Consider the following 277,267-nt stretch of genomic DNA (forward strand, 5'->3'; position numbering starts at 1 on the left):
ACGACACCGTATGATGCCGGTGGAACCCGAAAAGGAAACAGTTTAAAAGGAAATAATCAGGCACGGAAGGCTTCCAATAATTAACGGCTGATTTCTCGTTGATCACGCGGACCTCGTGGGTCCTGGCGGGTGACGGTGGGTCCGCAGGAGGGGCACGTGAACTATTCACTGTTTGTTCATTCCTGCTTAGTATTTACACGTCAGTGGCAGATGCATCTGACACGAGCGGTATTCTTTTCTTTTTGGTTGAAGGGTGGGGTCGTCTCTGTCTTTAGCTTTGTCCATACGCATACGTCATGCTCATCAATGCCGTTTCCTCTCCAGGAGCATTTCAATGAATGGTATATGGCCACGTGGTAAAGTCGCTGTCCGAGTTGGCAGCTTCATTTATGGAGTCTGCTTAACCATTGGGTTACGCTTGCTCTAAGTTTTGGGTTTGAGTGTGTGCAGGATCATAGTACAGACAATAAAATTATATATAGATAGATACAGCAGCAGCAGCCCAATAAAATTGTAGATAAGAGCAATTATAAGGTGTTAAATATTAGGGAATTAAGAGGTTTCCTTTTTCTTTTCTTTTTTTCTTCTTTTTGCACGGTTAATAATATTATTGGTAGCCATTCTTTTGTTTATTTTTATTTTCTTTTTCAATATAAATTTTGTATATTAAAAATAGATTCCCATATTTTTTTAACTGTTAAAGTTTAGTTTTTTCTGAAGTAAATTATTAATTTTATTGGAACATAAATATTTTTTTTTATATTTTTCTTTATAAAAGTATTTTTAATATTGGTGTAAATGCGATGAGTTTTTCATTTTCTAATATAAAAAGGCTAAAAATAAAAAAAATTATATAAATTTTATTAAAAATTTCACATTATTAAAAAATAAAAAATAAATAATTTATAAAAGTAAAAGTCCAACTAAACAAGTTGTTAGTTCTAGTTATTTTGATACTGATTGAATTTAAATCTAAATTTATTAATTGTGCTATAATATTCTCGTTCATTTAACTCTTTGAATAATGTATATTTTTCTTTATGAATATACTGAAAAATATATATATTTTCTTAGAAAAATAAATTCTATTTATCCTTTAGAATTGGCATATTACCCTATTTGTTTTATTATCTTGTTCCTCTCATTCTTTTTAGTTGGGTTATATAAATAGAATGATTTTTAAAGTAGTTAATATATCACTTGTTTTCTTTTTTTTTTATTTTTTCAGTTTTTACTCAGACTCCATGTTTGAACTGGGACACTATAAATAATAAAATATCGAGAGTACAAAAATTGAAACCCATTACCTTTCTATAGTATTACATTTAAATATGCTAACCTAGAAAGGTTAATTTTTGTTAAAGCATTATTATTAGCCATTAAATTTTTCTCAAAATAGAGAAGCATTGCATTGACCCTTCATAATTCATATTGGTAATGCGGCTAGCTTGTACTTGTTATTAATATTTGATATATGCAATTACGGTAAAGACACTATCTTGTCTACTTGGTTTCTTCGATCTAAGGGAACAGCATGTTTGAGATATGGCTTTTAGATTATGACTTCCTCATTTGATGCCTGTTTTATTTTGTAGAGGTGGCTTGTTTAGAAGTCAATTTTATGAATATATGGATAGCATGACTAACTAAATGCATCATTGATGGAAAAAGGGAAATTTGCATGTTGAAAATAAAGAATGTGGTCATTTTGAAGGAGGTAAACCATTAATTAATTTTGAAGGGATGAGGAGTAATTTCTCTTATTGAGAAAAGAAATGAGAAGAGAGCAGGTGGAGGTGGAGATTGTATACAACACAATATTGTTTCCTTGAGGGGTACCTTTGCTACTATCTTTGGAACAATTATATGTCTTAAACAACTTCCTATCCAATCAAAAGGGAACAATCTATTTGGACCCAAAACAAAAAAAGTTCATTACTCTCCCTCCCTTGTAACCCCCATAGTTGTGGGTGGCAGCACCATTTTCCTTGTTTTTTTAAAACTTTTTTTCTTTATTTATGTTGAGATCCAACCATTAATTTTCAAGACTTATTAATATTTTTTTAAAATTGTTTCTTCTTTTATCTTTTAACTGTATTTTTATTGTTTAGATTTTAAATGAGATTAATTAAAGAATGTTGATGATGTTTTGAAAACATTACAGCTTCTCTTGTTTGTTATCCGCTATATTAGTTTCTTAATGAGCTCAGTAAACCTGATATTATGTGCTGAAAAAGTTGAATGGTTAGGGATTTGATACGACAGAAACTAATGCAGGGACCTACACGCTGTCGTTGTGGGCAATTGTTGGTTCCACGTGACATGGCATGGACACGCACATCGGCAGCTTGATTAATTACATAATGTTTTTGTGTTCACGTGTGTTCAAATCAAAGATTTGCATCTACTGCAATTATAATGTGGTCCATAAAGAACCACCGTAGGATGATCCTGAGAATGATCCGAGGGTAGGAGTTAAAAGGGTCAATGGTATGCAAGATTCATGCATCATTTTGATGATGGAGAGACTAAGTAAAAACAGTTCTATTTCTCATGTTTCCTTTGTTCTTTAAGACCGTTTCTGTTTCTGTCTTCATGGTGCATCCACGTGCACAGTGTGTGTGTCTCTGTGACTAAGGTTGCTTTCTTCCACTTCATAATACCAATATGAGGTGCAAAGGCCCAATACAGCGTCCCTAACTGGTCTTAGAATAAGCAGTCAAGTGGACAAACTTCTCTTCAAGATCGAGTATATGTGGGGAAAGAGCCATGTGAATATGAACTAAGGCCAAGGGGAAGGAATTGTGAAGAAGATATTAGATGTAGATATACACAAGGTCATCTTCTTCTTCAATAGTGCTGTCTCTTGTTGTAGTAGGAGTAGGTAGAGGTAGATGTGTCGTGGATAACTGGCTGCAAATGCATGTCAATTCTCAACATAAGTACAACAGACCCACTGCTTTCAATTATTTATTGACTTGCTGAAAATAATGAGCGAGAACGGAGAAGAGAGAATGAGATAAAATAGAAGGTGATTGTTAATGTTATTCTGATGAGAAGAAGCTTTGAAACTTGCTTGTCAAGAAAAAGACTCGACGAGCATCTCCTGCAAAACCCAATTAGATTTAGAGATTTCTCAAGTGCGTGGTTATTAGGATTATCCTGTAGACCCAACTTCATGCTAAGGTTCAAGAGAAATTATTATATTATGGTGAATTTAGAATATCAGATCAATTAACTCTGCAAATAATTACGCAATTCGATTTTTCTTGCACTAGTTAAGGAAGTTTAAGGAGTTCTCAAATTTCAAAATGTAACTGGACATGTGTCCCGATATAATTAAGTTGTCGTTTGAGTTCATTATGCGAGTTGATTTCATAATATGATTTCTCTCTTGTAAAATATATGTAAAACAAATTGAACTGAATTTAATCCTTGAACTTACTTTAGAATTAGACCAGAGCCGTACAGAAAACTTTTGACCAAAGCCTAGATTTTTTATAATTGGGTTGGACTGGACAGGTCCTTGTCTAATGGCGACAAATTCTTTTTAATGAGTTTTTATACTTCACACAAGCTTGGAAATTTCTTAGGATGAAAGATCAGAGTAGCAGAGTCTGCAAAAGTTTTTGACAGTCATCAACATTAAACACCAAGCAAATGCACGAATGTTGTCTTCCTCGGCAAATATGAGTTTCTGGCAAGTATTTCCAACTTTGAGTGATTAACTTCTCTGCGCCACTCAATCGCAGTTTTCACATAACATTGCCGAGGACCAATCATTTCCAACAGATAATTGCTTTCTCAGCGAAAAGAACTGCTGCAGTCTCATCATGATTGAGAGTTCAGCCTCTGGATGTCCACTAACTGGTAGAGATCACCGCGTCGTTGCTTTGTCAGCGGAAGGTTTGTCCTAAATATTTTTGGCAATAGTTGGAGCATAAAGAGAAAAGCGGATGAAATGAGTGAAACTAAAAGCATGGACATTTTCATAACAAGAATATGCAGGAAAGACCACTACCTTCTCAGCTCAATTAATGAATAATCAATCTCTGCTATGATTATATCCTGCTCATGCTCAGTAGTAGCCAGAATTTCTCCAAACTGTCATTCACGCCTTGATTATGAATTAAATCTGATCAAACAAATCATGAGCGTTTGAAGGGATAATGCTATAATTAAGTTTTCACTCACCGGTCCTACTAGAGTGGAATGGCCCCAAGCCACATATCCAGCTCCAACATCTCGAGCAGGCGAACAAGTTGCCACATACAACTGGCATTCAAGGATTACCAAATAATAGGTGTGAGAAACTCCTTCCAAGTATTGAAGTAAAGGTACTCTGCGCTCATGAATATATAGGGTCATTAAAAAGGAAAAGAGAAAAAGATAAAGATAAATAGTGCAAATCCTTCCAGCAGATCACACTACTCTGATTACTTATTGAGCGGTTGCAGGATGCTAAAATAAATATATGCTGATACTTGAGGATAAATTAAGCACAGCGTAACTTCAGTCCACATAAGCTTCATATTCACTTTGGGTTGGTTTACATGTTTATAAATCTGGCTCCAAAGAACTCCTGCACTTGGACTAATCATTTGAAACTTCCTACCCCTCTTTCTCCCTCTCTCTCTTCTTCCTATAATGTAAGTGCATCCTCCTATTCCAAGAATACCTACTAAGCAGAAAAATTTGACCCGAGGGACAGCAGTTTAGACTGGAAGAAGATACATCATTTAAAGCAATCGAATGAAGCAAATGCAATATAATTCAATAAAAGTAAAAGGCAAACTCAGTCCCTTCTGGTCCATAGAAGGTACTGATTAAAATAGAGCAAAAATAAGTTATTTACTACAATTGAGAAGATCTTGGATGATAGAGAAAGTGAGAACAACCAGATTTTGGTTTGAGTAGCCAAAAATCTGTATAAATTTATTTCTGTCAAAAGCACTGAGCTTCGACCAGAATTCCAAAAAAGGAAAACTGATATTTGGTTTTTACATAATCAAGAAAAAGGCAAAAGAAATTTACTATTGTACCTGATTATCTGCTGCCCTGCATATTAAATAACAAAGTTAAGAAGAAAAAAAATCAGCAAGAAGCTAGGACAATCAATTGATAAAAATACAAGTAGCAAACATCATGCTCCTAATTTGAGATAAAGTCAATGAAACATCAAAGGAGGGGGTTTAAAACTTCATGCTGGAAAAGAACATGATATGCAAGATAAGCATGCATCTATTAGTAGTATCAGTTCCAAGTAATACCAAACCGCACATAATAAGGATTGGCACTATCTCTTGCACTTTTCCCCCCTTGAAAGAAGGATATATGATTAGAACTAATGATTCAAATGCTTCTTATGATTAAATGCTTTTTAAAGTTCGCCAAGTGGTACGTCAAGATGGAATCCAAAGAAAAACTAGTTCAATAAATCAATTGCAGGTAATGGCAACAGGGAGAAAAAGCATGTCATTTTGTTGCTTAAGCAGATCGAGATGTTCCAATTTTGAGGAAGAAAAAGATCTGTTCTATCATAAAATCTGGGTAGTCAATGAAAGCATATATGCCCCCTCCAGAGACGTTTTCTAGCAAGGCCTTGAGATGCTAGATTGCATATTAACTAAAGGTTCTGGCAATAAGTGAAACATAGTAGCACCTTGCTCTTTGCAGCAACTCCCAGTGTAACGGCCCAGTTGTCATGTTAAACGCCCCAGGGTAGCAAATCAAGTGAGCACCTGGTATTAAGAATATGCTCACACCAAAACTTAGTTCATTAATAAAAACCACAATCAACATTATCAGCATCATACAAATATACTGTTAACATAGTAGGGGGCAAAAGAAATTTCCAAACTGCATGAATCAGAAAAAATAAAGAGAACATTGATATGATGCTATAACAAATTCATCAAAATCACCACAAAAGAGACTCCAAAATATTTGAACAGATTAATGATCTTACTTCATCCAAGAAATAATCATCTAACATTCGCAATAATATTAATATTTGATAGATGAATCTCATGTCTCAGATTACAACATAAAAGAAATTCATCGGCTGATGTAGCCACCTAATTTATGCTAGACAAACATAAACTTATTAGATGGATAATTTTGCATGTATTCCAATTGGATAAAAAAATGTTAAACTCCAATGAAGGCAGAAACAGACCTCTTGCTGCATATAACACTGCCAGTTCCTGAAATCTAATGTCATAACAGATACCTATACCTATCCGACCAACTTCTGCAAAAAAAATGAAAAAATCAATGGTTAAAATCATAATCCTACAGAAAAGAACACTAGAGAAAAAGAGAAGGGAAGATCAAAACAAAACTTAACCAAGATACCGTAATACAAAATATAGCAAAATGCTTAAATAAAAATTGCTGCTAATGATAAGTTTCTAATTACAAATTAAGAAGATAAAGGAAGAATGGGATGAATAACAATTCAGGCTTTTCTCCTTCGCACAAAGTATTATTCTTTTCTCATCTAGTGGTGGAGACGATTTATAATAGGTGCTTTCAGCAGGTCATATACTCTATTAAAAGAAGCCAGAATTTGCAATACCATACTACGGGGAGTTCAAGTAACTAGAAATGCAATTAAATGACAAATGATGTTACTTGAACGATGGAATCTATCAAATTTTGTCATTACCTGCAATATACTAACAAATTAGAGTATCAAAAGAAGAGCTATGGTAAACAATAGAAACAGTGATGATGACAGGAAATACACACAAATTTTGGTATTTGACCCTTAAATAAAATCACCAGTAAAACATAATACTTTGTATAAATAGAAATAGAAAAAAACACAGAATGTATCTTATAACAAAACTGAAATTTGTGGGAAGAAAAACCTGTGTCGACAATGGTAGGAGTCTCCCCAGCAGTTAAAGTTTTGGATTCAATGAATGTAATCTTCCCAGGAATATCAATATCAAAAAGATGAATCTGCAGTCGCAGCGCAAATCAGATGCAGTATAAGCCAACAAAGAAGAGATATACTAAAAGCAAACAACTTTTTAAACTAATAAATATCTGAATTCTCAATGCTTTATAATAAAAAGTACCTTACGGTGCTTGGCAATCAAGTTTCCTTGAGTATCAAAAACACAGCAAGTATTATACAAGCGATCGCCAGAACGTTCAGGTATAGAACCACCAACTATAGTGATGTTTAAAAGACGAGCAAGTTGAGAAAGCATAGCTGTTGAAGGTGATGCCACGTGTCCAGCATCTATATCCTCAGCATAAACTGGGAAACTATCATTTGAATACGGACTATTCCATATTTCCTAAGATACACCAAATCGATTACAGTGAAGTATCTTCTTTTTGGGTTTCAGTTAAAGAAAGATTGCTTCCCCTTTTTTTTGAGAAAAAAAAAAAACTTACTGGTAAGAGAACAAGCTTAGCACCCTTTGCAGCAGCTTCCTCGATTGCTTTGCGAGCGTGTGCGATGTTTTTAGCTTTATCAGGTGTAACGAGTAATTGGCAGAGTCCAATTTTGAACTGAAATTATTAAAAGGAAAAAAAGGGGAATTCAGTAATAAGAGAAAAACAATCATATATATAAGTATAGTAAGATAAGAAGTAAGTAGAAACTGTGCCTTGGTGAGTGGAGGAGTCGGCAAAGGGAGAGCCGGAGGGGATCTGGCTTGCTCTGGATTGAAAGAGGCTGACATTATTGGACGAATTGAAGTGTTGATTTTGAAGTGTTTTGAGAAATTGTGGAAATTACAATTGTTGGTGATGGGTTTGGAGGAGGGAGAGAAAAGAGAATAATGATAGCAATGGTGGAGATTGAAATTTTTGGTGTTTAACAGTGTTGATATTGCTGATTTCATTTCACTTTCTTCTTCACGTTCGCTTACCATATCTCGAGATGACCATGGGTTAGTAGGATGTCACACGACGGCGTTTTTGTTTCTTTTGCTTCCTTCTCTATATATATATATTTTTTTAAAGCTAGTAAAATACAATATTATTCGCAAATCGAAGGTCTTTTAATTTTGTTAAGCAAATCTAACTACTAGCACTTTTGGCACATGTCTCCATTTTTTTATTGGAACGATATATTTAAATACTCAGTATATCATCTCGACTTATATTATATAACAATAAATAAAATTATAAATTTAAATATATAATGATTTTGATAATTATTCTAAGAATTTATAGTTTGTACCACATTAACATACCTAATATTTATCTACATATTTTAATTATCTCTATTAATCTAAATAATTTAATGAAGTTATTAAATTTAATAAATAAAATATAGTTCATTAAATATTTATTAAATTCTTTTGTAACAATTATTAAATTTAAAGAAAATTCACATTACTAATTGAAAAACTTACATCAGAAACTTCACAAATCTAACTAACCGGTATCACAATTATCTTTTCTACTAATATTTGATGATATAAAAAGAAAAAGAAAAAAAGCGCGCATAAATACAAAAGAAATCATAAGTGAACGTAAAAGAAAAACCCTGAAAATTAATTAATCAAAAAATGCATATTGCATAATTCTGCCTAAAGGGTTTCTTAACGACATACTTCAACATTGTTCTTGAATAAGCCCTACTTCTCTTATGCCTCTTCATTACAGACACTACTAAAGAATAATTTAGGATAACAGAACAATATTTCAGTAATTTAAATTTTAAACCGGATCGAATATGTAAAAATATGCAATCACCATCTAAAGAAGAAAAAATAAAGAATAAAAAACACCTAGAAAATCAGAATCAAGAATAAAGAACCATTAAGAAAACCACGAACAAGCTAAACTAAGCCTCTGAATGAACAATTACTTCTTTTCTTTTATCTTCTTAAACCAACTTTTTTTCTGACGATAATAATAAAAAGGAAGTAGGAAGTACCTTTTACCACTGATTTACGACTGGAAAAGTACCTTTTAGTAAACAAATCCAACCGCTCAATCCCAACGGTCGGTAACTGCTTCTCCGCTGCCTTTAAAATAAATTCCTACGAACTTCTATTCTCATTTGCTCTCAATTCCTTAATTCTGTCAAAAAGTTTCCTGTTCTCAGGCGCCAGAATTGTCCAGTTCTGGTGCTTGAGAACCTTTCATTAGAGTCCACTTAATATTAGAAACTACTGAATGCTTATATATTCTACTGCTATTGTTATCCATGGCGGATCCTCGGTACATTGTTCCTTATCACGACCCCCACAATACTCCCATTAACTTGGAGTATTTTGATTTTACGTTAGATTCAAATCCAACTCTTGCCAATATAGATGAACAACCACAACAGCCCACTTCAGTTCATTTTCACAGTGATGATATTGTGGATCCTAGTAATCCTTTTGATGGTCCAATGATATGGAATAATTTTTCCAGTAATAATAATAATGAAGCGGGCCCGTCTACGCAGAATTGTCGCAATGAGGGGGATGCGGAGAATGTGAGTGAGAATGTAAGATCAAGGTGTTCTGGTGATGGGATTGGAAGGCCTATTACAAGTTGGCCACCGCCATTTGCTCCATTTCAGTGCACTTATTGTCAAGTTTTAAGAGAAATCATCCACACTGATGGTCAGTTCTCCATAATTTCTATAATATATGTGTGTGTATATATATATATATATACATATACTTTTTTTCTTTTTTCAGTTTTGACTTATTATTTATAATGTGGCGGTTGACAGGCAATTGCACTTCGAAACTTGAAATTCATGGGAGATTGGGTATGATTTGCCATGCTGTTCTTGAGAATAGGGATCAAGTCGTAGCGGGTACTTCAGCAACTAGATATCATATGATTGAGTGAGTTTTAGTAGTTAAATTTGCTGTTATCCATTTCTAAATCTGTCTGATGTAGTGTTTTAGAGAGTCATCTATGAATGTATTTCATATATACTTGAGAAACCAGCCAAGCAATGGCCCTGTCATTTTTATGGGGTGTGGCTATCCCGTGTTCTCGGTGCATGCACTGAAGTGAGTCTTTTATGCCGTCCATAGTTTGCGGGAAATTCATCTTCATGCTGATAAGTTGAAGTAAATATGTAATAAAGAAATATTTAAAATCAATTAACCTAATGCGATGTGTCATCATTATTGATGTCGCTCGTTTACTCTTCGTGCACTTTTTACAGTTGAGATTGCACTTAGCGCTAGGCTTTCTCCGATCCTTTGAAGCATAAAGTGAAGGGACGTATATGCATACTCATTTCTTCCTTTTTAAATTTTTGTATCAGTTTTTGCAAGAAAAGCATAGAAAATGTGAAGCAAATTCTGCAACAGTACTGTGACGATAAAACAAAGGCTGGATTTGTTTTGGTACAAGATCCTCTCTCAATCTTTTATGAAGCCTTGTCTGTTGGAATAGAATGGGAAGAAAATTTGGACAACGATGACATTTTTGATCCATCTCCTTCATCATGTCAGTTTGACCATGTCTGATAAATATATCATCCATTATCATTTCAGTATTTCGTTCTCTGGCCCCATTAAAAAGGGAAAAGGATTAATATTATCAATATCATGATCTTGGACTTCTTAATTTTTTGCAGGGGCGCGTCAGTGGGATCTAACAGGAGGAGGGAATGATGCAGAGAGAGTGATGAAAACCGCTCTAGCACAACAGGTTGAAGTTACAGTCACATTCATGGCTGATTGCGTTGGAATTTCATAGCTTCTTATGTCATGTTTGTGTTGTGCTGGTGCTAACTTAATTATTTTTATGGGCTGACAAGTAGTGCAGAGGGAAAGGACAGGAAAGTTGACACTGAAAGACTTTACAGCTTATTTTGATCTCCCCATTGAAGAGGCTGCTAAGAGAATGAGCTTATGTCCTACTGTTGTGAAGAAGATATGCAGGAGATATGGCATGAATCGATGGCCTCATAGAAAGGTCTGGCATATCCTCTTTCTTTCAGTCTTGATTTTTTATTGTTGTTATATATGTTCAGACATTACTTTTACTTCTTGGGTTTCTTTTTATTTTCGTCTAGATTAAAAGCATGCGGAGGCAAATGGCAAAAATTAGGCACTTTGTGCGTTCGAACAATTCAGAAGAAAAGGCACGCGCTCTAGCAGAGATCCAGAGGCTTCAACAAGAAATAGCGAATATCTGTACTGTGACCGATAATTGATGTTCTTATGAGTGTTAAAAGAATTTGGCGACATATATATTTCAGGATTGTGTTTTTGTTTTCTCTTATGTATTTTTGTATTTCTCAGTAGGTTTGTCTATAAATTTTGTTCTTTTGTGGAAGGTGTTGTGTGTTTGATGATAGTGATTGGCTAAAACACAGTTATGCTTAGTAACAAGGATACAAATCATATTTTCTTGTCATTACCGCGGTAGTTTCTCATTATTGTAACCGAAAACAAAGAATCTTAACTGAAGTGCGTTGGAAATTTCGCACTATGTGCTGTACATGGAAAGCTAAATTTGACTACCTAAGAATGTTCGTTCTCTTACAAAATCCTAAGTCATCAACAAAATCTATCTCCTTTCAAATATAATTTCTTCGTAGATTGCTTTAAAATGAATTGGTGCATCTTCAACAGCGAAGAAATGGGCAGCAGCACTCTAGTCTGTGTCAGACGAGTGAAGCAAGAGGCTCCTGAAGAGTGGGATGAGAGCATGCCATTGCCTGGAGATATCATTGAAGGGTTTGTTGAGGATGATGGCGATGGGTTATTTGTGCAGGCTAAGGTCAGATCAGACCTTAGTTCACAACTTGGAAAGATTAGCCAACGCGTTGATCCAATATGGCTTAAGGTTAAAAGAGGTGATACCACGCTTAAACTCTGTGTTAATGTTGTGCCAGAAAAGAATTCATTGCTGCAGAAAAGGTTCACTGTTAAGGCAGTTAAGGATGACAGGCACATTGCGGTTTTAGGGGACTTGACCTTAGAACAATGCACGGAACTGCAGGGTAGATTATACTTCGATACAAAATTTGCAAAAATTGATATGTTGATTGACATGATAGGATAAGAGAGTTATTTTGATTATGCAGAAATGAGCAGGAGGGTGGTGGGTGTGAACTGCAGGGCATTTAGCAAGAAGGAAGTGAAGTATGACTGGAGGCTGAAAATGGAAGCTTACCTGCCAGACCGAAACTCTAGCATTATTAGTTCCATTTTGTTCCTGCCAATGCAAGGTGAATATAGTGTCGAAGCCACGACAGCAAGGTGTATGGCCTGGTTTTCAGCAGCAGTTTCTTCAGGGATACCTCTTGTCTTTGTCAATATCCAAACTGAACAGACTGCAACTCCGGTATCATTCTGTTACATCAAAACTGTATACTAGTTTATATCTGTTTGTATATTGCTCTGATGATGAGTTTTTGCAGCGATTGTTTCACATATTCAACCTGTCTAGACTTTATATTCTGTTTCTGGTTTAATATTTCAACAACTTTATTTGTTTTGAATCCCATTGAAGGAGAGAACTCAGTGCGCAGGAAAAGAGTCACTTTGGGGTGCGCAGAATCATAATGCAACAGTCCAAATAATCCAAGGCATAAGACTATGGTTTTTACCTGGAATTGCAGAAGCCCTGCTTGAAATGGCAGTAAAACCAGGAGAGGCGCGGTTTGGAATAGACATTAAACGAACTGATGAGGTATCAGTAGCATTGGATTTCAGAATCCATAATTACTTTACGCATTATAGATGATGATTGTTATTGATTTCTAGTACCTCGTACAGGGCTTTATCTGTGTCTATTCAGTGACAAAAGGTTCAGCAGCAGATCGTGCAGGGGCTTGGCAGTTGTATGAAGAGGCAAATAAAAATGGTCACTTGCTCATAATCTCTCGATTGGGAGGCAAGAGCCTATTGCCTTCAAGTGTGTGCTCTGCAGGCTTTATACACTGTTGCGATCACAATGAAATTAAGGATACACTTGCCTCGGCCATTGAGCAAATAGACTCGATCCAGATACATTTTATGGCCTGGCCTGACCAAACTCTTACTAGCAACAACACTAAATCAATTGGTGTTGCATCCCTCCTGCCTGCAAAGGGATATTGACAAATTTGCATTACAGTTATTAGGCACATAAACCACCTGTACTGGAATCGAGTGGAAAGGAATAATGTATGGAGTGTAGACTAGAATTGAGATTGAATTTCGTTAGATAGATGAATGCTTCTGAACATTGTAACATATTACTCAGAAATGAAAACTTAAAAACAAAAGTTACTTCCTTCTCCTTTATTGTACATTAGAAATGGCAAACAAAAGCTTACATTTTAAAGAATAAATTTCTTTTTCTCAGTCGGCAGAAACCATGCGCAAACTTTTGAATTACCCTTGTCTTTTCATGCTCCTTTTCTTTTGTCCAAGTCTCTCCCATGCCTAATGCTCTTGATTACTTCTAGTAACCAGAGACCGTCCACCAACTCTGCTTGGTTATTCTCAGCATTCTGTGCGTAAAGCTTTTGGGTGCACACACCCTGCAAAAGACATGCTACCTTTGCAGGACTAAGAATAATGAAGAATGGCGTTGTTTTAATCAAATTCTAGGGTCCACAGAAGTCTTCTACAAATTCTCATGCTTCACTTCTCCTTGATTCTACTAATCTCACCAAACTTTGAAGCTGCCAAGACATCCTTCTCTAGCAGCTCCGCCCTTTGGCTCACTTACAGATCTCCTCCTCCCCCATTTCATTACAAGTACGAATCTCCATCTCCACCGCATCATAAATGCAAGCATACTCCCCTTGCTCCGCTTCCTTTCTATACCTACAAATCACCACCACCGCCACCATCACCTCCTGTTTACGAGCATAAATCCCCACCGCCGCCGCCTTTCGTGTACAAGTACTGGTCTCCTCCACCTCCTCCAGTGTACAGATATGAACCCCCTCCTCCACCGAAGCACCACCATCATCACCACCATCACAAACACAAATGGAGTCCTTATCCTTATGTTACTTATAAGTCTCCTCCGCCACCGCCGAAGCAGGAGTATCCAGTTTATCATTACATTTCTCCAGCACCTCCAGTAACTAACTAGCCCTGCATGTACGACAACATAAATAAATATGATGGGTACCTATATCTCGTAAAGTGTGTGTATTTTCGGCTTGCTTTCCTGTCCTACTCTTGTAGTTTGGCACTTCAACTTTCCGTCCTCTTCTGTGTCCGTCTTTTTAATGAATGAACTAATGTAATGCAGGGTAGTTCACATTTTCGTTCCTTGTCACTGTCTAATTGTTAAAATCCTGAAGCGCCTTTTTATGCGCAAATGTAATTCAGAAATGCACTAATAGAGCTCGTGTAGCCAAGATATATATTTTACTTTAAGATATGCAGTAAGAATAACATTTGCCTGTCCAAAGAAACATTTTTAACTACAGGATATGCTTAATGCACAAATGACGCACATCCGAGTTTATTGTTTTTGGTGCTCTCGAAACTCTTTAGACTGAAAATGGAGAAATGGGCTGCCAAGTTAAAATTCTAACCTCATAAGACAGTAACACGACCATCCATGTATAAAAAACATTGAAATAACGCATCACTTTGAATATGTCCCGCGTCATATTTCAGTTCTATTTCCCCAACAATGGCAACGGCAGCTAATATGCTGACCCACCGTCTACAAACCCCTTACTTAACCTCAGTAGTAACTGCCATAACCACCTGTCTCCGATCTCTGAACCCACAAAATCTCAATCCTTCACATATCAATCCAGCCCCTTTAAACCAATTCTCACCTTACTTAAACTCGCAATTAGTCATTGAAGTCATTAGAAAACAATCCAATCCTTACCATGCCCTCTTCTTCTTCAATTGGGCATCGAATTTATGTCCTAATCCCAATAACTATTTCCATAATCACCATTGTTATGTTGCCATTACTGACCTTCTTCTTTCACACTCCCTCTTTGCTCTCGCCTCTTCTCTCCTTCAAAATGCTAATAAAATGTCTGATTTAATGGTTAGTAAGTTCATCATAGCTTATGGTAATCTTAAAGAAGTTAAACGTGCAATCTTTTGGTTCGACAAAGCGAAAGCCATTGGAAATGGTAACATCTTGTTTTCTTATAATGCGATTTTGAATGTTTTAGTTAATGCTAACCGGTTTAATATAGCGCAGTCAATTTTTGATGAGATGGTTGCCGTGAAACCTGATGTTTCCACTTATGCGATTATGATTAAAGGGTATTGGAAAATGCGGAGTGTTGAGAATGCGAGCAAGCTGTTTGATGAAATGTCCTGTGAGCCTAATTTGGTTTGCTACAATACTATGATTAATGGATACTGTAAGAAGGGTGACATGGATAAAGCAATGGGGATGTTTTACAGGTTGTTGGGAAGTAAGAATTGTTTGCCTGATACAGTTACTTATACTACTTTGATTGATGGGTGTTGTAAAAAAGGTGATCTTGATGAGGCAATGAAGTGGATGGATAATATGAAGGTTCGGTGTTGCAAGCCGAATTTGTTGACTTACAATGCGATAATTTATGGTTTGTGTTTGAAGGGAAATGTTGATGAGGCCAGGAAGTTAATGACTGAGATGAGGTTAAATGGATTGAAAGAAAATCTTGCTACTCATATGAGTATATTAAAGGGTCTTTGTTATGCAGGGAAGTCTGATGAAGCTGTTAATTATTTTAAGGAGATGATTAGAAAGGGAATGAAATGTGATGTGAAAGCATATGCAGTTGTTATTAATGAGTATTGCAAGATGAAGAAACCAAATGAGGCAATTGCTCTTTTAAAAGAAATGAAGGCTAAAGGCATTAATCCTAGTGTTTCTAGTTTCAATGCGGTAATTCAAATTCTTATGAAGCTTGGGGAGCCTGATGCAGCGATTTTTCTTCTGAAGCAGATGCAAGGAATGGGTTGCAGACCAAATTTCATATCATATAACATAGTAATTGGTGGTCTTTGTGGGGCCAAAGGAAGAATGCAAAATGTTAAAGAGCTACTTCATAACATGCTTTGCAGCGGTCTTGCTGTTGATGCAACAATGTATAGTTCCTTAGTTAAGGGATATTGTGAGGATGGTAATGAGGAAATGGCAAAGCAGGTTCTCTATGAAGCAATTGATAATAATTATGTAATAGATTCAGAGAGCTTTTCGGTTTTTGCCAATAAGATGTGTGAAAAGGGGAAGGCTGTTGGGGTTGAAAATATATTGAAGGAGATGTGTAAGAGATGCTCTGTAGTTGATGTGGGCAATTACTGGAGGATCCTGGATGAGCAATTAGCTATGCATTTGGCCAAAGGAAGTTGAAATTACTAATCGTTTGACTTGTTATTGGCCAGTAGGCCCTAATACATACGAAGGACTCCGTGCTTTAGCTGGTAACTTCAAGTGGTGGAACTTTAGGAACGATGCTTATGTTTATAAAGTTTAGAAGTTCAAACTATGCCGCGCAGGATGAATTACTTTTCAAGTTCTAGCTAAGACTCTACTCTGATTCTGAGAATGCTGCTGCCATTAGTAGAAGAATTGAGAACTAACGAGTCGAGTGTTGATGAATACTGGAAGATTATATTTACAATGTCGCATATATAATGAAAATTAGCCAGTTTTCATTGTGAAAACACAAATTTTGTTGACTGCTGCTCTTGTTTTAAGAAATGAAGTTATATCTTGTATCATGAATATTAACCCTTGCTTTGCAATGTGAAATAACAATGTAATACAGAGGCAATCAATCATGGTTCTACAACAAAAAAAATAACCAGAGGGCTCCTTCAGGTAAAGTTTGAAGGAGTATCAAACAGGAGACTTGCATATAAGTCTGTTTCCCTCAAGCCCTTAACTAATATGTGCTCCGAATGCTAGATAGACACTTGTATAGAGATATCTAACTCATGTATCATTTCTATTCTGAAGAAGATGAAGGATGAGAGCTGTGAAGGGAGATTACTGAGGTTGCTTTCAAGCGCACAGAAAGAAGGAAACAAGATACTAAGCTTGCTACTGAAAAGTTTGACAAGCCCAGCAGTTGGAATTAGTATAGTGCTACTACCATCATAGAGGGAAACACTTTAAACTTTGCCATTCTGTTCTACTGAGGCTTAAACAACCAACAGGAACAAACCCAAAAGGCCAAAATACATAGCCTACTGCTGGTGTTTTAGCCAACAGTCTCATATGCATTGTTCCCCATTTGCTCAAGTGGGATATTCTTTTGGGAGTATATATGGTTGGTGTGCATTTTTTTTATGGAATTATTTTTTAAAAACTTAAAAGAATTCTTGTGCAAGCAAGTTCAACAAATTACATAAATTTTTCAACAAAATAATACAATTTCATAAATATGACCTCTTTATACAATTTTATTCATAAAATTTTTAAACTAATGGTTAACATCAATGTTAAATATCGTTTCATAAATTTAAATTCTGAAATGATTTTTATTTCTAGAATACAAATCAAATTTAATATAAATTCAGTATAACATTATTGCATCGCCAAATATCGTCCTCGAGTTCGATCATTTGGAGCCCAGCAGCGCCCACCAGACCACGTGCCAAGATCGTGAGAAAGGTCAAACCTGGGCCCACAAAGAAAGCTTGGTCCACATCAGCTAGGTTTTAACCAACCTTCAGTCGACCCCACATCCACGTGGCATTAGCCTTTATTTGAAGTGACGTGGCATTAGCTTGACAGGATCTGATCGGGTCACGCATTTGTAGTTGTTGGGTGCTTGGAGTGAAACAAAGAGTAACAGACCAGATGGGCCGAAATGAGAAACAAAAATCGGGTTTGTTTTTCACGGACGTCCCATATTTATAAAATCCAATTAAATGATCCATTTCATTCCCGATTCAAATCCGCACCATCCTTTCCCTTTCCCTTTCCCTTGCTTTCCTTTCTGTAAAACAGGGAAAACAAAAAAAAAAGAGGTCAAATATTTTTTTCTCTATCTTTCCCTCCTTTTATACTACTCTGTGTCTTTCGATCTCCGCTTTCTCTCTCTACATCTCCAAGCTCTCTCTCTCTAGAAAATAAATACACGAAACAACTTGTCGTTTTGCCTTTCATTGCTTTAGTTAGAAGTATTAGTAGTTAGCAGAATGGATGGTGGTGCCTCGTATAATCCACGTACTGTCGAGGAAGTGTTTAGGGATTTTAAAGGCCGTAGAGCTGGCATGATTAGAGCTCTCACTACTGGTTAAAATGCTTAAATCTGCTCTTCTTTCTTTTCTTTTCCTTGCTTTTTTTTTTTTAAAGTTCGGTGTCTTTGTAATTTTAATGTGACTTTCTAATTTGTTTTATTTTGGTTTTTCTGCAGACGTTGAAGAGTTTTACCAGCAGTGCGATCCTGGTTAGGATATTATTATTTCTATTATTATTATTGTTATTTTCTTTTAATTTTTTGTGAATTATATCTTTTATCTTTTTTAAGTTGCTCTGTAATGAAAATTAAGTTTTTTTTTTGGAAATTCTAATTTAGAAAGTTTACTAATTTTAAATTATTTTCTTATTAAACAAACGTACTGATAGTCTCTCATTGTCTAGGATTTAATGCCTTTTTTTAAAAAAAAAAAAAAAAAAACTTCAGGCATAACTATCAAGTCTATATGCATGCAAAATTCAGCTTTATAATTCACTTGTTGCTTTTAGACTTTCCTTTGAAGTTTGGAAATATAGTAATTGGTTCTTGAGATTGCTGGGTTGCTTCTTTGTAGGTACAACAAATTTAGGTTTCATAAGTGCTTTGTGCATGTAGAATGTTCGCTGTCCTTTGTTTGTTTGTTTTGAAAAGCTATGACAAAAAAGACATACAATCTTGTTTATTTGTCAGGAGAATAAATTATTTGGTTTACTGGATATTGGTTTCCTGGGAACACGTAAAAGTGTACATGTGGTTAAATATGTTTTTACTAAATGTTAAGCAAGTTGAACTGTGGTAACAGGTATTGGGTACTTGTCATTTTACTTCTGACTGGAATCCAGAATTTGATTTTTGTGAGAGTGAGTTTGAGGAGTTGGTGCTGGCAATATAAATAATTTAAGAACTTGATCAAGTTTCAGTTATCTGCTTTGATTTCTCGTAAAAGAATTGCCAATCATTATAAGTTTTATATATTGTATTGATTTAGTTATATGACTAGCGCTTCTGCTTCCACAGGATATCTTGTTCATTGAACTTCATTTTTTTTTAAATAAATCAATCACTAGAATCAGATTCTCCTTGCATTAACCTCCTAAGATCTGAAGTGTATCACCTAGCTTGAAAGACTTTCTAAAAAAATAAATTATTGAGCTGTGACCAACACATCAAATCAACCCCGGACAGTGGATTTGCGGAAATCAAATAAAATTTGCATAATGGTTTGTGCAATTCAATGAATGTTAATCCAGGCTAGTGGATATTGCAATTTTTCTTTTTTCTATTTCCCTCGTGTCCACAGGGGCTTGAGGTTCTATCCTTCTTCTACTTTCTGATGTGAGAATAGTAGCATAAATTGCAAATTAGAATAAAGAATTATCTGATAATGAAATGATTACTGGTGGTTCCTGTACTCAGAATAGGCTGTATATCAGTTCTTGCTTCTTTCTCATAAATGGTGCAGAATCTGAGTGCAATAAATAAATGCATGTAGAGATCATAGAGGATTTGATTATTGGAAATAGCTATCATCTTATTATGGTTACTCATGTATAATAGTTACGTATATTGAATAGAAAACACCTACTGTATTAGATGTATTCTTGTTTGGTCTTCCTTACTGCACCTAAAATATTTGTCTAGACATATTTTGTGATTTATAGATGTACTGTGGATTGATTCTGTTCTTGGTGCTAAAACATGTATCAAAGTTGTACTCATATATAGGAAATTTGGCAAAAAGTTGTCATTTCTGGCTCAAAAGTTTTCATTTCAGCTAAATTATAATCATTTTGATGGTTAGCTTACATTAATTTTGGTTAGAATGAAAAAACGGATTCTGACTTTATCTGCTAATAGTGTCACTAAAAACAACAGTAATGTGAAGCGTACCTCTGTCAACTTGCCACAAAGGTATATTGCCAGTTAGTCCATATGTCGACAGTAACTATGGATAAGCAAGTTTGCTGACATCATTTGTTCCATGTTCCTACTCTAACATAATTGGGTTAACATGGACTTAAAATTATCTCAACTGCAAAAGTAAGCATAATAATGCGACAGATACAGAAATGAGAAGCTGTATGGGGATTTTGGATGTAATGTTTGGATCTCATGTAGATTACTGCTAAGTCGGAGTATTCAGTTTTAGAGACCAATTCATAGCTTCCTTCATTATTAGGCTCTTTTTGCTTCTCTCTTTAACTACATTTAATAGTTGGTGCCTCCTTTGCATTTGTCCACTGCTTTTTGTACGTGTTAAATGTTGACATATAAATGTAGGTTTTCAATCCTGTTTGTTATTCTGCTGAACGTCAATGAAATGCTAAATTAATGGTGATTCTTATATGTTTATCTGAACTTTTATTGCAGAGAAGGAAAATCTTTGCTTATATGGGTTTCCCAGTGAGCAGTGGGAGGTCAATTTGCCTGCTGAAGAGGTGCCTCCAGAACTTCCTGAGCCTGCTTTGGGTATTAACTTTGCCAGAGATGGAATGCAAGAAAAGGACTGGTTGTCGCTGGTTGCGGTTCATAGTGATGCATGGTTACTTGCCGTCGCCTTTTATTTTGGGGCTAGGTTTGGATTTGACAAAGCTGACAGGTGCTTTCTTCTCCCCTTGCACCACTTATGGTTGTGCACTATTGCCCTGTGGGAATCCTTAGTGGGTTCGGATATTTGGATCAGTTGTGTGAAGTTCAATGTTGGTATTGTCCTAGGCATGGCTACCTCTTCAACGTTACAAAATTGAAATATCATGTTTTGCTGGAAAAATTCAACTTATTTTGCTGGTAAAACAAATATCAATTTTATCTAATTCCTTTCCATAACTTTCAGCACTTATTTTGTGGGCATTGAAGAACAATGAAATGGGAACTGGTTTGCCATTACTCTAGTCTCCAGGAAGAGATTGATTTTTGGTTCTGTTAGTATGCTTTGCTTGCTAATTATTGGCTCTTACTGTGGTTGTTTATATTTTATAATGATTTTGTCTTCTCTTTTCCTCTGATTTATGTTTTTTGTTCTTTTCTTTTAAATAACAAAATGCCGATACTGGCAATGCAGGAAACGCCTTTTCAACATGATAAATGACCTTCCAACAATATTTGAGGTTGTGACAGGAACAGCCAAGAAACAAGTAAAGGAGAAGTCCTCGGTGTCGAATCATAGTAGCAACAAAGCTAAATCGAACTCTAAGGTATTTGGGAGCTGCAAACTTTAAATTTTTCAGTGAAATGACATACAAAGTGTTAGGTTATGTGTTGATTTGGCTTTTATCAAGCTAGCTGGTTGAGTTCCATGGTTTTTTTCTAAAAGAAAATTCTGAATGAGGAACGCTTCGGCCCACTATCTGTACAAATGATAAATCATGTTTTTGCATGCCATCAAGATTTAAGGTCTAGTGTTAGCTTTAGATCTTTAAATGAAGTGTAAAATTGAAATTGTCAGATTGGCATTTTTTACATTAAGATTCCTTTGATTGGTGTGTGCAGCGGGGTTCCGAATCTCAAGGCAAGTTTTCAAAGGTAATGCAATCAAAGGATGAGGATGATGAGGAAGAAGAGGAAGATGAGGAGCATGGGGAGACATTATGTGGTGCTTGTGGAGAAAATTATGCATCTGATGAGTTCTGGATTTGCTGCGATATATGTGAAAAGTGGTTCCATGGGAAGTGTGTTAAGATCACCCCGGCTAGAGCTGAGCACATTAAGCAATACAAGTGTCCATCTTGCAGCAACAAGAGAGCACGGCCCTGATGGTAGCTGGGAGTTAGATCTGTGTACTATTGCAAAAGGGGAACTGCTAACTGTGTAGTAAGGTCAGGTTCGTTCTTAGTCATGGTTCCTTGATGTAGGAAAATGTATTTGAATGCTATATGTAGGTGGCAAGTGGGACGTTTATTTGATTATAAAAATTAGGATAATTATAAATTCATGTTAGGAACCAACTCCCCCCCCTTATTGGGAGAAAGGCGTGTTTTATGTTTGGTGACTGTTTATATGCAATTGAGAAAGGCGTGTTTTATGTTTGGCGACTCTGTTTAATGCAATCTGATTTTGAATTTGTCCATCCTCCAGTGAAGATGACTAGCTGGAAAATGTTAATTTGCTTGAGTTCAAGTTTATATTGAAAGACATTTTTCATACAGTTATCGGTTCTAGCTGGATTCTTGGGGCAAATTGATATTCGCCATTCTCCACGTACCAAGAGGTTTAAGAAGAGACTGCGACAAGGCAGTCGATTATGCTCTTTGTGCAAAAGGAAAAGAAACTAAATTAAATGAAAAAGAAAGAAAATGAAATGTTTGTATTGTTTGAATGTGATAAAAAGAAGAGGGAATTCTGACTTTTATCTGGACAATTATATCCTCCTTAAATGAGCTTTAATTTTGTCATAAGGTGGATGATATAGTAAGTGTATAATTTACTTGCGCTTTTTCTACCGATTTCTCTTGATTTCCTCCCAAAATTTAGAGGAATTAAAAATTACTAGTTTAAAGAATTGTTAGGAAATGCTAATTCCCGTTATTTGTTTTTCTTTTTTCTGTTTTGTGTCTAAATAAAGGAAACAATTTTTATTTCTTTGCTTTTCCCCTTACTTCCATCCACAGCCAAACAAGGTTCAGTTTATCCATAGTGAAGTCTGATGCAAGATATTCTAGGGCCAAACCGTATGGTCGCAGAATCTTATGGGAGATTATGATTATAGATTTGTGCGTCCGAACTCCGATAAAGGAAGCTTCCCTGATCAAGCTCAGTCAGTGCTCGCTCCATGATATGGTTTCTTCAACAAAATAAATAAATCTCTGGATAACTTGGGGCTAGCGAGTAGCTGGAAAGGAAATTGTTGAGGCTTGAGAGACATTTGGGGAAATGCTGAATGTGCTTACAGCATGATTGCAGAAGTTTGGGGCATGATGGAATTAGAAAATTGTGATTGGTTTGGGATTCAGGGAATTACTATTATCATTATCTGTAGTTATAGCCTATAGGTAAACCTTATAGATGAATACCATTTGCTCTCAGAAAATGAAATGAATTAGCAATGACAAGGGAAGGAGCTTCCCACATTTCAGAAGCAGTTGGAATAGCAGCCCTAGAAAGTGGTCCTCAAACTGGCATTGATGTCTTGATAAAGTGCTTGCCACGTTCGTCCTGATGACTGTAAGATGAGGATAAATAACATATACACAGAAAGGCAGGCTAGGGTTGCCCACTGTTTCAAGAGGGATGGTCCCATTCCCATAGGAACTCATAATAATGCCAAAAACAGGATGGATCAATGGATGGATGGTCCATTAAAACATCGGTTGGCAAATGGGTTTCTCTCGTATTAGCCCACAGTTTCCTCTTCTCTGCGCTGCACTGACAGAAGAAATTAAATAAAACAAAAATTCAACCACAATGAAAAGAAAGAAACGGATGCTAAGTAATCAGCATCTACCGCCACCAGTATTGTGTTGCCCCTTGGGGCTCTTCAAGGTCATCAACACAGGCTATCCAACAATAATAATAATAATAACAATACAAATCAAACGTTTTTGCCCATTCTTAAATTGCAAAAAGTGAATAATAATATGCTTTAAGCCAGAGAAAGTAGAGGTCAAGGGTCAAGGATCATGGGTCATTTGCCTCTGTATGCATGCAAGATTAAATTACTAGGTAGTTAAGACATTCAATTTTATTTATCAGTACTACTCTTCACACAGCTATACATCATATGGAAAAGAACACTATCCCAGGTGGGAGGCACTGTCACCTACCAAAACAATAGAATAATTTCTACTTAACTTGTCAAATCTAGAGAAATAACATAATAATTAAGTGTAACTTCTCATTTCATTTATCACCCAACATAATGAAGTATTAACTTTCAAAGGATATTTGTAAAAGAAAGGTCTTTGTTATTAATATACAAGTGTACATTGATTTTCAATGATCTCCCCACAATTGACAAGCAAAAGGATTCATATATATAAGAAAGAAAAGAAATATACATTGATAAAGCCCCCTTGGCAGGCAAGTCATCTGAAACAATCGAGTAAAAGGAGCAACAAAAAATTCGAGAGGATTAGAAGTGGGAAAAGGTTTCTCTGTGCCATTTTGCTGCTGTCGTAGAGTCATTGGGTGGAGCTCTCACTGCTCTTTGTAGATAACCGTTTCAAGAATTCATATGTAGTGATCATTGTTGTTGCAGACATAGACATTGAAACCCATCTTGGCCCCAATCCTCTATAACAAGCTGCAAATCCACCTTCCTTCACTAGATTCTTAACTGTCTGCATTACTGTTAATGGCTGTCTTCTTCCATTTTGTTCTCCATCCAAAACCTGCATGCGTGTCTTAACTGTGTCAAGTGGCATGGTGATCATAGCCGAAACACCGCTAGCCATGGCTGCACATAACCCCTGAACAGCCACCATTGCCTTTGAATCAGGCCTATAACCACACCCATTGACACAACTCTCATCTTTTTTATTTGTGTAACAAGCAATACCACCCCAAACAAGCCTGTGCGCAACAGAGTAAGACGCCCACCAAACTGCATTAGATGGTGCATAAGTCAATATTGAAATCCCAAATCCTCTGTATAATCCCCTCGGACCATCTGCATACAAAATCTTTCGAAATGCATCGATGCCGTTCCTATACCTACTCGAATCCAAATTGGGGATTACATTGCTGCTACTCTTACTGTTGCTATAGCTGCAGCCCTGAACCATAAGTCTTTGACTCACAACGTCAATTGGGGTCCAAACTAGCTGCGCAGCCATAGCAGAACTCAACCCAGCAGCAGCATTGGCAATAGCTGTTGCTGTAGTATCTGAAAATCCTAGTCTAACAGTTGCAGTCCCAACACTACTCTTAGTCACCTCAAGTGCTGTCATGTAAAGAGCTCTTGCCGGGATAGTTCCCATCAAAGAAGTACCAAAACCCCTATAAAAACCTCTAATACCTTCATGACGCATAATAGAATATGACAATTTCAGTGTCGGAATTTGAGTTGGAGAAACCTGTTGCCTAGTCTTTAAAACAACAACAGGGTAGAGGGCAGCTGAAACACCAGAAAACAAAGCAGCTCCAAGAAAGAAAAACTTGGATTTATCAAGCATATGCCAGTCTATTTCTGCTGGTATATGAATCTCTGATGCCGAATCATCCTCGGCCGCACCTAAACTCATTTTAGCCACCTTTTTTTTTTGTCAACTACCCGGTAATCAAATGTAAACAAAACTCTTTTATAATCAATAATCACAAAAATAGAAGACCTATACTCTTTTTAACTTCAACAGTAATCAACACTGTAAATCTCGATTCTTGACTCGACAAGATCTCTTAATTTCAAGAAATATTACTAATTCAGCTAAATATCAAACAAAAACTGAATTTTGAGGAGAGAAAAAGAAAGATTGATAAAGAACGGAGCAGAAAGAGATAGAGAGAGATGGGTTTGGTGAGTGGTTTAGATGGGTACAGTGTTTTTCTTTCTTTTTCTTTTGCTTAACCAGATTAAAGAACGAGCATGTATGAGCATAAAAGGCTCAAACATTTAACTTATGAAATGAAAAGAACCCAATTGATCAAATAGTGATACTGAATCCTTACCAGATAGACTCAATCCAATTCAAGAACATATATCACTATGCTCATCACCGCCTCCATCTCACCCAAAAACAAAGAGAGAAAGAAAGAAATGAACTCGGATACAGTGAAACCAGCAAACGAAGCAGATCACAGAGAAAGGTAAAGATCAAGTGGAAGCAAAATGGGGTGTTGGTTTAATAGGAACGAGAGAGGGAGAGAGAGAGAAAACAAGGGCATGGATTTTAGCAAGACTTTGGCGGATCGAGGAAAGAGGACACGTGTCGGTAATTATATCGATAAGCTTTTTAAGATATTAATAATTAATTTAGCAAGTTAAATAATAATGAGTTAAGCAGGTGATAGAGCGTAGGGCAGGCCGTTTGTTTGATGCAAATTCTGTGGGTATCAGTCGGTGACCGGTAAATCAAGAAAACTGGAGCAGCAGTAGATGCGGGTTGGGTCTTGACGATCCACTTTTTAACCTCTTTCATTTCTTTATTCTCCAGTCTTGACTTTGTTTTGTTTGTTTACTTGTTTCATTGCTCTTTTCTATTATCTCTTTCCATTTAATAACCCTTTTCTTCTTCTTCTTCTTTCTTTCTTTTTCTGCATATGTTTGATTTTAATACTTTTATTCAATAATCTAAGTATTTTGTGTATTAATTTGTTTTAATTTATTGGAATTCACAGCAAATTCTACAATCAAATTGTACTATGCAAAACAGATTATTTAATTTACCCAAATAAGATAATTTAATTTAATCATTTTATACCAATGTTATAGTAAGTCAATCTGTTTAAGTTTTAGAAAACAATGAACCCCAAATTGATCCATTGGTAGATGCTGATTTAGCTTAGGCAACTTTTGGTAATAGGAGTGAGGATATTGTGGACTGGTGTGTGGTGGTCCCTTTACAGAATAAAGATAAAGCAATCAAACCGAGGGACTTTAGATAAAATTTATATAATTTTAGAAAATGCCATCTCCAACTGTTTTTGGAGGTTGTGAGACCATCACATAATCAACAACTTGCTAATAAGTTTAACTTATTTATACTTTTAATAAACAATTAATACTAATAGTTCCTAACATTATAAACACATCACTGTTACTAATTTATAATCTAAACGGTTCAACTAAATTAAGGTAACATAGCTTATATCAATTTTAGTATAAATAATTTGGACAGTCTTAATCGAATCCTATCTTCACAAACATTTTATAAACAGAAAAGTACATCAAGAAATTCTTTAATATTTAAAGATATAATGAACGAACGGCTAAAATATTTTTATTCACGAATGACTAAAATAAAAATTAATTAAGAGATGTTTTAAGTGGCAATACAATTATAAAAAATCAAGTGAATGATTAGAATCGAAAACGGATGGCTAGAATAAAAATCAAGTATTAATAAGGATTTTTCGATGTTCGGATGTGTTATGTATTGACACAATAAGCCCATTAAAATTTTATCCAAATATATATAGGGCCATCCTCATCCTATGCAACTATTGTTCAATGTTCTAACATTTATGCCAGATTTTCAATAGAAAATGAATTGAATCTCCCACATTATTTATTTTATTTACAAGATGTTTTTGCAAATGTATGGAATATATCTTTATTATTATAATTTTGTTTGTTAAATTATAAGACACAGATGCTTTGTTACCTCAGCTAATATATAGCTTCAAGGATTGAAAATCAGTTGTGATTCAATTATGCCACCCAAATTACATTCCACTGCTAAGGAACTTCAATAGCTATTTTCTGGGCTTTGCGCATAATTGCCTATGATTAATTGGTTAACTTTTTTACCTGATTTTATTGCTCATTTAAACACTCGTAAGGCTCAAATATATATATTATTTATATTTGGATTCATACAAATTTTGTTTTTCTTTTCTGCTTAATTTGACAAGTTAGATAAATCTTGTTTTATATAAGATAAATAAAGAACTAAATAAGAAGTTTTTTCGACTTTTTCAGGAGCCTATCAAACAAGGAGAAAATAAAGTGTTTCGAGTATTTTCCGGCACATGCACTAAGATTTTTTTTATTTAATTTAAAATATTTAGATTTATTTTTATTATTTTGTGTTGATAATTAATCTTTATAATAAGTGACCTCGTAATTTCTTAAGAAATCGATCTTGTGGTAAACTTATCATTTTGATAATAACTATTCGTGCACTCGTGAATACTAAATTGGACACATTAAAAATACATTTTTATAGAAATTAATATTTCTTTATTTTTAAACTGAAAGTTGACACACAGTTAAAAAAATTATTTGTGTTTGAAACTAGGCATACAATGTTTTGATTGATTTAGCTTTAGTGCCTTTTTCCACCAATATTTGTTTTGTATTGTCCTGGAGATAATCAATTGTTTCCACAACAGCAAATTTCTCTTTCTATATCTTATCAAATTGGACTGCATTTAAGTGGCGAAAAAAGGGCTCAAAAGATTTGTTTTTTTTTAACAAGTTCTGCCTCTGCCTGGGCTTACAAAATATATATATTAGGGACGTATATTTTTAAGACTGGCGCGATTTTAGTGATGATTCTTAAAAAGATGAATTGAATATTATATAATTTTCCGTTTACATGCTATAAAAAAGAAAAGAAAAAAACAAATGCAACTAAACTTAATCTCATAAAATATTTATGAGAGTAAAATTGTGAATATAAAAAATATTATGCATTATATATCTTGGATTGATTAATTAATTAATTCGATAGGGCGGTTGCTGTTAGCAAATGAGCATTGGAAATATAATTTATTATTAAATATATTTATTTTATTATATTATATTTAAATAATTTATAATAATTAAAAATATATTTTAATTATAGTTAATTTATTTAGTTCAATTATATTTATCACTAAAAATATTTATAAAAATTATTTTAAAAATTTAAATTTAAATTTAAATCTTAATAATAAAAAATTTTAATTTTAAATGCTATAATTTAGAAATTATAATTATTTAATTATTGAAAATAATTTTAAAATAATATTTATTTATTATAAAATATAAAATTTAATTATATAAAATTAATTTAAAATAAAATATTATTAATAAATTTTAATAAAAATAATAGTGTCTAAATAAATAAAAAATTAAATTAATTTTTAATTGATAAAATAATTATAAAATAGAGTTGATATAATCAGTAATTAATTAAAATTAAATTAATTATCACAATTAAAAATAAAAATAAATAGAAATATAGTTCCAATAAAGGGGAATCATGGACCATATTGCTGTCCAATCTGAGTTTTGCTCACATCTCGAATGAATTCGAGAATATATTCGAAGAAATTCTGACCGTCAGTCGGAATGGTTAATGGGTTCCGAACAACTACAACTATTTTTTCTTTTTTTTAAATCTTTACCGATAAATTTTGTAAATCAAAGGCCCTCTGTATGACATATACAGTGCTGATAATTTATTAAGAGGTGGCCCGGCCCGTAACATGTGCAGACAATAATAATGTCACTTTCTCCCTGTCCCAACATTATTTCTACTGCTGAAAGGGATATCATCCTTCCACATGCAACCCAAATTAATTAAATTGCTAAAAATAATACGTATTGATATAAAAGACACAATTACAAAGAATTTAATTTAATTTTTTCAAATTTCCTTCTTGTAATTTGGAACTCATAATTTATAAATAATCAATGGTTATTCTAAACTATAAATCAACTTTCATAAATTGGAATCAAACCAAACTGTTCATCATACATATCCACACTATACCATCATGAAATATCCAATAATATCATTCAAGGAAATCCAAAATTTAAAAGGGATTTGGTGTCCTGGAAAATAAATGCATGTATAGGCAAATGGATAATAACTAATTTTACATTTAATTTTATTTTAGCCATAAAATTTATTTTATTTTATTTCAATTATTTAATTTTAATATTATTTTAATTTAATTATTTTGTAAATAAAAATCGACATGAGACAAAAACAATTAATAAAAATAATAATTAAAAAAACGACATATCAATTTTTATTGATAAAGTAATTAAATTGTAATCAGAATTAATATTAAATGATTGAAATTAAATAAATTAAAATTTTGTCAATAAAATAAAACTAAATACAAATTTAGTAACTATTTATATTATATATTGGCAATGGAGGGCAGTTAGCTATAAATGGAAAAAGAGAGAGATTTAAATTTAAAATTTTATTTAAATTGAAAAATATATTTATTATTGAACTAAGATATTATTTGAGATTAATTTTATAATAACCTAAATTAATTTATTTCATCAGAGTGAATATAAGAGCATTTATTTCACTTTTATTTAAGAATTATTATTTTGCATTTTCAGCTATAATAAGAATTGAATCCGAGCGATAGATTTGGAACAAAATTCAATAGTTATTTAGACAATGACACTTTAGCTGCCGGTGAGCTGCGTGGCCTCAATGCACTTCTATCTCTCATTTACGGCATATTATGTCCTATTTTTAATTTAATCTTAATATGAATGATTATCCTCCACTAAACTACAAAGCACAGCATTTTCTTTGATGGCTAACTATTTAAAAACGAGAGAGGTCATGATCATAACATAATTAATTAACATATTGGTGATTGGGTATGGATTCTTATATGCTATGTACAATAAGAATTAGGGTTGAAAGATTATCAACATATCACTTTCATGACTTGTTCCCAATTTAATAAGGAAATATGATTTATATTGTTTCTAGCTACCATCTCTACAAACACATCAACTTCTTTAAAAACCCTTCTCAAACGCATCACCGAACAGTATCCTCAGCTTGAAGCGAAGAAACCGAGGTCTAGAAAGCTTGAAATTATGGGGAAGAAACTAGGTCAATTAGCATCTTCGGAAGTATCTAACAACAATGATAAGAAACAGTTCAACAACTGGATAAAGGTTTTGAGGCCTAAAGTCTATATCACTGACACCTCAAGCTTCAAGAAGCTTGTTCAAGAGCTAACTGGCAATGGAACAGCAGTCTCCAAACTACAAACGGTTGAGAAATCTACAGTTCCTTCAAGTATTAGTGAAGATCATAAGGATCAACCTGAGAGTAGCTTGGAAACATCCTTAGATTCATCATCTGAATCTAATCAAAACCAAGTTTCTTTTCCTGAAGAAGAGCTGAATGATCTGTCATACAATCGGCTTATATACTTGGATGATACGACTTCACCAGATGATTTATTATGGAATATGAATCAAGAAAGAGATTACAAGTTAGCATGGGAAGATCTTGAGTCGTCCTTGCTACCGGATATTGATCGATATCCTTTCTGTAGAAGTAATTATTCTCAAATTTTGCAGGAGGTCAGCATATATGACTATGAGATATCTGGGCTATTGTAGATTCCTTTTCTCTATCACTAGGCCAACAGAAGGCAAAACCATGCATGGGTTTTGCCCTAGGGTGTGCGTGTGTACTGTATTATATATATAGTTTTAGTTCTTTTTCCTCTTGTATGTACATACGAATACATACATATATAGCAGTAATCCTACCGATTCTGTATTCTTCGTATATATATGGTGCCATATATTATATACTTTTAGTTATAAAGTTTTGCATGTCTGTTTTTCCTTGATCTTTTACCTCATAACTATCAGCCTTCATACTAAATATGAAGTGACATTGATTAATTGGTTTTGAAGAATTGCAAAACACGAAGTAAAGTCCTTAAATCTATTAGTTGATGTTTAGGGGGAAGGATACTTGTTTTGTCGTAGTATAATTAAACGAGGTCTTGCAACAATGGATTTTCAAGCTGGAACTTAACCTCCTGGAGGAGTTTGGCAGGATGATCGTGCTTGCACTAAAATCCACGCAACAGAATCATCGATCCATAATGGCCTACAAGCACAACTCTGAGTATTCCTTATAACTATGTTAGACTATATTATAGGTCTCGTAGCTTCACGATTGATTAACTATGGGCTTACATTTTACAGGAGCTTTTCATGTGGATTGTGACATAACGTGGGCAGCAATTGCTTATATATATATATATATATATATAAGATTTCGTTATATGTTAATTGTTTTCTCCCCTAAACGGAGGGGAAAACTTTTACTGAGATCCTTCAAATTGCAGCACCAAGTGTTGTAAGTGGTTTGATGGCGCTTCTTTTGGCGATATATACATGTACTTGTATGATATGATGATGCTACTATCATAAAACATATAATAGTATGCATATTTAGACTGCAATATAGAGATGAGTTTTGTATGACCGGTTTATAAGATTCGGTATTTGCTGCTGCAATATTTTTTCTCTATCTAGCCTTTTGTGGATTTATTTTGTTTTTCAAACCCTCTTAGGGCAATGTTTGAGATTGCCATTAGATGATAAGAGAGTATGTTTAAAACCTTCTTAATCATGTTTTACAGGAACATTAATAGGATTTCATTCATGAATATTAATTACTTAATTCTAGAGAATAAATTTATTAATTAGGAAGCAAAAATCTAGGTGTACGGATTGGAAGAAATCTGCTGCGCAACACTTGACACTTGGAAGAAATCTGCTGCACAACACTTGACCCACTGTATCACCTTATCAAAAGATAATGAATATCGGATTCCCCTTAACCTAGTGCAAGAAAAGAAAATGTCCAAAACCAACAAGCAGAGAAACTGGTTGGAGCATAAGTGGAGTCCAGTAGTGGTGGCGGCATCACTAATTGCAACCATGGCATCCCAAGCCGGAATTAGCCTGCCAGGAGGAGTTTTGCAAGATGATTTACAAGAAACAACAATGTCAGAGTCGTCAAATTGGGCTGGTCGCTCTATAATGGCTGATACTTATCCAAGAAGATATACTGCCTATGTAATCTACAACACTACAGGTTTTCCAGCATCCATCAGCGTAATCCTGTTACTGATAAGCGGCTTACTTTTTAGGCGTAGGTAATGCATGGGGATTCTGATGGGAATTATGTGGATTGCCATTACATGAATGTTGGGCAACTTGTTAGTTTTCTAGAGAATGCTGGAAAAACTTAACTTCATTATCAGAATTAGTATTAATACAACCTAAGCTATTAATGACAAACTTGGCAACAAGCACAAGTAAACTGAAAAAGCAGAAACATGCATTGGCTGAGCTACCTTAATCCTACATATCAAGGTTAAACAAAATGCTCAAGGAAACTACACTTGTTTCTAGAAAGCTAGATACATGCAGCAATCAAGACAAAATAAATAAGACATAAATTCTAGCTAAAGTAATCATGTCTTAACAAAAACTCCTCCTTTGGCTTCAACTTGCTGCAAATATTCAGCTTAGTTCTTAATTCTTCAAACCTTCCTTTAGCTAAAGGTTTTAGTCAGGATATCTGCTAGTTGTTCTACTGACTTGCAATGCGTCAAAGAAATCTCCATATCTTTCTGTGCTTCTCTGATAAAGTGAAATTTGATCTTGAAGTGCTTGGTTCTGCCATGGAAGACAGGATTCTTTGCTATAAGAACAGGAGATTGATTGTCACAATGGATCTTGGTGGGGACTTTCTGCATTGAACCAAGATCATTAAGAAGCTTTCTCAACCATATGGCCTGATTGACAGCAGAAGTGGCAGCAATATACTCTGCCTCAGCTGTTGATTTTGCCGCTAATTCTTGCTTCTTAGAACTCCAATAGAAAACATTAGAATTCAAGCAAAATAAATAGCCTGATGTACTCCTCATATCCTCACTTGATCCAGCCCAGTCACTATCACAATAACCTTCTAATTCACAATCAATATCGCTCTCAAAGTTTAAACTCTATCAACAGAGAACATAACTCCATAATCAGCAGTACCCTTAACATATCTTAAGACCCTTTTTGCTGTTGAAAAATGCAAATCACTGGGACAATGCATAAATCTTGAGAGCATACTCACAGTGAACATAATTTCAGGTCCAGTTGATGCCAAATAGAGCAGGCGTCCAGTATTTGCCCTCATCAGCTGCATCATGACCATCATTCTTACTTAACCTAGCATTCCTCATTAATGGAGTACTTACTGCCTTACAACTCTCCATTTGAAATCTCTTCAGAATCTCCTTTGCAAATTTCTGTTGACACACAAAGATTCCTTTGCTCAGACTGTTTGATCTCCATTCCCAGAAAATAGGCCATCATTCCAAGATCAGACATTTGAAACTCTGCTTCCATTTGAGTCTTAAAATCTTCAATAAATATATGACTGCTACGTGTGACTAAAAGATCATCAACATACAATGAAATGATTAAAATGTCACTTGGAGTAGCTTTCACATATAGCGTTGGTTTACTCAAACTTCTGTGAAATCCAAGATTAACGAAATGATCGTCAATTCTGCTGTACCAGGCTCTAGGAGCCTGCTTTAATCCTATAGAGCTTTCTTCAGCAAACAAACTTTGTTTTCATTTCCTGGACTCACAATTCCTTCTGGTTGATCAGAATATCTGTCTCATCAAGCAATCAATTAAGGAAGGCTGATCTAACATCCATTTGGTGAACTTTCCACTGTTTTTGAGCAGCAATTGCAAGAATCAACTTGATTGTATTAATTCTTGCCACCGGAGCAAATGTCTCTGAAAAATCCACACCAAATTGTTGTGCATAGCCCTTCACAACCAATCTGGCCTTTAATTTATTCACAGAACCATCACTATTCATCTTGGTTTTGTAGACCCATCTCACTCCAGTGATCTTCTTGTTTGCTGGTCTATCAACCGAAATCCATGTTTGATTCTTTTGAATCATATCCAGCTCCTCCTGCATTGCTTCCCTCCAGCCAAGAATCTTGATTGCTTCCTCATAACTCCCTGGCTCAATCACAGCAACATTACACCTTCCATAGATTTCATCCAAAGATCTTGTGCCTCTCACACCTTCAACTTCTAGTTCCTCATTGTCAGAGGTAGTTGCATCTTGTTCTCGGTGCTCTTTCACCTTATCAATTGGTTTCACATGATCAATCACTCCTCCATTCTTCTAATTCCAGCTAGCATCCTCGCTGAAGTTTACATCTATACTTATGACAACTTTCTCAGTCACAGGATTGTATATCCTGTACCCTTTTACATTGCTGCTATAGCCAGTTAGGACTCCGACCTCAGACTTTCCATCAAGCTTTCTTCTTTTCTATTCTGGAACACGAACATAGCATATGCTGCCACAGACTTTAAGATGTCACACGGTTGGTTTGAGTCCATGCCAAGTTTCAAAAGAAGTCTTGCCCTTCAATGCTGTAGTTGGCAGCCTATTCAAGAGATGGACAGAAGTATTAACACTTTCTACCCAGAACTTCTTTGGTATGCCTTTCTCAAACATGAGGCATCTAGATATCTCCATAATGGTTCTGTTCTTCCTCTCATTGACACCATTCTGCTGTGGTGTGTAAGTTGTCGTTAGCTGATGTTCAACTCCCTCTTTCTCATAGAACTCTATAGACTTTCCTAACTTGTATTCACTACAATTATCAGACCTTAATATCTTAATTTTACAGCCAGCTTGATTCTCAATCCATGTCTTAAATCTCCAAAACACTACAGCTATACTCCCTTACTTTTCAAGAAGTAAACCCAACACATTCTTGAATAATCATCAATAAAAATGATGAAGTATAAACTACCATTCAAAGAAGGTATGCTCATAGGGCCACACATATCTGTATGTACAAGTTGTAGTTTTTCAGTTGCTCTCCATGACTGACCAGATGCAAATGGTAGTCTCTTCTGCTTACCCTTCTCACAAGCTTCACAAACACCATTCTTTTCATGAATTGTAGGCATGTTCCTTACAAGGGAGAGCTTATGCATATCTATTAGAGAAGCATAATTAAAATGTCCTAATCTTTTGTGCCATAAAGTAGAGTCATCAATATAAGAAGAAGTAAAAACTTGTGCCTTAGAGTCTGTTTGTTGCCAATCTAATAAAAAACTCCTATTTTTCATCATGACAGTAATAAGTTTGACACCAAAAGAATCAAAGATTGAACATTCTTTGTCAATCTTTTTCGGGCAATTGGCCAACACTGAGTAGATTTTGGTCTATCTCAGGCACATATAGCACATCAGTAATAGACTTGATACCTGTAGGAGTTTGTATTGAAACCACACCTTTTCCTTGTGCTAAGATCTTATAGCACCATTGACAATCTTGACCTTAGGCTTGCAAGTTCTGTCTAGACTGGAAAATAAGCTTGAATCTGCTGTCATATGGTGAGTACATCCACTGTCAATGAGCCACACTTCATTGCTCCTCAAATCGTTGATATCTGCTGCTACAAAGAGACTTTCTCCTCCCGAGCTTGCTGTGCATCTGCCACTTGAGGTTGCTGACCTTGTTTCTGCTTGTTCTTGCAAACTTTTGCAATATGTCCCTTTTGATTGCACATTTTGCATTGAGCATTTGGTCTGTACCAGCAGCTTTTCTCTTTATGAGTTGCTTTATTACAATGTGAGCATGGTGGAAATTTCCCTTTCTTTCCTCCAACTTTGCTGCTTTCACCTTATTGTCTCTGCTTGTTTGAACCATTTCCAGAATGCATGTTGGTATTACACTGGCTAGCTTCCCTTTGTCTAGCAAAGAATGCCCCCTCAGTCAAGCCATTTTGCCTGTAAGCTCTTCGCTGCTCCAAGGCTTCAAGAGCATTGAGAAGTTCAGGCAATGTTATCCTTGAAAGATCTCAGGAATCTTCAAGTGAGGAGATTTTTGACTCAAATCTCTCTAGCAAACTCGCTAAGATTTTCTCTACAACTCTCTGGTCAGGAATTTCCTCACCAAGTATTCTGATCTTGTTAACTATCGTCATGAGTCTGTCAGTAAAGTCCTTTACATTTTCCGTCTCCAACATCCTCTCCATCTCAAATTTTCTTCTGAGATTGAGTGCCTGCATTTTCCTTGTTTTATCATTACCCTGGTACTCCTCCTTCAAATAATCCCAGATCTCCTTTGGAGTATTGCAGCATATAATCTTGTCAAAGATAACATCAGAAACTGCAGAATGAATGCAAGTTTTGGCTTTAAACTTTCTAGCTTTTTCTGCATTAAAATGTCTAATTTGAGCAAGAGTTGCATCATCTGTCAAAGGAGTTGGTTCTGTATCAGCTTCAACAAAGTTCCACAGATCAATTGCCAGCAGATAGCATTGCATTTTTACTGCCCATTTGGAGTAGTTGTCGCCAGTAAGAATGGGAGGTGGTATAATGAACAAACCATCAGCATGAGCATTTGCCATTTCTCAGAAAAGAAAGAAGAAGGAAGGAAGAAGATGTGCAGTGTCAAGTTTCGAAGAGAAAGTGATGAATAAGCAGAACGGTGATTCCTCTGTCTCTTTATTTTTTTAAAGAAACAAGTTGGTTATTTACAGATCCTTTAAGATCAAAGGGGCTCTGATACCATTTGTTAGTTTTCTAGAGAATGCAAATCAAAAAAGAAATGGAGAGGAAGAAGTGATTGCTGGAAAAACTTAACTTCATTAAAAGAAAAACCAGTATTAATACAACCTAAGCTATTAATGACAAACTTGGCAACAAGCACAAGTAAATTGAAAAAGCACAAACATGCATTGGCTGAGCTACGTTAATCCTACATAGCAAGGTTAAACAAAATGCTTAAGGAAACTACACTTATTTCTAGACAAGCTAGATACATGCAGCAATCAAGACAAAATAAATAAGACATAAATTCTAGCTAAAGTAATCATGTCTTAACACAACTTTGTCAATCTCCATATGCAGGGTGTCTTATTAGTCCTGATAACATTATGACCTCTGTAATAATTGCTGTAAGTATGGTAGTGTGTGGTTTGCATTGCTGGGCTTTCTTCTTGCGGGGCACTCTCTGATGCTCAGATTTATCAGGATTCCAAAAGGGTTTATTAGCAAAGTAAGGATCCTCAAATCCTGTTTTGCTAGTCTTAACGTCTCTGTTTTGTTGTATATATGAAATCTTCTTCCTCTGTATTCATATAAATGTTATGTCAAATTTGAGCTGTATAAATCTGTCTCCAGTTTTTTTGAATCAGAAAAAAATAAAAATTTAAATTTTCTTCAAGCAATCTCAGCAAGGAGTAGAGATCCTGCTTCATAAAGCTTTCTTGCCATTTTAATAATTTCGGCTCTCATGACATGTTTGTCTAACTTCCTCTCTTCTTTAATAAAATTTATCAAAAAAGAAAAAGTGAAAATACATGTCTAAAACTTTCCTAATTTCTTTTTTCCATCTTTACCAAGTATAAAAAGATAGAGAAAAAAACTGTGAAGAGTTCTGATTAATAAAATACTTACCTTTTGTATTATTATTATTTTAAATATGATACTTTCATATTTAATATATTTTAAAACATAAAAAAATGTTCTAGATACATTATAAGTAAAACAAAAATGTAAATGAATGAATTGCAGTAAAGTCCCATCCATTCCAAATTGTCTTCTCTCGGGTTCCAAAGCTCAGAATCAGAGAGAAAATCGCAAGACTGACCATATCTAGAATTATCCTAGCGTGACAATGCAGTGTTGTGGCCCACATAACAGACCAACTGGCATCGTTTATAAACAAAACACACCCACCAAAATGATATTTATTGGGTATGAAATAAAGACGGAACTTTCAATTGGCTTCTTGACAATTCTAGACACGACCCAACATTTCAAGAATTCTCTCTAATCCTATTTGTTTATCTTTCCTGTCTAATTGTTATATAAACATCTCTGCTTTAACCCCCCATTGGTTGTTCTACAAGTGAAGGCACATTTTCTTGATCTTGAAAACCCTTTATACTCTTTTGTTTTGAGCTACCTTTCTTGATCGTGAGCCCTCTTTCTTTAACTCTTTAGTTTGGAGTTGTATTATCTCCATTGCCAAGAGATGGACCTAAGACACTTCGGCTTTGACTCTCCTCTCTTTTCCATGCTCGAAGACATGCTAGAAATTCCTGAAGAGCACGACAAATACCGAAACAACCCGTCTCGTGCATATGTTCGCGACGCTAAGGCCATGGCAGCAACACCAGCAGATGTTGTGGAGTACCCAAACTCCTATGTATTCGCTGTCGATATGCCGGGAATCAAGGGAAACGAAATCAAAGTGCAGGTAGAGAATGATAATGTGCTTGTTGTTAGTGGGGAGAGGAACAGGGATAAAGAGAAAGATAGCAAAGATGGAGTCAAGTATTTGAGAATGGAGAGGAGAATTGGTAAATTCATGAGGAAATTTGCATTGCCTGATAATGCTAATATGGACGCTATATCAGCTGTTAGTCAAGATGGGGTGTTGACTGTCACCGTTGAGAAGCTGCCACCGCCGGAGCCCAAGAAGCCTAAGACAGTTGAGGTTAAAGTGGCGTAAGAGAAGAGAGGTTTATATGGAATGGACTTTGGTCACGTTGACAATTAATACATAGCATATAGTGTGTATTTGGTTTAATTGACATGTTTGTTTGTGGTTTGGATTTTGATGAATTTGGTTTGTTCCCGTTGATTTTGTTGCAGCCTGTCTTTCTTTTTCTTTCCGCCTTTCTTTTTTTTTTTTGTTTTTTAAAAAAAAAAAAAAATCGAACATCAAATGTACTTTCCAGTTTAGCAACGAAATAAAGTAATAACGTGAAAAGAAGAAAAATAATAATGTTTAGTCTTATCCATCCATCCTGCTCAATATTTCAACATTCATTTAAGTATTTACATCATTATAGGTTGCCGACTATGACATGAATGAACAATAGCAAATAAGATTTCGCATTAGAGTTATCTATGAAATTATTGTGGGGTTCCAAATTCTAATTCTAATCTTATTTATTAACTATTAAAACATTCCAAGTTATATTGCTAGAAAATTAGAAACTAAGATAATGGAATCACCATTTGAGGTTGGGGCTGGTGAATTTTTAAGCATCCATAGAGCCTGGGCCAGCTCAGGAAATGAAACAATTATGTCCATTATTAACCCATAAGCCCAAATGAGTTATGGTATTTCGTGCTAAAAATGATATGGATATTGGGTCAAATGACTCGAAATCTTATTTGTTCAATTTCTATTTGAAAATTTCAAAAATAAGTTTAATAGCTCTGCATGGATTTTTCTTTTAATATACTCCTTTTATATATAGAGATTAACCAAATATGTTTAGAAATGTGACCCACATAGTAGATGAGAAATTTCCGACAGTGCAAATAATTTTCTTTCTTTTTCTTTTTCTTTTTCTTTTTCTTTTTCTTTTAACAGACACGGAATACAACAAATATCGAGAACCTTGAGGTTCCACGAAGATGATAGATGCTTTAGTTTAGTTGATGGATGGAGAGTTTGAAATGTGAAATGTGAAATGCGAAAGCCAGGTAGATCTTAAGCTTCTCAGTGCATGACCACGTAGCAGGTAAACAGACAAAAATCGCCGACTGCTTTTACACTCCAGCTAATCTGGCACCTTCTCGCATTTCTAGTATACAGCCATCCAAGTAATCTCACATCTTATCTACAGACTCTCTCTGTAAAATATATATAAATAGTTATCCATCAAACCCTTCTTTATTTTTCTTCCTTGACTGACAACACCTAACTACGAAGGGAAACCAATAATCTGTTATATTATTTTCTTCCAATTTCCACCTCAAGAACTCGTAGCAATGGATGTGAGCCTAAGGAGCGCGCTTTTAGATCCCGGAATCCTAGATGTACTGCATGAAATTCTTGAAGTCTCAGACGAGACTGAAAAATCTCACCACGCGCCTTCGCGCACCTACGTTCGTGACACCAAGGCGATGGCTGCAACCCCAGCAGACGCCAAAGAATTGCCGAACGCTTACATGTTTGTGATAGACATGCCGGGACTGAAGGCAGACCAGATAAAGGTGCATGTTGAGGATGGGAATATGCTGGTGGTGAGTGGAGAGAGGAAAAGAGAGAAAGAGAAAGATCAAGGAGTTAGGTACATAAGGATGGAGAGAAGGCTTGGTAAGTACTTGAAAAAGTTTGTGCTGCCTGAGAATGCTGATTCTGAGAAGATATCCGCTACGTATCAAGATGGAGTGTTGACTGTGACTGTGGAGAAGAAACCACCACCTGAGCCCAAGAAACCTAAGACTGTGGAGGTTCAAGTTGTTTGAAGAAACATGCATGCATCCCTGAACTAGGGTTTTGTGAGTGATAACAGTTGTTTTTGGGTGTTTCTTTTTGGTATGTTTCGAAAGTTGTGTAATTTAGTCTATGGTTACCACCTACTTTACTAGTACTACTACGATTATGTATGGAGTCAGAACCAAAATAGATGTGTGTAGTAAATGTAAATCTTATGTTTGTATAGCCTGTGTTACGAAGGAATTAGTGTATGTATACATGTTTATGTTCGTTTATAATTTTGTTTCCTTGCAGTTGAAGTTCTTTATGCTTTTTGTTAATTACTTTGTGCATGAGTTTGCGATTACTTGAAGAATCCGTCAAGAGCGTGGATTTACTGGATGATTTGTATTTATCAGTAATCAGATCAATTTCTGTCTTTCTTTCTTTATTTCAGTTTATGATTGTCTGCGTCTCTTTCTTAACTTTGCTAATGGGCTCTACTTTTTGTTGAGAAGTAAAGACCGACTGTTGAAGGAGAATCTAATGGAGGTTTTCTCAGCCCAGTCCATTTCAGCCTAATCTGGCTCAGCTGTTTTCATTCCATCACTTGGAATGTTTGGTCCCAGATGGCCATTTATTTATTTTTGGCACCAAAGAAATAGATTCGTCAGCGTAATATAAATTTTCACTTCTAAGGGTTGTCACAGCGATCCCAATAATTTTTTCTTTTCTTTTTTCATTTAGTATGGCTCAAGTAATAGTCTATCGTTTTTTATTGTTTAATTATAATTAGTAAATATAATTTTATTAATTATTGTAATATAAAATATTATTATATGTAATTAATTTTAATATGAAAGAATAATAATTAAGAACATCCATATTTCTTAATTTGTATCTAAATTAGAAATAAATAATTATTTAGGTCGCAGAGAGCAGAATGAATATCCTAACCTTGTTCCTTAACGGGAATATTTTGACATGTTCTAAATTGTTCCACAACTTTCCGGACCCACATTAGAACAACATCCAAACGTCTTTAAAATTCCAGAAGTTACGCATTTCCCTCCAGAAGCTTCCTGTCCCATCACTATAAGTACCTCAAAGACCCACTTCGCAGATCATTAAGTTCCAGCTGAAAAAGAAAAGAAGCAAAAAACACTCGGAAGTTCCTGCGACCAAGAAAAGGAAAATGGATTTGAGGTTAATGGGCATCGATTCACCGCTCTTCCAAACCCTCCAACAAATGATGGACATCACCCACGGCGATGAATCCGACAAGTCTTTCAGCGCTCCAACACGCACTTACGTGAGAGATGCAAAGGCAATGGCATCAACTCCAGCCGACGTGAAGGAGTATCCAAATTCGTACGTGTTTATCATAGACATGCCAGGGCTAAAGTCAGGAGATATCAAGGTGCAAGTGGAAGACGACAATGTGCTGTTGATTAGTGGTGAAAGGAAGCGTCAAGAAGAGAAAGAAGGAGCCAAGTATGTGAGAATGGAGAGGAGGGTTGGCAAGTTTATGAGGAAGTTTGTGCTACCTGAGAATGCTAATACCGATGCTATTTCTGCTGTTTGTCAAGATGGGGTTTTGACTGTTACTGTTGAGAAGCTGCCTCCTCCTGAGCCTAAGAAGCCCAAGACCATTGAGGTTAAGATTGCTTGAAGACGGGTTGTGCATCTGGGGGACCTCTGTTGGATCGATTATGAAAGATATCAAGTAAGATTTGGCGCTATGTTTGTTTTTCTTTTCCAATTTTCTCGGTGTGTGCTGTGCTGTTTTCGAGTGATGGTTTGGCTTCTAGATCGAGGCTATTATATAGTAGATATGTTATCATAGATCTCAATAAAATTAAGGGCTTTTATCGAAATATCTTCCTCATCTTCTCCATGAAAATAAGAACGTCAACAAATGCCTCACCTACTTACTATTAGAAACCGTGAGAGAATAATAAAATAGAAAAGATATAATTCATTCGTCTATTTTCCTATTCATACTGGTTAATTAATATTGGACGCAAGAGTAAATCAATTTGATTTTCAGCTCAATAAGAACTTGCAATGCTCTCGAACTTAGTAATTCATTCCCAGAAGAAGAGAACAAAAGTCAACTGGCTAATTGTAGATAATAAGCTTCAAAACAGAGCTTCAACAGACTAATGGGGGACGATTAACGCAAGAAGGAAATAACAAACAAGTCAAGCCCAAAAAGAAAAGAAAAATTGCAACATATCATTTGTTTCAATATATATGTGGAATTCTTCTTCTGCTGCGTCTAACTTAATCTGCAATATCAGTTAAGCAACCAAAATTTGGATACTCTATTAAAGAGTAGAGGCATCAAGAGTTTTTTCCTATTCACATGGCTTTTCCTTTTAAGCTTATATTTTTCAGTTGCCAGAGAGACAGGAACATTTTTGGGTAGTTTCCCCGACTCATCAACAGTGCCTTTCTTGACAAAGAGAGCAATGAAGAAGCCTTCTTTGTCCTCAACTGGATCTGTTCTAAGTAAATGCTCAGCTGCAAGAATGAAAAGAAAAAGAAAAAAAATTAGTGCAAAAATGCAAACATTCGAATAGGTACATAGCTCTACAATGCATTCCTTCGTCCCTCCCCCTCCCCGCCTCTCCTCTCCAATAATCATTTATTACAAAATAGAACTTACAGCCCTCAAAAACAGAGAGTCCGCGCCGATGCCACTGAGGAAAGGGCGTAACCAGCTGAAACCCATGGGATGCAGCAATAGGTAGGATTGATATAATGACATCTTCATTTTCAGTTTGGTTGATAGAGCATGTGCTGTAAACTACTCTTTCAACTGCTGGAACTGCAACATATTATTTTATTAGAGCCTACTGAGTGTACATTATAACAAACACCATAACCAGCCTGTGATTGAACACCCAATCACTCTGGGTATGTTCGGGTGCTGTGCATTTTAAAAGCCCTAAGCAAAGACCTCGAGAAAGAAATCGCATGTTTAAAACACTCAAATGTGAAAAAATGATAACATACAAGATAATGCATGGGCCAGAGCCTTCTTTTGAAAAGCCGCAAGCTTCTTCAGTCTTTCCATATTATTGGGATCAGTAGCATGAGACGGGAGTAAATGGTCTAATCTCTGAGCAGCAGTCCCGGATCCAGAACAAGAAGGATCTAAAAGAATAGCACGGATCTGCGATGATGCATTTCCTTATTAGGAGAAGAAAATACATATGGAGAAAGGAGTGTCTCTTGGATTTAACTTCAATACAAAATCTAGGCAAATACATATGCAGAAAGGTGGTGAACTAAACTATGGCAAAAACAAATGCTACTGTCATGGACTATTACCTTGGAGAAAGGACTGTCTCTTGGATTTAAGTTCAAGAAATCACAATGACGAACTTCAATGTCTATAAGATAGGTTAAGGCTAATCAGCTAAAAAGCATAGACAGCGGATGAGAAGGCATTTCAAGCATAGCCCTAAACAAAATTCATGGACCATGCAATGCTAAAATACAATACAGGCGGGCACGACCCATTTTGATCATCATTCACTCCTGTAGATAAGAAACCAAGTAACGTTGGAAGCATATGAAGAAGTCTACAACTGTTAAAAGCCAAAAGATTTTTGACCGACAAACATGGAGATAATAACATGAAAAGCACTTCAAAAATCAGAAAACTATGAGCAGGATACTAGCGGCACCAGAGAGTCTGACAGTGTCTTCTAGACGCTTAATCCTGTCCTTATTCAATTCACATGCTATAATTCTACCCTTTCCTCTCATGAGTGCAGCAACATGGACAGTTTTGTTTCCTGGAGCTGAACATGCATCAAGAACCTTCGGAGAAAATTAACCATGCAGGTTATAAACTCACATTAAGTGGTGTAGTTCTTTTGACAATATTCTCTTTGCACGTCACCAATAGTAACATATTAGACACATTAGATATTTTGTATTTTTAGTGAACTCACTAATTTTTTTCCAACAGTCCTCAAAGTACATGGAAGAACCCAGGATTGTAATTATTTTATTGAACATTACTGTCAAATCACAAAATGTAAAAGCAATAACTGAGACAATGTGATAAGTAGTTGTCATAGTCAAGTAAATAATGAAAATTTCCGGAACACACCTCCCAACCAGGTTTAGGATCAAGGGCTACTGCAACCATTGAACTTGCCTTTCCCTAGAAAGTAAACAATCCCAGTGAAAAGCAAACAAAAAGTCTAAAATAAACTTTATCAACAAACCAAGGGAGTTAAAACAACAAAATCCAGTATGACAAAGAAGAATCATAATGCTCTAACACAGACAATAAGGAGCTCAAAGATATTTTAAGGTTCTCAATTTTATGTGTTAAGCCCAGTATGATGCTGGTTCTGCCGTTTACTATGCAAAAAAAAAAAACAGAGGTACCATTTATAGGTATTTGTCCAACATACAGTTACAAGGTCTCTAAGCCTCCATATCCCAATATTCTTTTATTCAGGTGGTTCAAATTAGCTTCCTCTTATATTTCGTCAACCTTTACTCTTAAAAATTCGTCCAAAGTGATTAGTTCATGGTGGTCCTACATTCTCCCCACATCAAATGATTAGTTCATTTAACCTTCCTTGCCTCCCTGCATTATACTTATGTTTCTATAGAAGGAGAACTGGACTTAACATTGTTTTAAGAAGAAAATAAAGAATCTAAAAGAAATAATGTTACACTGGAATAACTTCATACCTGGACAAAGATGCTACCATCCAAAACCAGAGGATGATTGTGTAGATCACTGTTGGGAGGCAGTACAAACAGGTTAGGTACCATGTCATCCTTCTGTACCTACTCAAACACAACAAACAAAAATCGTATCATGCTCCAATGTTCTTATAAAATAAGGATTTTATTCACAAATCACCCGCTAAAACCTCACACAGGTTGCAGAAAGTACCGTGAATTGTCTTCCTAGTTCAAGTAAAGCAGAATCAACATCTGATTTTAGAGTATTCACACGAACGTAACAAGGTTTTGAGACATCTGCACCAGACATTAGCAACTAAATGTAGGCAGTGCTTTAATACATCAAAGAAGGAATTTTGTAAGCATCTAAAGAAAGCAAATAGTTGCTAGGTAAAAACTAACGCTCAATCTCAGTAGGTTCAGAAGGAACAAAACTAAAGAAAAGAGACAGAGTGAGAAACCAGAATGAATACAAACCAGGGGGTCGATAAAGAGCAAGCAAATCATCAATGGTCTTCGCTTTCTTCCTTACTAAAACCTTTGCTAGAGCTCTCTGAAGATCATTTTTCCGGCGCAAGAGAAATTTCTCGACATCACCAACAACCAATGGGATTTCCTATATAATCACATTCCACGCCAAAACAAACAAACCAACAACAGTCAAGATTCCTCTTGTTCACTTCACAAACTTGAAATGAAATTGAACAAAGAACATACGACAGTCACACACCTGACCAAATAGAATGTCATATGCGACTATGTACATCAGTTCCTCTTTTTTCTGCAACTGCAAACAAAAAAACAAAAACAAAATTCAACATCCCCAATTGCTTTAGCCAAGTAATAGCAATTTCAAAATAAAACCCACAATTCCGAGGGGGGAAAAAACCCCTTATTAACAACCTTAGAGTGGGTATTGAGTGCACCAGCAGACTCCAATACATCCTTAATAACAGGTAAATCTGAAAATACAGAATTCCAAAAAAAAAGAACAATAAATCTTTAACATAATAAAAATACTTTATTATTTTATAATAACTGTAAAAAGAAACAAACTTTATTATATCTAAGCAAAAACCCATTAAAAGAAGAACAGAGACAATATACGCTTTAGGGTTTGGCAAACAAGGGCAAAAGTAGCCCTTTTGTTCCTAACAGAAGGACTATAAACGAGGGATTTGATTGAGCCAGTAGCTCGACGTTGAGCGTGGCCTTGAAGAACTCTTTTTAAAACGTTTGCAGCTTCTCTTCTCGCATAAAAGCCTGACCTCTCGGGTCTGGTTAGCTGCCGGGTCTCAGATTTCCCGGCGGCTCCTGATGGTGGTTTAGTATATAACATATTCTTCTTCTTGCCCATTCCTTTCTTTTTGGGGTGTCCTTGCTGGTAGCAGTAAGCAGGCAGTGCAAAGTACGAGATCACTATCGAGTATTGAGCAATGAAATTGGCCGGTTATAGTAAAGATCCGAACGCCGTCGTTTCCTTTTAAATAATGCGAAAAATATAAAACCATGTGGAAAACAACAAAAAAAAAGAAGAAGAAGAAGATATTGATACTTCTATGGCAAAGTAAACTGATTAGCTCCTGAAATTTTAATTTTTAACTTTGTTTTCCTGAACAGAATTAAATTTTAAGTTTTTAAATAATTTAATTACACAAAATATTTATAATTCTTAGAACTAATCCACTTTTAGTCTAATATTGAATTTTTCATTGTTAAAGCGGTGAAATTATCGTTTTATGATTTAAAAATATTATTTTATATATAAAAAAATACGAGTTGAAAGAGATTAAAATAGTTTTTTTTTGTAGTTTCGGATGAAGTTAATTTTAGAAATATAATTGTTACATTTTTTAGACTTTTAGAGATGTATTAAGCTACTTTATCAATATATTATCTATTTTTATTTTTATTTTCTTGAATGTATGTAATTGCCACAAATAACCAGATACAGCTTTTGGTTTACAATGTAAAACAAACAATTCATGTTATATGACACTCCTATATATGTCTTATTAATTTCATAAAAGTAGACACTTTTTTTCTTTTAAATCACATAAACTCTTAAATTTTTATATTTAGTTATTTTAATATTTTAATATTTGTTTAATTTAATAAATATTTAAATTTTATTTTTATAAGATTTTAGTATTTTTAATTTTCGATTTAATTTAATAAATTCTTAAATTATATTTTTATAATATTAAAATATTAATATCTAACACATGTAGATATATTAAAGGAAACTGTATGTTAAAAAATATTTAAATATTATAAAAAGTATAAATTTAAATTATATTAAAAATTAAAGTATTTAAGTGTCCAAATAATTAAAGTTTAAATGCCTAATATATCTATTTTATCTAAAAAGAAACCATTACAAGGGTGCTTTTGTTCTTTCCTTTTGTCAAAAGCCTAAAATTGCATCTCACCGACCATTCTTATAAATTTCACATATTATTTTAATTATATTAGTCAATGAGTAATCTAATCGGTACCTTTTGATTAGTGAAAATCAGAAAAATATAATGTATCATCTAATATTGATAAACTATAGGATGTGCTTATTTTTAATTTCATTAATTAGAATTCTTCTTTTTGATTTCTTTTAGTTTGCTATTGACCGACTTGTTAAAGCAGGACTTATACAAATAAAACAATAAAAATTATATCATCTCAGTAATTAAAGTATTAACCCTGCATTACGATTCCTCATTCATATAATTAATATATTGACTTAGGACATTCTGACTGTTAAAAAAACAAAGAATTACAGTTACCATTTTTAACATACAGTTGGTAGTTGCATGCGACTTCCCGGAACAGGGTATTGTTTGGAAGCGAGCGAACTGATGTTGATGTTTGCCTAAGACAACTTATGTTTAAGTTTTTAGTGCCCGTAACAAAGAATTGATCGGTGGACATAAGAGAACAAATTAAATTTCCTTCTACAAATGGAAGTTACTAATGAATTTCGGGGTACTAATTAAGTCAAGGCGGTCTAATCTCATCTGCTTCTAGCATTGAAGAAGGGTCTTAATTGAGATGACGTAATCATCTCGTATTTGGAATTTGAAATTCGTAGTCTCCTGTCAAAGGTTCCCATACGTGGTTTCCATTAATGACATTCGAGACACAAGTAACCGCTCATTTAAAATTATATAAATTCGATCTCTATTAAAATATATTATATATTATTTAAATTCATTTAAAAAATTATTTTTATTATTCAAACATGTTTCAAATTCGAATAAAAATATTTATATATTATTCGGATTCCATAAAAATTCGTTTAATATATATAATTATTAAATAAATTTTATAAATATTTAAATAGATAACGGATACCTTATCCGTTAAATACATACTTATATAAATATTTAAATAATTAAATAGATATCCATTTATAATAATTAAATTTCAAAATATATTAACAAAAACTAATAAAATTAAAAAAGTTACAAATTTTTAAACAAGAGATTTTAAATAAAAATTTATAATTTTAATTTTTCTTATTATTTTATTTCATGCACATAATATATATGTATTATTTAAACGATTATTGGGTACTGGATTCAGATATTCTATATCCGTATCCATTTAAATAATCAGATTAAATAGCGGGTATCTAAAGGTTCAAATCCGAACAGAATTTAAACCAGATACAAATATTAAAATTTAATTTTAAATTTATTCTAAATTCGTTTATAACTATCCGTATTCGTCCTATTAAAGTTCGGTCGGGCTAGGTACTCAGAAATACCTATCCCACTGTCGATCTCTAATCATACATTTTAATGAAATAATCTATATTGGTTATAAGAGTCAATTGACTAGTGTCATGGATAATTATAATAAATTTAGTTATTCATGGTAATGGGTGGACTAATTTGAATTTGAAAAACTGAATAGTATCAAACTTGTATGAATTGAGGATGTGATTAATTAAATTATCTCAAAATCAATTAATTTAGAAATGAAAATAGAGTGAAAAAATGTTGAAGCTAATATATTTTTCATTATCTCTTTTTCTCTATCAGTAGATGTAAAATATGATTTAGAAATATATGTATTAAATATGACTCTGAAAAAATAAAATAAAATAAAATTAAATTAGAGTTTACTTAAGTACATCATATTATAGAAGTTATTCTTTTTCGAAAGATAAAGAAAATAAAAAAAGATTCATGTTCAAATAATACTTTAAGGAGTACATAAAGGTCTTAAAATAATTGAATACCAATTTTTGTGAGATATTATATTAGAAAAAAGAAGAAGTGATAAAACAAATTTCATATTCAGAAATTTTAGATAGTTTTTTCTTATTTCTCTTTAAATTTTTTGTTAACTTTATCATGTTTTATTTTACTATTGCTTCATCAAATAATGTTAGCTGATATGGAGTAGCTAATTTATAATATAGCCTTCTTTTTATGAATAGTAGCATTGAAAAGCTCTATTTCTTAAGTCGTTATCAAAATAAAATTGGGATGAATGTTTAAATAAAGTTGGTAATTTTGAAGCATATATGTGTCTACGAATTGAAAATGTAATCTTCCTTTCATATTTTGTACTGAAAATTCTTTTAGAAAAGAAGAAAAGAAAAGGAGGAGGACATGTTCTTATAAATTTAGCAATTCTCACATAAGAAGCTAATTTAGGATTAAGGTTCAACAACCCATTCGGCTTATATATAACTCTCAAAATTATTAGGACTACAAGTGTCACTTTTGACCGGTTGGTTGATATCACTCTTGCCCGTCGGGTAAGGGTCGGTCTAACCACGAGGTGAGATCCAATGTTTGATTCACATCAAGTCTACCCTTTAAGTCATCCTTCGTCATGCCCCACAACCTTTACAAGTTTAAGATCGATGACTAAATGGTGGGTCCCTTATTCTTGTTCCAGGTCTCTATGCATCAACATTGAAGTTTCCTGCAATGTCGCAGGAACCACATCAAGAAGCCGCCTTACATTACATATACAGCTATCAAAGGACCATATATATGTATGTATGTACATAATACTTTCAGCTTTATTAATCCCATTGCAAGAAACAAAAAATTTCTAGCTTGCTGCTGCTTAGTAGTAAATTATGTCTCATTATTCTGCTGGCTCTCAAGAGAGTGACTATGGCGACCCGACCAATTTTGAGCTCTCAGAATTCTTGATGTTCGATGAGTGGATAGAGGATGCTAATGATCAATCATCTCTTCTTTCTGGCTCTATCCAGAATCCGGTTTATCGAGCACATGTTGTCGGCGAGTCAGGTGGAGCGATAAGCCCTTATGGTGAGCACAGCAACGGTAAGAGAGCAAACTTGTTGCATATCAAGAAGTTGTGACAGCTAGCTCTCAGTCAATGATTTATGTACTTGATAAGCATACATATATATACATGATTGTTAACTTTGTATCCAAAATTTACAGGCATGCCTCCTGAATCCTGAATTGGTTGCTTGTGTTTTAGCAGGAGAGGGAAGAGAAGGCAGCAGGGAGAAGAAGGGTGTTAAAGAAAGGGTGGCATTCAAGACAAAATCAGAAATTGAGATACTGGATGATGGGTTCAAATGGAGGAAGTATGGCAAGAAGATGGTCAAGAATAGCCCAAATCCAAGGTATGCATGTACTCTTGAGCTTGGAAAATTATGCATATAGAGCACTCGATGAAAGGAACATTCCAAGTCATATATCTATCTTCACCAAACCTATTCCATGCACAAAACAGGATGAATGCACAGGTTTACCCATGTACAATTAAGTAGTAGAAAGAGTGTTAAGTAATAAAATCTAGCTAACTAGCTTCAATTTTGTGATACAATTATGTAATAAAACAGGAACTATTATCGGTGTTCGGTTGAAGGCTGCCCTGTCAAGAAGAGAGTAGAAAGAGATAAAGATGATTTAAGATTCGTAATAACTACCTACGAAGGCATCCACAATCATCCAAGCTCCTGTTAATCCTCAAGTTTTATTATTAATTGCTGCTTTCATTATGCGGAGTTTCAGGCTAGCTTGCGCAGTCGCACTTTTTAACCATATATATGTAATTAGCCTAAGGACGATTTACAGATTAAGAAATATGGAATTATCTTTGTGAGACTATGAAGTAGACCTTAATGAATACGGTATAATGAGTCTACTCATCGTCGTCCCACTTCTTCCCTTTCTTTAAGCTAGCATTTGGGACAATCCAGGTACGAATAGAGCTGTGAAAATCAAAGCAAATAATTAATAGTTTAGCAGCTCTATCGGAGATAATTATTATCAACTTTATATTTAGTTGCTAAATTCTGATTTATTTTGTTTAGAGTGTTTATCAATCATATACTAACACATTGTATTTTTAGTTTATCAATTAGTGGCGGAGGTAATTAGATTGGAATAAAAAAATTATATTGAATGATTAAAACAAAATAAATAGGATTGAATAAATTAAAACTAAATATAAAAGTAGAATGGTTTGCTCTGCTTTATGGTTATAAATAATTTGAACAAACAATAGGAAAAGCAGAAAAAGAAATTGGGAATCAAAGAGGAGTATATAAAGTGGTCTGCAAGAAAAAGAATTTGGAATTAGAGAAAAGTATAAAAACAGTGAATGGAGTTGGTCAATAAGGCATGAAATTATTTGCTTCTGGTGAGAGGAAAAAGAAGCAGGTAGTCAATTAGTCAATGAAGTTCAAAGAAAAGAAAAAAGGTAGTGAATGAAGTAAAATGTGATATGTAGGCCACTGCTGCATCAAAGTTTCACTTATGATACTAATCTGATCATGATTGCAGCAGATAGCATATGTCATTTTCTTTTAATCCATACGTTTCTTTCAAATTTTCAGAAATTAATTATTAATCCTGAGAGAGCATCAATATTAACTCAGTAGTATTGAGATAGTTTTCAGAATAATTTGGAACCTACTTCAAGTTTGATTGAAAGAAATGATGGTTTGCTTTATGCTTTATTTGGTTTCAGTGGAGAGTGGTAAAAGCCAATATCAAGTAAGTTAATGGCTTATTGCTAATGACCAAGAGCCATTGCTTGGAAACCAATCTAACTAGCAGTGGTCATACTAATTGACAGGAGAATTGACCCAAAAGCTGTCAAATGAGAAAGTCTAAGACCCTAATTAATTCTGTTCACTTCCTAATATTGTCGTACACATTGTACACAATTGAAACTATCATATAAAATTATAAAATACGTCAAGATTTGAATAAGATAATACATGTCCTATGAAATGAAAAAAATGTTAGAAAAAGAGTATCGCTGGCATTTTTTTTTGTAGTATTATATATATTATTTAAAATAAGAAATCTTAATTTTTAATTTTTTTAATCACGAAAAAAAAACTGCCGGGGGCGTGTGATCATAAAGATGATATTTTAACAACTACATTCTTATAAATAAATAGACATTAATTGATTAATGGATATTTTTCATTTCGATTTAATAAAGAAATCGTAAAACTAATGCAAAAATGATTTAAATCAAAGTAGTGGCAGAAATTGATATTCCAGCCCGAAAAGCAATTTTATCTCAAAAACTAGCTTCAATCAAAATTAAGTTAACAAGAATTTATTTATTTTATATATATTTTTTTGAAAAAAGTTGAGTTTATTAATCCAAACAGATTTCACATCACATCAAATTAAAGAAATGCTCCATCATAAATAGGAGCAAAAAAAAAAAAGAATTATTTTACAACCCAGCAAAAAGAATTACTGATAACTCATTCTCATATAAGAAAACACAATTAAACAAAGGATAAATAGAGGAAGTGGTTTCGACCAAACCCCCTCAAACATACTTTATTTTTCTCGAAGTACTTTAAAAAGAAAAAACACTCATTGAGTGTTTTCAAATAAAGACCAAAACCTAAAACTCACTAATCTTTTCGAAAGAAAATCTGAAAAATAAAGCAATATCTTGTAATTTATGATATTTCATTTATCACCAAATATTTTTATACTTACATAAATAAAATATATATTTTTAAAATCGAGATACCTAGAGACTTATAAATCATTTATTTTTGGCGAGTAGGTTTAGATATATTTTTAATTTAATTATATTATTATTAGATAAGCCCTCACCTTATAAGCAGTATAATTCTAATGTCAATACCATACCACAAAGATATAGTAAAATAATTGACTATATATATTTTTATGTTGAATTTTTTATTAAATAATTATTAATTTTGATGATGATAAACTCATTCACTCATAACAGTTTATTCTTTCTTTTGACATGATTTAATAATTTTTTCTAACTTGTAAAAATTGCATAAAAAATTATATGTGAAATAATTATATGTCATAATTAAGGTGTTAAAGTTGTAATATAATATTTTATATAAAATATTTAAAAATATTAAATTAATTTAATCTCTCTGAATTAAAAAAATAGCTTAAAATTCATATAATATGTCATATAGAAGAGAGAAAATAATGTTAAAATATTAATTTATCTAAAGCGTTTTATGAAAAAAAATTCATGAAAATGGAGGGATGTAAAATAATTATATATCAAAATTAAGGTGTTAAAGTTATAATATAATACTTTATATAAATAGTAAGAGAATATTAAAATGATTAATTCTCTAAGGATTAAAAAAATAATTTAAGATTCATACAATATGTCATGTAAAAGAGAGAAAACAATGTTAAAACATTACTTTCATACATATATAATAGATATTTTGGTGATTTGGGCCTCCAAAATAGTTATTAGTGTAAATAATAGTTAAAATATCCACATGGCGAGTTTATAAGTTAGATAATGTTCCTCCTAGGAAAGGTGAGGGAGTGAGTTGGGTAAAGCCTCCCGCTGACTGAGTTAAGTGTAATACAGATCGCTCTGTGTTGTTGGACAAGACTGCAATCAGACTTGGTATGGTTATTTGGAATGAACATCTGAGTTAAGTGTAATACAGATGGCTCTGTATTGTTGGACAAGACTGCAATCGGATTTGGTATGGTTTACTTGGAATGAGCATGGCATGCTATTAGCTTGATCTTCTATAGTGATTTCTAGTTGTTTTGAGACGGAATTTACTGATACTCTTTGCCTTAAAGAAGCATTATCCTGAAGTAAGCATCTTTGGCTATCATCGAGACGAATGCCAAACTTGATAATTCGAAATTCGGTTGTCTTATTTATTTTTATAGGTTATTAGTTTCGTCTTACTCTAACGGCAGCATTGGATTTATTAGGAAGCAAGCCAAAGAGTCTGCTTATATTCTGGCACAATCAGCTCGTTCTTTTGCTAGCCCCTCTGTGTAGTTTGAAGTTCCTGATTTTCTTTATTCTGCGTTGCAGAATACGGGTTGCTTGAATTTTTAATGCAATTTGTTTGATTTTACATACTGTAGAATACGTTTGCTCAGGAGTTAATCATGATCATCCACCAATATTATGGTGAGTGATATTGTTTTAAGTTATTCACGCATGTAATCGATTTGTTTATATATATACAAATATCGTACGCCAGGCAGGCCAAAACAAGAAAAGAAAACAGATAATTAGGCCGCAACATATATATATTTGTTGAAATGTATAGAAAAAGTTAGACATAATTGAATGTGATCATTCCACGTAAAGAAAGAAAGAAAGAAAAAAAAAAGTAATGCATTGCGTACCCATAATTCATTGCATTTCCGAAGGAGATGGGAATGGAAACAGCTACCATATCAATTTATTAATCCAATCAAGTCTCATCTAAATCTACAAACCAAAAACAAAAGAGATAAAAGAAACTACAATTAACAAACTACTATTCCTACCAATAGTAAGTAGTTTGATTGGTTTTGCAGTGGCCTAGAATCCTAAACGTTAATGGAGGGATTCATGCAGCTACCTTATGATGCTACAGTGAGTTTCATGTTAGCTTCACTTGAACGTAATTTGCTATCGGATGCCTTTATAAGGAGGCTTACTCGCTTGCTCTTGGCTACCCGTCTACGCTCCGGCCATAAGCCTTCATCTGAGCAACAGCTCTCTGACCATGTCCATTTCACGCGTTGTAATTGATTTCTTCTTTTCTTTTTCTTTGGCTGTTGTATTCAGAATGTAGTTATCAATCGGTTTTGCTTTGGGCGTTGTGTTTTGTAGCTCTAAAAGAGATGCCTATTGCGATCAAAACTGATAAGCCTAAAACTCAAAATTATGAACTGCCAACCTCTTTCTTTAAGTTGGTTTTGGGCAAACATTTCAAGTACGGTAATTTTGCTATTGCATTTCATATATTATTGCTTTATACCTATTTTGTTTCTGAATTTGGGCCACAAGCACCCCTTTTGCCTATTCGATCTGTTCTTTACCTTAGCTATTTTGTATAGAGCCTTTGATATCTTTCTCTCCACTTATGATGGCTTTAACTCCGTAGATTATCTTTTACTTCAGTATACAAAACAAAATGTAATCTTTTCCTATATTTTCCCTTTGCCTGTTTAATATTTCTCACGTGATGTGAAAAATTAGTCACTCTACATTTCTACTGATATTACTGCGTAAGGTTTCTTGATGAAAACGGTCATACTGAAAGTTCTTTATCTTTGCTAATTCTTAAGCTGATATGTTTATGTATGAAATTACTGCAGTTGCTGTTATTTTTGTGATAGATCAAGCACATTGGAGGATGCTGAGAAATCAACGTTGGAGCTCTACTGTGAGAGGTCACAGCTAAAAGATGGACGCAGTGTCCTTGATATTGGATGTGATTGGGGAGCACTCTCTTTTTACATTGCCTAAAAGTATAGCAATTGCAGGATTACTGGTATTTGCAATTCAACAACTCAGAAAGCATCCATTGAGGTGCGGTGTCGTTATGCTCCTCGGCACATTAAGAATTTAATTTTGCCTGCATTTCAAACAGTAGAAATTCATGGTGTTGATTAAAACAATACAATTTACAAGTTATATATTTTTTAGGGAAACGTATAAAAAATATACCTTCGGTTTTGTGTTTATTTAATTTTAAAAAATATACCATTTTTTGTAGGGACCTTCAGCTGCAGAATGTAGAAATTCTTGTTGCAGAAACTAGCACATTTGAAATGGACGCGTCCTATGACCGTCTATACTCCATTGGAATGTTTGAAGTTAGTATTTTTCATGCTAAACTACAGATAGCATGGTTAAAGCTGACATAATCTAATAGTTAAGTTTACCCTCTGACAGCATATGAAGAACTATAAAGATCTATTTCACAAGATATCCAAGTGGATGAAACAGGATGGCCTTCTTTTTGTTCAATATTTCTGCCACAAGACATTTGCTTGCCATTTTGAGGTATAGTTCATCATAATTGTAAATGCCTGCTGCAAATTACTAGGTATTTCTTCACTGGAGGAACAATGCCTGCTGCAAATTTGTTGCTCTATTTCCAGATTTGCTGTGCATCTGCATATCTGATTGTTTTATTCTTTTCCTTTTAAAGCATAGACGTTTCTGTCTCCGAACAACAATTAATAGTTCTGCGCATGCAGACAAGAAAAACACACCGAGGAAGAATATGTAGTTTGATGTTAGCTTTTTATAGAAGGCTTCTTCTTACAGAAAATTTACTTGCAGGAGGATGTTTCTGTTGTCAACCATCGGCTTGTGAACGGGAAACATTATGCACAGACAAGGTGCGGATGAATAATCCTGCAATTTAACATAGCAATAATGCCAAAAAGAATTCTTGATCCATCACCCTCCTATTCCGGGGTGAATTGACCATATCAGTTTTTGAGATTTTGATTTTTGCAGTGAGGAGTGGCTCAAAAGAATCGACTGGAACTTGCATTCAATTAAGGCAATAATGGTGTCAACTTACGGCAAGGATCAGGTTCTCAAGCGGACCATATATTGGAGAACATTCTTTATAGCTGTGGCAGAACTTTTTGGATACAACAATGGAGAAGAATGGATGGTTGCACATTTCCTCTTTAAGAGAAAATAAAGCCTTTTCCGGTTGGAGATATCATGTGGGAAGGTGACAAATAAGGCTAAGGCCCCATTGGAATAAACAGTATATTTCATCACCCATGTATGGAGTAAAGATCTCCATATCAAATTCCACATCTGCAAATTTCGGATTTTAGCCCCTAAAAAACAGAATAACAGAGGTTTCCACCACCAAAAATCTCACTCCTATAACGTATAAAACAATTCATATGTAGGTTATACTCTCCATCTACGCTACAGAAGGTATTATCTCTTGCAGAATAAAACCAGAACTTGTTTAGTTCAGATTCATGTGCCGCTCTACTGAGTCCCGCCACATGTCAACATAATAACTCAAAATCAGATTTGATAAATGTAATTCCCTGAAAAGGAAAAGAAACGTAACTATTATCAGTCAATTTACCATCAATAACCAGTTTAATGTCTATGAATAGCAGAATTTGATGATGTGATAGACTTTTTTGTATGGGTCCAGAGATGCTTAGGGCAATGGGAATTGCACAAGACGCCAGTATTTCAAGTAACCACCGATTGTACTGATTATGCTTTAACTTGAGCTAAGTATGACAATTTCTTAGGTTAGAAACAATTCGATTCAGATTTAAGTATGTCTAGCCAAACAGATCATCATACTCAAATTATTACTCAAGGAGTTATCGCCATTCACATCTTAAAGTGAATACAGAAACCCAGTGATAACACAAATAAGAAACAGAAACATGTGGAACTTCCCAACTATCGGAGGAGGTAAAATTAGAAATGAAGCCCAAACTCCCATAAATACGGACTTAGACAAAAGAATTTGAGAAATGTGATAAATCAATAACTTTTCTAGGAGAAGCACTAGAAAATCATCAAATATGGCATTCGATACGGCAAAAAGTGCGAATGAGATATTTCATATTCTTCCTAACTAGATGACACTGCAAAACGAATTTGGCAAACAGAAAAATTGGAAGACATAACCCACTATAACAATTACAGAAGGAGATTGTTAATAGAGATTTGAGCTGCTTAATCCTATTGCACATCTAAGCATAGCATGAGTGAACAGCAAGAACAATCAAACAAATGAAACCCGGCCTGCTTCTCGCCGGGTGAAATAGAAAAACTAGATTGCCTTTAACTTACAACTCCTGCATCAATCTTTTTATCCTAAAGTGTAATCTGCACTAACACCGGTATATTCAGAAAAACATCTATGAGAAAGAAATAAATAGAATTAGACAAAACCAAGAATTACTAAATCAAGGGAGTATTAAATATAAAAAGAGCAACAGGACCAGGGAATGGAAACCAGTTTGCCATGTACTAGCAACATCTAAAGTGCAAGCAGTCTATTAGCAGTAACATTTCTATAAAGTATTACTTTGAGAAATTTTAGATCTTCAATTCAATTCCAACAAACAGTTCCTATAAAACCCTTGCTGCTTAGTATTCATATTTTACAAAAAATATAGCAATTCTAAAGCAATAGATTCAAAATAAATAAATAAAGATAAATACCTTCATTATCGAGAAACACCAGTCGCACCATCAATCGGGTTTCCCACATCAGCTGGGATGATTTCAGCTTCCAAGAATTTACTCAAAAGCTTATCATCCAAGTGTTCCTATTAATTATATTAATCAAGAAAAAGAAAGAATATTAAAGGAGACAATCACAACAAACAATTTCATTAACTGCAAATTATCATTAAAAGCGTATGTAGAATATCATACAGAGAGACAAGCTTTGTATTTTTGCCACTCAGAAACGCATTCCTCTTTATCCCATTGACCCTTTAGAAACTTCTCTGAGTACCATCTTCACATATTGTAAAAAAAAAAGAATTAAAGATTTAAACTTTCTCAAAGATTTAGGATTTAAGATAGGTTTAAACAGATTTTTAAAAATAAATATATAAGAAACGAAAAGAGCGATCGTACCTGTTGAAACAATTGTGATAAGCAGCTCTCAGATGGGCACAAGGGGATGTCGAAGTTGAAGAAGATGAAGAAGGTGCAGCCTTTTTTTCATTTTTAATAAAACCCATTCTTTCATCGCAGAAGACGTGTCGCCTTTTCTTTCTTTTAACTTCTTTCCCTCGTCGCCAATTTTGTCCCGTCACGCATTACTATTATTCTTACTTGCCACATTTGTATAAATAACAACAAATATAATAAATACAACAATAAATAATATATATATATTATATTTATTGTATTTTTAATAATCAATACATGCTCATTATTTTAAATTAATAATATGTATAATTAGTATATAGACAGAATTATATCTTTGCATTAAAGAATTTTTTGGAAATGAAATTTGAATTTGATGTTGAATTATAAGGATATATTTCTACTATATTTTAATTTTTTTTTTTAAATTATCTACTTTCTTTTTATTTAAATTTTATTTTTATGATTACTTCATTTTCATATAAAATAATATATCATTTTTCTATATTAATAGCTATTATTTTTCTAATTGATAAAGTGTGAATTATAATAATCTGATGTGCGATTACAACTCATTAAGTTTTCTTTAAGAAAAAAAACAAATCGAGTTTAAAAGTTTCAATAGTTATAATTTATAGGAAAAAGATTATACACAATGAAATTTATAAAATTTCTTTAATATACATGACATATTTCATATTATTGAATATAGTTTTACAGTGGTTAGTACTGTATGATAGTTAACAATAAAACCAACTTAGCATTAAGAATTTGAATTTTACTAGTATTAAGAATCTAAATTTTACTAACTCAAGTGGAAAGAGTACGAGCAAATAGCACGCTTATATGATGAGTATAAAAAATTAATTATTTTATCAGTATAGTCTATATTAAAATATTTTATTCTTTTATATAAATATGTGAGAATTTAATTTCACTTAGAGGGAGTTGCATTAATTCCATTAATGTGGGTATTTATTATGTTTTCATAATAAATTTGTGTAAATGATGAATTTTGGAATCTATTTATATATATGTTTACTTTTTGACATATAAATTTTTTATTTTGATATGTGTACTTGCTTTTGACACATAGAATTTATTTAAACTTATGTGTAATCTTATAATTTTTTCTATTAATTTATTAATATATAAGCTACATTTCTTATTAGATTTTGACTTCTAAGAAATATTATATTAATTATATTTTAATATTATATTAATTAACAAATAGTTTCATAATAAGATAATAATACTAATTTTATCATAAAAACATATTAATTATATTTAATATTATATTAATTAATAAATTAGTTTTATATTTAAATAATAATTTTAATTATAACTAATAACACCCTAAAGTATATTTTTAATATTATATTAAATAATAAATTAAATTTTTAATTATATAATAAATTTTTAATTCTAGAAAATAGTAATATCAATTATATTGATGTATTAATTTATATAACATTAGAATTAATTAATGAATAACTTTTATATTAATTTAATTTTATAATTAAAATAATAATAACGGTTGAATAATGTATAAATAAATAATTAATATAAAATTATTTATTAATTAATCTTGATGTTATATAAATTAACATATCAATATACTTGATATTACTATTTTTAAAAATTAAAAATTATTTTATATAATTAAAAAATTATTTATTATTAGATATAATACTAAAACTATAATTTAGGATATTATTTTTAGAATTAGCAGTGTTATCTAATTATGAAACTAATTTATTAGTTAATACAATATTAAAATATAATTAATATGCTATTTTAAAATAGAATTAATATTATTATATGATTAGAAAATTATTTATAAATTAATTTAATATTAAAATATAATTAATATATTTTTAATATTATAGTCAACATTTAATTAGAAATGTAACTTATAAATTAATAATGTAATATAAAAAATAAAAATTTTATGTATTCAAAATTAAATATACATATATATATAAGAGATTAATATATATATATTATATATTAAAAATATAAAAAAACTGTTTTCTATTTTTATTTAAAAATAGTATAATAAATATAAAATTTTATTTTAATCTTTTCCAAAAAGTTTCACATAATTTTCTATAAGTAATATATATATATATATATATATATATATATATATATATATATATATATATATATATATATATATATATATAAATTTTGAAATCTAATTGTACGTATAGAATTTTTATTTTGATATGTGTACTTATTTTTAACATGAGATTATTTGGTATAATTTTATAATTTCTATTAATTTATTAATTAATAAATTATATTTTTAATTAAATATTTACTTTAATTTTAAAAATAATACATTATTATATTTTAATATTATATTAACTAATAAATAGATTTCTAATCGGATAATACTAATTCTATCTTAAAAAATAACATTAATTATATTTTAATATTAATATTAACTAATAAGTTAATTTTCTAATTAGATAATAATTCTAATTTCAAAAATAACAACTTTATTTATATTTTTAATATTATATTTAATTATAGATTAATTCTTAATTTATACAATAAATTTTTATTTTTAAAAAATAATATCAATTATTTTGATATATTCATTTATAAAATATTAAAATTAATTAATTAATATTTTAATTATATTATTATACTAATAAGATTTTAAAATTAAAAAAACTAAAAAAATTAAAATACATTTAACATTAAATTTTTTATTAAATTACGCTATTAATTTAGTTTTATAATTAAAACAATAACAACAATCTAATCCAGAGTTCTACGCAACATTGCAAATGGGATCATGTTTTTCTAGAATCTTGGCGAGGACAGTATAACTTAAGGCTAAGCAAAGAACTTGATGCCTTCTCCACCTAATGTAAACGATGTCGTATAATGCACATTTCGTTATAGTTCTAATCCAGCAATCCCAACGATCACTATAACTATCCACGCTTCACTGAGACTCATATTCATTTCAATCTTTTATTTAACTCACGCTCATCTCTTAAACTCCAAAACCAACAAAAATGGATCAATTCAAAGGCCAACCTCGCCTACCGAAATTCGCAGTCCCGAAACGGTACGATATTCGTATTAAACCGGACCTTTCCGCCTGCACATTTTCCGGCACTGTTTCAGTCGACCTCGAAATTGTCTCCAACACTAAATTCATCGTCTTAAACGCCGCTGACCTCTCCGTTAAATCCAACTCTGTTAACTTCACATCCTCATCCTCTAAGGTACTATGTTTCTGTTGTTGTTCTTGTTGTTGTTGTTATTATTGTTATTATTATTATCGATCTAAGAAAAGAAACTATTATCAGTCAAGAAAGAAACTTACTTACTGTAATTACGAAACAAATGAAAACAGATGGTTGAGGCAGTGAAAGCTGAATTATTTGAAGGTGATGATATACTTGTGTTGGAGTTCGCTGAGACGCTTCCGGTTGGTGCCGGAATTCTCGCGATTGAGTTTGACGGTGTTTTGAACGATAAAATGAAAGGACTTTACAAAAGGTAATAATGCAACTTCTTATTAACATTCTTTCATCTCTATAATTTTTAAAAAGATCGCAAGAATTTGATTTTTCAATTGAATTCTATTTACTGTCATTAACTTACTTTGACCTTGTTTGTATAGTCTTAAAATGCTATTTAGTTGTTTCTCATGTTTGGATACCTTGTGACCTTGTGTGTATTGGAGTAAGTCATGTGCAGAAGAGTTCGATGTGAATTGAATTCCTGCAAAAGCATGTCATTTTTGGTATCATTTCATTTCTTTTAAAATACTCTTTATTTTTCCCTAAGTTGAGAGAATTGGATTCTAGCTTTTCCAAACCTGATAATTGTTTAAACATAATTCAACTCAACTGAACTATTTGCTAGAATTTCCAAACACACTCACTAGTTGCTAGAATTCAGTCCTTTCAACTAAAATTATAAAATAATAATCATGGTAAAAGTCACATGATTTTACAAGACATTAAGCTTAATTGATATCTCGCACATGGTTTATTCCAACATGGCTTTAAATATAATTTTTTGAAAGAGAACAAATCAAGTCCTAAGTAAGTGTTTAATTCATTTGTGATTTATCCTAAAGGACTTGATTGATTTCATTTCTTTATTATTATGTGGTTTTTTATTTTATTTTATTTTATTGGATTTTCAGTACTTATGAGATAAATGGTGAGAAGAAAAATATGGCAGTTACTCAATTTGAGCCAGCTGATGCTAGGAGATGCTTTCCATGTTGGGATGAGCCTGCCTGCAAGGTCAAGACCTATGCTTTTGAACTAATCATGTGCATTTTTTTTTTATTCCTTTTATTTAGTTTGACTGTGGGTGTTGCAGGCTAAATTCAAGATTACTTTGGATGTGCCAACTGAATTAGTGGCTCTTTCTAATATGCCTGTGGTTGAGGAGAAAGTGAATGGACCTTTGAAGATTGTTTCATATCAGGAAACACCTATCATGTCTACTTATTTGGTAGCAATTGTTGTTGGGTTGTTTGATTATGTTGAAGATCACACATCTGACGGTACTACAGTTATACGTTTTTTTAAAAAAAAATTTATAGAAAAAAAAAGAAAGCACAGCTTTTTGTGAATATGCTGTGTGCAAATGAAAAATCTTAATACAGGGATCAAAGTTCGAGTGTATTGTCAAGTTGGGAAGGCTAATCAAGGGAGATTTGCATTGCATGTTGCTGTAAAGACACTTGAATTATACAAAGAGTATGTTTCTACCATTACATAGATCATACTCATCGTTAACTTTTGTTCTTTTGCTATTATTTTGACATTTCACATTAAATTATTATTCTATGTTATGTAGATATTTTTCTGTTCAGTATCCTCTACCCAAGTTGGATATGATTGCTATTCCCGACTTTGCAGCTGGGGCCATGGAGAATTATGGGTTAGTCACATATCGTGAAACAGCCTTGCTCTTTGATGATAAGCATTCTGCTGCTGCTAACAAGCAGAGGGTATGTGCAATTCCCAACTAGTGGTGTTGACCTCCAAACTATCATTTCAATTATATGATTGGCTATGCAGGATCTCTAATTAATTGTTATTTGTTTGGCTGCTGTTAAGGTTGCTACTGTTGTTGCACATGAGCTGGCACATCAGTGGTTTGGCAATCTTGTAACAATGGAATGGTGGACGGATTTGTGGCTTAATGAAGGTTTTGCAACATGGGTATGTTCTTTGATTCTTATGCCTATTGCATGATTGTTGCATCACTTTTTCCTTTCAATACATCATATTCAAATGATTTCTTCTTGGACAGGTGAGCTACCTTGCAGCTGATAGCTTGTTTCCAGAATGGAAGATATGGACTCAGTTTCTTGATGAACTTACCGAAGGTCTTAGGTTGGACAGCCTTGAAGAATCCCACCCCATTGAGGTAAACTGACATAGATTAGGTTTCTACCCTACATAAATTAGAAGTGTCACTTATTTCTAGCACTTCTCATTTCAGTTTAATATTGTTTTTGCAGGTGGAGATAAACCATGCTAATGAAATTGATGAAATTTTTGATGCGATAAGTTATAGAAAAGGTGCCTCTGTCATCCGAATGTTGCAAAGCTATCTTGGTGCTGAATGCTTTCAGGTTGGTGCTTCAATAGCTGATATCTTGCTAATCAAATTTCTTCATGCTTGAAACAAATTTTTGTAAATACACTCAGAGAGAAACCACCATTTTGACTGTTATAGAGAGAGCACGACTTGATATGTGATCATGTCACTGCTTAGCTTTCTTGTTTTTCATTAGCTCATCTTGCTCAGCAGAGTGTGGATATTAGCTCCCTTTGTTTTGCATTTATAATTAATCAGCTCCTAGATTTTTATGACTGAAAAGTGATATGGTCTCTTGCTACATGCTAATTGTATAAGACCGACATATAGTCTTCTTGTTGAGAAATTGTAAGATTGCCACTACATAGTGTGTGTTTTCTTGTTGCTCATTTGAGATGCTTCCAGCGCTCTCTTGCTTCATACGTTAAAAAGCATGCCTACTCAAATGCAAAGACGGAAGACTTATGGGCTGCCCTTGAGGAGGGATCTGGTGAGCCTGTGAATAAGCTAATGAATTCATGGACAAGGCAAAAGGGGTACCCTGTCATATCTGCGAAACTCAAAGACCAGAAGTTGGAATTTGAACAGGTCTTTTTCTGCTGGGTCTCTTTCACCTATGTTCTCTTTTTAATTTTAAATCTCTTTGTAACTTTTTTAAACTTTAATTTGGTCTTATAGTGATCTCTAGTATTTAATTTTAGTTTCAATTTCATGATATAAGTTGCAGTTCTCTTACAAGTAAATGAAACAATTGCAGTCACAATTCTTGTCAAGTGGTTCTCATGGAGATGGCCAGTGGATTGTCCCAATAACTTTGTGTTGTGGCTCATATGATGTGCACAAGAATTTCTTATTGCAAGCAAAATCTGAAACTCTTGATGTTAAGTTATTCAGCCTTGTTGAGAACCAAAATGCTTGGCTTAAACTTAATGTGAATCAGACTGGTTTCTATAGGGTGAAATATGATGATGACCTAGCAGCTAGACTTAGATATGCCATAGAGAAAAAGCACCTCAGCGAGACAGACAGATATGGTAATATGGATCAATTGACTGTAGTTGCTTATGCTCTCAATTTCTAAAAATAGAAACTAATTCTGATTTGTATCTTTGACAGGCATTTTGGATGATTCTTTTGCCCTTTGTATGGCTCGTCACCAGTCTTTTACCTCTTTGTTTACTCTGATGAACGCTTACAGGGAGGAGCTCGAGTATACTGTGCTGTCTAACTTGATTACTGTAATGTTCATCTCCTATAGTACACACTTTTGCTTCAGCTAGTACTCTGTCCTAATTTGGCTTCCTCTTTTTCACAGATAAGTTATAAAGTTATAAGGATTGCAGCGGATGCAACCCCTGAATTATTGGACTGCATAAATGAGTGTTTTATTAATCTTTTTCAGTTTTCTGCTGAGTAAGTTAATTTGATGAGATATTTTTGCAATTTGCCCATGCTGATAGTTGCTTGAACATTGATACTGTATTAACCATAGTTGTTAAAGGCAAAAGGCGCACCAAGGCGATAAGGGCTCTTGGTGCCTGAGGCGCAAGGCGAGGTGCGCGCCTCATAGAAGTGAGGCACAAAAGATAAAATAAAATAAAACTAGGACTCATAACACAACCCATGCATAAAATAAAAAATATAACACAATCAAAGAAAAGACATAAAAGGATCATGACAATCATGCTCAAGAGGCATTTAACAAACAACAAAAAGGCATGTTCAAAAGAGATAATAAAATTAAAACACTCTTATAAATAACTAGAAGTCTTAGAATAGTAGAAATCCTAAAGCATCTTCCATTACTAATTTATTATAAATCTATATAAGTCTATAATTAGAGTCTTGATCCTACTCCTACACTTCTAGGCAATTCTTCTCTTTTTCTTCTTGATCAGATGTCTTTTGTCCTAATCTACTTTCTTCCATTTAAAAAAAAATAAAAATTCTTTTGGAGATAATTAGGTGTGGGTAAGCCTACATATTCTATATTAAGTCTATGATAAAGGATTGAGACCATTTCATGTCTTAAAAGAAAAAAAAAAAACTAAAAGTCAAAATATTACAAAGGTGCGCCTCGCCTTAGGTTTGAGGCGCGCGCCTTGCCTTAGTGAAGTCGCCTGCCTTTCTTGGCTTGAGGCGTCAAGGCTTGCGCCTTGTGTACCTCTTGCCTCAGGCGCGCCTTTGACAACTATGGTATTAACGTCTTTGTTATCAAGTTGCTGAAATGTGAAAGTATGATTAAAATAGCTTCCCTTGCATTACTTTTTTTTTTTTTTTTGTGGATTTATGTTCTAGCCAATTTAAGATATGTGCACAATCCTAAGTGAAAAAGCTGGACAAGGCAAAGTACATGCTTAAGGGAGTGAAGGAAACACATTTGTAAAACTTGAATTCCTTTTGATCTGCAAATAACTATTATCTTTATGCATGTGTGATATCATTGACTAAACTTGAGATTTATGCTTTTTAAGATGTTTTAGAGACATTTATGAATAAATATTTCCAAATAGTTTTAATGCCCCAAATCTGCAATCTGCAAGAGATTAGATAGAGGAGCCTATGACACCAAAAGGACTTGGGACTAAAGGTACTATTATAGAAGCCATATACCAAAGTGCAACATGATAGCAAAGAGTTGTTTGAAATATGCAAATCCAGATGATAAGCATCTTGAATTCCTTATTAAAGTTCAAGTAGCAAGCTTTTCCAATTTCTTTAAGCAGCATCTTTTTCTTTCTATTTTAACACTTTTGTGCAACTGTTCCCAATGTTTGAATTGCATTTACAGGAGAGTTGGTTGGGATCCTAAGCAAGATGAAAGCCATCTTGATGCGATGTTGAGAGGAGAAATTTGGACTGCGCTTGCTGTGTTTGGACATGATCCAACACTAGATGAAGGAATTAGGAGATTTTATGCATTTGTGGATGATAGAGATACGCCACTCCTCCCACCTGATATAAGAAAGGTTGTTAAGCATAATGCATCTATGACTTGTCAGTATTCGTCTATCTACAATCCCCTAATATTATGAATGATGGATGCAGGCAGCATATGTGGCAGTAATGCAGAGAGTCAGCACATCAAATAGATCAGGATATGATTCTCTCCTTAGAGTCTATAGAGAGACTGATCTAAGCCAAGAGAAAACTCGAATTCTAGGTACTGGTGATTCTTTCATGAGATTATTGTAGACTTTATGAATTTAACGAGTTTATGGTAATAATCTTTTCCGTACCTTGAAGGTGCATTGGCATCATGTCCAGACCCCAATATAGTTCTTGAAGTGTTGAATTTTGTGCTGACTAGTGAGGTAATTTTGAAATCAACAGAACATTTGATTGAAAGTTAAAAGTCTTTTAAGGTTAATGATCTTAAGTTTATTTCTCAATTACATTATCATAATCCTTAGATTAAAAGCAAATGTTACTTGAAGCTTTATAATTCTAAGTTTGTTCCTCTTACTTTAGGTTCGCAGTCAAGATGCTGTTTTTGGACTTGCTGTTTCGAAGGAAGGAAGGGAAACAGCTTGGAAATGGCTGAAGGTGATCATCTAATTCAGTCAGTCCCTATTGCAGCATTAAAGACATTAGGCTGGAGCTTATATTTAGGGATCATACTTTGTTCTTTCTATTATTATGTTTAAGTTGAACTACAAAAGAAATTTGACATTTAAAGCATTGGAATACAGGATAAGTGGGATTACATATCAAAAACCTGGGGTTCTGGATTTTTAATTACTCGCTTTGTCGGTGCAGTAGTATCACCGGTACGTATGGCTCCTCTCTCTGTTCTGTTATTGGTTTCTTCAATTTTCTGACTTCCGCATTTGGCTTTTCAAGTATAATGTTTTGATTTTAAAAAATTAGAGAAATAGCTGCTAATGTTATTTCCCATTACAAAATTTTCTGCTTCTATAGTTTGCTTCATTTGAGAAGGCGAAGGAAGTGGAGGAGTTCTTTGCAACCCGTTCTAAGCCTTCAATTATGAGAACCTTGAAGCAGAGCATCGAACGGGTCAACGTTAATGCAAAGTGGGTTCAGAGCATTCAGAACGAGAAACAACTGGCGGATGTCGTGAAAGAATTAGCGCACAGGAAATTCTAGTATTGATGCAATTTCTTTGCAGAAAGCTCTCAGGTTGAATTTTATGTCCTTGTAACAAGCTGCAAAAATAAGAACTTTATGGATGTCCCAGCAATCCTTTTAATAACAATGAAGTTGATTGCAATAATCCTTTTCCCTTTCTTTTCTATTTGGGGGTGTTTTCACACTCTGTTAGCATTTCTTTTCGGGGGTGTTTTCACACCCTGTTAGCATATGGTAATGTGGGTGTCTTCACATTAGTGGTCATCTTATTTTGGCAGACGTGAAACAAGAACTTTGACGAGATCACCAAAAAGAAGAAAACCGAAACAGAAGATCAAACTGACATGGCCTAGTGGTCGATATCAATTTCTTTATAAGAAAGAACCATGCAATTAAAATAATAAAAGTGAATACCTCACAGAGCCTCTTTTTAACTCGGAGGCAGAAATGAATACAACTGCTCACAATGTCGAAGCATGGAACTGTTACAATATCCTAATTCCCTAAAAGCAATAGCCGAAAATTTACACTGGCATTTGATGTACGAGAGAACTCTTCAAATGAATGAACGAGTTCTAGGATGGCATATGTTCTAAGGTACATACAGGTAGGTAGCCATAACACCCACATAAAAAAAACAGATGGGCATGTGAGTTCCAAGAAATTGAAAAGCTGCAAGGGAAGATGTAGAAACTGTCATGTCTTGCTCTTAAGTTTCCTTTGAGCTTTCAGATCCACGACAATCACAGTGATGTTGTCTTTGCTTCCCTTTTGAACGGCGCGGTTCGAAAGGTACTCAGCTGCTGCTTGAGCTGCAGGATCAATTCCATCCCCCCTTGTGGGAAGTGCACTACCATTCTTTTTGTGCCATACAAGTATTCGTCTCCGAGCCAGATCACATGCCTCTTCATTCGATATGACATCCCATAAGCCATCACTAGCCAGAATGAGGCATTCATCTTCTTTTGTTCGAGGAATAAACATCACTTCTGGTTCTGGAATGATCCATGGTTTCAAATATCTATCACCTGCATCAGGGTAAGTTTGTGCTTTAAAAGTTCAGCTATCCATCCATTAAAGCCTAACAAGTCAAGACTACTCCACGAATAGACCAATAAGCATGCAGAACATTTTGAACCGATAAAACTCCAGAATATGCTATGCTGCAAATAGAAAGTTCTTCCGTACACAGGGATGTCAAAACAATCAAACCCCATATCATGGCATATAACCGCAGCTCTTTCCGAAGATTGTTTCACATATTTACAATTTTCTAAAATAGCAACCTCTACAAAATTCATTTCACTAATGAAAACTGCTCACATTGAAAACACTTCTCAATAATATTCAGTTAGGGTAAATCAAATCTAGAACATGATAGGTAATTCAACTCTTTCACCAGATGTGTACAAAATTTTAGTTAATATATACAGAAGTAAATATTATCAGAGCACAAGGGCCAGTAATTAGCTAAAAAGCTCTATGGCATACTTTTCATTGCTCCACCAATGATCGATGGGTTAACAATAGGTCAAAATGAATTAACCCAATTAAAATCCTGAAATCAGCATCTCAAGGTCAAACAACCCATCGTCCAAACACTAGAAATTAACTAAATTATTTCTGGAGTAAAAAGTAAAAACTCCTTCAGTAAGCATTTGTCATAGTGGGATGACTTATCTTTGTAGCATACAACTGGACATTTCTGTTTACTCATCTTTGATGACATTTCGAAAGAAACAATCTTCTACGATGGGCAAATTCTTAGAGGTCTTAATCTCTTAGTCAAGCCAATATTTATAGTTTTCAACCAGAGGCAATTTCATGAACCACAAATGCAAAACAGACCACAACTGCACCAGCAATGATACTGAGAAGGATAAGACTACTATGACACGAGGTTCATCAGACACAAGTCATGTCCTTCCCCAAAAGGTAACATACTCATTCTAAGCCAATACAAAAAATAATGATGGCAAATATTGAAGATTGCACAGTTAAATTTTGAAAATAAGAAAAATGTATTATGGTGAAGAAGCATATACCAATAGACCTTGACATTGCAAGGACGCCAAAGACACGATGCCCATTCCATGGGATAACCTTTCCTCCAGCTGCTTCTATCCTTGCATATTCATCTTCTCGGTTTGGCTGAAATAATACAAACACAATGAAATAAGCAACAATTGGCTTCCCCAGTTAATTGTCAACGGAAAGAAGGAAGCTTATAGCTTTGAGAGGCACTTACTTTATGATCCACTGAGAGTGCCATGGGTTCTTTTCCCCGATATAGAACTGCTCGAGAGTCTCCACAATTTGCAACTATTATGTGGGACGAACAAATAATGGCAACAACAGCAGTTGAACCAACCGTTTCGGGAGCAACTGGTTCAGCACTTTCCTTTCCTCCAACTTCAGCATCTACCTTAATAAAACAATTTGTGAACGTCTTTTTCCACTGCTCCTGGCAACTATTAACCACCCTTCCGTTGCCCAGGCCATTTTTAACAAATTCTATCTCCTCAGCCAGAGCAGAATGCATACGGTTGCTACAATAATTAGCAACCTGAGCAAACCACAACCCCATGAAAGACATTAACTTACAGAAGCCGTAAAAAGGGATGATTTCTTTGTAAGAAAAAAAGAGGAAAAGAAAAGTAAATCTAAAAGGAAATGTTACCTGCGAGCCTCCATGACCATCGTACACTGCGAAAAAATGTGCACTCTGCTGAGTTATATACTTGCCCACGCCATCAAGCACCCGGTCACCAATTAGCATTTGAATAGGAATTTTCAGAAAATGAGGCACAGTTGCAAATGCATCTTCCATCTCTGGTCTCCTTCCACATATAGAGGTAAATCCCCAGAGAGGCACACAATCCACCTCAAAAACACTGCGTGGAACTGTTCCACTCGCCCCTTTTTCCAGAGCCAACTGAAGTACAACAGTAGATGTCTTCGGGTTGGACCCATCTCCGATCTCTTCTTCAAGGCTCACAGCTACAGCGACAGAATCACTAACAACCTTTGCCTCAACATTGGACTCCACCGAATCCACGGCATTAGCAATAATATCAACATTGCAAATGCTCTTCTCAACATCCAAATAACCTGGAGGTCGTATCTCAGAGGTGGCGTCAAAACCCAGGAAATCCTCGCCGCATAAGCTGCTTGTCTCACTAGCCACTGAGAGAGAGCACGAGCTATCGAAAATTGGATCACCCTCCAGCGAGAAGGAATCCTCTTCATCGCTTTCTTGGTTTATGACATCATGATTAACTACCCAATTGCTTTTATTTTCAGAAACCATATCCAACAAAGGGGCTCCTCCTTCCCCCTTGTCCTCTTTTGGAACTGCAACTGTAGTATCACTAACTTCATCACCTAAATCACTACAATTACAATCCTTATCCCCAGCAGTAGAAATCTTAGTTACAGAATCAGATAATAAGCCAGCTGCAGTGTCTGCCATGAACTTAAGTCTTGTGATTTCCAAATGGGTATCTATGGTTGGGTTTTCACAGATTGAATTACCTACTCTAAATGGCACTGCAACCGTCAAAAAAATCTCCTCCATCAAAATCCCTATCTAGGCAGTACAAAAAGTTACCCTCCAACCCTTCTAAAACCTTACAACCTGCCATTATACAACTAAGTTATCAACAACTCTTGTCAAGAATGATTTTGGAATGTGAATGGTGGGTGTTAGAAGACCATTTTCCATACCTTTATCAAACTTTTCTTTTTTTTTTTTATGAAAAGATGAAACAGTACAGCTAAATCAAAAAGTAAATTTAGGAGATGCAAGATATGGGTGAGCTAAAAGGTGGTGAACAGGAAATGGATAGGCAGATCTGGTCAACAAGAATAGACCTAAGCTTCCATTTTTTGGAAATTACAACCCTGCTAGACCTGATTATTTAGGCTTTATCAGCTTCTCTTCTTCTTCTCTGGAATCTTCTCCATCTACTTCCATCAACTAACTGTGACAGAGAAACAGCCAAGAAAGTAAATTTAAATCCACAAAAAAGAAAAATAGAACCTATAAATTTAAAAATTATATTAAAAAACCAAATTTTTTTAACGAACCCATTATCTTGAAGCACAAGAAAGAGAAACAAAAAGGAGTCATGAAAAGAACCCAGGAAAAAGATGAAGTCCCAAGAATCACAAGAAAACCCTAAAGAGAAAGGCACTCATTTTCACATGTTCTACTAGAGTTTTCCTGGATCAGAGGCAACAAATCTTAGCCTCTACTAGTAAAAGATTAACTCTCTCTCTCTCTCTCTCTCTCTCTCTCTCGCTGTCTAATAATTGCAGCAATTAATCTGCAAAGAAAAAGAAAAGAAGCCAAAAAGTAAAAGAAAAAAGCAGTCACTGGCAAGGAGTAATATTGTCGACTATCAAAATCCTCCCTTTTTTGTTTTCTTTCTCTTATTAAAAGAAAGCAACTTTCTTTCTAAATAGCCAGACAAAGATGATTAAAACAATCGAGAAACAAGATTTTGAAGGGTCTGCTTTTGCTTGCTTACCATCTGAAAGCTATAAACAGCTTAAAGAAAGTATAATCAGTGAAAAAAAAAAAGGAAGAAAAAGGAACTTTTATTGGTTCTTTATTAATCTTTTTGTACCTATTTAATCATATCTGGGCATTTAAGACTTGAAAAGAAGAAAGAACAAGAAAGGGAGTGGACAAGAAAAGAAAAAGAAAAAAAATAAGAAGAAGAAAAAGAAACCAAGAAAGAAAGAAACAAAAGAAAACAATGTTAAAGTGGGTGCGAGTGAGTGAGAGAAAGAGAAATGGACAGGTGTCAATTTCAGAAGAGCATGTTAGAGCATCTCCACCCATCCCAAGCTCCTTCCTTTTCCTCTTATAATCCATTGTTCATTTGTTCTTTATATAATTACCATTATTATTGTCATTTTCCTTTTTCACCTCATGCTCTAAAGAATTTCTTACATTATTTTCTTTTTCTAATTTTCAGTTTCAGGCTTAAACTATATTAAAATTCAATATCTTTAATTAATTTTGAACATGAATGTAAATTTCAGTTTTATCATTTAAAAAAATTAAATTAACAGTCAACCCTAATTAAAAGGTCAAGAATATTACAAGTCTGAGTAGCAATTCAGCAATTAGAAATGGTATTCTCCAGAGTTGAAAAAGTTACCCAATTTGCTACTCCATTGCAAGACCTCCTAATATATTGGAACTGGAACCTACAAAAAGATAGGAAAGCAGACTGGTACAAACACAAGCAACAGTGAACCCAAATTCCCAAAAAACAGTGCTCAACTTTCCTAAGGGAGTTCAGTTAACATGATAAATTATCATAGTCAACAAATTATCTTTCAATATTCAAAGACACAGCAAAAGAAATAGCATCCAATCCATAATAGTCATTACTTCAACAACCAAAGGCGAAGAACATCTAATTCTCTTAGAGCCCCCATCAACTATCAGAATTTCTGCAAATAAAACCAATACCAGCTTGGCTTTTTCACTTTGCAAAAAGCAGCATTACGGTTAATTTTCAAGAAACCAACATTGTGGTGGATCCATCATCCATCTTAGGAGAGGAAGAAGTCCTTTTAGGAAATCCCTGGTTTAATTTCCTTCGCTTAAATATACAGTTAAGTTTCATAAATTAACACTTGAGAATTAATTCAATTCTCAAGAGATTTACTTTTGAGAATTTTATTTCTTATTAGGCGGAATGTTATTTTTATAGTGAATGTTTATACAGTTCACAACCTTTAAACTTCAAATGAATTAATAATATATAATAAGATATGGAAGTAGGAAAAAAATATTAAATAAGCAAAATGGTTCATATTATTTTTCTAACTCTTCTTCGTTCCTAAAAGAATCAGAATAACCCACAACCTTTTCCTTTCTCACTTCCATTTAAGCCACTGGAAAGAATGATATTGTCAAAATACTGGGAATTCCTTTAAGGAAAGAAAAAGAAAAAGAAAAGCAGCATCCATGGTCGAGATTGATTCTTCGAGCTAAGTGAGCATACATCATTACATTTTCATCAAATGATGCAACGAAAAGAGATAGATGATAAAGTTTATTCACGAAAAATGTTAGTAATGATTCTTAATTTTAGATTGCCATTACAAAGCAATTCTGCGATAATTGACTGCATGCTTGAGCAATTTGTGTGATAAAAACATAATAATTATCTTTTCTTTCAAAGAGAAGAGAATAATGGATATCAATACATTGAAAGCTTTGAAAATATTAGACTTAAGATTAAATATATATATATATAGGTCGGCTAGAGCTTCACATACATTATAAAACAAAAGAAAAAGTTAAGTCCTGAAAAAATAAAATGTTATGTTTGGGAAAGAAATATCAAACTTACGTTTGGCTATGATATATATTTAATACAATGTAATTATGTTTTTTTTTATTTCAACTTATTTGCAATAAAAATATTATAAATATAATAAATCTTAAAATATTTATAATGGCTGAAATCTGATAATACGTGAGTCACCGAAGGCCATCAAATTATGGTAATGAATAGCTAAAATTAAAAATAATTAATTATATTGTATTTAATTATATCACATCAAGAAATTGTAAATTAATAAAAATATGCTATGATAGTCTAAACTTAAGAAAATTAATTATTTATCCGTGTGTTGTATTACAATTATTATTATTTTGATTCTAAGACTATTTATAGATATAATTTAATAATTTTTTAATATTTAATATTAATTTATAATATTTTAAAAATAATAGCAAACTAACTATAAAATGTCTTTAATTTTCTTTAAAATATTATTAGTGAAATAATATAAAATTTATTTTTAGAATATTTATTTATTGATTTTAATATTATATAAATTGTCAATATAATTAATATTATTATTTCTTAGCAATAGAAATTATTATATAATTAAAAATTAATTTCTTAGTGAATATAATATTTAAAAATATTAATTTCTATAATTAGAATCATTATCTAATTAAAAATAAATTTATTAATTAATATAATATTACAATATTACCACGACTCGATCCGTGGCCCATGACCGGCGCTAGGGAATGGGTAAGGCCAGCGAACCCCGTAGCAAACCTAACTAATCAATAACTCAAATAAACACACACACACACACATATATATATATATATATATTACTTGTATATGCTAACAACTCATTCACATAATTCCAACACAATTAATTAAATCCATCAACAAAATTACTTGATAATTTCCATAATTTCAATAGGTCAAAAAGAAATGTTAATATTTTAGAACCACTACTGTAGAGGTTTTAGATTTTTAAATAATTTGAAATATAAGAGATAAAATTTAATTATAATAAGCCCGAAAAGGAAGAAAGTCGAGCTGTCTAAAAAAAATCGACGCAAAATCGAACTGTCACCTAAAAAATTAAAATTGAGATTGTCAGTTGCGAGAGTGAATTAAAATCATATATTATGAATTTAAACAGTCATAAATATAAAATAATTATTTAATAGTATAGAATATCATAAAATAACAAATGTGTGTCATGTCAAAATTTAAGAAAAAGAAATGTAATTTTTAACACGTACAGAATGAATACTTCAGCAAAATCCTAAATCTCCAATTCTACTAGCCTTTTGGCTCTCTTATTCCAATAAAACTGACGCCTAAAGAGCAAAGCTCGACCAGGGTCCTTAAGTCTAGTCTGGTCACTTAAATACCAATACATCCGGCGCTAGAGAGCAACGCTCAACTAGAGGCTTTTCTCCGACAATTCAAACTTCCATAGGCCCAGAGAATTATGCTTAATTAGGGCACATCACCGAATATTCTTCTATTACCTGACTCTGATTTTCACCGGTGCGCATGCGGTCTTGATGTAGCCCATCAGGTAGCATGTTTTACCGTTGTCTCATCTTGAGCTGCAAAACGTTACCATCAATAATATTATATGCAATATGATACTCAAACGATTACGATAGTTATAACGGTATAGTGAAATAATGCAATGTTTTTATAAAACTAACAATAAATGAACAACAACAATGAAAATAATAATAATAATAATAATAATAATAATAATAATAATACTTATACTACTAAAATAACCATAATAATCATTCATCTAAGAGTTTTATTTAAATGCAGACAGGACATATAGGATAGAATATATGATTCTAACTCACAGTTCTGCTGAGTTCCGCTGTTTGCTTCTATGCCTTGGGTAGAGCTGGCTGGATTGACGAATTATCTATTCAGGAAAATAATTAAATTAATAAAATATTCATAATTTTTTCTAGGCCTAGACTCCTAAATTGGACTACCTAAGAAATTCCAACTCATCCCGACTCGAAATTCTACTGAAAATTTGGCAGAACCTCCCCTCAAATATGGATGTTTACCCCTCGTATAACGGGTCCAAAACTTGCTAAAGATACTTCAAATATTCAACGATTATTTAACAAGAGTCAAGCCATTGAAACTGCATTATTTTTTCCAGACTCAGCAATGCAATTCAAACCACAAAATTATTTATCTGCCCAAAATAAACATTTAATTCACAACCAATTCACATGCAATTTATTAGTATTTAAATTAATTATACATAACCACATTTATCACAAACAGAACCATAATTAATCATACTAATTAATTTATAATATTTATAATTAAGTTATTAATTAATTAAATATAATTAAATTAAATTATTTATAATTGAAAATTAATGGTAATAATATTTCGTAAAATTCTTAAATAATTTCTAAGGTTCAAAATAAATTATACTGAGATGAAAATCTGAAATTCTGCACATCCGAAAAATACCGAAGTCGGAATGCCGATACCTCCAACAGTGTCGGATTTCGAATCTGGAGACACCTACGCGAAGCTCAAGCTGTAGGGGGTCTGAATATGCAATTGCTTCTGCGAGAAACTTGCCAGAAGTCACTGGATCGAGGCCGGAAAGTTTTGGCTTCAACGAGACTCACACACTACTACTAGTGGGGGAAAAACGGCAGGGAAACTTGACTTAGGGATTTTTTACAATGGGAAGCACGAATCCGATGTCGGATTTGCAGGAAAAAGGCAGCAAGAGGCTGCACTTGTAGCGACATAGGGGAGGAGCAACTCTCTCCCCTAGCTCGACGTCAACGGCAAGAAAGGAAGAGGGAGAAGGTGATACCGACAACAGGATAGGGAAGGAGAAAATTAGCGGTGACTTGTAGGAGGTACAGGCGACGGAAATGGGGGTAAGGAGGACGAGGAAGGAGTGGTGTCGAGAGAGAAGAAGAAAAAAGGTGTCATGACCGATCTGTGGGCCCGTGACCAGCATTAGGGAATTAGTAGGCGTAAGGCCACCGAATCCTGTAGTAAGCCTGCCACTTACTGACTTAAATAAATATCATCTAATATTTTTGATGCCACAATTTATCTTAACCGTTTAATTTTTACATATTTAATTTTGTCTGCCAAAAGAATTAGGCGAGACCCGAAACTACATAAAATTATAACTGATAAGTCTACTATTTCTACTGCGGAGAATCTAAACTTTTACAAGTCAGCATACCAAATCAAACGCATCACCTGATAATAAAGGAGTCGGGTTACTTGATAAGAGTCACGGAAAGAGTAACAAACACAGATCTGAAAAACAGTAAAATTGAGACTGTCAGTCTCGAGAGTGAGTTAAAATCATATATCCCAAAAATAATTTCAAACTTTTCAATAACACATTTATTTATTTGGAAATAAATATTATGTCATGCAACAATATTCGTCATGTCATGCTTAAATAAATAAATAAAATAAAAATGTAACCTTCACATACAATGGGACGAGGTACCTCAGCAGAACCCTACTCTCAACACTAACATCTCGACTAATCTCAACACTAACATCTCGACTTTCTCATTCTAACGGAACTGGCGCCCAGAGAGTGAAACTTGACCAGGGTCCTTGACTCCAGTCTGGTCACTTAGGTTCCAAATAAGCCAGTGCCCAGAGAGCAATGCTCGACTAGGGGACCTTTACTCCGACAAACACACTCTACTAAGCCTAGAGAGCGATGCTCAACCAGGACAAGTCCTAAACTTTCCTTTTTAAATTTACCATTTTATCCTTTTTCTATCACTCTCGAATTTATACCAGTGCACTCATCAAAAATAATATATTCTACTGCCGTCCCATCCTGAGTCAACACAAAATCAATGAAAATCGTAATGCGAGAATGAAACATGTATAAACATTACATAACTAAATAGTCAAAACATTAATCATTTAATCAGAAATATCATGTAAAATATTAGCATGACGCACGTAAGCAGATATATGACTTTAACTCACAGCTTTGATGACCTCCTAGCTCTGCTTTGATGTCTCAGATGGAGCGAGCCGAACTGACGGATTTATCTAATCACGAGAAACAATTTATCAATAACGCTGAAACAGTTGACAATTAACCCTAGGTCTAGATCCTTATGATTAACTGTCTAAAAGTCTCGACTCGGATAAATTCTATCAAAAAATCGGTAGAACCTCCCCTACAATACAGACATTTATCCCCCATAAAACGGGTCCAGGACCTCCCAGAAAACACTTTGAATAATCAATAATTCATTTTAACGGAAGTCGGGTCCCCAAGACTTCACTAATTTCCCGACTCTGCCACACATCATAAAACACAACCTAAGACAGGCAACCCGACAAACAAATATTTTAACACACAATATTTTCTAATGGTCAACACAATTCAATAAGCATATAATTTACCAAAGAATTCTAAAGTTAACGGGTCAGAGAAAATTATCGAGACGCTTGATCGCTCGATCGACTCACCTCCAGCCGTCGGAATCTGATCGACGATCCGAACACACCAACGGACTTGAAACGACGTGTTGATGATGATCTCCGCTTTCGATCTTTTAATTCGAACCCCGATCGTCCGAAGAGATATACGGACGATCTCGGCCGTCGATTTGCAAATGGGGTTCGATCGCCACAAAACCGGTGCCATTGCGAAGCTTGAGCTAAGGGGAGTCCGGATATGTCCTCCGATCATCCAAAGCTCGCCAGAGCTCGCCGAAAAGGCTCGAAAACGTGGCTACCACCCACTTTCTCTCTCCACCACGAACTTCCATCTCCGGCCACCATTCGCGTCGCCGCTGCCGCTAAAAGGAAGCTCTCGCCGAGGGGAGTCGATCGCTGCCAAAACGCACTCACGCGGTAAGGAAGTTTCGGTACCGCCTCCTCGCCCGTCTTTGTCATGCCACTTGCCGATGCCAGAGCGTCATGATGTGACCATGATCGCTCTCCTCTTCCTCCTTCTTCTTCTTCCTTTCCTTCCTTCTTTCTTTTCCTCTCCATATCGGCTTTTGGTACATATAGTTTTCTTCCTTACCATTTGGTCCCTCAACTTTTTTAATTACAACAATTTCGTCCTGCAGAAATTTCAATTTACCCCTAAACTTTTATTTAGCTTTTCAATTAAACCCCTAACTATTTAATTCGGCCAAATTATAATACACAATTACATATTTCCCTTGCTTTAAAATGTAAAATTATCAAAAAGCCCTTGCTGACATATTTAATTACAAAAATACCAAACATATAAATTTCCATTAAAATCCCATAATAATAAAATTATACTTTTAATCTTCATCCCAAAATAAATTTCCAATTTAGTCCTAACACACAATTAATTTAATTAATCAATTTGCTAACTATTTTTCAACTTAAAATTTAATACCACTAGCTAATTAAAATACCAATTTCCCCAAAAATTCTTTTATAAAAACATCCTTTACAAATTCTTCCATAATTTTCCAATATATAATTTTATTTATATATATATGCATTTGGGAGAAAATTTCGAATAACAAAAAATATAGTTTATTTCTCAACGAATTTACTTAATTAATTCGTTAAATATCAAACTAATAGGATATAGAAAATAACTCATTTATTTGTCTAATATAAAAATTCAAAATTCTATTTAAATCATTTCAATTTAAACCAAGTAAAATAAAGTAAAATTTATTTAAATAAAAACTCATTTATTAATTATTATTAATGGAAAATTCTGGGTATTACAAAGGATATGGGGCTTGAGTGTAATTTTTTTTAAAGGATAAAAATGGAAAATGCATATAAGTCCCCTTTAAATAAATTGCTACAGTAATACTCATGCCTATGTTATTTTTATTTTATTTATTTGTACACCCATAATTCTTATTCTAATAAATTAATTCTAGTTGGACTCATAATAATAATGATGATGATTATATATATATATATATATATATATTTAATTCTACAAAACCAATAATACATAAAGGGAAAGACTGTCTTTGCAACGAAGATGATGGAGGAAATAGTAAAAGTGACGAGAACCCCAACATTTATTTGTAAATCATTAACAACACTCAGTCAGAATTTCGTAGGAAGGAAAAACAAATAGAAAAAAAAGGATCAATTGCACTGCCATTCTGAGAATTCACATATATCAGTACAAGTCCAAGACTTCAGTCTCTGCGTAAAAAGATTGAAGACTTTTTTTTTTTTTTTTTAACTATAAATCTGATATATGTGTATGAATTATGCCACTCTGACAAACAAAGAAAATGAAGCTCCTAAATAAATTAACAATTTGCTGCCTCATACTTCCTTAATTGCAAAGAAAATGCAAATATCCTTATCTCAGTTTGGTGTACCTTGCCATCTCGCACATTCAAGGGACAAGCAAGCTTACAATATTAAAAGTTAAATAAATAAAAGGCAAAGTGAATGAGAGAGCCATTGATCAAAGCTTTCGTCAGCTTTTAGTATATATGATTTTTCTTTTAGCTCGAGATTGTTCTACAGGTTATGTTGTTTTTCTGCATCAGATTGATTTTGCCTTTTTTTTTTCTGGAAATTGCTGATACTCTACCTGTCTCCTGCATTATGTGTATGCTATTGCAATAAGAAATGTTGCTGTCGCTCAACTACTTGTCTTCAACTTCAGTTTTAATTGCTACACTGCCTTGAAGCTAACACGTAAAACCAACATATTGGTATTAAATTTATAATTCTCTCTTTTTTCTGAAAGGATAAATTATATCATTCTTAGAGATATAATTGCATTTTATTCTTAAAACATAGATAAATAAATAATGGACATGATTGGTATTGTGTTAAGACACTTGTAGTTTAGTTTTCTTATAATTTTCAAGACATATTGCAGTCAAATTTATACCTACTTTTTAGAAAGACTAAAACAAATTTGTAGATGTAATTTTTATTTTTAACCTTGGATTTGGTAATTGATTATGACAGCAAGGTCAAATTCATACCCCATCCCAGATTTAACTTAAGCCATGACAGTTAGACAAGATACATACGCTTCAACTTAGGGGTAAAAAGAAAAAATATGATGTGGATAATTCTGCTTCATTTCTTTTTGTTTTAGTGGGAAAACAAAATTCATTCTTTTAAAAAAGAAAATTGGAGAAAAGCATTAAATTTGTGACATATTTTAGTCTAATAATCATAATCACCTGATTGGGCATTTTAGGGAAGGGCCCAAGGGGCTGAACGAACCCATTTCCTCGCATAAAAATATTGGGTATCTGAAAGTTTTATTGATTGTTTTACATGCATACAGAAGAAGGGGATTGCATAGTGATATAGGATGGATACCCATGTCTCAAGAAATTTAACCCAGATAGAGGCAACAAAAATTATAATTTTTTTAATAATGTTTTTTTTTTTTTTTTGCTTATTTCGTTTTTAATAAGTCATTACGTTTTCCCTCAAAAGAAAAAAGAAAAAGAGAAAGCCATTACATCTTTTTATTTCGTTATTTTGGTACATCAGAAATAAGGCACTCCCAGGATGGATAACACAGAGAGTAGACCGCTGAATTTGGGAAAATGATGTATACAGATTACCTTAATAATTATTTTTATTATATAACCGATGGAACCTATTTTTCCTAAGATTTTCATGTCACTTTTCGATGAAGCCACATGACATAAGAAATCAATCAAAATAAGGCAAGTCACTCATTATATCATCCAATCACACTATTCCTATATTATATTTAATGCATTAGTAACAACCTATAATTAAATAAATATGAATTATATATATAATTTTTTTTTAATTTATGTTTAATAATATATTTAAGATAAATTAAAGAAGGTAAAATACTATATTACACTTGCAAATTTGTTTGGTCAAAATAATTCGGTTGAAGTAATTTGATTTTTTAAAGAAATAGTAGATAGTAAAGAATTGAAAGAAAAATTTATTATTATAAAAAATTACATCTATATCATAATTAAAATATAATCTCAGATAGCAAATTTAATCAGTACTATATGAATCTAATTAATAAATGACTTGCATGAAATAGATCAAATTGTTTACCTCCCTATTACTATTAGTTTAAATCAAATCTAATCCAATAAACTCATTATTCTCTATAAGTCCATGTATTTTGAAAAAATTAAACCAATTTTACTTGACATGTTACAACATTATTTTAAAAATTTTGACAAACCTGAATAACTATTATTCGAAATTGAGATCTAACTTCAACTATATGAGACCCTTCTTATATATTCCCAAGGTTTCTAATCAATTAACCAACTAGTAAGATAAGAAAGTTCTAGAGACCAGGAACAGAATAACCTGAAAGAGGACAGAACATTTTGACCACATCAGCAAATACAAACTGCAAAAGAAATAAAATGACACAAAGCAAGATACATGCATCAGTACCAAAACCTTGAGCAACAACTCATTATTATTTCTCAGATATTTTCTTCACAGCTAATATTCACTTTGCCCGCAAAAGGATACACACAAAACCAATATTGAGGAATAATTCATTAAAGCAGCTATTGAGTTTCTTAGCAGTTTGTTTTCCATTAAAATTTGACCAGAAACTGCCGCTAGAGAAGGCATGTTTTACCACAGCCAACCTGGGCAGCCAGGGCATAAGTTTCAAATATCTGCTCTAATTCTAATACACAAGCTTTTTCCAGCTATAAATCTTACACCTACCAGTTAACCCATTAGTGGGTTCTAAAGCAGTTTCTCAATCACTGCTGTATCCCCTGGTGGTTCTGCAAGTTGTATGGCAGCCAACCCACACGGGACTTTGATTTTCAGAAACACCTAACTTGTGCATCCACATTATAGGGATGCGATATGTTATACTACGGTAGCATTGGATCACCTGATGATGCAAGCATTTGTACCTCTGTTTCCTCAGCTTGCCGTTTGGTAGTGTAATCTGTCCCACCACCACCTACACAGATTATCAACCAAGTTTAATCCACTTGAATACACAACAGATCCACCAGTCACAAGGACAAACCGTCTGTTAAAGGGTAAGCAATAAGTAAGATTTAATACTGAATATAGAATTATGGATTGTGACATACTTCCGTTCACATCTGCAAGCATTAACATGGTTATAAGACTTGATTTCTTTGCATTTTCAAATAAGCACAAACATACAAGAAAAAACAAGGAATTTAGAGTTAATGATAAAACAGTTGGATACTCTAAGCAATTAGTGATATCATGACAATTAAAAGTTAGCTTCATGTTTCTACATTTTTGCGTGCTTCTTTGTGCCTAGCTTAAAATTATGAAAAATGAGACTTTATCCTTTTCGCCAATCACTCATGGACTCATTTTGCAATTTTGAGCATCTGAAAGTTCACCCTATTACCATAGTTATGAGATGATGCTCCTTAATTAAGACTTGTAGTTGGTTCTGAATGTCTGGCTCTGATTTGGATTTTGGCATCCCAAATCTCCAATCTAAGCAAATCCTGTTTGTCATACTCTTGCACAAGAAATCCAAGAGAACGTTTATATTTCCTAGAATATGTCTGGTCTCTGCTAGGATGGTAAAGCAATAGAATTTCCATAACTGCAAATTCTGTGTAGACATAAAGCAGGTTTCTGGCATCATAGACAAATAGGAACAATGCAGATGTGTTATCCTAACATTAGTATGTTATGACTTATGAGTCAACAGTCAATTAAGGAGTCCTATCTTAAAAAGGGCCATCTAAAACTGAGAATCATGAGAAAAGTCTCTTTACAACAGAACTGCCATTTTTCTTTTCCAGAAAATGATCCGACGAACCTTTCATGTTTGATGTTGGCCATATTAAAAACCTTAAAGTGAAAACTTGTCCCATACAATCTCACACGTAATCATAAGGTTGTAGAAAGGATTGTTGCAACTATTTCTCTATGTATTACTTTCACTCTCATGTTAAAGATTAAGAATAGGGATATAATTCTATTCGACTGTTCTGACTAACCTCTCACCCACCAGTTCCCCCTTCCCTCCCCCAGACTTGTATAAATCTAGAGTGTAGGAAAAATTGTTCTCTTTTTGGGAGGGATTAGGCTTCTCTCTCATCTGCAATGTCAACAGAATCATCCCAACTGTACAATGTATGATGAAAGCTCATCAAATATAAGAACTCTGGACCTTGAATTAGCATTACAAAAAATCAAAATCAACATAGACATCAGACAAGTGTAATGCTCTCCACCAGTCCAGACTGAAAGTGGTATTCCCTGACCCTGTGCAGATGAGCTAGTAATAAATTTTACTCATGATTGGAGCAGTACATATTAATATGAAACGGAAGATCTTCCTTCTCTGAATAAATGTGAAGGTAAAATAATGTTTCTAGATGTCTATCAGAGAAGGAATACATACAGTCAAATTCAAATGCTGCAGTTAAAGAGAAAGGAACTACATAACACTCACTGTAGTCAGACTCGAATAGCATACCAAATGAATGTTGGCCTTTGACAGCATCAAAATTCTTGTACGTATAGCCAACAAAACTTAAATCTTTCGGAGTTAATAGCATCTGCAAAAAATGGATATTTCTAAATTCACAGAAATCATATTAATAACAGCAATCTTATAATGGCAGCATTTATACTATAAGCAGGACAAATACTGAAAACAAGATATATAAATTAAAGAAAGGCAGAATCCATGGAAAAGCATGTTTACCTATAGCTAATATTTCGTGATATCAAAATATGTCTCGGGAACAAAGAAGAAAGCAGGCATTCCCAACAAGTCACCCGGCAGGATCAATAAAAGTACTTATTTTCATTAAATAACGAGTTTCTCGTTACACAAAATTAAGAGTGCAATGGCATCAAAGCCATGAAAACAAATGCCAATGCTATTTGATTTGGATGTTATTGCACTTCTTTCTTTTCTTTGTTTGTTTTGCATGTATTCTCATGTAACACATAATGAAACAAATGTCTAACACCTAGACACTTGCACCGTCTCACTTAGAAAACCTTATTATCCTTGTACTGGCATCACCTATTTATGATTAAGTTCAAATGTTAACTACATCATAGGTGATCTGCATTGCCAGTGCACAAAATAGATAAGATATATGAATGAAATGAGGAGATGAAAATGTCAACTGCTGAAATTAATGCATTAGAGTTTATAGATAACATGAATACCCACATACCTTCCTTGAGGGTCCTGAGCCAGTTCTTGAAGGTGATGGGGCATTCAACTGATGAAAAAACAAATGCAAATTATAACTCATGAATACATAATTCTAAGAAAGTGCAAAGATATACAAAAATAATACTCAAAGAAGAAAAAAGACAAGGCACCACATATGTTTAAGCGACAGAAGAGAAATACATACAAGAATATACTTGTTTTGGGGCCGGTTTAGATGGAAATGATTTCTGCAGTTCTTAAAAATCTGAATTTTACACTGCTTGCTGTGTTATTCTATGTAATAGGTGCATATGTTGGTCATTCAAATATAGGTATTCACATACCACCTTCTGGTGATTCAAGATACTTCGTAATTTTAAATGCAATAGGATTTAGGATTTGATGCAAAATTATTTAGTAAATACCAGAATTTTATAAGAACCCAAAGGTATTAAAAATATGTCCAATTTTTAGATGTATATTATTGTTAAGCCATTTGTCAAGAAAAGGTATTATTGCAACTCATAATAGTTTATGAGCATTGCTGCCCACTGTGCCATGATGTCATAAAACAACCTATAAATCTTTAATCTTTATGGATTTATATCATGCAGTCAATTTCCAACACTAAGAATATCTCTTCTTTGAAATAAGATGATCAGAAGTTAGTCTAGTAACCATCCACATTATAAATCTTAATTCCAGAAACAGCAAGAAAGTAAAAAAGAATGTATAAATACTTCATCAAATTTCATAAAGTTCTGGGTGTCGAGCTCTCCATTAACTTCAGGTTTAAATGCTGCCTCCATTTCATAGAGTTTGTCCCATACAACATCCCTGAACCAAGGATGAGCCTGACATCAAAGAATTACAACTGCTGAATAGAAGATTACATGATTGAAGAAAAAGAAAACGCATTGAAAAGGATTCCAAGTTTCTTACTTTTATTTGGTTTGCCCCTCCAGTACCTAGTCTATGTTCAACATCACACAGTAACCTATAAATGAGATCCTTTGCCTCAAATGTCAACCTTGCATCTTCTGGGAATTTAAGGTGATTTCTCCAGTGAACAATCTGAAAGTAATTGATGAACAAGTTATCAAAAAGATAAAAGAACACAATAAATTAATTCGTAAACTGCTGTTTGAGAACATATTTATGAAAGAAAATTAGAAGTAAAGGCAGAAAGTAATTTTCGAAGGAAAATTATTTCGTATGGCACAATCACCATGGTGCCAAGACTCGGTTTCTTCAAAAAATGCTAGGCAGGTGATCAACATGTCTGGTCTAATACTGTGTAAATTTAGTAACAAGGTATCGTGGCTAGAAAAGATGAGAGCTTGCACAAACTAGAAATGGGAAACTCAAAACCGAAAAGAGAAGAAAGGAAACATTTACATGGTATTGATGCAAAGCAAATAGCATTTAGGATACCAAGGATCAAAGGAAGCTGAGAAAATATGTAATAAACAGAAGGAGATGGTATGTTACCTTTCTGCATGTGGTTATGGGGTCATCCGAGTAAAAAGGAGGGTATCCAACTAGCATTTCATACATTATTGCTCCTAGTGACCACCTGAATGGATATGCATAAAAAGCTATTTACCATTTAGATACCTATATCAGAACAGCACACAAAAATGAACATATAGCTCAGGAAGACAAAACAAGGGTTCTAGACATTTATAGTGTGAGAGACATTACAGAGTTTAAGGTCACCATTTGGTGGAATGAAATATGCATTATAATATAACACTCAGGAAAACCACTAATGAATCAATGAAAAGATACTAAAAACTACTGATGAATTACAGACCTCAATAGAAAAAGAATTTAATATTAATGAAAAAAGACAGGCAAAACTAACCAGTCACACTCCATGCCATATCCTTTCTTCAGTAATACTTCTGGAGCAATGTAATCTGGAGTTCCCACAGTAGAAAATGCCTTTCACAGAAAGATAAAGTAGCAGCTATTATGATCGAAAAGGGTGCCACAATATTTACAGTGGCTCAACAATCATGCGTAATGTTAATAGGCCAAACTAAAACAAATACATAGCTTACGCGTGCACCTTCTAGCCTGTAGATTATAGAGCTAATGTAATGACCACTGATATAACAAAAGTCTTTCTGAAAATCAAAAGGGTTTATATAGTTTCTGCCCATAGCATTAGATGTTATTTTCCATATTCGATACACCTAAAACTTCAAACCATTACAATGAATGCAGACACCAGTAGTAGAGTACTGGCACGGATTACCACTTAACAAAGCAAAGTATTTGGATGCTAACGGCTGAATTTAGCACAATGCAAAATAACATGCAGATCAAATAATATGGATGAATAATGGAAGATACTTCTAAAGGGTGAAGTACATTCAAACTTAATGGCTGCAGGTATCCTTTACAAAAACACGTATAAGCTTTTAGATCAACATACAATATTATTTTCCCGAAATATAACTTCACAAAATAATATTGAGCCACCCGAATATTTGCTACTAACGATATAATCTGGTTTGCACTCTGGGAACTATAAAATATCTATAAAAGTAAGCTGCTTACCAACTTTCTCCTGTTCATTTGCCAGTGCTGAAGCTGTTCATGGGGGCTTCTCCAATTACTCTTATTGTCCGCATCAGGGATACCTCCATCAATATCCATTGGTTCGTTCGAATTCTTATCATCGATAGTTTTATTTTCAGGAATCACGGATAAAGTTGTACAATCAAGAGGCTTACAGAGGCCAAAATCAGATAGCTTCATATGACCATTTTTATCCAGAAGCAGGTTATCAGGCTTTATATCTCTGGAAAGACAATGAAAGAAAATAAAGAGAAAGAGCAAAATTCCTAATTCAAGCAAATAGCAATACAAGTCAGCATATAATCCAATTTCAAGTAACTTTAAGATATTTGCAAAACAGATATTAACCTGTGAATGTAATTATGTTTGTGAATCGACTCAATCGCAAGGACACTTTGAGCAATGTAAAACCTGGCCACATTTTCAGTTAAGGTATCCTCTCTCATCAGCAGAGTCATCATGTCACCACCCGGAAGGTATTCCATAATTAGATATAAATACTCAGCATCCTGAAATGAGTAATAGAGTTTGACAATGCAGTGACTTGCAACTTCTGCCAGCAAGTTCCTTTCAGCTCTAACATGTTCCACCTGTGGAGCAATGGCACCTTTAGACAGAGTAGTAAAGCACTATCATTCAAAGTAATACGAGCTATAAACACAAAAGCAGATATTAACAGGAGGCTGTACATAAAAGAGTGCACATAAATTTAAATTGAAGACAATCATTGCAACTGCATGATGTACTACAGAAAGTTGACATAAAACAAAAAACAAGTGGTCATCAATAGAATCTCTACCCGTTTCAACTGAGTCTAGAAATTAGTACCAGCGGCCAAAGCATACAGTAATTACAAAACAGAATAGAATTATAGATTACAGTGTCGTGAGCAGACAGCAAGGTCATGCCAGAGTTTTAGTAATTATGAGTGATTCCTAGCTCCCCTGAACTGTCTGACCCAAATAAGTTTAGACAAGGAGGGAGACAGGTAGGAGGAAAGGTAATGTAAGAGAATATGCAGCTATTGCCACAAAGTCCAGGCAGATGGTAACACTTATTGAAGTAACATGAAAGCTAACTCTTGCGATAGCCTTACAGGTAAAAAAAGATATAAGTAGATATTTGTATTATGTCACCTGTCCTCTCATTAGCATTTCAGATTTCTTTAACTTTTTCATGGCATATATATTGCCAGATTTCTTCTCCCGGCACAAGCGAACCTGTTGTCAGAGAAAGCATAAAAAAGAAATGCATTTCAAACTGCAACCACATGATACACATAAAAAAGAAGGGGAAAAAAGAAAATTAATCAAATAAAAACAAGAATTCAACAAAACGATAAATTATTCAATTTAGTGCTCATGCATCTATGCAGCGCCTAACCTCACCAAATGCTCCTCTACCAATGATGGTCAACAGCTCAAAGTCATCAACGCATATTTTATGCCTTTTAAGTCGCATAAATTCTGTCTCTTTTCTTTCTAAATCCTTAATCAGACTGATCTGTTCCTCCTTCGGGACATCAGAAGAAGCTAACTTCCTTTCCAACACCCACCGTCTACAGCAGAAGCCAATCAAGATAATAAGAGTGAAAAACTGCATCTTTTAAATCAAGCATGTAAATAAAGAGTAAGAATCCACTTTTAAATCCAGGTTTTGCACCAGCCTTGGGCTTTTTTTATTGAGAAATACATAATGAAAAGGCTGATCACAAGTAGCAGCAGATTATAAAGTCATTGCCTAGAAGCAACAATTCAAGACTTGATGCTATGTAGTTTCAATGAACAGGCCTCATTAACAGAATACCTATTAGTTAAGAGAATCTAAAAGAAGAGAAGATGATAAAATTACTCTTATTTACCCAAGATCAAGAATAAAGCCTTTGTTATGATATAAAGACCAGTCCATCCATATAATTGCCAATTCTGCAGCAACCTAGAGTTGTTTGAGTGTATTATACAAATCCTTTGTCTATCAAATATGATGCTAATAGATGTAAACAGACAGTGAATTTCTAAATAAGTGGTTTGTCCTTAATCCACTAAGCATGAAGAGAAATTATTTCATTGGAAGAACATGGACTTGATTCTAACTACTAATGCAAGGCCATCTAGAAAATGCATATCCTAGGGTCAGCCTCAAAATGTACACAAGAGAGAAACAAGAAAAAAATAGTAACAAAAAAGGAGAAACCAGCTTCAAAGAAAGTAGCATCTACTTCAATCACTAAATTATGACTGCACAAAGTGTGTAATGGGCTAGAGGTCAACACAAGGTTCCAATTCACTAAAACTTACACAGCTCATCAAGAAATCGCTGTGATATTTTCTGGACAAAAAGGGGAAAAAAGAAAACCCAACTTATGGAAACTTTCTTGTATTAAGAGTTGGGGATGGGAATCCTCTTGTGTTTTAACCGCTTTTTCCTCAAGAGATTTAAATAAAGCTGTAAAGAAAGGCTCTAATAAATTAAATTTGATGCATTTGTTTTGATTTATAACCTGACGCTGGAAGTAACAAATCACTCTTCAGTATCTTAATGTAAACCGCTAGAGAACAAAAAATGACTTGGGATTATCATTAAATAGAACTAAAAGAAATGTAGATCATCTGCTAATTCACTTTAGTATTCTGATTGAATAATTGTTACATAAAGTAAATACTAAACAAAAGCAGCTAATGTAGCAACTAGCACCATTATTGCTCTTAAACTCAACTAAATTAAGCCTGAGCCATGTCTAGCAAATTGTAGTGATTAAAATTAAATAAGTAAATAAATAAAAGCATTATAAATTTCAACTAGATAAAATTTATTGAACTCCCAAATTAGTATAAAATCACAATCTAATCTTAATATTAAACATTTCAGATCCCACAATCTAAGGTAAATCAGTAAATCAACTAAGCCTAACATTATATTACAGCTGCAGATAATGCACAATGTAAAACATTTACAGAATTTTAATTCACTCTTATATACCAGTTGAACATATAGCATTTAAATAATTTAAATCAATCAAAATAATTAGAGTTAGAAAGAGATAATAGTAGTATTGATAATAATAAACCTCTCTTTTCGCTCTTGAATATTCTTCATTTGAGCTCTATAATGATTCTCTATGAACTGTTTGGCTGCCGCTACTTTCTCCATCGTTAAACTCGATCCTAGCACCTCCTCCTCTTTCGCCTCTTCCTCTATATCCTCCATTCTCTCTTATATACTTTCTCTCTCTAGAAACTGTTCACTTTCTCTCTCTAGAAATCTCTAGTTTCTCTTTCTATCTGCAGGTGCAAATTTCAAGTTTCTCTATCTATCTATCTATCTATCTACAGGTAAGGTTTTATATATCCCTGTCGCTCGCTCTAGTCTCCCTGTCCGAAGCTGATTTTAGTGTTAGAATTTTCTCTCTCTCCAGAAACCTCACTCTCTCTCTCCAGAAACCAAGAACACATCATCACTCTCTCTGATACTCTCGTATATTGCAACTACGAGGAGATGATGCGAGAGAGAACCTCAAAAAAACCCCAAATTGGCGAGACCTTCTAATCACCTGCGACAAATCTACATCCCCGCACCAGCTCCCAACAAATCATCGCCCGCCACGTCAGATGATCTCAAGTTGCTAAGTACTATTCACATGATGTGGAACAGTTGCAGTTTACTTTTAAGAGCAGAGGATATAATTCAACAATCTTTTTTGTTGAATAAAGCAAGGGAGTTTTAACGATAATTGTCATAAGAAGGTGTGAGTTGAGGTTCTCACGCGCGCTGATTGCTGCATGTGGTGGAGAAAAGTGATCGAGTTCATGAATGACGTTTCAGCGCATTTTAGTACAAAAAAGGTAATACTGGAGGATGGGCCCACCGAAGTGGAGAGTGATTGGAGCGTGCAGTTCAGTTGCGATGAGGGTGATGTGGATATATTAATTTCTGGTCCGTGATTGGGTGTCTCTGCTTAAAGTGTGAGTTGGTCTCTTCTGTTATGCGCTCATACATTTAATTGCTGTCTTAATTTAAAGGTACTTGTTTGAGTGTAGTATATTATAAGTTGTTCAGAATATATATATTTTTTAAATGTTATTAATAGCCCCACCACTTGGTGTTGGCATTTCACTTTAAACAAAAGTTTTCATTTTATATTTTATTGTAGATATTTAATTATTGGAAGGTGAAAAAGATACAAGGCCAACTATGTAGTTGCTCACATATATTTGGAATACTGGAAAAATAAATAAAAGTTTTTAATTTACTGAAATTTTAATGCTAATTTACGATTTTAGTTTACAAATTTAAAATTAAAGAAATCCTTTTACAAATTTTCAAATATTATATAGCATGAAGGGCTGTTTGATTTTTAAGAATTAGTAGAAAAATCTAATTATTTTAGTAAATTCCACATCAAATTCATTAAGAGTAAGTTCTATAGTAATTGAATATAAAATCTATAATAACAATAATATATATTAATAAATTATAAATTATTACCATTAAAAAATATAAAATAATATAAATATTTAAGTTTATCTTGCATCCACTTTAAATGTTATATTTTGTTATATTCTTATTGTTATTTTGGTCCTCACTTGTCTATTACCGCTCCTACTAAAAATATAAAATATTAACATTTTTTATATTTAAACAAAGATGATCTTATAACTAAATAGATGTGATTATTTCTTGAAAATTTTAATTCATGCATATAAGCAAATATATATATATATATATATATATATATATATATATATATATTAAATTTACATTGGATAAAATTTTAAATTTAGGAGTAATTTCAAATGTTTTAATCAAAATTTTGAAACACTAGATTTTTTAGATTAGGATTTAAAATATATCTGATAAATAAAGCTATGATAGATACATAATAAAAGAAACTAATATAAAAAGAATTACACACGAAATCTCAGCAGAATCTAGTTCAAAATATATTTAAAAATAAAAATAAAAAGCACAATCTAGCTGTGAATTGTTAAAATAAAAAAATCTAGCTGTGAGAACCGGCAGTGTACTGCCATAGCCATGTCATCTTGTGGTGTGTTGCGCTGTACTATAATTAACCCCGCGCGTAATTCGGTCCACTGCAAACACTAGCCTTCTTCATTTTATGCACTCTCGAACGTGGCAATTACTTATTGGTTAAACAATCATCACGTCCGGCAAAATGACAAAACCTGCGAATCACGAGGAGAGATCATGTAAAATTTGGTGGAATAGAGTACAGCATAGATGTGCGTGTGCGTGTGTGTGTGTTTTTTTTGTTTTATTTATTTATTTTGGGAATAAAGAAAAGAGGGGCAGCATTTTTAGAAGAGCTGTCTAAACAGCTGGTGGAATTGGAGTGTTTAAGAGATGTGTCTTAAAAAGGACAAACCAAAAATATAAGTATAGATACGAGGGCAAGGTTTGGTGCCATGGGAAGCCCATCAAAAAGGACGAGCCTTATTTTTTATTACTAGTATTTTATATGGTAATAATTATGAGTTTGATTCAAGAGGACGAGTTTATTTTAATATCAGATGATAAATATGACTTGGAAATTTATATTTTATAAAGGTTTGGCTATGGCAATGGCAATGCTTTTTGTTTTTTTCAAGGTACAGACAAGTGTTTGAGTCAATACTAAGGTTTGTCATGTCCTATTAAAGCTTTTTATGTTTTGACTTTAACATTTTATATAAACACTATTACTTGATTAATTTGACCGGCCAAATAACTTTTCAATTTTGGAAGTTTGTTTTTGACAATTGTGCGTAAAAATTAAGATCACAGAAATGATAATTTAGTCTACTGTAAATTGTTATTATCTTCTAAAGTATAGCAGAGAATCATAAAAAAAAAAAAAAAAATTTCTATTACATTAAGAAGAAATTAAAGTTATAGCTTATCGAAAATGTTTGATATTAATATTGTTAATTATGTAATTTATTTTATTGTTTAGTACGTATGAGTTTATTATTAGTTAATTTTTATTTTCAATATCATCTGGTTTGAACGAGGCCATTCTCTTAAATAAATCACTAAATAATGAAGGCAATAATTCTTTTTTAGGAAAAAAGGATCTCAACGAATTCCTTTAATTTTGAATATTTTGTAATTATTCTTAAGAGAAATTTTTTTTTTAAGAAAGTCCAGTGTTAAAATACATTAAACACTCTAATTAGTCCTATTCTATTAATTCTAATATAATATACTGACATGGCTTTTTATACGCATCGCATAATTTAACCATGCCAGCTTTACCTCACCCGTACTCCAATCAGGATTTTTGTCAAGTGACACTTTTCCAATTGAGATAACAAATTTCAAAAACATGTAAATTTTGCATAAATTTTTTTACAGATAGTACAAAAGATTATGCATTTAGCAATGGATTGGAGTTGTCGCCTGTAGAATAATAATAATAACATAGCAATAGAGAAAAAAAAGAAAAACAATTGAGCTTTAGGGATGGAACAACGATAGTATTTAGCGTTAGACTAAATTCGCAGCTAGATTGATATTAAATTTAATGCTAGATTTAGCGATGAATTTATGATGGATTTTAACGATTGATTTGAAATCCATAGCTAAAATATGACTATTTGATTTTTTTAGCCAATTTTAGTGACATCAAAAGCGATTTAGCGACAGTTTCAACAATGGATTTAGCAATAGATTCAGTGATGGATTAAAAATGAATTTTTAATTTTCTTAAAATTTTCATACTTTTATTATTTTCTGTCCTCTTTTCAATTTTAGTGACAGATTTAGCAATGAATTTTTAAATTTTTTATTACCGCACCTTAAGACTCCTAAAGTTTAGGAAAATGTGACGAGAGATGTGAGAATTTGACTTAAAATGTATAATTTTAGACTTTCGATGGGCATCGGTAACTATATGTATATCCCATGTTTCAGCGCCGGTCTGGTTCTAGATTTGGGTTGTGAAAAGATGGTACCGATATTGGTGTGGTAAAACATAAGATAACTACCTGCTACCGTAGGCACTCAAATGAAATTAAAGAAGGAAATTTATAGGATGGGCCTGATTTCTATGATCGAAGGAATTGACAAATTGGATTGGTCTTCCGGCCATGAGGCCGCGCCTAATTCTCCAGTCCCCTGTGATTGTAAACGACGTCGTTGTCTCCTTTAAACATTATGCCTAAACAAAGCGAAAAGGAGGTCCAATTTTCAGCTTCTTGTTTGCAGCTCATTGGCGTTTACCAGAAGAAAAGAACCAGAAACTGATAAAAAACTATAATGGCGGACCCTTACTATAGATACGGTGCTCTCCCAGACAGAGGTACTTTCTCTCTCATCCTTGCTAAAATCTTGGTGACCTTTATTTCTTTATTTTCCGTTCGGCTACCTATAAAACGCGAGAAAGCGCAGGAAATAATTGATGTTTATTCCGAGTAACATGCTTCAACTGAATGATCAAATTTAGCGATAGTTTCAGTATTCCGAGGTTTAGTTGTTAGATTATCAAAGACTAACTATTTACTTGTTTAACAATTCAATTTATTTCAAGAAATTTTAATTACAGTACTTCTTTTTGAGTTTTCTATTTGAATTCTTCTTGTTGTTGTGACAGGTGTGTATAATCATCCTGGTTACTTATCATCATCAGCAGAGGCACCGCACTTAGCTTCTTCTAATCATATTAATGATTTTCGAGACTCTGCTTCTGATTTTCTCCGTAGAGAGGTTATATTAAATTTAGAATTTTAAATTACTTACTTAAATTTTTTTGTTTTGTTCTCTTTTATAATTTTTGTTTTTATTGTATTTGTAGATAACTCCATTGCGGCAACCCGTATCTTATGGGTTGAATAACAGTAATAATGATGATATTCCAGTTCGTAGTGGTGTAATCCCAGGAGCTAGTAGTAGAGGGTACCTATCTCCTCTAAATGATCCAAGTTTACCAAGCCATAGACTGCGCGATACTTCCGTTAATGTTACCACTTTAGCCATCCCTGATGTGATCAATGACCAGCCGCCAAATTATTTAAGAATTAATGCTGATAGTCCTTCAGTTTCAAGAACTGAATCAAATATTTTGTTTGTTGATGGCCTCCCTACAGATTGCACTAGAAGAGAAGTAGGCCGTATCCTCTTTTTTTTTTTTTTTTCCTTTTTTTAACTATGCTTGAATATGAAATGTAGGAAGGGTAAAAGCCTGCTAGTTCTATAAGTTGGAATGTCTCAGAAACTATTAAATATAACTGTTTTTCTGTTTTATTTATTTATAATTTTTTCCTTGATGTATAATCAAAGATCTTTTCCGTCCATTTATTGGCTACAAAGACATCAAAGTTATTCACAGGGAGCCCAGACGAGTAAGTCTGCTACTTTACTATGCTTTTCTGAGATTAATTTAAGCATACATTACAATGCTAAAGGAAGTAGCTGCATTTGGTTACTGTCTTAAATACGCTTGTAATTTTGATTGTGTCATTGTCTGAAACTAAGAAACAACTTATTATGTCCTTGTTCATTTACCTTGTGCAGGCCTATAATCGTAGGTTTAAGTTGGGATATCCCTTGTGCACTTTGTGTTGAATTTTCCCCTAGGTTAATGTTTTCTTTTAAATGTATATTGTCACAATATGTTCACAATAATAGGGTTTCTACGAAGGAACAGTTGAAAATAGAGAAACACTTTGATCTATTTGTTTGTTACTCAAAGGGGTTCAGCCATTCTGCATTGTGCGAAGGACATGGTTTGTATCTATTGAAAACAGTTACTAGAAATATCATCGTTGATTTCTCATAATGCTGATCGCTCACCACCATTTTATCCAAGGAGTCTGTATACACGTGATATATTGATGCTGCTTTCTTAAATCCTGTAGTTCCTTTCCTTTGGTTTACCTTTATTTCGTAAGTTTCTCTATATATTTACAATATTTCAGGATGGAGATAAAGCTATGGTTTATTGCTTTGTGGAGTTTGCTGATGCAAAATGTGCTATTACTGCTATGGAAGCTCTTCAAGGTAAATTGTGAGCAAGAATATAAATTTTTTATTTTTCTATCACCAAACTATTAGCAAGATACTCACATGCCGTACCTCAATATCCATCACTAGCATGTATTTCACTGCATAAAACCTAAATTTGAACTATACATGCATATCAGGACTGCATCATGTTTTTTCATGTTTGCAAAAGAAATTATGTAGCAACAGTACTTTTTCAGGGAATTAAATTATTTTATCAGGATGTTGAATGTGAATTTTGTGCAGGTTACAAGTTTGATGATAGGAGATCTAACTCCCCTGTATTGAGGATCCATCTTGCTCGCTTCCCTTTCCGTCCTCCTCATGATCGCAATGAGCAGCCTGTTGCAATCCCACGTTAATTTCAATTAATGGGTGGAGAAAGAAGGAAGCTAACTGCCTTGTAATTATCAGGTTACAAAGAGAAACGTAACTTCCTGGTAAGAATGACGTAGTTAAGGTGCTAACACTGTATGAGCAATTTCTATGAATTGTAACATTCCAGTAGAGAGCTTGTTTCTCACATGGGTGTGTTGAGGTCATACAACACCTTACTTTGTACATGAAGGTCCATGTGATAATATAGGACTTAGGATTCTGTATTATTGCACGAGAAAATAATTTGAGGTATAAATTATGTTCATTCATTGTTCATGTGTGGCAGATGCAATTGAGCGACTTTGTTGGTGCAGTGAGCGGAGTTTAGCTAGTGTTTATGTAACACTAACATCTCAAGATTCCACTGCTTTCTGTTAACAGTCTCTTGTGATTTTACCTGGTTCATGTCAAAAGATGTTTCTGGTTGCTGCACTTTGTGATATATCTAATTCACCATTGCATAGTTTCACGTGAGTTTTGTTTTATCACCAAAAACTTTGACCATGTGCGGCCGAGGTGGGCACGTGACAATAGGCTCAACGACTAGATCCAGAAAAGGATGCGTGCCTGCGATATTAGAAATGTCAGTGCTATTTTTCCAACGCATGTTGATTAGCTTGTCATCGGCTTCTCATTGGAATATAGGTGTTGCTTATGCTACTAGTCTTTCATGAATGAACGTGTTCTTAAAAGTCTAATAATACATACATGTGTGTAACAATAAAAATATTTAATTATAATGATTATATAATTACTATGAAACATAAAAAAATGATTTTTTTAAAAAAAAATTTGAATTCTTTATATACTTGTCAAGGTTGTATTATGCAACAAAATTTATTTTTCTTTTCTATTTTAAAATTTCAATAATTTTTAGATATTTATGTATTTATCATTTCCTTGTTCTATATAATTGTATATTACTGTTGAAATTAATTTTATAAAACTAGTTTAATCCTACAAAAAATATATATTTTATAAGTTAATTATTAATAATTATTGTACATTTACCTTCAAATTGCAGATAATTAAGTAATGATTTATTAACCTAAAATAAATCATACTAATTATATTTTTAAATTGATTTATATAAAAATGATTAAAATATTAATCAATAAATTCAAGATAACTTCGTTTTAATAAGAAGAGGGATATGATCTTTTTAGTAAATTCGATTATCTCCTATTCATAGTTCTATATATAAGAAAGTAAAATGTATCATTATCAGGATCTTATGTCATCATGTCATTGAAGAAATCTTTTCCCAATGGCCCCTATTCTCTGTGAATAGTATTACATCAAATCAAATGAATATGTTCTCCAAGCCATTAACTTTGAAGATATACATGGAGCAACAAAAAAGATCAGAAAAAGCTACCCCAAAATCATTTTCACTGACCACTCATAATAATAATAATAATAATAACATCAATAACAACAACAATAATAATAAAAAGACACGAAGCAACCAAATCAGTACCATAAACATCTCTTGACAACTCTTTTTTCCTTCTTGTTGTTGTTGCAGCAAGCTAGTAAAATAAAACACAATGCTATTGCTTTTCCACTAAATCTATCATGATGTCTCACTTTTATCAACAGCAAAGTGTATCAGGATAAGGAATATTGTACCTCTGTTTTTGTTTATTGTCAAGTGCGTCAAGAATGTCAGCACCAACTCTTTCAAACTGGATTGAGTTCCTATTTTATTTCATCAACTAGTTCAAGAAACTCCGATATTCGCCATACGAAACTTGGATTTGCTTTCGTTGATAATACAAGGACAACATAGTCTCATAAAAGAAAAGAAACACTAGAAGTAGCAGCAAAAAAGGCTAATCCTCATGAGTGTCATATTGTCAAATTAAGTATCATATTCTAGTTGTATCTATGTAACAGAAGAGGCAGCTGAGAACAATTAATTATAATTCGGTCACTATCACTTACCCTCAAATTGCTGCAGCAGCATGCTTGACGGATCATTCACTTAAGGCTTGGTAGAAATCTTACAAACAGAAGCCTAAGATCAATGAACTTAAAAACTGATGCAGAATAGGATGACAGCCCATCTGGGTTCAGACCAACAAAACAAAATTGATTCTTACAAAGACTGGTATATAAGCATAGAAGTGGGGTCTTGTATTTGAAGCAGATGAAATTCAAAAATGCAACTGAGACTCATCGAATCGCTGATGAAGAGGTTTTATTCGTCCCCTAAACCGAATTCTTAAAATCAAATTGGATGAATAGTATTCGGTGAGCTGTGCTTGCATGATCAATGATGCAACTTGGTAAACCAAAAAGAGAAATAATATACAAGTATAGAGAATGGAATGAACCTGCTAAACTTAAAAAGTAGGTAACCAAGCAAATTATAATAGGTTCAGGACAAGGACTTGACAAATCCTACTACCTGTCCCCATAACTTAATGTCAACAAGATTCATGACAATTCCTATCAAAGCGAGAACCATCCAAATAGTGCCGTATCAACTAACCACTAAATGACATAAAGCAGTGCTGCAAACATCAAGCCATTAAGAGGTCCAGAAGAAGAATCAAAATTATAGTTTGACATTTTGTTTTGGTGTAACAATCAGAAGAAATGAGAAGCAGAAAAACTAGAATTTTCTGGTTGATTTGTGCAAACACATTCAGTGACAGATTTTCTTGAAGGATAGAAGCAGATTTCTGTAAGATGTAAATAGCAAGTTTCCAGCTGGAACACATGAAACATGCCCCTAGAATTCAGCAGAAAATGTGTAGAATACAGAAGTACTTTTATTATCAAGCTAATCACAAGATAGGGAACATGTCAAGTTTTATAGTTTTGATTTAGGCCAATCAAATATCAGAAAATCATATATCTGTGAACAGTCACTAACAATAAAGCAAGAGATGACAACAAAGCAGAAGTAAGAGTCCAACTAACATGCTTTCTTGAAGATCTGAAATTAAGACTAACAATAAGGTTAAGTTTAAGAGTCATACAATGTCAATTTCATTCATCTTTTATTCTAATTTGAGTATGATTACTGGGTTACATGAGTTACTGTTATCGATATGTATAACTTAAAATGTGTAAAGGCTACTATCTGCTAGCTGGGAGTGAGGAGAGGAAACATACTGTTTACATAGCTCCCCTTCAATAAAATATGATGAATGGAAATGGTTGTATTCTACAAAAAGAAAGTATAACGAACCAAAGGGCAAAAAGAATTTTGATATCAGGGAAAACTAACATTTTGAACTATAGAAAACCAGTGCCTGCATGACAGTGGTGCAAGAGATTATGAGCAATAGCATCTCTCGCCTTCATTGAACTTGCTGATCTCAGTGCAACCTCAGGTACCATTTCATCATCAACAAGTTCAACCCTCAACTTTGGATCAATTTCCTCTTTACGCAATTCACAAATATTATGGAGTACGCAGCATGCCCCAAGAACCACAGGTAAGTCCTGTAGTTTTACTTCTGTTCTCTTCTGCAAGCAACTCCATCTCCCTTTCAATCTCGTAAAGGCTTCCTTAGCGACACTTTGAACCTCCCCAATCTTCTCATTGAAGGCATGCTGAGTCCAAGTCAAGTGTTGCTGTGTGTAAGGCACCAAAACCCAATCCATTAAAGGGTATCCCGAACTCCCAACAATCCAAACATCTTTCAAAAGACCTCCATTAGCCCTTTGATACAAAGCAGACTTCTCCAGCACCTGATCATCAGGCATTGAACCAGGCCAACCAATACACACATCAGTAAACACCCCTTTCGGATCAACAACACCTTGAACTGTGATAGAATAAGATGTTTTCTGATTCCTTTCTGTATGCCTCTTATTAAAATAAGCAGCAACGCTAATCTTCGGAGCTATAATAGGTATATGAGTAGTATACATAGACCCGACAACATTAGGTATCCCTGAAATTGATTCAAATTCATTTTTAACCTTCTTCAAACTGTCTTCATCAGGCCATTGCAAATATTTAGGCATTAAAACATTCTTTATAGCAGAACAAACTTCAAGAACCAATTTATGACAAGTAGAAATACCTAAACCAAACCTCTTTGACACAAGTCTAAGTGGTTCACCAGTAGCTAATCTCCAAATACAGACAGCAACTCTTTGCCTGACAGGAATAGCATTTCTCAAAGTAGTATCTTCCTTTTGTATACACGAATGTAGCTCCTCGCAAATCAGGTCAAAAGTAGCTTTACTCATTCTAAAAGCTTTCTTGAATTCCTCCTCCGGATAATCAGGCCTGTTACATTCATCCCACCACTCTTTATCTCTGTCTTTCACCCATAATCGTCTCTGTTGACCACCACCGCCACCACTCCCTTGTTTTGCATCACCAGTTGCCTTGTTAGCAACACCATTAGAGGAAGCAGAGATAGCTGCAGCACCAGCTATTGCCCGCGATTTCTTGCGCTTAACTCGATCAGTTTCTTCAATTTCTGAGTAGTAATCTTGTAGATTGGAATAGTATTCAACCGCTGTTCTAGTCTTTTTCTTGTGATTTGCTTCAAGTAAATGTTTCTCCTCAGAGAAGGCTCTGTTCTCCTCTTCTTGATCACACTTTTCTTGATCTTCAATTAAAATCAAAGATGTGATTATACCACTCAAATCTTTTGTCTTTAAGCTGGTGGTGTTATTGCTGTCTTCTTCAAATGAATTGCTATCATCCTTATCAACACTTTCTTGCCTATAACCTTTTCTTTGCCTCTTCTTTGTGTTGTTGGTTTCATTCATTTGGCTAAGTGAGGGTGTGGAGACAAAAGGATAAGTAGTGTTCTTGTTCTTGAGTTGTAAGAGAAGAGAGTTTCATATAATTATAAGAGAAATAAGATATGGAAAAAGATTTAAAAACTTTGAAGCAAAAGACAGAAGAGGGTTAGAGAGAGAGAGAGAGAGGGAAGAAATAAGAAAGTCTTCTTACTGTTGGCTTTTCAAAGAATGTGTGAGCCAAGTGTGAACACAAGCATTGACAATAGTGGATTTGAGCAGGGTTTTAAAATTGACTTCAATTGTTTTGTACTCAATTTGGTAAGGCCATAAAATTAGGCAGCAGCAAATCTAATATCTATCGCCAACCCATTACAGATTTTGGTGAAAATACAGCGAATGACAATGCAAAATAGCAAAATTTGTAATCCTATTACATCAATATGGATGGCAAGATAGAGACTGAACTTTAAGCTCTCATTTAAAGAAAAGGGTAGAAAATCAGACAGATACATAATATATTTTAAATTTATATATTTTTAAATCCAATTGAAAGAATTTTAATGACTCAATTGAAAATTGTTTAAAAAATGGAGTTAATTTTAACAACTGTTCCTTTAAGTGCCAACGTGTGAAATAACAAGGTACCACTTTGACAAAAAAAGAATATATTTGATCTCTTCAGTGTTCAATGTGCAAAATTTACAGGTACTTTTAAGAATTTTGTCCTATAAAGAAATAGTATTGGTATTAGAAGAAGAGAAAAAGACAATTACAAGTATGAACGCGGCTTTGAAATGGTACTAAAATTATGGACTTTTAAAAGATGTTAGGGGGTGGCACTGGTGGCGGTAGGTGTACGACGCTGACTTGGGATTACAACAACACGGTTTTGATTGTTTTCTTTTTTTAATTTGGTGTATTGCCAATTGCCATGCTGAAGCATGAATTGCCAAAATGCTGGAAAGAACTAATTGGAATTCGTCAAATTGTAGGCCGTTGATTGGTGGGCCATTTAGGTGATGTGGGGTCCAACTGCTATTTTGTTGGCTTGACGTGCTGACACAGATTATTACAGACTTGATTTAAACAAAGGGCACGCAAGGTTTTGGTTGTTTATGATAGGGACTTTTTTGGGACTAGAACAAATTTGTTATGTACTTTAATAGATAATTGCCCTTGTAATCATTCTCGATTGAGCTGCTGTGTTTTCAGAATTTTTTTTTTTTTTTTTTTAAGATGATAATGAAGAAGTCCTATTTTTGCTTTGGGAAAATGGGTTTTGTTGCAAAACGACATACAACATGAGGAAAAGTAGAATCTTTGATGCTTTACATGGAAGTTAAAATAAATAAATTTGAGGCTGGAGAAATACCATAAACTTGAGGCTAGAAAAAAGCATACATGTCATCTAAAATCAATCACTTTAACATAAATCTGGAGCTGCTCATTGGATCCTTCTCGTGCGGTGCATTGCATCTTGTCAGCTCCAAAAATATATATATATATATATATAAGAAATATATAAATTTGTTTGAGGAGAAAAGAAGAAAATATTGGCATTATCAAAGACTATTTATATCTCGTCCAAATCATTCCATTCTGTCCATGTGAAACAATATTGCTATCAATATTTTACTTTTTTTTTTAAATTATAATTAATCACGGTACATGTTTAGGCATATAAATATTTATCATTTATATTAACTTTCAGATTAACTTAATAAGTACTTAAATTTTATTTTTATAATTTTTGAACATTCTAAATTCTCATTTTAATTTAATAAATATCTGAATTTTATTAAATAATAACATTAAATATTTATACATGTTACATATGAATATATTAAATAAAGCTACATGTCAAAAAATATTTAAATATTATAAAAAATATATAAATTTAGATATTTATTAAATTAAATAAAAAATAAAGTGTTAAATTAACTAAATAGCCAAAATTTAGGTGTTCCGGTATGCATTTTGCCTTATAATTAATATAAAATTCTACTTAAGCAAAGATTTTTCCTCTTGTTATCGAGAATAACGATGCACAAATGCATGATTATCAAATTATAACTTGTTTTGATAAAAAATAAAATAAAATAATGCTATAAAGTGCCAAAACACTTTTAAAAAATTATCTATAAAACAGTTGAGGAAGGAAAAGGTAGAAAGCTGATCTAACACTTGGAATGATAGCAACTGTGACTAACTAAAACTGTTAACAAATAACCAAAAGGTCCAAAATAAAAGCAATTCGTGTATTTTATTAGGAATGTTTTCCTGGAAAAATAGCAATTTTCTATAAAACATTGTCTAGCATTGATGGGTTTATTGTTGATTATCGTGTGTAAACACGCATAGAAAGATACATTTCTGGGACCCAAGAAACAATCAAAAGTATATACTATAAATTCAACAATATCCACTGCTTTTGACCATAGCACTTACAATTGGCAGAAGAGGGTAAAATAGTATTAGTAATGCAAAGAATAAGAAGGGGTCATTTATTTACCTTTGAGCAATAGGCTTTAAGTCTTAACAATTTCTCTTTTTCTTCTTTTTTAGTGTGTAGAATCACATTTTCATTGGCTAAAATGTTTGAGACAAGGTCAAAAGATGTGCCCAAGTTAACAAAAAGTTTCACGGCCTGGTTTCTATGGAGTGTGAAAGCAAGAATTCTAAGCGATCCGCCGAAAAGTCTGGTCCAGGTCTAAAAGAAGAGGAGATGGTGAGCAGCTATATCGAGCTTTCTACACGGGTTTTGTGCAATTTAACAATCTGAAACAGTCCGGTCCAAACTATTAAGACTTTGGATTCCTGTTCCCATAGAGAACAATAATACCTCTCCTCCTCTTCGAGGATGCAAAAATGTTTGAAACTTCAGAATTAACAAAAGTGGGGTTGGCAAACATCCAAAGACGTTCACATCACTTGGACAAAAATCGTAACTGTTCAGGGACGCAATTTGACTCCTAGCGCCCAAATTGATTATGGCAAATTTGGCCAAGTATTTACAAATGAGTACACTCGTAACAAATTAATTAGACAAGTATAAGTTAAGAAAGCAAGCAACGGCGTAAGAGAGAATGATACCAAAGAGTCGGCAATATACCTCTGGAATGACTTTGTTTGCTGGCAAAGATGCTCTTTTAGATTAAATAAAACCGAACTAATTGTGGGTCAACATCGCGCTCCAGCTACAACAGTTTCTTGCAAGTTTAATCAGCATGATTCAGTAACTTCTAAACTATTTTCAGCACTCAAACTACATAGCAGAGACAAGTTGATACATAAACCAACTCATCCATATCAAGGGGCATCAGATGTCGAGAATCCCATGTAATTGGCAGAGATGAGACTAAGTAAGAGATTTGCCAGCCCATTCCCGTTCTCTCCTCTTTTGCTTTGCTTGCATTCGGTTAAATTTTTCTTTCCCCTTCTCCAAAAGAGGGTCATGAACAACATAGTCATTTGGGTCTTCTCTGCGAGACATACGGTCCTGCTACAATGCAAGACTTGAAAACTTAATATTTTCTACTACTTGGTACCCATGTACTAGATTTTTAAAGAGCACTGCAGTTTCGACTTTTAGAAGCGTAACCATGATTTCAGTATTATTTTGGTACAACGAAATTAAAGCCTAATTATGAAGCACTGCAGCTTCATAAGTTTACTGCCAAAAATATCATTATTAAAAGAACTAACCGATAATATCTGGCTTTGAAACTCTTCAAGGAATAAATAAATTTTGAAAAGACAAAAAGAAGCTATATTTGCACATGGTAAACAAAAATGAAGCTTTTACCTTTCCAGGTTCAGGTGCAAACGCTAGGCTCATAGAGGCCCAGTCAGATAAATCCTCTTTATAAGTACCTCCTGACTCGGTGCTCGGTGCATCGGCCCTTTTAGAAATAGCCTTCTTAAACTTCTCCAGTTTTGCTAAAACCTAGTGGTAATGAAACCAAAATCAATCAAAAGATGTACATAAGTACCTATGAGTATGTATATAGTAGTTAGCTGCATACAAGAATATGAAAGAAATTCAGAGATCCATAGATGTACGAAAAGCAATCACAAAAGGTTTACAGGCAATAATTAATTAAGAATTATTTTCCAGTTGAGAGGATAAGAGTGAAAGATGAAAACTTTACAAATAATAAACATGGACAATTGTCCTTAAATTCAAATTTTTTTTTTTTACTTCCTCCATTCTCCCAGCTACCAAAATAAGCATTCACCTTGGCATTTGGAAAAGTTTATCTCCACCTAAAATCAATATCGACATCTTCATGTTAACCAAATCAATTTATAAGTTTTCCCAACACTGGATGAGATGAGAAAGCACGGGGCAGAACGAAAATGACATGGAGGGAAGAATTGCGAATGAATAGCAGTCCTAAATCTTTCTAAAGATGTAGAAGGATAAATCAAAAAGTCACATAATATACCTCATCCTCACGTCCTTGAAGTCTGCGCTTCTTCTGTTTTTTCAATAGTCTTCCTCGTTCAGCTTCACTAAATAACTGCAAGTCTACATTTGCATTAGCCATGCGTTCAGCTCTGGCTTCAGATCCTATTCCCTTTTTCTTCATTGACAACTTTTCCACCCTTGGCTGGTCATCATCAATGCTTTCAGCAGTGGACCTGGCTAGAATAAAGGTGATTTAATTAAGAGCAGAATATAATTATATAGTTCAGTTTCACACATCCTTCAGCCTTGTGCTCAGACTGCAAGCAGAAGAAATATTTTAACGACACAAGGTGACATTAAAAAGAAAGAGAATGAGGACATATAGATCTTACCCTGGTGCAGAAATTTGACGATTTTCTGGTCTGTTCCCTGCACAAACAAAATATGAATCATTAGATATGCATTAATAGCTAAGGCCACCATTAAAAAAAGTAGCAACCTAATATGAAATACATATAGGACAGAGAGATGACCCATATATCAAATTGGCCAACCATTTCTTTATTATCTAACATAATCAATAAACCATGCGTAAAGCTCCCACTTTTTTCAAAGTAAAAATGCAGATATTATACATAGATCTGCTTTGAATTCCAAAAAGTAACAAACACCATACGACTTCATGAAATAAAACCAAAACTGTAAAGGACATTGGTTTTCAACTGTACCAGAATATGTAATGAGAAAGTTCCAAGAACAGCAAACCTCCAATTAAAGATAGCCTCTATCAGCAAATTGAAACAATTTTATCTGATACATTTTTGTGAATATCAAGTATAGCATGTTAGTTGTTGTCATTCAATTTAGTAGTGTTCATTCACAATTTTCTAATACTTGGCAAGGGTATCTGTCAGCATAGCATTCTCATGCACCTTCAAGCAAGTAAACATTTTCCATAATGGGAATCATTATTAAAAGAATATATAAATTTATCAGGACTAGCTTATTCACTTAGATAAGTCTCTCACTTTCAGCTTCACCATTGCTGTTCAGTAATTTTAGGAAAGGTAAGTTTAAAGTCTTCAGAGTTAGAGAAAACAGAGCAGTAGTAATGCAAGTTCCATACGGTCAACAGAACACAAGTGCAAAAATAAAATTCCAAGAGTTTCAGAAGAAAATTCACTAAGAGATAGGCTCATGTCGATAATTATAATACCATTTTTCTTGTCCTTAGATGGGAGATTTCCATGGTCTAATCTTTTTCTGAGTATTTGTTGCCGCATCCGTGCATCAAAGTTAGCCTCATCATCATCATCATCATCACTATTAGAAATTTCAGCATCTGAATCTTTCTGCAATACATACTTCTTTGAGCTTAATGCTTCTCTCACAGACAACTGTAGATCCTTCTTCGCTTTGGCTTCAGCTGAATCCTGCATTGAATAAGCAGTCTTAGGGGCATGTCCTATAGATCATCAAATGCATCTCAATTTCTTTTTTAACAAAAAAGAAAAAAGGAAAAAGACGTCACTTACATTTGCATAAATGCATCTTATGCCCACCAACCTCAGAGGATAATACGAATTGTAAAGAATAATCACTAGAATAACTAAATTGCAAACTCCAGAACTATAATTTTCATTACGCCTAGGATCATAAAGGTGAAACACTTAATATTGACACTGTCATTTTTATAATTGGGCCACACACTATCATGAACATTAAAAGCTTAATATTGAAAATTAAAGCTTTACCAATTCTTTACTTGGATGCTCTTCCTTCAACAGACGAGGATCATCCAATACATCGTGACTACTCTTTATTTTTTGTTTAACAGCTGCTAATTCCTTCTCCTCTTCTTCAGCTTCTTCTCCAAAGGAAAGCAAGTTCAGCTTTCTGCATTATGCAGATTCAACAATAACAATAAGGGAAAAAACCTTTCCATTTCTCAAAATATGCCATTCTATCAGCCCATGGTGGTAGGTTGGCACTTACTTCACAGGTTTCTTCTTTGAATCTCTATTTTCAGCATCTGTTGCAGATTGGATTAAAGACTTGGAGGGTCCTCTTGGAACAATATCTTCAAAAGGATTCCATAGTACCTAAAAGGCACATTTGAAAGAATCAATCAAGGCAGTAAACTTCCTCAAAACTTTGTGAAACGGTATTACCTAATAACTTAAGCCAATGCTAAAAAGAAAAATGAAAATAAAGGATATAAGACAGATTAATGCATGAGTATTGAAGGTTAAAAAGCAGCAAGATTCCATGGATGCATTTGCAGGACCATTGAATTCAACTCCCGAAGGCATCAAATCTTCAAACAGCCCAAAAGTTGCTATACATCCTCATCTAAGAAAAGTTGTACATTTCGGAACACAGAGAAAGGACTTACCTCAACTGACTTAATTTTTGGAGGGGGATCCAATGGCCAATCATTTTTATCAGTTTCAACATCACCAAGAGCCAAAAGATTATATATCGAATCTCCAGTCACCTGAAAGCAAAAAAGAGGTTATATTGACAATAAATAAATAAAATTGAAAAGCATTCAACTTAAAATCACATATACTATTACCTTCCCGAAAATGGTACTCTTGCGATCAAGCCAATCACACTTATCTAAGGATATAAAGAATTGACTCCCATTTGAATGTGGGGAACCAGCATTTGCACATGCAACTATCCCTCTGTGATTAAATCGTAGACGTGAATGAAACTCATCACCAAAAACATCTCCATAAATACTTTCACCACCTGCAGATATCAATAAGCATCAGTATCCATAAATGTTACTAGATTACGAATTGTCAAAATTAGCATCGTTATAGGTTCTTGTTTTGGAATAAATCTTTAGCAAGCGTTCATTCAACAGAATTCTTGAAAAATTATGCGACTTCTTCATAGTGTTCGGAAAGTCTAAAAATGCAAAATCAATTCTTATGTTTGGAAAGTTTATAGTCTAGGGCTCTGTTATTACTAGCTAAAATAAAATGGCTCTGAAATTGGATCATATCATCTTGTTTTAAAAAAGAATTGTTATTTTAATACAAAGGAAACAAGAAAAGAAAAACTATTTGCCCCAAAAGAAAAATTGCGATTTATTTAGCATCCCAGAACATTTTTTTTTGCTCAAGTTCTATACCCCTATCTTGAGACAAATATTGAGTTTGTATAGGCATTTTGGAGGCTGCTACTGAAACAGCTCCTTCCTGTACTTTTTGCTGCTCTGCTTATTTCTACTAGAACTCAATTCTTTCAACTTAAAAAGCAAGGGATTTTAAATAAATCAAATCATGCAAAAAATGAATGAACTTTTGCAAAATATGTCTACTTTGGCATGATTTCATTTCTTTCGAAATGTTTTTTTTTTTTTTTAAACAAAAAGAGAAAAAAGAAATATCAAACTTGAATTCTAGCAAGTATGATCTTTCCAGACATGAGAAATAACAAAATTCGATTCAATTCTTGAATTTTTAGACTTTCCAAACACAAACCATCAAGAAGTAAGTCATACATATAATAGACATACATATAATAGACGATGTTCGTTACTATAGTGCTAAAGACCTTACAATTTGAATGATATTTAACAGCAAACAACCAGACAACTAATTATATATCATTCTTGACGAAAAACCAAAATAAAACCCCCCAAAAAAGACCCTATCTTAACGAAACCATAAAAATATGCAAATTGAATTGGGCAAAGCAACCAACAATAATAACAGTGTCCGATAAAAAAATAAAATATAACGGTGAGTTAATTACCAGTGCCAGTGCCAGTGGGGTCACCGCCCTGAATAAGGAAGCCTTTAATAATACGGTGAAAGATGGTGTTATCGTAGTAACCTTCAAGGCAGAGCTGAACGAAGTTCCTTACAGCTTTTGGTGCCTCCTTAGGCCATAACTCGATGTCTATTGGGCCATGCGTTGTGTTTAATATTACTTTCCCCTTTGTTGGTGGCTCTAGCACGTATATTGCCGACATTGTCTAACCACCTTATGCAGCATCCGCGGATGCACTCGATCTGTTTGCGACTTTGTACCAGTGACAAGTCCTTAACGTTGTTGCTTTTTCTGTCAAAGCGGTACCGTTTTGTGTTGATCATTAAAAGATTTAATCTTAACCCATGGCCTAACTTCTATATTTATTTAAAATCCAATTTCGATCAATAAGGTATTGAATATACTTAGCTCTTAAATATACATCCCACCGTATAATCTATAAATTTTCACATTACAATTAAAGCTTAATGAATTTTATATAAATGTATATCATCATAATAAAACTATAGATTAATAATTGCTATTTGGTGATACTATTTTGGGTAAATTTCACCAATAATTCTTGGTTTTATAGGTATCTTTTATTACAATTTTTAGATCTCAATTTCGAATCGTAGTACTTATATAAATAACACTTAAATAAAGTTCTTGAATAAAAGAAAAAAGATTATGAGCTTAAAAAGTTTATAGTAATATAAAATCACTTCAAATTCTTAGCAGAATTTATATTAAAATCAAGCTAAAAGAATTTAAATGATTAATAACACGTAAAACATAAAGATAAGCAAACTTCAACTTGAAGCAAGCTCTGATACCAAATGATAAGAAATCATTATCTTAGCAACCATACACTCCAATAACTAATGAGTTATGATACATATGGAATGCAAGAGAACACTCTCCATTAAAGATGATTTCAAAACCCAAGGATATCTTCAAGTGAAATTAGAGAAAACTAGTTCCAATAATGAAACTAACACTTAAATTTAACTCCAAACGCCACAAACCAAGTATGGTTTAATAAGTTAAGAATCAAACACAAGATTTGGGTTAGAAAACGTCATAAACTAAAACAAAAATAGTTTGATAAGTTTAAAGTTCATGTTAGAGCTTAAGTAAAAACACTCACAAAGAGTAAATAAAGATTATCATTCATCAATTCCTCTTACAAATGAATTTGGCTTTGATATTTATAGCCAAAACAAGACAAAGAAACCTAAATAGATGTCTTTTGAGCTTTCCCACGTTTTCCCCTTTAATTCCCCTTAAAACTCATTAAAAATTGTTATTTTTTTACATTGATATCACTTATTTTGTAACTTCCAAATTACAATTAAATACGTGCACTCATTTGTAACTCCACACAACATACATATAACTCACACCTAATAAAATAATTCTTAATTAAATAAAGATAATCTAAAACAATTACTTAAACTAAAACCCAAAAGATAAGAACCCATATAAATATAAATTAAGCCCAAAGGTCTAATCATAGCCGAATGACTTTTATTTTTTAAAATGGACTGAATGCTTCAATAAAAGGTTGGATTTTTATTTTCACGCATGAGTTGCATTTCCATTTTGGACCTTTTAGTGCATGCTTTCGGAATGGAACCTCATGGTAGCCTTGATTCATATAATATGTTCTACTGCCGTCCCATCCCGGGTCATCATGCAATAATAAATTCAATGATGAAGATATGAATAGTAATTAAATGAATAATTTTAACTTATAATCAATTAATCACAATCGCCATTTAAAATCTGCGCATGACATGTGGATAACAAATATATGACTTTAATTCACAGATTTGACGACCTCTTAGCCCTGCTCCGATACCTTTGGTGGAGCGAGCCGAACTGACGGATTATCTAATCACGAAAAATAATTAATCAATAACGTTGAAACATTCGATAATTAAACTTAGGTCTAGATTCATAGGACTGACTGTCTAAAAAAATCTTTTTGACTCGGGTAAATTCTACCGAAAATTTAGCAGAACCTCCCTTAAACACAGACGTTTACCCCCCGCAAAACGGGTCCAGGACCTGCCAGAAAATACTTTAAATATTCAATAATTTATTTTAACTAGAGTCGAGTCCCCAAGACTTCACTATTTTTCCCGACTTCGCCACACATCACAAATCACGACTAATGGTAGACAGTCTGACAAACTATTTATTTTAACTAAAAAAATTCACATAATTTTGTAATAATCAACACCACAAATAAACACATAAATTTTACTAATGAAATCTAAAATCAACAAGCTAGAGAAATTAGCGAGACACTTGATCGCTCGGTCGACTCGCCTCCAGCCGCTGGAGTCCGATCGACGATCCGAACGCACCAACGGACTCGAGACGACACGCTAATGACGATCCCAGCTTTCGATCTTCCAATCCGACCCCCGATCATCAGGAGAGATTTACGGACGATCTCGGCCATCGATTTTCAAACAGAGTCTGATCGCCACGAAACCTGTGCCATTGAAAAGCTGAGGAGAGTCCGGATATATCCTCCGATCAGCCAAAGCTCGCCACCCATTTTCTCTCTCCACCGTGAACTTCCAACTTCGACCACCATTTGCGTTACCGCTGCTCCCAAAAGAAAGCCCACCGCTTCTTCTCTCTCTTTTTTTTTTTTTTGGCTACCATCGCCACCGTGCCTCCTCTCCCCCTTTTTCTTCTTCCCCCCGACGCCGATTCCCTCTTCTTCTTCTTCTTCTTCTTCCTTTCTTTTTCTTCTTCTTTTATTTCTTTCCTTATCTGCAATTAGTCCCTAAACTTTTTTTCTTTACCATTTAATCCCTCAACTTTTTTAATTACTAACAATTTCATCCTGTAAAATTTCCAATTAATCTTTAAACTTTTCTTTAGCTTTTCAATTAAGCCCCTAACTATTTAATTTGGGCTGAATTAGAATTATTGAAAATATACAATTACATATTTACCCTTGCTTTTAAATGTAAAATTACTAAAAGGTTCTTAACGACATATTTAATTACAAAAATACCAAACATATAAATTTTCATTAAAATCCCATATTAATAAAATTATATTTTTAAATCCTTATTCCAAAATAAATTTTCAATTTAATCCTAACACACAATTAATTTAATTAATCAATTTGCTATATATTTTTCAATTAAAATTAACACCGTTTGCTAATTAAAATTTATCATTCTCCGCTAATTCTTTTATAAAAATATTATTTACTAATTCTTTCATAACTCTCAAATATATAATTTTAATTCTTATATTCATTTTGGAAAAAATTGAATGACAAAAAAAAAATAATTTATTTTCCAAAAAATTTACTTAATTTCTTAAAAATCAAACTAATTTGATATAGAAAATAACTCCCTTACTTGTCTAGCATTAAAATTCAAAATTTCATTTAAACCATTATTAAAAAAAATTTCCGAGTATTACAATTTCCATCTAATGATTGATATAAAAGTTAAATTTAAGTGTGCTTCATGTCATTACTTGAAAGATTTAAGTATCTAGATTGGAAAAAGGACAAGAAGCAAAGGTAATGTCAACTTTTTTTATGAAGATATAATTTTTTTGTCTTCTCTACTGGTAAAATGATAATGACTTCTAACACTTTTTTTTAACAAGATACTCTCAAACTAGAAACAATGAAATGGAATCACCCCTTTTCATCTTTAAGCTCAATTAAGAAAACTAAACCTCCAGCTCTACAGCAAAAGCAAAGTTAATTATTATCAGCAGTGCGAAAAGGTTACATGACAGGGTGATTGTTTAGAGGTTAATAATTAGATGTCCAAAAATCAAGCAAGAAGTAACTGGAACCTGGGCTAGGAAAAAAGATTCAGAAGCCTTGTCATGAAAGAAAAGCATAAATAAAGATAGAAAGGTAAAAGGGGTTACAGTAAAGGGATTGGTATCCACAAGGCTGGATTAAGTTTGGAGAAAGGTATTTGTAAAAGTAAGAAGGGAATTGTCAAACAAGTTTTGCTTGGGATTCTTTCTCCCATGAAAATGAAAGAATACAAAAATTACATGCTGCAAAGTCCACAGAGATCATAAAGTTAAATATCATTATTACATTTGGTGTATGTAACTTATGCCAGTGCTTGGGTCCCCCAACTGTTCTTCCATGATCATCGTATCCATGCAAAAATCAACTTAATCTTTGAATTAAAATCTTCTAAATGGGAAACATTCTTGCAAAGGTCAAACGAAAAGCCATGGTGATTTCTTGGACTCTGTAGGCCCAATAATGTGTGCTCTGCCCATCTACACATGCATCCATCAATATCACCACCGAAAGAGGATTTAAAAAAAATAAATTTGTGGCTTGTTCATTATTCAACCAATCTACAGAACCTTTTTGTACTTTAGAGACCCCATATCTGTATTCAAAGAAAAGGATAGCACCTTATACCAAAGATACCATTGCCCTCTTCAGAATCCATTTTGTCTAACATTTAAGGGCAATTTTATGTACTTTATGCTGCCTATAAGAAATTTTCCTCAAGAATTAGTAAATTATTTAGCTTCAAAGACTGGTGGTGGAAGTAAATGGTACCCTTTACAGCATTACACCACTAGAAAATTAAAAGAGCATCTAAAACTAACTTTTCTTTCCAAAAAAGCCTTCCACATATATATAAGCTTCACCTTGGTCCTGTCTAGTAGGCCACAAACATCTCAAAGCTGCTGGTTCTTCCAAAGCTTATGTAAGAATGAGTTACGTCAAAGATGTTGTATCTCCAAGAACAACATGGTGTGTGTTGCTATGGAAGGTGGGAATAATGGGTATGATTCTGTTTGCTAGAGTAAAATCTGAGGAGGACGACGATCAAGCTGCAGCTGGTTTACTATGCATAAGCGATTGTTCTACTTGTCCAGTTATATGTTCACCACCACCTCCTCCACAGCCACATTATGAAAATCCACCTCCACCGTCTCATCATTCTTCACCTCCTCAATCTTCCTATCATTCCCCACCACCGCCGGCTCCACGATCAAGTTCCTCTTCGCAGCCTCCACAATCATCATCACGGTATCCTTCACGGGGTACTCCTCCACCACCTTCTTCTGGCTATTATCATACACCTAATGCCCCAGCGCAGTACCCTTACCCTTATTACTACTTCTATTCCTCAAAGGCCTCTTCACTTGATTACCTTCCTCTTCATGCTTCCATTTCCTTTTCATTTTTATTGTTTCATGTTGTGTTCTTTTTTTGTTGATCAGAAGTCGTGCAGATAATGTGAGGTCAGTATAGGTTGGTAGAAATGACTAATTTCATATGTATTCATGTTTTATATGTACAAGTCAATGTTACTACAATTATCTCTTGACAAATTTTTTATCAATTTTTTCTGAATGTTAAATATTTTTTTTTAATTAATGAGAACATAGTTACAAGTGGAAGATCATCCACATGAAAGATTAACCGAAGTGGGAGAGTCTATGGTGACTTTGAGTGTATAAAATCAATTAAGATAATTTATTGTAAAATGTATATCCAATTATTATATTTTCAATAAATATCATATGTAATAGCACATTAGCGCAAATTTATAAATTAATCAAATAAATATATACAGTGGAAAATGCCAAGAAAAATTTAATTAATTAAAGCTTCCAATTCATAACCTCAGCGCTAAATTTAGAACATTATCAATAAAGGTAAGGGCAAGTTATTTAAAATTAAAAAATTCAGTTGTAATGCTTAAAGTATTTTTTTCTTTTATAAAAAAGAAAAAGAAGGAGCATCCTTGCGTCGTCGTTTCAGATCCAAATAGAACACAAGTAAGCCAAGCCAAGAGACATTAACATGATCAGCGGCCAGGATGACCGAAAAAATGTAATAACAATCTATCTGGGGCCCGCAAAACCAAATTAACTTGACTGGAACGGTTACTCTAGACTCACCCGCGCGACCTTCTTTTCCAGATCTGAGAAAACAAACCAAACAAAAGAAAGGGCTCCTTTTCTTGTTTTTTTTTTCTTAAGCAAAAAAAATTTCAGATCTTTTCGTTTCTCTACAAAACTAACCAAATCAAAACACTAAATTTACACTAAAATGGAAGTGGAAAATGGAGATGACACATCGGCGATGGCTAACCTCATCCCTCTGGCCTCCGTCTCTCAACAACCTTACGTCTCTGAGCTTCTCTCGTTCACTCTCGATCGCCTCCACAAAGTAATCTTTTACTTTTAACTTTCGTTTTTTTATTTATTTATAGATTTATATTTTCTTAAACTGTTATTGTTGTTTTTATGGAAGGAACCAGAGTTACTGCGAGTTGATGCAGAGAGAATTCAAAGGCAAATGCAGGAAGTAGCGGTGGGGAATTACCGTGCATTTATTGCTGCTGCCGATGCATTGCTTGCTATCAGACAAGAAGTTTCTTCTATTGATAACCATCTTGAATCTCTGGTAGTAGTCATAACTTTTTTTTATTTTATTTTATTCACTCTTTTTTAAGTTACTTATTTCAACTAAATGCTCATAGTTGCTAGAATCCGATCCCTTCAACTTAAAACAGTAACGATTCCCACAAGGCCATTAGAGGTCTTTTTTGGAAAAATTACTCACATTGTATTTGCTTCGAAGTTCAAGTTGATCTTGGATTGGACACAATGCATGGGGGCATGAACGAATGTCATGGAATATTTCCATATTGCTGCTGACATATTGAAGAATGTTAAGATCAACAGTCTCAAAGCTCTTAGGGTTATTAGACCAAAATTTCAAGTGATACTGAATGGCCAAAGATGATATTTTTAGAGGGATCCGACGTTGAGTTTGTTTAGGGAGTCTCAAAAGTTAAGAGCTTCACCTTAATTGATTTCTGTTGGGTCAATTCTTGTGTTTGGGAAACCTATAGTTGCTAGAATTCAATTCTTGTCTACTTTAGAGAAAAATTGCATTTTGAAAGAAATGAAGTAATGACATGTTTTTGCAAGTATTCAATCATTGAGAAGCTCGAACAAAGCTTTTAAATGAGAAGCTCTTGGGCACATGCTTTTCCTTGAATATGGTTTTGATTTTAATATGAACATGTTAATGTATTCATCTTAATTAGGCACGTTTTTTGTTGGAAGGTTGAGATACATTTACTCGGAACTACAAAGGAGTTCACTGAATATCATCCAACTCCATTTTCTAATTTCTCTATACAAGATTATAAGAATTTAATGAATTCATTCTATGTTGATGTTTGGTCTTTTTCTCCTATTGGCAGATAACTGAGATCCCAAAGTTGACATCTGGCTGCACAGAGTTTATTGAATCTGCAGAACAGATTTTGGAGGAGAGAAAGATGAACCAAACATTGCTAGCCAACCATAGTACATTGCTAGATTTGCTTGAGATTCCTCAACTTATGGACACGTATGTGCTTCTATGAGATTCTTATGGTCGTTTTATTATAGTTTAACTAATGAATTATTAAAATCTTGAAGGTCTGGAATGCTGTCATTTTGAGCATGTGATGTTAATTCTTATAAAATCAGAAGCTCCATTATTCTCTATTATTTTTTGCAGATGTGTAAGGAATGGAAATTATGATGAAGCTCTTGATTTAGAAGCATTTGTATGCAAACTGTTGACTATGCACCCTAAGTAAGTGATCTATGTGCCATTTCCTTGGCACTGACTTTTGTGAAAGTCACTTTATTAACACTTTGTTTTTCTTAATCTCCTCAAAAGATTACCTGTCATTCAAGCATTAGCTGCAGAAGTTAGGCAGACCACACAATCTCTTTTGTCTCAGCTTCTCCAGAAACTTCGATCTAATATCCAGGTAGGTATTTCGATAATTATGTTAAGCTATAGCTGGTAATTGAACCTAATTAAGTTAGGTACGTTGATTGGATTTTATGAATGCTTGTGCTTATGCTCTGCATTGCAGCTGCCTGAATGCCTCCGAATTATTGGATATTTGCGTCGGATTGGAGTGTTTAGTGAATATGAGATGCGTCTGCAGGTGATGCCATACATGTTTTTTGTGCACAGTTTTACTTTTGGGTTTTGCGATGCTTGCTATAAAGACATTTAAGTATCTGTTATGTTTTTTTGGTAGATATTCAATGTCCCTGTAATTGACCACATTAGCTTGTCCTTCAGTTTCTGAGATGTCGAGAGGCATGGCTTACTGGTATTCTAGAGGATTTGGACCAGCGAAATGTTTATGAATATTTGAAAGGGATGATAAATTGCCATAGGATGCATCTCTTTGATGTTGTTAACCAATACCGAGCAATATTTGCTGACGACACATCAGGAAGTGAAGAAAATTATGACGGTGGGCTTCTTTTTAGTTGGGCTATGCATCAGATTACTGCACACCTTAAAACTCTTAAGATCATGCTCCCCAAGATAACTGAGGGTGGTTCTCTGTCAAATATTCTGGATCAGTGCATGGTGAGAATCTGACAATTTAATATTAGGTATTTCATATAGTGCTGGTTTGTTTCTTCAAGCTTTCTATTATGAAGTTCACATGCATTTATCTCTCTCATAAGTTTAGGAGTTCCAGAGAATGACATTATTTACAAATATACCACTGTAGTTCATATCATATCCTTTTTAATTTTGTTAGTGGCAAACTGAATTAAAGCTCATTTAGTCCAAATTTTTCTGCTTCACACAAGCTATTTTCTGTCATCAAATCAGATAATTGTTCTTACAGTCATGTCTGGGTAGTAGACAATATTATCTGCATTTCAAATTTTGTAAACCGTCTTATTCCCTCACAACTTCTCCGCACCTAATCCCACTTGGAAAATTTTATACTTTGTTTGTTGGATCATGGGAGACCTACTGAATGTGAATTAATCCTGCATTTATTTGGAGGGCATTTGGCATTTTGATGCAGCCAGATTTTGATGATAATGTTACTCATTTATGTTTTTGACAGTATTGTGCAATGGGACTTTGTTGGGTTGGCCTGGATTTTCGGGGCTTGCTTCCATCACTTTTTGAAGAGTAAAGATGCATTTTTATTCTTTTTCACTTTGTTTTCTAAAATTATAATTCAGACAAGCTAAGTTCGGTTATTTTGCAGGGCTGTTCTAAATTTATTCTCAAAGAATATGAGTACCGCAGTTGAAAATTTTCAGGTATATGTCAAGTGGTTATGTCTTGAAGATTTTTCCTGTCCTCCAAGTCAACTATTTTGCATGTTAGTTTCTATATTTTGATCTGTCTATTGACGGTACTCTGTAATGTGATTTTTCCAGTTAGTTCTGGATTCCCATCGCTGGGTTCCACTACCAGCAGTTGGCTTTCCAACCAATAGTGTCAGTGAAGAAAATCAAGAAGATGTGACTCCACCATCTTATCTAATGGAACATACACCTCTTGCAGTGTTTGTTAATGGTAAGTTTGATGTATGTTTTTTTGACCTTGCTGTGCTCGTGTTTGAATTTCAGTTATTGCTTGATTACCTATCTCAAAATGCAGGATGCATGGTTCTCTTTTATCTGAATTGCTATAAATCAGATTTCAAGCTTTAATTGATATATGATAGTCTGTAAATTGTTCTTCAACGCAAAAATGATTCATGTAGAGACTGAAATTGTTGAGGCTTTGTTTTTACATGATTTGATTTATGGATACAAGGCATTTTCATTGATTATATAGTTGCAGGAAACAGCAGTCTAGTTTTTACTGGATTGTTCATTTTATTGCATTGACTGACATATGTTGGTGCTCTAGGTGTATCTGCTGCAATGAACGAACTACGTCCTTGTGCCCCCTTAAGTTTGAAGTTTGTGCTTGCTCAAGAGTTAATTAAGGGCTTGAAGGCTGTTTCTGACTCCCTATTAAGGTACAATGCGACTCGGATGCTCAGAGAAAATGAATCTGGACTTTTCCTCTCACTTTGCCGAGCTTTCATAGAGGTGCCTTTCTTAATAACTTGGACTCATTTTGCTCTGCAAATTGTACCTTTGATTGGCCTTCACCACCCAATGCATAATTACTTGCTCGCACCTTTTATGTAGGTCGCTTACCCACATTGTGCCACATGCTTTGGTCGCTGTTACTCAGGGGGCACTGCTCTTATTATGGATGCCAAGAATTTATATGATGGTATTAGCCGCCTATTAGCAACCTCTCCCTCAAGAGAACTTCCAAGACCAGTGAATAACCCCGAGGAAAAGAGCATTACAGAAAATGGGAACCTGCCTGTGGTCGAAAATGAGGTCAGTACGGATGTTGAACAACCACAGCCACAGGGTATGAATGCAGCAACAGATGAAAAGGAGCAGAAAAGTCCCACCATACCAACAGACGAAAAGCAACCTGATGCATGAAACATCAGATCATGGTATACTCCAAGAAAAGAATATCCTGATAGAGGCCCACCATTAATTTTGTAGTTGATTCTTTTTTCTATTCAATTTTCTAATAATGTGTACTAGTATCCTGTCAAATGATATTTATTAGATTCTTTTTGATATTTGTTGAGATATACAAGAGAGAGACTATTTCAGGGAGAGTTGGATATATGTAGATGTATTACAGCGAAGACAATATATAAAAGGTTATTCTCGTGTAATGATCTGAACAATGCATGCAAGTGAGTCTGTGGTGTTCATGTCTACGGCTTCTGTTTATGCATGGGCTAAGCCAGACAGAGATGTGTCCTCTAATTCTGTAATCTACCTAATACACTGGAAAATAAAAAATGAAACAATAGACTGGAACTATTTTAATCCTCAAGAATTACGATGTGAGTAGTTACAAGATTATAAGTTTGTGTTTTTGCAAACAAATCAATGCACAAACAGAGATGAAAAAGATAACCAAAATGGAAAGAAGAAATTGTTTATCATAAGGATTTATTTGGTTCCTCAAATGCAGAAAACGGTGCGTTCGGTTGCTTCTGGACAAAATCTAAAACCCTAAAACCCCGCTGTATCTGGCATTCTCTCTCTCGCATATGCGCTGCTTCTTCATTGCGTGATAGAAAAGGTGCAATTTTCTTGATCATCCTTTTAACTTCTCTTTCTTTTCATTTTTCGTTTAAATAATAGGTTTTCAGTTTCCAATCTATCAACGCTTTACTTTATGTTTTTCACTCGATCGAGAATCGAGCTAGCACTTTTTCTTCTTTAAAGACTGAAGAAGCTAACTCAAGATAATGATTCAACAAAGAAAAATTTGATCAGTAAATAAAAATCGGAAAATTTAATTAGAGAATATATTAGCAATTGAAGAATTGATGAACGAAATCTATGATGTGTACAAAATGATCCTGTTTTTAATTTTTATGTTAAATTGACTCTGATATTTGACTATGATTTAGAAAAGCTTCTGTAAATGGCATCCGACGCTCAGCAGCATTCATCCCAGAAGTTACAAATTTACTCTTCTAACACTGGAGTCACCTCCTTCTGGAGAGGTTCCCCTCTCTATCATTTTCATTCCCAGATTTGCACACAGAAAAACACATTTTTCTCTTTTATTTTTTATTTTTTTAATTTTTATTGTATTCTATTTCCAGAGAAGTATGAAAGGGATGCTAAGAAGTATTGGGATATCTTCTACAAGAAGCATCAAGATAAAGTAACGGCAACATCCAATTAGCACAATTTTTTAAAAGTTTTTCTCTAATATGGATAATAATAATTTATCTACTCTTCAGTTTTTCAAGGATCGGCATTACTTGGACAAGGAATGGGGTCAATATTTCACAGTGAGCAAGAAGACGACGGATGTTTTATCTTATTGTTTGCTTAAGTTCTCATTTTTGTGATTTTCTAACTTTATTAATTTGATGTTTGCAGGGAGCAGGGAGAAAAGTGATTCTGGAGGTAAATAGTATATGTTCTCCTAGGCAGCATAGTGTCCCGCCGTTTAGTTAATGATGTTAAGTGATGAATAATGCTGATCAGCAGGTTGGTTGTGGAGCTGGGAACACCATCTTTCCTCTGGTTGCAACCTACCCTGACATTTTTGTTCATGCATGTGATTTCTCTCCACGTGCTGTTAACTTGGTTAAGGTCTGGCTACTTACATATCTATTAGCTGATTCATTGTGCCTATATATCATATAGCTGTCCTAATTTCTTGATTTTAAGAAAAAGAAAATTATCTTCATGTGACCATATAAATCTAGGGATAGACATATTGGATTTGGCATTTAAACTTTAAGCAAGAAAGAATATATATTAATAGTTATGGTAAAAGATGTTGGTTTTACTGAAATTCTTACTTTGTATCAAACTTTGTCTAGATGAATTGATATCGAGCATAAACCTAAGGAAGACTACTATTACTTGTGTCAATTAAGTGGTAATCCCATTTTAGTTAAGGGTTTGCATTTATGGTTTAGCATAAAGTTACTAAATCTTTTTTCTTTCACTACATCTTATATCATCCCAAACTCACCCCTTATTCTATTTTATCCTACAGCTTTGAAATATAAATAATCTATTTTCTTTCTTCTCTTATTTTTCTTAAAACTTTTAAGTTAGTTTTCTATCCAGCATGGTTAAGGTTGTGCTGCAAATTTAGTAATGAAAAGTAGTGATTTATATGGACTTGATTGTCATCTGCCATTTAGTCTTGATTTGGGATGTCTGACATGTATTTTAGGAGAACTTGCCTTGACCTTGTTCATTTTATTCAGCCTCATTCTTTTCTTTTTTCCTCTGTGGTACACAAGAAAGAAGTCAGCCAGAACTCAGCTACGTTTTGCCTATGTATAATTATGTTTTAGCTGAAGTATGGATCTCCTTTTTTTGTTGCAGACACATAAAGACTTCAACCAAAGCCAAGTTAACGCTTTTGCGTGTGATCTGACTATTGATGACTTAAGCAAGGAGGTTTCACCATCTTCAGTTGATATTGTGACAATGGTGATTGTTAAGCCATCCATCTTTGTTATTTAAGTGTTTTGCCTTCACCCTAATGTCTTCACTCATTAATGTACCCACCGCACTTTATTCAACTATCTGACATTTTAAGCAGATATTTGTCTTATCTGCAGTTTCCCCTGAGAAAATGCCTCTAGTTTTGCAGAATATTAAGAAAGTTCTAAAGGTAAGATTGATTAATTATAACTGTAGATCATATAGGACATACGATTCTTTGCAAAGATTAATTATTAGTTGATGAAACTTCAACTTTTTTCTCTGTTCAGCCAAATGGTTGCGTGCTGTTTCGTGATTATACTGTAGGCGACCTGGCTCAGGTTGAGTTGCAGTTTCCTTTTAACTTAATTCTGCATTAATTACTTAATGCTTAAATTTTAATATGTCAACTTTTGTTGATTATTGTGCTTTCTCTCTGTCTGCATTTTTTTTTCTGTGATCCATTAGTCATCCCCTCTTAATTCTTTCTTGTTTCTCTCCCTCTAAATGTTTTACCCTGAGGCACAGGCTCATGTTTGTAAATATTTATCCAGCCAATTACTTTAGTGATGCAAACTGCTTGTGTTATAGATGTTTAAAGGTTAGAGTCTCAACAATCATTTGATAAGATGTTCTCTAAATTCTCCATCTCTGATAATGGTTTGGAGATTATCCTGACATCAGAATCTATAAGCATTTAGTCTGAAACAGAATAAAGCCACACCTCTGACCCCAGCAAAGAACATTTCTCTTTCTTATTTATTCTATTCTTCATATGAGCATTTTATTTTTCTCATTTCTACATATATTGCAGTCCTTATTCATCTGCTTTTATTGTATGAACAGGAAAGATTCACTTGCAAGGATCAAAAGATTAGCGAGAACTTTTACGTGAGGGGCGATGGCACTGTAAGTTTTAAAATGACTGCATTTGTTGTCTTGGGTCTCATTGGCTTCCAGATATTGGGAAGTGAGAATGTGATCTATCATCCGCAGTCTTTGGAGGAGTTTAAAAACAAAACAGATTACTATGGTGGTCCTGTTGCTTTATTTCATCCGTGATTTAGCAATCCCAAAGTTTTCTCTTTATTTTATTTGAAAAATAAATATTCTTTTATGCTCTTTTGTTTTTATAACATAAATACTCTGCATCTCATGCTTGCATAGAAATCAAGTGAAGCTTTTTCTGGCTTAGTTTCTCATTCCAGTATCCTTCAATTTCTATTAGCACCACAAAGAATGAGAAAATACCTGATTTCTAACCCTGATTTTTACTCTCAATTACCAAGAAGGGCATTATTTTAACTAATTTAATGTTCTATCCTAATATATGGCCTTCGACACAAAGAATGAGAAAATACCTGATTTCTAACCCTGATTTTTACTCTCAATTACGAAGAAGGGCATTACTTTAACTAATTTAATGTTCTATCCTAATATATGGCCTTTGACATTTATTTTTTCAGCGCGCTTTTTACTTCTCAAATGACTTCTTGACAAGCTTGTTTAAAGACAATGGCTTTGATGTTGAAGAAATTGGTTTGTGTTGCAAGCAAGTAGAGAACCGGTCACGTGAACTAGTTATGAATAGGTAAATGATGGAAGACAGAGTATGGCGAAAAAGTTAAGCCTTTTGCAACTGGGCAGTAATATGCCTTACTTTCTTTGTTACACACATTAATACCATCTGGGTGCAACTGTCTTGTTGGATTTTAGGCGTTGGATCCAAGCTGTATTCATGTTTTCAGACACTTCAAACTCTTCTTTTAGTAAAAAAGTTGAAATCAAGGAAGACCTCCTTGGTCAAGATAATGCTGAATCCAAGGTCAAGGAAAGTTTTCTTAAGGAAACTTTGGATGATGTTGAGGTCGACATATCTGAAGGTCTGGCAGCTGAAATGTTTGGAATTTTGCCATCCCTTGATAGTGAGGTAAATTTTACTTATTGTTGCTTTGTTATCTTAGTTCTGTTCAAGTATTAGTTAATTATTATGAAAATCTGATAGACCATGCTTCAAATTTTGTTTTAACCTGAAGCTTAATTTTGCAGCATGATTATATATTATTTGATGTGTGTTTATGGAGTAGGAATTGATTATTAGCTTTTGCTGTTTTTCAGTTTTCAGTGTTTTTCCTTGTTCACAAATTAAGATATTCTCTAAAGACGTTGATCCATCTCTCTCTCTCTCTCTCTCTCTCTCTCTCTAATAATTTTGACATAGGTCATTGAGGTTAAACTTAAAGACCAGATTTTCAAGATTAATGTGGTGTCCAAAGAATACCAGCACACATGTAAATCAACAGGATTGATGCTCTGGGAATCAGCTCGTCTGATGGCTTCTGTGTTAGCTGGAAGCCCAACTATTGTTGAAAGGAAAAGGGTGTTAGAGTTAGGATGCGGGTGTGCAGGCATTTGCTCTATGGTTTCTGCTGGATCAGCTGACCTTGTGGTTGCCACAGATGGAGATACAAAAGCACTTGAGCTGTTGTCGCAGAATGTTGCTTCTAACCTTAGAGCACCATCCCTTGCGAAATTGATTGTGAAGAGACTAAAGTGGGGAAATAGAGAACATATACAGGCCATCAAGGAACTCAATTCTGGAGGTTTTGATGTCATAATAGGCACTGATGTAACTTATGTTTCTGAAGCTATTTTACCCTTGTTTGCTAGTGCAAAGGAACTGATGGCATCCAACTATAATAGAAATGATGACAAACCTGCACTAATTCTCTGCCATATCTTTCGCCGAGTTGATGAACCATCTATACTTTCATGTGCATCCCAGTCCGGTTTTAGGCTGATTGATAAGTGGCCATCAGAAATCTCAGTTGATTCATCCGGAGGCATCATTAGCTCTTGGTTTCCACAGGATGGTTGTGAGGACTATATCCCAAGTTCAGCATTGAATATCATGTATTTTCAAATGCAGTAAAGTATTTCTTTTATTTTCTAATTTGTCCTTGATTTTCTTCAATCCAAATATGGTACGACTGAATCCCTTGATATGTTTAATATCGTCATTCTACCTTGTATTAGTTCTCTGTATTTTTTTTTCCTGAGGCGATTGACATGCTAAACAGGATTGATATGGAAATATATCCTGCATTTTTTACTTTTTTAACTAGAAAAGGAAAAAAAAAAAAAAGAGAATGGAACATTGCATGAAATTACTGCCACTTAGGTCCAAGCCACCGGTTGTGGTGTTCCCATCCTGATTAAATATTCTTCCTTTCTCAAAAGAGGAGGGGTTGCTGGCTAAGAAATTCTTTCTATTAGGTTTAGTGCATACATGCAAATAGAAGAATAATACTTATTCAGAGTAATTTATACTTTGGTGTTTAGTATTAAATAGTTGACACATGTTCTTTTAATAAAAATTAATAAATATATATTATTTATCTATTAATTTGATATACAAATAGAGATATACAGCCTAGATAAGAAATTTTCTTGGCAACCAACATTTTCTACAGACTAAATAATCTTAATAGGGTCTTTGAAGTCGAATTCCGTACAATGAAGAAGGCTTTTGGCAAAAGGTAAAGGTAAAAGTCTGCTTCCACATATCAAACCTGTAAGCCTGAGATGTGAGAGAGTTTATCGCTGGAGCTTCTGATTGGAGCTGTGCTTCTTTACTTTCGACAGAACCTTATGCTCTTTATATTCCATGTTTTTTCGTTATTTCATTGTCAGGTTTAATTTGATGGTCAAACAAATCTCATTCCCGAACTTTTTATATTATATACCCTCTTTTCCGATAATTCACATCTAAGAACAGTGTCAAAAGCCATTTATATATGTTGTTTCATTACAGTTCTCCAAGGTGCTTGTTTTTACTGTACTAGAACCTAAAAAAATTGTTCCAACTTGGATATCAAAATTGATAAAAAAAGAAACTAAATGATAAGTACAAAGCAAGTGGTTAATGGCCAGATCACATGTTTTAGCACACAATTCCGGCGACCTATATGTATACATTCATTATTGTTATCCTTTGATTTCAATTGTAAGCAGAGCTCGCGCGAGTAGCCTGTGTGATTGTCAAGTGCAGGTGCCAGGTAACCCTGTAGACTTAAAATGCTTAGAATAATAGATGCGACTCGTTAAGAAACAACAGACGAGTCTTCCAAACCTCAATAGTATTATTGTGTTCTCAAAATGCTTGCCCTAACTGAACCATTATAAAATTCTGAAAATGCTTCAGATGAAGAAAAATTGATATTGTAGTTTAGGTTTTCTTTTCCATTATTTCTCATTATCCTGGACTCCATGTCAACGAGGCAATCATCCTATAATACTTATTTTTTTCTTTTATTTTGGTAATCAACCAAAGGGGATTTATTAGCTCAAAATAAGAAAACCTATACAACAAGAGAATGCAAAAATAATAAGCCAACCATATCACCTGGTGGTCAAAACAATATAATGAAAAGAATTAACACATTCTCTAATCTGCTGATAAACCACCTCAGGATAAGTCTGCTTTTGTCTGAAGATAAGATGATTCCTTGCCTTCCATGGAAGCTGCAAAAGCAACCCTTATTGTCTTACTTAAAAAGACTTCAGTTACCCTTAGTTTTCCTACAAAACCATGAAACTTCTCTGGTCCAGCTAAAAGGCCTTCTGCCATTACAACAGATCTGAGAAATCGGGCAACCAAAAAACAAGCGCTTAATCGTCTCAGAGAGATAATTAACTTTAGTCCCAACGAAACAACTTTTTTTTTTTTTTTTCCTGTGCGTCACCAACCAGCATATAAAACAATGTCGAGGAACGTTCATGGTCCACAAATCAAATTATACCAACTAACCTGCATAGCTTTACCTCTTAATTCATTCCAAGCACTTGCCACATTTAACTTCCCATGTCTAGTCAATTTCCACTTAATCACTTCATTTCCACTTCTGCCAGCTTCTATGTTTGCAACAATATACTGCCAAGCATTGTCACAAATATCATTAACAGGATCAGGGAGCATCCAGGCGCCATATCTTTGCATTTGAGCAATTATGCTATAATTGAGACATAGATGCAGTTGGGAAAAATATGCGAGCTTAAATATATTGACAAGAACTTTGTTTAATATTAATGAAGAATTTGTCATCCGTGCTTAAGTGGTGGACATAACTTTTGTGGATTAGAACTTGTAGGATTACTTCGAAAAAAGTAAAAGAGAACAAAGAAATAAACAAATTAGACAATTTGACTAATCAAATTAATTCAAAAATCTTCCTGATCAAAGAATGTGAAAAAGAAAGAAATTAGTTAAGATTAAGCATTACTATATATCCTTTTCTTTTTGGGTGATCTTAGTTTAGTTGATTAGGCAGTGTTACTAACTAGGGCTGGCATCAGAAGTTGATTTTTAAATTACTTTTGTTTCTTTCCTATTTGATTCGTGCAAGATTGGTAAGATTTATACAATGTGCATTGTAATATGTGTCAGTAGGTAACAATTAGGCGTAGCTCAAATGTCACTGGAGTCATCTTCGTGGCTGCGAGGTCTCGAATTTGACCTATTAATATATATATATATATATAAATATACATACATATGTATATCTTACAGCAGGTCATAAAATGACAAGTTGTTCAGGCATAGCTATTACATGTGCAACATATTCCTTTCGTTAATTGCGCTCTATCTCCAACAATAAGCTAAAGCTGCAGAGCACTAAACAGACGAGTGATTTGTAAGAAAAAATTAAAGTATAATGAAGAGGAATATTGATAGCTTTTGATTTACAGTAGACACAAATATGAAGTGAATGAGGTTCCAGTATTTGAGGAACCAGAAATTTTTAGCGACTTGATTGTGGGACTGAACTGAACTGAAAAAGTCGAGGTATTTTAGCTAACAACTTGACTGTAGGGCTGAAATAGTAAATGTGGACGTGGTTTTTTCTTCATCTGTGGAATCGGTCTATCAAGTGTAGTATGTTAATTAATTAGGGTTAATTTTCAATTCCATATTTGCATTTATTATACAAATTCGATCATCAGGTCTCCAACTATGAAACATAGCAAAACCACATATGTATATAAAAGGATATGTTTTAAAGTAATCTTGAGCCTTTTAAGTTCTCCAGTTTGAATGTAGCTGCTGCAATCAATCTTTACTTTAAGTTTCCCAACTCCGCAATTGAACGCTATGGTACTTAAAATCAGGTTATTTCAAGAAAATTCATAGCAAATTAATGACTTTATATTAACTGAACTGAAAGAGCATTCATCGTATCATATGTATAACATAGCAGCTCAGCACTACAAGGACGATATCAGATATGGATCTTTAAGTGGATTATAGCCACAGAAATAAGAAAACTACAATAATATTGCACCCAAATGCAAAACAAATTGAAAATTCGTCCCAAATATGATCACAGCTCGATTGCAGATCCAAATCTGCCCGTTTCCTCGCTTGAAAATTAGTAGTACACCATCAAAAAGAAGGAGAGAAAGGAAGAAGCAGAAGACGTAGTAATTACTGCACAGATAAGATACGTATGTTAATTTATTGCCAAAATCCAGTTCCCTTTGAAAAATAAGAAAATATTAAAAAAAAAAAAAAACTGCCGCATGCCTTATGTAGTGTGAAGACACTTTCTTTTAGCTGCTATACATCAGAAGATCATATATCCTTTCTGCAGGACCATAGAAATTATGTACCTTTAGGGCCAAACATACATTTTATTAAATATTCTATAGCCGAAGCAATAATCCCCGTTATTTTTTTATCAAATCTTGCACACAGAGATCAATAAGACTTGTCCATGATCTATATGATCCTTGAAGAGAGAGAAAGAGGATACTTCAAATGTATCAGGTCAATATTCTTGTAATGATGAAACACAACAGGAATCAGATCTATCATATCTTGAGCACAGAAAGGTTGATTAATAAAGTAAGAACCCATCAAGGAAAATAGAGAGAAAAATATAGGTGAGAGAAGCAACATTGAAGAACTTGAAAGAATCGCGATGGTGAGAACTGATCAGATGAAGTTGATTTCCTTTATCTATATTTAGTAGGAATCAAGTACTGATCAAGTACACCTTTCTTATAATTATGGCAAGTACGATTGAAGAACACAAGTACAAGACCAAGATTGTCAATGATCAATGACAAAAAATGACTTTTTCCTGTACAAACTTAAATCGTGTACATAACGGTGTAGTTAATGAGTTCTTGTCTGTAAACTGACAACAAACAGTAGTACATATATGAATCTGAATAAAACAGCGCAAACCGTTCATTCTAATTTATGCAAGTTATCTAAGATTATAGATCAAGGGAGAGAGAGAGAGAGAGAGAGAGAGTGGCGGGGTGACAGATAGAGAGTAAGCACGCAAGGCTTCGAGCATGAATTCATGCAGGAAAGTACCATGTGTGCTCACTCTCTTCTGTCACCTCCCTTACCCTTGAAAGCCTTTTCATATTCAGGCAGTATAAGCACTATCCAGGTAGCATGTTCCACGGTTTCTTCATATATATGATCAATCACCATCATTCATCAAGAACAGAAAAAACAAAAACCCTAATTTTGGAAGAGACCAGAACTGTTTTATGCACAGTACTGTAACTCGCTATGCTTATGATTTGCTGTGGGTAGAAGTGATGGCATGTTGGGCCTTTATATAGAATGAAAAAGAGCCCTATTCTCTAATATTATAATCAAATGATTTAAGATAAGAGAGAGAAAGAAAGAAAGAAAGAAAGAAAGTCATATAGTAGTATATGTTTTGAATTTGATCCCTTTGGCATTACAAGTTACAACCCCAACCATACCATACACATTTATTCAATTACTTTTACCAATGCACCTTGTAATTCTCAATCTTTCTCCCAATCCCAGCATCTTTCTTCTTTATCTTCATCTCTTCAACCCACTCAATCCTATCTCTCTCTTCCCGTGCTCTGCTCAATCTTTTCTTTACTTGTATATATTAAATATGGCTCTCTTCTCCATCCTGTACATTTTTGACAGAGGAAAGGGTGTGAAACTGAGTACTCTTGCCTTCTTTTTTCTTTTCTTTTTTTAATTATTATTTTTTAGATATATGGCCTTTAGATACGTAGTTCAGCCAATTAAGGTTTTTCTTTATGTGAATAAATCAAATACGATCACGTCCCTGCCATAGCAGCCCTGGCAAGTCTAATTTTCTTTGAAAGTGTTTTAAAGTCAAGAAACATTTAAAAGATTTTGAATATTTACATTAATTCAGCTATGACGTAATAAAGCAAATGCTTAAATACAAGAAAAAAAATCTTAAAAAATAATTTTTTTTAGCTGGGTGTATTACGAAGTGCATAAAGAGGATTGTTATTTTGGATCATTGCAATTATCGGATAAAGTTATAAGATTATTTCTAGAACAAGAACTTGCTGAGGTTTCAACAAGATAACTTCATTTTGTGCTAAGCAAAGGATTTGGTCAAATCTTGAGCATTAAAAGGAGAATAGTTCATGGTGAGATTTGAATACGAAAGTTGATTTCTGGATTAGTCTCACTCGTTTATGAATTATCGGAATAAGTTTGATGGGATGAAGTAAATAACAACAAATGGCATATAAGAGATATTATCACTTTTTGATAGAATATTACGAATAAAATACTGCCATTTAACATGAGAAACGACTCATTTTCCATATTTCAAAGGTTCATAAAAGAACTTGTAAGTATTCTCAACCAACATATATATCAAATCAAATTAAAAATCATCAAGATTCTATGCCCATTTTTCAAACTAACCACCTTGAGTATCGACATTCTTGAGCTTGTTGGCCAATTCCTATGAATTTTAACAAAGCAAAGAGATCGAATAAATGATTTAGCTCCAGCAGGAATGATATATGTGTGAACAATATCCACATCGCATCACAACGTTATGGTTGGTGTGTAATTTAAATCAATGGAAAATTCAATGCAATGACCCTATATCTTGTATATTACATAGTGCTTAAGAAAATTATGATTCCACTTGTTATTGCATACAATGCTTTAAAGAAGCATATTGTTGATCGAATCTGTCTATTATCTGATCATTAGTTTAATCAATCGAACTATCATTAATTTTTCAATCTAACAAAAAATCTTATTTCTCTTTTTTTTTTCCAAAGAATTTAGATAAACCAATTCAATTCTGGTTTGCTGGATGTTAATTTTTCAGTCTAATAAAAAAAATTTAATTCTCTTTTTCTAGAAGAATTTAGATGAACCAATTCAACCCTAATTCGGTGGATGAAATTCATCATTCAATTGGTTAAAATGGTCAAATCAATTTGACCAAAATTATAATTTTAGCTTCAGATTAAACCAAAATGACCATCAAATTATAATTTAACCAATCTGTCATTTTCACTTTTTAAATTAATGCTTACACATGCACATATATCGTACATCAACACTAGAGAAGTCCACATATTGAGATTAATAATTAATATAATAGCCAAATCTCACCAAGCTTGAAAGGAAAAATCCAATAGTCAAATTAACATAAAATTTCAAATTCTACAACCCCTTCAAATTAAAAAAAAAAAAAAAAGTTGATGCGCCAAAGGAGAAGAAATTGAAAAGACTAATTATACAACTAAGCAGGGAATATGAGTAATTCTTTTTTCATAGTATATATCATTGGTATGATTTAGCTCTTGTAGTTTCTTAACTATATCATTCTTCTACTTTTAGATATATATTTAGCTAATTGAAAATTCTCTACTCCTTAAACACAAACAAAAAATTACTTAATTAAACAACTGAAGTAATCAACCAAATAAATAAATAAGAATCAAATAAAAATATATAAACTCAGTGTTGATTTATGATACTTTATTTGATATCCGACAAAGATAATGTTCTCCAAGTTATAGATGACAATGTGTTGTTTGAGTGTCACCATTAAAGTTAACATTATGGTTGATGAGTAATGAGTAATGACATTAACAAACTTTCCTTCTCTTGACAAATGCAACGCCACTTGTTCGACATTCCAAAGATGCCATTTCCTATCCCTTTTAATTAATTTAATCAAACTGAAAACCATGTTTAAACTTAACACAACCAACAATCGTGCTGGTCCCCTTACCTTTGGAAAAAAGAAAAAGCAGAACAAAAGAGAAAAAGGAGGAGTGATGATTAATTAAATAATAAGGGTGAATTAATCATCCAATGACAGATCAACAGAGGCTAATTAACACAAACCCAAGCAGAAAGAAAGATCTAATTTATGCCCCTAAAGCAACTTAAAGTATATATGCTTTTGTATTGATTATTGTTAATAATGATAAAAAGAATCATTGACAAATTGCTCTAACCAATCACTTCTGCTTCTTGTTTTCTTGGACGTCATCCCTTTTACACATTCTTCCCTATTCAGCAGTATTATTGTTATTGGATTTGATACTTGCGTAAAGTACCTAAACCTAGCTCTTTAGTTATCTTTATTTATTTATTCATTCATTTAATTTCACATCATGGGTAATTATACTATTTTCATTCAAGATTAGTTTCGTTTAAACCTGTATTAAACATTACTTTAGATTTTACATCATATACTAAAATGAATGTTACCTAGGTGTTAAATTATATCTTATGGGTGACTTTGCCAATTAGTCACTAGTTGGGTAAATAAATTCTATAGCTAGGCAGAGTGAAGTGGGGTTTTTCTACTTCTAATGATGTTGAGAAGTGGGTAACAAAAATAAAAATGTAATAATGTAATGTGAAGAAACATTTCCCATTAGGGGAAGTGGGCATTACAACTTTCCCTTTTTAGGAGTGGGAGATGAGGAGAGTGCTTACATACATTGTTTTGATTCCCATCAATAACATCAAAGCTAATAAATAAATAAAAAGGAAACAAAAAGAAAAAAAAGAAAAAGAAGAAAATATTATGTCAAAAAAGCATATTCCACTTGCATTACTAATTATGATAAGCATGCACCTAAGCCACGTAACTTTAATTTTCTATTGTTCTTTTAATATTTTTTTTCCTTCTATAGAAACACTAAATAAAGAGACTTTCTGATCATCTATCTATCAACCATGTCCTGTTGATGTCCCTATCCTCTCCGCCACTTTCGGCAAGCAAAGAATGGAATACAACACTTTGATCTTTTGTTATGGCTACAAGTGTCGGTTTAGGGTTAGTTAGAATTTGTTCTTGGTCTTGAATTGCCAACCGTAAGTTTTTGTCGTCTTTGCTATATATATATATATATATATAGCAGCTGGCCCAGACCCAGAACCAGAACCAGAACCAGAACCATCTCTTCCTGTTCTTAATAATTACTATTTTTGTTTGTGATCAGAAAGGGCAAAATCTGAGAATACATAGTAGACTCCAGTAAAAAATATATCCTCAACCTAGCCTGTGATTATTCTATGTGAAGTTATTAGTTATAGAGCAGTGAATAAATGAGAATTAAGACATATTATAACTGAAGGGTTAATTATAAATTACATTTTACGTCTAGACAATGTCTTTAAATTTGAAGAGGAAATTATAATATATATCGATATATGTTTTCTAAATTTATTTTAATAATATTTTCCTTGTAAAAGAGAAAAGGAAAAAAGAAAGGGAAACTTTATCTTTAAGCTGTTCTTTTTCTCCACCTCCCAACAATTCTTATCATTTTCCAAAATATTGTGGTGAAGTATACAATATGCGAATCTATATGTGGTCCTCCTGTGAGTTGTGCGGCTGGGGTTCTCATTCATCACCCGAGACAGTGGGGGAAGGAACTCTTTGTTGATGCTAAATTCAAATATATCCTCAATCATCAAATCCTCAGATTTTGAGAAAGTGTTGAATTCGAATAAAAGTGGGATAATTACATCTCCAAGGGTAGCACCGATATTCCAACATTTAACACAGGAAGCAAGCCTCGAGTTGTCGTGATCTCTCCAATGTCTGTCTTCCCATAATTTTCCAAGAAATGTAAAATTAGTTAGTAACATTTAGTGTATGTTGAAGGGGTACTTAAAAGCAAAACCCGAAAGAAAAGAAAGGAGTGCCAGGTGGTGTACTCAAATAACTCACATAAGTTTTTAATAGAGCATTTAACAACGTAAATGGCAATGTTTATGCAAATTAGTATTAGTATGTAAAAGATCTCAGTGAACATAGAATTAGACATTTAATAATGAAAGTGCATGTGTATAAGAATATTAAAAAATGAAATATAGAATTGAAGAGTGGGGAGGACCATGATATTCTAAAAGAAGCATGTGAAGGAGAGAAGAGGGGCCATGTGGTAGATCACATGCAATTCTAACATACAATTATGCAATACAATTGGGTAAGTGCGGAGGTGAGTATCAGATCAGTCAGCATTGTATTTATATATTTATCCCAACAAATTAAAACTTCTCCTGAAACAAAATTGGTCGGAAAGGAAGATTTATAGGTTTTAAAACTGGTAATGATGAGGCAGGCCATGGGACTGTGTGTTTGGAGTCATGTGTCTCTCTTTCTCACTTTCGGCCTGGTTGTATGCAGACATTCAAACATACATTTGTTTCCTCAATATTATATTAACATGAAAGCCTTATGCCTTATCTCATTATCGTTCTTTCGTTTCTTAATTATTCAATCAAGTAGCTATTATTATATCTTAATCCCATTTCACTTCATCCTTGCGCAATGCCCCAAAAGTCCACACTATTTTATATCTTTCATCTGCCATCTTTTTCCCAAATCCTATCACTCTATCTAATTCTATACCTCGAGCTTACACTTTCTAAATTGGTTATTTTATTTTTATGTATATTCACAGCCGAAATTGATTTGCTTTTTAATTCCAAAACTCTTAAATATCAGTAATATTAATTTTACATATAATTAATAAATCAATAAATAAATACTTTAAGATATCATTTTACATTTCCTGCATTAACAAAACCTCAAGTTACTAAAAATATTTTGAATTAATTTTTTAAAAGGGTAAAATATTAAAATTTTCTAATAAATTTATTTTATTCGATTATTTATAACCCACCGTTCATAATACGTTGCGGATTGAGGGTTGAATCTGACATAAAAGGATTTGGGAGGCCTTTGGCAATGGATAAAGAAACCTTAAATGGGAAGTAGTGTTAGAATTTAAAATTTATGACCGTTCAAATAAAAAACTAAAATACAAGAGAACAACATATTATATATAACCGTACAAATGATATATATACAGTTAAATAACTGAAAAAATTATATATAAAAAAAATGAAAAGGTAGGAAGAGGAAATAATAATAAAGAAAATCCGATGTTTGATAGATAGAAAGAGTTTGGGCCAAGTCCAAAACCTCTAAGAGCAGAACCTACTTTATAGCTACGAAACCCAGCTTTGGTTGAACACTCATAAGAGTATAATGATCTGTACTTGCAGGGAAAGGGACAAATAATCATTATTTACAAAATCAAAAAATTGTTTTATAAACATAACTCATTATTACTCCTCTTTGCATTCATGCTTGAATTTAGTTAATAAATAAGGTATCTAGGACAATATACTAAACATATTTATATCAGTTTAAGTTCATTAATTGTTCTGGAAAAGAAAAGTTTATACATCAATTATGTGTTTTATGTAATTTGATCAATTTAAATTTATTTTACTAAAGCAGAATATTATTTAAAAAATTAAACTATCATTGAAAAGAAAGTTTTATTAAACTCTTTTATAAACTCATTTTATTTTATTATTTTTAATTAAAATAATAACAGCTGTGACATAGACAACTTAATTTCTTTATAATTCACACTCATATAAAAAAATTATTTTACGGAATCGCATTTGTTCTAAGTTTGGGATTAAATGATTATACAATAAAAGTTTTGATCCCTTAAAATAGTTCGAATTCGGACTATTTGATGGATTGATAAATGTTCAGGGGGCAAATCGACTCTTTGTTGAAACGACTGAATGAAAATGACAAAGCAGCCCACAACTACTAGACAGGAACCGATGGACAAAGCTCAAAACTAAGGGAAAAATCGAGAAATGAAAAGGTGGTCGTTAAAAATACGTTGGACTGCCTAACCTGCCTCCATCTCCTTTTTCACGCTCTTTCTCTAATCTGCAAACCCAGAGTCTCAGCTCAGTTAGCTCCTCCAAAATCTAAATTTGAGAAAGAAAAAAGAAGAAAAAGATCCAAGGAGTTTGGAAAAGAAACCCTAATCTTAACCCTAAAATTCTTGTTAAAACCTCAATTACACCCATTCTCAATTCATCACTCGCTCTCAGGTTCATATCATTCTTTTGTTTAGCTTTCTTCTCAATTATCTTCACTTGTCAGCTTCCAGTCTCTCTCTCTCTCATTGTCTTTCTTTTGTACGTTTAATGTTCTTGCACATAAAGCTTACTCCTTTTTAATGTATACGTTGATAACTTAATGAATAAATTTTGTATTTTAAGTAAAAGATTCATAATTCCATTGTACATGACTTTGTTTCCTTATGTTATACCGTTCTTCAACTAAAAGGGACTGACTTTTATGCCTGCTATTTCTTAACTTTCATGTTTTTTCCTTAAAGATAAGAGGGAGGTTTATGGGTGTTTTGGCAATGGGGAATTTAAGTTTCTTTCAGGTTTTGGCCAAGCTATTCTGTGATTTTTCTTTTGGTGCCTCTATTCTTTTCTTTTTTCTTTTTAATCTTGGGAACCTAAATATTTTCCGCGTAATGAAGTATTTGCTAAAGAATGTGCTTAACAGATGAAAAAAAACTGTTTTTCAATTTTCAAAACGACCTTTTAATCAAGTTGGAGAAAACAGAAAATCTTGTCTTTGTTTTAAAATAGTATAAGAGTTATTTACCTTTCCTTAATATGCAAAATGTGGTGGGGATTCCTGGGTTTTGTTTTCTAAAAACGAAGATTTTTAATTTCTTATCATCTCCGAGCGCAAATAATTTCTATTTGTAATTGAGTTTTTTGGTTGATGAAATTTGTGGATTGAGGTTTTTTTTTTTTTTTCCGTTGGCAGTAATGGCTGGTTTGGCACCTCAAGGATCCCAATATGATGCTCGTCACTATGATAGTAAAATTATTGAGGTGTAAGTTCTCATTTTTATTGCAACTTCGTACTGTTTTTGGTAACGTTAGAGGTACTATTTGTTTTCCTTTAGTTCTATACTATTTATATATTCTTGTTATCTTGTGCATTTTTTATTTCCTTGCTTGCTGTTACTGATCTATTGTAATGGTCGGTAATTTGTTGAGCGCAGGCTTGGGGCCAAAGGGCAAGACTTTTTCACATCATATGATGAGGTTTATGACAGTTTTGATGCTATGGGTTTAAAGGAGAACCTTTTGAGGGGTATTTATGCATATGGGAAACTGCAATATACTGCATTGCCTGGACCATTGTTGCTTGTTTAAGCATGCTAAGAAATTTGCTAGTTTTAGGTTCTGCATGAGGTGTGGTAGATTGGCCCGTGCCTAATCAGATGAGTCTAAAATATTAAGTCTCATTGGCATGTCTTCTCATTCTTATATTAATAATTAGTTGTGCGCATACAGCGCCCTAACCTATGCAGCTAGTGGTAAATGTTACAGCTTATAGTGGAAATCAAATTTCTTTGAAGGTTTTGAGAAGCCTTCTCCAATTCAGCAAAGGGGTATTCTGCCACTCTGCGAGGGATTTGATGTGATCCAGCAAGCACAGCAAGGAACTGGGAAAACAGCTACATTTTGCTCTGGAATCTTGCAGCAGCTTGATTATGACTTGGTGGAATGTCAGGCTTTAATTCTGACACCCACTAGAGAATTGGCACAGCAGATTGGCTTTAGTTCTAGGATTTAGTTCACGCCTGTGTGGGTAGGACTAGTGTTTGTGAAGATCAGCATATTTTCTCAGCTGGTGTCCTTGTTATAGCTGGTGCCCCGGTCGTGTATTTGATATGTTGCGGAGACAGTCACTTTGTTCTGATAACATCAAGATGTTTGTGCTGGACGAAGCAGATGAAATGCTCTCACGAGGTCTCACGGACCAGGTTCTTCCTTTTATTTTAATACATGAGTATGCATTATATTACTCTCTGCCATTTTTTACTTGAAGGTGCTAGCTTGAGGATGTATGGTGTGTGCTCGGATATTTATACATGTGAGGATCATACTTATTTCATACAGTAAAAGCTATGATATATTATCAATCATGGAATTTATGTTTAATTGAAGAAGAAGGTTCTTAGTTAAACGCATTGTGTTACGATTCACTTGCAAAGACGTAACTTTCTTTTCATTTTCAACTTGTTGTACAGATGTACGATATTTTCCAGTTGCTTCCAGCAAAGATTCAGGTTAGAGTTTTCTCTGCTACCATGCTACCTGAGGCCCTTGAGATCACAAGAAAAGTCAGTAATTAACTAGTGAGGATTTTGATGAAACATGATGAGCTTAAACTCGAGGGTATCAAGCAATTCCATGTCAATATATTGTGATTTGTGTGAGACTTTAGCAATCACCCAAAGCGTCATCTTTGTGAATACCAGGCGCAAGGTGGATAGGCTAACAGACAAGATGCAGAGTCATGATCATACACTTTCTGCTACCCATGGATACATGATCAAAACAGAAGGGACGTTATCATGCAGGACTTTTGCTCTGGTTCCTCTCGTGTGCTCATTACTACTGACATCTTGGCACGTGGTATTGATGTCCAGCAAGTCTCACTTGCTATCAATTATGATCTCCAGACACAGCCAGAGAACTGCCTCAATCGAATTGACCGTAGTGGACGGTTTGGGAGGAAGGGTGTTGCTATCAACTCTGTCACCAAGGATGATGAAAGAATGCTTTTGGATATCCAGAAATTTTATCATGTAGTAATTGAGGAGCTAGCATCAAATGTTGCTGATCTTCTTTGAAGGAATTTTGATTCAGTCTGAGTATATATATGACTTAAGTTCAAGAAAAGGTATATGGCTTTGAATTTGGAAGCCATGATTTTTATGTTCCTTGTTGTAGGTTTGAGGCCTTTATTTAACATAGACTGGATCTTACTCAAGAGGTCAGATTCTGTGCACTTGAGATGGAATCCAGTTCCATTTTAAAGAACCTGATGATTTAAAGTTGTTTCACAATTTTGCTTGTGTTTTTCTTTTCTGTCCAGGTAAAGAATTTGCAGAATTATTATAGCATAAGTTGTAATCTATTGTTCTATGTATGATTTATTATGTAGGGTTGAAACATATGATTAGTTAATTCTCCCAGGACACTAGAATTCTCCAATACTCTCTCTTTTATGCTATATAGCTCGTTTTTCTTAGCATCTTTTTTTCATTTAGTAATAGGCATGTCCACATATGCATGTGTGAATTTACCTGATGACTAGAGTTGGCGCAAAATGCTTGTTGTATTTGTTCCATCTCAGATATGCTTGTATCTTTGCACTTGTTTCTTTGTTTTTTTCATTTGGTTGGACTATGGAATTAATTTTAATGCTATATTTGATAGAAATCTCAAGAAATTTATTTCATTCGAAAAAAATACAATGAGAGAATAAAATGAAAATGATAAAATTAAAGGAGATATTTTAGTGCTATGGAATATATTGATAACTAATATGAAATCTATTTGAAAGTTTTACATATTTTATTAGAATAAGAAACCTATTTGAAAGTTTTACATATTTTATTAGAATTTAATTGAGCTATAATATAACTAATTATGTGCAAATTTATTTATAAATAAATTTTATAATTTTTATTTAAATACGGTAGAAGACATTTCTAGAATTTATTTTGTTGGTCCTAGCATGGAGAACAGCCTATGTGCCTGTCGGGCATGATGGATTTAAGACTCCATTGAAACATGTCATGCTTATGATCAATCATTTTCTCTAAAATATCTCATAGTGAGAAGAATATTACTGATAAAATAGGCAACCTTAGGAAATTTTGTGGTGGAGCAAAGACCATTTATATATAGGCGGATTGAAGGCAAATTCTCTTCACTTTCCATATATGTAAAGAAGGAGACACATGAACAATGCGTAGTCAGGTTGGAATATCTTCAGAAATTTATAATGTGATCATAGCTTATCGAATTACTGATAATTATTATTTGCATTGGATAGTTTATATTCAAACATGGCTGCCTCTTAAGTCAAAATAATGAAAAAATGTAGCCGAAATTATGTACTATAGAACTGATTTCTTTTAACATTTTTGTTTCTCCACTGGATGCTATACATGAAGAGTTCCGTGCTCTAAAGAAAGAAGAGAAATATATATATATAGATACACAGTTGAATGACTAGTCAAAATTCATGGATACGAGAAATATTAAAGAATAAGTTAATAATTGCTGTAGACAAAGTGATTCCCTCCTAAACACGCCATCTAGATTCAATCAACACTGTCCAAAATGCATCCCCAAAAACAGAGAAAAAGAAGACAAGAATACCAAAGAAAAAAAGAATTTCAAATTCACCAATAGCATTTCATTTTGTTCCTGTTTTTGGACCCCACAATTTTCATTATTCCCGTTCTTTGCCTCTTCTGTCTAGATCAATAAGCTCAACCAAAGAAAATATAAAACCAACCATTCTATATTTTAGTCCTCTCTCTCTCTCCCTCTCTGTGACATATCAAGACTCCATGGAGGACTACAACAGGTCAAGATCATATTCATATTCCTCTTATGGTGGTAGCAATATGCAGATTGAGAGTTACCATGGTCCACAAATACCACCACCACCTGCTACTACTTCCTATGAACTAAGGTCTTATAGTGCCTCTTATGCACAGTCTCAGATGGCTAACAACAACTTCACCACCAACACTAGGGACTTTAAGCTCAAGACAGGCAAAAACGCTTCTGGGTCTTCTTCTTCTAAATCTTGGAGCTTCACTGACCCTGAATTTCAAAGGAAGAAAAGGGTTGCTAGTTACAAAATGTACAGTGTTGAAGGCAAAGTCAAAGGGTCTTTTAGGAGGAGTTTCAGGTGGCTCAAGGATCGGTACACCCAAGTGGTTTATGGATGGTGGTGATTTGGTTGGTATTTTTTCCCCTTTTCATTTTCTTGTTGCTTATCTTCTTTTTCCTTTTTCTGTTTTGTGTTTGTATTTAAGTTCTTGGGGTGGCAATTCAAATTTCTGTCACAAAAAATTTGTAGATTGATCTGTTATTTTGGACTAGCTTTGAGTTATATAACTGATTGTTGTTACTTTCTTTTTGCTATCTGGAAAGAGGGTTCAAATTAATCTGTCCATTCCTTTATATCTTTTGATGATTGATGGTGTGATGAAACTTTCTTCTTTTGAGGTTTTTGTATTGGATTGTTCTACTTTTATTTGTTTTGTTCTTGGTTCTATAAATTTAGTTGCTGCACAAATCGGTGAAGATGGTTTCATTATATTACAGAAGAGGTAAAGATACTCAACTCAACTAAATCCAAGTCCCAAACTAGTCATTTATCTTCGCGGTTGAAGGTAATCTTTATAGGCTTATGGCTAAAGAACTTTAGAGGGTTGTGCTTTTTCATGCTAAATTTCACTTCTTTTTAAATTTTTTCCTTGATTTTAATTAGTTATTGTAGCTTCACAGCGTGCATAGTTGTCTCAGATAGTATTTCTAGGCTATATGCGTTGCCAGTCTCCTCATTACAATGCCAGAGGCTATCTCACTTCTTCTATGTATGGTTGCATATAGGAAAAAAAACGTGTCCTTTTAATCTGAATAATTGAGTTGATGACATAAGAATAGCAGGGGTTGAAGTCATTGATATGCTGCAGTAATTTCTCTGGTTTGAAATACTGCCACTTTCTTTTAGAAGATTACTTTCTCATTGCTGAAGTGGTCTTGTATCGTATGAGGATGCTCTTTGTTCATGACAGAATTTGTCCGATTTATCTTTCTTGCTTCTCCTCATCATCTCATTTAAATGAAAGATTCAGAAATGCTTTCTTGTTGAGGTCTGATTTTGACTTTCGTCTTTCCAAGTCTGAAAAGAGGGAATACAGTTGTTGTTCCCTGCACTGGGTTTACATGTGATTGTCACAGGCTAACTTTCTTGTTCCTGAAAATGCAGTTGGTCCTTGTTGTAGGTTTCGTCCGGTTCAGTTCTTTCTCTGAAGTCCATTGCTTATTCGAGTATGCTCACTGAAATTTAGAATGATTTATTATGTTGTTTAGCAGGACTCCATAAATTAGGTGTTCATGCCTGAGTTTCTGGCACATGAAATACCTACAGAGGGTTAATGTAATTTTGTTGCTTGTGGATGTTTTTCTCCTTTTATCAGACCTTCCAAATATGTTCTACTGATGTATAACACGACGACGGGTGACTGCAACTTCAAAGTGGTATTAAAACTGCTATGAACACATGATTTCTCTTTCATGTTTCCTTTCTTGATATACACATGACATATGAGTTTGGTATATACCATTACAACAAACTCAATGTTATTCTCTCTGTACTATCGCTGCTATATTATATCATAGACTATCTCTGTTGCTAACCTTGTATTATCACATTGTTTTTTCGGCTTAAACTGCTATAGACTATCCACATTTATTGTTCCGGATTAACATATTGATCATCTTGCCCTAGTATCACGAGTACATATATGAAAGTATACAAGTTATGTGAAATTTCTCAGTCAAGAATCACAGAAATGGTGAATGCTTTTTAAGTTCCGCACAATTCTTTCTTGGATGGAGACAATGGTGGGTGTGGGAGCCCATCCTTCCCTATCAGCAGCTCAAAAGAAAAACTGGACCAGATAAGGTTACGAAGGGCCCTCAGTCTTTTAGACGTTTGGCTGGAAAGGCACAAGGAAAGCTTCTCTCTTGGGACCGAATTGTAACTAACCTGGAATTCTTCATCACTAAAGAAGCAAAAGGCATTCTGCTTATTGGAAGCAAAGTTGACTTCAAAACCATGTAGTCTGATTTATAGATTGTTCAAAGTAATCTAATTGATTGAAGAAAATATTAACATATGGGATTCATTCTTGCACTGACATATGCATTCATTTTCTATAATACCCTTATAAGTACATGCTTTTTATATTTAATATATGCATTTCGCTCAAGATTTTGGTGTGACAGCTTGTGAGAATAAGAAAATGTTACCTGAAACTTTCATCCTTCTTATTCTCCACAAAAATATTGGTAAATTGTTATTTACTCAGTCCCAAGGAGATAGTGCCTTTTTCCTTTCTAGTTTGTCCTAACTTTTCTTTTCCAATTGTTAGTTTAGTAAATAATTGTTAGATATTTCATCCCTTTAATTAATATGAATATTATCACATACAATTAATTTTCATAAAATGGATTTTGAATTTCTAACTTTTTTAAAAATTTAATAAAAATATCTTTAAAATTAATGATATTAATTTAAAATTTTATATCTTTTAATCTGCATATAAACTGAAAATGATATTTTTTTTGAGGCAAAATTAGTAATATTTTGATGGTCAATTATCTAATCCATGGTAATGAATGATATCAAAAATTCAAATCATGATAATCTCACCTTCTTCTAAATTTTTCAAAATAAAAAAAAAGCACTGCTTATTTAGCCTCTTAATAAAAGAAAGCAAATGTAAGATTGTTATAGACTTTTACTTGGAGGCGTTAAAAACAGGTAAGTTCTAGCGTTAGCCACCAAAAATAAGAATCAGCCAGGATGTCCCAGTAGCCAATTTTAGTTCAGACATCCTAAAGAATCACAGTCCAGGTTACTTCAATTAAATGCAATACCAAAATCTCAATTTTAAATGTTTCTTTCCACTTCCGCTCCACTTGCAGCCAGAGTCCTAAACATGGCAAAGATACAACTAAACAACACCCAATTTTATAAAAATAAAAGTAATATTAATAGCAGCAGCTGACAGGTTAGCGTAAACACCAAACAAAACAAACCCACCTTACAAATATTGGACGCCAACCACCATCACCATCAATAAAACTCGAAAAAGGAGAGATCTTTACTCTTTTCTTTCTGTGTTCTTTCTGATTTTAAACATCAAACAACATGTGGGAATCGATCTGTTTAACCTTGGCTGCTGCTGCCGGTAATAACATTGGCAAGGTTCTGCAGAAAAAGGGCACTGTCATTTTGCCTCCTCTCTCTTTCAAACTCAAGGTTGCTTTTGTATTCGTTGTTTCTAGTATTCAAGATTTTGTTTGGATTGATCGGTAAAGCAGTGGACTTTTTTTGTGATTGTTTTCTTGGTAGATGTTTGATTTGGAAAGGGGTTTCTTTCTTGACTGGTTTCTTTAAGGTTTCATTGTTATGACGTATACAGATTGGAAGATTAATGCTCAACCCATTTGTAAAACGGGTTCCTTTTCTATTTGCAGTTTTATGATTGTATTGTTAGAAATCAGGATTCAATTATTTCCTATCAATTTTTTATTTCGGTTCTTTGTGGTTATAGAATTAAATCAAATTCTTTGTTTGTTTTAAAATTTGTGGCAAACAAACTATGATTCTGAAGTTGGTGGTGGTAACCACTATTAGTTAATGATGCATAACCTGTATGTTGCTATAAAGAATTTTAAGTTCTTCTGGATACTCATTGATTTTGTTTCTTTCCAGGTGATTAGAGCCTATGCTGTTAACAAATCTTGGGTCATAGGCTTCCTTATGGACATATGTGGAGCAATGTTGATGTTGAGGGCATTATCTCAGGCTCCTGTAAGTGGATTCTATAAATTAACATTCTTAATTGGAAATTACTAGTGCAAAAGTGAGGAGAAGCATGATATCATTCTTCTAACAATACGGCTTTACTTCATTACCAATGTATTGCCTTTGTGATCAACATAATTTACACGTATTGAGATGATGCAATTTGTTTTTTGTGATTTGGCGCCCATTGTTCAACTCATTGATCTGGACTGTGTTTAATCAGGTATCTGTCATCCAACCAGTTTCTGGCTGTGGTCTTGCAATTCTTTCTGTCTTCTCGCATTTTTATCTTAAAGAAGTGATGAATGTGATTGACTGGATTGGAATCACCTTGGCAGGTATTGGTACCATAGGTACGTAAGCTCTTCATGGTCCCTTGGGTAATTGCTAAGAGTAAGCAGTGTTTAGGCTTTATGTGAGTTTACAGGTGTAGGTGACCATATTTTCTCATCCATTACAAGTCTATTCCTCTAGTTTTTCTTTTTAAGAAAAAAAAAATACTATTCCATGATATCAAGTTTTCTTGTATTGCTGTGAATTTATATACAAAACAACACATTAACCTGAATAGCAAGTCTGGAAACTAAATAGTAAATGGTTTTGGATCCAATGTCTTTTGCATAGCTGATTGCTCTTCTTTTATTTTTTCCCACAATGGCAGGAGTGGGTGCTGGAGGTGAGGAGCAGGAGGTTTCTTCCATATCCATTTTCCAATTGCCATGGCTGGCATTTATTGTTGCTGTCTTGTTTATAGGTACCTTACCCTGTGCGCCATCCTGTGTTAGCACCGTTTCTTTTCATCTAAAACTTACACAATTCCTATTTATATGTTTGGATTCTGGTAAAATCAGATAATTTCTGAATTTTAAACAAATCTTAATTATGAGAGACAGATAGATAGAGAGAGACAGATCTAAAGGAAATGACATAATGCTATGCTTACTATATATGTTTTGACTTGTGCAATTAATTATGATTGTTTGGTTTAGGTAGGCCTTAATGGATGGCTTCGGGTCTGCAAACGCGAGCGAAGAGAACAGGAGACGGTAGTACAACTCCCCCCTCTCCCGCATTCATGTTGATACTCTGTTAGGTTTCTTTTGTGCGCGTCTCTGTAACTTGACCCTTTTCCTCATTAAGAATATCTCTGATGCAGATGGAATATGAAGTTATTGAAGAAATAATATATGGTTTGGAATCTGGCATTTTGTTTGGGTAAATTGCTTTCGCACCAACTTTGCTTCTTGTTGACTCTTTTTTTACATAGCAGAAATTTTAAAGCTTACTTTGCATTAGTAGAACCCATGGTTTTTAATAACAGTATTGTGACCCGTTTCAATATCGAATGCCACGGTATTGGACTGTATCTTCTACCACTATCATGAAATTTGAAAAAACAAGTGTCAAAACGGTCCAAATAAAAAAGAAATGGAAAGTAAAGTTCAATATGTAATACATTATGTTAAATAAATTCTAAGTATAAAATCCTAATAGATTATTATCTTGACTGTAAGAGTACAAAGTACAAAGATAAGAATTACTTCTATTTTCTCTTCTTTTTTTTTAAAAAAAAAATCCTTATATCTTAATTCTTTAGTTGGTTTAAACAATATTAATATTTATTTTTAATCCTTAGACTTTAAGTTTTTCAAAAAAACAATTCTTCTTCCGACTGATATGTGTTGCCTGTGTTGGTCTGTTATGGCCGTCATTTAACACCCTACTTAAAAGCTATTGGTCATAAGCTCATTTGGGATTTGTTAAAGTATTCGTTGAAATATTACATTTTAGGTTGTGATTGGTATTTGGTACAAGGTTAAGGGATGGGGGTTTAAATTACACAAGTAACAGTTAAGGGTAATAATTAAGGGGGAGAAGAATTTTATTATAGGGGTAATGATTAAGTCTGTTTGCTACTGGCATACCGGGTTAACAGAATAAGTCGAAACAACGTAACAGTAACGTAGTTACAATAATTTAATATCCAATAAATTTGAGAAATTTATTAAAGTTTTTTATTATGTTATATTTAATTCAGAATAGAATGCCCCTACTAAAGCACCAACCGCAGTTATTCCCCCAAGAGCAGAAATAGCTTCGGTTATTTCTTCAACACAGAATCTCTCGGTCACTGACCCACTTGCGGATAAGAAAGAATGGAAAGAAGCAAAAACCGCACCAATCACAGCTTTTTCACCAAGACGTGTGATGTATTTAATATATTTATATATTTTAATTATTTTAATGTTTTTTATTATAATTATTTTTATTATATTATTAATTTTTATTTTATTCTATTAATTTAATTAATTTATTAATTTTAAATTAATTATAACTAATTAAAAGTATGTAAGATTGTTATTATTTAACAACTTATGATATATTAATAAATTATCTTAATTAAAATTTAATATATTATATCAATTATTTGTATATAATAACTATAATTTAAGATAAATTAAGATAATATTTTATAAGTTAGTGAATTATAAACTATAACAAAATAATAATAATAATAATGAATTTATTAATATGTTTTTATTAATGTCAAATAGAAATTTTAAATGGATGTAAATTCATTAGAAAATACTTTTTAAAGAAAACTAAAAAGGAGGTAGGCAGTTTCATGTGAGCATTTTTAACCCACTCCTAATAGAATTAACATTTCAAGTGCTGACCCCCTTAATTTCATGCCTGGAAATATATGACCAATACTTATTATTTGAAACATTCAATTTGATTCTCAATTCGTGAAATAGGATTTTAATTGATTATTCAATTCTTAATGTTTACACATCTTGACAACCTATTGCAGGATGGCCTCAGTGATATCAAAGATGGCCTTTGTTTTCTTGGAGCAGGGCTTCTCAAGGATGCTGGTTCCTATATGCATTTCAATCAGCATTTGCTCTAGTGCAACTGGATTTTATTATCAGGTATTATGAAGCCTCGACTGGATCAGGGTAGAGATAGTTGCTTTTATCTGTGATACTAAACATCTGTGGAAAGTATGACATGTCACATAAAATGATCATGAGCATATGGCATCATCCATTTCTCTTAATTTCACTACAGAGACAGAGAGCAGTGGAGGAAATAAGGTTATGCTTTATCCTGTCCCTTTTTCCTCCACGTGTACATATCTCTAAACATGTGAATCCATGTTTATTGATGTATTCTTGTTCATACAAAGCTATATTTGCTGCACGTTCGTATCGCAGCTGTTGCAGGAAGTTGACAGACCTAACAACTTCACCTTTCCTTTTGAGCAGACTCGTGGTCTAAAGCATGGAAGGGCAATTGTGGTGTCTACATGTGCTGCTGTTGCATCTATAGTGACTGGTGTACTTGCTGGAATGCTTGCTTTGGGAGAACGATTGCCTTCAGCACCCGCGGCCCGACTTTCACTTCTGTTAGGATGGTAACACCATGGAACTACTTATATTCTACTGATCTAATTTGTGTTCTTCTAGAAATTAATTCTTGGATTGGTGTTGAGAGTTATGTATTCACAAGGCATATAATTGATGTGTGCTCTATACTCTCAACTCAGTTAAGCCTCGATTTGAAGCATGGTTCATCTACCACGGAAGAGGAGCCCTGTTCAACATTTGGCATGTTAAAAATTAAAAAATGAAGGAAAAAAAATTAGGAAGATGGAAATAACAAGATTAGGCGGTGTTGGACATTCAATTCAAAGGCTTTGTTTTGCTAATATTATTGGAATTACTGCCTTTTGGAGGTAAACAGCCTGGTTCAGGAACTACCCCAAAGTCCAAACTCATGCCCGTGTGTTTGGCTTAAAACTAGTTAAGATCGCTCATCTCTGTCATGCAGTGGGACTGTTCTATCTCCACGAACCTTTGCTTGTAGGATTTCTTAGTTATTTGGTCCTACTTGTAATACTGAGGCGTCTTTTGGGGTCCTATTTGGATATTTAGAGACATTTGCTGCATGCCATTTACTTGAAAATTTTCTCATCTCAGGTTACTTATAATAGTAGGTGTGATTTTACTTGTGAGTTCAACCCGGCTATTGCGACAACTTCCACGGCCATTAAGACACCTCATGCGGAGCAAAGCCGATTGGAATTTTAATTTGAGTCGATCAGGGTCTATTCGGGTGAAGGATTCGAATCCAAGTGCTGTTATCCAGACAGCAACATTGCATCAATTGATATCAACTCCAGCCAAGGAGAAAGCTTAAATAGAAAGAGTTAACCTAATTTTCCACCAATGGTAAGAGGTATAAGTTCGTTTGGTTGACACACTCGCACAACCCAATGGAGGGTTGGTCCTGTAGAGGCTGGGTTGTACAGTGGGCCTGATTATGTTCGTCTGGAGGGCATGAAATTTTGAAGATCATTCCCTCTGAGAAATATTATATCGGTGAATGCTAAAACTGAACCTTTTACACTTTTCCATGTCCATTTCAAGGTATGGGTATTTTCAATTCCGGTCAGATGTAAAACATTTGTTCAATATGAATGTCTGTAACAATATCTTAACAGAACAAAGCTTGTATGTTTCACTTGTCACTCCTTAGTACTAGATCTCAGAGAGCTTGTTTGGGGTTGCTTTTCTCAAACTGTTTTTTGATTTTTTTGGGTTTTCAAAATTTTTTAAAAATATTTGCAGGTAAGATAATGTTTTCCACAACAGGTTTGACAAAAGTAATTTATACAAAAATTCAAATCTTTTTTGTTAAATAAAGAGAAATTTAATATACTTTTTTTTAACACCCATGAGTAATTCAAACTCTTCATCTCGTTGATAGAGAATGAGGCCGAAGGTACAAAATCGAAAGCCTCTCAGCACATGCACTGGCCTGGTGACATGCATAAACTGTTTACTTTGGTAAGTTAGGTTCTTCCAAACTTCATGTGTTGTGTTCGATTCAAGTCACACAGGTTAGCGAAAGTCAAGGGTCGTTGTCTTGTTATAGCAAACCCTGCTTATTTTATTGAAACCCAGTTTAGGTCAATTAGAATCTTTTGCATGTGATACATAGGAGACTAAACAGTTATCCCCTTTCAATCTGATCTCTCTCTTCCAATTTTCTTGGAAACCACAGTTTCTTTGATTTTATAAATAATGGGGAAACATATTTGGTTATTTAAGAAAAAAAAAAGCTAGAACGGTTCGGTACGGGTACCCTGCTAGTGTTCTTGGTAGGAACTCCATGTTTAGAAGAAAGCTAAGCACTTCAGCCTGAAAGGCAGAATTTGTCAAGGAAAGTCGGAATTCCGTGAATGCTGAATTCGTTACTTGTCTAGAATTCAGCTTTCATGGATAAGTGATTCTGAACAGGGAAGTCAAATTCCGGCGATTAAATGTTCCCAAAGCTGCTGTAAGATGGCGGACTCTGCTTATGTTTCATGGGTGCTCCTTTCATTAGGTAATGGTATTTAGAAAGGACCAAGTAGCATGATGCTGAAAAGGAAAACAAGTAGAAAGGACAATTGTCTTCAAAAACAAGACTTGTCCTGATTCTGGGTTATTTACGTCTCATGGACCCCCTATCCCTAAAGCTAATAGTAGTATGAATAGATTTGTACCTTTAATCACTTGGTGGGACGCCCTAGCGAACAGTTAAATGGCTTTTCAGTTCTTATAGCAACTCACTTTTGATGTAGAAAGTAGAAAACTGACCCCCTCCCATGAGAAAACAACAGCCATCACCTTCTCTTCCTTGTTCATTGACGCACAAGACCTGCTGTGAGGTCCACTTTCACCATGACTTGGACAAAAGCCAACGCGGTAATAGATTTAACATATATTAGCCTTTGTCTTTGTATTAAAAAGTTATAAATTTGACATCTCTCAAATACCTACACTTTAATTTCATCCTTAGTCACACTTGAAATTTTTAAGTGAATCAAGCTCTTTGGAAGCTATTGATTCTAAGAAATTCTTTTATAGATATAATTCTAGAAATTCTTTTATAAACCTAGTGTATATACTACAATAAATTGAAGAATGATATATATATATATATATATATATATATATATATATATGATTGTTTTATATTTTAATATTGAATAATTTTACAATTTTTAAGTATTTAAAAGTCATCTGATACAAGTTCAAGTATTTGGAAGTGATCAAATTTACAAAATCAACTTACTACAAGTACATGGTGCAAAATATGTATTAAGCCAAAACTAATAACTACAAGAATCTCATAGACATAAATTCGTAAAAAAAATAAAATCTTCATGAACCATCGAGTGTTAAGTTGAACAAAAAGGGTAAGCGGTTGGGAAATATCTGTAAAATTTCAGAGAAAATAAATAGGAATCTCTGGTACATCAATGGGCGAAGCAGTGAACAAGACTGTACATCAGGACCCCTCTGCTGGCAATACAATGAGAAATCCATGTGGGTGGCAGTTGGCACCTTCAAAATAAAGCCAAGCTTTACCCAATATGGTCACACATGTCTTTTTCTAACATTCTGGACAAATGGGTTTGCTGTGTTATAATTCTAACATCCTGTATAAACAAGGTTCAACAATTCAAAAACCAACATTTTAGTCTGCAAGACTTTGTCCTTTGGTTGCTACTTTATGGATGACTCTGAGGAGATGTAAGGAAGCAAGGATTTGCGTTGCACCCAATCAATTTTGGTTTCTTTATGGCCTAAAATCTAAATCATTACTGATAAGCACTGCAGAATGCTTTATTGCCATATTTGCCTTTCTGATAATTTGATAGAAAGGTAGCATCTGTTTCTCTCAAGTGGCCAACAAATAAAACCAACTCTCCGTTCAAAAACAAATAAATATATAATGAAAATAACAAGCAACTCATAAGAAGGATAATTTTAACAACTAAAATTTAGAGTAAGAAAATGTCAGGACTTGTCTGAAGCCTTTCATGCTACATTTAACAATTCTAAACAGCCATGGTTAGACTTCAGCTTCCTCGAACAACTTTTGATATGACTTTTTGAGGCCAGTAGTTGAACAGGAGTTTTCGTCCTTAGCTTTTGTCTACTTGTTTATATTTCACTAATTGAAAGTACAGAAAATGCTGGAATCTAACCCTGGGATTGGTGAGTAGTTGCTACGCAAGGCAATTGCTTGAAGTTCTATCAAAGTAGAATCTGACCTAGGAACCTAAAAAAGAAAATACGAGAAGGGAGCTTAAGTTTTTCAGTTTTGGTTTGAGAACGTACGAGGAATAACAATATTACTCTCTTTTGAGGTCCTCGCAGACTGTATTTTCATTATAGAGTTTATTAAGGCCTTTCAAATGAGCGTTCTTTGAAATTACAAACTTAGAACATGTTCCAGGGAAAATGGTTACCTTCAGTAGAGGACATGGGGCGCTTGTCCTCTCCAAATTTATTTTCCTACACTGCCTATCATTAAATCCAATGTATTTAGAAGAGAATAAATTAACAAAGTTCAGCTGTTATCAACTTATCCATCATGTCAACAATACCTAATGAACTTTCACTCCATGTATTTTTCTTCATGATGATTTCCAAATCCATTCAACAAATTCCAGTGCCACCTTCACTATATTGACAGCGCTTACCTCCCAAACTGTGAAATCTATCCCAATTTCCCCCTAACGGAAGATACAGGGCACTGACCTCTTTAAGAAATGTCTTGGATCTTAAGATTGCTAAGTAGAAACTTATACAAACGTATATAAAATTTTTTCAACACAACTGACCATATAAAGGTCAGACTGAATTAGACTGAGATGCTATAGCTTTATTAACCATCATCTAAGTCCACCCCCAACTAAGGCACTTAGTCCACTTGAGTTAAGTTGCTGCATAGTGGGACCATCTCCCTGTTCAAAAGAAGATATTCTAGAACTGCTTATTCTCATTTCAAATATAATCTTTTAATAAGTGGTAACAACCAGAATTGATCCCTTAACAGTGGCATGATTGACCATATAAACCAATGAATGTTGTGAAAGCAGCCAGTAAGGTTTATTCAAATCATTAAAACGACAATAAGTACATAGTCGTCAACAATATGTGGCCCCGTTCACAAAAAGATTCTTGTACACATACTTAACTGACGATGAATTACATCAGGAATCAATTAAGGAGAAAGGCCTACCACCAATACTTCACTGTGCATTCAGTTGTGTTGGATAATTACCTAGTTGCTCCATTTTCCAGCTTTCATGTGGAGCAACATATTTATGGGAAGGGGAGTATTGCTGAAAAAAGAAAATCCAATACAACTTCAGATTTCTGATATTGCTGGGATAAAAAAAATTCTCCCAACTCAACAAAGTAATACTTTAAATTACAATAGATGGCTCAACAAAGTAATACTTGAGGAAATTTAAGATTATACCTCCATTTTGTCCAAAAGTTCTTTGGCTGATGGAGCAGAGACAACTATATCACGAGCACCAGGCTTAATGAAACCTTCTCGAACACCATTGTCAAATAAAGCAAGCAAACTATTATAGTAACCATCAACATTTAGCAGGCCAACCTGTACAGAGGAATGGACCAGTTATAATCTAAACTTCAAACAGCCTGAATTAGATCTTCATACATGAAGATTGATGATTGATGAAATCTACCGGTTTCTTATGAATACCAAGCTGTGACCATGTGATCATCTCCAGTAGTTCTTCCATGGTTCCATATCCTCCTACAATTTCTCAAGCATTAGTACTTGCAAATACAGTACAAGAACCTTAAAAAGCTGAAACAATTCTTTAAGTACATAAATTAAGGGGCTTATTTCTCAGGCATCAAGAACCTAACTTCCCGCTAATTTTCATTTTTCCTATACTTCATGAGTATATATTGAGGTGTTTCTTTTTACCAGGAAGAGCAATAAAGGCTTCAGCTTCCCTGGCCATAGCAGCTTTTCGTTCATGCATGTCCGAAACAATTCTTACTTCTCCAACGGTTTCACCAGATATCTATATGTTGGCAATAAAAGAATCCATTAGTCAACAAGCAATCATGATTTTAAAACACTCAATTATTTTAACTGCCGGTTCGTTAAAAGAGCTAGAACCAATATTATAGAGGGTCCATATTGTGAGCTTTGAAATGAAAGAAAGAAATATAATTAAGTCAGTCTGAACAATGAAACATTTAGATTCAGGAATAACCTATTAATTTTATAGCATAAAGTGAAAAATACATTAAATTCTAAATAACTAGAGAGTGAAAACCAGAAACATATAACTTCATACAAATATCAGTCCCAAAGATCTCAAAAGTATAAAAGATATTTGAAGTATATCAGGAAAAGGATTCACAAAATGGTTGTTAAGAGCACAGATACCTCAAGAGGCATAAGTGCTTTTGGAATGACCCTGCATCCAAATGCCAACCATTAACTCAATAGTGTAATGTAAATAAGACCAAAATACAGCTTGCTTGCATTTACTAATAAGTCAAATTTTGAAAAATGAAGGACAGTGTGTTCTTCAATGTTAGTTTCTTAGTTACCCAAGAACATGGCAGCCTCCATCGTACACTTTCTGAGATATCAAACCCATTAGCCCAACACTGCCTCCACCGTACACGAGGTCTATCTTCCTTTTCACCTGTCATCCACACTCGTTTTATGCAACACATAGAACTTGCAGAAGATTCAAGAAAAACCGCCAAATTAAGCATAGAAACAAAGCATAAAGACATCTCCATTTCATATCAATGAATATGATATAGATAGCTTAATACATGAACACTCTATTCAGAACTCATTCAATGAAACACAAAATGGTAAACAAAACAAGTGTTTCGATAACACAGTCCAGCAAAACAAAACAAAGCCAAATTAATACATCAAACACTCATTTCAGAACTAAACTAAATAGATAAGAAAGATCAGCAAATTCCATTGTTATAAGAACTGCCCCATTATCCAGAGAAACTACCTTTATTCTAGATATCAAACACCTAATCCAAATCATAGAAAAGCACAAATGACAGTCTTTGAGACTAGAAAACATAGCTCATATGTTTAGTCAATGAAAATAAAAATCCAAAAAGAGTGCAAGTGAATTAAGACAAACCAGTTCATCACCCAATTCAACAGCAGCATCACTGAAAACTTGTCTATGACCAGCGTTGCTTCCACAAAACACACACATCTTCTTAAACGTGCTTCTTTTACTGCCTGCTTCCTCCATTATCAATCTCTTTATTTAATACAATATATATAATATTTATATATATCAATTCAATCAGAAACCATTCCAACAATAATAAAGAAGAAGAAACGACAATAACAATAGTAACAAAAGACAAAAAAAGATAGCAAAGGTGTTAGCTTTAAAGCTGCAGTTAATAAGAACTTGCAACCCACCAAAAACTTTTTGAGAAATCAATGATAAGATATAAACTGGGTTGCTCTTTGAATTGAAGACTAAAAGCAAATAAAAATACAACAAAGTTGAGGAAGAGAGATATATGAGAAGCCCACATGCTCCATTCCTTTTCTAATCCAACGTCTCTCTGTCGGCTTTAATTATAGAATTATATTATTATTAGATGAGTAAATAATTAGTAATTGATCAACATGCCTAATAAAGAATTGATTTGAGTTTCTAAGTCAAACTCGTAATCGGGACTGTTGGATTTATTTATTTATTACTTGCCTTATTATTAGTAATTTTATGTCTGAGTTTTACATCACGGCTATTATTATTATTATTTATTATTATTATTATTATTATTATCATTATTATTATAAAATAAGTTTAAATTTAATAAAATCTTTAATATGTTATTATTAATTATTATATCTTAATTAATTTTCTTAAAAGATAACAATAATTTAACATCTTTTAAATTTCTTTTCAAAGATTTAAGATTTTATTAATATAATGATATAAATTATTTTAAAAATACTTGTTAATTGAGTTTCTAATTATAAATATAATTAATTTAACAAGTATTATGATAAAATATATTTTATTTATTTATTTGTAATATATACACTATAAAATTACTCTTAATTATATGTTAATCACTTTTAGTCTTTATTCAAAAGGTAGTTTCTAAAACTTAATAAAAGATTAAAAATAATATAATAGTAAGCATATTATGTAATATTATTAATATAATAATTTATTTAGTGAAAATAATATCTAGCGTACCATGTATTAAGATTTATGAACTAAATTAAATATATTTTAATTAATTTATTAATTAAATATATCTAATTTTAACCTCCTTTGATGGTTTGTTTTAATTTTTAAAATATCAAATAATTATTTGAAATAAATCAGCTAAACTAAAGATTTATATTAAAATCTATATAAAAAATGAATAAATTAAAACGTTTGATCTTTTAAACAGAAACTGAAAAAATAAAATAAAATTGAGTTTTAGATTATAAAATAAACAAAAGATAAAGAATTAAAATGAATTCGGGTTTGATCCATCCATATTAATCATGACAATGTATTCATAGTAGCTTGAAATGCTCGATCAATTTTCTTTGTTTTGGTCAATGAAAAAACTCGATCAAATTGTGACTATTATTTGCTTTGGTTTACTTGTTTGTTTACACTCCTTTGTTCATGCACAAAAAAGATGACTCAATCTAGAAGAATGGGTACACTGATTAAGCCCAACCCAGATTGCAAGGGCCTAAGAGCTCATAACAATGTTGTCAAGATTTGTATCTGGATCAAGCGTTTGGCAATTAAGAACGATCATGTGATACTATTAGCTCCTATTATATCCTGAATTATGAAGCAAAATGATTAATTAATTAATTTTAGCTAAATGCATAGTTAGGTCCATCGATTTTGGTCGTTTAGTTAGTTTAACGCTATAATTTTTAATGTAATTTAATATATATTTAAATTTATTTTTTCTTGTAATAATTTAATATTTTTTTATTTCAATGTGTCCACATTTATTTTACAAAGACGTGTATGTTAGATTAAATTGAAAGTTAAAAATATTTATACATTAAAAAAAAGAGTAAAATTTAAGTGTCTAATAAGTTAAATTGAAAATTAAAGTATTAATTAATTAATAGATATAAATTCAGGGACCTAAACTGTATTTGGCCACTAACTGTGAACTCTAAAAGTCTTATGTACCCATTAACGAGAGATGAGAAAATTTTTCATTTTGTTTATTATCAGAACAAAGAAAATGCAGCAGACAAAATTATGGAAACTAATACAATAGAAACAAAATGATACACACCATGAGACATTTAATAGCTTGCATGATATTAATTGTTTGTTAATAATCCAACTGAAGGTACCTATAAAAGCTCAAGAGGTTGATATGATTATTGAGTTTCTGATATGGTATGATCTGAGAATCCTAATTGCCCTGAATATTTGCAGCTGACAAAACAACCAAAAAAAGAAACAGCAGTTTAGATATTTTTAGCTTTCTCTCAAAGAATGTAACCAACTTAACCGTCAACCAAGGGATTTTACTATATTAAAAAGAAGCCAATGCTGTCAAAATTTGCAACTCTGCCTCCTCGCCTATTCTTCTTTTCATTCCATTCCTAAATACATGCACATTTGATCTGTTTTCTTGATGTCAATAAACCAGAAAGTATTTCTTTTCTTTTTCTCCATTTTTCCTAAATCTTGATTCTTGTTGCAGCCCACCAAAGTTAAATAACAAATAGAAAAAGGAAAAAAAAAATTAGATAAAATTGATTAGAGAAATTTGAAGAGAAGAAAAGAAAATTATTCTTGGGTTTAATCAGTTATGGGAAGAAGAGTCCCTTTAGCTGATGATCTATCAATATCTTTGCATCAAACAGTTTCTTTTTCTCTTCTTCTTGCAGGTATGGCCGCTGCAATTGCAATATCTACAACTTTATGTGGTGTTCGATTTCGGAGAAGATCAGCATCACAGTCAAAATCATCAGAATCTTCACCTTCATCTAAACCAGCAGAGAATTTGAATATAACTACTTCATTACCGTCTCCGTCTCCATCACGGTCACCGCTAAAAATAAAGATCGAAAAAGCAATGGCCGCAGCGTCCCGACAACATCAAAAACAACAACAACAACCACAGCAACAAGACGCAGTAGAGTCCGAATGTGGAAAAGAGAAACAGAAAGAAGAGTTTGAAATAAAGGAACTCCCATTACCACCGTCAAAGCAATTAAAAGAGACATTTTCTTGCAAGAATTTGTTAACAAAGTCTGCTTCCACGAGAAATCTAGTCAGGAATATGAGCATTAAAATTCCAAGAAGTATGTCTATGGCAAGGAAAGATCAGCAGGAAGATAAAATTTATCACAAAAAGAAAGGGAAGTTGAAACATGAGGATTCGATATGGATGAAGACAATTATATTAGGAGAAAAATGTAAAGTACCAGATGAAGATCAAGATGCTGCAATTTATGATTCCAAAGGAAACAGAATAACAACATATCATCCAAAGACTCCGAGATCCTTACCGGTGTCTAGGCAGAATTCTTTCATTGAGCCAAGTGCAATTCCTTCCCAAGATAGTGAAAAACGAGAGTGACAATAAAAAGATCAGGGAGAAGGATTTTCTTGATGTTAGTAGGAAGATCATTCGTGTGTCATCAGATGGTTATGCAGTTCTTCGTCCAATCTTTCTGATTTTCTGATGATATGTAATGAAAAATAGTGAGCTTCCTGCTTAAAATTGTTAACCCGTGGCAGGATCTTTCTATGTCCGAATACATCATTTTGAAAGATTATGATCCAAAAACAATGAATGGAATTAGAATCAGTAGCCTTTTCTTTTCCTCTGTGGTACGTATCTTTGAAGTGCTTCAGAAATTTTTGACGTTTTGAGAGGGAAGGGGAGGATTTGCACATGAACCTGATGCTGTATAAGAAATATAATTTATAGGTAAATAAATGAATGAAGCGAGTGTCTATTTTCATAGATAAGAACGGTGTATGGTCGGAGTATGGAGAATCCGGTTGGTCATAATTGTGGGGTCTTTCCAAGATCACGAAATATTTCCATTACCTGTTTAAACATTGACAGAAAACTTTCTGTCCGGATGGAATGCTTTCCATTAGGAACAAAAGCTTCCCCACCAAATTAAAAAAATTTCCTTCCTTACATGGGCGGAAAACTTTCTATCTGGGTAAAATATTCACTCCCTCTCCGACTGTAAACCTTTCTGTGAACAAATATTTTGTCCTTAGACTAAAGATTTTCTTCAGTGAAAGAGAACTCTATTTGAATTGAATGGATTACATGTTAATTAAAAATGTCTCCATATTTCATCTCATTCACAGGAAACTTCTTTTTATAATAAGAGATTAATTTTTCAAACAACAAAAAAACAAAATCCTCTAGATTAAGTTAAAATTCTCTAGTTTAATTGTTTTGATATACCATTATATTAAATAGTTGTTAAATTTTAAATTAAAAGACATTCTAATATCACAGATTTATGATATTTTATAAATTTATAATTATTTTTATATATTTTTATTGAATTAGTGTTATATTATTGTTGCAGTGTATAATGCAATATTAATTAATTAATGAATGTTAGTATTACGAAGAAAGAGGGGTTAACATGGCATTACCTGAGAGTTAAAGATTTGCACATCAATTTTAATAATGATTGTTTAATTTTTAATTGAAGCAGAGGCTTGAAATACATTAAAAAGTTAAGTTTATATTTAAAATTATTTTAAAAATAATCGAAAGACGAAAATGAGAGAATTTATATTATTATTATTTTATTTTTTTTGCATGCAGGGTATTTTATTATTCTTCAAGATTAAAGAGGAAAAAGAAACGTCGTCCAAAGAAAAAGGAAAAATAAATAAAATGAAATAGAGGGAATAACAAAATCCACCATTCTTGGAGAAAAAGAAGTCTCTTTCATAATGTGGGCTAACGTGGACAGCAGTTAAATGTCCAGGTGCGAGCACGTGAACCGGCGTCGTATTAGATCACGTATCTTCAGAACTCCACTTTCAAATTTCCCCTTTTTCCATTCTACAGGAAGAGAGTAAGAAAGAAACACGAGGGAGAAAGCGTTGGAGGAACTGCCCTATCACCTTCCATTACGGAGAACAGAACCTGAAAAACCTGTTCTCCTATCTTCCTGGCAGGTTTCTCCTTCGATTTCTACGATTACTCTCTCGAGGGTTTGGTCTTTGATGCATCTGGTTATTGCTTTAGATACAAACTTTCGGCCTTTTTGCTTTTTTTTTTTTTTTTTATTGAACCCTTTGATTTTCGGGTCAAGATAAGAGAAGGTTTTGGTATTGCTCTAATATAATAAAGTAGTTTTCTTTGATTGAACCCATTGATTTATTTGTCTTAATCAAAATAAGACAAGAGTTTGGATTATTTGATCCTTGGTCTTTGAATTTTGAACTGGGTTTTATTGGCACACGATCAATGGGAGAATTGAAGAATTGAGAGAGGACTTGGGTTTCTTGACTTCGTGATCATTGGATTTTCTATATCTGTGGATGTATCTTTTTATTATTGAAGAGAAGAATAGGCTTGTGAACTTGCCCAATTTCTTTCTGGGTGTTCTCAGGTCATCATTGAATCTGAATCTACCGTTTGAACAAGAGGTCTTTTCTTTTTGTATCCCTAGAGATAGATGGGATAAGGAGTTCTTCAAACTCCAGGGTGGCTAGTATCTTTTTTTAATTTGTGACTTCACACAGTTCTTGGTAGTATAGAATTTGGATTACATCTGGGATTATATTGATATGGGTTCTCCGCAAGGTTCTACTTTTTCGGCTAATATGGCAGGTTTAGTTGATGGTTCTCCTTCTCGCAGAGAGGTCTCTTATATTGATACTATGCCTGTTTATGTTAAGGAGCTCATTGCTGGGGGAGCTGCTGGAGGAATTGCAAAGACTGCTGTTGCCCCCCTTGAAAGGACTAAAATACTCTTGCAGGTGATGCATCTTCTGCTTTTAGTAAATTTCATGGCTTTTGTGCATAACTATTTTTGTTTGTATTATCATTTTTTTGGCCAATTGATACAATCGTAGGTAATAATTCATCTTTGCTGGAAATATTTATTCTATAATTAAATGATAGGTATTTGAAAGGTGAAAGGTAGAATTCATTTTCCTTTGGAGCCATTCAGTTATATATGATGTGATTCTCTAAGATTTGGTACTGTTTGAATTGCTTGATTGTAGTCTCTCACGAGTCACAGTGCTGGTTTTTGTTTTTGGAGAATGCGCTTATTATAATAATGATGATAGTAGTATTAATCTGAACTTGAGCAACAATTTCACATCTTCTTTAGAGTAGCTTCTTATACGCAATTTGTTGCATGCCAATTGGATTTTGCTATGTGGTTCTTGCTTTTTCATAATTGTCCTTCTTATCTTCCCCATTAGTTTCTGTATCCGTGTAGTTCTTCTAACTCTTCTTAAATTTTATAGACAAGAACTGAAGGTTTTCAATCTCTTGGGGTGTCTCAATCCTTGAAGAAACTATTTAAGCATGAGGGAATTCTTGGCTTTTATAAGTGAGTTTTCCTTTTTTCCCTTTTTCCCATGATACTTGTATAATCTAGTGCTGAAGAACTTATAGTATTCCATTTTTGTGTCTACTCATAGGGGAAATGGAGCTAGTGTTATTCGGATTGTTCCTTATGCAGCCTTACATTTCATGACATATGAGCAGTATCGCAGTTGGATCTTGAATAACTGTCCTGCTCTAGGTTCAGGGCCTGTTATAGATTTATTAGCTGGTTCAGTGGCTGGAGGAACAGCAGTTTTATGCACATATCCCTTAGATTTGGCTCGTACTAAACTTGCGTATCAGGTAATTAGCTTGTAATTTGCGTAGTTTTTGAGGCTTCTATATTGATTTTATTTTTCATGGTAGTCATTAGAATTCTGGTCTGAAGGCTAGCTAAACTTTGTTGCATGTTGCTGATTGATTCATTGTTATGATATGCATTAATTGGTTTTACTTTATAACATAGTGAGTTATGGATTTTAGTGTGCAGTGAAAAGGAATCTTTGCTGTCATGTCTGTATCTTTTAGCATGGTTATTCTGACTCTAATCCTAAATGTTATCGTGCAACAAGAATTACAGAATCATCATTACCTTTCTTTTTTATTAACTTATCAATTATCAAACTGCCTTTGAACTAGTACGGACTTTATTGAACACAGAGAAAAAAATAGTATGAACTTTAGAACTTACCTTCGATTCTTTGGACAAGTTCTCATATTTATCAAGTTTTCCTCAATGATTATCAATAATTATTTTGCACCGAATTTTTCTTATACTGTGGTTTTGTGGTAGCACTCCTAATATATCTTGTATTTGTAATTTCTGAGGTTGGATTATTAAATATGGACAGTTTACTTGTCATTAAGCTTTTTCTGTTGAAGCAAGTCCAAAAAAATGTGCAGTTCATTATATGCTTTTCTTTCTTCTTTAATTTCATTCTTATTGGTTCTATAGGTATTGGACACAACTGGAAATTTCAGATCTGGCATGAAAAGTATAGGCGCTCGACCTGCTTATGGTGGCCTGAAAGATGTAATTACGAATGTCTACCGGGAAGGGGGAGTACGTGCACTGTATCGGGGAGTGGGTGGGTGTATACTATTTTTATTTGCTTGGACTTCAATATGGTTCGGAAACATTCATAGCTGGGGTGGATTACCAGCCAGGGTCAGGCCCAGGCCCAAGTGGTCCATTACTGCTTAAGAGGGCTTGAGCCAGCTCTCACAGACCTGAAGGGATCAAAGGCCCAGCTACTTTTGATATTCTTTCTCCGACTTCGCAAATCCAACACAATCCTGAAAGGATTCTTTAGCTCGCTGTAAATAATATGGCTGCTCTCAGGCTTCATAGCAACCTGATAGTTCTAGGCTTAGGCCAAGCCATTCCCGGTCACTTAGTTTCAGAAACAGCAGTTTTCCTTTTCTAGGATGCTCTTGATAACTTTCTGGAAGAACTTATCCTGATGTCAATTTAATAGTCAATGTCAATCATCAATCTTGGAATAGTTACATGATCAGCCTGAGTATGAAATATGCGTGTGTGTATGTGTATTCATATTCAGTTATAAATAATAATGAAGCCTCTGTTGTTTGAGCAGGCCCTACACTCACTGGGATCCTTCCTTATGCCGGTTTAAAGTTCTACGTGTACGAGGAACTTAAGAGGCATGTCCCTGAGGAGCAGCAAAAGTCAATAGTGATGCGCCTTTCATGTGGAGCTTTAGCTGGGTTACTTGGACAGACCTTCACATACCCATTAGATGTAGTTCGAAGACAGATGCAGGTATCATCCAATACTCATGCATTTATTGGTTGCCTATTTTGGCAATCAATAATCCGTGGAATGAAATGTTGATGGTAGAGGGTTTTCATTGTAGGGTATTTGTGGAAACCTGTTTCAGTTTAACAATGGGCAAGTATCTGTTTTAGATGTCTACAATGTGTTTTTGGTTTGCTAGTTTGTGAGTCCAGAATGTATGGCATGTAGGTGGCTGACAATTTGACCATCAGATTCCTCATAGTTACCTTACCAGGTTTCAAATTTGTAATGAGATTTTTTCCATAATTAAACTGTAGAATGTTTGATGTAATCCCACATTAATATGAAACTTGAAAATGGATTTGTATATCGGAAGCTAAGAAATAGTTGTGGAACGATGCATGGCAGGTTGAAAATTTGCAACCTTCAGTTCAAGGTCATGGCAGATACAGGAACACATGGGATGGGCTTTCCACTATAGTCCGCAAACAAGGATGGAGACAGTTATTTGCAGGTCTTAGCATTAACTATATTAAGGTATCTTTGCAATATGTTACTGCTTATTAGATTGCATGTTATCTAGGCATCTGAGGTTGTTCTTGATCATATTTAAGTGTCAGCCAAACACTGTGTTGAGTTGACACTATATGGCTCTAATTTTGATTCAATATGCTCTTTGTCAGATTGTTCCCTCTGTGGCAATTGGCTTTACAGCATATGACACGATGAAGATGTGGCTTCGAATCCCACCTCGACAGAAGTCCCAACCACTGTCCGCTGGATAAGTCTCTGACCAACGAACGCAACTCTGTTGTTACATTACATGCATACAGCTAGTACGCCTTCGCAATACCTTATTGTTCTGCACCTTTAAAAATAGTTTCAACCATACTGACTCGCAGGCCAGAGGATTTCTGTTCTATTCTCTGTTGGGGGTAGACCTAAAACAGTTTAATGGTACTTATGTTTTAACAATTTTTTTTTCATATATTAAATCATATGTAAAAGTAATGATGATTTGGCTTAAGAGTATGATTCGATGACGTTCATCAGCATTGGTCATTCAGCAATAATGTAACACGATACATCTTAAGACTTTGGAACATGACCATTAAAAACTGGGTCTAAGTTGTGTAACTTTCGATTATTGGTAAAATCATTCCATCATTGTTGCAGTGGAACGGTGTGTTTGAATTTAAGATTATGATTTCTTTTCATAAATGATTGTCCAAAAAGCTGGAAGTAGGAAAATTAGGGTTGATGTGGCAGTGGCCCACACTTTTGACTGACTAGTGAGTAACGTCGTTCTTCTAGTCAGGTATTTGTACGTAAATAAATAAAAAGGAGGGGATGGTCAACTTCTTGTTAGATGATGAACCTGAATGGACGACGACCCTTCAATTATTGGCTTTGGCTTTTTATTTTATAGTTACACATTAATTTTCTATTTTGTTCATAAATTTTGTTGCCTTGCTAAACTTTTCATTTCTTTTTTCAAGAAAACAAAGATAAATGATTTAGTAGAAGAGCTTACATTTTAACATATAATCCGGGTCTCATTTGGCATCTTCCATTTTTAATTCAGAAAAAAATTATAATTTATTAAATAAAAAATTTATTATTTAAAAATTCAATATCTAATTAAATTATGAGTTGTTGGTTACTAAAAAGATATTCTTATCATAAAATGATAAAAATTCACAGCCAAAAAATCTATACAGGCCTGTGTGTTTAGAAAAACTTTCACATTAAAGGGATGGTTGTTCATTTTTGGGGTTGAATGGATAACGTTGACAGTAGAAAACTTACTCAACTTGTTGGTTCATCAAATCCTAAGAATAGTTTAAGAAACAACTTGCTGAATCTTGATTGGACTGGACACCAACTTGTTGCCATCTCTTCTCAATAAATACCATTTCTATCGTCTTTCACAAGTTATATATGTAATTCTGTACAAACATTTGAAACAAAAAAAGAAAAAATGAACTATTAAGGTGAATAGTAAATTTTAGAATAGAGTTTTCTTGGAGATAACTTCAGTAAAGTTTGAAGCTCGAGGGTCTTTCTTCTCATTCATTCCTAAAAGGAACCGTAAATTCTAAATAACTATGAAATGAAACGGAGTTGATATAAACATATTTTAGTCCTTGTTTGTCTTCATTGCATTTCGCAAGTCTTTGTTTAACATATATACAAATAAATTACAGGCTGAGCCAACAGCTTCAACTAACCCAGTTACAAGGCAAGTGCAGGAAAACAACTCCATTATTTAAACATCTCAATCTGCCTTTTGAATTGATGTGGACAATTCTTATAGAATAGTGAATGATTGATATTTTTAATATGAAAATTATTATAAACAACATGAAGATATTATTATTATTATTATTATCTTTTCTTTCAGCCCAGTTCTGGCCATATAAAACATGCTTAATTTAATTGGGAATTTCTGCAATGCTTCTTTTTATCTTCCTTGAAGCTCTTATACTCCCATTTCCACTTTCGCTTTCTAGCTGCTTCATTGTAGACTGTCACTTTTTTCCACACACCAAATTTGATTTTTCAAACTTCCACCCCCCTATATAAGAGAAAGTATATATTGCCTATTACGTGCATTAATTTCTCTAGGTCTTCTTTGGAATATATATAACTTCAAACAGAAAGAGAGACACAGACATCAGAGTCTTGAAGCTTTGGTGTTTGCATTTAGAGGTGAGTAATCATGATCTGTTTATTTTTCTTATTTCAGCTTTAATAATTCTTGAAACAAATTATGTCCCATACATTTTTTTTAAAAGAAATTTGTCCACCAAAGTAGTACTAGCTACTACTGGTTTGTTCTTTCCGGCTAAGGTTGATGAACTATCGGTTATATTAATCAAATCCAAGTTGGTATATTTGATAAGAGAAAACTAACAAGATTGCATTGATTATTTAATCTGATTTACAGGTTGACCATTTTTCATACCACACGTTAAAGAAAAAGTCTACTGCTGAATGGGTCTTTCTCTTTCACTGCTCTTATCTGCTTGGGATGATATCCTCTCTCTCATGTTCTTTGGTTCAACAAACGCCATTGAAAAGGTTGCGAAGAGTTCTATAAGCTTGGGAAGTACAGAGAAAGAAACAAATAGCTGCAAGAAACAAGATTTGAAAGAAATGGTGGTAGAGAGGTCATTGAGCTTCAAGAACTGGGATGCTTCCAAGGATAAAAAAGCATCCGATTCCTCAAAAAAATTGGTTAAAGTTCAAGAAACAATTCGTATAACAAAACCCTCAATATTGATTCCTGAACCATTTTTGTTCTTTTCTCCAAGACCTATTAATGAGCTTGATGCTGCCGCAACTAGAGTTCAAAAAGTATATAGGAGTTACAGAACAAGAAGGAATCTTGCAGATTGCGCTGTTGTGGTTGAGGAACTCTGGTTTGTGCTTTCCCAATATACTTTCTCAATTTCTTGGAACTTTTAAAATTCTTGATTCTTTTCACTTTTGGGTATCATAATTTATTCTAATACTGATGTGAAAATTTTGGTTTCTTTAGGTGGAAGGCATTGGAATTTGCTGCTCTGAGAAGGAGTTCAGTGTCTTTTTTCAATATTGAGAAACATGAAACTGCTGTGTCCAAGTGGACACGAGCTACCACAAGGGCTGCCAAGGTAATAAATTATTTTTTGTTAGAAGATTCTGCAACTATCTGGAATTATCATTAGATTGGCATAATAAGTCTTTTTGTGCTTGTCTTTTTAGGTTGGGAAGGGTTTGTCCAAGGATGAGAAGGCTCAAAAATTAGCTCTACAACACTGGCTTGAAGCTGTAAGTCTCATCTTCCTGTCTCGGATTCGCACGTTCTTGTTTTGATCAGTTGCAATAAAAACAAAAATGAAAGCAACTTGGGATCATAATTTGGAATTCATATTATGTATTAAAGTTAGTAAATGTATTAATTAACGGTTTTTTTAATGCTACACAGATCGATCCACGCCATCGTTATGGACACAATTTACATTTGTACTATGATATCTGGTGTGATAGCAAGAGCCGTCAACCTTTCTTTTACTGGTAAATTTGTATTCATCTTCAATGCAAAACAAGATCTCTTTATGTGTAATGATAATATTTACTGAAATTACTCTATCTCCTGGAATTTTAAAGGTTGGATATTGGAGATGGTAAAGAAATAAACATTGAGAAATGTCAAAGAAATGTTCTACAACGCCAATGCATCAAATATCTCGGACCAGTATGTGTTGGAACTCTGTTCATTTGCCTGTATATCTTTTACTCTTTGAAGTATATCTGCAGCCTAACGCCATCATTCTTTGCTGTTGCAGAAAGAAAGGGATACATATGAAGTGATTGTGGTGGATGGCAAGCTTGCGTATCGCCAGGCTGAGACTCTTATTAATACAACTGAGGGTTCCAAGTGGATTTTTGTGCTGAGCACATCAAAAGCATTGTATGTAGGACAGAAAAAGAAAGGTGCTTTTCAACACTCAAGTTTCCTATCTGGAGGTGCTACAATAGCTGCTGGTAGATTGGTGGCTCATGATGGGGTTGTCGAGGTATACATATTACACCCACAATATCGGTATTGGATATTGGCTATTCATTTTGTTATCTCATCCTTATATCCTCATTTCTTTCTTTCTTCAGGCAATATGGCCATACAGTGGTCACTATCTCCCAACTGAGGACAACTTCAAAGAATTCATCAGTTTCCTTGAGGAGCATAACGTGGACTTAGCAAATGTTAAGGTAAATTTCAGAGCCTAGTTCATAGATGAAAGGTTTTCTAAATTCTGAGGGAAGGTCTCAGAGTCAAGTTCATAATTCTTGCCTTGGTGCATATCAACAATTCACACTGAAGAGTTGTATCAAAAGAAATAAATAAATAAATATCTCCGCTTGTTTAGCTTATATTTTTGCCACTTTTTTTTTTGCAGAGATGTGCAGTGGATGATGATGATGCTTCATTTCAGGTTGCTGGTGAGTATTCAAAGCATGAAGAGAAGAAGGGTGACCAAGACATAAAAGTTGTTGAGGTAGATGGGTCAAGTAACTTCACAAGCAATCATGAAGAAGAAAGTGTAGGTGGTCAAGCAGCCAAAATGGAAGCACCACCGGTAGTATTTGATATGACGAAGAGGTTGTCATGCAAGTGGACTAGTGGCGTCGGACCCAGAATTGGGTGCGTGAGGGACTATCCACAAGAGCTGCAAGCTAGGGCACTTGAGCAAGTCAATTTATCACCTAGGGTTGGTCCAGCCCACTTGGGGAGCTGTCTTCCAATCCATTCGCCAAGGCCTAGTCCAAAGCTTCGAGTGTCACCTAGACTTGCATATATGGGGCTCCCTAGCCCAAGGGTATCAGTCACTTCTGGCTAGTCAGAGCTTGGGATGCACTGAAAGGCTCAAGACTTCAACTACAAAAGAGTAGACAAATTGGGCACTTTCTCGTGCTCTTGACAGCAATGAAATAGGGAATTAACTCAACGTTCTTTCTTTTGTTAATTAAAAGGTGACTTGGTCTTGTTTTTGTACATAAATGAGCTATCTAGTGAATGAATATGATGTTTGTCTGTGTTTGTTCAATTGCATGATTCTTGAATGTGGACAATACACTCGTAGATCATATTCTCCTCCTCTTCCTCCTATTTCTTGACTTTTTTGGCTGCATACATTTCCTTTGGGAGGGTACTAAGCTACGAACATTTTTTTGAGAGGGTCCTAATAAGATACTCAATGTGCACATTCTTGCTAAAAGTACATCCTTGATAAATTAGTATAATATCCTTATGGATTCAACAAAATAAGGATCTAGAAGAAAAAACACATATTAGTATTTTGGATGATATGTTATGAACTTGTGTTGAACCAAGTGCCTTGACGATTGAATCAAGTGTCTTGAGCCAAGAAGTCTTCCCAACTCACAAGCAACAGGTTGATTCTTCTTGTTCTTTCTTATTTTTCTATAAGTTTCTGTTTTGTTTTTTGACTCTCAAGAATGCTGAATGGAAAGTTAAATTTTGGGCTTTTTGTCCTCCTCCAAAACATATTAAGATGAAGAAATTCTTTCATCCAAATGTAGAGGGATCAAATATGAGTGCATACCTCAAATTGTCAACCAGCCTGGAATTTAAACTCCTGTCTACATAGCAGTAAATTAGAGATACTTTGGATACTATTTGTCTGCTTTGTGTTATGGTCCAAAACAGAGTGGTCCCAGTAAGAGCAGTGAAGTAACAAGTTTGGTACTAGGAGGGAGAGCAATCAAAAATTATATTATATAAATATATCAAGAAATAACTGTGGAGTCAAAATGGGATTTTAAAATCTTTACTAGTACAAAGAAGGAAAAGGCCAAGTTGCCTGCAAACTACCAGTAAAAAGAGTATTCAACCTCGGTGTCAATGCCTGACAGAGGCACTTGACCTGGGCAGTTAAAAAAAAAAACAAGCTATAGCTTAATATCAGGTCAGGTCAGCTCACTACTTTCAATGCCATTACTTTTGTCTTAAAAATGTTGCTCCATTTTCCATTATCAGTATTGAAATTCATCCATTGGTTTATTTGTTGATGTGAGCTGTATTCTCTCTCGATGCTTGCAAATTCGCGCTAAATAACCTGCGGCTTAAGGCAGGTATTAGAGCTGGCCTTGCAAGCTATGCTAAACACACACACTAGCTCTAGCTCCAACCCGACTGTGTTTCAATTAATGCTGATTCTGATGTTCATTGGCGCACACCTGTATGCTGTCCTTATCCAACATCCACCATGTTGATGGAAATTAATTAGGTTATGAAGATATGTTCTTTATGATATGATGATTTTGACCCTTCATTGGAGTAGGTGCCAGAGTGAAGCCCGCATTAATTAACACTTTGTTTTGGGAGAAAAAACATGGGAAAGGATAGAGAAAAGAAAAGAAAGAGATTAGTGATTTCCTTTCCCCATCTTATTTGGGTAGAATTAAAAATGGTGGAAAGAATAATGACCAATTCATGTTTATATTCATTCCCTTGGTTTTCCCTTTCATTGCCCATCCCATTTCCATTTTCTCTTTTCCTTTCCCTAACTTTCAGTAGCTTCCCAAACGTGGGCTAAAGGAAGTGAAATGCATCTTGAAACATAATGCGAGGCTACATTGACCCTTTAGCCTTACAAAGAACTCATTTAGCGAATGAAGTGTATATGTGAATTCAAATTTGAGCAGTCTGTTACTATTAGGCCAAATCCAACCAATTGGTAGCCACTGCAAAAGTGAAGTTGGATTTGAGAACAGATCCAATTCCAAATACATGCATGCTTCTAAATTCAAACTCCATTTTGGCAATTTGCAAGTATTGAACCAATTGAAAAATACCTGAGATAAGCATTAGCCATGTGACTTTCTATAGCATTGTCCAACTGATTAGCAAAGACAGTAAGAAAGTGGACGGATACAGAATTGCTTCAAGGCTTTGATCCTGTCTTTACTTAATATTATTATTTGTTATTCTCATGCAAGAAAACCAGATCTTCACATCACTGGCTAAAGAAAGATTGTATTGTCGGCATGCTTTTAGGCCTTTCTTCTTTCTTCATATATATTTTCAAAGGCTTTGTGCCTTTTCATGAATAATACCAAAAAACAAAAGGTACATGGGGCTAGTTTCGAAATAATGTGGCAAAGACAGGACTAAAGAATCTCACGGTCCTCCACAGGGAAATCGAGCGGGACGAGTCGTTTTGTCTGTTGTTCTTTTGAATTTCAAAATATCAAACGGCACATTATTGGACCAATGTAACCCCACGAACAAAAACAATTAACCCCATTTTACTCACTAAACCCATCTTCATACCCACGTCTTCTCTCTCTCTCTCTCTACATTTTCAGTTTTTTATTGCTACCCATCTTGTGTTTCTTGGCAAAGTTTTGTTCTAGAATAACCTTTCTCTATCTTTTTTTAACTATTGTTGCTTCAAGAATGCTATTTTCTCCAATTTTTATGAACTTTTCTCGCAAGTTACTTTCTTTCTTTTAGCTCTTTGGATCTTTTTATTTTTCAAACACTTCGCTGTTTTCTCTTTCCCTCAAATACCTTGTACCATTTTATTTGACTTTAAAAAAAAAAAAAAGTTTCTTTCTTTGTGAAGTGTTTAGGTGCTTTATATCTAAAAGAACTGTGTTTTGATTGCTGCTCTGTTTGAGCAAGACTTATTCATCGATGGGTGCATCAGGGAAATGGGTAAAATCTCTTATAGGTCTCAAAAAGAGTGATAAAGAAGACTATGTAAGCTGTAAACTTAACCTCCAAAACGAAAAAAGAAAATCTTGAGTTTCTTTTTTTTCATTTTTTACTGGATCTAATATGTAAAGAATTTTGTATATGCTAACAATGGTTGTTCTTCTTTCTCTAGGAGAAGGTGAATGGTAAAAGCAAGAAATGGAAGTTATGGAGAAGCTCTTCTGGTGATTTGAGTTCTTGGAAGGGATTTAAAGGGAACCATAGAGCAGCATCTGAAGCTTCAGGATCTTCACCATTGACTGATGCTTTTTCTGCTGCAATGGCTACTGTGGTTCGAGCTCCTCCTAAGGATTTCAGGGTTGTGAGGCAGGAATGGGCTGCAATTCGTATTCAAACTGCTTTTCGTGGATTCTTGGTAAATGTGGTTATCCTTGTTAGACCTTTATGTGTTTGATTGCTAAGAAAATGACACAGATAGTTAAATATCCTAATTTGGGACATCGCGTCAGCTTTACTTTCTCAAAATCTAAAAGAACTTAATTAAATCTACACAAAAAAGTGAGGGAAAAAAATGGCTAAGCGGTTGATTTGAATTTATTAAAACTTTATATTTAACGTGTAGAGTTACAATATCTTTAGAAAGCTGAAGATCTGTTCTGGAATACTATGTGGTGAATCCTTTATAATTATGCGACTTATTTTTAGGCAAGAAGGGCTTTGAGGGCACTGAAAGGAGTAGTGAGGCTTCAAGCTTTAGTTAGAGGTAGACAAGTGAGAAAACAGGCTGCAGTGACACTTAGGTGCATGCAGGCTCTTGTCCGGGTACAGGCTCGAGTAAGGGCTCGACGTGTGCGCATGTCCATTGAAGGACAGGCTGTGCAGAAAATGCTAGACGAACACAGAAGCAAAGCTGATCTCTTGAAACAGGCTGAGGTATTTATGATCTATTTTGCTGGTTTATAGTTTTAGTCCTTCGAGATTATATTTATGTTGCAATGGTTAAAATAAACTGTTGTAATATTTTCAGGAAGGCTGGTGTGATAGCAAGGGGACATTAGAAGATGTCAAGACAAAGCTACAAATGAGGCAAGAAGGTGCGTTCAAGAGAGAAAGAGCAATTGCTTACTCTCTTGCTCAGAAGGTAATTCAAATGTATTACCATCTTTGAGTGACTTATATTAGCCCCCTCATTCTTTTCACCGGATTGCTAAGTGTTTCTTTTACCAATTTTGTTTAATTTCTCAGCAATGGAGATCCAACCCCAGTTCGAACGGTCGAAGCAATAGCTCATTATCCTCTTTCAAGAATCATGAGTTTGATAAGAACAGTTGGGGATGGAGTTGGCTAGAACGTTGGATGGCAGCCAAGCCATGGGAGACTAGATTGATGGAACAATCGCAGAATGACCCTTCTGATTCAACTCCACCACCAAAATCCTGTGCAGACTCACTCGTGATGAAACATTCAAAATCTTCTGAACAAAGCTTTGTGAAAGTCAGGAAGAACAATGTTACCACTAGAATCTCTGCAAAACCTCCAATTGGGCATGTTACTCGCTCATCATCCAGTCCAAGCTCTGAATTTCGTTGTGATGAGAGCTCAGCTTCATCTTCAATTTGTACTTCTGCAACACCAATTTCAGGGAATACAGGTTTGGCCTCAGATAGAACAGAGGAGAGTGGTAATAGTAGGCCAAACTATATGAACCTTACCGAGTCAACTAAGGCAAAGAGGAAAATATACAATCACTTATCTAACAGAATTCAAAGGCAATCCATGGATGAGTTTCAGTTTCTCAGAAGGTCAGCTGCATTCTCTAATGGAGATTCGAAGAGCAGTGCTGGTTCCGATCCTTCTTCAGTAAATCTGTCTAAACCACTTGGTCTGCCAACAAGATTGGACAAGAATTCCATGAAACAGTTTAGAGGAATGGACTATCCTTTGTATGATTAGAATGAATTATGTTGCAGGAAGTTCAACAGCTTGTTGGTCTGCATTACTGAGAGTGTGAATTAATTAGGAGTATTTATGCAATTAATTAGCTGTATCCAACTTATTTTGTTTATTATTAATATTATTATTTTGTTTATTAAGGGATTATTTTTGTATACATTATCCCCCCAACGTCTTATCTTCTTCGCAACCAAAGATCATTCGAATGATAGCAGTAGCAGAACCTGGATTAATCTAGAAGATATAAAGGATAGCTGCCTTCTAATAGTTTAAATATGACAGTGCCATATTTTCTGTGAAACTATGCCTGCTCCTTCCATGATATTACTTGGTAAGTAAACATATGCCAATTGTTCATTGCTTGGCATCAGAGACATTACAGAGAACAGCCTGCCACTACATGAATTATTCTTCAATTTCGTTTTATAACTCTAAGCTTTACACCATGCTTGAAGTTGAGAACAATGCCGTATTCAAGTTCCAGAGGTTTTTCCATGTTAGGGGAATGCCTGAATATGTATTTTCGATATAGGTGTATCAATGAGAGCTTCAGTTCTTGTAGGGAAAATTTTTGGCCTATGCAAGCTCTTGGCCCTATTCCAAATGGTATCAGAGCATAAGGATGCCTTTGTTTTTCTTCTTCGCATTTTGGATCAAACCTCTCTGGCTTGAATTTGTCCGGCTCTGGGAAGTTCTTTGGATCTTTTGCTAGAACTCCAAGGGCTAACCAGACCCATGTGCCCTGCTTAAAACAAAATGAATGGATGAGCATGCATCCAGAGCATTTCTGCACCAACATTCTTATTTTACAGCCGTACCTTTGGGAGAAGGTAACCTCCTATCTCTACTTCTTTTGATGTCTCTCTGGCAACTAATGGGGAAACAACATAGAATCTCATGGCCTCTTTGATAACCTAAAATCAAACGAGCACATAATACTTTAATATCCATAAATTGGCAACATACACCTAGAATACCAGAGATCAAAAATATTTTGTACACATGCAATCCGATGAGAATATTTGAATTGAACAATAATAAAAACATCCACACGGTACGGCATGCACGTTGCACGTTCTCACTGTATCATTTGCCCTTTATATTATGTATCAAAAGTTGGAAATGCTATACTACCACTTCAGGTAAAGGATAGAAATCTAATTATGGTGTTCTGTTGACCATTTTAAGTTCATGAGACTTGCCTGGTCAAGATAGGGAAACCTAGTTTGAAGATCCTGGGACGTTGGCGTCTGATCAGGTGGGCCAAACACATCAATTTCTGCAAGTAACTTTTTCTCAACTTCTGGATGTCCAGCAACTAAATAAACGATAGAAGACAATGTGAATGCCGTTGTGGCTGACCCAGCAAGAAGGTGCTCATAGGTAACTGCACTGATGTAATCCGGAGAGAAAACATTTTTGGACAGAGTCTCAGACTCCCTTGCACTTAGTATTAGTGATAAGAAGTCCTTTGAACCTCGGTTTTTGTCCTTCATTCTCTTAGTAACAATCTCATCCAACTTACCACTTATATTCTTGTTAGTCCTATCCACTTTCCAGTCCATAGTTCCAGGAATTCGCTTTAGAATCTGCCTAAAGGGCTCTTGCAGAATAGGGATAAGAAGGCCAATTATAATAGAAAAGGAACCTGATAAGTCCATCTTAAGTTGAGTTGTTGAGTAGACATGTTGATTGATGAAGTCTGAGACTTCTTTCCCATTCTCTTGGTTACGAAAAGTGTTGGCTGAATCAGTGGTTGACTGAGGCTTAGAGAGGCCAAAATCAACTCCAAATGCAGCTTGTCCTATAACATCTGTGGCCAGTTTGAGAGAGAGATTGGAGAAAGTAATGTCTTCATCCTTAGAGGACTGGAAATTAGCAGTTGCAGACTCGATGAATGATTGCATAGTGGGCACTAGGCTGGCCAAGTGTGATGGCTGGTAAACTGATAATATAGTATTTCGCATGGTTGACCATCTGGAATCCCTGCAAACTCAAGTTCCATAAGGACATACCATCATCAATTCAAAAATCTTAAATATATTACTAGTAGAACAGTTAACTCAATTGGTATATCGAAAGGTGAAATTGCTAGTCTGGAGAAGAACTGGGGTTTTCCCTCTCAAATGTCTGAGGAGGGAGCAGAACTACTGCTTCATGTTATCAAAAATCTTTCCAACTGCAAATAATTTCCGATATCAGTCTCATATCAAGACCTGATTTCTTCTGGAAAGGGGGGAAATCAAATTCTACTCTTACTAGATTTATTAGAGTTTTTACAATAATTTAGGCCTCCCAAAAAGAACGAAACTAAAACAAAATAACTGGGATTTTATTTGATTCACTATTGCATGTTCTTTTTTCCCTTCCTATGTTAAAATAAAACAACAAGATGGTTCAAAAAAGGGTTAATAAAACCAAGCCTAGATGGTTCGGCCATGGCAATGAATGATTAGTTTTCTAAGCTAGGCATGGTGGCCGGCATACTATTAGAGGATTCATGTTAGTATATGGGGCTAAATGAGGTAATAGTCATAATGATAGGTCAAATAAGGGATAGTTTCGTTGATCATATTACCTGGTGAAGAAGAGACCTTTTTTATGAAGAGGAGAAGCTGCGATAGGAGAGGGAATGCTTCTGTTTGAAATGTCTTTGAATTTTTTTATTCCAACTTCTTTACAAAGCTCTGGATCTGCTACTATTATTAATGGTTGTCTTCCCATATGAAATCTGCTCCATAGCAATTACAACCACATAACCCCAATCATTAGTGGCTTTACCAAATTATTTGTGCTTCACTGTTTTAATCAAATTGGCACAGCAAAAACAGGCGCCTGACCTTAACACCAAAAATACCTTAAAATAATTATTGGATCTTCGATCCACTGTCTATAGCTAGTAGGATATCTTTATTAAAGAAAAACTCATCAGAATTTCTTGAATTCAGATATAATGAACTAGTTAAAGATCAACATATCTGAGGATTATATGTTAAATTCTGAAAGAAAGAAAAAACAAAACTTGCTTAATTCAATCACTTGGCCCAAAAATCGAACATGGGAATGGCAAATGCATAGCCACATATCTAAAAGTCTCTTCCTTCATCCTAACCAATGTTATAGTTTCATCAAGAATCATGATATCATCTCTCTCACACGACCCATAAACATTTGTGGGACAACAACATTTCTATTAATAATTTCTCTTTCGCTAAACGTACCTAAAATTCTCCTTCTTAAGAAAAATACAAATTTCTTTCCAAACCACCACACACACTCGCACAACAAAGAAAGAAAGAAAGGAACTTGTTCAAAATCCCAACATGATAATCAACGAGCTCAAGAAGCAGAAGTTGAAAACTGACCTGAAAATGGGACCATATTGTTTAGCAAGAACAGAGAAAACATCAGGACCATACTTAGCAAGCAAGGGAAGATGTCCTAAAAGTGGGACTGATGGAGGGCCTGGTACCCTCCTAACACCCCAGAACGGCTTATACAAGTAGCCCAATACTATTGCCAAAGCTGTGAAAACTAAAGCGAGTACTATAGTAACACTGGTACTATTACTACAAGTAGAAAAGAAAGCTTCTTGAATTAGACCAAAACCCATCATCATCATCATCAACCTTTCGAAGCTCTCTTTTTGAGAGATGAGATAGAAGGAGAGTGGTCGTATATATCTATATATATACTTTCTTGCAGATTGTAGTCATTTGAGTTGAAAAGATTGGAAATGGGAAGGGTATTGGCTGTCTGCCTCTGTTAGCACCTTTTTGAGCAATTGGGTCCTTTGTACTGATTCTAATGATTACATCCATGAAATTGATACCCTCTCATGAGTGTTTATTAAAATTAACCAAAATCATTCACCATCCTTTTGTCTATTACTGTTGTATATTATGGTACGATTAAAACTAGCCGTTAATTTTGAGAATTGACAACAATTTAAAGAACATTAGAGAGTAAGGTATCATGATCTCATACAGTCGAATTAGGTGTCTTTTATTTATGCTATAGTATTCCAGCTAAATCTGCCCAAACGGAATAATAACTTCAACAGATTAAGAAATACACTTGCAAAGAACTAAAAATTTATTTATTTATTTATTTATTTTGTTAATGGGAATGAGTGTTTGATATATGCAAAGCTATTATTCTTGTTTTTCTCAGGCAGTGGTGCGCAAAAGGCACTCGTTCCCTTTGGACAATTGTTGCCTTTGTACAGAAGAGGAATATGCAAACTCTAGAAACCATTAATATTCCTTCCTGTGATTTTGTCCTCATACAGAGCAATTTTCTTTCTTTTTTATTTGAACTGCTCATACATGAACATCAGCATGAATAATACAGAAAGAAAGACGTCCAGTCATGTGTATGCTTTATCTACCGCCAATATATAATTTAGTGGCTTTCGACATGGATCGATAAAGACATAGATTTCCATATCACTGCTACCTTTATAAAATGATCCATCTTAATCTTCCTCAACAGCATCATTTAGGTTTGAATTTCGTTGAATTCTGGATAAGGGTGACAAGGATTTATGGGAAAGGCAACACGCATCAAATCCCTTAAAATTGCATATCAAGACAAGTATAAATTCTTTAAGGAATCTGTTATAAACAGCATTGATGTCTGCTGTACGCACAGCTTGCCATGAGACAATAGTACTGTGATAAATGCCAACCTCGCAACACAAGAGACCATGAAATTTTAGAAACCAGTGAGAAGAGTGTACATAGACAAAATCAATTATTACCTCCATTGAACTTTCTGTGAATGTATACAGCAGAACAAACTATGCACCGACAGAATGTACAGGGACTAGACTATTTGATTGCAAATATTTGACAAGAAGAGCTTGTGTAGACGGCATGTAGATTTCAGATCCTCCTTAAATGAGACCAGGATTGAAACCCCTCCTAGATCTTTGTTGGTTAGCCCCCCTGCAAAATGAAGTAGAGAATAATCAAATAGAATTAAAAAATTTCCGGAAGAATTTAAGCAAAGTCTGCGTTGAATACAGAAATGCTATATTATAATTGAAGGATATGGAGGAATGGGAAACATCTGTCGGCCTCACTGCAACTTTCACCATCCCCTGCTGAATGGAAAACAATGCTCTTTTATGTCACAAATAAAGCAAACAACACTTTGAAGAAATGCAAACCAAACCAAGATGCATAAGCATACCACTACAGAAACAGGAATGGAGTTGCAGAGACCAACTCAGAACACCATGTCAAGTTCGTAACCATTGCATAATAGCAATTTGTTAATTCATGGCGTTGACCTTAGATAACCCATTTGATCCACCAGGTCTTGCAAATCCTCGCCCCAGTCCTCAGGATTCGCAACCAAATCCTCAACTTCCACATCAAGTTCTGCTTCTTCGCTAGGAATGGTTTCTTCATCAGGATTTTGGGCAATTATATCATCATTCAGCAAGTCCTCCCAAGCAGTCTCATTAAAAGATCCCAATTTGTCCATACCACTACTCCCTTGTCCAGAACCTGCTATTGAGTCCCTAACATCAGTACTTGATTCATTGTCCAAAGCAGCTGACAGAAACGTTTCTATCTCTGTTCCCATGGTTTCCAACCCTTCATCTGTGTAATCCACTACTTGGCCAATACCCACGGAACCAGAAGCAGCTTCTTCTTCCAAATTTTCCACACTTGGGCTCGCAGCAAGTCTCCGCTTGTGCCCAACTCCAACACCTCTCAATTCTTCCCTTTGTGCACTCCTTTGAGCAAATTGCTGGATAAAAGATGGGTTGTTGAGGGCTTTAGCAAGGAATGCTGTTATCTGCTGCTGTTTTTTCTCTGTACTTAATAATCTATCCTCCATTGCAGCAATTTGTTCCCTCGACTGTTGTTGCTGCTGCCTAAGCCTTATAATCTCCACCGTTAGCACGTTCCTGTCTCTCTTTAACCTTTCAAGCTCACCATCCAATCCAAATTTTCCTAATTCAACATAAGCTCCTCCACTTTGCTGTTGCATACTCTGGGACACATGTCTTCTTCTCTTGATAGTCTTCAGTAGATGCTTCTGCCCTCCTAAAAACCCTTCATTTGCAAATTCCCATCGGTCAGGATCAATCTTTCTGAAACCCTGCATCAAACAGCAACAGCAATGTGATCGGCATACATTGTCCAACATATCAAATACGAGTAGCACAAGAAATGCAGGATTTTAGCCGTAGTACAGTTAACGATAAATGATTCAGGGAAGAACAGACAACTAAAACAAACGTAAAAATTAAAGCTTAAAAAATTAAGGGATAACTATTAATACTATTTTTTAACAAAATCAGTAGCTATAAGTTCTACAATTGAATGAGTTATAGCAAATTCAGTCTTTATCAGATTGAAAGAATTGTATCAAATTCAGCCTTTATCAGTGTATCTCTCAAGAAAATTACGTTTTGTTTATCTGGAGGAAGTAATGAACTAACGACTAGTTTCATTATGTTATTCTATAACCATAATTAATATATTTCAGAGAAGTTATCGCAGTTAAAATAATACTCTGCCCTTTTTCACAAACACAGCATCTACAAGACTACAACAATAAAGCCCAAGTTCGATATTCCATCACAAACACAACTTACATTCCCAAGACTACAAGATCCATAACCAAATACTGAAACTTTAGTACTTACATATGTGTTAAGCTGGCGAATGAAGCTCGAGAAATTACTGTGCTTGAAGTACTTGGGAAGCAGAGTAGTAGAGAACTTATGAGAGTCCCAAACAATGAAGCTATTACGAGCTCTACTCCATGAAACCACTGAGTCAGTTGATGGGTCCTCTACCATTTCAAATGTCTTTGTAAGAAATGGAGGTGGACCCATTTCGTGCAATCCCTCCTTTGGTTGAGGAGATAAGCTCGAAGACGAATAAGAAGTAGTAGTTTCTTCTTTAACTGCTACAACTCTCTCCATAGCTTTGCTAAAGTTTGGTTCTTTTATGTGCCTTTTCTTTAGGTTTACTAATAAAGGTCTGAATTTTGCCGAAGGAATTTGAGTGTCTGGGGTGATTTAGTTCACTTGCATAGTCATTAGAGAATTGAGTTTTGTTTAAAAATTTTGATTCTTGTAGAGTTAAGTATGATCTGGTGAGTACTTTTAGTGAAGTGTTTGTTTAATTTAAAGGGAAGAAGTATTCCCGAAAGAGATTTAGTGTCGGCTTATTCTAAAAAACCTCCGAAATATCAGACACTTGTCCGAGAAACAGAGTTCAGACGAAATCCTGAAAGTTCTGGAACATTCTGTACTATTCCGGAAGTTACTATATGGTGCCATGGCGTGCTGTTTAGGTGGATCGATAGAGACAATAGACTTGGTGTCACATAATTCGGATGTAATAGATAGAAATTTTCAGTCATTAAATTTGAACAAATTTAATTGTAATTAGTTGGAGGATAGTCTTACATGTCCAGCCCGATCATGCAAAAAGTTGGTACCAAATTGAGATGACTTATGACTTGGACCCTCTAGAGCTCTGGACCTCTTTTTGGATGAGAAGTACTGCACTATGATTTTGAAAATAATACAACTTGGTCTAGTTATATGCACCTTTAATCAAGGAAAAGTTCTACGTAGTTGATATATCTTTTCCATTTATGTATTAAATTAATAAAAAAATAATATTTATTTATGTTAAATTATTTTGTATGTATATATATATATGTATATATTAATTACTTAATTTTAAAATCTAAAACAATTATATATTTCAATCCGTTATTGCATATAATATTCGCGGTAATGTGATTTAATTAGAAGTGAATTGGACTTCTTGAAACATTTAAAAAAGAAAGCAGCATGCAACCCAAAAACAAGTGCAGGACAGATGGCAGGTTTCTGACGATGAACCTTGAAACGTTCTAGAAATATCTGAATTTGTTCTGGAAAGATCATACATGTAATATGGTGATGATGTGGTGGTTTTATAGATTTTCATGTGGACGTAGCCCAATTAAACGGAAACGGTGACAATAATAAACATGGGCTAGATTGGATTTTTATGCTCGGTTCCTATGCACCCTAGTGTCAGCCACTTGGGCTCAATAAGTGGACGAACCATAATTATTTGTTCAAGCTCACTTCTGACGGGTCATGTTAGTGGACTCGAGGCCACAGGCTCCTGAAGGAGAAAAGTCTTGGGGTTCAATCCTCAATCTCTGTCCATATATTCATTTATTAATTTTTAATACTTAAAATTCTTTTATACATAAATATTTTTATATTTATTTTTAATACATAAAATTTAAATTTATATATAATTTTACACTTTTTTTAATTAATATGTTACATTCTTAACTAAACACTAATTTTAATTTTAAAGAATAATATATTATATTTTAATATTATATTAGTTAATAAATAACTTTTAATAAAATAATAATATTAATTCTATTATAGAAATAATATATTAATTGTATTCTAATATTATATTAATTAATAAATTATTTTTTAATTAGATAATAATTCTAATTCTAAGAAATAATATTTTAAATATTAATATTATACCCAATAATAAATTAATGTTTTGATTATATAATAAATTTTTAATCTAAAAATATTATATTGATAGTATTAATTTATATAATAATAAATTTAATTAATATATATTTTAAAAGTAATTTTTATATTATTAAATTAATAAATTTTAAAAGAATTAAAAATATTTATAAATAGTTAGTTTATTATTATTTTTAAAAATATTATAAATTAATATTAATATTAAAAATTTATTAGATTATACTTATCAATTTAATAATAATAATAACAGTATAACACCCGAATAAACGATTAATATTCTTTAAACACTTTTTATTTGATAGGAATAATTACAAGGTGAAAGAATTCGTCGGGTCTCAAACGAAAAAAGACAACTAGACGAGGACCATTTCTCAATTGTGGAAATTATTCAAAAGAAAGAAATAAAAACACTAAAAGGAAAAGAAAAGAATAAGTAGAAAAGACAAAAATAAAATTCACATGCGCACAACAAACGTTCACCAATGAACGGTTCTCGTCTTTGCTTCTAATTCGGTGAGCATAATTCCAAGAGAAAAAGAACAAAATTGATATTACTATTTAGTTTGATTTTAAGTTTATAATTTATTTATTTAATTGAAAAGACTAGAATTATTGAATTGTCTAATTCATGGTAAAAACATAAACTATAGGTTTTAATTTCATTAAAAAAATTTGAGTTCAATTCTATTTAAATTTTTATTATATATATTTAGAGTAACTCTTATAGACGATAAAATATATTTTAAAATTTTTTAATATAACTAAAATTTAATTAAATATCTATAGTAGCGATGTAACATCAAAATGTCAAATAACATCAAGAAAGCAAAAAAACAAAAGAAGCTAATAGGAGACGATGAAATAATTGTAAAAAATGTTTAAAGAGGGAGGAGGCCTACCACCAAATGTTTTTTTCTTCTTTTAACTATATGACAACCTCATTTTGCTGCCCATTTACAAGTTCTCTCTTTATATGATGACAGATCCCTGCCATTAATTTATTATTTTTTAAAATTAAAAAATATAAATACAAAATTCATCAAATGCATTCTTTTTATATTATCTCTCCATCTTTTGTAGTTGTAAGAAAAATATCATAGAGTACGCGTGAAAAAGAAAAATAAATTATTTAATTCATGAAATGAAAACATGTACATGTAAAGGTAGCTGCGTCTTCTCAGCATATGTAAAAATGGGGTAAAAGTGTAGTGATTCGTGGATATGGAGTTCTTCTAAAATTTGTGTAAATAAAATGGGGGCAAGAGGTAGATTTTTTATCCCATCATGTTTAAGCGAAATCTCAAGTTGGTACTTAATTTACTTTTTTTTTGTCTAATAAGGCCCCTATTTTCTATAAAACGCAATAGCAAGTCCCTACTCAAAGGAAGGGTTAAATTAAACTACCATCACATGCATTAAGAAAATGGGATCCAACATTTGACACATCATCTTTGTAAGAACCACCTTCTACTTTTGTTCCTTTCTTATGTACCTACTTCCCCCACTTCATACGAAATCAAACATCATTCTTAACACAGCAATACTAACTTATTGTTTTATTATTTAATAATTTTCAGTATATAATTTTTTTATATAAAAATGAATATATAGTTTAAGATTATTAATAAAAAATATTTCACCGTTAAAAAATATTAATCTCTATTTTGATAAGCCATCGTTATTATATTTTTTATGTTTGATAATTTCAATTTATAGCTTAACAACTTAAAATGTTATTATTTGATCGTTAAATTGGTCTCACCGAATTACTAATTTATTCAACTGTAATTTAATAACTAAATATTTGAATTACAAATTATTAAGCTTCAAACTTATATCATTAAATACGGATAACATGATAATAATTACCAGTCGAAATGAAAATGACTGAATCCTCGTAAATGGAGACTTTTTAAAATTGAAATTATCTTTTTTTGTAAAACAGATTATCCTTTTCTTTCCATTGTTTTCTCTTCCGATTTCTTTAAACCACATACATAGGTATTATACTTTATGACTCCTCTCGCAACAAATGTTAATCTTTGGAACCATCCCCATACATAGGTATTGTTTTCTTTCCTTCAACTAAAATCAACAAAAGCAAAAAAAAATAGCTTCCATTTGTTAACCTCCAATTTCGTTATATCTCTTCAGTTCATATTTTGATAGCCACCAAATTATATAATCCCGTCAAGAGAACAACTAATCTAACTTAAAAAGAATATTTATTTTGGTACAATAATTTAACTCACAAATTATTATAATGATGAAAGGCTTTCGAATGAAGAAAACAATATAAAAAGTTCTTTTAATTGAATTTATGAAAATTAAGATAGTACAATTACAAAGCTGTAAAAGAACCTTTCCTTTTGAACAAATGTCTACGTGTTTGCAAGCCAAAAAAAGATATGATAATTATTTAAATAAATTTCTAAGGCTATGTTTGGTAGAGCGTAATAGAATATAACATAATCAATTAAATAATGAAATTCAAAAAGTAATAAAATGTAATATATTCATCATTTCATTATCATGATTATATCAAAAAATATATGGATTCTAATGTAATTATAACCTTTTATTTTAATATTTAATTTATTTATAATAGTATAGAAATAAAATATTAAAATAAATTATTTAAAAATAATATTAAAATTAGTTTTTTAAAAAAATATTATTGGATATCGAAATTCGGTCATTGATTATCAGAATTTAATCGTCAATTGGCAGAATCAAATCACCGGTCACTTGAATTCGGTGGTTGACGGTGTAACTATGATTCTATTACATGTTTCGTTACGTCATATCAGATATAGTCTAATAGTAAATGAATGTGTTCTCAAAATAAAATAAAGTTTGATACCTGAAACTAGACAAATATTTAATAATTCCAATCAATAAAGAAATTGAGATATTTAAAAACTGAAAAAGTTTGTAAAAAAGATATAAAAGAAAAAAGAATCTCAAATGTCAAAAGTGTACAACAAAAAGGAAGAACTGAAAGAAGATGAAATGAATGGATTGGATTGAATTGAATTGAAAGGGCTTTTTCCCCTCATTATGCCTATATGAGGGCTTGAGGAAAAGGACCCTCTAACACTTATATAAATGAACCGAAGGACCCATTAACCTCTGTCGTTTCCCATGGCTACAAGAATCTCACCCAACTCAACTCATAATGATAATCATTCTTCGCTTGCTACGGCATACCTTATTTTTCCTACACTTACTTCTCGTGTTAATCCATATATTTTTAAATCCGTGAAGTCTAATTATATTATATATTTAGTATTTTTAATTACACAACTATTCATTATTTAAATACGAATTTAAAATAATCCTTAATCTAATTATTAATTTTCTTTTAAACAAATAATTTCTTATCTTAGAAATACCATTTTTTATTTTTATTATTGAAAAGACAAAAAGTTACTTTACTATTTCTAATATTAATTTATATGATTTCATTGAAAATATTAACTAATAAACTACTGTAAATGACTAAATCTATATTTTAAGTTATATAATAGAATTAGACATAAAAAAAAGGCATTTTTTAAAAAAGTAAATTTGACCTTAAAACATTCTCCATATATATATTAAATAATTTATATGTCGTTGAGGGTTTGTTATAAAGAATTGGTTAGACTATTTATATTTTGAGAGTCAATTTTATTTATTGTTTTAATTTTAATAAATGTATAACTAATTTTCTATTTATTATATCCAAATATTTTGAAATAATTAAATTATTAATGTTTATAAAAATTAAATAAAGAGAAAAATACAAATAGTTTTACTAAACTTAAATTAGAATACTTTTACATATAGAAAATATTATTAAGGGATAAATACAAAATAATACCTTTTACCATTTGTGAACTTAAAATATGTAGCTTTTTCTAAAAAAAAAGATATGTAATTAAAAATTATGATAAAAAGAGATATTTCACAATTTAAAAGTATTAATTGGTAAAAATTTAGTTATTTTTATTCGAATCAACTGCCATTATTATATTTCTCGTGTTTGATAATAAAAATTTAAAGTTTAATAATTTAAAACGTCATTGTTTGACCGTTATCTCATTCAAATAAAAACCTTTTAAATTGTGATTTAACTTCAAATAATAAAATTAAAAGTTGTTAAAACTTCAAATTCATATTATCAAATATGAGTACTTGATAATAATAAGTGATTAGAGTAAAAATAGTTAAATAGTTATAAATCAAAATTTTTCAAGGTTGAGATTTTTTTTGTCACAATCTATAATTAAATATTACTTTTTATCTTAAAAAAAATCATATAATTCAAATTATAAAATAGAAAAACATGCGGTACTATTTTAAATTTATCTCTATTATTAAAAAACCATTTCTACTATATTCCATTATTCAATATAATACAGCTAAAGAAAGGCTTTTATGGTACATTAGCAATAAAAGGTATTTCTTACTGTAATAACAAATACTTCAATAAATACTTAAGTATGAAAATCTATTTAAAATACTTTAATAAATATTCAAATATGAAAATTATTTAAAGTATTTAAGTCTTATAAACATTTAAATTTTACTCTTGATTTTATATTTTATAAGGAATAACAGTTCTATTTTTTTCTTTTGTTCTTTACTAATCTTAGGTAATGAAAAAGTAAAAATGGACAGTATTAATTGGTAGAATGTATTGATTATAATAAAATTTAAGATAAATAAAAAAATGTACCGGTCTTGGAGATGCCCTAGCGGGTGGAACTAACTTGCACTTATGAGCCGACAAAGATTCAGATCATGAAGTCACTGGTGGGTCCATCATGACCTGCCACTGTCATATCTCACTACGTCACCCATGTGTCACTCTTTCTTTTCGTTCTCTACCGGTCAACGGTTTATATATATATATATATATATATTTTTTTTTTAATTTCTACAATTTAAATATTTTTAACATATATTTCTTAAAATATGAAAATTTTATATTTAATATATATTTATTATGAGATATAAAATATAATTTATATATTAGTTTATTAATTAATAAATTATATTCTAATTAAATTTTATTTTTAATTATAAATATAATATATTAATATTAAATAAATTTTTAATAATTTATTTTTTAATTAAACAATTAATACTCTTAAAAAGATATTATTAGTTATATTTTAATATTATATTAACTAATATATCAATTTTTAATAATTTATTTTTTAATTAAACAATTAATACTCTTAAAAAGATATTATTAGTTATATTTTAATATTATATTAACTAATATATCAATTTTTAATTAGATTATGATTTTAATTCTATAAAAATAATATTTCAAAAATAAATTAATTTTTAATTTTAAAAGTAGTAATATCAATTATATTATTATATTAATTTAATACAATATTAAAATTAATTAATAAATAATCTAAAATATAATTTTTATATTAATACGTTAATAAAATTATAAATATTAAAAAAAATTTAAAAAAATTTAACTCATTATTATTTTAAAAATATTTTAAATAAATTATAAAATATTACACTTTTTATAAAATTTTATAATCAAGTAACAGGAACGGCTAAACCTCTAATATAAGTTAGAGAAGAGAAAAAAGAGAGAAAAAGGGCAGCGGCACCGACAATCTAATTAAGCAACCAAAGGACGTACTGTGTTTGTGAAGAAGGGAACGTGCGCCTATGGTGAGGGGATGATGTTTCCGTCACCAACCGATAAAATGAATAAATTGTTAAAAGAGTAATAATATCTAGTTTCAGCGTGTTGATTAAGGAACTAAAACTGAAATGGTAATGTGGATCCATGGCTAAGAATAGTTGTACACTTTTTTTGTGTGTCCACCTCCTGGGTGCATCATCAGAGCTTCTGGAAGGTACGGACACATTAGTTATTGGTTCAAGTGGCGCCAGTGTGTGGCTGGTTTCAGCTTCTTCTAAACCATGGGAAATGGAATCCTCCGGAGTCTCTCCCACCCATACGTTACCTCACATTGTAATACAGATTTTTATTTAATCTTCTACTATTCACCCCATGTAGGAATATATATATTTTTTTATTTATTAGAAAAAGCTTTCCGTGCATGATTGGTTTGTCACGATAATATTTGCCACAACTAGGTGAGCTAGAACTTTACCTTTATGCGAAATGAGCTGCTTTTTATTTTTATTTTTATTTTGGTAAAAGAATTCTTAGGCCAATATTTTTAATTTTTTGAGTTTCCACATTAATTTTGAGTAAGATATATTAAATCTAAATAGGTTTAAATTCGTTGTTTATATAAAACTTTGCATAAGTTGAAGCATCAGTGTACATTCAACAATAAATACATAGAAACAGTAAAATATTAAGATTCATATCATAATTTTTGTGTGAGATCAAATATAATAATATTAAAATTTGTCTATCAATTTATTTTTATGTTTTAAGCTTAATTTGTTAATATTTAATTTATAGTAATAATTAGTAATTAATTTAATTCTTAAAACTTTTTTTTTTTTTTTTTATCATTACTTTCTTCTCAAATGTGGATTAGAGATTTCAAAACTCTTTAAACTCTAAAAAATTTAGAAAATCTTCATCCAATCGGGTTGTAGGCAACTACATTACTGTAATTTATATAACACGACTCTTCAATTTTGTTGGAAGCTCTATCATGGGTCATTCATTCATCTTCGTCCAATCTTCATCGTTGAGACTGAGTCTAAGCAAGCTGTGGATACCATTATTCGTCATTTTCGGATTTAGCAGAGTTTAGCTTAATCATTTTAGACTTTTGTGCTTTACTTTCTAGTTCAGACGTATTTCTGTGTGTTAGTTTATGAAAAAGAAAGCAAATAGTGCTGCTGATGTGTTAGTTAAGGTAACCCATTAGATGCTAGTTCTTACTATTGGCAATCACGCCATCGCCTTCTTGGAGGCTGCTCTTGCTTTTGCTGTTTCTGATTCTTCTTAATAAAAGTCTTTTGGTTTCAAGAAAAAAACATCATCACCCTCCTTATGTCATTAAGAATTAATTTATGTGATCCTTTAGCTTACATTCATTATGAATTCTCAACTTAAAAAATTATAAGTAATTTGGAGTTTTGAATTTTCTGGTGCACCAATTGATTACGGGTCATAGCGCCTTCAAGAAGCACAATGGGAGATGCTTACGAGTGCTGCTTTGCAGCCCTGTATCAGAAATAGATTTCTGGTTCTGAAAGTTGACAACACAGAACCCCTTCTTCTTTTTGCCATTTGCATATGTAATAAAGATCGTCATATCCGACTTCTTTTCCCCCAAAAAGAAAAAAAGAAAAGAAAAGAAAGATGTATACTCATGATGAAAGCAAGTAAGGTGCCTGCCAATTCCTGTTTTTGCCGGTTCTTTTGTGCCATCCAAATCAGCTTTTCTTTTTCTTCCTCCTTTAATATACATTGGAAATAAGGCAGGCATGGCCTAACATTTTTCTAGGCTCGAAAGAAAATTGCAATATCTTCCATGAAAGAAACAGTCAATACCTTAAAGAAAGATCGTGTTTGGCTGACGATCCCCCAAACACTTATTAAAGACTTTGATCTCAAGCGTTTGACCTGGTGCATGGTGACCACAACACAATTCCCACGTCCTTCTACAATCAAAATTGACTCCTATATACTAAACAAATTCGAAGATGGGTATTTCAGTATTTGCATTTTTGGGTCCACTCTTCTTCTTCCCCATTTTCATTTTACAAAATCATGATTCATGTACACTAGTTGTGTCCTTCAGATATGAATCTTCTTTCCACAGCCACCCAATTCAATGATCTTTTCCTTTCTTTCTTTTCCAAAGATTCGCAGGGAGAGTCTGAGTGTGTGTGTGTATAAAATCAAAATTATTAGGTCATCACCGTTTGTCATTTTTTGCAGACAGTGTTAGGCTGTTGTCCATCGAACTATTCGTATCTTTTACTTTGTTGCCCAAACATCTTAAACATAAAATATCTACTTTCCATGTATAATAATATGTTCATCTTGTTTGCTAGATACGTGCAAGTAATCTTATTAAGCGCTTGCCATAGTTGAATATAATTTTATTTTATTTTTTTTACTTTTTAATCAATATGATACAATCGCAAAGCTTCTCTAGTAACCATATGAAAAGACTGAAATCTAAAATCTTGGATGTCTTTTCTAAAATTATTGTGTGGTGGGAAGTTGCTAACATGTTCATTTTGGATCCATTTTCTTTAATACAAATAAGGGGTAAGTTAAAAAGAAAACAAATATCTAATTGTTTAACTTATTTTTATGAAGTTCTTTTATCTAAGTTTATGTATATATTACAATAGCTAGAAAAGTAACATGTATTATAACTGTGTTATTTATTTGATGATTGACATATAATTTAATATTTAAAATTAATTAATATATATCAATCATTTAGATAAAAAAATTTATTTGTGTTATCTTTTTAAATGGTTCTATTTTTTTTTTTTTTTTTTTGTATATGCTGCAGAGGACATGAAATGGTAGATATCTCTTTGTAGCTAACAAAAGCATGTAAATGTCCTTTTTCCTGGAAATAAAAGCTTATTAAATACTTCTGAAAGCAACTAGTAAACAAAATAATTTACTCATTTGAGTCCCATTAAACTTTTCTCTGGGTATTGCATATGAATCTCTGACATTTGAAATGTGTGGAATTATATAGGAATGAGGATGGGCATGAGAAGAAGTTTGGCTCTTTCGCAAAATAGATAATATCTAATACTTGGCTTCCCCATTATGTGTGTGAAAGAGGTCCCAATCCCTCTTTTATCATTTTTGGTCCAACTGCAAAATCGACTGTCTAAATCCCATAGTTGATCCCTCCTATGCCCCGAAGGTTGGAAGGCAACCTTTCCATATAATCTCAAGTTTTTATTCAATATTTTTGTCAAAACAACGTTTATTTCATTTAAATTATAAATTTGCTATACTAAAAATTTGATTTAAAAGAGATATTTTTGTACAACTTTTTTAACTCGATAAAATGATAAATATTAAAATTCTTACACAGAAAAAAAAAAAAAGTATTGAAGTTCGAATCACTAAATTAATAAGTTTTTTTTTTAAATAGTTTGAATTAAGAATAAAAATTTAAAATTTAAAATATGATTATCAATAATAAATGTATTTAATTTAAAATTTATGAGCTAATGAATTATTATATACAATTTTGTAAAAGAAAAAAGTGAATGTCGTTTTCAATAAATATTGAAGGAACTTCTATAGAAATGTTTAATGGGACTTTAATCCTTTGGGTCCACTACTGTAAAAGGTTGTAAAATGGGTTTTGGGTAGTTAATTAACTTTGAAATTAAAGAAAATAGGAAAAAGAAAAAGACGTGTGTATGAAGTGGGGCAAAGAAAGGAAGGGTGATGCAAGCGCTGCTCATGCATCACAGCCAAATCATATGGCAGACACCATATAGTATTTGCCACCATCAACGGTACATCTTTAAGAACTTTCCCTTCTGATTCATGGTGGTAGGGACCACTTCCACAACAAAGCACACCCTCTCTCAATCACCATCAAGGCGTACTGACATACCACGTTTACTTTTCCTATTGGTTGAGCCCTTGTAGACCCCCCGAAAGTCGCCAATAGCCCCCACAATCTCCATGCCTGAAGGAAACTTAAATACAACCTCCACGTGGCGTTCAGGGATCGTCATGATGACGGGTAGAGTGTAATTCCATTCCCATGATCATGTCATCACCCATGAGATCTGGGTCCCACCACCTCACCAGTTTTAGTCCACGCCATCATTTTTATTTCTTTCCAAAAAGGAAAAAAAGAAAAAGAAAAAGGAAGTCCATGATTGTATCTATTCAGTCCAAGTACATGCTCACTGCACTCGAACCCATTCGAAAACAAAATAAAAATGGATTTAAACCTAAGGTAAAAGACATCAGTCTGTTTGGACATAGTCCAGCAGTCTTTTCTTTTTTCTTCAATATTTTTCCAATATAAAAACATTGCCATGTAATATATATATATATTTTACATAGACTGAACTGAGCCCTTTATAAAATTAATTTATTTAAATTTATTATAATTTCTATCATAAATTAAACAATTAATAGAACATATATATTAAATACTTTCTATTGACATTAGTTTGTATATCAAATGTAAATATATAATTATTTTAGTATATGTATATAAAAATATAAATTATGCCAATGGAATCGGCTCGTTCTGATTTACAGTTCTTATTCCAGTCGGTTTTAAATAATTTTTAAATAAATGATTAAAATAAATTATTTTATTTTATAAATTATAATTGAAATCGGTAAATCTGATTCTGACTCAAGAGAAACCGATATTGAACCAGTCTCTTGGTTTTGATCTAATACTAGTCTATTTTAATTAGTCCAGTCTTATTTTTTCAATCTATAAATTATTAACTTAAATATTGAAAGTTAATATAGATAATGTAAAAATATATAAAATAATAATAAAAATTATATTTAAGCTCTAAGTTTGTTGATATATAAAATATACATGAAATAATACAATTAATATGGTTTAAGAGAAGAAAAATTAAATTAAATTAAAATTGAAATTGAAATATAGAAGTATAAAGAGAAGATAAAAAAAGTTAATGCAGTTTAAGAAAAACTTAAATATCTTTAATATATTCTAATTAAAATAAATTTATGCTTTTCGTCTTCAAGGCATTTGGAGGTAGAAATCATTAAATATTATAAAATTATATAATATTTAAACTTTTTGTAATTAATAAATAAAAAATAAAATCACTCAAATTTATAAATAAATGTAAATTTTTAAAAATAAAAATAATTAAACTATAGGAAAAAAGAATGTAAAACTCATTAATAAATAAAGAAAGATAAAAAATCTATCAAATGAATATTTAATTTTAAAGTAAAATTTTATATCAATAAGAATTATCAATAAAAAAAATAAAAAAAATGATTAATTAAAATAACAATAAAAAAAAATGTATGTAAAAGTTTTAAATCTAAAAAATTGGTATTATCTACAATTATAGATCGGGAAAAATATTATTCTTTATAAATTAGTATGTATAAAAAATGACAAATGTCATTGTTCTAATAATTTTATATGGTAAGTTATACTTAAAATAATTTTTTATTTCAGATTTAATAATATAATATAATATATATATATATATATGTAATATAAAATATATAATTTTCTTAAATAAATATAATCAGCTTGATCCATGTGTTTGACTAAATTTATCCACAATAAAAGTTAATTAATTGAGTACAACAACAAAGTTTTCCTAGTAAATATGACATGCATTGGAAAGTAGAACTGCCAATAAAGCATGATAAATGCTATAAAAAAATATAAACATTTTTAGGCTTTGTTTAAAAAAAGTAATCTATAGTATAATCAAGGAAATCGCCAAAATAAATTCTAGGACACTCTTAGGTAGGAGTGGCATACTTCATTGAGCTTTTAGGCCTGGGAACAGTAAAGATTTAGATTTGAGTTTTTATTTAATTATATTAATAATTTATGTATATATATATTAAGTTTTAAAATTTAAAATCTTTTTGCTATGTATAATTAATTTTGGGAATATATAATTTTTGTTTTGATATATATTTTTATTTTAACATATGAAATTCAAGTTTTTATGAAATTTTATAATTTTTTTATTAATTTATTACCTAACAAGTTATATTTCTAATTAAACACCGATTTTTAATTTTTAAAAAATATATTAATAATAAATTAATTTTTTAATTAAATAATAATTATTCTTAAAAATAATATATTAATTATATTTTAATATTATATTAACTAATAAATTATTATTAAATTAAATAATAACTTTAATTATAGAAAATAATATTTTAAATATTATATTCACTAATAATTTTTTTAATTATAAAATATTAATATCAATTATATTGATAGTATTATTTTATATAATATTATAATTTGTTAATAAATATTTTTATAATAATTTTTATATTATTACTTTGATAATATTTTAAAAAATTTAAAAATAAAAAAAATTTAAAAATAATTAATTTACTATTATTATTTAAAATATTATACATTAATATTAAATATTATAAATTTTATTAAATTATAGATTTAGTTTTATAATTAAAATAATGACCACGATTGTACAACGCACGCATAAATGACCGATTTTATTAATTTTAGTTATGCTAAGAATAATCTTTATCTAACCCTTTAAGCCCGTCATAAGGAAAACGTTACGATTCGTTTTTAAATTTTTTATCAAAATAAAAGCATTAAATCTTGATAATAGTTTGATTGAGATCAAACATCTATAAAACAAAGAGGAGGGAGATTGTAATTTGTAGAAATGTATCGAGGACTGAGGCGGAGAAAACAAAATTCAAGGGATCAAAATGATAATGTGAGTAAGAGGACGGTAGTCGAGTATTCTGGACACGTCACGGCGCAATCTTGTAGTTCCACGTCTAAGTCAAAGTGACGTAAGGTTCATTAACTATGTGAATCACCACCACCACCTTCCCATGTGACTGCTCCACCCCTCCGGCAATTGTCCTGTATTTCCGAACCACCACTCTCTTACGTGACGACAAATTCATTTACTCTCACCTTTTTTTTTTTTTCTTTTTTTTTTTTATATTTGTGAACTTCACCCTCCAATCATTCACATTCTCTCTCTTCCTTAGTTCTTTAAGATTTTTTCCACGAAAAGAAAATTCCACTATAGTTGTCCACGTCATATAATCAATTTAAGGCAAAAGTGATATTTTTAGTTTAAATCTTATTAATTATAAAAAAATAGAAACATTTTAAATTAATTTTATAATAAATGTGTTCCTTTAAATTATCTCTCAACTGAACCTCGTTAAAAATAACATTTGCTCATTTGACTCATTTTGGTTTGTATTCCCTAATTTGATGATATTTATTTATTCCAAGTTATTCTTGGGTAATCATGAGATGGATAAAATTCATCCAACATTGTAAAATTACTCTAAAATATATTTAGAAAGAAAAGAAAAAGATAATACTGAGATCAAATTGAACCATATATGAACTTGAGCAAATAAATTAAACAGATGTCAAATTCAATTCCTGCGTAAAGTGAGAAAAATTTATAAAACCATAAAATAACATATTTACATATAATTTTCTGTTGATACAGCCTTAAAATGGAGCCCTTAAATCGAAAAATCCTACGCAGGAGCAAGAGGGGACTTGAAATAGGTAGAGAGTTCATGGCAAGCTTTTGACAAAAGAAGGGCCACTCGGACGAGGAAGGAGAAAGGCTAGCCGATTGGGGCTCCGACACTCTGATGGATGCAATTAATCAAGCAGATACCAGTAACCTGAAAAAAGAAATCAGAGTTAGTGAGGACTATAGAAAGATGATAATATTCACAGATTGGGGAATTGACTAATGTAAGAGTTGATAAAATTCATTATTTAATTTTATTTGTCTAATTAAACACTATAAAATAAAAGCACCAACATATGTTCAGTACATACTTTATACAATTTAATACATTTATTTTCTTTTGACACATAAACATGTAGAATTCTTCAATAAATTATATTTGAATTATTATATTAATGTACTGCTAGATAGTATTCTAATCCTAAAATATACCATACTAAGTTATTTTTAAAATTAAATAAAAATATATTTTAAATATCAGTTGATATAATATGATGAGTAATAATAAAAAAAAATTATCATTTCAGATGGTACTATTATGTGTTAATTAAATTTTAATTATTTGAAACTGAAAAATGTATTTAATTATATAAAATATAGAGTAGCAGCTTCCCAACGTCCTAGTAGAAGACTAATGAATTGAATTTGAATAGTTTAGGTTAAGATGCAGTTTCAAAGCGTATTACATATGATGTAACTTTAAAAGAAACAAATGCTCATTCTCATTTTTAATCTAATTTTTCCGCAAACCAAACACACTCTATCTATAGAATTAGGCGCGTGGGCTAGAAAAGTAGAAAACTTCCCACGAGCATTGATCCCGAAAAGAAAGAAGAATTTAATTAATTTTTATAAAATAAATAAATAAAAAAGAAAGAAAATAGTGGGAAATGCAAAACAGTAGTCTGTGATGTAAGCAAGCACCTTCACCTTCCCTATCATTTATAAATAAAAACTCGCTCTTCCTTTCCTCCAACTTGACTCACTATCTCCGTTGACACCCTCTCTCTCTCTCTCTCTTAAAAGCAAACAAACAAACCAAAAAAAAAAAAAAAAAAAGGAAACTAACAGCACCGATTCTTACTGCGATGCAAGGCCTACAACGTTACCCCAGCGATGTCGTCCGGCTAGACCTTACCCCAACTCCAACAACCACAGCAGCAGCAACGACGACCACAAGAAGCAACAACTCATCATCCTCCTGCTCATCATCGTCATCTCTATCAATCGACGCCATCGAATCAGCCGAAACAAAAATCCAACGCCTGATATCCGAGCATCCGGTCATCATATTTTCTCGAACATCGTGTTGTATGTGTCATGTTATGAAGAATCTCCTCGCGACAATCGGTGTTCACCCGACGGTCATCGAATTAGAAGATAGCGAGATCTCAGCTCTCCCTACGCAGGACGATAACAGCTCCTTTTCATCATCATCATCATCTTCTTCTTCTTCTTCTGCTTCTTCTTCTCCTGCAGTGTTCATTGGAGGAACGTGCGTCGGTGGACTCGAGTCTCTTGTGAAGCTCCATCTTAGCGGTCTTCTGGTTCCTAAGCTTGTTGAAGTTGGTGCTCTTTGGGTATGATTATCAATGATTTACTAGATTTGGTGTTTTCTCTATTATTAATGTTAAGTGAACATAAAAAAAAAAAAAAAGAGCTTCTAGGCAGAATAATTAATTAATTAATTATTAGCTTTGTTCACTATTTAATGCTCAAATACTTAGAAGATAGAGATGCGCTAAATTAAGACAAAAACAAAAACAAAGTATGTGTGATTAAGGTTTAAGTTTGAGATTGTTTATCTTCTCCTCTCTTTTTATAATTAATATCAGAGGAATGAAATTATGTCTTTCTCTGTGTATCATGTAATTGTAGATTCAAGTTCATGAATTTCATTTTCTTTTTATTTTGAATGTTCACAATATAATTAACAAACAATGAACCAGCTAGGGTTATCTATGTGGGGTCCAATGCTAATTATTGAGCAATCAGAGCCGTTTTTATTTTTATCAATCTTCTCCTTCATCTTAGCTATCTCTGGATTTGATTTTGTATCGTTGCTAGCTGCTGGAGTTGTTTGTGGGCATGAAAAATGATTTTAGGAAGTATTTCGTGACAATGACGAGGTTGAGTGGCACTGTCAGAGGACTTCTGACGCAATTCTTTCCATTATTGTTTACTCAATTATCTTCCAGAAACCATTCACCTCTTCTTCTTCACTTTCTTTTTCTTTCTATTTTCTTCCTTCTTCTTTTTTCTTTTCCATGCAGAAGCATCTAAATTGCAGGTAGATACTCGATGATCACCAGAACTATATTAATTACTATATGTAGATAGAAAAAGTAAGGAAATTTTCATGTAATCATGAATATGGAATGTTTGGAAAAATGACAGGTATTTTGAGACATGAAATAATTATATGAGGCAAGAAATCAATTCAACTTGATTTAAGTTGTTGAAAGTATCAAACAAGGACAAGAGAAAGGGAATAAGAATCGATGGAAAGAAGCACTAATGGTGGAAAGCTATAGGTTTTTAAGATGACTGGAATTTTGTATCATTACCATTGGTGTATATGGGTTTTGTCCCTCAATATTTGCACTTTAAATCATTTTAATATTTGGGAATCTAAAACAAGGCAAATATAGCAAGTACATTAGACATTAAACGTTTTATTTGCTAAAATTATCAGGGAGGGTAAAAAAAAAAAGAAAAACTAGTTGTGAGTTTTAATTGGAAAAAAGAGAGAAAAGAATAATGATTAGGGCAAGCAAATTTGAGTTAAGACTTGAGATGGTACAAATTTTATGGGAAAATGACAAAGAGGGTATGGCCTAAATTTGAAGGCAAAAGATGAGGCCAAATTTGTCACCATGCAACGAGACACTTTGTGCAAAATGGCATGGCAAAGCTCATTGCTGCTGCTGCTGCTCCTTCAACCACCTGACCTGACAGCCTCATATTTCCATCAAATTATTTTCCATCTCTGCTTTCAACCTCACACTCATTTAATGGGCGCGTGCTCCTTTCCTTGTTTTACCTACTCCAGGCTATCGTCTTCCTTGATCATATCATATGGTATCATTTAGCAAACCCTACGCTCATTTTGGTTATTCTCCTTATATTATACTTCATATACAGAAATCTTACCCAACCCACCTCTTATCTCCTTATTGCAGGCTTCAGCAATTCAAAGGATCTAGTTCTTTGAGATCAACCTGATCACCAACCACCAACTAAGAAAAAAATAAACTGCCGATCATCTCTTAATTAGGTTTCTAATGGCTCAATAATAGTTATATTCCAATTTTTTTTTTTTGAAAGCAAATAGGTAGGGCTTCTAATTGTAATGTCTATCTACTTGTACATATGAAAATTAGTGAATGCAATTTTAATTTCTATTTCATAATCATAAGTTCCAACAATTAGTTTAACTGGCAAATGGATTTATCTTTAAGTGTTTGATAGAGTTCTTAATCAAGAAGAGAATGTATATTCAAATAACTAATTTCAAACTCTTTTTATGACATTTTGTATGCTGCACTGAAATGTGAAGATGAAGATGAATGTAATGGTTATATATGTTTAATTATTCCAAGTTGGACTAAATTCAAAATTCTCAAAGGGATCTTTTCCCAATTAGGTAAAAGAAAGGTTTATGAGTTTTATGAAAGAGTTGTAGTTTAAGGTAAAAAAAAAAAAAAAAAAACTTAACCCATCTGCATCAGGTAAAGTGGGACCTAAATACCATTTGTTATTATTTTAATTATTTTCCTTTGGGTTTGGAAGAGACAGCCATAAGTGATGATGACAAGAACATCAACAAACTACAACCACAACCATTGCAACTTTGGAAGCACAAATCCAAGAGAGTGGGTTTTTACCCTTGCAATTATATATTCTTTTTTTCCTTAAAAATAATCATTTTCACTTCTAAGTAACACGTGTCAGACATGCAATGGTCTCTGGTGCAGCACTAGTTGCTTGTTGCTCGGACCTATTTAGAATCTTTATTTTTGTTTTTAATCTTTACAGCCTAACGTAAGAAGAATCTACTTTGTGATTCTTTCCCGCTTTTAAAATTAAAATAGAACTTATACAAACACCAATTTTAGTTATTATTATTATTATTACTCTAACAAAATTCAAGTTGATAATTTCTATTATTTTCTTTTTCCCTTTATAAAAATTAAACTAATTTTTTAAATGTCTGTGTATAAATATTTTTAAGTGGGAAAAAGGTCTGAATTAGGCAAATCCAAAGTGTACCCCACATAAAAGTACCTTAATGGTAGGGTTTTGAGGTTTAACATTTTGTCTAAAAATTCAATTCTACTACTAAAGTTCCAAAAGCATCTTTCCCTTTATTTCTTTATTTCTTTCTTGAATTTTTCTTTTTTCTTTTTCTTGAATGGTGAAGTCATGGTTTGCTTCACTTCTTTTGCCTTTTCTTTTATATTATCATATGGGGTTCCCACTTCACTTGCAAAATTAATTCTTTTATCCCCCATTTTTTTCGAATTCTTTATATATTTCAATGGCTATCAAATTAATACTGGTTTATTCTTTTCTAATTAAACCTCGACAAGGCTTCTAATGGTGTCATTTCCACTCTCCAGTTAATGCCTTCCCTAGATAGTTGGCCTACCAATCACTAACTGCCACATCCATCACAAAAAGAAGAGAAGCATTTTTTTAGTCACTAAATTTTTTTAACTAATCAAATCGTATATTATTATTTATATATTAAATTGATAAATAATTATTTATATATTTATTAATTTAAAAAAATCAATATATATTAATTATTCAATGTTAATATATATATATATATATATATATATATGTTACTTTTGTATTTATATAAACATATTTCTAAACTTATAATTTTAAAATCTGTAGCTGGTGATATTATTCTTAATTTTAATTATTTTATCAACTCACGTGTGTTATATTCAATCATTGAATAAATAACATGTACAATATTCAATTTTATAATTAGTCTGGAAACATTATTTGTTCAACTAATGTGCCGAGGGAGATGAAAAAAATTTATAAAAAAATAATTTCATTATTTTCAACTATGTATTGATTGCCATTGAATTATTTATTTGACATGTTTTTTTTTGTTTAAAAGAAAAATAGATAGCAGAAATGGTAACTACAATTCTGTCGAGGAGGATTGCGTCACCCACCACATGGGTCGACCTTCTTGTTATACCCACTGAAATAGCATACTTAATAAGATTTTTTTTTTTCTAAAAAAGAAAAGAAAAGAAGAATGGACTATTCTCATTATTGTGCAATTTCTGAACCCATTGATTTGAACCCACATTATTACATGAAAAAATGATTCTCCACAAAGACATTTTAAGTCCATGTCACTCTATGGTATATTCTTCTCCCCTTGTTCTTTTTCATATGATCCCACTACTTCAAATGTTTTCTTCTCTTACATTCTGTCCAATGATTCAGTTGGTTATTATCATTATAGTTTCCACTCCACTACTACACTACTGCTTGTATAATTAAAGGCAAAGTCCAAACACATGTCAGGCTTACAGCTTTTACCTCTCATCACTACTAGCATCTTAGTTTCGCAGAAATATATGTATATATCTGCCAATGAAGAGAAGTGTGCCTTGGCTGCACCAGTCAGAATTTATACCTATATAAAAAGATAACCCATAACCAAAAAGAGAAAAGAAAAAAAAAAAAAAAGAGAAAAGATCAAGCCTGACATGTATATCAACTACATTAATCTCTTTGCTCGTTAACAAAAAAAATCAAGGCTGAATTGCCAGAGGTTCAAAAGGTAATATGGGAAACCAATGTTATCTAGGATATTGTTGTATGTTAGCTGTGTAGAACTAATTTGTTCTCTACAAGATTTTCCGTCTGTATCCTCAAAACTTCATTCTACTCTACTGTCGTCTTGTTTTGGGATGTATAACTAACAAAAAGGTAGTCCCTGCTACAGTCCACCCCATTGCATAAACTTCTTGATCTCATCATACAAAACCAATATGGCAGCAGCTCCACTGCTCCTAAACATATTTGACAATGCCCCACGATAAAATGAGGCCACCCCCTCTGTCCTGTAAATTTTCCTCCAGCAGTCGAGCGTGCTATGATACATTGGTTGTTCAAGGCCAGACTGCATCATCATTCGCCTCCTAACTGTGTCCAACGGATATGACAGCAATCCAGCAGATGTTGTGACGGCCTGAGCCACAACCCAACGCTTCCACAATGCCAATTCAGGTTTAGCATTTTCTGACAAAATCTCCTTCATTGTATCAAAGCCCCCAAAATAGAGCCCCCGATGAACAACCATTCCATGCAGAGAGGCTGGGAGCCCTCTATAAATTCCCCGAATCCCATCTTTCTGGCATATAGTAGACAGGAAATGGTAGATGCCTCGAAATTGACGAACATCAGTTCTTCCAATGTCAGCAGCAAGGCGGGTGTGAGCAATATCAAGTGGATAGATCAATACCAATGTTGTGCACCCTGCTGCAGCCCCTGCAATGAAGTTGGCAGATGCACCGGACAGATAATTACCATCTTGGTGGTTGCCATTTCTTAGTATGTTTCGATATAGATCCTGCAGGAGAAGTAGTATGAAGACATTATAATCATTGAAGCATATAAGAGAATGACGAAATAGCGAAGCTCCTGATTTGTTTGGAACTTTTGCATCAAATAAGTGAACCCAAGTAATTCCTGTCCTAAGCCAAAGTTGGTATCATAAGATTTCATTTATTATCCTTGATCAATATTTTGCTCAAGCCATGAACAGTGACACTTTGGACTCGGCTACTAAGCATAGCCAAGTCAAATTTAATTTTCAATCTTCCAAGTTTAAGTTGAAACGCGATCAGCTGGGCTGAACCAATTCCATGGAAAATCTTGGTATCAACTGAGACAGCATGGGACAGGTGGCTTACTAGCTCCAAGTCCTACAAGAAATGTTATGCTAACTTTTCTGTCCCTTAGATGACGAAAACATCAGTAAGCCCTGAAAAGTTTAAGTTCAACTAAAATAGAAAGTCAGATAACCAAGCAGAAACTATGGGTGGAAGAAAACATTGAGCCTTTTGAGACAATATCGCAGAGTTCTAGCTCTTCAAGTTCAATTATGTGCTTGATCTAAACTCTGTTTACTCCTCTTGACACAAAAAAAAAAATTGTATTTGTCCACCCTTTCCAGTATAGTTATTTGATCTTTATTTGTAATATCTTCCACAAAAAATTTATTGTAACATATATTTTGGTCATCCTCTACCTCATACCTTGTCGCCAATCATTTCAAATATTTAATTCATAGGATGGGGCAAAAATTTCTAAATAACTGACTATCTTCAAAGAAACAACAAATCACAAATTCAATATCTAAATATATTCATTTTTCTGTCTGCAAATAGTTCCTCTTTGAAATCCATACAAACTTTCTCAATAAACTTCTCTATTTCTCCAAAATCCAAGTAAACTGCACCATTAGTAACCAATTTCTTGTCAGACATGTTTTCTGTGCCCTCATTCAAAAAAATCCATAACCATACTACCAGATATGTAGCAAAAATCCTTTCTAAACAATCTCTCTTCATTGCTTCATCCTGTGTTTTCATGACATGAACTGATAAATTCCTCCTAATTGTTCCCAGCTACTCCTAGATAGACCCTTTATTTTTTATGATCATTATTAACTTTCCACACAATTATATAAAATATAGGTCACGAAATTCCAGTAGCCCTTTCTCTAGTTAGTTATAAGCTATCTCTGACAATTTCATCTCAGAACGTGATACTGTGTTCTATACATTTCCAAGACTACAACAAACAAATGTTTTGAACTTCATAATGCCAAGATACTACAATAAGGAAACAAGCTTAGCCCTCATAAGAGGTAACAAATCAATTGAAAATCAATATACAAGCAAGAACAGAAGAACATAAAGTAGAACGATATCCAATAGGTTGCAAGAAACCTAAAGATTTTAGAACTTCATTAAAAATCCTGAGATTTCCTACAATAAAGCAAGCAATAATAGAAAAACATAAATTATCTTTGTAGCAATTTTTAAGCATCTTTCCGAAAAAAATCCACTACCTGAGAGAATATTCATCTAATCAAATTAATATATTACGTTGCCTTTGAGCAATGCAGGTTTGCCATAAGATTACTATAACAAAATTTTGCTGTTTGGCCACTGAAGCTTCAACACTGTACTCCAATACCTCAACAGAAGTATCATATTGTACCAAAAAAACCTTTCATAGATAGTTGTTCGTCAAACTTTTAATGATAGTTAATTTCAGAAAGAACCTGCTAATTTCCTCAAAAAAAAAAGAAAATGTACTAGCTGAAATGTTATTCTTCACTAATTTTGGCGAGCCAATATACTAAATATTACGATATTACTTCACAAAAGTCCTACTTTGTTAACATAAAAATAAAACAGCAAATGACTTAAAGTGCCAAATTTTTCAAAGAGAAGTTAACCAAATGAAGGAAGCAGAGAATATCAAAGAAGCTTCAAGGAGGAAGGTAAGGGAAAAAAGAGTATCAAATTATAAAAGATCTCATTAGGCATTGTCTTTTAGGGTTTATACAATCAAGATGAGAACTTGAAGTTCAGTAGTTAACACAAGCAAGAAACTACATCGCGTAGAAAAACATTACAAGATTGGCCTAACAAAAATAACAATAAACTGTGGACAGCAAAAAAAGTATCTACAACGAGTTCTTTGTGTAAACATGAACCTTGTGACATAGCCACAAGAAGGCAAGAATTGCCATAGGCATTTACACAAGAAGGTAATCGGATATGGCAGCCTAATTTTCAACCAATTCTGGTGAAACCAGAATAACTTCTCAATCAAGTAAGGCTCTATACATCCAAATTCACTAATATCAAGTAATGCAACAATACATTTTTAAAGTAGATTCATTTTTCACGCAAACAATTTATCAGTCACCTAATGTGCACAATACAACAAGAATCAGCAAAATACCTTAAGAGAGAAATTAAGAGCCACAGAAGGATAATAACGAAGCACACTACTACCATTGCCTCTCCAAAGAGAAAGAACACCCTCTTCTTTAACTGTCCGGACAATACAATCAATCATGCCCTTAAATTTCCTTCTTCCACCAGCACCCATAAATGCAAGATTGCTTTCTTGGGTCTGTAACAACAGCTTTGCCCTCTCAACTGGAGCCACAATTGTGTGCACTACACCTCCCAACACAGCACCAGCCATCAGATCTCTTTGAAAGTTCGTTAGCCATTTATAATATGAGCCTGTATATGGTTTTGACTCGATCTTTCTTTCTCCTGGGTCATCATCGTCTTTAGTCATCGTATATAATCTTTTAAAGAATAAAGATTCACACAAAATAAAGAAGACGAAAACTATATTTATCTGTATCTATCTTAAAGGCGTCGCGTTTTAATTTTTATATACGTCCTCCAAGAAAAAGGTAGACAAACAAAAAAAAAAAAAAGGAATTTTCTTTGTGTTTTCTGTATCCTAAAGATTTCTCTCTGTAATTAAGGATAAAAGGACGAAAAAGGTTTTATGGGTAAATCTTGTGTTCGGGTTGAAAATTAAACATTTGATGGAGGCATTAACCTTTCTTTTATCACCTTGCTTTCAACTCTCTATTATATATTTCTATCTCTCTTTCCCTCTGGTAAGAAATAACCTGCAGTGGCACCTTACTGTTTCTTTCTTTGCTGGGTAAATTACATTTACAGTCCCTCAGGTCTGGGGTGTGAATCACTATCCTCCCTAAATTTTAATTTATAATATAAAAACCCTCTCTATTATAATTAGAACAACAGAAAAGCATCTATCTTCAATCTTCAATCTTCGTTAAATAGTTAACAGATTGCTGGCTTAGCTTATGTGGTTTAAAATAAAATATAAAAAGACATCTCATACTATATAGCAAGCTACATAAGCCGGCATCAGTTTGCATTACATTATTCTAGCATTTGAATTCCACTACTGAATAACCACCATAACTTCAACCTCCTTCACTTTGTGATCATCATCCTAAAGAATGCTTTCCCCAGTTTTTTTTTTTTCTTTGCCTTCATACCTCTGCAGACATCTCGTCCTCCTTCAACCCTCACCCATGACTTGAATTTTTGCGACCTAAGTTTCCCTCTAACTCCCTCATTGGTCAAATAGAAAGGTCAAGTTTATAGAAAAATATTTTTCTATGGTAGTGTATATCGTGAAAATGACCTTCCCAGACCTAGGTCACAGTAGCAATTGGTAATTAAATCCTAGCCTTGAATCTACTATAGATTCACTACAAATTTCCATACACTTAATTTCTTCATTGGTTTAGGAAAAAGAAAAAAAGTTTTTTCTTTACTCAAAATAGGAGCCCTAGCAGTGAAATTGTTTATTATCCACTCAGTTGTCTCTCTTGTTCTTTCTTTGCGTGAGAGATAAGAAAGGAGGAAAAATACGATACGTGTGTGAGTTCATAAGTGATATGGCATGTAAACGTGCCATGTTAGTATTTGGTAAACTATTTAAATGATGACTAACTATAGAGACTTTTTTGTTACTCCAATTATAATTGGGAGAATTTTGTATTATTAATTAAAACTTAGGAGAATTAATTATACAAACTCCATACCTAAGGGAATTTCTTTCTTATTTTTTATTTTATTTTTCAATATGGATTCCCACAACTCAGATCCTACTTCTCTTCGTTTGGAAACGAAAAGAGGAAAAGAAAGATGAGATTTTCTTATTGTTTGCATCTATTTTATATACTTTAGGTCTAATTAAATTAATATAAGATAAAGATAATCTTCTTTTCTTTCTTTTTTTTCTTGGCAAAATGGTTCCTGAACAAATTTGAAAAATATATAATTGAATTCCCATACTTTAAAGTGTCTCAAATTAATACTTTAGCTTTTTAAATAAGTTCAATTAATTTGTGGAAAAGAAAATAAGTCAATTATGCCTGATAGACGACACTCTAGTATTAACTGTGGAGTCCAATAAAAATAAATTAAAATAATATAAATTTACTTTATCATTTAGTTCTATATTTAAATATGATAGTTAATATTAATAAATAAATATTCAATGAAATATTAATAAATAAATCTTCAATAATAAACAACATACTAATAATAAAAAAAAAACTAAAAATCATCAAAACGTAAATAATAATAATAATAATCAACAAATCATGCCATTGCCAATCGCATCAAATCAGTAAATAGATAGAGGGCTTTTCTTTCCAACTTCCCACACTTTCCGAGTAATCAAACAAACAATCTCAACCCACCAGCCAAATAAAGCAATTTTAATTGCCTTACGATGCATTGTTAGAAACAACCTTTTTCTCAGCCTCAATCCAAATAACCTCACGTCAAACTCAACAAAGAAATCAATGAAACAGCCTAACAACAGGTACAGAATTCCTTGGCACAAAGAATATGGTGACACTAAAGGTGGTCTTTTTGTGGCTTTATAAAAACTCTTATAATGGCTACTTAGCCCATAGTTAAATTTATCTTTTTAAGAGAAAAAGAAATGAAAGACCCGCTGAATAAAATAAAATAAAAATATCATATTTGCATTGCAGTTAGCTTGAGAACCTTCATCTTTACAAAGAAGACTTAAAGTGATCCGCCAATATTTATGCGTACATTCGTGGCTTCTTTTAATTCTTAGTGGACTCTTTTAATTCAGTATCCATGCTTCAGGCACTGAGCCTTGAATTTGACAAGCAATGGACATGGCTTCCTAATTGCCAACTGTGGGATGAACTCTAGCAGTGATGGCAGTCCTTTCCTTTCACCCATCAATACTTTCTGTTATCGAATGTTCATCTGCACAAGAATAAAGATTAAAGCATCAAATCTGGGAATAAAATCTACTCCATGCATACCTACATTGTACTGTTTGTAGAAACCAAAAGAAGAAAAATACGTGTATTTGTTCTAAAACAGAATACATCTTTATTGTATGCTTTCCTTTAATCTTTCAGAAATTTTCAGGTTTAGAAGACACTTGCACACAATTAATCCATGTACCTTTGAAATCTTCTGCATAAACCACGAATTCATATATAAATATTTAGTCATGCCTCTATGTGAATCTGTACAGATACCTCTAAATTACTTGGTGCAGAAGTGACGATATTTTCACTTTGGTATAATGAATTTCCACTCCATTATTCCCGATCAGCACCCAGTCAAGCAGTGAGCCCACAATGAGCCCATACTTCACTCTGGGCTCGACTGAAATGAATCCGATTGATGAGATAAATCAACCCACAATGAGCACATACCACGCTGGCCATGCAGCAAATGGACATATAATCTACGACCACCTCATTTTCAACGCTCAGACCTCTTAACTTAACATTCCAGCTTGAGAATTTACCTTTTATTCTTTTTCTTTTACATTTCTCTTTCCACATATGGAGATGACCAGTTTGCTATGATTGACATATAATGAAAAAGCACACATACTATTTAAAAAAAGAGTATGTAGAAAATGTGAGTACATATAATAGAAAGAAAGAAAATAGTACTAAGAGAAATGCCAAGTTACATACATCTAGCTAGTGGAACTTGGAAGTGATAACTAAGATAAGAGGTTCTGGAAGGGCAAGTTTTCATGCAACATAAACATACGAAATTGAAAACCCTGGTATTCCTGGTGTAAGGTATTCTTCAGCTTCATCTTTCGAGGAAGAATGCTGGCATCTCTAGCTATCTTGCTCCTCGCCTCTGGAAGAAGACTGCGGAAAACCTAAGTGGAGGATACTGATGAGTGACAGAGTGAGCAGTTATCTAGACATGACATATGATAGTATTTAAGTTTTGTTGTTTCTTTAGATCTGTATCGTACAGATATCATGAATATAGCCAGGTCAGAATTTTGGATGAGTCTGATGGTGGTCTATGTACCCATGTTCTACCCTGATAAAATTGAAAGACAGATGCAACTCTAGCACAAGGTGACATAATAATGAGCTATCAATTCACACATTTCAGAATTTGAAGCTCAAATAGAAGAGAAGCAGCAGTAGTGCAGCACAATATTTCAAGAAACTCTTACAATCTGAAGAACAATAGGGAGTTCACTAATTAGATTGTCTCCCAAAACCAGTAGTGGAACAGTTGATGTTAAATACTACTTTTTTCCCGTAGATTAAATTAATATTCTCTAAAAACAATATTGAACAAGAAAAGAGAGAAAGGGAAAGGATATAGTACTGGAAGATTCGAGCAAATTTTAACACATGCTACAGTGACACTAAATTAAGTAATCTACGAAAGAGCTGTAACATTATAATTATCCTTAAAATGCATATTCATCCAATGTTATTAAGGGGCGTTATCCACTAATGCAATCATCCGTTTCTTTTCTTTTTCTTTCTTCATTCGATAATTTGTCTTGCTTCCTTTTGTGATAATGTCTATTAAACAAGTTTTAAGTTCAGTATTTTTTAAAACAAATATTTATTATATTCATATAAAATTCCCCTTTCTCAGTTTTCCTCAAAGTTTATTCAAGCTTTTGGGACTTCTACGATTTGGATTCATCTTTAAATCAAATGGGAGAAAGGTTTGAAGAGCTTAAAATATAATAAAACATAGGGAAAAGTTATGGATAAATTTCTAAACTCTTGTTTAAAGTGAAATTAAATTTCTAAATTTTAAAATAGTTTAATTATATTTTAAAAATTTAAAAATAAAATAATTATAGCTCTATAGCTAAATTTTTTAACTAATATAAGAAGAAATTATATCATTAAAAATCAGAATTGATATTTTTTCTTACATTCAAAAAATATGAATTAGAAAAAAGCTAAAGTAATTTCTTTTAGTACCTAAAACTAATTAAAGCTCATATCATGGTATATAAATAAAGTTAACTTTAAGGATGTAATTATTATATTTTTATATTTTAAAAATATAATGAAGCTATTTGAAATATAAAATTAACATATGAATCTCATCAAATTAAGTAGCACCTTTATTAAATATTTCGTAATGTCATGTAACAATGTAAACATGAAAAGATAATTACAAGTTAGTTTAAATATGTGTGAGATATTAGCTGCTGGGATATTGCTACTTAGCTCAATAGTGGTCGAAGCTTTGAGCCACATATTTAGCAAAAGGGTTAATTATGGACTCGAGAGTGGATAAACAAGTAAAATCTAAGAAAATAATGTCAGATCAATTTTGGCTTTGGAAATAGCGGAATCCATGCAAAAATTGGTTTGTGAGATTAATCAATAATAATTAGGTAAAAAGAAAAATTAGAGGAATATAAATCCATAGTTGGTCCACAAATGCAACAACTTGGTGTGCCAAAAAATCACACCAATAGGTCAATGGTCCCCAACTAATGTATGCTTGATATCACCAAAACGACAAGACTATCGGATAAATATTTTGCATTTCAAAATTTCCTCTAACATGCAAAGATTAACCCTTTTATTACAAGATACATACATGCTTTGATTTCTCACGTCTTGTCCTTGCTTTGTAATAATTGCCTTGTGTTGCTCTCTCTTCCCACTACACATATAGCTTGTGAGCCAGTGACCATTCACCTTCACCCCCAATTCACAAAACAAAAAACAAATCATCATTCAAGTTGCTTTAGGACATTAATTATGACTACTCCTAACAAACAAATTCTTCCTAAAACTGATCTCAACACTCTAAAATACAAAGAAAGAACTTCATCATATGTGTTGATTCCCTGGATTATAATAATTATGTAATTCCCACCATCTAGAGTGTCCTAATTTTGTGACTAAATCGACACATTTGCTTGCACTCTTTATATTTTTTTTTATTATTTGACCGAGAATTAGAATTAGAGTGTTGTATGTATTTCGATTTAGAGAAATTTTTAGTTAGATTTAGTATGTCACGCCATTGATAGGCTGATGTTATGATAAATAAATCAACAAATATATTATATAATATCTAATAATTAATGTCATACAAGTATATGTTGATAAATTGCGAAGTATAATTCCCGGATACAAAGACAAGTCAAGATGATACTGTATCTCGAGGTTTTGTACAACTAAGAGTACTGCCTGTTCAAAAGCAACTCAATGGAGAATCTTTAGCTGAAGCTCCCAATTAATAAATTTACAAAGCAGAAGAAACAAAAACAAACCCACAAGACAATTATAAATTTTACAAACTGCATTTATTAATTGATTAATTATTAATCTTCCCGATTGAGAGAGACAAATGCTTAAATTGAAGCTGCTTTCAGGGTAGGAGCAGTAGCAGTAATAAAAATTTAAAAGAAAAGAAAAGAAAAGAAGCCAAAACAAAAGAACAAAAAGGACGGGTGAGGTGGGAGCATATAGTGGAGGAAATATTATAGAAAAGAATGTTACAATAAACAATGTAATAAAGCTGAAAATGACAAATGAAAGCTAATACTTTTGAACACTTAGTCTCTTATTTATATATGTATATGCAGAAGGAAGACAAAACCTACCAATAACTTGAAGAAGAAACATATCGACAGTGTATCTCCAAAAGAACAACACAAAAAAGGCTTCTTATCTATTAATACTTTTAATGGGCACGAGGCCACCTTATTGATTAATTACCTAGCCAACCAAATATTCTCTTGATTTGCCTATCATCATTTTTCTACTATATACTGTAGTTTTATTTATTTATTTATTTATTGTCATGTGAACCATGTCTTAATTAAGCCTTTTTTTCTCCCTTAAGACACTTTTGATTGCTAAATGACAAATGCAAAATAAAATTGTAAATTGTAATGCTATACATAAAATCAAGACCTCTTCATTTCAAATGAATTATTATTATTTTTTTCCTTTTTAATGCTAACTTTATCTGGTACATTAAATGCATAGAATGTATTAGATGTGACATAGGGTGAACAGAACTTCAATTTTTTCATCATTTCTGTAAATTCTTGACATTCTTTGTGGTTTTCTTTTTCGAATTCGGAAAGAGGAAAAGAATTAATAATAATAATGAGATGTATATATGCAAAGTCCAAACCGACATGTCACCCTTATCCTTATTGCCGAACGACCACATTCTCTCACTCCCTCAATAAAACAACAAATGGTGATGGGTCGGGCAGCATTGGGACCGACCCACCTCCCTCTACACATTTCTTTTTATTATGAGAATCATAAAACGACAGTTTTATTAAGAGTATATAGTTAAAAATGAATATTATATCAATTTTATTTACTCAAGAACAATTTAACTTTCTTTTAACAAGAAACACACCTAAAATGTGCACAGTGCATAAATAAATTGATTGATTACAAACCGTGAATGAGAATTGCATATACTAATTCAATCACTTGACCAATCATGCCCCTGTAAGTGCACAAAAAGGAAAGAGGTTTTGCTGCTTTTTTAACTCTTTTACCCACCATGTTAGTTAAAAATTAAAATAAGCTGCAATAATAATAATAATCAAACTTGTTATCATTTCTTTCTTTTTCATTGCTAGCTACATGTTATTGTTGATTGATTAAAAGCTCGCTGTCTCTTCCTGTGAATCAAAAGTCACCCAATTCATATTTCATTTATAAAGATTAGAAAAGTTTGGAGTCTGAATCAATCAGTTTATCAGCTTCTAGTATTACTTTTATTAAAAAAAGTGGATTACCCATATTATACAGTCCGCAGAAAGAATAAAAATAATAATAAAAAAAAAATCTCACTCTCTCCTTTTACTTACTTAGCTTTATATTTACAACTTTTCATGAAGAGGGGAAAGGTGATGCAAGTATGGAGTAACCCAAGGTATATTATTACAAAGCTTTAAACTTTACAATACATGGGGAAATTTTTATTTAAAGTTACCCCTAATAAAATATAATAATCATACAAGACATTATTTTCTGGGATTGGAAACAGAACAAAAGGAAAGACAGAAAGTGCACGTCAGAACACAAGCCCTGTTGGCTGTGTTTTTGGATGGATGGTGAGACATCTGCTTGAAAGGAATCCATTCTCATCCACATCTCTCTCTCTCTCTTTCTTTCATATGTTTTCTCACTTCATTTCATTCTGTAGCTAGGATTTAGATTTTTCAGTTTATTTATACATTTTTATTTGGCTTTTCTTGAATCTTCTTTGATGTTAGCAACAAGCTGGAGAGAAGATTGAAATTACTTGAAGAAAGACTACTATAGTTGTGGGTCTAAGATTTGGTGATATATAATTGTTCCATCTAGGAATTTGTTTCAGGTTTCTTCGTTCATTTCTTTCTGTTCTTTTGAGCTGCTTAAGTTTCATGGTCTATAAAGGCGGGCAATTAAGCAAAATCATCACGAGACCTGAAACAGCTTAGTTGCTTGGGCATAGCTAAAAAGAGAAACAAGTGAAATTTTGTGAAAGAAGCTCAGCTTTCCCTATACTTACTAGCTTTTACCACTTTTCACTTTTATTAGGCTTACTAAATTAGGGTTTTCCGCTCAGATCCCAGGACATTTTTCGTTTAGTCTTAGACATGTAAAAGAAAAGGAAAAAGGAAAAAAAAGGGGTTGATCTGTGGCTGTAGCTCTCATGAACGCATCTTGTAATTGTTATCGTCATCCACAAAGTCGTGTGATTTAATATTTTATATTTATATGAGAAGATGATGAAAAGGTTGATAATGGATCCTGAAAACATTTCCAATTTGACTTCAGCATCTGGTGAAATAAGTGCTTCTTCAGGTAGCCGAATTGAAACTGGCACTACTGCTACTATGTACTCACATCAACAGTCATCCTTTGGTTCAACAAATGAAGCACCGCCATTAAAGAAGAAAAGAAGTCTTCCAGGCAATCCAGGTTTAAGAACTCACATCAAGATTGCAACTCTATTTCATAAATTCCCAATCATTCCTTAATTTTTATCATCTGGTTTTCTTTTTCTTTTTTTATGGGTTTTGGAGCAGACCCAGATGCAGAAGTGATAGCTTTATCTCCCAAAACTCTAATGGCGACCAACCGCTTTATATGTGAGATCTGTAACAAAGGATTTCAGAGAGATCAGAATCTTCAGCTTCATAGAAGAGGGCACAATCTTCCGTGGAAGTTAAAGCAAAGAACAAACAAAGAAGTGAGAAAGAAGGTATATGTATGTCCAGAAACTACATGCGTGCACCATGATCCATCAAGGGCACTCGGTGACCTTACAGGAATCAAGAAGCACTTTTGCAGAAAGCATGGTGAGAAGAAGTGGAAATGTGAAAAGTGCTCAAAACGTTATGCTGTTCAATCAGATTGGAAAGCTCACTCCAAGATTTGCGGCACAAGAGAGTATAGATGTGATTGTGGAACCCTTTTCTCTAGGTAATTTAGATCAATATCTATATATACAATTCAGTTCTTGATTTCCCATCACATATTGTTCTTCAGCAATTCTTTTCTTCACTAGTTATATGAATAGTTATAATCTGTTTATCAGCTGCATGCGTGCTAGTCAAACATTTTTTTAAAGAAAATCATGAACAATTACCAAGTGAATCACATGAGTTACAGAGAAAGAGTTAACTTCCTTTAAGCCTGTCTTAACAGTTAATTTCTTCTTCTTTTTTCATTAAAGGGCTAATATTAAGAAAATAGAAAAAGAGTTTTACCTGCTGTTCTTTCTTTGTCCTTGGTGAGGAATAAGAAGAAAATACAAAAAGTTGACACGAGAGAGAGAGAGATAAAAGGGTGCTTACAGACGCTACTAATAGCAGAAAATTGATATATGGCATACAATTTTGTATTTATTTGCTGGTTTTTTAAATGCTTTGCAGGAGAGACAGTTTCATCACTCACAGAGCTTTCTGTGATGCATTAGCAGAAGAGAGTGCAAGAGCTATTACGTTAAACCCATTACTGGCTTCTCAACAACAACAACCTAGCTCCTCAGCATCTCATCATATGATAAATCTGCAATCTTTATCATCATCAGTCAAAAGAGAGCAAGATCAAAACCACCATCTTTTTAGTCCAAGACCGGATCATCACAATGTCCCACCATGGCTAGGGGAAGCAGCAGTTGGCCCAGGTCCACTACTACCACAACAAATCAGTAACCTTTCTTCGCAATTAATCCCATCAAATTTAGATCGCCGTCATCACCCATTTCTACAACATAATGAAAACCCTAGCCCTAACCCTAATAATCTCACACTCCCTCCATACCCACCACATACAGCTTCTCCTCACATGTCTGCTACTGCATTGCTGCAAAAAGCAGCACAAATGGGCGTGACTATCAGCAAGCCTTCTCCATCTCCTGCTGCTGCAGCTGCTGTCATGCTTAGACCCCACCAACAAGCTCACATGTCTGTGAACACAGCTGGGTTCAGTTCTACATCGGTAGTAGCTACATCTGCAGCTGGTAATACTTCTGGTCTTCGTTTGTCTTCACGTGAAGACATAAGAAGTGGGTTTGGTCATGGCTTGACATCGTTTGGGAATAAAGCTACTGCCACCTCTGGTATCATAGACCATCATCAGATGGCTACAGATTCTTCTCTCGTCCATGATATGATGAATTTTGATGAAGATTTCAATGGAATGTTGAATCCTAAGAGAGATGGTAATAATAACAATAAATTTTTTTATTTTTTCACAAAGGACGGGAGAGAAACTCAAAGTTAAGAGGTTCCTGATTTTAGTTTTCAAGAAACTCTCTCAAAGTCTACAGAATGTAGTAGAACAGATGCCACTGCCACTGCTTCTACTACTGCTGTTAATGCTAGTGTTCATGGAAATGATGGCTTGACAAGAGATTTCTTGAGTCTCAAAGCATTTTCCCATAAAGATTTTCTCAGTAATAGCTGCCCTTGGTCGTTTAAATTCTTGTTCAACTACTAATTATGGGCAGCAGCAGAACCATAACCAATCACCTCTGGCAAGGTTAGCATTTTCAATTTTATACAGATAATCATCATCTTCTTAACTTCTTTCTACCTCCTTCTTCTCCTTCCTTTTCTTGAGAAAAATTTCCACAGGCAAAGATTTCTGTGGAAATATTCTTATGTTTGTAAGGACACTAAACTCAGTGCTCTACAGTTTTTTCCTCGGGTTTTGATTCTTCCCTTTTCAGTTTTGGTCTCCTTTTCTCAGTGTAATTTATTTTATTTACTTTTTTTTTTTCTTTTTTTAAATGTTATATTTCTTCAGAATCTGTTCATCATCATGACTATATATAGTTATTAATAAAATAATCAGCAACGGCTGCTATACGAAAATGGAAGCAACGAGTCATTTCTTTTACCGGATGGTACTGCTTGTTTTCTAATGTTTCTTACTTGTCTTTTTCATATTTTCTGTTTCTAGCCTTTGGTGGGATGATCTCCCTCGCCTAGGCTTTTTTATTCTTAAAGAATAATAATAATAATAAAAGAAATTATATATAATATTTCATAGTTACGTAATGACTAATTTAATAATGTTTTGTATAAATTATGCCCATTTTTTTAATCACTTTTATTTCATTTTATAAAATAGCTTATTACACATTGGCCACTTTGAAGTTTGAAAAAAACAATGAGGGAATAAAAAGGAGTAAATATGCATATATGTTTCTGAATCATAATTATGAATATCTCCTGCTGTTTATATTATGAGAGTCCTAACTAAAACTATTTTTACAAGGATTGATAATGTCTCGCAGTTATAATAACTAAAATGGGTATGAAAATTCTTATTTATTAATTTAAAATAATTAATGATGTGTATTAATACATACATATAGAAATGTGTATTTAGTATTTATTTGCAATTGTTAACTCAACTCAAATATCTGCTGGAAGTCCACAAGTTCAATACCCATTTCTAGAAATCTTAAACTATTAACAGAGATGTTAGGATTTTATGTCTTTTAATGCACATGAATACTTAGTGGCCTTAAAGAATAGATAAACACAAATTTAAGTAATAATATAATCGAAATACAAACCTAACCTTTTGATTATGGATGCTGTGATACTGAATCAAATAATTATTCCATCAAAACGTTTAAATTATTATGTAAAATTCTATGTTTACTCCAACAAGTATAACCCAAGATCTAGGAGTGTCGAGTTTCTCCTACGTTATAGACTTGAAAAAGGTTTTTGAATGGAAATAATTCACAAGAGACAAGCACATGCGATGAGATAAGAGCTAAGGGCTCAACAGTGGAAGAAGAGAGATTCTTGAATAGTTAGTTTTACAATGACATGGCTAATTGTATTTGTATTTTTATATTATTAATAACAGAAGTATGCAAATACAAAAAGGAGATGCTGTTTGTTTGACCTGCTTAATGGCAATTCCTGTGCGCAAAAGTTGGCTTCAATCCCAAGATATCTATCTCTCTTTTCCTTTTCTTTATTTTATTTTTAATATTGTTACACTTTCTATTATTATTCATCTCCTCATGCCTTAAAACCCTCCTTTCCACTTCTCTCCCCTCTCCCCTCTTTATCCTTTTTTCTGAGATGTTGAGTCCTTATTTCTGGCAACAAAATATAAATACTGTAGATAATTGGTTGAAAAGGACTGAGATGTTGGCCTAAGCCTGCTTTAACCCATCTTATGTAATTAATATTACCAAAAGGGCCCATCTTACTCAAACCTTGCCCATGTTTCGCTAATCCTATAGTTTCACAATTGAAATTTTTTAGACAAAAACAATATTTTAAATTACGAAAAATAATAAAAATATCAGAAATACAGTATCATTTTTTTTACTTTTACTGTATAAAAAATATAGAAACACAGTCTTTCTAACTCTTTTAAAAATCCAGTATTAGTTGTTCTTTTAGTTATTTTTTGATATATCAACTAAAAAATAATCGACAATCGAAAATAACTACAACGTATTTTTAATAAAAATCTTAAAAACAATATTTTTTTTTAAAAAAATTTATATATTTTAAATAAAATAAAAATTAATTTAATATTTTATATAACTAAGTTTGTACAAAATCAATTATAATTAAATTAAATTCTAATAAGACAAATGAAATTTTTAAATAAATTCTATATTAATAAATCAACATATTATATTAATAAAAATATTTATTAACTGAAAAAGCTGTAACCTGAGTTCAATAAATATATAATAATAATAATAATTAAATTAAATTAATTCGGTCAATGGTAAAAAAAAAAAATTAAATCACATTAAATGGATTTAAAGTTTTAAAGCTTAAGTTCAAAATTAAAATGCTTCCGAGTTGGCCATCTTATAAAGTGGTAATTTTTGCTTTATATATATTTGTATATTATTTTTGAGAAATATAGTTGTTTACATATTATTTTTATGTTATTAGTTGTTATTTTATGTAAGCCATCATTAATAAAAAATAGTTGACGGTAATAGTAATTAAGTTATACAGAAAGGCTTAATTATTTTGTATTATTTAGTTCAAGAAATTAATTGTTATGATTTAAAGTTTAATGTTATATTTAGTTAAAATTTATAAAATAATTTATTTTATTTGAGAAAAAGATAAAAAAGAGAAAGTAAAATGAAAATGATAAATTTGAAATAGATATTTTGGTGTTATACAATATATTTGATGTAGAATTCATTTAGAAATTTCACTTATTTTATTCTAATTTAGTTTAATTATAACTAATTCGATATAAATTTAATTATATAAGATTTTAAATTAACTTTCATTTTATTCAAATTATACAAATTCTAGATTTACAAATAAATTTCATAAATTTTAACTAAATATAATATAAAAATTTAATTAAAATTTAAAAATTTATGTGCCATCTATAAAAAAATAATTGACCTAATAGTAATGGAATCGCATTGCATGGAGAAGCTTAATTATTTTTATTATTTAATTTAAAAAATCTAATTGTTTTATCTTAAGACCTAAGAGTTTAATTTAAATTTGGTCAAAAGTCAGGGATTACATATACCTTCTGTCAAAAAAATCTGTTAGTTTAATTCTCTTAATGGCACTGACTAGAAATCAAGAATCACAGAAACAGAAAAGGAAAATAAAATTAATCAAAATGGCAGTTTGCCCCCTGAGCTTGCGAGCACAATTAATCCAAAACTTTTATTCTTTTTGCTATTTTACCCATGTAGTATTTATAGTTTCATATACCCTTTTTCTTACGTCTCCAGCTAGCTTCAAAGGTGCTCGCCTCTCATGCTCATCATCACATCGGTAACTGTTTTCTCAATTGACGATAACAAAACGAAATGGTGATAAAATCATATTAATTGGAAACATTTGGGGATGAAGAATGTTTTCTTGATCTTCAGTTGATTCTTTTTTGTTCTTCTTTTAAATATGCTACCATTAAAACACTTGTTTTTGTATAAGATATTTTCTTTTTTTTGTTATATAACTAGTGATGATGGATAAAATGATTATGAATAGAAATGGCAAGAAAGATATAAATGCAAATGTCATGGATAGTAAAAAAAATTGATTTTGGATTTATTTGGATCTTTCTCATAAGTTCAGGGAGCAATTTTAACACTTTAGCCGACAGATAATTCCCAATAGAAACTCTTTCGTCCCTAAGCAAGCAAACGCCATTACCTCTCTCTCTCTTTCAACATTTGCCGTTCCTCTTTCTCACATCCAAACACGCCCTAAACACTCCTTCGCAGCGTAACACACCTAAAATATTCATCGCAATAGAGAGAAAACTCGAACGGAAATATAGAGAGAAGAGAAGGAGCTAATCAAAGTGAAAAAGATCGGACCATTTTGGTCTCTGACTAGCCCATGGCTTGGAGGCGCTTAATCACGCAGGTTAATTAACATTTTGAAATCTTCTTTTTATCTGATTAATCGCTGAATCGCTAGATGTTTGATTTCTAAATTTGAGGATTTATATAGAATTCGTTAAACTATAGTAGTTCTGGAGTTTGATAACTGTAGGAAGCTAGAGTCAACTTTTGGGTATTTGGATTTAATATTGAATCCAAGTGTATTTTGATTTGAAACTCGAGAAATGTTTGTCAAAGCTCCGTCTTTGGTGTTATTGGGGAGGCAATAAAGGGAAACAAAATTAGGGTATTTTTCTTTTTCATCCTGCAATTGTAATTGAAGCATGCCTTTTGCTCATAAGTATGTAATCATGTTCTTTTTGTTTAAATAATCTTCTACTATTAGCTGAGGTGCAGTGGAAAGAAGTTAATTTTGGCTTTAGGTTTTCGAGGCTTTTAGATGCATTGATGTACTTAGGCTTTTGGGCTCTTTTTGTGACAAGCCTTATCGATGGAAAAGAAAGGCTAAAGAGCAAATGATTCAGTTTGAATGCATTATTGCTCCCTGATAAGTTATGGGTGCTCGAATGTGTATGTGCTTTTGTACATTCAATTTTGCGTACTTGAATCTATCATGCCAATTTTATTTGTTATTTTGTTTATCTTCTGTAATTTATGGCTTCCCTTTCCTTCATCTTGTCTTTCTTTCCCTTCTTTTATTTTCTTTTTCTTAAGGTTAGAAATTGGTCAGAACAAAATTGCTTTCTACTTTTATTGAATTACCTCTTCGTCTTCTCACAACAGGTCTCAAGGCATCAATCAGAGTTAAAACAATGCAAAAATCTGTTTGTTGGAACTTACTTTCCTGTTAACAAATTCGGAGGTGGTGCAGGTGTGTCTATGACATCAAAGTTTTTATGCCATTTCGTTATAAGTGTTAGCTTTAATTGTTCAATTCAGTATACGTCTGGAGTGGTAGGCACCTGTTGCACCATGGAAGTGTCTCAGGCTCAAAATTGCGATAACAATATCACTAATAATCCATACGAATAATAGAGACAATATACTTTCTTTGTGTTCAGATATAGACTCTTGGAATTTATTGCATGAACCTTGGTAAAATCATTAGTTGTCAAGTCAATGTACCATCATCTTTTTTGGTATTGTGCTGACTGGGCTTTAAGTAAAACGTGGAACTTCTTTCATATTTATCTTAGGGAATGGATTTTTAAAAACTGAAAGGAGGTTTAGATCGAGCTATGTGGGTAGCTTCGCTCGCAGGGTGCGTGGTACAGATGAAGCTAGTGGGGTTGCACGCCTTAAAGAACTTTATCACCAAAATGATCCTGAAGCAGTAATCAGATTATTTGAAAGTCAACCATCATTGCATAGTAACCCATCGGCAATTTCTGAATATGTTAAGGCATTGGTAAGAGTTGACAGGCTTGATGGCAGTGAGTTGCTCAAGACCTTGCAGAGAGGTGAGCATGAGCATGCTATTTTTCTGTTTATAGATACTTCTGTTGAATTATCTGTACGGCTTTATGCATTTGTGATGGAGGTTATGCATTATGTTATCGTTATTTTTAATAGCCAGGACTTGGAAAATCCTGCATGGTTGCGAGAGTGCAAGTCATCAATATATTTCTTTAATCAGGATTCAGGTGCATGTTATTGTTGAAAACTTGTGTATACATGTTCCACATCTCTAGGGTTTTGTCTAGTTTAAGTTGCCCCTTTAGGTCCTTGGAAGAAGTGCTTGTTGTTGCAGTTTTCTTGCAGGTCTTAGATCAATGATTTGCTTGGATGCTTGGTCGTAAGGATTATTTATTTGCTACGGTACCTATCTAGACCTGGAAAAGAAAAACATTCACATTGTACATTTGAGGATGGACTTTTCTTTTTTCTAAAGAATAGAATATTGCAATCAAATTGATGGCTGTATAGTTTGTTGCAACGAGGAATCATGTTCCTTGTTTCGTTTTTTTAATTCAAGGAAGTTAAATTACTGTGGTGGTTCTATTGATTTTGTGGTAAACATGTAAAGATTTGTCATTGGATTTGGACCACCCTATGGTGCCTGTACTTATAGACACTTGCATATTTTGGGTTTTGTCCTTATTTGACCAGAATGCTTGGACAAAATTTTCTGTGTGAAGTTGAAATAAGTTCTTCACATTTTGTTTTTGACTTTCTAATTTTTTTTTTTAAACTAAGCTGCTAAGTTCTTTGTTTTTTTTTTTTGGTACTCCCCTTCTTTTCTTGTGTTTCTTGGTGCTTTTGGTTTATTAAGTGCTACCTTTAAAATCTGTAGGCATTTCTGGCTCAGCAAGGCAGGAAGAAAGCATTGGAGGTCTTTCTGCTTTAAAAAACGTGGGAAAATCTACAAAAGATGGCATTCTTGGAACTGCTGCTGCACCAATTCACATGGTGGCAACAGAAGGAGGTCATTTTAAAGAGCAGCTCTGGCGTACTATTCGTTCTATTGCTCTAGTTTTTCTGTTAATTTCTGGTGTCGGAGCACTTATTGAGGACAGAGGAATAAGTAAAGGTACTGTACTGCCATGAAACTTGGGTCAGCTCAAACTAGTGAAATGGTTTTTCCTTGATGTGTTATTTTGATGTGTTATTTTGATGTTTCAGGACTTGGTCTACATGAGGAGGTGCAACCTAGCATGGAATCTAGCACCAAATTTAGCGATGTAAAGGGTGTCGATGAGGCAAAGGCAGAGCTAGAAGAAATTGTCCATTATCTCCGGGATCCAAAGGTAATCACTTTTTTGCCATTATGTTCAATAATCATTTATTTTTTATTATCTAGCAGAAATACTTGTTATTGGGTAATCATCTTTTATTGTTCTCAATCATCTCAATGCATATTTTGAATCTTCAATAATTTGCTCCAAATCTACCCTCTTTTTTCATTATCTGATATAATATCATTATTACTATTATCATTGCTGTTGACTTTTATCAGTAATAGTAGATTCTGGATTTAGATTTGATATTTTCTTATTGGCTGGCCTGATGCTTCTGGCAGGTTTGAACTATAATATTCTTGACAATGAGTTAATGCTGAGTTTCTCTGAGTGCAGCCTTTCTTAAGTGTCAAATGCTTTAATTATAAATCTTCTTAAATGTTGTATAACTATATTTGCTGCGAGTCCTTGACAATAAAGTGTTGTTAGAAAAACTGTTTTATTGTTTTTCAATAATTGGTGCTTTTCCCTGGTACCAGCGCTTCACTCGTCTAGGTGGCAAGCTCCCAAAAGGTGTTCTACTTGTAGGCCCACCTGGCACTGGCAAGACTATGTTAGCCAGAGCTATCGCTGGTGAAGCTGGGGTTCCTTTCTTCTCATGCAGCGGGAGTGAGTTTGAGGAGATGTTTGTTGGAGTTGGAGCCAGGAGGGTGAGGGATCTTTTTTCTGCTGCAAAGAAGCGATCACCATGTATAATATTCATTGATGAAATAGATGCTATAGGGGGGAGCCGCAACCCTAAAGATCAGCAGTATATGAAAATGACTCTGAATCAGTTGCTTGTGGAATTGGATGGCTTTAAACAAAATGAAGGGATTATTGTAATTGCAGCTACAAATTTTCCAGAATCACTGGACAAGGCCCTGGTGAGACCCGGACGGTTTGACCGCCACATTGTTGTTCCTAATCCAGATGTAGAAGGAAGGCGTCAGATTATGGAATCCCACATGTCAAAGGTATTAGTCTCCTCTTACTAAATTCTTAAGGCGTCTTTGAAGGTCTGAACTAGAATTGCCAATTGATGGCCCTTTGGTTTGGGCTACACTGCCTTGCAATATGGATATATAGTGCAGCATGTGCATGCACACATGCGCAATTGTATAATTGCCTCACTGTATTAGCTTGTTTAGCCAAATAAATTATCTGATGTTTCAGTTATTCCTTTTTGGCTTCTAATTCCATGACATTGGCAATATGGTTCAGACTAGAGCGACATTCTTTCTAGTCCAGTTTAGTCCTATTTTCTAATAGCAGCAATGATTATTTTGGATGGTCATGAAATCTTTCCTTGGGTTATTGTTATGATCATTAACTTGCAGTATACTTGACCCTTCACTGCGGAATCACAGGTCTTGAAGGCAGATGATGTTGATCTGATGATCATTGCTAGAGGAACTCCTGGGTTCTCAGGTGCTGATCTTGCAAACTTGGTCAATATTGCTGCTCTCAAGGCTGCAATGGATGGGGCTAAAGCAGTAAATATGGCTGATCTAGAGTATGCAAAAGATAAAATTATGATGGGAAGTGAACGCAAGTCAGCTGTAATCTCTGACGAGTCACGAAGGCTAACTGCTTTCCATGAGGGTGGGCATGCCCTTGTGGCCATTCATACTGATGGAGCTCTTCCGGTTCACAAAGCAACAATAGTTCCTAGAGGCATGTCTCTTGGCATGGTGGCCCAATTGCCCGACAAGGATGAGACTAGTATTTCCCGCAAACAGATGCTTGCTCGGCTTGATGTTTGCATGGGAGGGCGGGTTGCAGAGGAGCTCATATTTGGAGAGAATGAAGTCACCTCAGGGGCTTCTTCTGATCTCCAACAAGCAACTAAGCTTGCAAGAGCTATGGTTACCAAGTATGGCATGAGTAAAGAAGTTGGAGTTGTCACGCACAATTATGACGATAATGGAAAGAGCATGAGCACTGAGACTAGACTTCTTATTGAGCAAGAAGTGAAAAATTTCCTGGAAAAGGCGTACAACAATGCAAAAACCATCCTTACCACCCATAGCAAGGAGCTTCATGCTCTTGCTAATGCTTTGCTTGAGCATGAAACACTCACAGGGAGTCAAATCAAGGCTCTGCTTGCCCAAGTCAACTCTCAGCAACAGCAGAAACAGCAGCATCAGCAGATAGTGGCACCACAAGGCAGTTCACAATCCAATCCAGTGCCTCCGTCGACTCCCAGTCCTGCAGCCTCTGCAGCCGCAGCAGCAGCTGCTGCAGCTGCTGCCGCAACTGCTGCTGCCAAATCCAAAGGCATTGCTCCTGTTGGATCTTAGCATCACGAGTGTTGTTAGGAGGGATGATACCTTTTAGCTATTAGTTTAATTCGATGTGCATATAGTGATTGACTTACAGACCGTTTCCTGTTGAAGTTCAAGTGTAGCTTGATTGCTGGCGGAGAGGTTTTGTTTGTGCACTGTGGTGAGTCTTGATATTTGATTGACCACAAGCTGTAGAAGAATTCACGGCAGCGACGTAATCATGCCAAATGTAGCAGTTAAGTAGGACCACATTGGTAGACATCCAGTGGCTTTTATTTTTTTTCTCCAAATATATTTACGGATTTTGCCCATACAGTTGCAATAATGTGTATTTTAGGGAGAATTTACAAAAAAAAATTGCTTATTGAGCTTTATCAGTTATGAATTGTACAATATATTAGGGAAATAAATCTATTTTATCACCTTGGTAAAAATTGTAGTATGTAGGGCTGCATATGAGTCAAGCCGCTCGTGAGCTATTCGGAGTTCGGCTTGATAAAAGTTCGTTCGTCAGGATAAACGAACCGAATTCGGACTTTATTTTCGAGCTCGTTTAGTAAATGAGTCGAGCTTGAGCTTAGTAGTGCTCAGCTTGTCTGAACTTACAAGCTGGCTCGTTAAGGAGTACGCGAGCAGGTTCGTAAAGGAACTCTGAAGCCGGTTTGTTAAGGAGCTCAATAAATAAATAAATAAATAAAAAGATAATGTATTTTAATTGAAATAAATAAATAGATTATAAAAATTTAATTTTTATTACATATAAAATAACAATATATACCAACAAATTAGGTTTTAATTGTGAATTTTCTAATTGAATAATTTTAGTGTTAATCAATGTTAGTTTGATAATATTATTAATTAAGTTGGCATTTGATCATGTATATTTAACTATTATTAATGTCTTATTAATTTATTTTTTATCCTAAATTAATTGAAGTAAAACAATAAAATAAAAATTATATATAAAAATAATGTAGTTTTGGTATATGATATAAGTAACTTAAATCAACCTAAATTACGTTATCTTACTATAAAATTACAATCTTGGTGTTGAATAAACATATATTATTTAAATGCTCAAAAATATTAAAAAAAAATTATAGTCTATACATTTATAAATTAACGAGACATGAGTAAATATTTTACCAATATGCTTAGCTCAAATAGTAGACGGAAAAGAAGATGCAAAAGCTTGAAAGACCGAATAGGAAATGAAAAGTACCGTGAAGCTTATAGATAGAGTAAAAACTATTATAAATGATCATTATCTTTAGCTCTTTTTGCGAATTGTATTATCTTTAACGTTTTCAGAAGCTTCATATCATTGCAGGTTGCATTATTTCACTTGTACTGTGACAAATTATTGTATTCTAATTTTATTTGTTGTACTTATAGAGTTAGTTAAACTCTTTATTTTTATGAAGAATTTGATTTAATTATTTTATTTATAAATTTATATGTATATTTTACTTTTATGATAATTTATTTTTAATTGCAAAATTAATAATTATATGTTTGATAAAATCGAGTTTGCTTAACGAGTTTGAAATTGAGTCGAACTCGAGTTTAGCTCGTTCATATATAATATCGAGCTAATTACGAGCCGAGCTCGAACCAAATTCGAGCATATAAAAATTATAACGAGTCGAGCTCGAACTCTAAAATATAAAACATTATTGAGGTCGAGCTCATCAAATTTCTACAAGCTGAGTCTGAATATTGAAAAGCTTGGGTCTCGACTCTTTTGCACCCCTAATAGCATGCAGGAAACAACTGCGAATAAAGGAGAACTTTTACGGTAAACTCCCCAGTTAACTTATTTTATGAAAATAGAAGGTAAAAAGTAAGTTGGAATTTGAGGTTGTATAATTTCAGTTGGAAGGGATATTTTGGAGATTATAGAAAGCCGCATTGTAGAAAATGTTTATGTTCTTCACCCTACTCTTAATTCTAAACAAGCAACACATGGTCTATTTAATCTCCACCGCAACTCCCAGTATCATATATAGGTAAATATATATTTATGCCTTTTTAACTTATATTTAGCCTATAAATATCTATATTTTATTTTTTTATAAACTAAGTATTTTTAATTTTTAATTTTTAATTTAACAAACACTTTAATTTTATTTTTTAATAATATTTAAATGTTTTTATGCAATATATAAAAAAGTATTAAAATATCATGAATTATGCATTTATCCTGCACATACACCGCTCCAAACTTCATGACATATGAAATACTTGTTATTCACCAACAAAACCTTCAAGAACTCGTCCCTATGATTCTCTTATTTCATATGATTTTTAGAAAGAGAAAACAGTTGGACTGAAAAAATAATTTTATTTGTTTTAATAATATAATTTTATTTATTAAAATAGAGTACGGTACATATATGCGGCACCCAACTTTAATTAATTTTTTGGCATGTTTCTGGTCTAATAGGTCAAAAAGTTCATTTCTGGGGGTAATTGGCCATGGGCTACGAGTTTTGAGGGCAAATTGCCATTTAAGCCTGAATCAAGAGCACTTAATCGGAAAATACCGCTTAGCTTACGGCTTAAAGTCTCTCATAAAGGAAGCTCCGGCTATATATAATCTTGGTTTGGAGCGAATTGAAGATCCAAAAGAACAGCCATGCGATCAGCTCAATGCCCAGTTCAAAACCCAGGTGACCAATAGCTTCCCCGTTTATACTAAGAACCAGAATTTGCCTTTTATCTCAAAGTTAAGAACCCGGATGCTTTGATTTTGATACTTGATATCATTCTTTTTTATTAATATTGCCATTGATTATTTTCTATTTTCATGTTTCTTTGGGTTTGAGAATTGGATTCATTTTTCATCTTTCTTTTCCTTTTGGTTTGATCTGTTTGTAGATTCTCAGCTAAAGAGAGTTATTATAGAGAACAAGCATGGTGAGAAGCTTGTGGGTATATTGCATGAAACTGGTTCTAAGCAGCTTGTTATTGTCTGCCATGGATTTCAATCTTCAAAGGTTGATTATCATCTGTTATGTAATTGTTATTATTATTGACTCGTTATGTCCTTCTGGGAATCTATTTTTGGCCTAAAGGTTATTTTTAGTCTCATAGTTTAGAGCTTCTCTTCTTTCTCTATATATATTTGTCTACAGGAAAGGATACCAATGGTGAAAATTGCTGGTGTTCTACAGAATGAAGGAATTAGTGCCTTTCGATTTGACTTTGCTGGAAATGGGTAAGCTTTTAGTTGGTTTTTATCTTTTATTTTCTATTGCAGTTCAAGAGAAAATATATGTGGCAGATTAATTTTATTAGTTTATGGGCGGTGCTATATTGTAGAGATACTGTGGATGAGCTTAAAATTTATTGCTAAATTAACTTTTTCTTGAAGTTGCCTTGTTATGGACTAAAGGTCTGACCGGCATGAATCATTCTTTTTCTAATTCCAATGCCCCTATGAAATCCCTCCATGTTCCAGAGATAGTGAAGGTTCATTTCAATATGGAAACTACCGCAGAGAATGTGACGATTTGCGCTCTGTAGTCCAACATTTCCGCGAGCAGAAGCTAGTGATAAGTGCAATTATTGGGCACAGTAAAGGTCTGTGCATACTACATGTTCAGTCTAAGTAGGAAGATAGAACAAAAAGAAAGCATTAAGCACTAAGTGTTAAACTACAGATGCAATATTGTTCTGAGCGCATCATATGAAGCAGCATCTATTGGCAACCGAATTCCTTTTTTTTTTAATCTCCTGAAGTAGCATTTGTTGGGCATCCAAATGATTCCGCTAATTATGTCTTCACTATCTGCTAATAACCCTCAATTGTTCATGCAAGACTCTATATGATAGAGTCAGCATCTAATATTACTATTAGAACTTTTTGTTCAAAATTCAGTCTTCTGGATTTCTTAAGAATTTTACCCCCTTCCATCTATTACCACCAATACATCAATCATGTTAATAATCAGAAAATTTCATTTGGCCACTTCCAGGCTGTTCATTGTTAATCTTAGACAACGTAGAAATTTATTTTGTACACTTAAATCATGTGATACATTTTCTTGCTTCTTTAAACTGCTCATTTGTCAAGGGTTTCTTCTAGGAGGAAATGTGGTGCTTTTGTATGCTTCAAAGTATAATGATGTGTATATGGTAGTCAATATTTCTGGCCGGTTTAATCTGAAGAGGGGCATGGAGGGACGCTTGGGTAAAGACTTCTTACAAAGAATCAAAAGAAATGGATTTATTGATGTTAAGAATAGAAAAGGTAAGCCAGTCAAATGTGACTATGTCCTGCCGCAATATTGCCGAGGAAGCAGTTCATTGTCCCTATTTCTTTGCAGGAAAATTTGAGTATCGTGTGACTGAAGAAAGTTTGATGGATCGTCTAACCACTGATCCTCATGCAGCCTGCTTATTAATTCATCCAGAGTGCAGGTCAGACTCAGAATTGCAATTTAGGTGTTCTATGTTTTTTGTTATCACACATATTGATGTCAGACAGTTTTATAGAATCAGTTATGATCTTACTTTTAAGTATGATAAGAATGCAATAGCTAGAGACACCCTGTGCATGTTAAAATAATTTTGTGGGAGTCCTTGTTTATCTCCACTTTGTTCTATGGGAGTTTCAACTCCTTACACTTACCATGACTTTAAATGTGTTCAATTTCAGGGTGTTGACTGTTCATGGATCCATGGATAAAATGGTACCTGCCGAAGATGCTCATGAATTTGCCAAGTTCATTCGTAACCATAGATTAGAAATAATAGAAGGGGCTGATCATGAATTTACTTCACATCAAGACAAGTTAGCTTCAATTGTACTAGATTACTTGAGGGAAGATGTTGATCTGGGCAAGATCATGCATAATTTACCCTCAATAGACTATTCTCGTCGTTCAAAATTATGATATTTTCATAGAGATTGACAAAATAAAAATCTCCACGGAGGAATGGAATTTTATGAATGTTAGATTACAAGTTTAGACAAGCCTGAGGTGGCTTTAGAACATGACTTTGATGTTAATTTCACCCCATAAAATGGCTGTCACTTTCAGCAGCTAAGCTTAACCACATTCCAATCAGTTATTTATAAAACTGTAGCTGTCCTTGTTGCTAATGATTGCATTGATGTGGTGGTACGTTATCTTCTTGTGTGGTTTAATGGAAGTATTTCTTCTGTAAAGAAAACCTTCGAACATTGCTAACGAACACCAATAAATATTTTTTGGTTTAACTTATCAAAAAGCCTTTATCAAACAAGCTATTATCTTCTTATTTGTATGCCTCTTACAGCAGAACAAATTTATCATGTTAAACCATCACGGTGCAAATAATTGAGGCAGCGTCAGAACACATGTATCGCTTTTACAGATTGAAAAGGCATCTGGCGAATCACCTTGAAGCAGTCAAGACAGACCCGTCCTTAAAGTGGGGAACAGCCTGGAACACTTTTCCATTAACTAAGAACATGCACTCTCTTAATCAATTCCCGAAACCTCGAGTATGAATAATAATGAGATGAAACCCGGTCTCTATATCTGCCAAGATCATTACATTTTAGCACTATCTTATCACTGCATTATCTCTAGGCAATATTTAGAATAGTAACACTCTGCCAGCAAAACTTTGAACACGAGAATGGCAGAGATATGATTAGCTAGTATATATTACAACTAAGGATTACATTAATAGTGGAAAGTTGAAAAGGCTGCAGCGTTCATCACAACAAGATTATGAGAAATGACAGAACATTGAGCTTTTGATAACTGACTTCCCAGGTTTACGTCCATAAACATGCTCACTTGATTAGGCTGCAACAGTCTTTGGTTTGACACCAATTTTTTTCCACGAAACACTGGGCATTATTTGTTTAGTATCAACACGATCCTTAAACTTTATTGCAAAGTTGAGCAATGAATCGAGGAGAGAGTCTGAAAGAAGGTGTGGTTTAAGTCCCAACTCAATGAGCTTAGTATGCTTGGCATTGTAGTAATGTTCTTCTGCCTCTACTCTTGGGTTGGGGACAGATATTGTTTTCACCTCTAGCCCAATCTTCTCTCCTGCTTTTGTTACAAGGGAAGCAAGTTCATTGACAGAAAACTGCTCAGTGAATTGATTGAATACCCGAAACTCTCCAGGCTTCGCCGGGTTTGCAATGGCAAGTTCCACGCATTGAACTGTATCCCTTATGTCAAGGTAGCCCCTGGTCTGAATCAGATATAATTAAACAATCAGGGAACAAAAATCATTAAGATCATAGTATAAGCAGAAAAAACAAAGAGTTCATAAATCGCAGTTAGGAAGAAAGAAAACACACAAAGATGCATACATATGGAGAAAATTGTGGCAGTACAAGGTTTACTCCTCAGAATATCTTATAAACTTGGCATGGAAGATAAACTAAAGATAGGAGAAGATGTGGTTGCGATCCTCCTAGCAACATGGATTTGTATGTGTTTGGTAGAGGATGTCCTAAAAGATCTTGGAAGAAAGTAAAAGGAGACACAAAAACTTGGTCCAAGCTACAAGCTAAAAGGGATATTATGATTGTCAAGCCTTCATGCCATCATCTAATTTATGAAATTGAGAATTGACACTGTGACCAAAGTGATAAATTTTCACATCAGAAGTAAATAACAAAAAATTATGAGCTGGTATAACAAAGCTATCATAGTATAGGCATAAAGAATCATACCTGGCCCCCCTTCCCATACACAGTTAGCGGATGACCAATGGCAGCCTGGACACAAAACCGGTTCAATGCAGTTCCAAATACTCCATCATAATCAAACCTGTTGTAAAGTTCTTCATGCATCTCAGTCTCATTAGTCCTTACTCCATAAACCACTCCTTGATTTAAATCAGTAGCTCTAATTCCCCAAGCTTTGCAAGTGAAGGCTATATTATTCGAGTCATGGACCTTACTAAGATGGTAGAAAGAGCTAGCTTGCTTAGGGTAAGGCAAAGTGTCTGTTCTTCCGTTATGGGTGATTGTTATATAACCCTCTTCAATATCAATATTTGGTGTTCCATATTCTCCCATTGTCCCAAGCTTCACCAGATGACACTCCTCTCTGAATTCCTTAATAGCAAAGAGAACATTAAGTGTTCCAATCACATTGTTATGCTGAGTAAATACAGCTCTAGATCGATCGATCATTGAATAAGGGGCTGAGCGCTGTTCCCCAAAATGGACTACAGCATCAGGTTCAAATGACTTAAATGTTTCTGATAAGAATTCAAAGTCACAAATATCACCAATATAGAGTTCAATTGTTTTCCCAGTAAGTGATTTCCAACAACGGAGCCGGTTGTGGATGGAAGAGATAGGGGTCAGAGAGTCTAGACCAAGTTGCTGGTCGAAAAGACGACGAATGAGGTTGTCAACTATTGCAACTTCATAACCTTTCTTGGATAGGTGAAGGGCAGTGGCCCAACCACAGTATCCATCTCCACCAATGACCATGACCCGCTGTGATTTGAACGATTCACCAGAGGTCTGGTGGGAATTGGAGCTGGATCTGGTCGGAGCTTCTTGGCTTACAGGCACTGAAGCTGCATGGACAACACAACATCTTTTGGGTCTCTCTCCTTGCAAGACAAGCTTTCTAAGAGGTCTGGAAGTTCGCAATGTAAAATACGTAGGGAATGTAGTTGCATGTTGATTCAACGGCAGAGAGTAAGAACTGCAGCTAGAGGACAACTTTAAGGAGGAAGAAGTAGAAAGCAAATGTGCCATACTCAGGTGATCTACTCCAAAATAAGCACACACACCTGAAAAATACATAAATGGTCAGAATAATTATATAAATAGGTATTTATGACTGAGCTTCAGCAAGAACTTACATTCAGATTTCAGAGGCTGTATCAGGCTACATGTGAGAGGGATACAGAGAGAAAGACAAAGCACTACAATCGAAAGTTGAATGACGGTGATTTTCACAAAGCAAAGGAATCCAAAAATGTGCGTATACAGATTGTCAAGTCACCCAGAAAATGCAAGAAATCCAGCAATTGGTCCTGGCAGTCCTTAATTTCGCAAAGAGAAAGGGACATCTTTCATTTTTGTAGACACATCAGAAAGTCCAAACATATATAAAAGATCTACCATGTAAAGCTGGGCACTAACTACAAAATACGGAAAGAGCCCACATTCCTTCCATCTGAGTTTCAAGCATGTCAACATTATCAGAAAATCAATAAAAAATAGGAACCAGAAGTAGCATACACGGCAAGACTGCAGAGGTGCGGGCAAAGGAACAACAAATTAACTTTCATCTGGATTGTTTTATATTGAACTTATTTATTAATTCAAACTGTGTTAAGAACAAACTATAGCGAACATGTAAACTCCATACCTCAAGAGCAAGACAAAAACACAACAGAAAACCACTTGAACCAATAGAAAGATTGTTGCTTTCCCATAAAAAAAAAAAAAGGACAGAGAGCGACGCAGACAAAGTTCGATATCCAACAACAAGAAGGGGAAAATAAAAAATGATTGATTATCTTGAGAAGACAAACTTCAATATCCAATAAGAAGAAGAAGAAGAAGAAGAAGAAGAAAGATTACCTTGAGAACAACTGGGTAGTGGGCAGAGCTCGAGGAGGCTCAAGGATTAGCTGTTAGAAGAAAAGGGTTTAATGTTTGGACGAACAGCCGGCCAGGGGCTTATGGCATCTCTAGTTTCAGTGAAGCATCATATAGTGTAATTACAGTATATTCGCTTTATCTATCTCTTTTTCTTCTTCCTTTTTAATGCTAAATTTTTGATTTTTTTTTTCTCAGAATAAATTATTGTAGTTGGAAGGGTCACTGCGTAGTTCACGGAAACCGTATGAAACCATGGTGCTTGTCAGACACATGTAACCAACCCTTTGCAATACTTTCCTTTCAATATTTAAATGTACCATAAATTCTTTTTTGAAGAAATGTAATCTAGATATTTTACTTTAACTTAATAATAAAATTATGTCATAAAATTTAATATTTAATGCAATTTTTATTTACTGTTTTCCAATATTTGAACATTGGCATTTTAATATTCAGAGCAATCTAAATTTATATTAAATAATCTGGAAATGATACCAAAGATTCAAATTTCAGTGAAAAGATCAATTTCACAGTTCCAATCATTGAATGACTAAAAGAGAGGTATTTTCACTTTTCAAAGTATTATATCCGAATCACCGAAAATAAATTAAAAAAATTTCTATTAAAATTATGACATATAGCAAAAGTTTATATAATAAATTATAAAAATATATATCATATAATCATTAACAATTCTCAAGAATCAAAGTGTCAATTATTTTGTATTGGATCTTTGGAAATTTTGCATATAGTGATTGTCAACAAAAAATGACAACAAATGGAAAGCACTTCTTATCAGAATGAAAGGGGTAAGTAAGCCTGTTGAAAGTCACATGGGCTTGGTGGCCCAATTAAACCATGGACCATAAAGACTTCACATGGGCGTAGGTATGGGAACGAAACACTTGAAAATGACTTTTTACTCTTTTTATGTTATAGTTTGATTGTTTTATCGTAAGTTGATATTCTGTTGAAGAGGTGTTAGTATTATAGTGTAATTTTTTAAAATTCATCATTTATAAGAGGATAATCTTTTAAAAGTTAACATTATGCCTATGGCTCAAACATGAGAAAAAGAGTATTTGAGGTATTGATGGAGCCTTTTGGTTTTGTTTGATTTTTTTCATCCAATGTTTATATATTAATTTTAGATTTACTCTTGAGCTGTTGGATATTAGTATTATAACCCTTTTACCCAAAAAGTGAGAGCCTTATCAATCACACATTAAAATTTTTATTATATGATTGCTGATATAATTATTGTTGTTGATGAAATTTCTTAGGATTTTCTTAAATTTTTTAAAAAATAATATAATTTAAACTTGACACCTTAATTTGGCTTGGCTCATTGCATTTAGACTTTTAATGAAATGAATATTATTTTTTTTGGTAAATTAAACAAATTAATTAAAAAAATTTAGATTTTTTTGCATTATATAATTACTACTTGCTATCTATTTTTATAGAATTTAGCAGTTCAACTAATACTTAATTTTATATTATAAAAAAATTTAAACAAAATAAATATAAAATATAAATGAAAAAAATAGTATTATATAATTATTTATACTTTGTAGAAATATTACAAGTCTTGTTGGGTGGTCAGAGTTAGAAGAACAGACAAAATGTTTAAGATTTTTCAAATATGAAGAAAGGAATTGTTTGATGAGAAGGTGCCGAATTTGCGGAAGTGCAAGTTGGAACCCGACCCACATGGCTACAGCAAAGACAAATGGCACGTGACTTCACCTGCCCACCAGCATCAAGGAGACCTATAAATGTATACTCGGAGGTGGTTGCGGGCGGACGCTTTCAAAGCGGACTCTTCATTCATTAGATTGAGAAAATCACCAAAATTTTGTGATCCGTTGCCGAACGAGTTATTATATCATGGACTCGGAATATAAAATGTCATATACCAAACCACACCTGTATCATTATTAAGTTATAAAATTAGATATCTATTTTAATAAATAATAAAATTAAAATTTACTTAATTGGATATTAATTAACATCTTATATTATTAAATAATTAATAGATAAAAAAATAAATTAATACTACAAATTTGAATTCGTTATAAAATAAATGAATCAATATATTATAAAATATTTTTTATTATGTTTTATGTGCAGTAGACCTGACACTAATAACATATGAATAATCATTTTATAATTAATAAATTTAAAATTTATATTTAATGAATCTAAAATTTATATTTAATGAAACTGATATTAATAGTAGATGAATATACAATTTATAAGCAATCAACTTAAAATTTATGTTCAGTTATACCTAATACTAATAACATATGAATATACATTTTATAAGTAATAAATCTAAAGTTTATGTTTAATGAACTTGACACTAATAATAAATAAATTTATATTTTATAAATAATAAATAACATATTCATATGTTAAGAATAAGTTCATAACTAAAAAAATCAATGAATACACGCTTTATACTTAATGAAACTTACATTAATAACAAAAGTATATACAATTTATAAGTAATTAACCTAAAATCTTGATACTATTAACAAATGAATGTATATTTTATAAGTGGTGAATCTAAAGTTCATGTTTAATAAACCTGATACTAATAATAAATGAACATATATTTTTTATAAGTAATGAATATAGTATATGTACATAAAAAAGATCGGTATTCATAGATTAAAAACCTAACAGATTCATTATCTACAAATTATAAGTTAATTAAATATACATCTGAGGTTCAATTAATATAATACATACAATAATATCTATAGAAGAATCATTTAGTCTCAATTAGCTTTTTTTTCTTTCTATAATTAAGTCTATTAAATATTTTTTTAGTCCAAATGAAATACTAATTAGTATGAAATGGAGAGAGTAACTATTAATTTTTTTTTAAATAAGACACATAACTAATATTTAATAATATAATTTTTAAAATTTAAAACTTAATAAAATTATTAATTTACCAAATATTAAATATATTTTGAATTTTATAATTAATTAATAAGTGGCATTACCATTTTATTATCCAAAAAGCTACATAAGAAAAGAAAACAAGATAAATTGATACTATATGTATCCGGGTTCATAATATAATTTACATCATAAATATATGCATATATATTTCTCTCAAAACGTGAGATATGGAAGGGTCGCTAATATATTTTTGGTTTTGGTATATTCTTAGGCATAAAGCTATAGGATTTACGGCATATTCTTCTCCACTTACATTTCTGTTTTACACCTTCATCATAAGATTTTTAATCTTTTAATGTATTTTACATAAATAATTTTGATTTTTTCTCATATTAGATTAGACATTTTTAATTTAATTTATTACTCTCAACATGATAATCATAATACTAGTGTAAAAAACCAAAAACAAAAGACTTAGCCATGAAGCAGTCGACAATTTCGTTTATAGTACATTTTTTATCCTAATTTAAGGAACGACCAGACATTCAATGATCTCCCTCTCTCTCTCTCTGTATATATATATATATCTACCATTCTTATTCCTATCTGCTAGCCAATTTATTTAGCTCAATAGAACATGCGTAATTATAAGAGACCCGGACAACAGAAGTTACAAATATCTGAAGAAAATATCGAAAACAAACCAACTCCTAGTTTGTAGCATAGTAAGAAATACTAAATTTGAATGCATTCTTGACTGTACACTGCAGCTTCCAAGTGATACTATCTTTTCTCTATTTTCAAGTGTACCCTTAGACCCTCCCCTTAATCTTTATTTGGACTTTCAAATGGAAATAAGCTAACTCTTTTAAATTAGGTTAACACCAGCACTTAACTTGAAGCTGATAGGTCTTTCTTGCTGGTGAACCTTGTAAAATAATAACTTAGTAATATGGAAAGACTTAATTATTTTGATGTCAGCATATCCAAGGAATGCAAAACTGCAAATACAATTTCTTTTTATTCTTTCGTTCAGAAGAAAACAGAAAGAAAATAATAGAAAACTTTAATATGTATAATGGTGTTAAGGCTAGATTTAAAGAACAAGAATGAGATTTTCCCATTAAGGCTAAACTCGAACCCTTTCTGCTGGCTTACTCCATGAGGTTTTCCAATATTACTTTTTAAACTATCAACTTCACAAACTCACACATAAATATTGCATATTCTTTTTGAAGAAAAATATTACATATCTTATAGAAATACTGTATACATTTGGTGATTCATATCGTATTGAATTGTCACCGTATTATTCTATAGCTTGTATAAATTTTGGGTGATAAATTTGATATTTAAAAAATTAGAAGATTCTATAATCAATGTTTTATTTATTATTAAAATTGGGTTTTTCATTGCTTTATTAATTTATTGAGTTTGTATATAAAATATGGTGTATGTATTGGAAAAAAAATAAAAATGATATGGATATTGTGCACTTGGTTTCAAAATAAAAGTATTTTTGGTTGTATTTCATAATTATTTCGTATAATTCTTTCATCATAAATGAATTTATGTTACTCATACGATTTTGTGCACTTTCTTTACATAAAACTATTGGATGTAATTTACCCATACAATTGCTATCAATGGTATCGCAACCATTCCAGAAAAATAGAAAAGAAAACAAAAGGAAGAATCAAAAGGTATCATGAAAAGCAACCCAAATTACATAATTACTTGCTTCTTTTTAAAAGGAAGTCTTTCTTGTTATTTTAGTTTTGAGTTACTTGTCCTGGCATTTGGCATTGGGTTTATTCAATACTTCACACTCATAGCATAGTAGAATGATTCACAATTAATAACTTTACTGGCCCCAATTGTTTGAATTCACCAACCCAAAAAGGAAAGGAAAATGACCGGAGGCAAAAATGAAAAAGAAACCAAGTAAGGGACTAAAAGTGCATTTTGCGCTATAGCCAGGCAGGCAGGCATTGTTCTTTTGAGAGTTTCCGCTGTATTCCCGTAGGGATAGGGTGGCAAAAGGAGTTGCGTTTTTATTGTTTAAACAAATTGAATTGTGTGGCGGTTCTTCATCAATCTTCTGTGCGTTACCCTCATATAGAGACATACATACAGTATCCAATTATCCTTTTCCTTATACTCTATGCTTCCATCAAAAGGATACCCGAAAGAGTAAATACCAAAAGCAAACATATTAAGAAAATAATAAAAGAAATTCAATGGGTACAAGAATTGAATTATCGATTCTATAAAAACTCTCTTACTCTGTCACTCTCCCAAAACAAAAAAAAAAAGCCTCTTCCTTTCTGGTTTAGAAAGGAAGAGAAATAAACAGATAGAAGAGAAAGTTCTGTTCTTTAATCGCTTTGCCATCTAATTCTTTTGCTTCAATGGCAGAAACAAAGAAGTACATTACAAAAGAAGATCTTGAAAAGCACAATAACCCTGGAGATCTCTGGATCTCAATACAAGGCAAGATCTACAATGTTACTGATTGGAGCAAAGACCATCCTGGTGGTGTGTCGCCCTTGCTTCATCTTGCTGGCCAAGATGTTACTGATGCTTTTGTTGCTTACCATCCTGGCACTGCTTGGCAATATCTTGACAAATTCTTTACTGGCTATCATCTTAAAGACTATTCTGTTTCTGAGACATCAAAAGATTACAGAAGATTAGTTGCTGAATTCTCAAAATTGGGTCTTTTTGAAAAGAAAGGGCACATTGCGTTTATTACTCTTGTCTCTATGGTAATGCTACTTGCTTTGAGTGTTTATGGAGTTCTTTGCTCTAATAGTACATGGGTGCATCTTATTTCTGGTGGCTTAATGGGGTTTATGTGGATACAAAGTGGGTGGATAGGTCATGATTCTGGCCATTATCAGGTTATGATGAGCCGTCGATTCAATCGTTTGGCGCAGATCTTATCTGGAAATTGTCTTGCAGGAATCAGTATTGCCTGGTGGAAATGGAACCATAACACCCATCACATTGCTTGTAATAGTCTTGATTTTGATCCAGATCTGCAGCATATGCCTTTCTTTGCGGTATCCTCAAAATTTTTCAGTTCAATTACATCTTATTTTTATGAAAGGAAGATGAATTTTGATTGTGCTGCAAGATTCTTGGTTAGTTATCAGCATTTGACGTTTTACCCTGTGATGTGTTTTGCTAGGATTAATTTGTTTGCTCAATCTATATCTCTCCTGTTATCTAAGAGAAGGGTGGCTAATAGGGGTCAAGAGATTCTTGGAGTACTTGTGTTCTGGATTTGGTATCCTTTCCTTGTTTCTTGCTTACCCAATTGGGGAGAGAGAGTGATGTTTGTTGTTGCAAGTTTCTCGGTTACTGGAATTCAGCATGTTCAGTTCTGTTTGAATCATTTCTCGTCCAGTGTTTATCTTGGCCCTCCTAGTGCAAATGATTGGTTTGAGAACCAAACAAAGGGGACACTTAATATAACTTGCTCATCTTGGATGGATTGGTTTCATGGTGGATTGCAGTTTCAGATTGAGCACCATTTGTTTCCTCGTTTGCCTCGATGTCAACTCAGAAAAGTCTCACCGTTTGTCAGGGAGTTATGCAAGAAGCACAATTTGCCTTATGATAGTGCATCATTCTGGAACGCTAATGAACTGACATTTAAGACTCTTCGTGCTGCAGCCTTGCAGGCTAGGGATCTTTCTAATCCAATTCCAAAGAATTTAGTTTGGGAAGCTGTTAATACTCATGGATGAGATGTGAATCCTATGAAGCTTTCTGAGGTTTTGCTGCCCAAGTTATTATCCCTATTCAACATCCTGCTATGCTCTTAGGTATTTATAACTTGATTCTACTGATGTCTGAGGGTTGTTATCCTCGATTTCAGTGGAAGAATAATTATCTGGCGTTCCTTGGAGGCTTCAATTGTTTGTTATTTGAGGTTCTTGTCATGAGATTGATACACTTAGTTCTTGGATTAGGTTAAAGATGATTCGTACTGATTATCTGCAAGCTGATGTAGTTCTTTCTCGTCTCATCTCTTCTCAACTCTACATCAAAGGGATTAGTGGAATGTGAAGTAGTATATTTCTATTTAGTTCTTGCTTTAGTTTGTTTTCATAAAGCTTTCAGTTTCTTTATATTGTTATGTGGCATGTTTTGGTATTTGATTGGTAGTAGTAACCACTGTCAGTAACTGATTGGTCCATTGCCAGAGTTAATATGAACTTTGAGGATGAGCCATTCTTTCTTGGCTGTTAAAAGGCCTTTTTAATTCAATTTTCGGATTTCCTGCTTTATGCAATTGATTCTTAAGTGCAGTACAATATATATGCGATGTCTTGCAAGAGCAGGGGTGTGGATGGCGGGTCCGTTCAGATTCTAAAATGATTTTGCATTGGCTCATCATAATTTCAAGCACTTATTACTCTGATTCCAGTGTTTATTCTATCTGTTATATTCAGCTTTATGTGAGTTATAATTTGCATAAGCCACATATCTGCTATGAAAAAGCAGTAGAATTATTTTATGTAGTTGTCCTGCCAGAAAATATTTAGACCCTTGAAGTGTAGATGAGGTTGTTGTGCTTCACATCGGTTATTAAATCTGTTGTTTTGAACATATGGATGGTATGTGCTGCTGCCTCCTGGAATTTTGTCGATTCACTTGCTTTTGCGTTGTTGAAGAATGATAAGGGTATAACTAACATGGAGTACTGGATTTCAAGAGGGCCCAAAAAGATACCACATCTGTGGATGGTAGTTTCCGTTCCAATTCCAATTAACTGCAGTGAAATTGGGACCACCTTTGCTGCAGCAAAACACTTGCTTTTGTTGGACGTGAAAAGCATCATTTGGGACACAGCTGGTTCTGAAGACCTCTGAGGTGGCACTTGGAAATCTGGTAATATCATAAAACTTTTTTTTTTTTTAAAGGGTTTGAACTAGGCCCTCAGTCAGCCATGGCTTTTCAATTGCGAAAGCATTTTCTACCACTGTCCTTTTCAATTGGAGACTGCATGGCATGAGGCTTCGTGCGTCTGAAGAGACGAGGAGTTGTGTCTTTTCTTTTGACACTGTTTGAAGGAAAACTACAAACTAAAAAGCGAAACTTCGCCGCACCAGTCAACTACCATCCGGGAAGTGGCCTCAGTGGAGTTTAAAATAGGCTCAAGTTCTTACAATGCTTTCCCATGTTGCCCATCACCAAATTTAGTTATCCAGTGCTCATATGTCTATCTACAATCAGAAGGTTAACTCTTTTTTCTTTGATTATATCTACTTTATAGAAAGCTTTTTATTTTTTATTTAGATAATATTTTAAATATAAAGGGTGTACTTGGCTCAACATAATTAATTATCATGAGACCCCATTCAAGAATTTAATTTTAAAAGTAGAAAAAGAACATGATTTTCTTAAGAGTCTTGTCTTTTTGAGTATTACCATAACAAAACAAGGCGTAGCCACAACCTTTTAAGAAAAGGAGGAACAATAAAATAAAAATATGGTCGCCAAGATTAGGCATCTTTCCGTTTTTGAACAAAGGAAACAATTTTTAGATCCCAAAATTCTTTCCGTTTCTTTTCTATTTGTTATTAAAATGGTGTAGAAAGAAACATGAAATTGTGAGGTATGCTGCACGAAACTGAATGGCTTATCTAATGTTCCCAAGTTCTTGTAAGATATATGAATCATGTTGAGAGTACTAAAAACTAAATAAATAAATAATTAAAACACTTATTATGAGACATGATAATGTGTCAGCATATGCATGCATGTACATTGCAAGTTACCATATGATTATTGATGGAATGGAACAAACTTTGACTCCTTTATATAGGGATTTTTTTTTTAAATATTTAATTCTTTAATTTTTTTTTTTAAATTTGGTGCGGTTGTTTTGTTATTATTTTTTGATTTTTTTATTGTTTTATAAAAAATAACTAATATCATATTTAAAAAATAAAACTAGAAGGTCCTCTTTTTTTTATAATTTCACATAGTAAAAAAATTTTAAAAAAGTTTCACACGGTTTTTTCAATATGCGAACATCATGCGTTCGTGTGAACCATTCCATAATTTATTGGAATAAAGTACAAAAGGGTGCCTAGTGATTTAGCACATAAACAACTAACTAAATTAAATTCATGTAAAATAAAATTATATATATTTAATTAAAAATAAATAATAATAATAATTTTTAATATTATTATGATAGTTGATTTGATGATAATCATTTACAAAGTAAATTTATTATTAAATATTAATATTAAGTTATAAAAATCTAAAAGTATTAATTTATAAGGTTGTAAAAACATTAAAAAAAAATTATATCACATAGTATTTCTTTATCACCAAAAAAACTAAATTCTTCTAAATGAAAAAACGTCTAATCACAAAATATGTTTTTATATTGTTCTCTCTAATTTATTTTCTTTAAATCTACGAAAAATGAATTCTCTTATGGCTCTCATATAAAAGAAATTCTTAAGTGAACTATATTCAATACAAATTTAAGCTTCAGATTAGACAAAACAGAACTTCCTTTCTCACTTTAATTTGTTGCAAGTTTATGTCTCATTAATCAAAGTTCAGCATGAGGGCTTCTGCAGTGTTTAGTTTCTTTTTGTTCAAATTTACAGCTGAAGTATAAATTGTTCCAGGAGAAGGACAATCAACTGTAGGCCATACGGGTGAACTTTGCATTTGGGATGTGTAGTAGGCAATTTAGGAGAATCAATTCTACAGTGGCTTTTAGAGGTGGCTCCATCGATTTCTCTAAATATAACATTTAGCTTCATGCAAAACTTACTTTTATACTCAAATCGACAGGATATTCTGATACCATTTTTGTAAAGTTTGAATTTGTATGAATTATTAATCTAATAACTAAAAGCAGAGTTGGCCATGCATACATAACCCATAATTTAACATTTAGAATATTAATAGTAACTTCTTTAAACTCTCACTTTCCAATATGAGATGGGTGTCACACCGATCTTGGTCAGTGTAGCACAATGCAAGTTTGAATAGCTTATCACCCTGCATTTATGAACTCTTGGTCTTCTTAAGGTTGATCCCTGGGATGTAATGTCTTTCCATTCAGTTTATGTTTTTATTTGGTTTTGGGGTTTTCCATCACATGCTTTTGAGTAGTTGAGGATAATTAGAATTCATGAACATGTTTTTTTCTCATTAAAATTTAATTAATAAATGTTTATTATTAAAAATTAAAAATAAAGAGCATTGATCATAAAATTGGAAAGATATTCAAGGATTAATATTTAAAATTTAAAATTTATTAATATCGCACTAACATACAAACATTGAGAGATTTTTCAAAATTATTTTTAAAAGAACAATAGAGAACATCCTGATCAAGTGAAATTAATTCAACATTTGAAACCATTTAATCCAACGATAAGTTAACATTATCATCAAACTTGTTTTGAACGGTTTATACACACACTAGCACGACTCAGTCACTAAATTGCCACAGTGCCACTCGTTACATTAGAGGAAAAAAGAAAAAAGAAAAAAGAAAAAAGAAAAAGAAAAAAGAAAGACCCATTAACCAAAGTGGGTGAATTCATTGCCCCACGTCTCCCTCTGTTCTATGCCTTATTTTTCTCCAAGCGTATCGCTCTATTTCCCTATTTCCTCGAGAAATTTTTTAACTTGATAAGCTCGGCCAAGAAACCTGTGATGCATAATAGTAGCAGTAATAGTACAATTAGTAGCACCAGATCACAAGCTTGTGCTGCATGTAAATTTCGACGTAGAAAATGTTCACAAGATTGTCCTCTTGCACCCCATTTTCCTTCTGATGCTCCCGAAGATTTTCAGAACGCGCATAGATTGTTTGGTGTTGCTAATATCTTGGAAAGCCTGAAAAATTTACAAGATTTTGATCAGAAAAGAGCTGCTGCTAAGAGTATGATTTTTGAGGCTAATGTTTGGGCTAGCGATCCTGTTGGTGGGTGTCATCAATATGTTTGTCAATTGAAGAATCGAATTCAGAATCTTGAAATGGAACTTCGAATTTTAAGGAATCAGATTGTGCTCTATCGCAGACTTGCAGGTTCTTCTTCTTCTTCTTTAAATCCTCCTCCCCTAGGTTATGCTACTCCACTTCAGTGTACTGGGTATGGTCCAATTCCAAATCTTGATTTACAAGAACGGACGAACCAAGAAAATCAAGAACCTAGAAGTACTATTGCGGAAGCGGAGGGGTTATCATCATCGAGTGAAGACGCTGTACCATTTCTTGGTGGGTTTTGAGGAAAGAACACCGAAGGATCTTCTCAGATGCAGGTTTGCTTTTTTTTTTTTTTTCCTTTTTCTTTTTCTTTTGCCAGTAGTTGTTATTTTATTGACAGAAGATAAACTTGGCAGTTGGAAATTGATATTGGAGGGTTTTCTGAAGTTTGCTTTTTTCCTAAAATTGCTCGTAAAAGAAAAAACCTTGATGATGCCTTGTCTTTGAAGATTGAGAATTCATTGAAAAAATGGAAAGGACTGAAGGTGTAGATTGCAGCCAGAGGTTTTGGAAAAAGAACAGTGTGTTTGTTGTGTACATGTAGATTATCATATACAACTGTTTCTAGTTTCTGAATTTGTTGTCTCTTAAAAGTTAGCGATGGCAAATTTTAGATTTTTTATTCATTTTAATATTAACTTTTATTTTTTCTCTTAAAATCTAAAAAACTAAGACATTTCTAAAATAAAAATTATAGTTTAAATATATTTCTTTATTATTTCTTTTCTTTCATTTTTTTTGTTACAACTTATTCATAAAAATTAATTTTAAAAACATATTAGCTAGTAGCCTGTTGATTCCCCCGCTGAAATGGACTTAAAATTGCAAATTAGAAACATAAAAAAAAAAAAAAAAAAAAAGTGCTTAATTACAATGAATGAAGCAATTACTCTCTGACATTTTTATATGGACGTACCAAGTTAATTAGATTTAACTCAGATGACAAGCCTAATTATATATGAGTTATGATCATAAATTATAAAACTAAGTGATATTGATATATAAAATTTAAATTTTAGCTACTCCTATTGCACATCATACAATTTTCAGAGACTTCTTTTAACATTATCAGAAGAGTAAAGAACAATAAACACCCTAATCAAGTACAAATAAAACACATGATAAGTCAAAATATTTCAACTCAAACAATTTGTGTTTCAATAATTTAACATTGTGACCCAAAAAAAAAAGTTAAAATATTCTTTTCTGATCGAATAAATTAACATATTCATATTAAACATTTTTGCACAGTTTATACACAAATTAGAGTAAATTTTACATATTGTCCCTCAACTTTCAAGCAAGATTTTGACTCAGATGACAACCACTACCAACAATTTTGCGATTGAGCTTGACACCTTTAGAAAAGATTTCGACCCAAGGGAGCCCTCAAACAATTGAGGATTGAGCCGAGGGAGAGAAACGTCTCTTGAGAGGTGTAGAGGGCTTAGGACACCTTCGGAGTAGAGCCTTAGTCGCCTTTGTACTTGCTACCGTCACCTCTGACACCTCTCCACTTACTCTAGCCTTTCGCCATCTTCTTCGCCCTTTGTCGTTGCTCCACCATATAGTGCTCATCCTCCAGCAATAACGCACATAATAGTCCTTGATGTTTCAGTGTTTTTTAATTTCAAATAGGGGTTTTTCGGTTTTGATTTTGTTTTTTTTTTTTTTACTCTCAATTAGGGATCCCTCAATTTTGATTTCATTTTTATTTTTCATTTCCATTTAGTTGTTTTGGTGTTTGATTTTGTTTTATTTTATTTTATTTTATTTTATTTTATTTTTTCAAATAAGTGCCAAATGTTTTTATTTTAATGGTCCTAATATGTTAACGTGACATGTAATAATGACATGTTTTTTTTTTAAAAAAGCAGTTAAATTGCCATATCAGATTTTCATCTGTCTTTTAAATAAATGGAGACTGACATAAAAGAGTTAGTGATACATCAATTAAAATTTAAAAAGTTCAATGCTACAAATTGAAATTTATCCTATATTTGGTTGAAATCCATTAAAATAATTAATTCATTTGAGAAAAAACTTGAGAAAGAAACATAAATTAAAAATAATGAAGTTGAACGAAATATTTTAATGTTTTGAAATATATATACTTACTAATATGGAGATCATTTGAAAATTCTACCAATTTTGTTAAAATTTAGTTTAGCTATAACTAATTCTATACAAATTTGATTATATAAAATTTAAATTTAATTTCAACTTTATTTAAAATACATAAATTTTAAATTTATAAATAAAATCTATAAATTTTATGAATTTTAATTAAATATATAAAATTTTTGATATAAGATTGAGACACCATAAGTGCAATTAAGCCGCACAAACTAGGACGACTCAATCACCGAACCGCCAGTCACTACCAAAAGAAGAAAAAAGAAAGGAAAAAGAAGAAAAAGAAAAAAAAAAATGAAAGAAAGGCGCCCATTATAAGCAAGGTCGGTAACTCAATATCCACATTTCTCTCTCTTCTTTCCCTTCTTTTTCTCCCATCTTAACGCCCTAATTTGCTATTTTCTCCAGAAAATTTTCAACTCTATAAGCCCAGCGAAGAATCCTATAATGTATGGGTCTTCCAGTAACAGTAGCAGTACCAGTAGTAAGGATATAAGGAGCACTGAATCACGAGCTTGTGCTGCATGTAGTTACCAACGTAGAAAATGTGAACCAGATTGCTTTTATGCACCCTATTTCCCTGCTGATGCTCGGAACGATTTTCGAAACGTCAATAGACTGTTTGGTCTTGCTAAGTTCATGAAAATCCTAAACGGATTAAACGATTCGGGTCAGAAAGGAGATGCTGCTAGGAGTATGATATACGAGGCTAATGCTAGGGCTAAATTTCCTGTTGGTGGGTGCAGTCAAATTATATCTATATTTCAGTATGACATTGAGTATATTGAAATGGTACTTAAAATTGTAAGGAATTGGATTGCGCCTGAACGGGAGCTTGCAAGTTCTTCTTCTTCTTCTTCCAATCCTCCACCTATACATAATGCCGCTCAGTTTATTGGGTATGGTCCAAACCAAGAAATTCAAGTACAAGAACTGATGCAGCGAGAAAATCAAGAAGGGGAAAGGGATCAGAAAAATGCATTTCAACGGGAGCTTGCAAGATCTTCTTATTGTAATAATCCTCCTATCCATAATGGCATTCAGGGGTATGATGTAAATCAAGAAATTCAAGAACAAGAACTGATGCAGCAAGATAATCAAGAACAAGAATTGACGCAACAAGAAAATCAAGAACGTGCTACAACTGAGGCGGATGAATTCTCATTATCGGTAGAAGAACTTGAATTATTAGTTGGCATGTTTGACCGATGAAGGATCTTCTCAGATGTAGGTTTTTACCTTTTCTTTTCCTCATTGCCAATCGTTAATATTCTTTTATATATGTATATATAATTGATAGAAGATAAACTCGGTAATTGGCAATTGGCAATTGGCAATTTGATATCGAAAGGATTCTTAAAACTCTTAAAGAAACAGTAAGTATTCAGTAAACAAATACTGTGACATGATGATGCATTTCCCAGTATTTAAAGATTGAAACTTGAAATGACTCGGTGGGCTGATTACAATCAAATGAGGCTATTTGTATAAGAAGCTAAGATACATGAAAGGCAGAAATGTCTTCTCAAGTTAGGTCATAATAAATTTCTATTCATTGAAGCTAAGATATACGAAGCTATTGTTTCATTTTCGTTTCTGGCAGGAGGGTTTCTTACTGAATAGTTAGATAGCAATTCGATTTATTGTGTTGGGATTGCATTATATTATCTTGAGAAAATTAACGTTATTTTGATTGAATAAAATTTGTAAATTAAATTTTACATGTTTGATTGAAATAAAATTTAAATTTTTTTATATATTTAAATTTATTAAATTAATTAATAAAATTTTTAAATAAATTTTATATTAATAAATTGATATATTTCAAAATACTAAATTATTTTCTTTTAATTTAACATTTCATTTTGTTTTTTCTATAATGTCTTCTCTTTCTATAAATTTTTTATCATAATTTATTTCAAAACAGTATTTGTTTTATTTAAAATAAATTCTATAATTATTAGTTAACGTGCCAAATATGAAATACATTTATAAATAAATTTTATTTATAAATAAAATAAATATTTTAATAAGTTTTAATTAAACATAGCATAAAAATTAATTAAAATGAGAAAATTATCATTTTGTTAAATGAAATTGGAGGAGAAAAGAATTATAATTATTAAAATACATTTAAAAAAGGAAAAAAGATGACCTTTCATGCTCTTCTCTTCTCTTCATTTAATCCCAAACGACGCCTAGTAATTTGAGTCGAAGAAAAATGGCTCAGCAGTAATAAACATTATTAACGAGTCTTTTACTCTATGTGGCTCTCAATGATAATGCAAATCTAGTTTTATTTGCAGTGGAGAAGTGGTGTCAGAAGAAGATTGAAGACCAACTCAAGCTGAGCAGAAACACAATCTCAAAGAGACTGCTTCACAAATTATTCTGACAAATGTAAGGAACTGAAGTCATAGATTGCAGTAAAAGATTTGGATAAAAACACTGTTCGTTAAGTACACATAGTTATAGAGAAAGTTGTCTATGCAACATATACAACTTGTTTGTTCTTTTCTTCTTGTTTCTGGACCTGTTGCCTTCTAAAATTTAGCAATGTCATAAGTAGCTAGTTAACATTCTGTACGTGTTTTCAGAAAACTTTCTCCTAAACATACAAATGCAATTATCAAGTGGCATGCACGAATTTCTTAACACATTGGGAATCTGTATAATGCTACAAGGTCTTTGATTGTTGGAACGCAATGGAATGGATTAACTTTACTCTTTTTATGAGTTTAAGAGAAAATAAGAAGTAAATGAATGTTCAACCTACTTGATTCAAATCTTCGTATCAGTGGCGATAATTAGTAGGTTCATAAATGATATTTTTTAACCTCCATTAACCATCTTTTATGCCCTCTATAATTGATAAACTACCAATTAAAGTTTTGAGAGTTACCCATATGTATTCTACTCTTTAACTGCCTAAATCAAGTTTAGCTTTGAGTTATTTACCTACTCTTTCCCAAGACAGGTAGACCAACTTTGCAGAATGTTCTATATATCAACATAATTTATGCGACAGGTTAATAAATGATTGTTTTGATAAGTTCTGATTCAGTCATCAAATGAATTGAAAAATTGGCTAGTGAAGGTTCGGATTGTAGTAAGTAGTGGAGCTTAGGCTGCATTCAATTGTTGCAGAATTGTCGATAGAACCATTTACTAAGAATCAATTTTCTTAGTCCTTGAACCGTTAGGAGGAGCTGCCAAAAAAAGTGCTCACCATGTGAAAGATTTTAATGGACCAACGCCCTAAACCCTCAAGGCCATTTTAGAAACAGCCACTGGACCCCAATGCCAACCAATTTTAGACCAAGCTCAAGAAAAATAAAAATTTGGCTGCCCCTTTGAACAAACCGTGTGATTATGTGGCCTCTGTTTTTGTAGTCTTTCTTCTTATCGCACTCACCACTAATCAATTGGCTCTCAGGTGTTCTCACGTCAGCTTCTTGTTTTGTCCAGTCTTCATGGTCCTCTACAGCTCATTCGAATCTGTGTTTTCAGCACTAAACACTTAGCGCCATTTGGTTTATATTTTTTGGGCAGTTGATAGACTTAAGTTGCCCAACAAATGTTACATTTTAGATAGTGACACATTTTAGATAGTGACAAGTCATAACTCATAAGCTATTTTTAATTTCTGATCATTAGCAGTAGATTGCATTATACTTGGATAAATGTACAGTAATTTCATCCTTAATCCTGTCTCAAGCCCACCGAGCAAATAAACAATAGTATGGCAGTACAATGGATTCATCTTGCTGGATGGTATGACCACCTACCTACTGTGGTACGAAACTTTCTTTGTGTTTTCTTTTTATACTTCAATTGTTTTGGTTCTAAGAGAAAAGGGTTGTCGGATTTAACTATATTATATCTCAAAACGTCGATCATTAAGCTGTAAGTGCATTAGCATATATGCTGAAGAAGTTCCTGCATATGTAAACAACCACATGGGCACTAGTTTCTTTCTGAGAGTGCTTGAATGCCAAGCTTAACTAAAAATGTGCTTCTTTAGACATTAAGCCTGTGCGTTAAGGAAATTGGAATGCAAAAACTTCAATATCAAGTACTGGCCATCTTACATCTATACATATATAATCTGTAAGATTGCCAATAGGGGTACTTCTCATCCATTAATTAACTACTACTAGTAAAGTTAATGGTGTTTTCTGATAAGGAAGGAGATGAATCAGAAGAAATGTCATTCAGAATTGAACTTGAGGCACTTCCTCTTGCACTACCCTTAGTCCTAATATCTTCAATCATTCTGTGAACCATGCTCATCTTTGGACGATCTCTTGGCAATGTGGCCAAGCAAAGTAAAGCTACTTGCATAAGAGCAACCATCTCTTCTTCCATCTCCTTTGACCTTAATAACTCGAAATCAAACACTTCCCAAGTCCATTCTTCTCGTGGAACTTTTTGGACCCATCTTCCTAAGCTTGTTTCTCCTTCCCCAGTTGGCATTTTCCCTGTTAAAATCTCTAGCAAAATCACCCCAAAACTATATACATCACATCTCTGAGTAAATTTCCCATGGATGATGATATTGTTGTTGTTGGGCATTAGCTCAGGGGCTTTGTAGGCATCGTTTGAGAGAGGGGGTGAATGCAAGAGTTGGTGAATGCCAATGTCAGAAATGCATGCATTGCCCCAACTATCAACCAAAATATTTGAAGATGTTAGATTCCCATGAAAAAGCTTAGCTTTATGGTACCCATGGAAGAATGCAAGTCCTTTTGCAGAACCTGAAGCTAGTTGTAGCCTTGTGCTCCACTCTAATGGCGTCCTCCCTGGTCCTCTATTCCCTAAAACAAGAACCAGATATAGAGTTTGATAGTAAAATGTCAAAAACATTAGCATTGATTAATGTTTTACTAAACTACAAATTAAACAAATATTGAGGTGGGAGGGAATGAGATACAAACCATGTAAGAGAGAATGTAAGCTTCCATTTGGTAGAAAATCATGGACCAAAAGCAACTCATCCTTAGAATTATAGTAAGCTCTAAGGCTCACAATATTAGTATGCCTCAACCCACCTATCATCCTCAGCCACCCACCAACCTCCGACCTCCTCCGTCTCCTCTCTCTAACCCTCTTCACCACCACAGTGTCGCCGCTGTCCATCTCCACCTTGTAAGTGGTCCCCACAGAACCTTTCCCCAGCAACTCTGCTGATGATTTTAACAAGTCATCCACGTCAGTAAATCCCTTACACCCTTCAAAAACCACCATCTCCTCACCATCTCTGACTCCACCACCACCGTAGTAATATGCTCCAATTTCGGGATGATGGGACCCACCTTTTCTCTTTATAACTTCTCCATATGTCCTATTATTTCGTCTTCTCCTCCGCCTATAATAACAACAGCACGCGATGGTCACAATCGCCACCACAATCGCCGCCGTGTCTACACCAACGATCATCACCACCACCCAGTTATTCACTTTCTTCACCGTCGTCAACCCATCTTTTCCCGATTGCACCGGCTGACTGTGCACACTCTGATTCCAACATTCCCGAGGCAACGGCTCGCCGCAAAGCTCACCATTTCCGGCGAACGAACTCGCCGGAAAACGAGACGACCAAGCTGGAATCTTTCCGCTAAGGCGATTATTCGACACATTGAATTCCAAAACGGACAATGATAACATGTGAACAGAGTCAATACTCCCATCAAAAGAATTATCCTCTAGTCTTAGTGTCAACAGTAGCGGCAAAGAAGAAATCTCACTGATCGGGATATGACCGGAGAGGTGATTGTAAGAGAGGTCCAGGCGGTGCAGACGCTTGAGAGATGATATAGCTGAAGGGAATGGACCGGAGAGGCGGTTATAAGAAAGGTAAAGATGCTTCATGCTTGGCCATGCAGCTAAGTTCAAGCTAGAGAAAGAAGAGAGGTTGTTGTGCTTAAGACTAAGGAGTCTAAGTTGAGTGAGTTTAGTAAGTGGAGTAATAGACCCCGTGAGGTTAAGATTTTCAAGAACGAGTCTGGTAACTCGGTGAGTTGTTGGATTGCAAGTGACACCATACCATGAGTCTAAACAAGGATTGCTTGTATTAATCCAAGAAGAAAGAGTTATAGATGGTTCTGATAAGGATTTCTTGAAAGATAAGAGTGCTGCGAGGTCACAGTTTGAAGAAGAAGACGACCCAGAAATGAAAAGTAAGAAGACGATGAAGTAGAAGAAGAAAGAGAGATTCTGTTTGATAGGCAACATCTTCTTGCATTCAGCCAAGGTTGGCTTTCTTGGGAAAGAAAATAAGGCCTTTTTAACTAGCCGTTTGAGAGAGAGAGTAATTGTTTGGAGAGGAGGGGTTACTTAATCCCGTGCTGGAGGAGCGCAAGGGTACGGGTTCCTTTAATACCAAACACAAGGAATTCGATTTTCTTTCTTTGTTTCTGTTTTTGATTGAAAATCCAATATGTGGGAAAAGGACCTAATTCAAAATGGAGTCCAGTTGTTTAGATTATAAAATACTATACTAACATTGATAAATCGGTGGAGTTTTATAAGTCCTTTTCAACTGTTTTTTTCTTTTTCTTTTTCTTTTCAATACTATAATATACTTTTATGAACCCATGTAGGTGAAGTTTCGTTATTGGTCTTTACCATGGCATTTAGACTCAAGGTGTGTGAAATTATTGAAGTGATTTTTCAATGAAAAGGAGTAAATAATTAAAGAAAGAACAAAATCATATATGTTCTTAGCTTAGCAACGATATCAAAATTTTCTCATACTTTTCTCTCTGTAGAATATGGCTGCATAAGAAAAAGGTAGATATCAACTGCGACTTCAGTTGCTTGAAACTTCTCTTCGATTCAAGATGGAACCTCAATTCTCCATCCCAGAGGGCGACTCATTTTCTGTGGTCAGAAGCTGGTCGGCTCCATCACCCTGCAACTCATTATCGGCAAGAAGATCCCTTTGGACAGGGAGGCTTCTAGGTTGTTGGGATGCCATGACACCTGCAGTGGCATCTAAAGCTGCAGATGTTTGATTACTCTCCTCAGAAGCCTCCTCATCCATACCAGAAGTATTAGGTTCCTCTATGGTGTCATCATCTTGCCGTGGCGGAGGAACAAAAAAAGGTATCTTACCACGCTGCCAATCATGGAGGACCATCTTTGCTGCTGTCATATAGTCAGGTTCACCACCCTATACAGAACACATTCTGTAAATGCCAGTGCAATCCTCGTCTTTCAGAAGCAAAGAATGAACATAGATTTTAAAGACACTGCAGCCAGTTTAAATACCTTAACGGGTGCAATTTACTTGGGAATAATAGTGGTGCACTAGATAATATTATTATAGTGTCCTCATCCGTATCTGGAAAGTGATTTTAGTGGTGTTATCCATTCTTAGGCATAATCCTGGTTGCCACTCGCTTAACTATTTAACCATTCTGCATTGATCCATCCTACCTAGCTAGGCGGCAAGCCAAACTTAACATCTGAACATTATGTTTCAATCATCCAATGCTCCATGATACTGTATTATGACTTCCAGACGTATAGATAAACTACTATTTTAAATTTCAGAACAATCTATGACAGGACTTTTGGCAATTCTAGTTCCAATCCTTTCCTTCAGTTTCTCCATTTCTGCCTAAAACTTAGCTGAAAGGTAATAACCATGAGGTTATAAGTCTCCATGGCCTCAGAGTTTATCCAAGGTGTTTGTATTCATTACAGAGTACAGTAAATATGTGCATATCTAATACACTTCTCAGCAATTTGAATTGCAAACACTACATGCATTAAAATGATTTTTTTTAAAAGTGCATTTCTATATGCATTTAAAGGAGAAACATACCTTCAAAAGCTTGCCTGTTGATTTGCACAGCTGAACCAGAAAGTCATCGTCATCATCCCTGACAATAATGAGATGAATTAATTACTAGGATGATTTCCGTAAAGAATCTCAATGAAAGAGTAACATAGAAATTGAATTCAAATGCCAAAAATGGGGCTGAAGCAATAATTTCAGCACAAAAAAAAAAAAAAAAAAAAAGCATGAGGAAAATTATGTCAAATTTTTTTAAGGCCTAAAATTCTTTCATTTACTAGAAACTATGGCAAAATAAAGTTTTTTGAACGAAGTTATACAACATAAATTTTTTATTAATATTATTAATATTTTATTTATTAATATTTATTTAATTATTTTAAAAAATCATATTTAATAATTGTAATATCAATTTTCTATTTGAACTTCCTGCCGGTGGAGGACAATAATATACGGCAAGCAGTGACAATATGCGATAGCAGTTTTAACATGAAATAATTATTTGAGATATCATAGGCTCCTCTTCTCTTTTAGATATAAAGTGGACTTTGAAGCCTCAGAGAATATGCAGAATATGTGAAAACTGATGCAACCAATTATAGCTGAATATCTTAAGAGGGCAAGGCGGAACAGAATATAAACAATTATTTAAAGAAGGCCATAATGCTATGAAAACCAAAGGATTCAGAAGGCCTGAATCACTTCATTCTGTAAAGCAACCTTAGACCAAAGGTAGCTCACCACTCTTTTATTTTATATGCTCTTTGAAGGTGCTCCTTCTTGACACGTTTCAGGACTTCTCCTACGTGTTCAGCAGCATCATGCAAGTTAGTCACACGAACCTGTAAAGGCCCCCAAACATTCGCATACATGAGTAGCTGTATAATCAAGCAAGATTAATCGCACGTGGAATAGAAATATTGCCCTGCCTCTTATCAAATTTATGTTCCTGAAAGATGGGAATGGTTTTTCCTTTAGTTTTGTTTCTTTCAGGTTTTTGTTTTTAAATAACAATATATCCTAACATAAGTTCCAAATTCACAAAAAGTCAACTCTTTCCTACTTACAGAAACATGATCGGCCTTAATACAAGTATACAGCAAACTATTTGATTAGCGGATAATTGTCACCAAAAAGACCCAATAGCACATTAGAAAAGTTCACCAAATGCCCCATTATACATACAGATAACTTCAACAAAATCAAACAGACGAGACACATACCACTCCCTTCAATACAATATCTGTTTCAGTATCTCTGTTCTGATAAACAACTCCAGGGCAGTCGATCAAGAAAATTCGTTTTGTTAATGTTATATACTGCCAGACCTTAGTCTCCCCTGGGATAGGAGCAACCTTACAAACCTGAAAGAAGAAGAAAATAAATCTAATTCATTAAAATTGAAACCCCTAACTGATGTTCTTATATTAACCAGAATTAATTAAAGGTGAAAGAAAATATACATTCTTAGTGCGCAATGTATTGATAACTGATGACTTTCCAACATTGGGATACCCAACAAATCCAACAGATATTGCTTGCTTGTCACTTTTTAAGCGGGCAAATTGTCTCAGTACAGATAGAAGGGAACCCTGAATTTAACAAGAATCAGTTTGACAAATTAGGATAGAGAATTCAATCTACTACTCGAAATGACAGAAAATTAGACTTTGACACACTCTATAAGAATAACATTTTTTATATAGAAAAAGACACAGGTTATATAACAGTTAAGGTAGAACACAGAAATTTCTTTTATTCCTTTTTCTAGTAGCAGTACAGTCCTATCAATATGCAGCTAGCTTGCAGAGAAAGAAAAGTTCGTTAAAGGATAAATAAAATGAGTGAGACTTAGAAAAAGAATGCAATTATACAGTAAAATGGTGAAATTATATCAAGGAACAAAAAATATTAAGAGCAAAATGCAAATTGTTTGAATTCTGAGAGATAGCATGCCATCATGGAAATAAATGGATTCCTGGAAATAAGAACTGCAGCATGCAGACTTCACTGCATCTAATTTAACATTGACATATATGACCCTACCTTGCCAAAAGACTTGCTGATACTTGCATGGAATGCTAGAGCTGGATATTCCTTGCATAATATCCTTAACCAGCCCTTTGTTGCCCAAGCTGGAACAAGATCACACTGGATAATAGGAATACATCACAAAGATTTCTAGGGAACAAGCAGAAGAAAGAAGAAGACTCCTAGTAACACATTTAACATGAGAAGTACATCTGACCTTGTTTAACAGAAGAATCATGTGTTTATGCTTGCAATGTTCTTTTAAATGCTTCTCTAAGTGATAGCATCTAGTGCCTTGGGGATCCCTGGCATCTAAGACCTGTAAAAGAATGAAAAAATAAAAAATCTTGAGAACTCTTCTTACAACCGGTTGAATAAATTTATATTCATCAAGAGCAAAAGAGTAATCAGAAGGAGAAGGCCACATAGACAATTGCAAAAGAATATGCAAAACTGAACCTCTCTGAGCAAGATCCATAAATTGGATCCATAGGTCACATGGCAAGATGCACACAGCACATATCAACCTAATAGAATGATGATGCACATCATATTTTCTAATGGTTAAAGATATTAACACCAAAAGTTAATCTCAATCCTTAACTTTTCGACATACCGTGCTTCATGATTGAGGATAACAAGAAAATGGTCTTTAATTTGGCCAAGGAAAAGTAGAATCACCTGGACAACAACGTTTGATGAGTCGATAACTTTGTAGAGTTCACCCCATATACGCTTACTTTGGCCCTTTTCAAACATTGTATGCCGAACCAGGTCCCTAAACCCATTTTCTTCACTTATTTCTTCAGGGGCATTAGTATCATGCTTCATCTCAAAAGCATCTGCAAATTTCAAACAAAGATACTCGGTACACAATTATTTGATCCCTTTGGTTATTTCATAAATGCTAATTGAAGAATCCAAATAAAATAAAATAAATGCACCCGTTACAATGAAATCAGACAAAAAAATACAAAATAGACATGATGCACGAATAACTAAATGCAAGAGAAGCCAGTTCATTCACCCTGAGAATCATCAGCTTTGTTGAGTAAAGACTCGTAATCAACTGCCAAGAGCTTTGGCCGTTTCCTCTTTCGGTTAGGTCCAAACGCATCCTGAAAGGGCTCTGTATCAAGAAGATGTACCCTGGCTTGCTACACAAATAAGAAATATACAAACGAAAACACATGTGAGAATTCAACTCCAGCACAATTTCAATGACCAATACAATATTCTAAATCCCAAATAGGAACTGGTATGATCAAAGTCGTGCGCAGTATATCTGAAAGAGGGAATCTAAGTTGAAATATACCTTCTGATGATCATTTAAAAGCGACAACGGAAGTTTTCTCTCCTTCAAGATAACATGATAGCCTTTTGACATGCGCTTTTGAAGCTCTTCGCGGAAAAATTCAAGGTCCTTCTGAATTACAACCCTCGTAGGTACTGCACAAAACCAACACAGGTTGTATTTAATTACTCCTATATCACACGTTAACTTTCTATCATACACATTTTTTTTTTTATTAAATTGAAAGAATTGAATGCTTGCAAGTATGTGATTAATAGGAACATACTGGACCAACGGCGGTCAGGCTGGATACGAGTATTAGGTAAGTCCTTAGATTGCAAATCATGCTTCAATATTTTGCCCTTATAGTCACGCACTGGTTTATTCTTGTACATGTTTAGCCGCCGAACAGTGGCGGCGGTACGTATTGACGTATTACTTCCATTGCTACGATTTGTATCAAGTGAATGCTTTGGCTTACCAGACACGTTTACGTTCTTCTTTTTCTTCACCATCTTCTCCTGTTTGGTTTGCAGGTGCGATGGTTGGGCAAGGGAATTGATTATATTATGAGCTACGGATGTCTCACTTTTAAGTGTGCTCAGTAAAAGCGAAGGGAAGTTAAAATAACCTTAGAAGGTACATAGGGTTTTTAATTTTAATTTTAATTTATTTAGGAAAATAGAATTAATAATAATATAAAAAAATTTAAAAATAATATAGAACCTTTTTATGGGTTGAAATTCTGAAATTTCTATAAATTCCATTTCCTAATTATTTCTTTATTTAATAAGGATGCTTTGTTCCTAAAGAAGAGCTGTATAAAACTTTGAAAATATTATTGTTACCTTGATTGGATATTAGTATATATTAGTTATTTACATGGCTATTATTATTTTAATTATAAATAGATTTCATAGATATAATTTAATAATATTTTAAATTTTTAGTATTAATTTATAAATATTTTAAAAATAATAGCAACTGAATGGATATGGATGATGCATAATTATTTTAAATATTTTTAAAATTTTAAAATTTTATTAATATGATAATATAAAATTATATTAAAAATATTTATTATATAATTTTAGTATTATATAAATTAATAAATTAATATAATATCACACTATTTTAAAAAATTATTATGTAATTAAAAATTAATTTATTATTGAATATAATATAAAAATACTATTTAAATATTATTTTTAAAATCAAAATTTTCATCTAATTAGAAACTAATTTATTAGTTAATATATTATTAAAATAAGATTAATATATTATTTTTAAAATAGAATTAGTATCATTGTCTAATTAATAGATTATTTATTAATTATTATAATATTAAAATATAATTAGTATGTTATTTTTTAGAATTAGAGTCAGTGTTTAATTAGACATTTAACTTATTAATTAATAAACCATTATAAAATATAAAATTACACATAAATTTAAATTCTATATGTCAAAAATAAGTACATATATCAATATAAAAATCTTATATGTCAAAAATTAAAAATATATATCAATATTTAATATATATATATATATATATATATATATATATATATATATATATAAAATTTGTGACAGAATTTAATTCACGTGATATAATATATTCCTTAAAATTTGTGGAGGACTCGAACTTGTTCTCCAATACACAGATATTTTTCTTTTCATACGATCAGTTTTTCTTTTTTAGAGTTGGCCCATGTTTAAGTGAATTTCTTTTTTCTTTTGCTTTATGGCTACATTAGCAGTTTGTTTATATTAATATATAATTATTAATAATTTTATAAGTTAAATTATTAATTTAAAATAGTTATTTTAATTGTAAATATTATATTACAAAAATAATTATATTTAGCTATAATTTTATTTTAATAAGTATTTAATATTGCTATTTATTTTAATAATTTAAAAATTATAAAAAAATAAAAAATATATATATAGTAAATGAGTGATATTATGTATTATTATTATTATTATTATATTAAGCTATCATCTTATCTTAATAAGTATTTAATTATATATCATTTTATTTATTAATATTTAATATTATTATTTTATTTAATTAATACTTAATATCATAATAAAGCATTATATAACTACATCAAAATATTATATATTTTTATTAAAACTCTCAATAATGTAATTTTATAAAATGTTGTAGGAAAATTCAACTTACTTTATATATAAAGATTATAAATTTATCCACGAAATGCTGGTAGTAATGAATTTATTTTTCCTAATTTGATATTTAGGTGAATTGCAAGCTAAAAAGGGAAAATATATATATATTCTTTTTTTGAATCTGAATTAGCATTCAAATCAATGATTGTTGCGACTCTTAAGTACCTATAGCTCCCTACTTATCAAGATCAAGGAGTTTGATCCGTGTGTTCATCTCAAACATAACCACAATCGGAATAGATTATTAAAATCTTAAGAGAACATTCAAACTAATATCATAATTAATAATGTCTTTTTTTCTTTTATGGAAACTAATCTGATAATTAACTCAGATTTAAAAAAGAAGAATACAAACAACAAGATAGATGTGTTTCTTGAACGCTACACCGTCATTAGAGTAACAGATGAAATCAAAGGAAAGTAAGAATCCTGAATTTCCCTGACGTTTCAGAGTGAAATCAGAAATCAGTTGGATCTTTTTATTGGTTTTGCCCTTTTTGTTTGTATCTGGTGGGCATGGTTACTCGTAGACTGTAGTAATAGAAGTCAATCATTTCTGAAACATGCAATGCGAGCTCACCAAGCACTGACCTGCTCCGATCACTGCTCCTCCGGGGGTAAAAGTGTATGGGAAATGGCAGCCTCTGACAAAATTCTAACTGCCCCTGTGTAACCAGACCAAGAGCACACCAAAACCACGTGCACTCCGTTTTTTTAACCTTTTTCTTCAATCATATTCATGGGTTCCACACTTCCACTTGAAATTGAAAGTCTTTCCTCCAATTTTGTTTACCCCAGCCCAAGCCCCAGCCTCAGCCCCTTTTTCTAGGCCTAAAAGGTTGACTAACTTCGCACCCTGTCGCGAAGGAGTCCAAAGCATTTTGCTCATGCCACCCAAACTAGAGTTGTATGTTTTTATTCAACAATGTTTACTTCTTGTTCAATGTTAATTTGATTGTTACCATTAACATTTCTTTCTCGTGCTACATGTACACTTTATTTTTTTTTTTTTTTTGGGGGGGGGGGGTGGGGTGGAGTGTTCACTTGTCATATAGTTGCCACTTTGTGAATTGAATTGCAGCATAATAACATAACACTGTAAGGTAGCAAGTCAACACCAATTCCTCTCACTAACATTCTTGGAGAAGATTTCTTAAGAAAACAAAATTGAATGGAGGAGTTTTAAATGGAGTGGACCCAATATTTCACACTAATCAAGTGAACAAGCCCTTATCCTTTCAGCCATGAATCAATATATCCTGTCCAAAAAGTTGCCACTCATGCTTCTTCTGTTTGGAATGGAATGGATGGTCTAAAAGACCATCCCCTGCTCCATACCTATCAGCTTGGCATTTTCAATTTGATATGGCCACCCTCAATACTACATCTATGTCATAAATAATTATCAGACATCCTACTTTATTTAATAAAACCATGACATAACACCTAATCTACTGAAAGAGAGGAGTAGTACCTTTGGATCCCAGCTACTTCAGTTGATGGAAAGAGAAATTAAAATCTCTCGAGGAATCAAGAGATTGATAGATAAAGCAAAGCATTCATTACGAATAATTAATATATATATATATATACAAGAAGAATTCTTAAAAAATCAAAACTACCGGCTTCTGCTGTAAGAGACCGATGTGGAAAATATAGGTAACAAAAAAAAGAAAAAAGAAAATCAAGAGAATGATCAAAATATAAAAATTTCTTGATTTCAACACTTTATTGTGTCTTTTGTTTTTCTTAATCTACTAATCAAACAAATCTCAATTACTCTTTTTCCCAATCCATAATTGCACCTTAATACTCAATCTCATCAGAAGTTTACAAACCCAAAAAACCAAAAACCAAAAAGAAAAAATTACAGCAATTAACAGATCAGAAAGTCCATTTCCAGATCTTGATTCTCAAATCAACCTTGCACTTAGAAGCAGAAGTTACAGCGACAGTGGGCGACTTCCCTTTAGGTACAACACCTTTAATTCCGTCACAAGTAACCCTAATCCCGACCTTCTTAGTCTTTAATCCACCCATCTTCAGTTTCACTTTAGTATCCAACTCAATCTTCAATGCAACTCCACCGCTCTTCTTCTTCAGATCAGATCTCAACGCATTCACAGACTCCGCGTCCAGATCATTCGACCCAGAAACCACTACGTTTCGGAAGCTAGTCTCGTTCTTCTTGCCTAAAGTATAAGCAGGAATTGTTCCATTTCCAAGAAACACATCGCCATCACTTGAAAGCGAAGATATGGCGAAAGAATCATAAAAGAAAGTAAGATGTGAATTAGGGTTCTTGGAGATAAGCGTCAAGTTAAGCAGAGTAGAGACATGTGAAGAAGAGGAGTCAGCGGATGTGGTGAGATTGAGGCGGTGAATGCGAAGAGAAGGGATAGAGAAAGCGGGGCGGTGAGGGCGGTACAAAATATAAAGAGCAGCGCCGGCAATTGCGGCGAGAAGGATGAGGAGAAGGATGGCGAGCAAGGTCCAGAAGCAGCAGCAGCAGCAAATGCTTCTGCCACTGCGAGTGCGACGGCGACGCGGCTGAGGACGATAAGGCGGGCGAGCAGTCGGGTTGTAGAGATGAGATTTGTTGGAGGCAGGAGGTGGTGGATTTGGTGCCGGAGTAGTAGCGGCAGTGGTGGCGGTGCCCCCGTTTGTGGCTGGTTTGGAAGAAGGGAAGACTCTATCCGACATTTTAGGGAAATTGTAAAGACAAAAAACAGATGGGTGTGTGAAAGGTGAAAGAGAGGAGAGGGAATTGTTAAAGAATAAAAGAGTGGGAGAAAGAGAGAGAAGAGAAAAGAACAATCTACCAAAGAAGCTCTAAATTTACTAACTTTGAGGTCAAGTCTTTTTTTCTTTAATTTAATTTCTCTCCAATGGAGACATCTAATCTAAAAACACGTACTCTTGAGCTTAACCTTGGTGCTTCACACGTGATGCTTGCATTTCGTGGGCTCCATTCTTTTTCTTCTTTTTTTTTATAACGTTTTGATTGATTTATTAGGGGTAAAAGGTGAGTTTTAATTAATTAATTATAGATGCATCATTATGGTTTAATTGTTGCTCTTTCTTAACTCTAGTCGATGATTATTTGAGTTCTTCCCATCTTTTTTTACCTATTTTTATCCCATTAATTCTTCCTTATAAATATGTTGACCCTTTTTCTCAAATCTATATGTTAATATATAGTTTGTCAGCAATTAAAATTTAATGTATTTTTAGATTTAATTTGACAGAAAATTCAAATTCAAATTTATTTCCACCGTATTTATAACTAAAAGAATAATTAAACTTAAATAATAATAAGGTCTTTTTCCATATTTTCACACTATCTAAATGAAAATAGAATGATATAATTTCACTACTAATTGTTTATCTGTACATTTTTTTATTAATTAGAACAATTTTCTAATTTTAACATATGAGCCGTGGAGTACCATATAAATAATCGAATTGGAAAGGAAGAAAAATCCATAAGAGTCTAAGCAAGGCAAGAATCAAGGTTGAACAACAAATCTTATACAAGACTTTCCTTCATTTGACAAGTGACAGACAGAACCTGAAAACAAACTTTAAAAAAAAAAAAAAAAGTTACAGATGCTAAAGGGAAAAAGGACACTGAAAATAAGGAGTAAAAGGCAAAAAAGGGTTTATGTTTGCTGTAATTAGAAGGCAACTTATTTTTGTATTAATATGCATGGGTAGATAGCGACGCACCAAATCCTTTCCTGCAAACCCACCGACGGGACGACGAGTCTCTGCAGTTGTTTCTATGTCCACGTCCCTGGCACACCAAATAGCTGCAGCCTAAGCATTCATAATTTTAAAATAAATAATTAGTTAAGTAATCAGAGTCATTAGTTGCAAATAACTTAACCTTTAATCCTAAGTCAAATGAGCAGATGATTATTAAGACTGGTGGTTTTTCGAGGCTGTTGTTTCTGATTTATGAAGTCAGCATTACAATTTTGTCATTTTGAGTTTAATTTTTATTTAATTATATTCTTACTCATGAAAGATTAATAAATGATGAATTCAACTTTTTATTTTTGCAAGTACTTTGGAGGCCACCGACACTTTCTAGCATATAATTCTTGTATAATATTTATCATTATGGTTGAAATGTTGACCCCTTTTCCTTCCTTTTCTTCTTATCCAAAGTCAAAAATCAATTCTCCCATTCATACACATCTTGCTTTTTAATTACAATGCTTTTTTGTTCTCCGGTTTATGTTAACATCCTTTCTTCTAAAATTGAATTATCGCTTCAATCAACTATTCATCTTATTAAAATTTTTTAATTCTTTTCTAAATGTCTATCCTAAAATTAGTTAATTAGTCAATCGAATTAGTCAGGTTTTGATTTGACTGGATTTTTTATTTTTAAAATCTAATCAAACCAAATTCACTATTAATATTTAAATCAACCGACCCAACCACCCAATTCTAATTCACTTTTAGAAACATGGGTGGCAACTACTAATACAGACTATTTCTTTTAGTCATTATATTTTGTTTTTAAGAAAATAAAAATAAAACTTTTAGGTCAAATTGTATGAATGAGTCCTTACTCCTACAAAAAATTGAAATAAGAAATCATGTCACATCGGATTTTAATTTGAAGAATATACATGCATTAATGTAGATGCTTTACAATTTAACTTGGTAAATTTTGATAAACAATAATCTGTCATACATGATGCCAAGGAAACACATCCATGTATTTTAAACAGATTTTTTTTTTGGAATTCTACTAACATAAATATCTTAGATATACTAATCATTAAGGAAAAGACTAGACACCATTACTTGAATCCTGTAACTATAATTAAGAAAACCAAATTGTTTATCAACTACACCAAACCATCAAAACTGGCTATTATCAAATTTGTCATAATGCCATTCATTTCTTCTCTCGCTTTCAGCTATCCTGCTTCCTAAATTGATTGATTGCTAAGGAATTTGCCCCATCACGCAGATATTATTGATATTTGATACTACCACAGTAGATCATGGAGACCCACAAAATTTAATTTCAGGTGGGTGCCATTCTCCTTGTATATAATGCAATAAAATGTCAAGTTTTATGGCAAGCAAAAGGATCATGCATCTAGGCTAGCCATCTGATAAAATACTAATGGCTCAAACTCACCTACCAAGCTCCCTTATTTTGCCTTGCTTCTAACCAGGGATCTGTCTGCTATCCTCAGGTTTTCTACTCCGAATTAGCTGTAGTCATTACTGCCACTGAGGCAAGAGATGATCATATATTTTCCTGTCTTTCTATTGCCTTCAACTTATACGACAATCTATCTTCTGGACCTTTATTCAGATACTGCATATCATTTTATTCAATATCAGATCACCTGTTAGGTCTCCCCACATCTATCCAGGGCCACCACCCCATTCCCCAATCCCCAGTGCAAGAAATTCAAGATTCTGTAGCTTCAACACAAGGCAAAAAGCACTGGAAATCCACCAATATAGATGTAGTTTCGGGCAACCAAATTCAATGTATATAACTTGTACTAAAGAACGATTCTTGGATTTTTACTGAGTAATCGGATGAAAGGAAGAAAAAAGTAATTCAATGCATTACTTTGTGTACGAGATTTCTTACTTCTCCGGCTTACAGTTGTCGAATATGAAAATGAAAGCGACAATAATGTAATATCTTCCTCTATTTGGTGAGGTACAAGTGTAAGGGTCGAGAGAGACCATACTATTACTAGACTTCTTCAATAACAGAGATGAACACAATACATGTCCCTTTCCGTTTATCTTTAAATGTTCTCTAGATTGGAACACAATCATATCCAACCATGCCAGAAAAGCTTTTATCACATGCACATGCACATGCATGTTAGAATGCTACATAAGCAGGCCAAAAAATATTTTGCCGAAAAGAAACAAGCTGCATGTGAAGTCATGAGCATGTTTGCCTGGTAAGCAACGGATGAGCCATATACAAATATTAGTTAGTTATAATTATCCAATTCCTACATTAATTTAAATGCCTTTTTTTATAGTTTTTTGCATGTTCTTAGCAAAATAAATTGAGCTCGTGGATTGCGATCGGGAGCTGTCACTGATCAAAGCAATACAATTGAAGTATAATTTCATTTTTTTGGTATAACAACAGCTCAAATGAACGAATCTAATCAGCAGATTCGTTTTCCAACTTCACAAGAAAGGGATTTCTGCACATTCAAAATTATATGGAGAATATGACTCATCCGGTTCTTGGAAGCCTGTAATGAATGGTACAAAGAAAGATTATCTGCTACATCTTCTACCTCCTCCAAATTCTTGGGCGCCAGCTGCTGCAGTCACTTACAAATGTGTTATTTGTCTCTCTACTCTCTTCATAGACGCTCTTTGATGTCCCCTAATCTGTCATTAGCCACAGTTAGCAGGTAAGTCTGCATTTTGACCTTTTCCTCATTTTCTGGGTATCCACATGAAAAAAGATGGAGAAAACATATTTCCAAAAAATGAAATGAAAATAATCAATTAGCAGTTAAGAGGGGAAAACAAGGAGGTCACCACACACATACACCAAGAAGGTGAGAGGGAAAGAAAGAGAGAGAGAGCACTCACTTTCCTAGTCCCTAGAAAATGCAATTGCAATATAACGGACCCTTCAAAATAAAGAGGGGGGATGGGAAAAAAGGTTCTAGAAGATGCAGTAACAATTGAATGGACTAGTTGAAAACAAGAGAAGTTGGAGTGGGTCATATATTGCACTATAACCATCTTGAAGATGTACAAAATTCATCTCATCTATACCATAATGAAACTTTCATTAGAAAAGGCTTTGGGCTTGTCTTTAATTGTTTTTCATTTTATGGTTCACTTGGCATTTTTTTATTCAAAGAATTGTGAGTGATACGTACCTCTGAGTTTTGATGTTTCTGTACATGAGCATAATAGTCAATAAAACAGGCAGTGCTGCTGAGCACAGGTGTTCCAAAGAGTGCCCACTAATAAAGTACCGATTTGCACGATATATTTTTCTGTCCAGAGCTCCTTCAAACTTGGCTAAAAGGCAAACCCCTGCACTACATGGTATTAACATTTATAGACAGATGGTGCATCAAGAATCTAAACTAGAGAGTTCACTAACTATATGAAATTTCATTTGTACACAATAAGTATAAACAAGCTAAGATGACATATAAGATAAACAGAAACTTGACCATGAAACAGACACTATAATTAATAATTGCAAACTTTTTTTCAACTGTTTTCCATAAGAATGGTTTACATCTCCAGACTCAATCCAGTCTCCTTGATCATGAAATCAAAATTTTTCTAAGGATAGGAAATGCAACACTCAAGAATGGACCCTACTCTGAAAGATAATAATTAGGAGTTCAAAAATAGAGACTGGATAAAGATTGGTCCCTACAAGAAGTGAAAGTTTCCTCATGATGTTCAAGACTATTCATCTTAGTGAGTGAGAGTGAGAGAGAGAGAGAGAGAAGGTAAAAAGCTTCTTGTGTCTCTCAGCAGCCCATACTCCTTGTGTTACACGAATAATTCTATTGACCAAGTCTTAATCAAGTAAAAGGCCTCGTTGTAGTCACTGCATCCACTGTCATAGCAAAAAGCTTACCGCCTTCCAACCAGTATACAACTAACCAGGTCTTTCCATAGAAAACTATACGCCAGAAAAGTTTATCTCTCCTTGTGAGACTTTGCTTTTCTATTTATTCTATTCAAGGAGACAAATCCGAAAGCACATCCTTCACTCACTTCTTTCACATACCATGTTTCTGCCTAGAAAAAGGAGTTCAAGCATTGTATTTTAACACTCATTGCTAATTGACGTATGTAATCATATGCTTCCTCACCAATTGGGTCATGAGGCCATGAATCATCCAACTAGCAGACAAAGCAAGAAAAATAGGAGGCCTAACAACTATCATCCAAACTCCTCTGCAAGTTTAAGACCATCAGATAGAAGAGACTTGAAAACAAGCGTAAGAGCTACAAACAAATTCTCATTGTAAACTTATGCACATTCTCTTTCAAAACCCAAAATTTATAAATTTCCATCAAAGGATTTTTGGCAAATTTTTGCAAAGTATCACCTATTTTATGTTGTTGCTGTGTTGATAAACTTGAGTTTCAAATTGCAACGGCACAAGAATCATAAAATGCCACAGCTCTTTCAATGTATACACATCTGTACAACAAAAGATTGTTTTGCAACATTCTTCTGGAGGTATTTTCTATGCATTATGAAAAACTTGAATTTGTTTAATCTTTACTAATTATGATAGCACAGATAAAAGACAGACGTCATGAATACCTGCTGCCCAAAGCCAGTAAATTGAGTGTGTATATTTGGGCGGGTACAAAAATGTCATGCCCGGTATGGCTATGCATGGAATCAGCTGGAACATCATGCACAATCGAAGATCATTAAAAATTCTGCAACCAACTAGCAACCCAAGCTCAGCAGAAAACTTAAGAAAATCACACAGGATTAAACGGAGGCTTACATATCAAATGTAGAAAGTGAAAGCCTACCTTGCATAAGCAGTGCTAAGTAAAATAACAACTAGAAGTCCAAATAAACAACTTAATCCAACCCTTTTCCCCACTCTTTCCACAACAAAACTAGAGAAAAGTGAAGAATAGGCTATCATCATCTGCATATAAAAATGCACACATATTAAGTAATTGAACCCGACACATACTGGTCCATATTAATTCAATTAACCAAACTATGGAATTAAAGACCATCTACGAAAGTCACAGACATTCCACTTTCAGATAGAGTAATAACTAACCACAAATGTCTGAAAAAAATCATTTTCTTATAAACCAGACGAGCAGAGTATAAAATTTTTGATTTTTGAAAAAAATAAAAAGAGAATTGGCTCAAGAGAATTATACAACAGAAAAGTAATGCTAACCGGCAAGGTATCCCACATGAATCTACTGTCGTCAGGCTTGAGATGATAATAAGCAGACCCAAATGCAACACCCATAATTCCACCATAAAACATCACCCAGCCCCAAACTTCTCCTCGTAAACTGCAAATTATTATCATCATCAAACAGCAAAGTAAATAAATATTTAGAAGAACTATAACACAAACCATACCAAACAGACCAACCTTATATTGAAAAATGATCCTCGAATAGAAAGGACAAAGCCCACAACACCCACAACAAGAAATGGGAAAATGGTGATCACATTCAAAGTATTGGGCACTCCTGTTGAGAGTCAAACTTTACCCAGATAGCAAAATCACTTGAATCATTACAAAGAAAAAAATAAACAAGAGTAGAAATGCAAAATTACCAAGAAAATTGCGCATGTCAGCAAATAGATGATGCTTGTGGGAAAGAGGAATTTTGGGAGTGGCAAACATGAGTAATACCCAAAACAATAGTCCTAATACCCATTTCTGGCTTCTTTTCTTTCCTTTTCCTATTATTTCCACCTCTTTATTTTCCATCCATCCCATCTCTCTCCAATTCCTTTTTTCACTCTGCAAAAGTATTATTAGTATCTTCTTCTGTTTTTACACTAAAAACCTTCAATTTCTCCCTTTTCTCTTTCGCCGTCCGTTGCTTTAGTTTTTTTGTTTTTCTTAACTCGTTTCAGCAATTGTTTGTTTCAATGTCGTTTCGCTGATTTTTCTTATTCTTTTCTTTTCTTTTTTCTTTTTCCTTCATTATGGTCTTGATTTGACGATATACGAGTTTTACTTTCACACTACACTTCTGCAATTCCAATACGACTAGCCCTCTTCCTTCCTCCGTGTATTTCGGCTAAAGCGGCACCGCCGCACTACTACTAATCATTGAAGAAAGTACAGCCCATAAAATGATTGATATGCCGCTGTAGAGCTGTTGGGCTTTAGGCAGCCCTCGTATAATATTTAAAGGTAATTAATAATTAGTAAATTTTGGAAGAATTAAATTCAATTTATATTGAATAACTAATGTCTTCATTATTTAACAATGTCAGTATTTTTAAATATAAGCCCTTCAAATTCTTCAAATAATTATAAAAGAAATTCTAAACATACTTTATAAATAAGAGGACAAATTGGAAGGAGGATGAAAATATGAACAAATAAAACAAGCATATAAGTGCAGAGAAAAACATTAAAAGCTAAATGGAACCTGAACACATTAAGGACTGGGTGCTCCTGAAAGTGCATGACCTCTAGTTCTAAAGGCCGGCAAGGTTAAGTATTAGAAGCCCCATTAATTATAGCTTGGAGCCGTGAGGTTTCATGGTTTAGTCGGAAGTGTACGGGGAAGTCTCTCCTGAGCAGAATCAGGACTGCGTTTTCTGGTTACTGTGTATTCCATTTGGCATGCTAGAAATGGACAAGCTCTTCAGCAGCATCAAGTTTGCTGAACACAGTGTTTCTCTCTTCTTTGTTTCTTAAATGAAGATTAGGGAATGTGTTATCTACAGATTTCGGAAGATAGGATCATACCAGTACTCCTATTTCAGCTATTCTATTAGATGCATGGAATTGTCTTCTTTGATTGATTGATGGCCTCGTTGTGATTTATAAAATTTATTTATATCAAAGCAAATATAGTTAAATTTCTTGAATGAATTATTAATTTTTTGGTCATTCGTTATATATTTATATTTTAAGTTTTTATGTTTATGTCGCTGCTAATAATCCACTTAATTCCAAGCTTTGAAAAGAAATTCGTTTCTTTACCGTCGAATTGCTTGAACAGTTTATTTGTCTATACGATGGGGCCATGTTCTACTTTGTCAAAAAGAAAAAAAGAAAAAAAAGGAAAAGTAAAAGAAATGATGGTAGTACTTTGCTGAAACCAAATTCTGTGAACAAGTTAGGTATCATTAAACATTTAAATTCAGACTAAATGCATTCAAAGTAACAAAAAGATAAATAATAGTTGAATTAAAATAATTTTATATATCTAAAATTTGAAATGTGAATATAAATATAAATTCAGTATATCTTTATATTGAGATATTTTATTAATAATATTTAGAAAAGAAAATTCTAATCTAAAAATTCTGATACCATATAAAAAAAACCATTTCATTCAAAAAATTTAAGTTATTAAATGAGCTTTTGAGAATAATTTTATAAATATGTTATTATTTTAATGTATTATTATTTTAATATTATAATTTATCATTAAGTAAATATTAGTTCAATTTTTATTATTGCATTTAAAACGATGGATATTGAGTTGTCGGTATTATTTAGATTTTATATATATACTACAATTAATATAAAAATAATATTTATATATGAGTGTTATATATATATATATATATATATATATATATTTTATTATTTAAAATTAATAAATATATATCAATTATATGTCAGGTTGATATATAAATAAAACGTACACTAAATTTAACGAAAATTGTCTTTTTAACTTTTCTATTTAAAAGACTAATAAAGCAAGGAATAAGAAAATAAAACTAAATTGTCAAAGTGACTCAGACCCCATTTAGAGACTCGTTTCAAAGACAAGTTCATATATAGGGTAGTATCTCTTTCTTTCTTTCTTTTTAATTAATAAGAAAATTTTATTAAATATGCTTTTTTTTACAATTAAAATGAGATATTCTTTTTTTAAATAAAGTGCAAGAGTACAATAAACCTTAAAGATTAAATAAATGAGATCTTACAAAAACAGATCAAGATAAATAAATATAAGCCAAAAAAAACCCAAAATACTCCACAAACCCTAATAAGAAAGGAGAAATGTAGACACCGCCACTGCCATTGCTACAAAGCCATCACCCTATAGCTCAACCCTTGATCTTTTGTTAAGCTTATAGAGATGGAACTTGATTTGCAACGCCATAGTGCTTCTTTGATGAAAATCAACCTAAAATCAAAGCAGAAATACGAGATTAAAATAGTTAATAGAGAGGGAGGAGGAGAGAACTCCCCATCTACCAGTCTTTCATGGAGATAAGCATTCTCAACCCACCAAAATTTGGAATTGAGCATTTGAAGGATATGAACGATATCAAAGAAATAGATTGATGCGCTTTGAGCCACCATCGAAATTCTTAATTGATATTAAAAAAAAAAAAGGTGGCTAAAAAATACAAAAACAGGAATAAATCCATAAATTTGTCTTGTAAGAAAAGGGACAAAGTCCATATCTAACCATAAAAGCTCCACCATGGGAGCAGCGGATCTTCTCCACTAAGAGGGAGCCCGAAAAACTTATTGATAGAGACTTATTAACTACAAAAAACAAAAGTTAAAAATGGTGAAACCGAAACGAGAAAGGTAATTTTGGCCTAAAAAGAGGCGAAGACCACCTCTCAAAACCACTAGTTAATGTTGCTGGTTTTAGATAAAGCGAGGGAGGAGAGCCCCTCTCTACGGATCAGTGTCTCTTATTCATTCAAAATAATTCTTTCTTTCTTTCTTCTATGGGAAAGACTCTTGAGATTTTGCTCATATTATCAATTTAAAAAACTTGAGAGCTTCTCACTGTAGTTTTCATTTTTCTAGGCTGACTAAAACTCCCTTATTACTGCTACTACTCATTGTTTGCATGTCACTTAGGCAACCTCTGTATATTTGTTTTTCAAACCATTTTCTTCATAAATTGAAATTTGGGTTATATAAAAATTAAATATTATTAAAAATTATTTATTTCCGTCAATCTGTCAAGATGAAAGGATTTAAAAAAAATATATAAATTTGGAAATTAATATTTTTTATTACATTTTAAAAATAACCATACATTAAAATATTAACTAATAACATAAGAAGTGAAGAACGTAGATACTTCATAAAAAAGAAAAAGAAAGAAAGAAAGTGTGAATGAAATAATGAACACATGCCATCCATCATAATAAAAGCTTTGGTCTCTCCCAGTGTATATGACTTCAGCAGCAACTTTCCGATCCGAGTCTAAAGGTGGGAGGAGGCCATCGTTGTCCCACAAGATTCTCCTTTCACTCCCACCCATATAATCTTTTATTCAACAAGACATGAAATGACCACTTTGCCCATATATAAAAATGAGAACAGTCCTCCATATTTTCTCTATCGCAGAAAGAAAAAAGAAAAAAAATAAAGCATACCCATTTTAACGCCTAACAAGAACAATTGAATTTTGAAAAATATTTGCCTAAAAAACTATACATATCATTTTAATTGAATGATTGAGTGTAAAATATTTTATATTTTTAAAAAGTATAAAATATTACTAATAGGTATCACTCATTTGTTCATTATAATATATACATAATAGTCTTATGCAAAATCTCTTAAACAAAATGATGTATTTTGAGAATTCCTTAACATTAAGAACTAGAGATTTAGAAATAGATAGATAGACATAAAGAAGTAAAAAAGAAATTTTATAATTAAATATATATATTTATTAAATGATGAGAAATTAAAAAATATACGACATAAAAAAATAAAAAGAATGAGATTTTTAAAATTTTAAAAATGCATATAATTAAATAGATACTATATTAAATGAGGAGAAATTGTTATAAATAAACTGTTTTCTAGATTTTGGACAATAGGAAAAGTAGAATATGGGAAATAATTGTCTTTCTTTAAGAATTAAGGTAATTTTTAACTCTTGGTTTTAAAATTGTGAAAAAAGTATAGTAGTGCATAGATAAGATGGTAAAGATATCTTTTAGTTTAATTAAGATTTTGAGTTCAAACAGTTGCGTTTGAACTTTTGAATGAGTATTTTGCGTGTTTTGCCACCCATAAAAGTTCTACATAAGACACTCTAAATTAACTATATATATATATATATATATATATATATATATATGTATTAAAAAAATTATGAAAATAATAAACTTCAATTTTTTTAATTTTTTTTTAAAACCCAGTGAAAACATTGTTGAATATCTGCTCCTATCGAGGCTTTGACTTTCCATGGCTTCGTTTTATATATCATGTCTTCAACTTGGTTGATGACATGTGACCAAGAGATTAAGAAAATTTCCTAAGTTTTTGTTTATCTTATTTTATAATGAGTTGCTTTTAAATTAAAGATTTTGAATTACAGTAATCATGTTATTGATTTATATTATCAAACTTTATAAATTTAATTATTTAATTAGAAATTCGTGTTAAAAAAATAACAATATGATAATTTTATATACTAAAATACAATCTTTTTCTCTTTAATAAATTTTATAAAATAAAAAGTAAAAGTAAATCATGACTTTATTTTTATTTATTCTTTTTGGATAGGGCTTAAAGTTATTAATATTGTTGCCAATTATACTTTTGTCTAAAGAGTGAAATTGATCCAAAAATAGTATAACAAAGAGTGATTAAAGTTGATTTGCTATAAGAAAAGCAAAAATTACGCTATGATAAGTAAGAAATACCTAAAATTAATTATCCGCTAATGGAAAATTCTCTTGAGGAAAACCCTCCTCTCCTGTCTCACGAAGATCACCCTACTATGAAAGTCAAGTTTCGCAGTAATATCAATATGGAGAATTCATGTATGGATTCAGATTAGAACATTGAGTATCAGGAGGATATGGATATGGAGGATAATGCCCCGAAGACCTACAAAGAAATCCTTATAGTGAACCCGGATGAAATGTATTTTGATACAAGTTTTGATATTGAGTTTAAAGAAGGTGATATTACAGTCCATTTGGAGCCTTCTGGTCCTACTGTCATGTTGTCAGATGAGTTTCGCAACCGGATTAAACAACCTTGGGAAAACTCCGTTGTAGTTAAATTATGGGGTAGACCCTTGGGTTATAAAATGTTATGCAATAGAATCATGACTATTTGGAAGCTGCGAGGTCATTACAAAGTTATTGATCTTGACAATGGACTTGGTTAAATTAGCACTTAAGGAGGATTTGGGACACGTAATGTTGGATGGTCCTTGGACTATTCTTGGCTATTACTTAATTGTACAACAATGGACTCTGGAATTTCGGGCAACCAATAGAGTGGTTTTCTCGGTGGTGGCTTGGGTTAGACTTCTAGAGATGTCAATGTAGTACTACCATGAGCAAATTTTAAAGAGGATTAGCAATGTTGTTAGTAAAATAGTTAGAGTTGATATGAATACTCAACTAGCGAATAGAGGGCGGTTTGCGGGTGTTGCAGTCGAACTTAACTTGAAGAAACCTTTAGTTACCAGTCTGAATCTAGATGGATTCACGTAAAAAGTTGAATACGAAGGACTACCTCAGGTGTGTTTTGAATATGGAATCGTTGGACATAGTCAAGTCATATACCCTAACAAAAGGTGTATGGAGGAAAGTATGGCTAACCACCATGGGGAGATGTCTGAGGCCTCACCTGCAATTAATGGGTGGAGTCAATATGGGTCCTATAATCTCACTCATTGTGTAAGATATTCCCATCTCACAATGGGAGAACTGTTTCTTCTTATCGCTCACCCTCTTGAGGGTGGTGTGCTGGGAGGAATTCCAATGTTTTCTTCTTACTTTTGCATGCCTAAAGATAGTATCTATTGGTGCTCCAACTCCAACTAGCGATGATGACACCCTTATTTGGAATTTCTCCAAGTTAGGTAAGTTTTCCATCTTTTCAGTGTACGATTTACTCATTGCTCCTTCTTGCAGGAATTCTGATCCTATTTAGAGAATCATTTGGAAATGGCAAGGCCATTACCAGATACAAGCTTTTCTTTGGTTGGTGGCCCAAGATCGCCTCCCTACCAAGTTTTTTTCCAAGCAACGAAACATCACTTTGACTGATATATGTCCCTATTGCAATGCTGGCAAGGAAACTATCCTTCATGCATTGAGAGACTGCTCATCTGCTCGTTCTCTTTGGAATAGCTTAATTTCCCAAGAGAATTGGCTTCGCTTTTAGTTGATGACTGAGGAATTGGGTAATTGTGAATCAGTCTGACTCAAGTTTGTATAGTAATGCTCGCATTGAATGGAAGCTCCTATTTGGAGTTGTTATTTGGCCTTTGTGGTTCTGGAGGAACAAGCTCGTTTTTTACGAAAATGAAAGAGATCAGGAAGAGCCGATTCATTCAATTATCAGAAAGTGCTGTGAAATTCTGGCTAGCCAAGAGAGTTGCAGCCTAATCCCGAATACTCATATACAACGTGTTCCACGATGGATTCTTGGTCTAGTCCCCCTTGGACTTTATCAAAACTTAATACCGATGGGGCAATGTGTACTTAGACAAGTCTGTCTACGGTTGATGGTATTTTCAGAAGCTCTATAGGTTAATAGATCCTAGGCTTCTCGATGAAGGTGGGTATCTGCTCCTCTTTATAACGGGAGCTTTAGGGCCTTTTGCATGGTTTAAGAATTGCATGAAACATGCAACTTAAGAAGATTGAAGTTAAGGTTGGCTCAAGCCTTATTGTGTGTGCTCTCTCCAACAACTATAATTTTGTAGGCAACTATAAAAG

The 277,267-nt window shown here is 33.2% G+C and overlaps 45 protein-coding genes, 2 long non-coding RNA genes and 1 pseudogene across 71 annotated transcripts; 29 read left to right on the forward strand and 19 right to left on the reverse strand.

The window, feature by feature from the left end:
• Positions 1-3,423: 3,423 nt before the first annotated feature.
• On the reverse strand, positions 3,424-7,946 carry LOC8258563 (omega-amidase, chloroplastic). Its single transcript, XM_015717493.3, has 10 exons — positions 7,629-7,946; positions 7,414-7,530; positions 7,089-7,313; positions 6,876-6,969; positions 6,179-6,253; positions 5,663-5,741; positions 5,043-5,058; positions 4,195-4,275; positions 4,022-4,104; positions 3,424-3,913 (listed from the first exon to the last, which is right to left on the reverse strand). Exons 1-10 carry the CDS (start codon positions 7,893-7,895, stop codon positions 3,832-3,834), a joined length of 1,119 nt encoding a protein of 372 aa, XP_015572979.2. The 5' UTR covers positions 7,896-7,946; the 3' UTR covers positions 3,424-3,831.
• A 187-nt stretch (positions 7,947-8,133) lies between these two features.
• LOC8258562 lies at positions 8,134-11,309 on the forward strand. Its single transcript, XM_015717448.2, has 6 exons — positions 8,134-9,587; positions 9,701-9,818; positions 10,250-10,434; positions 10,565-10,638; positions 10,756-10,905; positions 11,006-11,309. Exons 1-6 carry the CDS (start codon positions 9,182-9,184, stop codon positions 11,144-11,146), a joined length of 1,074 nt encoding a protein of 357 aa, XP_015572934.2. The 5' UTR covers positions 8,134-9,181; the 3' UTR covers positions 11,147-11,309.
• Positions 11,310-11,467: 158 nt separating this feature from the next.
• Positions 11,468-13,243, forward strand: LOC8258561. The gene is made up of 4 exons (XM_015717403.3): positions 11,468-11,938; positions 12,023-12,282; positions 12,451-12,630; positions 12,717-13,243. The coding sequence occupies exons 1-4, from the start codon at positions 11,545-11,547 to the stop codon at positions 13,038-13,040; spliced, it is 1,158 nt and encodes a 385-aa protein (XP_015572889.3). The 5' UTR covers positions 11,468-11,544; the 3' UTR covers positions 13,041-13,243.
• A 320-nt stretch (positions 13,244-13,563) lies between these two features.
• Positions 13,564-14,028, forward strand: LOC8258560 (extensin). The gene has a single exon (XM_002516067.1). The coding sequence runs from the start codon at positions 13,564-13,566 to the stop codon at positions 14,026-14,028; it is 465 nt and encodes a 154-aa protein (XP_002516113.1).
• Positions 14,029-14,376: 348 nt separating this feature from the next.
• Positions 14,377-16,631, forward strand: LOC8258559 (pentatricopeptide repeat-containing protein At1g62720). The gene has a single exon (XM_015717431.3). It carries the CDS (start codon positions 14,581-14,583, stop codon positions 16,258-16,260), a length of 1,680 nt encoding a protein of 559 aa, XP_015572917.1. The 5' UTR covers positions 14,377-14,580; the 3' UTR covers positions 16,261-16,631.
• A 1,180-nt stretch (positions 16,632-17,811) lies between these two features.
• On the forward strand, positions 17,812-22,122 carry LOC8258558 (PHD finger protein ALFIN-LIKE 4). Its single transcript, XM_002516065.4, has 5 exons — positions 17,812-18,153; positions 18,275-18,307; positions 20,468-20,696; positions 21,159-21,291; positions 21,587-22,122. Exons 1-5 carry the CDS (start codon positions 18,057-18,059, stop codon positions 21,848-21,850), a joined length of 756 nt encoding a protein of 251 aa, XP_002516111.1. The 5' UTR covers positions 17,812-18,056; the 3' UTR covers positions 21,851-22,122.
• A 1,854-nt stretch (positions 22,123-23,976) lies between these two features.
• On the reverse strand, positions 23,977-25,898 carry LOC8258557 (solute carrier family 25 member 44). The gene has a single exon (XM_002516064.4). It carries the CDS (start codon positions 25,273-25,275, stop codon positions 24,214-24,216), a length of 1,062 nt encoding a protein of 353 aa, XP_002516110.1. The 5' UTR covers positions 25,276-25,898; the 3' UTR covers positions 23,977-24,213.
• Positions 25,899-36,379: 10,481 nt separating this feature from the next.
• LOC107261010 lies at positions 36,380-36,931 on the reverse strand. The gene has a single exon (XM_015717402.1). The coding sequence runs from the start codon at positions 36,929-36,931 to the stop codon at positions 36,380-36,382; it is 552 nt and encodes a 183-aa protein (XP_015572888.1).
• A 1,446-nt stretch (positions 36,932-38,377) lies between these two features.
• Positions 38,378-39,174, forward strand: LOC8258555 (17.6 kDa class II heat shock protein). The gene has a single exon (XM_002516062.4). The coding sequence runs from the start codon at positions 38,563-38,565 to the stop codon at positions 39,040-39,042; it is 480 nt and encodes a 159-aa protein (XP_002516108.1). The 5' UTR covers positions 38,378-38,562; the 3' UTR covers positions 39,043-39,174.
• Positions 39,175-40,180: 1,006 nt separating this feature from the next.
• Positions 40,181-41,060, forward strand: LOC8258554 (17.1 kDa class II heat shock protein). Its single transcript, XM_002516061.4, has one exon. It carries the CDS (start codon positions 40,317-40,319, stop codon positions 40,794-40,796), a length of 480 nt encoding a protein of 159 aa, XP_002516107.1. The 5' UTR covers positions 40,181-40,316; the 3' UTR covers positions 40,797-41,060.
• Positions 41,061-41,839: 779 nt separating this feature from the next.
• LOC8258553 (17.3 kDa class II heat shock protein) lies at positions 41,840-42,623 on the forward strand. Its single transcript, XM_002516060.4, has one exon. It carries the CDS (start codon positions 41,942-41,944, stop codon positions 42,416-42,418), a length of 477 nt encoding a protein of 158 aa, XP_002516106.1. The 5' UTR covers positions 41,840-41,941; the 3' UTR covers positions 42,419-42,623.
• Positions 42,624-42,855: 232 nt separating this feature from the next.
• Positions 42,856-47,001, reverse strand: LOC8258552 (25S rRNA (cytosine-C(5))-methyltransferase NSUN5). Of its 3 annotated transcripts, XM_015717488.3 has the most exons (12): positions 46,576-46,999; positions 46,372-46,430; positions 46,199-46,255; positions 45,946-46,084; positions 45,680-45,765; positions 45,472-45,570; positions 44,876-44,929; positions 44,436-44,580; positions 44,086-44,147; positions 43,768-43,927; positions 43,418-43,579; positions 42,856-43,272 (listed from the first exon to the last, which is right to left on the reverse strand). In XM_015717488.3, exons 1-12 carry the CDS (start codon positions 46,823-46,825, stop codon positions 43,046-43,048), a joined length of 1,500 nt encoding a protein of 499 aa, XP_015572974.1. In that variant the 5' UTR covers positions 46,826-46,999; the 3' UTR covers positions 42,856-43,045. The 3 variants fall into 3 exon arrangements, with proteins under 3 accessions (XP_015572974.1, XP_015572975.1, XP_015572976.1); XM_015717489.3 differs by lacking the exon at positions 44,876-44,929 and having other exon boundaries at positions 46,576-47,000; XM_015717490.3 differs by lacking the exons at positions 44,086-44,147; positions 44,436-44,580 and having other exon boundaries at positions 46,576-47,001.
• Positions 47,002-50,447: 3,446 nt separating this feature from the next.
• On the forward strand, positions 50,448-51,758 carry LOC8258551 (probable WRKY transcription factor 50). 4 transcript variants are annotated; one of them, XM_025156847.2, is made up of 3 exons: positions 50,448-50,759; positions 50,938-51,085; positions 51,305-51,758. In XM_025156847.2, exons 1-3 carry the CDS (start codon positions 50,564-50,566, stop codon positions 51,426-51,428), a joined length of 468 nt encoding a protein of 155 aa, XP_025012615.1. In that variant the 5' UTR covers positions 50,448-50,563; the 3' UTR covers positions 51,429-51,758. The 4 variants fall into 4 exon arrangements, with proteins under 4 accessions (XP_025012615.1, XP_015572929.1, XP_015572931.1 ...); XM_015717443.3 differs by having other exon boundaries at positions 50,451-50,774; XM_015717445.3 differs by having other exon boundaries at positions 50,452-50,759; positions 50,941-51,085.
• Positions 51,759-54,761: 3,003 nt separating this feature from the next.
• LOC8258549 ((S)-coclaurine N-methyltransferase) lies at positions 54,762-57,494 on the forward strand. The gene is given in 8 exon segments (XM_015717389.3): positions 54,762-55,489; positions 55,579-55,684; positions 56,064-56,303; positions 56,468-56,567; positions 56,647-56,785; positions 56,788-56,864; positions 57,040-57,098; positions 57,220-57,494. Coding segments are annotated over 8 exon segments (1,101 nt in total). The 5' UTR covers positions 54,762-55,302; the 3' UTR covers positions 57,413-57,494.
• On the reverse strand, positions 57,454-59,536 carry LOC125369488 (uncharacterized protein At4g33100). Its single transcript, XM_048372156.1, has 4 exons — positions 59,347-59,536; positions 59,140-59,224; positions 58,924-59,030; positions 57,454-57,779 (listed from the first exon to the last, which is right to left on the reverse strand). The coding sequence occupies exons 1-3, from the start codon at positions 59,451-59,453 to the stop codon at positions 58,929-58,931; spliced, it is 294 nt and encodes a 97-aa protein (XP_048228113.1). The 5' UTR covers positions 59,454-59,536; the 3' UTR covers positions 57,454-57,779; positions 58,924-58,928.
• A 2,726-nt stretch (positions 59,537-62,262) lies between these two features.
• Positions 62,263-69,190, forward strand: LOC8258548 (aminopeptidase M1). The gene is made up of 19 exons (XM_002516055.4): positions 62,263-62,609; positions 62,741-62,886; positions 63,542-63,644; positions 63,724-63,910; positions 64,013-64,106; positions 64,207-64,360; positions 64,470-64,574; positions 64,666-64,782; positions 64,877-64,990; positions 65,362-65,544; positions 65,714-65,990; positions 66,073-66,194; positions 66,272-66,369; positions 67,748-67,925; positions 68,005-68,119; positions 68,203-68,270; positions 68,428-68,502; positions 68,649-68,726; positions 68,878-69,190. Exons 1-19 carry the CDS (start codon positions 62,397-62,399, stop codon positions 69,061-69,063), a joined length of 2,613 nt encoding a protein of 870 aa, XP_002516101.2. The 5' UTR covers positions 62,263-62,396; the 3' UTR covers positions 69,064-69,190.
• A 247-nt stretch (positions 69,191-69,437) lies between these two features.
• Positions 69,438-73,895, reverse strand: LOC8258547 (protein phosphatase 2C 50). 3 transcript variants are annotated; one of them, XM_015717451.3, is made up of 5 exons: positions 73,677-73,895; positions 71,726-73,028; positions 71,294-71,611; positions 71,091-71,196; positions 69,438-70,073 (listed from the first exon to the last, which is right to left on the reverse strand). In XM_015717451.3, the coding sequence occupies exons 2-5, from the start codon at positions 72,620-72,622 to the stop codon at positions 69,742-69,744; spliced, it is 1,653 nt and encodes a 550-aa protein (XP_015572937.2). In that variant the 5' UTR covers positions 72,623-73,028; positions 73,677-73,895; the 3' UTR covers positions 69,438-69,741. The 3 variants fall into 3 exon arrangements, with proteins under 3 accessions (XP_015572937.2, XP_015572938.2, XP_002516100.2); XM_015717452.3 differs by having other exon boundaries at positions 73,578-73,895; XM_002516054.4 differs by having other exon boundaries at positions 73,135-73,895.
• A 9,896-nt stretch (positions 73,896-83,791) lies between these two features.
• LOC8258546 (serine/threonine-protein kinase 38-like) lies at positions 83,792-92,804 on the reverse strand. 2 transcript variants are annotated; one of them, XM_015717477.3, is made up of 12 exons: positions 92,198-92,804; positions 90,514-90,688; positions 90,267-90,350; positions 89,479-89,720; positions 89,110-89,353; positions 88,409-88,488; positions 88,033-88,117; positions 87,484-87,615; positions 87,282-87,395; positions 86,561-86,608; positions 85,822-85,927; positions 83,792-84,330 (listed from the first exon to the last, which is right to left on the reverse strand). In XM_015717477.3, exons 1-12 carry the CDS (start codon positions 92,335-92,337, stop codon positions 84,239-84,241), a joined length of 1,542 nt encoding a protein of 513 aa, XP_015572963.1. In that variant the 5' UTR covers positions 92,338-92,804; the 3' UTR covers positions 83,792-84,238. The 2 variants fall into 2 exon arrangements, with proteins under 2 accessions (XP_015572963.1, XP_015572964.1); XM_015717478.3 differs by having other exon boundaries at positions 85,846-85,927; positions 92,198-92,803.
• Positions 92,805-96,076: 3,272 nt separating this feature from the next.
• Positions 96,077-99,213, forward strand: LOC8258545 (RNA-binding protein 2). 2 transcript variants are annotated; one of them, XR_001535009.3, is made up of 7 exons: positions 96,077-96,430; positions 96,722-96,834; positions 96,923-97,238; positions 97,408-97,469; positions 98,046-98,127; positions 98,377-98,570; positions 98,795-99,213. XR_001535009.3 is itself a non-coding variant. In XM_002516052.4 (6 exons), exons 1-6 carry the CDS (start codon positions 96,388-96,390, stop codon positions 98,490-98,492), a joined length of 732 nt encoding a protein of 243 aa, XP_002516098.1. In that variant the 5' UTR covers positions 96,078-96,387; the 3' UTR covers positions 98,493-98,777. The 2 variants fall into 2 exon arrangements, 1 of the variants encoding a protein (XP_002516098.1); XM_002516052.4 differs by lacking the exon at positions 98,795-99,213 and having other exon boundaries at positions 96,078-96,430; positions 98,377-98,777.
• Positions 99,214-101,479: 2,266 nt separating this feature from the next.
• LOC8258544 (protein ALP1-like) lies at positions 101,480-103,579 on the reverse strand. The gene has a single exon (XM_002516051.4). The coding sequence runs from the start codon at positions 103,252-103,254 to the stop codon at positions 101,758-101,760; it is 1,497 nt and encodes a 498-aa protein (XP_002516097.2). The 5' UTR covers positions 103,255-103,579; the 3' UTR covers positions 101,480-101,757.
• A 2,596-nt stretch (positions 103,580-106,175) lies between these two features.
• LOC8258543 (peptidyl-prolyl cis-trans isomerase CYP57) lies at positions 106,176-111,775 on the reverse strand. 2 transcript variants are annotated; one of them, XM_048372133.1, is made up of 10 exons: positions 111,413-111,775; positions 110,220-110,398; positions 110,037-110,138; positions 109,637-109,743; positions 109,396-109,537; positions 108,858-109,074; positions 108,034-108,070; positions 107,679-107,874; positions 107,036-107,176; positions 106,176-106,732 (listed from the first exon to the last, which is right to left on the reverse strand). In XM_048372133.1, exons 1-10 carry the CDS (start codon positions 111,630-111,632, stop codon positions 106,589-106,591), a joined length of 1,485 nt encoding a protein of 494 aa, XP_048228090.1. In that variant the 5' UTR covers positions 111,633-111,775; the 3' UTR covers positions 106,176-106,588. The 2 variants fall into 2 exon arrangements, with proteins under 2 accessions (XP_048228090.1, XP_002516096.1); XM_002516050.4 differs by having other exon boundaries at positions 106,176-106,729; positions 111,413-111,771.
• Positions 111,776-115,985: 4,210 nt separating this feature from the next.
• Positions 115,986-116,987, forward strand: LOC8258542 (leucine-rich repeat extensin-like protein 1). The gene has a single exon (XM_025156856.2). The coding sequence runs from the start codon at positions 116,152-116,154 to the stop codon at positions 116,659-116,661; it is 510 nt and encodes a 169-aa protein (XP_025012624.1). The 5' UTR covers positions 115,986-116,151; the 3' UTR covers positions 116,662-116,987.
• A 341-nt stretch (positions 116,988-117,328) lies between these two features.
• LOC8258541 (conserved oligomeric Golgi complex subunit 8) lies at positions 117,329-121,986 on the forward strand. Of its 2 annotated transcripts, none has more exons than XM_002516048.4 (12): positions 117,329-117,620; positions 117,705-117,857; positions 118,666-118,814; positions 118,968-119,045; positions 119,133-119,226; positions 119,335-119,409; positions 119,550-119,846; positions 120,343-120,410; positions 120,490-120,544; positions 120,665-120,803; positions 121,143-121,327; positions 121,430-121,986. In XM_002516048.4, the coding sequence occupies exons 1-12, from the start codon at positions 117,501-117,503 to the stop codon at positions 121,739-121,741; spliced, it is 1,725 nt and encodes a 574-aa protein (XP_002516094.1). In that variant the 5' UTR covers positions 117,329-117,500; the 3' UTR covers positions 121,742-121,986. The 2 variants fall into 2 exon arrangements, with proteins under 2 accessions (XP_002516094.1, XP_015572871.1); XM_015717385.3 differs by having other exon boundaries at positions 117,712-117,857.
• A 197-nt stretch (positions 121,987-122,183) lies between these two features.
• LOC8258540 lies at positions 122,184-127,320 on the forward strand. Of its 2 annotated transcripts, none has more exons than XM_048371888.1 (13): positions 122,184-122,402; positions 122,737-122,832; positions 122,935-122,996; positions 123,076-123,126; positions 123,218-123,244; positions 123,329-123,433; positions 124,184-124,291; positions 124,404-124,475; positions 124,576-124,626; positions 125,132-125,194; positions 125,752-125,876; positions 126,002-126,215; positions 126,507-127,320. In XM_048371888.1, the coding sequence occupies exons 2-13, from the start codon at positions 122,751-122,753 to the stop codon at positions 127,215-127,217; spliced, it is 1,671 nt and encodes a 556-aa protein (XP_048227845.1). In that variant the 5' UTR covers positions 122,184-122,402; positions 122,737-122,750; the 3' UTR covers positions 127,218-127,320. The 2 variants fall into 2 exon arrangements, with proteins under 2 accessions (XP_048227845.1, XP_048227846.1); XM_048371889.1 differs by having other exon boundaries at positions 122,742-122,832.
• A 10,904-nt stretch (positions 127,321-138,224) lies between these two features.
• On the forward strand, positions 138,225-141,367 carry LOC8258256 (annotated as a pseudogene).
• A 1,449-nt stretch (positions 141,368-142,816) lies between these two features.
• Positions 142,817-143,491, forward strand: LOC8274549. The gene has a single exon (XM_002516045.4). It carries the CDS (start codon positions 142,886-142,888, stop codon positions 143,276-143,278), a length of 393 nt encoding a protein of 130 aa, XP_002516091.1. The 5' UTR covers positions 142,817-142,885; the 3' UTR covers positions 143,279-143,491.
• Positions 143,492-143,650: 159 nt separating this feature from the next.
• Positions 143,651-145,231, forward strand: LOC107261009. Its single transcript, XR_001535007.3, has 3 exons — positions 143,651-143,719; positions 144,319-144,380; positions 144,530-145,231. It is a non-coding gene; the product is annotated as an uncharacterized LOC107261009 (long non-coding RNA).
• A 691-nt stretch (positions 145,232-145,922) lies between these two features.
• LOC8274548 (probable magnesium transporter NIPA9) lies at positions 145,923-151,515 on the forward strand. The gene is made up of 9 exons (XM_002516044.4): positions 145,923-146,379; positions 146,836-146,934; positions 147,152-147,281; positions 147,590-147,682; positions 147,922-147,974; positions 148,085-148,143; positions 149,744-149,864; positions 150,201-150,349; positions 150,915-151,515. Exons 1-9 carry the CDS (start codon positions 146,269-146,271, stop codon positions 151,132-151,134), a joined length of 1,035 nt encoding a protein of 344 aa, XP_002516090.2. The 5' UTR covers positions 145,923-146,268; the 3' UTR covers positions 151,135-151,515.
• Positions 151,516-154,859: 3,344 nt separating this feature from the next.
• LOC8274547 (cytokinin riboside 5'-monophosphate phosphoribohydrolase LOG8) lies at positions 154,860-157,376 on the reverse strand. 3 transcript variants are annotated; one of them, XM_015717424.3, is made up of 8 exons: positions 157,243-157,376; positions 156,950-157,075; positions 156,381-156,478; positions 156,214-156,244; positions 155,743-155,842; positions 155,495-155,565; positions 155,260-155,403; positions 154,860-155,119 (listed from the first exon to the last, which is right to left on the reverse strand). In XM_015717424.3, the coding sequence occupies exons 2-8, from the start codon at positions 157,064-157,066 to the stop codon at positions 155,027-155,029; spliced, it is 654 nt and encodes a 217-aa protein (XP_015572910.1). In that variant the 5' UTR covers positions 157,067-157,075; positions 157,243-157,376; the 3' UTR covers positions 154,860-155,026. The 3 variants fall into 3 exon arrangements, with proteins under 3 accessions (XP_015572910.1, XP_002516089.1, XP_048228406.1); XM_002516043.4 differs by having other exon boundaries at positions 156,950-157,351; XM_048372449.1 differs by lacking the exons at positions 156,214-156,244; positions 156,381-156,478 and having other exon boundaries at positions 156,950-157,326.
• Positions 157,377-161,845: 4,469 nt separating this feature from the next.
• Positions 161,846-166,304, forward strand: LOC8274545 (mitochondrial carrier protein CoAc1). 3 transcript variants are annotated; one of them, XM_002516041.4, is made up of 7 exons: positions 161,851-162,790; positions 163,289-163,374; positions 163,466-163,673; positions 164,326-164,458; positions 164,969-165,153; positions 165,538-165,666; positions 165,813-166,304. In XM_002516041.4, exons 1-7 carry the CDS (start codon positions 162,599-162,601, stop codon positions 165,912-165,914), a joined length of 1,035 nt encoding a protein of 344 aa, XP_002516087.1. In that variant the 5' UTR covers positions 161,851-162,598; the 3' UTR covers positions 165,915-166,304. The 3 variants fall into 3 exon arrangements, with proteins under 3 accessions (XP_048228047.1, XP_002516087.1, XP_048228046.1); XM_048372089.1 differs by having other exon boundaries at positions 165,538-165,643; XM_048372090.1 differs by lacking the exons at positions 165,538-165,666; positions 165,813-166,304 and adding an exon at positions 165,358-165,519 and having other exon boundaries at positions 161,846-162,790.
• A 1,286-nt stretch (positions 166,305-167,590) lies between these two features.
• LOC8274542 (IQ domain-containing protein IQM1) lies at positions 167,591-170,723 on the forward strand. The gene is made up of 9 exons (XM_002516040.4): positions 167,591-167,841; positions 168,080-168,554; positions 168,674-168,788; positions 168,880-168,945; positions 169,103-169,191; positions 169,285-169,372; positions 169,464-169,694; positions 169,786-169,887; positions 170,076-170,723. Exons 2-9 carry the CDS (start codon positions 168,127-168,129, stop codon positions 170,514-170,516), a joined length of 1,560 nt encoding a protein of 519 aa, XP_002516086.1. The 5' UTR covers positions 167,591-167,841; positions 168,080-168,126; the 3' UTR covers positions 170,517-170,723.
• Positions 170,724-172,756: 2,033 nt separating this feature from the next.
• On the forward strand, positions 172,757-175,452 carry LOC8274544 (protein IQ-DOMAIN 6). Its single transcript, XM_002516039.4, has 5 exons — positions 172,757-173,404; positions 173,532-173,774; positions 174,065-174,292; positions 174,387-174,500; positions 174,605-175,452. Exons 1-5 carry the CDS (start codon positions 173,339-173,341, stop codon positions 175,310-175,312), a joined length of 1,359 nt encoding a protein of 452 aa, XP_002516085.1. The 5' UTR covers positions 172,757-173,338; the 3' UTR covers positions 175,313-175,452.
• A 149-nt stretch (positions 175,453-175,601) lies between these two features.
• Positions 175,602-180,213, reverse strand: LOC8274543 (cytochrome P450 711A1). 2 transcript variants are annotated; one of them, XM_015717469.3, is made up of 5 exons: positions 180,075-180,213; positions 177,891-178,043; positions 176,515-177,298; positions 176,131-176,226; positions 175,602-176,054 (listed from the first exon to the last, which is right to left on the reverse strand). In XM_015717469.3, exons 2-5 carry the CDS (start codon positions 178,034-178,036, stop codon positions 175,725-175,727), a joined length of 1,356 nt encoding a protein of 451 aa, XP_015572955.1. In that variant the 5' UTR covers positions 178,037-178,043; positions 180,075-180,213; the 3' UTR covers positions 175,602-175,724. The 2 variants fall into 2 exon arrangements, with proteins under 2 accessions (XP_015572955.1, XP_002516084.2); XM_002516038.4 differs by lacking the exon at positions 180,075-180,213 and adding an exon at positions 178,678-179,264.
• Positions 180,055-182,559, reverse strand: LOC8281199 (heat shock factor protein HSF30). Of its 4 annotated transcripts, none has more exons than XR_003078665.2 (3): positions 181,980-182,556; positions 180,509-181,429; positions 180,055-180,261 (listed from the first exon to the last, which is right to left on the reverse strand). XR_003078665.2 is itself a non-coding variant. In XM_025156828.2 (3 exons), the coding sequence occupies exons 1-3, from the start codon at positions 182,259-182,261 to the stop codon at positions 180,210-180,212; spliced, it is 1,155 nt and encodes a 384-aa protein (XP_025012596.2). In that variant the 5' UTR covers positions 182,262-182,559; the 3' UTR covers positions 180,055-180,209. The 4 variants fall into 4 exon arrangements, 1 of the variants encoding a protein (XP_025012596.2); XR_007215163.1 differs by having other exon boundaries at positions 180,055-180,416; XR_003078664.2 differs by having other exon boundaries at positions 180,055-180,419.
• Positions 182,560-197,846: 15,287 nt separating this feature from the next.
• LOC8272374 (glutaredoxin-C6) lies at positions 197,847-199,078 on the forward strand. Its single transcript, XM_002516378.4, has one exon. It carries the CDS (start codon positions 198,155-198,157, stop codon positions 198,650-198,652), a length of 498 nt encoding a protein of 165 aa, XP_002516424.1. The 5' UTR covers positions 197,847-198,154; the 3' UTR covers positions 198,653-199,078.
• Positions 199,079-202,791: 3,713 nt separating this feature from the next.
• On the reverse strand, positions 202,792-207,368 carry LOC8259569 (probable ADP,ATP carrier protein At5g56450). The gene is made up of 2 exons (XM_002516379.4): positions 206,088-207,368; positions 202,792-203,676 (listed from the first exon to the last, which is right to left on the reverse strand). Exons 1-2 carry the CDS (start codon positions 206,433-206,435, stop codon positions 203,044-203,046), a joined length of 981 nt encoding a protein of 326 aa, XP_002516425.1. The 5' UTR covers positions 206,436-207,368; the 3' UTR covers positions 202,792-203,043.
• A 6,575-nt stretch (positions 207,369-213,943) lies between these two features.
• Positions 213,944-217,282, forward strand: LOC8259567 (protein indeterminate-domain 7). Of its 2 annotated transcripts, XM_048372056.1 has the most exons (4): positions 213,944-214,082; positions 214,792-214,935; positions 215,043-215,439; positions 215,892-217,282. In XM_048372056.1, the coding sequence occupies exons 1-4, from the start codon at positions 214,076-214,078 to the stop codon at positions 216,742-216,744; spliced, it is 1,401 nt and encodes a 466-aa protein (XP_048228013.1). In that variant the 5' UTR covers positions 213,944-214,075; the 3' UTR covers positions 216,745-217,282. The 2 variants fall into 2 exon arrangements, with proteins under 2 accessions (XP_048228013.1, XP_015573181.1); XM_015717695.3 differs by lacking the exon at positions 213,944-214,082 and having other exon boundaries at positions 214,089-214,935.
• Positions 217,283-220,611: 3,329 nt separating this feature from the next.
• Positions 220,612-226,270, forward strand: LOC8259568 (ATP-dependent zinc metalloprotease FTSH 4, mitochondrial). 2 transcript variants are annotated; one of them, XM_002516381.4, is made up of 7 exons: positions 220,613-220,865; positions 221,627-221,714; positions 222,040-222,303; positions 223,137-223,373; positions 223,466-223,590; positions 224,061-224,537; positions 224,931-226,270. In XM_002516381.4, exons 1-7 carry the CDS (start codon positions 220,839-220,841, stop codon positions 225,861-225,863), a joined length of 2,151 nt encoding a protein of 716 aa, XP_002516427.1. In that variant the 5' UTR covers positions 220,613-220,838; the 3' UTR covers positions 225,864-226,270. The 2 variants fall into 2 exon arrangements, with proteins under 2 accessions (XP_048227793.1, XP_002516427.1); XM_048371836.1 differs by lacking the exon at positions 222,040-222,303 and having other exon boundaries at positions 220,612-220,865.
• Positions 226,271-228,280: 2,010 nt separating this feature from the next.
• Positions 228,281-230,806, forward strand: LOC8259570. The gene is made up of 7 exons (XM_002516382.4): positions 228,281-228,520; positions 228,729-228,847; positions 228,986-229,068; positions 229,312-229,433; positions 229,939-230,103; positions 230,180-230,273; positions 230,512-230,806. The coding sequence occupies exons 1-7, from the start codon at positions 228,487-228,489 to the stop codon at positions 230,747-230,749; spliced, it is 855 nt and encodes a 284-aa protein (XP_002516428.1). The 5' UTR covers positions 228,281-228,486; the 3' UTR covers positions 230,750-230,806.
• A 513-nt stretch (positions 230,807-231,319) lies between these two features.
• Positions 231,320-234,636, reverse strand: LOC8259571 (UDP-sulfoquinovose synthase, chloroplastic). Of its 2 annotated transcripts, XM_025156896.2 has the most exons (4): positions 234,415-234,636; positions 233,688-233,750; positions 232,537-233,615; positions 231,320-232,049 (listed from the first exon to the last, which is right to left on the reverse strand). In XM_025156896.2, the coding sequence occupies exons 3-4, from the start codon at positions 233,578-233,580 to the stop codon at positions 231,648-231,650; spliced, it is 1,446 nt and encodes a 481-aa protein (XP_025012664.1). In that variant the 5' UTR covers positions 233,581-233,615; positions 233,688-233,750; positions 234,415-234,636; the 3' UTR covers positions 231,320-231,647. The 2 variants fall into 2 exon arrangements, with proteins under 2 accessions (XP_025012664.1, XP_002516429.1); XM_002516383.4 differs by lacking the exon at positions 233,688-233,750 and having other exon boundaries at positions 234,415-234,630.
• A 4,985-nt stretch (positions 234,637-239,621) lies between these two features.
• LOC8259572 (delta(8)-fatty-acid desaturase) lies at positions 239,622-241,459 on the forward strand. The gene is given in 5 exon segments (NM_001323691.1): positions 239,622-240,777; positions 240,779-240,783; positions 240,786-240,911; positions 240,913-240,915; positions 240,918-241,459. Coding segments are annotated over 5 exon segments (1,338 nt in total). The 5' UTR covers positions 239,622-239,762; the 3' UTR covers positions 241,107-241,459.
• Positions 241,460-245,055: 3,596 nt separating this feature from the next.
• On the forward strand, positions 245,056-245,631 carry LOC8259574 (LOB domain-containing protein 7). Its single transcript, XM_002516386.3, has one exon. The coding sequence runs from the start codon at positions 245,056-245,058 to the stop codon at positions 245,629-245,631; it is 576 nt and encodes a 191-aa protein (XP_002516432.1).
• A 1,946-nt stretch (positions 245,632-247,577) lies between these two features.
• Positions 247,578-250,158, forward strand: LOC8259575 (LOB domain-containing protein 7). The gene is made up of 2 exons (XM_002516387.3): positions 247,578-248,752; positions 249,832-250,158. Exon 1 carries the CDS (start codon positions 247,973-247,975, stop codon positions 248,735-248,737), a length of 765 nt encoding a protein of 254 aa, XP_002516433.3. The 5' UTR covers positions 247,578-247,972; the 3' UTR covers positions 248,738-248,752; positions 249,832-250,158.
• A 1,367-nt stretch (positions 250,159-251,525) lies between these two features.
• On the reverse strand, positions 251,526-254,022 carry LOC8259576 (probable leucine-rich repeat receptor-like protein kinase At1g68400). The gene is made up of 2 exons (XM_002516388.4): positions 252,463-254,022; positions 251,526-252,342 (listed from the first exon to the last, which is right to left on the reverse strand). Exons 1-2 carry the CDS (start codon positions 253,757-253,759, stop codon positions 251,672-251,674), a joined length of 1,968 nt encoding a protein of 655 aa, XP_002516434.1. The 5' UTR covers positions 253,760-254,022; the 3' UTR covers positions 251,526-251,671.
• A 152-nt stretch (positions 254,023-254,174) lies between these two features.
• LOC8259577 (nuclear/nucleolar GTPase 2) lies at positions 254,175-259,231 on the reverse strand. Its single transcript, XM_002516389.4, has 11 exons — positions 258,941-259,231; positions 258,676-258,809; positions 258,388-258,517; positions 258,042-258,202; positions 257,578-257,679; positions 257,376-257,480; positions 256,793-256,921; positions 256,553-256,693; positions 256,071-256,171; positions 255,357-255,414; positions 254,175-254,699 (listed from the first exon to the last, which is right to left on the reverse strand). Exons 1-11 carry the CDS (start codon positions 259,167-259,169, stop codon positions 254,376-254,378), a joined length of 1,614 nt encoding a protein of 537 aa, XP_002516435.1. The 5' UTR covers positions 259,170-259,231; the 3' UTR covers positions 254,175-254,375.
• A 3,309-nt stretch (positions 259,232-262,540) lies between these two features.
• On the reverse strand, positions 262,541-263,716 carry LOC8259579 (NDR1/HIN1-like protein 13). Its single transcript, XM_002516391.4, has one exon. The coding sequence runs from the start codon at positions 263,548-263,550 to the stop codon at positions 262,732-262,734; it is 819 nt and encodes a 272-aa protein (XP_002516437.1). The 5' UTR covers positions 263,551-263,716; the 3' UTR covers positions 262,541-262,731.
• A 3,226-nt stretch (positions 263,717-266,942) lies between these two features.
• LOC8259580 lies at positions 266,943-271,411 on the reverse strand. 2 transcript variants are annotated; one of them, XM_015717581.3, is made up of 7 exons: positions 270,179-271,411; positions 269,991-270,090; positions 269,787-269,907; positions 269,398-269,519; positions 269,177-269,298; positions 267,756-267,915; positions 266,943-267,307 (listed from the first exon to the last, which is right to left on the reverse strand). In XM_015717581.3, exons 1-7 carry the CDS (start codon positions 270,342-270,344, stop codon positions 267,301-267,303), a joined length of 798 nt encoding a protein of 265 aa, XP_015573067.1. In that variant the 5' UTR covers positions 270,345-271,411; the 3' UTR covers positions 266,943-267,300. The 2 variants fall into 2 exon arrangements, with proteins under 2 accessions (XP_015573067.1, XP_015573066.1); XM_015717580.3 differs by having other exon boundaries at positions 266,943-267,252; positions 270,179-271,405.
• A 1,109-nt stretch (positions 271,412-272,520) lies between these two features.
• On the reverse strand, positions 272,521-273,377 carry LOC125369476. The gene is made up of 2 exons (XR_007215176.1): positions 273,016-273,377; positions 272,521-272,727 (listed from the first exon to the last, which is right to left on the reverse strand). It is a non-coding gene; the product is annotated as an uncharacterized LOC125369476 (long non-coding RNA).
• Between the last annotated feature and the right edge of the window lie 3,890 nt (positions 273,378-277,267).

This window comes from Ricinus communis, chromosome 3 (assembly GCF_019578655.1).
Source record: "Ricinus communis isolate WT05 ecotype wild-type chromosome 3, ASM1957865v1, whole genome shotgun sequence".
In the NCBI taxonomy this organism is placed as follows: domain Eukaryota; kingdom Viridiplantae; phylum Streptophyta; class Magnoliopsida; order Malpighiales; family Euphorbiaceae; genus Ricinus; species Ricinus communis.

Coding starts and splice junctions, on each gene's coding strand:
- LOC8258563 (XM_015717493.3), bottom strand. CDS start 7,895: ATGGTAAGCGAACGTGAAGAAGAAAGTGAAATGAAATCAGCAATATCA. Junction 7,531..7,628: donor CGACTCCTCCACTCACCAAG/GCACAGTTTCTA, acceptor TAATAATTTCAG/TTCAAAATTGGACTCTGCCA. Junction 4,105..4,194: donor ATTCCACTCTAGTAGGACCG/GTGAGTGAAAAC, acceptor CGTGAATGACAG/TTTGGAGAAATTCTGGCTAC.
- LOC8258562 (XM_015717448.2), top strand. CDS start 9,182: ATGGCGGATCCTCGGTACATTGTTCCTTATCACGACCCCCACAATACT. Junction 9,819..10,249: donor ACTAGATATCATATGATTGA/GTGAGTTTTAGT, acceptor TTTTTGTATCAG/TTTTTGCAAGAAAAGCATAG. Junction 10,906..11,005: donor ATCGATGGCCTCATAGAAAG/GTCTGGCATATC, acceptor ATTTTCGTCTAG/ATTAAAAGCATGCGGAGGCA.
- LOC8258561 (XM_015717403.3), top strand. CDS start 11,545: ATGAATTGGTGCATCTTCAACAGCGAAGAAATGGGCAGCAGCACTCTA. Junction 11,939..12,022: donor ACAATGCACGGAACTGCAGG/GTAGATTATACT, acceptor TTGATTATGCAG/AAATGAGCAGGAGGGTGGTG. Junction 12,631..12,716: donor ACATTAAACGAACTGATGAG/GTATCAGTAGCA, acceptor TACCTCGTACAG/GGCTTTATCTGTGTCTATTC.
- LOC8258560 (XM_002516067.1), top strand. CDS start 13,564: ATGCTTCACTTCTCCTTGATTCTACTAATCTCACCAAACTTTGAAGCT.
- LOC8258559 (XM_015717431.3), top strand. CDS start 14,581: ATGGCAACGGCAGCTAATATGCTGACCCACCGTCTACAAACCCCTTAC.
- LOC8258558 (XM_002516065.4), top strand. CDS start 18,057: ATGGATGGTGGTGCCTCGTATAATCCACGTACTGTCGAGGAAGTGTTT. Junction 18,154..18,274: donor GATTAGAGCTCTCACTACTG/GTTAAAATGCTT, acceptor GTTTTTCTGCAG/ACGTTGAAGAGTTTTACCAG. Junction 18,308..20,467: donor TTACCAGCAGTGCGATCCTG/GTTAGGATATTA, acceptor CTTTTATTGCAG/AGAAGGAAAATCTTTGCTTA.
- LOC8258557 (XM_002516064.4), bottom strand. CDS start 25,275: ATGAGTTTAGGTGCGGCCGAGGATGATTCGGCATCAGAGATTCATATA.
- LOC107261010 (XM_015717402.1), bottom strand. CDS start 36,931: ATGGCAAATGCTCATGCTGATGGTTTGTTCATTATACCACCTCCCATT.
- LOC8258555 (XM_002516062.4), top strand. CDS start 38,563: ATGGACCTAAGACACTTCGGCTTTGACTCTCCTCTCTTTTCCATGCTC.
- LOC8258554 (XM_002516061.4), top strand. CDS start 40,317: ATGGATGTGAGCCTAAGGAGCGCGCTTTTAGATCCCGGAATCCTAGAT.
- LOC8258553 (XM_002516060.4), top strand. CDS start 41,942: ATGGATTTGAGGTTAATGGGCATCGATTCACCGCTCTTCCAAACCCTC.
- LOC8258552 (XM_015717488.3), bottom strand. CDS start 46,825: ATGGGCAAGAAGAAGAATATGTTATATACTAAACCACCATCAGGAGCC. Junction 46,256..46,371: donor CACTCAATACCCACTCTAAG/GTTGTTAATAAG, acceptor TTTTGTTTGCAG/TTGCAGAAAAAAGAGGAACT. Junction 43,580..43,767: donor TCTGGCCCATGCATTATCTT/GTATGTTATCAT, acceptor AATATGTTGCAG/TTCCAGCAGTTGAAAGAGTA.
- LOC8258551 (XM_015717443.3), top strand. CDS start 50,564: ATGTCTCATTATTCTGCTGGCTCTCAAGAGAGTGACTATGGCGACCCG. Junction 50,775..50,937: donor TTATGGTGAGCACAGCAACG/GTAAGAGAGCAA, acceptor CTTGTGTTTTAG/CAGGAGAGGGAAGAGAAGGC. Junction 51,086..51,304: donor AAGAATAGCCCAAATCCAAG/GTATGCATGTAC, acceptor GTAATAAAACAG/GAACTATTATCGGTGTTCGG.
- LOC125369488 (XM_048372156.1), bottom strand. CDS start 59,453: ATGGGTTTTATTAAAAATGAAAAAAAGGCTGCACCTTCTTCATCTTCT. Junction 59,225..59,346: donor TATCACAATTGTTTCAACAG/GTACGATCGCTC, acceptor CAATATGTGAAG/ATGGTACTCAGAGAAGTTTC. Junction 59,031..59,139: donor AATACAAAGCTTGTCTCTCT/GTATGATATTCT, acceptor TATAATTAATAG/GAACACTTGGATGATAAGCT.
- LOC8258548 (XM_002516055.4), top strand. CDS start 62,397: ATGGATCAATTCAAAGGCCAACCTCGCCTACCGAAATTCGCAGTCCCG. Junction 63,645..63,723: donor GGGATGAGCCTGCCTGCAAG/GTCAAGACCTAT, acceptor TGGGTGTTGCAG/GCTAAATTCAAGATTACTTT. Junction 66,195..66,271: donor TGCTGTCTAACTTGATTACT/GTAATGTTCATC, acceptor TCTTTTTCACAG/ATAAGTTATAAAGTTATAAG.
- LOC8258547 (XM_015717451.3), bottom strand. CDS start 72,622: ATGGAGGAGATTTTTTTGACGGTTGCAGTGCCATTTAGAGTAGGTAAT. Junction 71,612..71,725: donor ATGGTCATGGAGGCTCGCAG/GTAACATTTCCT, acceptor TGGTTTGCTCAG/GTTGCTAATTATTGTAGCAA. Junction 70,074..71,090: donor TGCAATGTCAAGGTCTATTG/GTATATGCTTCT, acceptor ACCCTGATGCAG/GTGATAGATATTTGAAACCA.
- LOC8258546 (XM_015717477.3), bottom strand. CDS start 92,337: ATGGAGGATATAGAGGAAGAGGCGAAAGAGGAGGAGGTGCTAGGATCG. Junction 90,351..90,513: donor GTAGAGGAGCATTTGGTGAG/GTTAGGCGCTGC, acceptor CTCTGACAACAG/GTTCGCTTGTGCCGGGAGAA. Junction 85,928..86,560: donor GCTCAGGACCCTCAAGGAAG/GTATGTGGGTAT, acceptor CATTTTTTGCAG/ATGCTATTAACTCCGAAAGA.
- LOC8258545 (XM_002516052.4), top strand. CDS start 96,388: ATGGCGGACCCTTACTATAGATACGGTGCTCTCCCAGACAGAG. Junction 96,431..96,721: donor CGGTGCTCTCCCAGACAGAG/GTACTTTCTCTC, acceptor TTGTTGTGACAG/GTGTGTATAATCATCCTGGT. Junction 96,835..96,922: donor CTGATTTTCTCCGTAGAGAG/GTTATATTAAAT, acceptor TTGTATTTGTAG/ATAACTCCATTGCGGCAACC.
- LOC8258544 (XM_002516051.4), bottom strand. CDS start 103,254: ATGAATGAAACCAACAACACAAAGAAGAGGCAAAGAAAAGGTTATAGG.
- LOC8258543 (XM_048372133.1), bottom strand. CDS start 111,632: ATGTCGGCAATATACGTGCTAGAGCCACCAACAAAGGGGAAAGTAATA. Junction 110,399..111,412: donor CCCCACTGGCACTGGCACTG/GTAATTAACTCA, acceptor TGATATCTGCAG/GTGGTGAAAGTATTTATGGA. Junction 109,538..109,636: donor TCAAAGAAGAAACCTGTGAA/GTAAGTGCCAAC, acceptor TGCATAATGCAG/AAAGCTGAACTTGCTTTCCT.
- LOC8258542 (XM_025156856.2), top strand. CDS start 116,152: ATGAGTTACGTCAAAGATGTTGTATCTCCAAGAACAACATGGTGTGTG.
- LOC8258541 (XM_002516048.4), top strand. CDS start 117,501: ATGGAAGTGGAAAATGGAGATGACACATCGGCGATGGCTAACCTCATC. Junction 117,621..117,704: donor CTCTCGATCGCCTCCACAAA/GTAATCTTTTAC, acceptor TTTTTATGGAAG/GAACCAGAGTTACTGCGAGT. Junction 119,410..119,549: donor AATATGAGATGCGTCTGCAG/GTGATGCCATAC, acceptor CTTGTCCTTCAG/TTTCTGAGATGTCGAGAGGC.
- LOC8258540 (XM_048371888.1), top strand. CDS start 122,751: ATGGCATCCGACGCTCAGCAGCATTCATCCCAGAAGTTACAAATTTAC. Junction 122,833..122,934: donor AGTCACCTCCTTCTGGAGAG/GTTCCCCTCTCT, acceptor TTCTATTTCCAG/AGAAGTATGAAAGGGATGCT. Junction 122,997..123,075: donor ACAAGAAGCATCAAGATAAA/GTAACGGCAACA, acceptor TCTACTCTTCAG/TTTTTCAAGGATCGGCATTA.
- LOC8274549 (XM_002516045.4), top strand. CDS start 142,886: ATGGAGGACTACAACAGGTCAAGATCATATTCATATTCCTCTTATGGT.
- LOC8274548 (XM_002516044.4), top strand. CDS start 146,269: ATGTGGGAATCGATCTGTTTAACCTTGGCTGCTGCTGCCGGTAATAAC. Junction 147,975..148,084: donor AGCGAAGAGAACAGGAGACG/GTAGTACAACTC, acceptor TCTCTGATGCAG/ATGGAATATGAAGTTATTGA. Junction 149,865..150,200: donor CAACTGGATTTTATTATCAG/GTATTATGAAGC, acceptor CCTTTTGAGCAG/ACTCGTGGTCTAAAGCATGG.
- LOC8274547 (XM_015717424.3), bottom strand. CDS start 157,066: ATGGAGGAAGCAGGCAGTAAAAGAAGCACGTTTAAGAAGATGTGTGTG. Junction 155,404..155,494: donor TTGGTATTCATAAGAAACCG/GTAGATTTCATC, acceptor TCCTCTGTACAG/GTTGGCCTGCTAAATGTTGA. Junction 155,120..155,259: donor AACTTTTGGACAAAATGGAG/GTATAATCTTAA, acceptor TTCTTTTTTCAG/CAATACTCCCCTTCCCATAA.
- LOC8274545 (XM_002516041.4), top strand. CDS start 162,599: ATGGGTTCTCCGCAAGGTTCTACTTTTTCGGCTAATATGGCAGGTTTA. Junction 162,791..163,288: donor GGACTAAAATACTCTTGCAG/GTGATGCATCTT, acceptor TAAATTTTATAG/ACAAGAACTGAAGGTTTTCA. Junction 163,375..163,465: donor GGAATTCTTGGCTTTTATAA/GTGAGTTTTCCT, acceptor GTCTACTCATAG/GGGAAATGGAGCTAGTGTTA.
- LOC8274542 (XM_002516040.4), top strand. CDS start 168,127: ATGGGTCTTTCTCTTTCACTGCTCTTATCTGCTTGGGATGATATCCTC. Junction 169,192..169,284: donor CGTCAACCTTTCTTTTACTG/GTAAATTTGTAT, acceptor GGAATTTTAAAG/GTTGGATATTGGAGATGGTA. Junction 169,373..169,463: donor GCATCAAATATCTCGGACCA/GTATGTGTTGGA, acceptor TTGCTGTTGCAG/AAAGAAAGGGATACATATGA.
- LOC8274544 (XM_002516039.4), top strand. CDS start 173,339: ATGGGTGCATCAGGGAAATGGGTAAAATCTCTTATAGGTCTCAAAAAG. Junction 173,405..173,531: donor AGAGTGATAAAGAAGACTAT/GTAAGCTGTAAA, acceptor TTCTTTCTCTAG/GAGAAGGTGAATGGTAAAAG. Junction 174,501..174,604: donor CTTACTCTCTTGCTCAGAAG/GTAATTCAAATG, acceptor TTAATTTCTCAG/CAATGGAGATCCAACCCCAG.
- LOC8274543 (XM_002516038.4), bottom strand. CDS start 178,937: ATGATGATGATGATGGGTTTTGGTCTAATTCAAGAAGCTTTCTTTTCT. Junction 178,044..178,677: donor CAATATGGTCCCATTTTCAG/GTCAGTTTTCAA, acceptor GCTATGGAGCAG/ATTTCATATGGGAAGACAAC. Junction 176,227..176,514: donor GGTTTCCCTATCTTGACCAG/GCAAGTCTCATG, acceptor GTTTGATTTTAG/GTTATCAAAGAGGCCATGAG.
- LOC8281199 (XM_025156828.2), bottom strand. CDS start 182,261: ATGGAGAGAGTTGTAGCAGTTAAAGAAGAAACTACTACTTCTTATTCG. Junction 181,430..181,979: donor TTCGCCAGCTTAACACATAT/GTAAGTACTAAA, acceptor TGTTTGATGCAG/GGTTTCAGAAAGATTGATCC. Junction 180,262..180,608: donor GATCAAATGGGTTATCTAAG/GTCAACGCCATG, acceptor TTCATTTTGCAG/GGGGGCTAACCAACAAAGAT.
- LOC8272374 (XM_002516378.4), top strand. CDS start 198,155: ATGCAAGGCCTACAACGTTACCCCAGCGATGTCGTCCGGCTAGACCTT.
- LOC8259569 (XM_002516379.4), bottom strand. CDS start 206,435: ATGACTAAAGACGATGATGACCCAGGAGAAAGAAAGATCGAGTCAAAA. Junction 203,677..206,087: donor CTCTTAATTTCTCTCTTAAG/GTATTTTGCTGA, acceptor CTTCTCCTGCAG/GATCTATATCGAAACATACT.
- LOC8259567 (XM_015717695.3), top strand. CDS start 214,740: ATGATGAAAAGGTTGATAATGGATCCTGAAAACATTTCCAATTTGACT. Junction 214,936..215,042: donor AAGTCTTCCAGGCAATCCAG/GTTTAAGAACTC, acceptor GTTTTGGAGCAG/ACCCAGATGCAGAAGTGATA. Junction 215,440..215,891: donor TGTGGAACCCTTTTCTCTAG/GTAATTTAGATC, acceptor AATGCTTTGCAG/GAGAGACAGTTTCATCACTC.
- LOC8259568 (XM_002516381.4), top strand. CDS start 220,839: ATGGCTTGGAGGCGCTTAATCACGCAG. Junction 220,866..221,626: donor GGAGGCGCTTAATCACGCAG/GTTAATTAACAT, acceptor TTCTCACAACAG/GTCTCAAGGCATCAATCAGA. Junction 221,715..222,039: donor CAAATTCGGAGGTGGTGCAG/GTGTGTCTATGA, acceptor TATTTATCTTAG/GGAATGGATTTTTAAAAACT.
- LOC8259570 (XM_002516382.4), top strand. CDS start 228,487: ATGCGATCAGCTCAATGCCCAGTTCAAAACCCAG. Junction 229,434..229,938: donor AATTATTGGGCACAGTAAAG/GTCTGTGCATAC, acceptor GGTTTCTTCTAG/GAGGAAATGTGGTGCTTTTG. Junction 230,104..230,179: donor TGATGTTAAGAATAGAAAAG/GTAAGCCAGTCA, acceptor ATTTCTTTGCAG/GAAAATTTGAGTATCGTGTG.
- LOC8259571 (XM_025156896.2), bottom strand. CDS start 233,580: ATGGCACATTTGCTTTCTACTTCTTCCTCCTTAAAGTTGTCCTCTAGC. Junction 232,050..232,536: donor TGTATGGGAAGGGGGGCCAG/GTATGATTCTTT, acceptor TATCTGATTCAG/ACCAGGGGCTACCTTGACAT.
- LOC8259574 (XM_002516386.3), top strand. CDS start 245,056: ATGCATAATAGTAGCAGTAATAGTACAATTAGTAGCACCAGATCACAA.
- LOC8259575 (XM_002516387.3), top strand. CDS start 247,973: ATGTATGGGTCTTCCAGTAACAGTAGCAGTACCAGTAGTAAGGATATA.
- LOC8259576 (XM_002516388.4), bottom strand. CDS start 253,759: ATGTTGCCTATCAAACAGAATCTCTCTTTCTTCTTCTACTTCATCGTC. Junction 252,343..252,462: donor CTTACATTCTCTCTTACATG/GTTTGTATCTCA, acceptor TTCTTGTTTTAG/GGAATAGAGGACCAGGGAGG.
- LOC8259577 (XM_002516389.4), bottom strand. CDS start 259,169: ATGGTGAAGAAAAAGAAGAACGTAAACGTGTCTGGTAAGCCAAAGCAT. Junction 257,481..257,577: donor TGATTCTTCTGTTAAACAAG/GTCAGATGTACT, acceptor CCTATTATCCAG/TGTGATCTTGTTCCAGCTTG. Junction 254,700..255,356: donor CAACAGGCAAGCTTTTGAAG/GTATGTTTCTCC, acceptor TGTTCTGTATAG/GGTGGTGAACCTGACTATAT.
- LOC8259579 (XM_002516391.4), bottom strand. CDS start 263,550: ATGTCGGATAGAGTCTTCCCTTCTTCCAAACCAGCCACAAACGGGGGC.
- LOC8259580 (XM_015717580.3), bottom strand. CDS start 270,344: ATGGGATGGATGGAAAATAAAGAGGTGGAAATAATAGGAAAAGGAAAG. Junction 269,299..269,397: donor CTTAGCACTGCTTATGCAAG/GTAGGCTTTCAC, acceptor AGTTGGTTGCAG/AATTTTTAATGATCTTCGAT. Junction 267,253..267,755: donor AGAAACATCAAAACTCAGAG/GTACGTATCACT, acceptor GGCTAATGACAG/ATTAGGGGACATCAAAGAGC.